Source organism: Carcharodon carcharias, chromosome 8, assembly GCF_017639515.1.
Source record: "Carcharodon carcharias isolate sCarCar2 chromosome 8, sCarCar2.pri, whole genome shotgun sequence".
NCBI lineage: Eukaryota > Metazoa > Chordata > Chondrichthyes > Lamniformes > Lamnidae > Carcharodon > Carcharodon carcharias.
Genome location: NC_054474.1, coordinates 129,067,464 through 129,355,821, shown reverse-complemented (window position 1 = coordinate 129,355,821; position 288,358 = coordinate 129,067,464).

Sequence of the window (288,358 nt, the reverse complement as noted above, 5' to 3'; positions counted from 1 at the left end):
TAAAATCCATGTACACAACATCCACTGCACTACCTTCATCAACCCTTCTTGTCAATTCCTCAAAGAATTCAATCAAATTTGTGAGGGAGACCTTCCTTTAACAAATCCATGCTGACCATCCTTGACTAGTCCATGCCTTTCCACATGACTGTTTATCCTATCTCTCAGGGCTGGTTCTACTAATTTGCTCACCATCGATTTAAGACTAACTGGCTTATAATTGTTTGGCATTTCCTTTGATCCCTTTTTAAACAATGGAACTTCGTTTGCATTTCTCCAGTCCTCTGGTACCTCCCCTGTATCTAGTAAAAATTGGAAAATCATCCTCAGAGCATCTGCTATCTTCTCCCTGACTTCCTTCAGCAGTCTTGGAAACAATCCATCTGGCCCTGGTGACTTATCAACTTTCAAGGATTTCAACTCTTTGAGTACTTTCTCTTTATGACTATCCCATCCAATATCTTGCTGTGTTCCTCCTGAACTACTATATCTACATCCTCCCTTTCCTTTGTAAACACAGAGATAAAATATTCATTCAAAACCCTTCCCACAGCCTCTGCATCTATGCACAAGTTTCCATCTTCATCTCTGATAGGTTCCACTTTTTCCTTGACTAACCTTTTAGCATTAATGTATTCACTGACATGATTCTCTGCATGGTCACACACCAAATGAACATCCAGGGAATGGTAGCCCTTACAGTCACAGTACATCTTCCCATGTATATGTGGGGCCTGCAGAGCCACATGAGTGCAATTGATCTGTACTATTGGGAATCCTGCTACCCTTGCAAAGTAATGTAATTACTCCTCCTCAACCTCTCTAGTCATAGAGAAGATTATCCCCTCCCAGATGCTGTAATTCACGGTGAGCTGTCAAATATTGGAAAGGTTGCCTGCTCTCTCCCAGAGATTCTGCTGGCATGAACTTTGAGGACTATAATGATCTTGACGGCCACGAGCCATTCTCACCTTGCTATGCAGCTGTACTCCTGGGTATGCTGTGGCTGACCAGGTGTGTATCTTGAATATCTGAAAATATAAAATCAGGTGATGAGGCTTGAAAGGGAAGCAAGAGGTCTATGTTCATATGCACAGCGTGTACATCATGCCAGGTAGCAGGATGAGGGCAAGGTGGGGGTTGAAAGTGGGTATAAGCAGTAAAATGGCAATGAATGGTCTTGTTGGTGCTATGGATTCTGTCATAGTCAGCTCCATGATGCTGAGAGGCATCTCCTTCGTTGGGCTCAATGGGTGAAGATGTTCCTGGCTTCTGCTGTTTCTCTGCTGCTCCTTTGTATTGTAGGCTACTTTGTCCTGGGAGAGTGAGGGAAGAAAGTCAGTGGGTGGAATCATCTCAAATTTGTGCAAAGCGCAGTAGCAAGTGGGAAAATTGTTGTTTTACTCATCGGCAGCAATGGCGGGTTTTCATGCCTCGTTAACTATGCAACCACAGGAAACATGCCGTCTGGCTGGTGTGCGACATCTGATTTGCCCGCCATACTGTTACCCTGCTGCTTCCTCACACAGGGTGCCATATTTAGGCTGCAGCTGCATGCACACTTCTCAATGCTTGTAACCCAGGACTGCGCTGGTGAAGACGTGGCCCCAAATGCCAAGAAGACTGCAGCCCCCTGATTCAGTGACACATCCCTGGGCCACCTTCTGGATGTCATGGAGGCCCGTTGTGATGTCCTCTACCCCGGGTCTGGCCACTGGAGACCCATCAGTCTCACCACTCTGGCCTGGGAGGCAGTGGCAGAGGTGATTAGTGTTAATGCCTCTATTTATGAAATCATTTGATTTTATTACATTTTATTTTTATACAGAAATAAATTAATATTGGAATACAGTAGAGCATATAAGACATTATTTAGTGTAAAATGGATTTCTTACTTTTAGCTCAATCCAAATCTCTGACTGCAACCTTATTGCTATCCCAGCTGGGACACATTAACTTAAAGCCAACCAGCCCTGGGCTCCATGGATCAACTCCAGAACTGATAGTGCATTTACCAACTGTTCTGTGGCAAAAGTCAGCTGATAACTTAGTCATAATTCTAAGAAGGAAACATGATGTCAGAAGCACATAACAAATTCTAATTTCAGTCATTTTGGAAATAATTGTAGTATAAAATGCACAACATATTAATTGAAACTGAGTCAGTAAATGGCAATTTTATTATCATTTTTGTATTAATGGTTAAATATCCCATTATTAATTTGAACAATCTTAACCACTGTGCACAGCTTTGCTCCTGAAATGCATAAAGATTTTCTGTACTTATTTTAATGAATGCAATTTCAGTCAGATTAAATACTTAATATAGACAAATTGATCTTCTTCACAGCCAGTTTTCTTCTGTTCCATTGCACAGTGCAAGACGATAAGGAGTTGGGTGATGCACTGAAATGCTAAGTAGCCATCCAAAGTTGGCTGGAGAGTTTACAGAACTGTAGAAGAGTGAAACCAGAGTCCTCTCCAGACATCAAGTGAGGAGATCCTTGATTCAATTGCCTGTTGGCTGGTGGCAATACTTAAGAACTGGAGGAAGAAAAGGAGGCAACAACTTTAAAGAGCTTTTATTTAACATTGCCAAAAGAAAAAAAAGTACTCAGCCAGTTTTCCTCATTGTAGTCTCTGGAGAATTCTTACTTCCCAGAGAAGGTGAAAAGGTAAAAGGAGAATGCTATTACTTCAGATCCTTGCCACACTAAATGTTGCATTCTTCCGTTTATTGCCGAAGTACCAATCATGTGCCAAGGATTGGTGAAACAATAATTTGGGTTCTTTATTTGAAGATAAGACTAGAAACAGATAATGATAACTGGAAGGTTATGTAGACATGTCTGACCTGTAGGACTGTTGCTGTGTTCTACAGAATCATGGGATTATACAGCAGTTTAAGATACAATACCCTTAAAGGTACATGCACATCATATCACAAGACTAGATGGCCTAGCATTTGCAGGGTTTGCCACAGTGGGATTAACTATGTTATAATTAGTTAACAAGTCAGTTTTTGTTGTATCATGCAACTGCCAGGATGGCAGATGGTGACTGGGGTGAAACTTGGTCTTGCTCCCTCTAGTAACTTCTATGTAACTGGGTTTGCACTTTCATTTGGGGCAGATATTGTATGAGTGTGAAATGTAGTGGAACAAGGGTAGAAGGGGATTCCTTGCCTTTCACCTTTCATTATGCTGCATGCATGAAAAGCGAGAGGAGAGGGGTCCTTAATAGCTGATGGTGGAGTTTGTACAAAAATGGGAACACTTAAATTTTTATTTGCGGGAGTGCTAATTTTATCAGTCTGCCCTCTATGTGGCACCTTATCAAACAGCTTTATAAAATTCATAAAAACAAAATTCACTGTATTTTCTTGATCGCTGATTTCCTCAATGAACCCTTCTAATTCTGTCAGACACAATCAGTCTTTTATAACACTCGGTTGACTGGCCTGCATTAAACCAATAAACAAACATGGAAATGGATCTCAATGTCAGCAAATGTAAGGTCAACTTGGGACCAAAGTACTTTCTAAATGACGAAAAGCAAGAAACAGTGGACGTGCAAAGAGACTTGGGGCTCCAGGTACATAGATCATTAAGATGCCATAAACAGCTACAGAAGATAATCAAAAATGCTAATGGAATGCTGACCATTATCTCTAGAGAACTAGATTACAAGGGGTAACAGTTACGTTTCAGCTCCACAAAGTCATGGTTAGAGCATAGCTGGAGTGTTTGAGCAGTTCTGGACACCTAACACTTTGGGAAGGATATATTGGCAGGGAGTGCAGCATAGATTTACCAGAATGATGCCTGAACTCCAAGTGTTAAATTGTGAGGAGAGATTAAATAAAGTAGGGATGTATTCCCTGGCATTTAAAAGGTTAAAGGGTGATTTGAGTGAAGTTTTCAAGATATTTAGGGAAGGGACAGGTTAGATAGAGAATAATTATTTCAGTTGAAGCCAAAGACATTGATCTGAAACATTAGCCTAGATCTTCCATAAGTGGCAATCATCATCAGATTGCTGCTCCGCTCAAACTTTTCCGCGTCTCGGTGCTGCCATACATTTCTTGCTGGGTCTTCTGAGCCTGGTTTCTATGCACAGCATAGCATCCCTCAGAGAACTCCACCTCAGAGCTGTAGCATCAGGGGGAAGATGGGACCCGCCCCCTTTTTACAGCATTAGCTGCCATAAGGTAGGTTTAAAGGTCCAATGTGCATGTCAATGAATGAGTGAATGGATGAGTGGATGAATGAGTGAATGGGTAGGTTGGTAGGGTAGGTAGGCGGATGAGGTAAGTGGGTATGGTGACAGGTGGATAGGGTTGTAGGTGTATGAAGTGGTAGGGTAGCAGGTGACTGAGGTGGTAGGTGGGTGAAGCGGTAAGTGGGTAGGTTAGCAGGTGGATGAGGTATTAGATAGAAGCGTGATAGGTGGGTAGGGTTCTAGGTAGATGCATGATAGGTGGGTAGGGCTGTAGGTGGGTGGGGTGGCTGGTGGGTGAGGTGGTAGTTGGGTTGGATGGCAGGCATGTGAAGTGGCAGGTTGGTGTGTGGGTGAGAGGGTAGGTGGGTTGGGGTGTTGTTGGATGGGTTGGGAGTAGTTGGTTGGTGGGGGATAGTTCTGCTCCTTGTTGTAGAGTTGGGTAAGGTCAGGTGTGTGGGTAGTGGGGGGAGGGTGGGGGGGAGGTTCAGTGTGAATGATTAGAGGGTCAGTTCTGTAGTTACCTTGGAGTTAGAATAGCTTTTAATTGATTTAACTTTTCTTGGGTAACACCCCCAGTAAGTTTGACAGAACTGTACGAAGTCTCTGACTCTGAGTTGCTGATTGGAAGTTCCAAATTCTGAGCCAATTCCCACGGAGGTCAACATGTTGGAACTTCCGTGGGGTCCTGACTGCCATCTTAGGTTGTATGCCCACTCTCCAACAATTCAGAGACTGGAAGATTTGGTCATTGTCTTTGTTTCTCTCTCCACATATTCTACCTGACCTGCTGAGTATTTCCAGAATTTCTGTTTTATTCATATTTCCATTAGTTGGGTTTAGAATTGCAGGGGGGGGGGGGGGGCGGTGCTGTAACAATTACAGCCAGACCTTTCAGGAGTGAAATTAAGAAACACTTCTTCATAAAAAGCATGATCAAAGTTTGGGACTTTCTTCCGCAAATGGCAATTACTGTTAGATAAATTGTTGTTTGGTAGTACAGAACCTGAGTATTGCTGAAAAGAGATATTTTGCCAAAGCTTTTCATCTTGTACCTGTTTCAGCTAAACAAACGAAATGATAGCCATTTGCTGGTTCATTTCTCAGGGCAAGGCCTTGACCAATCAGAGTCAAGCTCCCTGGTTTAAAGTTTCAAACAATGTTTGGCAGTTAACTGTCAGTCACTATTAAGTGATGCATTTTCCATGGCAATGCCTCTACCAATCAGAGTCCACATGCCAACCAATCAGCACTGTCTTCTCATATAGTATAAAGTAATTGCTTCCCTTGGCATTGGTATTCTCACAATTGTCCTGATGAGTGCAAGATAAAAAGCTTCAACAAAACACCTCTTTTCCGCAATACTCAAGTTAGATAAATTTTTAATTATCTCTGCCACTGAAGGTGGGCAGAGGTAATGTTTTCTCCCTTGTTTGTTAGTATATTTGCAAACAATATATCTTGAAGGACTAAAGTAAAAGTGAATTCTCGGGTGCTTGCTATCTCTTTTTTTGCAATCTTCTTTTCTTACATTTGTGTGTGTGTTGTGTGCATGAAGAGTGGGTGTTTGTTGCGATTACATTCCGTATGTTGTGCCAGTAAATGTTTGCCCTTTTCATTTAAATTTACACGAAAGACTGTTTTGTGCCTTTTCTTACAGCACTTACAGCACTCCAGGGACTAGAGCACCCTCCTTCTCAAAAATACGTCCTGATGTGGTCAGTCGAGAGGTGGGAAAAAGGGGAAATTATTCCACAACTCCCCTGTTCGTAACACTTTAAATAATGATGTGACATATTTAATTCCACTTTCAACAGCACTATAGCGAGCTAAAGTCTTAGTTTAACACCTTAGTTTTTTTTTTCAGAAATAAAACACGAAATATTTTGAAACAATTGTAAAACAGGACAAAGCACACTGAACGCGTGAAGGTTCCAGTTCAGTGACTCTTTAATCCACTGGTGCCAAATATTTAAAGTTAAAAGAATGTTATTTGGAAAATCGAATGCATTACCCAGACCTCCCTATCACTTGCCATTTCAACACACCACCCTGCTCTCATGCCCACATGTCTGTCCTTGGCCTGCTGCATTGCTCCAGTGAAGCTCAACACAAACAGGAGGAACAGCACCTCATCTTCCACTAGGCACTTTACAGCCTTCCGGACTGAATATTGAGTTCAACAATTTTAGATCATGAACTCTCTCCTCCATCCCCTCCCTCCCCCTTTCTGATACCCCCCTTTTTTGCCAATAATTTATACAGATTTTTCTTCTCCCACCTATTTCCATTATTTTTAAATATATTTCCATCCATTGTTTTATCTCTATCTTTTAGACTTTTTCGATTCCTTCACCCCACCCCACCCCCACTAGGGCTATTTGTACCTTGCTTGTCCTGCTTTCTACCTTTAATTAGCACATTCCTTAGATAATATCACCAGCTTCAACACCTCCTTGTTCTTTTCTCTGTGACTGCTTTTAGTTATCTCCACCTATCACTGGCCCTCTATCCAGCTCTAATTGTCCCACCCACCCTTAAACCAGCTTATATTTCACCTCTGTTCTATTTTTACTTAGTTCTGTTGAAGGGTCATTCGGACTCGAAATGTTAACTGTGTTCCTCTCGAACATGCTGCCAGACCTGCTGAGTTTTTCCAGGTATTTTTGTTTTTGTTTTGGATTTCCACCATCCACAGTTTTTTGCCTTTATGTTGAAAGTTCACCTCCACCCCATTCGCTTCACACCCATGGCACTGGCTCTGCCTCCTGTGAGCACTGTGAAATAGCTCTCCAATCCCTAGAGGACCCGGGGTGCAGGAAAGTCCACTCACCCCACGCCCCCCCCCACTGCTACAGCGAGGCTGCACCTGACCCGACCGATCACCACCATGGCAACAGCAACGTCCAGTGTTCAGGCCCACGCAGACAGCTCAACTCCCCCACTACAAAATCACAAAAACACAATTGCCACAGGGTTATCCCTCAGAGTCAGTTGTCCCTTACAGGCTGAGCTTCCCTCTTCAAGCTACATAAATACAACACTATCACTTTGATTTAAGGTTTTGAATCAGTAACTTATTTCAGCAAGAACAGAAATTTGATCATTACAATTGGCCTCACTGCTGACTGTTGACAAGCATTCCTGGAAGATGTGCAAGCATGATGACTTTGGATGGTTAACACTGAGCTTATCCGTGAGGCGCTTTTAGTCAAACTGCCCTCCGGTATTCACATATGAACATGGCACAGGAGAGGTGCTGGCATCCGTAGAACTAAGCCTCAGTGTGAGTTGCCACCCATAGCTGAAGAAGGCGGAAGTTAGCTGTGGGTGATGGGGGCGGGGGTGGGAGCTGGTGATGGGTGCAAGGTTAAAGGCCTTGGGCAATTTATTTGAACTGTTTACAAAGACAATTATTTAGCGTACACTGTGGGTGATTATTCATTCACATGATATTTTGGCTGCTTTATTTTAACAAAGGAGTCACCATTCATCATACACAAATGCATCACCTGATTTGATGCTAATACCACACAGGCCAAGTCCAACCCCATTGGCATTCTCTGGTGACATACACATTTAACCCCGTTCCTCTGAAGCTTGCTTTTCACCAGTCACTCACTTTGCTGTTCAGCAAATGCTTTAAGTAGAAGTTGCAAGCTTTGAAACATTACATTAGGCATCAAAGCACTAAATCAACTTTGGTTTCCTAAAACAAATGGCGTACACTTGTGCAAAACTGATGGCGCTTTCAGCAATTGTAATATCTAAGAAATAGTGCAGCCTCCCTAAGGAAACAATCTTGCAATTCCCAATTTATCTCCTTCAATGAACTATGCAGCCACGTTCCCAAGGCTCTGATCTACACTCTTTAATTTGTGTCTTCTAAAGCATAATTACTTATTCATTGACTGAAATTATTAAATAATATATCACCAAAAAATTATCGCAGTCAGCTCCACTTAATGAACTGCCTGATAAATATACACAAGCTCTTTCAATGCAGCATTTTTTTCTTCCAATCATCCGCATTTCTTACTTGCTTTCAGGAAAGTAGAGAGTTGCCTGTACCTGGTCTAAGTTTAAAGTTTTGGGCTGGTTTAAAGTCCCTCTGGTCACGATGGGCTAATAATTTGATGGCAAATGCCTTGTGTATTGTTAGGTATGGAGGCTTGAGGCCTTCAATGGAAGCCAAGGCGATTTGCTCACTTCAGTGCAGCAGGCCAGCACAAAGGATGCTGCGCACTGTTCAAATTGTGCATAATCTTCTCTAATTCCCTGAAAAAAATGCTAAGTAGGGGGCTCCCCTACAATGCAACTAGATTATCTGCCTAATCCTTACCACCTTGTGCCTCTCCCCACCACCACCCAACAAGCAGAGTGTAGCCATTCAACCCCCAGAATTGCAGGCCCCCTGTCTCAATCACTCTCACCATACCAGGGCTCAGAGACTGGGAGAACCAGCCAAACAGCCAGCACAGGCATTAGCCAAGGTTGGCTCATATGTTTGTGGGTGAAGGAGGACCTGAACAGGGCTCAGCTCAACTCATGGGGGTTGCATGAAAAAAAATGGACTTGGATTTATGTAGCTCTTATCATGACCTCAGGACACCCCAAATCGCTTTACAGTCAATGAAATACTTTTGAAGTTCAGTCGCCATTGTGATGTAGGAAACATGGCAGAAAATTTATGCACGACATGGTCCCACAAACAGCAACATATTAGTATACTTGAACATCCTTTTTTTCCCCTTCAGTGACACAGATAACATTGGAGGGAGAGGGATTTCAAGGCCAAAGATATTCATGTATGGATAGGTATATTTGGTTATTAAATAAATAAGGCAGCTAGCCCTAATTATGATATAGGGAGTTAAAAGGGTTATTATGTTGAAACACGCAAGCTTTTAAAAGACATGCCTTTATTTCAGCAGGGTAACAGATGGAAAGTACTGCAGGATAAATACAGAATCTGGTTCTTTCTACAATAGAGATTTCAAGAGATATGGCATCAAAGGATTGTGCAACAAAGGGGAATAACAAAGATAGAAAACATAGATCATCATCGGCTGTCCTCTAATTCAAGGATGACGTCTAGTCAGGGCTGCCCATTTATGCCGTGGGTCTTCATGTGATTGAATAGGCTGATACTCGACCCACAGTTCTTTGGTCATATGGGTCAGGGTGTTTCACGAGGTAGTGGGATCTGGAGCGCAGGGTTTGTTTCCATACGTTTCCTTTTCTCCTGCTGCTCTGCCTCTTCATTAAGACGTTGTTACTCAAAGTGTGCTGCAGCTTGATGGACAAGTTGTCTCCATTTTGAACAATTGATAGAACGCTCCTCATTAATTTCAATGTTGATGTGCTTCAAGGGGATCGTCAGAGAGTCTTTGAAGTATTTTCTTTGTCTTCCCCTGGCCATTCGAGAGTTGAGAAAGCAAGACCTGGTGGGACAGATGCTTCTTCGCTATCCGAACACAGTGTCCAGTCTTCTGAAGCTGATTTTATAGGACTTATGCCTGAATGCTTGTGGAGCTGGCTTCAAGAAGGACACTACATTTGTTTGATGGTACCCTTCCTTTGAATCTAGGTGATGTGGCAGAGGCATTGCTAATGGAATTTCTCCAGCATTCTTATGCAGGGCATTGGTGAGACCACCTCGAATAATGTGTGCAGTTTTGGCCTCTTTGTTTAAGGAAGGATGTAAATACATTGGAGGTGGTTCAAAGGAGGTTTATTAGATTGATACCTGGAATGAGTGAGTTGTCTTATGAGGAAAGGTTGTACAGACTAGGCTTGTATCCATTGGAGTTTAGGAGAGTGAGGGTTGATTTGATTGAAGTATACAAGATCCTGAATGGCTTTGACAAGGTGGATGTCGATAGGATGTTTCGTCTTGTGGGTGAGTCCAGAACGAGGGGGCACTGCTTTAAAATTAGGGCTCGCCCTTTTCGGATAGGGATGAGGGAATTTTTTTCTCTCAGAGGGTTGTGCGACCTTGGAACTCACTGCCTCAGAAGCTGGTGGAGGCGGGGTCATTGAATATTTTTAAGCCAGTGGTAGATAGATTCTTGTTAGGCAGGGCAATCAAAGGTTATCGGGCGTAGATGGGAATGTGGAAATTGAAACGTAAGAAGACCAGCCATGATCTTATTGAATGGCGGAGCAGGCTTGAGGGGTTGAATGGTCTACCCCTGTTCCTATTTTTTATGTGTCACTGATACACAGTCTAGGTCTCACTGCAGTTCAGGAGTGTGGTAACAGCAACTATTCTGTACTCTAGGACTTTTGTTGACTTGTGGAGGTCTTTGTCATCAAACACTCACTGCCATAGTTTGTAGAAGGCTATGCAGGCAGAGTTGATCCAGTGTTAAATCTCCTCGTCAATGGTGGCCTTTTGAGAGGGGTGGCTGCCATGGGAAGGCTCAACATATTCCAGAGGTACAGAGGTAGAAAACATCGGTATAATGTAACAGAACAAAAGGGCCCAGCAATCATTTCAATAATCTAGGGTTGATAAAACAACCAATATAGTTGTAATGAAAATGAATTATAAGATAGCTATGACAGTGTGTCACCTGTAGCTCATTTAATAGCATTTATACCTCCGACTCAGAGGTTATGGTTTCAAAGTCCCATTCCAGGACTTAAGCACAAAAGTCGAGGCTGACACTGCAGTGCAATACTGAGAGAGTGCTGCACTATTAGAGGTGCCGTCTTTCAGATGAGATGTTAAACCAAGCACCTGTCTTCCATCTCAGGAGGAGGTATAAGATCCCAGGAAACTATTTTGAAGAAGAGCGGGGGAGCTATCCCTAGTGGCCTTGCCTAATATTTATTCCTGAATCAGCACTTCAGAAACAATTATCTGGTCATTATCACATTTTTTTTACATGGGAGCTTGCTGCGTGCAAATTGGCTGTCACGTACATTACAACAACAACTACTTTAGAAATACCTTATTGGCTATAATGATTTGGAATGTTTTGTGATCTTGAAAGGCATTATAGAAATATGAGTTTTTCTTTCTCTGAAAACTCTTTGGAACTTCGACTATCTTCAAGGTGAATTAGCAGGAAGACACTTGGGCTAACAATGCTCATCATTTCTACAGTTCTTCATAAATAAGTATTAGATGTGAGGCTGCATGCAGGGCTGTATGAAGTATTTGAAACAATAATAGTTGAAGGTGATTGTAGCTTTTCAAATCTATTATTTAAATTTAACAAAAGAAAGGAATTATCCAACAATGAGTTAGAGCTGTGTCATCAGCATAAACTTAGAACCTGACATTACCTTTGGAAGATGTTACCAAGAGGCAGTATTTAGATAAGAGATAGAAGGAGGGGGTGAGGATGGATCCTTCGGGAATTCGGATAGTATCAGTGTGGGAGTGGAAAAACATGCCATTGCAAGAGATTTTCTGCCTACAAATAGACAAATGTGAAACTAGACAAGAGCAGTCCCACTCAGCTGAACAATAGAGGGAGGCTTTGGAGGAGGATGGTGCAGTCAGTTTTGACAAAGTCTGCAGAGAGGTTGAAACTAATGAGAGGGATAATGCAATACAGTCACAGAGAATATTATTTGTGATTTTCACAAGGGTCATTTTAGCACCGTAGCAGGGGCAGAAACTAATTGGGAAAGTGCAAAGATTGACTTGATGGAAGGATGGGCTCAGGCTGCAGAGGTGACAGCACATTCAAAGGCACTAGCGAGGAGGTGAAAGGTTGGAGAAAGAGCTTTAGTTTGTATTTATAGAGGGGTAAAGGGTATTCTTTTTGAGGAGAGGGTTGACAGTAGGGCAGGAAAATTCCCAGCATTTGGTATTTTTGGGAAATTGTAGAAAAACCCTCTCATTATGTTTGCAATGTTGTTAATATATAGCAACCAGAGGAACTAATGAGGTGTCAGTATCACCCAGTTACAGACTAGAGCTATCTCTACTCCAGGCAAAAAACAAAAAGTAGCCACTCTTGTACTAAAGCATGAACTTTTCCACTTCACAGCTCTCTCTGTCAGCTATCTTTGGAACCGCTCTGATTGAAAAGGACAAATTTGTGTCTTCTGTCCCTTCCTCCTAACAGTGGTTCTTGGACCCTGGAACTACGAGAACAAAATGCAAGCAAACAGGGTTCAGCTCAACCTTAGAGCTGTTCATTTACATGCTCCATAATCTCCCTGAGGCACAGAGCTGCCTCAGGGAGATGAAAAGTTGTAAAAACAAAGGAAATAAACATGTAATGAAACATGTCCCTATCATGTGACACTGTCACATGAGCAGGGACATGTTATTAATTAAGTTTTAAATTTTTTATTTTATTTTTATTTGCTTTAGGAAACCTCATTCCACTAGTGGATGAGGCTTCCTAAAACATGGAAAGGCCGCTTGGGCTTTTCGCCTGCCCGCCAATCGTGTGGTTGGACAGGCAGAAAAAAATTCAACTTAGTTGATAATTTAATGGCCTTAATAGGCCTTTTAGTTGTGGTTGAGCTCTCAGGGTTTCCATGCTCCAAGTTTAAAGAAGTCAGCCTTTAAGTTTACTTCCTGGAACAAAAAGATCAGGAATGTTTGACTGCCTCCATATAAACTTACCATGATCTCTACCAGGGAATTTGGCACACATCTTCTTGCTGCTGCATTGATGGATGAATATTGTTTGTGGTTGATGAAAACTTCTGGTTGCAACCATTGGCACTTTATGCCTGTGGGTACAGCCAACTTCAAGTGTCTGCTCATTCTGTCTATTGTCATCATCAAAGGGGAAGTTTGCATAAGCCCCAGTCCTGGCAAACAATTGATCCAATATCTGCCTAATGCACTTACGTCCATTGGGCTGTAAGACTATTGATTTGCCTCTGGTAGCATTGTGGAGGAAAGCAGAACCAAAGTAAACTTTGGGGCATCGGTGTGTTTCTCAGCTGCTGGCAATGTGTGTTAGCTGGGTCCAGCAGGTAGCAGAATTGCTCCTCAGAGGCTGCAGGTGTCTATTGCCGCCTGACATTGAAGACCTCAGCCTGTGAAGCAGCGCTTCTCTAAGAAGTCAAGGAAGCTGAGCTTCTCTCTGAATGTCCTGTTATGTGGATAGTGCATCCTGCAGCCTTGCCTCCTGCTGTTAGCCTCTTCCCTCCTGTGCACCTCTCTGTCTGCTGTGCACCGCTGTCTTGTGCACCTGCTTAACCACACCACAGCATGTCATTGCTGCCACAGTGATGGTGGGTTTCCTCATCTAATGTGCTATCAAACACAACCAAAGTGTCTCCTATCCTAATATTTTCAGTTCAGAGTCTCTAACATTTAGAAAAAGTTATGTGAACACCAAACATTTCTGCCAAACCTTTGCCAGAGGGAGCTGAGATACCAGCTGCAATATGTGAGCTTTAATTCAGATGGAGCAAATGCAACTTTAAATATCTACCTGAACTGTGAATCAATCTCACCTCCGTTTCACTGGTCAGTTTCCAAAGCTCTGGGAAACCCATGTTGGAGATGCTAAATTTAAAGTTTGTAGAATTCAATTTAAAATTATCTCGTTACCATCTCCTTAGAATGTAAAATGCTGCAGTAAGTACCGGCCCACCAGCACAAATAAAGATCTCAGTTTCTGTGTGTAGTTTACTTACAGCCATCCAAAATATGCTTCCATTAAAGCTGGAAGTGGGCACGTAGAAGCCAGGTTGTGGTCATGATCTAAAAATAATTTACTTTAACTGCCCACCTGTCTCCAACCCACCTGTTCTGGGGAGTTAAAAATCCCCTCTCTGTCTTGTTAATGATCTGGCTTTCTTCCTATTAATCTGCTTGCATTAAGAATCCTGCAATTGACTTCTAGTTTTGGGTCCCTTAGAGAATATTCCACAATACAACATCTGGACTGCTTTATTTGTTCTCTCCTTTGCTACTGGAAGTCCTGGGAAAGATCTGTATTTCTTCATTCACAGACGAGCGTGAGAGACCTAAACAACCAATTCAAGAACAGGCCTGTTTCTGCCAATTTATCCTCTACCATTTTCTGTTTAATTTTCATCTGTCTGTTGCTTTCTATTTGAAATGACTCTTCATTATGTGTTGCTGTGATTAGTGAAATGTGATTCATTGTTAATTGAACTGTAAGAGTAGAGGTGACATTTTCGACAGATATTTGTAATCCTGGTTTCAAATTTCTCTCGTATGGTATTTTTATGGAGGGTTTGATCCCTGGTCTAGGTTCCATTCAATATTTTCAACACTACATTCAACACAGTTTAGGTGTTTTTCAACTTTCTTTCATCATCTTGTGCAAGCCGGCATTCCTTGTTTTGGAGAGCAGGGCTGTGGTCTTGTGACGGGACACTGCTGATGCCTCTTTCTAAATTGCCACGATCATGGCTCAACTTGTCGTGTCCATCGATTATCACTGTTTCCTGCCAACAGGGATTATATGGGAATTCCGTTTTTTAGCATCTGGTCTAATGTTGAATCTTCATCAGCGAGGGCATAACAGCAGGACTATACAGGCATTAACCCATTTACTTCATTGTCATCAGAGCTAAGTGTCGTATAGGGCAACTGTAGCCTTAATTAAAAGCAAAAAACTGTGGATGTTGGAAGTCCAAAACAAAAGCAAAAATACCTGGAAAAACTCAGCAGGTCTGGCAGCATCTGTGGAGAGGAGCACAGTTAACGTTTCAAGTCCGAATGACCCTTCAACAGAACTAAGTAAAAATGTTCTCTTTTATTTTTACTTAGTTCTGTTGAAGGGTCATTCGGACTCGAAACTTTAACTGTGCTCCTCTCCACAGATGATGCCAGACCTGCTGAGTTTTTCCAGGTATTTTTGTTTTTGTTGTAGCCTTAATTAATTCCATTCCATTCAGAGAGACACATGTCTGGAATTCCCTAACTTGGGCACCATAACATCAATCAAGATTTCAGCAGCATGGGCAAGTAGGGCTTCTGATGAAGTTCCTTCAAAGTTATGTCAGGGGAGCAGGAGAAGCTTTGAGGAAATTCCTGGTGAGAGGGTTTAATTGTTCAACTTGTAACAAGCTGTCAGAAATCAAGAGAAAGGGAGCAGTAAACAATTTCCTGAGGTGCTGTGAGTTAGAGCTGTTACAGTGTGTCATAGACAGGGAAAATTGTGGCACAGCAACTTGGAACCCAAGGATGCCAAGAGCATTCCATATCCAGTCCTGATATTTCCACATTTTTAAGTCAGAATAATGTTGGAAAAGTTGGATTGTGCAACCTAGATAAACATTGTATGATTTTGAGTGGAGACTTTACAGAGGAAAATACTAAATTGAACAAAATAATCTGATTTTTCTGGACACAGTTATAAGTTAAACCATAACTGCAGGGCAAGATGAGAATATGATAAATGACAAATTCAAGATTATTTATGAAGTAGTACGTCTTTGCACAAAGAGTCAACATCTAGACTGCTCAGCCTAGTGGGAAAAATAAGCTAAATACTACAAATAACATTTCTTAATTGTGATTGTTTCTGGACAGAGATCAGGCAGCCCATTACACAGGAAGGGAGTAAAACTGAATGCGGTCGACTACATTTGCCTCTTCCAAAATCTTTTCTCCATTGTCAGCTAGATAGGGTTGCTCATTTGGTTTCACTGTTTCCTATATGATTGTTGTCAAAGCAAGTCCAGCAATGGCTTATTTTTCAACCCCAGCACTATTATCTCTGGAGTTGCATAAGAATCTATCCTTGGTCCTTCCCTTTGCTGCTGTTTGGCGCTATCGTCTGCAGACATGCGTCAATTTCCACACAAACGCTGGAACTCTCAGCTTTACCTTTCCAGCAGCTTTCTCCACAGTCTCTGCGTTGTCAGACGTGAGACAAAATTTCTTCCAGTTAAACATCGGAAATCTTGAAGCTGTTGACTTGCTGTTGATTCATCGCCCTCGCTCTGCTGTCGCCGGCTGAAGTAAACCACTTCCAATTTCAACATTCAGAGCTGAGCTTCTGAACCCATATCCTCTCCAGAACAAATACTGCTTACGTCCACCTCCATGACATCACCCATCTCTGCCCCTGTCACTTGTCACCTGCCACTGAAACCATTACTCATGCCTCAATCATCTCTAGTTTTGATTATTCCGATGTCCTCGCCAGCCTTCTATTCACCACCATTTATAAACGTCTGCTCATCCAAAACAGTGCTGCCAATACCCTGCCACACAGAAGGTTGACTCACTTCTGAGCCTCTCCTTATTGACCTACATTGGCACCTCTCCTTTAATGCCACCATTTTTAAATTCTTAACCTTCAATTAAAAATCTGTCCTGGTCACATCCTTCCTATCTTTGTAGTCTCAGCTAGCCCTACAATTGAGCTGCCTCTGTCTCCTTATTCCTCTGATACTTTTTGTCCTTTCTACTGTACCTAGCCCCACCAGTAGTGGCCAAACCTTCAACTGCTTGGCTCTTATGCCATGGAATTCCTAAGACCCTCCGCCTCTCCAATTCCCCGTCCATCAATAAGGCCATTCTTAAAACCTACCCCTATGACCAAACTTATTTTCACTTTTCCTACATCTTCTTCTTTGGCTCTTTGGTTTTCATTTTTGCCTGATTACGCCTCCTGAGAGGTGCCTTGGGGTGTTTCTTTACTTTAAAGATGCTTTATAATTGCAACTTCCTGTTCTTCACGAAGAAAAAATACCACACCTGTTGGAAGCCTGAAAACAATGCTGGTAACACCTAGCAGGTCAAGCAGGCGAGTTGACATAACAGATGTGCTGACCCTTTGTCAAGACTGGCAGAAATTAGCAATGAGCTGTGTTTAAACACAATCAGAAAGTGTCAAAGGAAGGGAGCAAGAAAAACACATACTCAGAGTTAAAGAAATAGACTGCTGTAAAGTGTTTGTGTGGAGCACTTAAATTACAAAACTCTTATTAATCTCAGGCAAGAGGAAGCATAAAGTATTAAAACAAAAGCATTTGTGTTTATAAAGAGTAATCAATTGATACAGGCCAGTTGTAGAAAGATGGATAAGACCAATCCTTATCGTTGAATCAAGTTGTGCATTTGACACAGAGGACAAACTGGATGTGACATTCCAAATCAAAATTAAAGTGCTTCAAACAACCACAAATTTGCCTCTATCAGAAATTTAGTCAAATTGAAATGAATATCCTCGTTGGACCATATCTTCCCAGGACTTGCCACCTGTTACTAAAGAAGCTGTGATTTCACATTGTGGGTTCCGTGTTGTGTAATAATTAGGAACTGGATGAAATGTGAGCCTAAGGCAGACAACAGGAGATCTTCAGTCTAGGCTGAATTCCAACCCAGAGGTTGGAAACAACAGAACAATCTCATAAAGCGTGTGACCCTTTGGCATCACACAAAATGCAACTTATCAAAGTATACTTCAAATAATTATGTCAGCTGTTTCCAAACATTTCTATTTAATTTGCAGATAACAAATTTATGCCAGAAAAACAGCTTCACAATCAAACCATATATATTTACAGCATAGAAGATGGCCCTACAGCCCACAATGTCTGTGCTGTCTCCAGACGAATTCAACTAATTGACTGTTTTGCTGTCCCTTACCTTTACGTTCTGTTGTTTCAAATATTTGGCTGCTCTTCGATCAAAGAATGCATTGGTGTTTCATCAAGCAACCCGTTAACCGTAAAGAAATTTAACTAATCCTCTTTCCCTTCTATGGTAATTTTAAACTGATGACTACCCCAACCAGAGGAAACAGTCTTTCCTGTTCACTCTATAAAAGTCCTTGACAATTTTTAAAAACCTCCATTTAATTTCCTCAAAACCTTCTCCACTTCAGTCCAGGCCTCTTGCATCCCCCTCACTATCATTTCTCACTTCCCTGGCATCAACCTTCTCAAACTTTTGGGTCTGATTTTTTTGCTCATTGGGCACGCCCGATTGGTGAGCCCAGGATCATACAGGAAACTGGCCCTTATCGCCATCGACTCCTGACCACAATTTCACACTGGCTGGCCCAGCAGGTGCTGGTGAGCGCTTCCAGTGAGCTCACTGGAGGCAGACAGCTGCCTCAGGGAGCTGCAGACCTCCACAGAATAAACAAAACAACAAAAATGCTGCAAAATCTGTCCATGCAGCACAATCAAGCACCTGAAAGCAAACCTCATAAAGAACCTAATCCCCAGATATCTCTTTTTATTTTATTTCCCATGGAGATTTCATCCTGGCCTGGATCGACATTTGAGCAAAAATTTAAAGGGTGCCTGGCCAATTGGCTTGTCCGCTAACCTAAAAACGGACGTGCCACAAAAAAATAGCTTTCAATTGCCCCCTTAATGGGTTTAATTTTCTGCTTAATTGTCGGCACTCACCCGATGTCATCTCATGCTATTCCGCGACTGAACAGGTTGGGCACGCGCCCGCCCGCAGGACATAGAATTCTGGCCTTGAGTATAATTCATTGGCATGACTTGTTATGAGGCTAGCTGGGCTTTGTGACACGATATGGCTGATGCCATAGCAACACACTTGCTTTGATTGTGAGAACCACCCTTCCCTCACTGAAACCAGCATCAGAGGATTTAAATAATATTAAAACATTGAAAGTGGGCATGCTATAAATAGAATACATTGTTGATTGTTTTCACCAGGAATCATTGTTGAATCCCTGGAGAGAGCAACATCTCAGGATCATCTCAAGGTTGGAAGAACAGCAGAAAATGATTGGTTTCTTTCTCTTTCTGGACATTTTTTTTTTAAAAAAAGAGACCTGTTTGTAATTTATATAAAGAACGATATTTGGAGTCTCATATCTGGACTATTTCAAAAGGAATAAGTTAAGCATTGTTAAGCATTGAATCTTGTTTTGCACTCCATTGTCATTGGATATATACGATGTACAATCTGTGTACATGTAGATGTACACATCTACACTTCCTGATGTTATAAACGTGACAGACATCTTTACTGCCCGAGGATGAGGATCCATTAACAAGTATAGACATTCACTAGCCATCTACTTGATGCAAGTTCTCAATTAGCATATCTGTATTCATGAAGTAAAATCTTGGCTTACAGTTGGTGATAGCAGCCTCTTTGCTTTCAATCACTGAAAACTCAGTTTTTCTAACTTTACTGAAAAAAATGAAAGCATGCTCATTAAAACAAAAGTAAATTTCATGGGCAAAATGTCAGGAAATAGGTCAGATTAGATGGCGAAAAAAATTAAATTCAAGATTTTAAAAAGAATATTTCTGTAAGTATCAATAATAAAGCACAAATCACAGAGAAACAAGGATAAATTAGCATAATCAAGAGTTCTCTTCAGCCAAAGTTTTAGCAAAAATGTAGACTGAGTAAGCAGGCTGATACAACCATTAGACAACGGTAACTAATGTTGTTTCGTTGTGGAAGTCAGAAAATTGTCTCCAGGCCAAAGTTTGTTTGCAAAAGTTAGCCTATTACAAAACTGCTTATTAGGCACTTGTTAAAATGCAATTACAGAGAACTCTAGCAGAATTGCTCCTGGATAGATACTAAAATTGAGTTAATCACTCAGTTCAGGCCTGCGTACCGCTTATGCACAGACAGGAGTAGATTTTCAAGTTGCAGCTAAATGGCTACTTATTATTTCAGAATGATGTGAACATGATACCTTCCAAAACGTACATAAATAAAGTGAAAGTATATCATTAAAGCAAGATGATTGGTGAGTGGATCAAAAATTTTGTGCATCTAATTGGTAAACAAATGCCAAATATGCAAAATCGTGAGCTATCCCATTGGATGTACACAAGGACTTTATTAGCTTACTGTTATACTGTGAATGGTAGACTTTTTGCAACTCACTCTCTGGATGCGGAACTTCAAAAGAAAACCCTATGGGTCCTACCAACCTCTCCACCCAAATTCCTAATCTGTGTTCCTAACATGTGAAGCTCGAGGCTGAGACCACAAATCTCTATGGTCCAACTTGGGAATAACAATGTCCCTCCTTATCTGCATAATAAAAAAAAGCTCACAAAGATGGAATTTATAGCATAGAAGCATGCTGTTTGACCCAGCTGGATCTTGTCAGCGTTTATGCTCCACAAGAGCTTCCTTCCACACTCTTCATCTCACCCATCAACATATCCTTCTACCCTCTCTTCCTCATATATTTATCTAACTTCCTATTAACCTCATCCTTGCTATTCACCTCAATTGCTCCTTGTGGTAGCAAGTTCCACATTCTAACCACCCTCTGGATAAATAGGTTTTCCTGAATTCTGGGTTTATTGGTGACTATCATGCGTGGATAGTCTCTACTTCTGCCCTCTCCTACAAATGAAAACATTTCCTTTATGTCTACCCTATAAATCCTTTTAATAATCTTAAAGACCTCTATCAAATCACCCCTCAGTCTTGCCTTTTCAGGAGAAAAAATATAAAAAGTATACTCAAAAAGATATATTCAAAATAAAACTACTTTGTGAATGGATGCATGGTGAAAATCTTCTTTTTATTTTCATGTACTTCTATATATATTTCTTGTATCTTGGCACTAAGTGCTCTGCTGGCTGAGGGATGGTATTAGTACTTAAGTTACTGACCAATTGCTGAGCTGCCTGTGACCGTGAAGGCCTGCTACCTACACCTAAAGTCCACGCTGCTTAATGTGCCGACTTTCCAAGGACTCCCTGTGCTGAGGGCACACTGTTTACCAATGCAAAAGTTGTCAGGTGTGACTCACTTGGTAACACTCTCAAATTCTGAGGGCAGAATCGTCCCAGATTTGCACCAATTACGGTCGCAGGTTGGAAACAGGATGTTTTACCCTTTGGCCGCAATGGCGGGTTTTCGCGCCTCATAGCCCCAACCCCACCTCATGGATTCCCAGGAAACACAAAGTTTAACTGGTGGGTAACCTCTGATTTGCCCACCATGCTGCTACTTCACCGCTTCCTCACGCCGGGCACCATATTTAAAGTGTAGCTGGTGCACACCTCTCAGTGCTTCCAGGCCAGGACTGTTGCATGGAAGACATGGCCTCAAAAGGCAAGAAGACTGCAGCCCCTTGATTCAGTGACTCATCCTTGGGACATCTTCTGGACACTGTTGAAGCCCACTGCAATGTCCTCTACCTACACTCTGGCCACAGGAGGCTCATCACCACTCTGGCTTGGGAGGCATTGCAGAGGTGGTCAGTGTCAGCTCAGCACAGAAAAGGCTTGCCATCCAGTGCAGAGGGAGCATGAATGATCTCATCCATGCCACCAGGGTAAGGCAACCATCTCATTACTCTAAACTCACATACTCAAGCCTATCACACATTCACTCTCATCTCACTCACTGCCAGCTCAAGGGACATCACCATTCACTCTCTCACACACACCCTCATCTCCTCTGGAGACTGCTTCCTTAGCCCTCAACACTTTGAGGCCATTTGCACAGATCAACATGTGTCCCCACACAAATCCTGGGATAGCCCCCTCCTTCAGTACATCCTTCGCCCTGCAGCCTCTTCCCTTGCCTGAGGCTATTTATCCCACTTCCCCAAGCAAGCCCTAGCCCAGCAGCTGTCTAAAAGCCACCCGGGCCTTACAGTTGACCTCATAAGTAGAGGCCTGACCATGTGCCCCCTAACCGTGATGTGGCGCTGCCTGTAAAGCCTGGCATTGATGACTATGAGTGCTGCCTCAAGCAAGGTAGGCAAACAAACCTCAAAGTCCTGAGTAAAGTACAGCCTGTCAGGTGCACATCACTTGTGTTCAGTTGTAAAACACAGCGGCGTGCAATCATGCTGACATGTTCAGACGATCCAGCATGGGGTGGGGGGAAGATTCCGGTGAGCTGGGCTTATAATGATATGCAGATGTATTACAATGAAGTTCCCCACATCCGACGGTGAGAAATGTGGCCCACCATTGGCGGGCAGAGCGGACGATTGCAAACTGGTCTCACAATGGCGTGAAACCGATTTTTGACCTTCTCGCCATATTGTCCACTCATGCCGCCAAAAACACCCGACACCAGCGGGCACGGAAAATTCCGCTTTGAATCAGAAGATTGTGAGTTCAAGTCCAACATCAGAGGCCTAGGCACATGATCCAGGCTGACATGCCAATGCTGCGCTGAGGGAGTGCTGCACTGTTGGACATAAGGTCTTTCAGCCGAGATGTTAACCTTGCTCTCTCGAGTCAGTGCAAAATATCTCAGTGCTTCTTGAAGACGAGAATTTTCCTGGTGTTTTTGTCCTGGCCAATATTTATTCCCCCATCTACATCGCTAAAAAGCAGATTATTTGGGCATTACCACAGCGTTGACTGTGGGGCATTGCAGTACGCAAATGGGCTAGCATATTTTCTAAATCGCATCCCAAGGTTATGGGATGTGCTTTAGAAATACAAGCTATTTCTTCCTCTTTTAATGCCTAAACTCATGAATTTGGACACATGCTGTGGATCAGAACTGTTGCTGACATCAGTGTCACTTGACAGCTCTCGGACACTCTGTGCAGGCCATGCTCATTAAGCTCAATCGCCTGTATTGATGTGTGAAAATGGGCCTCTCAGTACCTGTCTTTAAGCATTGCCCCAAGTGAGTCAAAGCTCAACTCTACTATTTCTTGGGTTTAAGGAAGTATCAGTCTTAGTATTCAGGGAGAAAACCCCGTTGCTCTACACTGCCATATATATGTTGTTCCGGGCTCAATGTCACACTGCAGTTCAGTTGCTCCTCCCTCATGCTACCATGGTTATGGAGCCAAGCACTTTCTAAATAAGCGTACCCATTAAAGTGTCTTAGGGTTATCTTAGGATAGGATTACTCACAAAAAAACATTCAACATCATTCCCCAACTTTCATCACCCACCAGTGATAGCCTTTACTCAATCACAAGGTCCAAATCCCACTCCAAGTCTCCAAAAATCAAAAAAATCTGGAAAAACTCAACAGGTCTAACAGCATTTGTGGAGAGAAAAACAGAGTTAATGTTTCGAGTCTGTATGACTGTTCTTAAGAGCTAAGGAGAAGTAAAAATGTGTTGAAATTTATACTGTTTAGGATTACAGTATAAATTTCATCACATTTTTACTTCTCTTTAGCTCTAAAGAAGTCATACGGACTCAAAACGTTAACTCTGCTTTTTCTCCGCAGATGCTGTTAGTCCTGCTGAGTTTTTACAGCAATTTCTGTTTTTGTTTCAGATTTTCAGCATCTGGAATATTTTGCTTTAATCCACAAAAATCAAAGCTGAGACTTTTGTGCAGTACTGAGAGAGCAATGCACTGTCAGAGGTACCACCTTTTTGGATGAGCAGGCGCTGTAGGAACAGGGCTAGTGGTACATGTAGAGAGCTGAATAGATGTGTTAAAAGCCAATACATACCGAGCTCCGAGGAATCACAACGAGTGACATACATACTGAGCCTAATGCTTGGACATAAAAACACATTTCACAGTGGTGGACTACCCTCCAGTAACTGGGGTTTATTCTGCCCCCAAATATTTGCATTAATTCTGAAGTACAAAATCTGCTTGGTGTTTTGGGATGTCATCTGCAACCAAGCCATTTCCCTACTTAGCAGGAATGCATGTGTTCATGGGAATCATACAGAAGGTCGATGGGATTCTTTCATCCCACACCTGGGTTACCTTCTGACAGGAATTTCTACAACTTTTTCAAAGGCTGGGGTAGCTGAAATACAATTACCATATTTCTCTGCTCCCAGATGCCATGCCAGTCTGTCAGTTCATCCCTAGGAGAGTACTGCACCCCCAATTACCAAAGGTTTAGGAGGAGCTTGATCGCATGTTTCACAGGGGAGCTATATCCCTGGTCACAAGGCCAACCTGTTGGTGTTCTGGTCTTGTCACCATTCCCAGGCCTAATGGCTGCCTCTGCCTTTGCGTGGAGCTTATGCAGCTTAATGAAGCCATGCAGTGGGAAGCCCCAGCCAAGGGTGTCAGTGGGCAACAGTTTGGCTAAGCTTGCCAATAGTGTCCTTTGGATGAAGCTTGATGTGACTAGTGGGTTTTGGCAGAGACCTCTCGACAAGAAATCTAGGCTCCTGCTGGCCTTTATCACATTCTTTATTTGATTTTGCTTTAACCGTCTCCGTTTTGGCGTATCGTCTGCCCCTGAGATATTTCAACGTATCATATCAACAATTCTCGAGGGCAAACAAGGGGTCATTTGCCATATGCATCACATCCTCATAAATGGTTCTACAAGAACTGAGCATGATTATCCGGCACAAGAGGCTCTCAAGGCGCTCCAGGAAGCAAGTCTCAGGCTCAGTGACAAGTGTGAGTCCACCAGAACCAACATAAAACTCCTAGGACACACCATCCAGTGGCATGGTATTACAGTTGATCCTCAGAAAACAATGGCCATTACTGAATTTCCCCAACCAATGTGCGTCACCGATATTCAACATTTCCTGGGGATGGTAAATCAGGTGGGACAGTTTATCCCTAACTTGGCCACACTCACGGAACCCTTGAGAGATCTCCTCCGGAAGGGCCAACAATGGTTCTATGGTACAGAACAAATCAAGGCCTTTCAATCCATCAAACTCGCCTAGTCTCCTCAGATGTCCTGGCACAATACGACCCCGAGTTGCCTACAGCCATTACTGCAGAGGCTTCCCCTGCAGGCCACAGCAGTATTCTCATACAGGTGCAAAAAAACGGTGACAGAAAGCCTGTCTATTTCACTTCAAAAGCACTCAAAGAAATTGAATGAAGGTATGCCACTATTGAGAAAGAGGCACTGGTGGTTATATGGACGGTTGAACGTTTTTCTGAGTAAATGGTGAGGCTACCCTTCCAGGTGGAAACAGATCACTAACCCCTCACAATGCTCCTCAATTCCATGGAAATTGTTAAGATGCCTATCCATACTCAACAATTTTGGTATCACAGGTTGATGTGGTACCAATATACAGCTGTCTATGTTGCAGGCAAGTCACAAACCATGGCTGATGCTCTTCCCAGAGCCCTGATCTACCACACCGTCGCCACCGATTCTACGTTGGTGTCAGAACTGGAGCACTTTTTTTGACCGTCATGAGCTTCCTGCCCATATCAGCCGTGAAGCTCCAGGATGTTCGATGTGCTCAACAAGAGGGTGCCAAATGCTTTAAATTGTGGGAGTTCTCTGTCCACTGAGGGTCCAAAAGCAACCCTACTGTTGTCTTGTCCTCAACTAATGAGCAATGAGCCCATTTGACTATTATGGATGACCTTCATGCAATGCGACAAGATATTCTTCATGCCCTCCGTGGGGGTCACCTCAGTGCCACTACATGCAGAGTGAGAACCCTACAATCTTTGTGGTGGCTTAGTATCATGCAAGCGGTCCAGGATTTTGCCCTATCCTGCCACACCTGCCTCATTCACACTCCAAAACCAACAGAACCCTTGGTGCCATCTGTCTTTCCTGCAAGACTCTTAAACTGGGGGTCTGATTACCCTCTAAGGTCTGGACCCCATACTATCAATGATACAAAACAACTTTGGATACAATTTCCACTTTATGTCGAGAACCTTTATTAACCCACTAAGCAAAAGCATTTACACACAACACCAGTTGCCTAGTAAGACCCACATGCAGGAGCTCCTTCCCGGGTGGTCAGTCCACTGAACAAATTCTTCCACACGACTACCCGTGACTGACCATGTCATGCTTCCTAGTTGCCACCCCAATGTCCTTGAGAGCTGTGGCTTTATATCCATTTCTGACCCTGGTCTCGGCATATAAAGTAATGTCTTAAATCCAGTCATCTGATTGGGTTATCAATCCTGCCCTGGGCCATGCAAAGACAACCTGCACGGGGCCATTTCCTGCTCTCAGCAGGGGGTATCTCCAGGTACCTGCCAACAATGGATGTGATTTCTGTATCTTGGTAAGGCAGGAGGAAAGCCAATCTCAACATACCCGAGAGAGACCATTGTCTAGGCTAGTTTCTGTAATCAGGGGGTCTGGTGGTTAGCCTCAGCCCCAGTGACATGTCCTGACACATCTGTGTCTGTGTGTGTGTGTGTGTGTGTGTGTGTGTGTATCCTTATACACTCTTTATTTTTTAGAAGGTTCCGAAAAGCTGCAGCGTAGATTTGAAAAAAATTCGGTCAGAATTCGTCCCGATGTCCTCTGCACTCCATGTTCCTACCACCCAGTTCTGAGCTCAGGACATTGGTTGGTCCACCTCACAACTGGTTACACCTTAACACAAGTATAAAGATAAGGCAACTTAAAAAGAAACAAAGAAAAGCATTACAGCATGACAGAAATACACAAAATATCAAAAAGCCTTACATTCCTCACTGCAAAAATTAGGCCTCAACATCTTTGACTTCCAAACCTCACGGTTATTGATTTTTTTTTTAATGCTCATTCATGGGAAGTGGGCGTCACTGGCTAGGCCAGCATTTATCATCCGTCTCTAATTGCCCTTGCTCAGAGGGCATTTCTAAGAGTCAACCATATTGCTGTGGATCTGGAGTCACATGTAGGCCAGACCAGATAAGAGTAATAGATTTCCTTCTCTTAACGGCATTAACAAACCACATGGGTTTTTGTGACAATGGTTTCATGGTCATCATTAGACTTTTAATTCCAGATATTTATTGAATTTAAATTCCATCATCTGCCATGATAGGATTTGAGCCCTGGTCCCTAGAGCATTACCCTGGGTCTCTGAATTACCAGTCCAGTGACAATACCACTCTGCCACCACCTCCTCATGGTTACAGACAATCAGACTTCAAACAACCACAGCAGAGGTCATCACCAAAGTGCTAAAGACCATTTCCTACACCCACGGGCTCCCGGATGAAATTATTTCACATAACAGGCCCCAATTCGCCAACAACCTTTTTCGGCAGTTCACTGTTGGTAATAGGATCTCCCGTGTCACGAGCTTCCCCCTTCACCCACCAACCAACAGGAGACTGAGTGAGCAGTCCGTACTAGTAAGGACCTGATGTCCAAGAATTTAGATTGACATGCAGCTCTCATGCAGTGTCGGGCTACTCCCCTGTCCAACAGTTTCTCTCTGGCCAAAGTCCTTGTCGGCCATCATTTACAAATGTAGGTTCCCCTGTTGCCCCCAAGCCTTCAGCCGCATAACACCATCGCTGACTGTAACGCAGTGAGGCTGAAGGAGTTGAATCTCCTAGAGGAACAATGCCAGACACAGAGCAAAAGCTGTGTCACTTTTGACATCTGACCAGCAAGTCTGGATCTGGGACCGAAACGCCGAAGGTCTCTTTCTCACTAGCACGGAGCACACAACACATAAACTGAATCACAACATCAATGGTAAATAAACAAAAACATTGAATTTTAATGCAACCACAAAATTGAGCTGTAGAATAAGCAATACAAAATGGCCAGGCCCACATGGGATCAGGCTCCCAGCCACCCAGAGGGTGATAACATGTAATGGCGCAGGGGAGTTATTCCTGGTGTCCAGGCCAATATTTATCCCTCAATCAACAATACAAAAAAAAACCTTGCCTGGTCATTATCACATTGCTTTTCATGGAAGTTTGCTGAGGACAAGTTGACTGCCACAATTTCAACCTTACAACAATGACTACACTTCAAAAAGTATTTCATTGGCTATAAAATGCTTTGAGATGTCCAGTAGTTGTAAAAATTGCTATATAAATGCAAGTCTTCACTTCATTCTTTATTCATTATCATCTTGTTGTTCATCTTGTTCTGCTTCATTCCTCATTGGAAAATATTGGACATAAAAGGTTGAATTTTACTGCAGAATCTCACCCCAAATCAGTGAGAGTTTAGTTTTCAATCATAAAGAATAATGTAAATTAACAATGAACAATTGAGGCAGGTGATGAGGCATCTGGCCAAACAGGGTAAATTCATTGATCCTGGACTCTGAATGTGGAGCTTTATCCACACAAATTATGATTCAAGAGAACCAGTGTAATTCACGTTAGATGACAGTTAAGCAATGATGTTGTGACACAAAAATTCTTAAGCTGTCTGTTGCCAGATTAATACTGAAAAATGCTTGGAAGAGCATATGAATATCTGCACATCTGCAGCGAGAGCTCAGGGAAAAATTGCAAATCTCCACTGCAGTAGTTTTGTTGCTAAGGTCTGGAGTTTTGTGAAGTCGAGTCAACTCTGGAGACTTACAAATATGATGGGGGGTCACTTGGATATGGAAATCCCACCCCATTTCCAGCCAATATTTCACAATGGGGAAAGGAGCGAGAGCATAAATCATAGAGGCATGAAACACAAATCTGTTGAGCCATTTGAAAATAGTGTTGAGTTTAAACAGACACCATTTTTTTCCGTCCCAAGGGTCTTAGTCATAGTTTTGGAGCCACAATTTTGTGGAGGAGACATAAATGCTCTTGAAGGGCAGATAAAGTCTGTTTAAGTGTCATGATCTCAAGTTGTTTAAATCCCCAGCCCTTTAAAATCAAAACAAAAAAGAAATAGGCTGCAGCTGTCAGAGCAAAAAAACACATGCTGCAGAATGCATTAATTGATAGGCCATCTGGTGCAGCTTAGGGAAAAAAAAACATCTGTTTCTGCAGTTTCAATAGACTTCAGTTTTGACATTTCCCAAGGGATGTTATTACAGCTGAACCCATTATGAATACATCATGGAGATTCAAAAGGTCAAAAACCACTTATCTCAGCATGTGGGCTGAGTTCACATTTTAATTAATAGTTTTAAATAGCTACCAAAGGATTAGTTGTCTTTGATGTGGTTACTTAATAGAAATATGTTTGTTTTATTACAAATTGATCATTTGAGGGATTTTAAATATTTGAATGGGTTTCATGAATGAGGTTTTTTTTCCCTGTATCATGTGTGTATGAGTAAAAGTTCCATTAGATTGTTGGAAGTTTAATTTTCTTTTCATCTCCATATAGCTCCTGAGGTGTTCCCATAATGGATGCTGGGCGAGTGGCTATGAAGATGACAATAGGGGTGGGGGAGAGTGTGTGAGGTAGCATGGAGGTTGCATGGGGTGTATGAGGTGGCATAGAGGGGGTATGGGGCATGGTAGGGGATGAGGGGTGAGGACAAGAGGCCTCTGTTGTCTTTTATAAAACTGGGTTGAGATCTCAGAGAACTGTGGCTAGCATTCTAGCCAGCCTACCTTGTCACTTGCCCGGCACCCTGGCCATCTCCAAACTGCCTCTGGAGGTGGCAGCCCGATTTACTCATGCCCCTGGCTCCACAGGGGGAAAGTTGAGTGTGAAAGGGCCCTGTATATCATGCAGGTTTGCTGAGTCAAACTACCCGCCTAGGTAACGAAAATCCAAAATGTATTTCACAGCAAGTTGCTGAAGAAGATTCCTTGCAGACAATTCTTTCAGTAGCTGATAAATGACACCAAGGCTGTGTCTACAAGCTGCATAGACCACAAAACTTTAACGCTGCCACTGAGTGGCAGGGCCTGTGGTTGTCTCATCACTAAGAAGTAAATGAAAGTGAGGAACATGAGCTCTCCTGCACGGATCTGAACAGGTGTTAGTTGTGCTAAAGCAATGATGATATGCTAAGCTTTTTTTGGCAATCTCTGTTAGGGTTACTTACGTTGGAATTACAACATTTTTGCTAACTTTAATTTGAAGTGATTTTCTGCTTCATAAGAAAATTACACAGCCATGCCGACAAGATTATATCCTCTTGCCTATGCTGCATTAATAATAATAGCTGCATGGTTAGGCCACTATGGTCACATTCTGCAAGCTCCTATGGTTCTTATAAAGTCATGACCGGCTCACTTGTGGCAATGTTCAAACCTTAACCAATTTTCTTCTCAGCTTGCAAACTGAAATGACTTTAAGAGGTTCAAATATTATCTCATGAAATTGCCTCCTTGCTCAATTTCAAAGATATCTGGGCGAGGAATGGCTAAAGGAAGGCGTTAGCACAATCTTTTCGCTCTGGGGTCTGGTCTAAATCCAACTGACTATTGTACTTGTGACCATATTATGTAATTGTACATGTATCCAGCAGGGGGAGGACTGTCAATAAATTGGTAAGATCCTGTGCATTTGACCAGTTTCAACATGGCTGCACTGATGCTGTTAGAGGTATGCGAACCTAGCTTTGCACTCACAACACTGACATTGATGGGATGTGATCCTCAGTTCTCTGCCAGCTTTCTAAGTGAAATCAATTTAGGCAGAATCAATGCAGTTCCTCATGGGGATGACTGCAAGCCACAGAATCGTTCATTGTTCAGCCCTAATTATCATTAAGCTGCAGACTCCGTCAGAGAGATTTATATAAAAGGTTTGGTATCGGAAAGGGACATGTCAGAACGCCACAGTGGGAACTGTTCCTGTGAGGTTGGGAATTTATGCAATGTGTTGGAGGGCAGGGGGGGATTGATCCTGCATGATATGCAAGCAGAATAGCCTCACTTCTGTTGTTGACCCTGATCTGGGAAAACCGCTTGTCGACATTATGGGTGGTACTTAATGGAGGTGCAGGGGGACTCACCTGCCAGCTGTAGACCCAGCAGGAGCCCTATGCCACCTCCTTTCAGGAAGTACCACCAAATTAAATGCCAATCAAGCACTTAACCAGGGAACAGCAGGCCTTCCCAGGATCGAGGACCGGGTGGGAGGGTGGTCGGGGGGCAAATCACGCCCCTCTGAGAGCGGCCAGACAATCAGAGCCTGGCAGCGGTGCATTTTTCAGCAGTGCCAGCAGGAGTGGTTGCTGCTGCCGGCAATGCTCCAACCTGAGGCCCAGGATCATAACTGAGCAATGGTGGGATGGGGGTCATGGGGTTGGGGTTAGATTTGCGCGGAATTGAGGGGCACAGGGATCAGAAGGAAGAGTGGCATTGGCCTCTCTTCCCAATGCCGGGTCCCTCAATCAGGTACTCAGTGCGTTTGGGGGAGCTACCCCCCTCCCCTGGGAGCCTGGAAACAACCCCAATAGGGTTTGATGTTTGGGCTTCCCGCATGGCGTGTCTCCCGCCTGCTATTGCATGAATACCAGTGGTGGCTGGATGAAGCCCTTAAGTGGACGTTAATTGCCGACTTAGGCTCTCAATTGGCATCAGGGCAGGAAAGCCATCCGTGGGTCTTCCTGCTCCAGATGTAATGGGGGCAGAGGGGAGAAGGAGGCGGGGTACCCACCTGCCCAATTAAATGCCCACCTGTCAGAAAGCCTGGCTTGGGGGGCGGGTTTGGAAAGATGGAAAGTTTGAAATTACTCAAATGTGGACATCCTTGGACTTGTATACAACAATGCCAACAATAAGGAGGGGAATAATAAATATAAAACTTCAAAGCAGCCATTCAAATGCAAGGTTCCTAACTTTCTATTATTTCACATTTTCAATGCAGTAATACAAGGATTTATAACAATACAGCGCAGCAGGGAACTTCTCCTTATCAACAGAACTAGAGCAAAATGCACCTCAGCTTGTTTAGCTTGATATCAGTTGGGGGGGTGTGGGGGGTAAACCTTCCCCTTCATCACTTGTATGGGACTAATGCAGCACATCACAAACCTGTTATAAGAAGCACCTGATTTTTATTTTCAATTGTTTCTTTCCAAATACCTATTATTGTCTTGATGTTGAAAGTCAAGGTCAAGAAGCTTCACCTGTGCTGCACTCCATAATGTAGTGCTGTCTGCATGATTAACAAGCTTATAATTAGCTCTGGCAGCCACTTAAATTACTCAGATGAGAGACAGGTATCCAGACACAGACCAATGTGGTATAGTTCTCAGTACCCTCACCCACACTATTTGTGTGGGCATCTTGGAGATTGCATCTTAGGCTTTCCTCTGTCTTGTGGTTCTTATGGGAAACATAGAAATCCCACTGGCCAACGTGTGTCCGTTCTGCTCCTGGTGAATGAAAATATTCATAGTGACTCCCAGTGCTGGTAGTGCTCTCTTTCAGGAGATCACTTTTAGACTCTGGCTTTTTTCTAATATTTTGGTGTACTTGAGTTTCCAAAAGAACATTCGATAAGGTGCAATGTCAAAAGTATCTACACAAAATGAGAGCTCCTGGTGTAGGGAGTAACATGTTAGCATGGATAGGGTTGGTTAGCTAACAGGAACCAGAAAATAGGGATAAGTGAGTCATTTTCAGCTTGGCAAGCTGTTACTATTGGAATGCCACAGGGATCAGTGCTGGGATCTTAACAATTTACAATCTATATCAATTACTTGGATGAAGGGAGGGTTGAGTAGGTTTAGCCAATACCCTTTGGAATTTAGAAGAATGAGAGGTTATCTCATTAAAACATATAAGATCTTGAGGGGATTTGGCAGGGCAGCTGCTGAGAGGATGCTTCCACTTGTGGGGGAGCCCAGAACTAGAGGACACATATTAAAAGTTTGGGGCCTTCTATTTAAGATTGAGATAAGGAGTTTTTTTTTATTCCAGAGTGTCATTAATCTGTGGAATTTTCTTTCCCAGAGAGCAGTAGATACTGGGTTATCAAATACATTCAAGGCTCAGTTAGATCGATTTTTGATTGACAAGGGAGTCAAGGGTTATGAGGGACAAACCGGAAAGTGGAGTTGAGGCTGCAATCAGATCAGACGTGATCTTATCAAATGGGGGAGCAGGCTGAAGGGGCTAAATGACCCACTCCTGATCCTAATTCTTGTGTTGTTGTGTTCTTCTTTGTGGTTAGACACCTATAGTGCTTTACGAATGAACATTTGTTGATCACAGTAAACTCCTTATTGGAGAATATTAAAAATGTTCTCATCATCTTTGAAGGCAGAAAACAATGAGTATACCTGACTAATGCATACAGGCTAAACCTATTTAGCCAGATTTACTTATAGAAGTAAACATACACAGAAGCAAAAAATCAGTTAGATATTTAATAGCAAAATACTTAAAAAAGAATTAATATTAAACTTCAATAGATTAATATATCATTTTCTGTGCTCCTGATCGATTCTGACAAGAAATAAATGTTTAGAAGGAATGATGAGGTCTTTCATTTTTGTAAACTTTCAAGACAAGATGCAGCCCTGGATGATGTTAGTCTCAGTTCCGCCATAGAGTGTGAATGTTTTCTCTGAAGATGATGCTATCAAATAATTTTTGATCAGAGACGCAGGCCTGGAGTTATCTTTTTATTTAGCAGAATTCATCAGAAATTAGCCAAGCCCATGCAAAAGGTCAGAGAATTTTAAACACAAAATACCCTCAGCACAATTCAAGTTGCTGAGATCTTTTGCTCTACTTTTTAAAAAAAAAACACACAAGAAGCTGGCCCCAATCCACAAAACTGGTTCCGTTTCCAGATAAAAATGAATTACTATGGTGAGGTTGTCTTAATTGAGCTCATTTGTAAGCCTTTCAAGAGGCTTTTAAAATTAGTTTTTTTATGTGCCAGGACTTTAATAGGGTTCCTTTTAAAAGCTTTTGAATATCATTATTTTAAGTTACTAAAAATCTGACTGGTGTAAACGTATATAACTAGTAAATGGTTCTATATGTTTTCCAGAATTATTTTCAGTTATAGAAAATTGAGTTACACACAGATAGTGGAGCAAAAATGCTGATCTTTTTGTGATAACTCATTTTACCTTTGCTTATTGAACTTACCAGCCTTAAGTATATCAATGATCATTTGATAAAGCAATTTTTTTAAGATTACATTTTAAATTCTCCAGGGCAACTAGTAACGAGCAACAAATGTTGGCCATGCCGGCAACTCTCACATCTTATGGAAGGATAATAAAAAAAAACACTGCTCGATAGTGCAGGTTCACGTCAGATTTGACATTTGGCAATAGCAAATGCATTTGAGTGCAAACGTGAGCCAAAAACACTTCTCAAAACTAGCACAATTTTGGGTGATTGTGTCCAAAGCAGAAACTCTAGCCCACACTGCATACGGCTTATTGCACAGAATACTGATGAAGAATTACTAAAAGGTTGTTTGAGTTCCAAGTGCTTGCTAACACCAGGGGCCTAATATTCTTCTGGGCTTGAGGAAAACGAATCTGCGCATTTTCACAACTCACAAATGGCACACCTGAACCATGTGACTTCATACAACATTTTTGTCTTTTTACACTGCGAAGGGGTTCACAGTGCAGTTTGCGAGCCATGCTAGAGTGTGTAAGGTGTGTGGGTGTGGAGGCAGGTGGGCTCTGCTTCAGTTCCCCAGCACAATATCCCAGTTCACAGCAGTGTTCAAAGCACCTCACCCAAACCTCACCCCTCACCTCCCTCACCACCCACCCAACTCCAAACCAGCCCATGCCCATTCAGGTCAACCACGCCACCTCATGCCATCTCTTTGTTCTCATGTATTCCCTATGCTCCTTCAGGTTACCCATGCCATCTCTATGCACACCCCCCAGTGTATTGTCCATAGTCACTCATGTGGTATGCACTAGATACAGTCCTTAGATTCCGTGCAATATCAACAAAAAATATTTGACATTCCTTGGGGAAAGAAAAAACTATCACCATCTAATAAAATCCTCCATATGATTTGTATTAAGAAAACAAATTAATTCTGCCTTGTGAAGAAAATACATTATAATACTTCTAACCCTATTAGCTTGTGTCAAACCAAGTCAAAGGAAAAATCTGTTATTACAACTTCTTAAAGCTGTCTTCTTTCTTAGATAAACGGAACATCTACTGTGCTGAAACCCACCAGCGCTTAAAGTTAGCCAGGCATTCAGAATGGTAACAGCTTTCCAAATGGTAGACTGCTCTCTGTGAAGGAAAGAATAGAAGATGCTCATTTCAATTTCAAAACAGAGTGCCTGTCAATCAATGTAAGGACAGTAGTTTTATATTTTTTTCATTGGCCAGAGCCATTTAACTCACAGTAGAAAATATGACAGCACCTACTGACAGAAAATGGAGGCCCAGTGGGACCTGAAACCAGAAGTCCTCCCCCCATTTCTGACAACTCCCATTTTCATCGGTAGTAGAAAGGGGGTTGGGCATAACTCACATACAAAGGAAACTCGAACTCAGCAGGGCCATGTGAACTCAACAGAGCCCATTTTAACTGTAGCAAGGGCCTTAAGCAACAAATGGTAGTTATAAATTTCTAGAGCAATCACAAATATTCTTGAAGGGTGAATAATGCCTATCAAACTGTCAGGCTGTGAAGTTATTTAAATCCCCAGCACTTTAAAAATTAAAGAAAAAGACTGCCTGTGTTCATGAGAGATAAAAAAAAATTGAAGCCTTAAAGTTATTTAAATCACCTGCCCTTTAAAATAAATAATAGGCTGCCTTTGACAGTGACGGTTGAAAACATCTGGTCTAGCAGTGACAATAATTGTTTGTTGGCATTACAGAAAGTGCTATAAATGTGCCATTATTAATGCCAGGCTGCTTACCACAACCTATCATGATTTCAACAGCAGATTCTAAGTTCACAGTTTGATTGATGGTTCAAACAGTTTATTAAAGGTTTAGTTGTCTTTGATGTGGGGTTATGAAGACAAATGTGTTTGTTTTTTAAGGGTTTAAGCACTTGAGGGTATTTAAATGTTTTGAATGGGCTTTAATGAACATGAGTTTTTTTCTAAAGTAAAGGCTGGAAGAATCTAAGAATAAATCTAAGAATGCATCTAAGAATGAATGACAGCTTTAAGAAGCTGTAATAACAAAAATCTCTCATGAACATAAGGCCTATACTCGTTAGAGCTTAGAAGGATGAGAGGAGATCTAATTGAGGTATGCTAAAGGGGATAGACAAAGTTGACATGGAGCAGATGTTTCCCCGTGTGGGGCATTCTAGAATGAGAGGCCATAGTTTTAGGCTAAGGGGTGGTAGATTTAAATCAGAGATGAGGAGGAATTACTTTTCTCAAAGGGTCGTGAATCTGTGGAATTCACTACCTCAGAGTGCAGTGGATGTTGAGATACTGAATAAATTTAAGGAGGAAATAGACAGATTTTTAATTAGTAATGGGTTGAAAGGTTATGGGAAGAGGGCGGGAAATTGGAGTTGAAGCCAAAATGAGATCAGCCATGATTGTATTGAATGGTGGGGCAGGCTCGAGGGGCTAAATTGCCTACTCCTGCTCCTAGTTCTTATGTTCTAATAGATATTTAGACCTTTATTTTATTCTACCTCAACAAGGCCCATGAGGTCTGCCACTGGTGGATACTGGGTGAGTTGACATGGAGGGTGGAAGGGCAAAGGGTGAGTTGGCATGAATTGGCATTAAGTTGGTGTGGAGACTGTAAGGGATTGTGGGGGTGGTGGAGGGCATGATTTGACTTGGAGGGTATAAAGGACCATTGAGGTCAGTAGGAGGCATTGGTTGGCATGAGTTGACAATGATGGGGCATGGGAAGTGGAGGGTGTGAGGTCTAAGAGGGTTGAAGGCTACAGGGCCTTATATTTAAAAAAAACAACTGTAACAAAGTTCCAGGCAAGTTTTTAAAACAGCCAATCTCAGCGGACGGCAGTCCCTGTGGGCTGGACTCCACGAGGCACCCACCCCCACCCACCACCCCCAGAAACAAGGATCACACCGTTTGGGTGAGTTTTTCCTGAGGCAAATGCAGCGAGCCAGAAGATTTCCCAACTTTCATTACCAATCTCGGGAGCAATAAATCCGGATCAGAATCGTAAAATTGTTACAGCACAGAAGGAGCCTATTCGGCCCATTATGTCTGTGCTGGCTGTCTGTAGGAGCAATTTACCTTATGCTACTCTCCTGGCTCCTACCCATAACCCTGCACATTCTTTCTTTTCAGATAATAATCCAATTCCCTCTGGAATACCTCAGTTGAACCAGCATCAACCACAGTCTCAGGCAGTGCATTCCAGGTGCTAACCACTAGTCCTTTTTTGACCAAAGAACATTTGCAATTCTCCAGACTCCTGAGCCTAAGGAAGACTGGAAAATTATGGCCAGCACATCCACAATTTCCAATCTCACTTCCCACAGTATCCTTGGATGCATCCCATTTGGTTCTAGTTTCTTATCAAAATCTAAGCACAGGCAGCCTATCCAATACCTCCTCCTTATCAACTTTAAACCCTTCACATGGCTGAATTCTCTCCATTTTATAACATTATTCACTGCATTGTGATGCTTTCTTCATTGAAAAAACACGGTAAAGCACATGTACAAATACACAAGGCTGGTCAATATAAGGGCTAACTTACCTTTAGTGAACAGATTCCTATGATGAATCGCTGTATTAAAAACATATCTCCATTACAATACAGCACCTAGTATTGGGATTGAAGGTGCAAAAACATATTACACTTACCTTTCAGAGTGTTCCAGATTCCTCAGCAGGCTTTTCATTTTCTTCACAACCTCTCAAATCTGTTGAGCTTTTAAAAGGCATCCAAAACACCACAGCATCAGATGAAAAAGGTGTGTGGGAGGAAATGCGATTTCCATTCCCCCATTTAAAATGGGGAACCCGACTTTAGCGGGGGCAGGTTTGCGTTTCACACACTAAAGGCATCCCCGACCCACAAAACCACCAGAGGAAAATGGTGCTTGGTCGGGAATGTGGAGCGAAATTGGATTTCCTCAAAAACAAAAACTATGTTTGATCTTTCACGCACCGAAATGCAACCTTGCACCCAGATGAGAATTCGGCCCCTAGACTACATACAATTTAAGTTACATGTAAACCTCTGCCTCTTGACCTTGACTAATTTCCAGATCAATCTGCAGGCAGCCGGAGTCCTATACTTTATTTTGAGCCTTACCAATACAGACCCAGCTTCTATTTTAATTCTACCTATTTTAAGAAATTTGCTTGAAATCAAGACAGAAAATGTCCCTTTTAGTCACAATATATTCTTTTTTCTAATGAGGAAGAAAAGAGTAACATGATCCAGAAGGTATTGATTCCAGGAGGAAATACTGACAGAGACAAAAGTATCAGTGTAATTGAAAATTGGCTTTTGTAGTGATGTTGAACTGACATTAACATTTCACTGCTCTCCTATTTCTTCTGTTAGTTTTCAAGTCAAAAGGAGGAAAAAAAACAATGGCCAATGAAATAGAATCAAAATCAGAGGCCCAAAATAGCACCGCTATTTAAAGGGGAAGCATTATCCACTAAATTTCTAAGCAATATTTAGGCTACAAAGGGATCTCTCATGCCTGCTTCACTTGAAGGTAATGCAGTAGTTTGGAGATCCACAGTATTCCTACAGTCAATGACCCTCTGTGATATATGTTATGGCAGAGCTGGTTGTAGATGCTGAGCTGCTCAAAGCCCAGAGGGAAACTTGAAACAACTGCCACAACTATTTTACAAGTTGTATTTATTTTGAGATGCGTGCCTTGAATTTTGGGGAATCCCCCCCCCCCACCCACACAGGGAGCATAAAGCGCTTCCTGGCGGATGTCACGCTGGGTGGGCCTTAATTGGCCCACCTAGGTAAATGGCTGCGGAGCCCACTTCTCCGGCAGGGATCGGCTCCCCGCCCGCCGGAGATTGGGTCAGGCCTGCCCGCCCGGTAGGGAGAAAATTCTGCCCTATATTTTGCATTACCAGAGTAGAGTACTATTTTTTCCCACTTCCCTTTAAGAAATATCTTTCAAATTTTCAATTATTTCTTGCGCTCTTTCATGCTGTATTACTCCTTTATTATTTAATGGTCCCTAGATTCTTTTGTTTCAGTTACAAAATTTGATCTTTACAAGCTATGTAACATTTGGCTTCACCATTCAATACAATATTGAATCTAACTTGGCAGGGATCACACAAGCCCAATTTACAAGCTGCTAAACCTAAATCTAAGGTAACACCTGCTCAGATTCCTTGCATCACATGTGTTAAAAAGTTAGACAGGAACAAAGGAGAAGAAATAGGCCAGTCACTCCCTCAAACCAGTTCTGCTATTCAATTAGATCAGCGTTTAACTGTGCCTTAGTTCCATCCACATGTCTTGACTCCATGTCCTTAATAACCTTGGTTAGCAAAAATCTATCAGTCTCAGATTTAAAATTATTCATTGAGCTAGAATCTATTATGGGAAAGAGTTCCACACTTCTATCATCCTGAAAGTGGAGGAGGCTAAGACTATCATTTTAAGGTTATGTCCCCTTATCCTACTCCATCAGTGGATAACGTCTCTATCTACCTCTTCAATTCCTTTAAAAAAAAATTCAAATCAATTCACCCTTTAACTTCTTATATTCTATGGAATCTTTTTAAGCATATCTTCACACATGAGCCTTTTGTCTCTTTGGGGAATCCTGGGGCGGTGGTAGAAGGATTCCCAGCCGAACCATCAGCTGAAACACCCTGGGATTTGCACTAAGTGTGGTAGCGGGCAGGTAAAATGGTGTTTTACTGGCCGGTCGTGATGGTGGGTTCTCATTGTCATCCCAAACCCGCCACATTATTATGGGAAACATGCCGCTTCCACGGCAAACAGGCTCTCATTAGACCACATGTCATCATCTCGCTGCTTCATCACGCCGGGTGCCATATTTGAAGTCAAGCTGCATGCACACATCTCAGTGCTTCCGGGCCACGAATGCTGTAAAGATGTCATGGCCCTGAAAGGCAAAAAGAGACTACAGCCCCCTGGCTCAGCGACGCGCGACTTGAATGCATTTTGGATGTCGTGGAGCCCCGCCAGGATGTCACCTACTCCCTCCCTGGCTGCAGAATGGGCAGTAACCTCATTAATCCAGCTTGGGAGGTGGTGGCAGCGGTGGTCAGAGCCAATGCCCTTCAAAAGAGGGCAACCACCTAGTGCCGCAAGAGGATGAATGATCTCCTCCGCTCCGTCAGGGTAAGTCACTCTCTTCATCAGTCTCAACTCACACTCACAAACCCATCACACATCCACAGGGATCTCACTCTGCCAGGTCATGGGACATCAACATTCACTCTCTCACATTCACTGTCATTGTCCTCATCCCATCCTTGGGACCACTCACCACCCAAGCATGCCAGGCATGATTATCATATGGCCTGGCAGGCATCCTGCTTACACTCTCTCCATCTCAATTCATGCGGGACAAGCTGGCACACAACAACAGAGAGAGGCCACAGACTGGTGGAGAAATGCCTGGAATCAAGGCCCTCACGGACTTTGAAAACAGGGCCATCCATCTGGCCTGTGGTGATCTGGAACATTCCTGTGCTGATGGTGAGGTCAGCACTGCTCTACCAAGTGAGAATCCAGCAATGCAACTTCCATCAGATAGCCATGCTGTAAGTGATGTCTCCTCTTTCACAGGCCACTGCCATGCACTAATTATCTCTCCTTCCTTCTGAAGGCACATCTGGCAAACAGCGGATGGAGTCCCCAACCCAGGGATTCCAATCAAGCCCCGAAGAAACCTCTGAAGAGGAATCTGGAGGTATCCTCCTTGAAGTCCTATCACAGCGCTCACCCGCACCCTCTGCTCTTGTGGACATCAGCGGGACCTAGCTCCAGAGTAGCCTCGGGACCACAATCTGGTGAGTATATCGGACTGTCTGACCCACAGCAGGCAGCAGCAGTGACCTTCCTGGCACCTGGCACTTGGAGGACTGCTGGGGGCCAGAAGTTTACTGAGTCTGAGTCAGATGACGAGCCTCTGGACTCGGTCACATTACAGTTGCTGGAGCTGCAAAAGCAAGCTCGGGAACAACGGGAAGGGATGTCCGCTGTGCTACTCAGATGGCAAGGTATGATGGAGGAGTCTGCCCGCCTTCAGGCTGAGGTGATAGCGCCAAAATTGCAACACACCAAGGTCAACACTGGTAGGATGACAGCCACAATGAAGACCTTGGTCCAGCATGTCGTTCCTGCGCTGCTGCATGGGCTCAAATCAATTGCCGACACCATAGCTGGCCTCCAACAGTGCGTAAATAAGAGGGGTGCCAGGCAGCTCAATCTCACTCCAGCTACCCCTTCTCCTCAAGGAGTCATCCTGAGGCCCTTGGGCACCCATAGGGAGGAGGACCAGTAGGTGCGCATTCCGGGGCCATCCATCCAGGTGACTCTGAGAGTGTCCGGCCCATCCGAATCGCCTCTTCCTGTGACCTCAGCAGTTCCAACTGCACAGGCCAAGGAGGATGCCACTGCCACACAGAAGGACCCTGAAAGCAGACCGGGGCTCTCCAAGTCTCAGCCCTCCAGAGGATGCCCACCAAGATCATCACAGACAGAGTGTCACAGTCAGCAGGCTGCCTCTACCTCTGCTGTGGATGTCCGGGGAGCACCAAAACATAACGGCAGGGTTAGGCAATGTAAGAAGAACTAGTTGCACAGCCTGGTCACGGGTTTAATCACTTGTACACACTGTTCACTATTGTCAATAATCTCCCAATAAAGTCTCTCTGCTTGTGGCTCCTTGTTCTGATGAGCAGTGTTCTTGTCACTCAGATGTGAAGCCTTTCTGCAGAAGATAAAGGCAGGTGTCTCAGTCCAGGGCCTCTTCCCTGTACTTTGTGCAGCCTTCAGACCACAGTGATGATCTGGCCTCACACTCCCTGGAAACATTACTGATGCCTGCACCTCGGCGGTGCTGGTCATTGCTGCCAGAATGTAGTGGGCAGGCGCCACAGAGTGCTCTCATTCTCTTTGTGTGCTCTCAGCAGCTTTAAGGTGCGGCTGGTCCCCATCTCTTCAGCACCTTTGACCACTGATGTTGTGCTCCTGAAGGGCTCAGGTGCTGAAGACGGACAAAGGCTCAGAGATGCTTCTGAAGTTTCATGGCTGGGATGGCCTTGATCATAGAGCGCAAGGGAGCTGCCCTCAGTCAGAGAGTAGTCAGACATTCTCAGAGGCTATGTGAAGATTTATGGAGTGTACTCCCTGCATATCATCATCATCATCCTGCAATCAAGCGACTATTAGGGTCTCCACTGCGCTTCCATGATAGGAGCAGAGGGTATGTGCACTGCCATAAGCCAGACTGAAGTCAAACATTCACCAGATGTAATGTGAGGAACTACAGGGACACATTACTGCATGTTGCCATCATCCTCCACGCTTATGAGAGCCTCCTGAGGGTGCCTGCCTCATGTAACCAGTGCAAGGGCCTCATCCCCATCATCATTGCCTTCGACAACCTCCTCACCCTCATCACTATCTTAAAATCAGAACTCCAACATGCTCTTTTATCCCATCAAGAAATAGCAGCATATGCCCACTGTTAGCTGTTTTTTGTGAACGATCGAGTTTGAAGGCTGTTAGAACCAGGAACCTTGCTTCTGAAAAGTATTATAGTAGCCCCTCAAGTTAAAAAGACAAGCCTCTACTAAGAATATTGAAAGCAAGTGCCTTGGATCCATTAGCAGTTGGATGCAGTTTAGGATGCAACATTGTCCTGGATGAAATGTGCTCAGATGGGCAAATACCATTCCTAATCTCAGGGCAGAATTTTCCGTGCCCATTGACATTGGGCATCATGGCTGGCATGAGCAGACAATATGGCGACAAGGCCAAAAATCGAATTCATGCCATCGTGAAAGTAGTTTGCGACTATCTGCTCTGCCCATCAATGGCAGGCCACCTTTCGCACTGCCACATGTCGGGAACATCATTTTAATACATGTGCATTCCATTATAGGCCCTGCTCACTGGAATCATACCCCCATGTCAAATCTACCACCCATGTCGCAGGAAAACATGCGGGTGCAGAACACGCCTTGACAATTGTGATGTACAGAAGTCAGGACTTATTCACATCGCGGACATCCGAGGAGCAGAAGATGCTGGAGCCCTGCAGTAATGGGACCCTAAAGGAAGACATGCATTGCTCACTGGGTGGATTCTGATGAACATGGCTCCATTGTGAAGCAGCTCATGGAAGGTGGAAGTTCACAGTTGAGGGTCTGCTTCGGGACATCAGTGCCTTGGCCATGGTCTGCTATGGATGATCGTCAAAGGGATGGAGAGGAAGGTATACATTTGACTGGGAGAGGAAGGTATAGTGAGGTGTGTGGTGTGAGATTGAGAGGGGGGAACGATGGTGTTGGGGGTGTGAGGCTGGGAGGGGGGGGAACTATGCTGTCAGGGAGGCGTGGGGTTGGGAAGGGGAGGGAATATGGGGAAGGACCGTGCAATGGGAGAGTATGTGGCAACTGAGGAGGAAGGTTTAAGGGGGATGAAGATGTAAGGGAAGGAGTTCACAGGGCAAAGGAGTTCAGAGTCAGGAAGGACTTAGGATGGAGGAAGTAGTTCGGGGGAGGGACTTTGGGTAGAGAAAGGAGATTGGAGGGGCCAGGACTTTGGTGAGGGGAAGGGGTTCTGAGGAGGAGGGATTGAAGGGAGAGGAAAGAGTTTGCAAGGGGGAAGGAGTTCAGGGGGAGGAAGGATTCCAGGAAGAGGAAGGAGTTCACGGGGGGAAAGAGTCCAAGTACAAGAAGGAGTAAAGGTGGAGATAAAAGGAAGTGGGGGGGGCAGTTGTGTGCAGGTGAATGTGCAAAGGCGGGGTCTGTGGAGTCAATGACTGTCTTCTGGGGAGGTTAATGAGGGTGGGCTTGGTAGAAGGGAATGGTGAAAATGAGAGAGGACAGAGTGGGGTGGGAGGGTGAGGGTGCGATGGTAGCGGTAGAAGGGATGATGAGGATTGTTGGTAGAGACTCGGAGGCAGAGACGGACCATGGGTGTGGGAAGGAGGAGGTCGGGAAGTCAATGTAGAGGGGGTGGGATCCTGTGGAAGATGGGGAATGTGCGTGTTCACTTGGGGATCCTGGAAAGAAAAGAGTTCTGGCAGATTGGTGACAGTGGGAAGGTGGAAGGTGATGCTGGTGGGTCAAGAGTGTTGCGGGAAAGGACAGGGGTGACTTGGGGAGGGAAAAGGATGGGAAAGTTGAAGACATGCTTTACTACCACTATCTTGGTAAAATCAAAAGTGAAAGGAGCCTCGCGTTGGGCTTGAACAGTGCTGCATGGGAATGTGATCGGTGGGTGAGTGGGAGGGAGGGGAGATCAGCTCAGATAGACAACTGAAAGAGAATCCCAACAGGTAGCACTGAAAATGCTTGGGACATTGAGATGAATGTGGTGGAAGAAGAATCCGCTTGTTTGGGAGAATGCTTGCACAAGGCTTCGAAATGTCCTGCCACACACACTTCTCCCTCCTTATGGGCTGGCTGTGTGCAGCTAAGCTGCTAGTTGGTGGGGGGTGGGGGGGGACACAATGGGAGGACTTGTGAAGCCTGTGAAGCTGAAAGATACTATTACACCTTAATCAGTGAAAGCAAACACATTTTCAAATTATAAAGTAACAAAATGTGTTCACCCATGCAATGACTTGTGAGCAAAAATTCTTAACTTTTCGAGGCCGACCACTTTTTCTAGGTGCTGCCCTGACATCCGCAGCAGGGGTGGAGACAGCCTGTGCAATGGTTGGCCCTGTTGCCTCTGATGACTTCGACGTAGGTCCTCTGAAGAGCTGAGGTCTTGGGGGCCGCGACTTGCTTTGGCTGTCTTCCTGTGAGCCAGATGCTCCCTGTGCAGTGACAGAGGGCGAGATTAAGGGGATCACAGGCAAAGGGGACTTGGAGGGAGAAGACAGCCGACAGCCTCTGAGATTCCTGAGTGGATGACCCAGGGGTATCCCAGCTCCTGCTCCCTTTGGATGACCGAGGGGAAGGAGCACCTGGAGAGATGGCGAGGTGCCTTATTTCCCTCTCGCCGGCCACTGCAGGAACTCACCCATGGCTACCAGGATGGAGTGCAGGTCTGTGAACATCTGCACATTCTGCTGGACCAGTGTCTCAGTGTTATCCTCCATCCTCCCCATGGAGATCTCCATATGGGCACATGTGGGCACCACTTCATTAGAGAGCAGGCGGACACACTCTTCTGACTCACATACCAATCTGTTGAGGGCTTCCAACAGCTCTGCCTGATGTTCGCCCGCCTTCTGCTGACTCTCCACAATGAGTTCGAAGGCCGAATCCAGAGGCTCATCATCTGACTCGGACCTCACAGATGCTCTTCCCCAGCAGTCCTCCGAGTGCCGGCGAGCTTGGCTGAACCTGCCTCCTCCTGCTGCGGACACCTGTCCGTGCAGTGACCACCAGACTGTGAACCCGAGCCTGCTCTAATCCCACCAAGGTATGTATCTCTGCGCTGGTGGAGGGTGTGGGTAAGCACTGTGACAGGTCTTCCAGGCTGCTTATTTCCAGCTCTTCAATGGAGAAGGTGTCCTCCTGGGTGAAGGTGAGGACCTAGATGGAGCTGAGGGACTGGCTGGCTAAGGGTTTTGGTTGCTTGGCAGAGCTCCCTGTGAACCAAAGTAGAGATAATTAGTGCATGGCAGCAGAGTCACAAACAGGAGAGAGAGCACTCAGTTGCATTGAGAGATGGATGATGTGGTGCAGGATCCTCACTTTGGTGTTCACTGCCTACCTCACTGTCGCCGCAGGCATGGTCTATATCCTCATCAGTCAGCGCGATGGCACACTCCTAAAAGTGAGTGATGGGCCTACTGTGGGCCATTCCACCCAGGTCTGGGACCTCTCCCTACTGTTGTGAGCCAGCTTCTCCTGCTTGAAAACAGATGGAGAGAGTGTGAGCAGGATATATGGCACTGTGTGCGATGTTTATGTGGTGAGTGGAACCATGGACAGGATGAGAACATGAGCTCCAGAGCATATGAGCCTGATGGAGATGTGAGGGTGTGTGTGTGAGAGTTAGTAGCATTTTCCCCATGGATGTGTGATGGGTTTGTGAGTGTGTGTGAGCTGTGAGTGATGAGAAGAGTGGCTTACCCTGAAAGAATGGATGAGACTGTTTATCGCCTTTTGGCACTAGGTGGCTGCCCTCTTTTGCAGGGCGTTTGCACTGACTACCACTGCCATGCTGGATTGCTAATCTTGCTTGCTGGCCTTCACCCAGAGCGGGGGTAGAGGACATCACGGCGGGCATCCACTGTGACCAGTAGGTGTTCGAGGGCAGCGTCGCTAAACCTGGGGCAGCATGTTTTCTCCCTTTGGCAGTCATTAGTTTGCAGCAACTTCCTATCCCTTGAAGAGTTCTATCTCTGTGCAGGGGTGGCCTTTAAATATGGCACCCGGTTTACTGAAGGCTGAGGTGACAGCAAGGCAGGTGAATAAGAAGACCCAGCGTTTTTCCCAGGAATGCATGATTAATGAGGCGGGATTGGGACAATATGGCATGAAAAGCTGCCAGTGTGGCCAAAGTACTATTGCACTTAGTGCAATACAAATCTGGGATTATTCTGTCCTCTGTTTCAGTTCCTTTAGTGAGACATTATTATAGGACTTAGATTTCCCTAGAATGACAAACCTCCTTCAGCTATCCCTTCCTCATGCAGTCAACTATCTACAGTCAGAAAACATCGAATGATCACTTAAGGTGCACAGTTTTCTCATTTATATAGCATTTTTCTAAAGTGCCAAGTGCAGCTGGAGGATTAAGTCTTTCCAGCTTTGAGAGTCTTTACACTTTAAAGAACTAAATTTCTCCAGAAAAGTCTTGCAATAGCTTACAAAGTCCAAACCTCTCCATTTTGCACATTTTAAAAGTTTAAAATTTTCAGAAAACCGACATTGATAGTTTTTAAAAAGGAAGCCACCTTTTCAAAATGTAAACAAACGGGAATGGGGGGAGAAACATTTGGATTCTCATGTTGGGGTGTATATTTAATGCATATGTATTTAATATTCTTGGTGCAATATTCCTTTCTCTTACAGTCTTTGTTGTGAAAACATCTAAAGCACAATCATTCGGAACATCAAACCTAGACTTTCAGGACCATAAATCCTTTGTAGTTCAAGTGCAGCCCTGCAGTTATTGAAAATTCTCAAAGATTGATTTATATGAATTCCTGGAGGATTCAACATGAGTTCCGAGCATTGTTATGTAGAATACCACAGTTTTGTTGGAGCCCCTTTGGAAATCTCATCAACTTCACAGAGTTCCCAAACACCTAATGAAGCCTATTCCCTATAGACTCTGATACAATTTGCTATTGTGCTGCCCTTACTCAGGAGTCAGTTTACAAAGGAGCCTGGCTCCTATGTCAAAAGAAAATTCATGAGCATCTTTATTCTAAGTAACAACCTGACTGAGAGGTGGTCTACTGCTGGGATATACTGGTGGGGGTGATAATGAAGACATCAAGAGGTATCCTCACTGTTAATGCTATCCTTTAATGCAAATGACCCATCCACCAGAGACCTGTTGACATTAGCCACATAAATGTGGATCTGCCAAAGTGCTGTTGGATCCTCATTTCAAACTGGAAGTAGAAAAGGAATAAAAAATCTTTCTGACTCAGGAGCAAGGGGCCTTCCAACCAAGCAAACTTCATGAGAGCCCATATCTTTCAATTACTGGTATGGCAGGGGAAAAGTGGATAGGGTACAGTGACCCGCAGGTTCTTCTCTGGGTGCTGCTTCCCTATATTGTTCTGTATAATATGATTTTCTGGAACAATAGAATTCAAAAGCAGATATAATGTTATGGTAAACACATGTAGGACCTAAGTTAGACTGCAGTTCCGGCCGCTGTATGAGCGAAAGGATATGGATTGACTGGGGAAGGTGCAAAAAAGCTTTGCAAGGCTATACCAGAACTGAAAGGTCATCACGGTGGACCTCCACGGTGTCCAGAAGGCATCCCAGGGTGGCATCACTGAATCGGTGGGGGAGGGGGGTGGGGGGGTGGGCTGCACGCTTCTTGGCTTTTGGGGCCATGTCTTCACCAGTATCCTCCTGGGCTGCAAGCATTGAGAAGTGTTCGCACAGCTGCCGTTTAAACATTGCACCCTGCGTGAGGAAGCGGCGAGATGACGGCATGGCAGGCAAATCGGAGCAAGACAGCATGTTTCCTCGGTTTGCATAATTAATGAGGCAGGGCTGGAATGATATGGTGCAAAATCTGCCATTACAGCCAATGGGTAAAATATACTTTTTCCTGCCCGCAGTTAATGTAAACCTGGGACTGATCCTGCCTTAAGAGGAGACCTGACAAAGGTCTTAAAAATGATGATGGAGTTTGACAGGGTAGTTGCAGAAGACACCACTTGTGTGGGGTTAAAAATTGGATGTTGTAAATATAAGATATTCACCAATAACCAGTAAGGTACTCAGGAGAAGATTTATCACCAGAGAGTTGTTAGAAAGTGGAACTTGATGCCAGAAGGAAGTAGTCAAAGGAAATGGCATGGATATCATTTAGGGAAAAAGAAATAAAAGAGCATGATTGATGGGATTAAGTGAAGTAACGTGCGAGGAGTATGATATTGGCAGGCCGAGCTGTTGTAAATTTATACCTATTAAAAATACCCTCTAATACACAATGGATGCAAGGTGCCTGACTTATTTCTGAAACTGGTGATTTATCTTTTTGATATTAACTTGGTTGAATGTTCTTAAGATTGCTAATGCTTAAAGGTCCACTTTAAAGATGATGATATCAAGCAACGTTCAAGTCAGTAAACTAAAAAAAACTTTACTAACATCAGCCGGTTTCTGTGTCATTGAACATGGGAGCCTGGATTTTCAATCAGGAATTGGGAATCAGACATGGAGTCTAGTCCTGGGTCCCAATCCTGCACAGGGTGCTTTAGACATGCCCAGTATGATTTTCAAAGCTGCAGCTAATTGAAGGCCAGTATGTGGACACGCCATTCGATCAGGGATGGCGCGTGGGCTCCTTATGTTTAGAGGACCAATTGGAGGCCTTCTAGCACTCGGTGATCGGCAGCTCCACTGGTCGAGGTGGAAGCTGCCTATCAGATGGAGAGAGAGAGGGCCGTGGATTGTTCAGTGTGGGATCGTGTCTTTAATAGGCTGTGTAATTATCAATAATTGAGCCTGAATCAGCTGCCAACCATGGAAGTGATCTGACCCTCAGCTGTCCTCATTTAAGATGGCTCCTGGTGGGAATCATGGTGGCAAACCAGCATGGAGGCCAACTGCGCCAAATTGCACAGATACCCACCTCCAATCCTGACTTGATCCATTTAAAAATCATTTCAAGAAGCTATAACTAGGTTTAGACTCTACGTGAGCATCAATTAGAGGGCAGGGTTGGGGGGGGAGGCAATTGAACCAGATATAGTTCAGCTTCTGTTTTAAAGTGATCTGCTCTGTCCTAAATTTCTACAGGGAAAAATCTTCCCCTTTTTGGGGGGCTAAGTGCAGGAGCGAGTGGGCAGGCCTCCATTCGGCACCCCCGATTGGGGTGGGGGGGGGAGCCATTTTACATGGGCGGGCCAATTAAGGCCTGCCCAGCGTGACATCCGCCAGGAAGCGGTACACTCTCTGTGGGGATGGGGGGGGATTCCCTCAGCCAAGAGTGCGCTCTTTCGCGCACACAGTGATCTCCAAGGCTCAGTGCTGCCTCAGGGAGATCGGCTCAAAATTAAAAATTGTTAAACAAATGGTACAAAGATTTCCCTGACATGTACCCTCATGTGACACTGTCACATGAGTTGGGTCATGTCCATAACTTGTATTGAAACCATAATTAAAAATTTAAAAACCCTCATGAAACCTCATCCCACCCGTGGATGAGGTTCCATGCTTTTTCTGAAGCCCGCCAGTGCTCCCAGCCTGCCCGCCAACCTTAAGGTTGGGCGGGCAGGTCCATTAACGATTTTAATTAGTTTTTCAATGGCCCCAATAGGCTACTGACAAGTTGGTGGGCGCATAGCTGACTCGGCTGCGCACCAGCCGAACTGAAAATGGAAAATGACGCGGGGTGACGTCAAGAGTTCCACCTGACAGCATCCCGTGTCATTTTACGTGTTGGCAAGCAGGGCCCGCCCCTCTCCCGCTGACCGGTAGATCCTGCTCATAATTTTTTAAATGTTATTTAAAAGTTATAAAACAAAATTGGCAAATTTGGAAGACAGGAAAGTAGAGTTGTTTGCAGCATTAGTGTTTCTCTGCTGTACAGTTAACAGCTGAGTGAGGCAAAACTAAGGTGTTACAGTACCACCTCTTGCAAGAGGCTGTAATTACAGTTTACATAGGCAACTTCCATAATAAATGTGAACACAGTGATTAATAATGGCAATAGATGATAACAACAAGTGAGGTTTTGGAGACTGGACATGCCTGCAGTTGAAACATTTTTAATATGTTATGGCAATACAAGTAGCATACACTGTATTAAACCTTTCACTGGTGTACAGATCATACACATTAATTCAGAAACCTATTGCAGAAATTGCACAGAATTCTCAAAGGAAGCTGCATCCATCAGTACCAACTGTCATCATCATTTTCTTACAAGTAAGATGTTAAAAAACGTGATAATTCCTCCCCAAAGGAAATAAAGAAAATGACCCAGTGGTGGTGAAATATGAGATTTGATTGGCATCCCAATTGAATTAGCTTCTGCAGATGGTTTGAAAAGAGAACTAATAGTTTTTGCTGTGACCTTTGGAAAAAAATGGACTGGAAAGTAAGGGAAAATAAACAGGAAAGGCAATTGCTCAATGAAAAGCAAGTCTCCTGCCGACTGAATGCAATGGCATTGCCTGTCATTGTAAACATCACTTTCCCCGGTAAAAGATGGAAATGCAAAGACTGGCAAGAAATGAAAGTCTATTAAGAGAAATAATTGTCAAAGCAGACATCAGTTAATAAAATAATCAAAACTGTGGCCCGTAACGTCTGAGCTCTGGAGCAGTGTATCTGGGGGGGTTACTCCAAAGATCCCACCCACCCCCAGCAGCCCCACCACCTGGGTAAGGATTGCAATTGCCCGGGAAGTTCCAACTTCCCCTGGGCATTTGTCCTGCCCTGAGAACCATCTGAAAGTACGATTTAAATCGCAAACTTTGGATGGTTTCGGCTGTCTTACATCAATAGTTACCCAGGAGAAGGGAGAAGAATTAAAACCGCTTCTAACTCCTGGATAACTCTAATGCTGATTACCCCCAACCTCCATGGGACTCCACGACCACCTGCTGGACCCCCTCCAAATACCCCATCACCTACCCCACCCAGAAACACCCCCATTTTCCCCCCGACTACTCCCCCATTCCCCCACAGGACTCGCTACGGGACCTCCCCCCGCTTCTCCGAACCCCCATTGGAACACTTGCACACACCCGACTCCCCACTCCGGACTGCCCTCCCCTCCCACCCACTGACCACACCCCTGATCACATGGCTACCTGACCCACCCCACTGACCACCCAACCCCCACCACTGATCACACAACTCCCCGCTGACTACCCCCCGCACACTCACCCACCACTCCCTCACTGACCACCTTCCCGAACACCTGAACTCCCTCATTGACCACCCAACCCCCCACCCCCTCACTAATCACTTGACCCCCCACACTGACCACCCCAGCTCCCCACCCCCAACTGACCACCCAACCCCCTACCAAACCCCAAACCCCACCTCCCTCCAACCACCCAAAGCTCCCCCTTGGACCAACCTACCCCCCTACCTACCTATCCTACCCACTTACCTTACACACTTACATTCTCCCTGGCTTCTCAAAGTGTCTGGGACCTTTGAACTTACCTGCTTTATGACAGATGGTGATGTAAAAAGGGGGAGTGGATTCTTTACCTCCAACTCTGCTGCCCTTGACACAAAGCCCCGGGAACCTGCTGCACCATGCAGTTCTCCCCCGGCCTGGGTCAGAAGGCTGGGCAAGAAAGTAATGGCTGGATTTCAAGGTAAAAAATGAGGAGCAAAGTGACAATCTAACTCTGATTGCCATTTCACTGAAGTTCAGGGCATGCAGATTATTCAGCATTAGACTCCAGGCCTAATTGAAATGAGTCCATATTATTAAACCTCCAATGGGTCATCGATCCGCATACCAACCATCTCTCCCCAACCCTCCTTTATTTATCCAATTCATTCTTCCAATAGCTGGGAAGATAACTGAGTTATTCAGTGGTCTATTCTCTCACACTGCTCGCATATACAATCACAGTGATGGATGGAGTGTCAGTCATCAACTGAGATACTAATGGTGTTATTGCAAATTGATGGAACTAATTTCAAACGAGGCTACAGGACCAAGAGGCAAAACTCAAAATGACTTTGATGTGTACCCGTAATTCAGATGATCTGGCTATGGTTAAAGCATATGCGCAAGATCACATCAAAATCAACGGAGACGGAGACAGCCGCAACACATCACAAGATAATCAAATTGAATCATGAAGAGGGTGAAAGAGACAAATGAAAAGCATAACACCAAGATGAACAGAATTTCTCCAAGGCTGGTGTTATTGAAAGAGAAGTGACAGTGAATCACATAGTACAAATAGGGAAAAGAAAACTGTTTCTTGGCTCCAGAATGTCTTCAATGCAATTTAGGGACTTTCTTGATATTCAATTTTGAGTTCTGATGAATTGTCTGTATCCAGAACATTAATCTGTCTTTTCTCATCACAAATGCTGAAGCAATTGCTATCCAACACTTTCATTTTTATTTTATTTTAAATAAATTGCAGTGTTTCTCTAAATATCTTGGATTTTCTTTTTTTAAGGTGTCATCTGTGCCTCAGTTGGTAGCACTCTCAGCCCTGGGTTCAGGCCTAGATAGGTGAGAAACTAAAAGGAGACGATAAGTATTACACTGAGTTTGGGGGAATGAGTAAAGTCCTGATATCCGTCAATCACACTGATGACATAAAGTGAAGTGGTACAACTGCGCAGGCACCACATTGGCAGCAACACAGCCTTTCCAATTTACAACAGTGACTACACTTCAAAAGTACTTCATTTGCTGTAAAGTGCTATGAGATGTCCAGTGCTCGTGGAAGGTGCTACATAAATGCAGGTCTTTCTATTTCTTTTTGTCTTCTGTGGACATGCTGGACATTATCCTCACCAATACCAAGAGGGTGAATTGCAAAAGGGACCTTAATTGTACACAGTAAATGGGTTACTTCAGTAGAAATTAAACAAGGATAACTGCAGGATCTACAGCCTTTGTAGAAACAAATATTTGGTCAAGATATGGAAATTAGTTAAATCACAAAATTAATGCCTCCAGGTGTTTTGCTCTTGGATGTATGCAGAGTTGTTAGAAGTCTGAAGGATGCTCAGAAAGAGAAAAGGACAAGTACAGGGTTAATTTGTGAGCTGGACTTGGTACAAGCTGCAGGAGTTTGAATCGGCTCAAGTTCACGGAGGGTGGGAGACGGAAAGCCAGTCAGGAGAGAATTTCAATAGTCAGGTTTGGAAGAAACACGAGTATGAATGAATATTTCAGCAGCAGATAAACTGAAGTAGGGACAGAGATGGGTGATGTCATAAAGGTGCAGGCAGATAGTCTTTGTGCTGGAGAGGATCAAGGTCATGAGCTCGGCTCAAAGTCAAACAGGACAGCAAGGACTGTGAACAGTCTGATCTTCCCAACTTTAACTTAAGGAAATTGTGGATCATCCAGGATTGGATTCCAGACAAGCAGTCTGGAGAAACAGAGACAGTGAAGAGGCTGAGAGATTTAGTGGTGAGTTAGAGCTGGGCATTGTCAGCACTTATGTGGAACCTGATGGTGTGTTTTCAGATGATATCACCAAGAAGTAGCATCTAGATGAGAAATAGAAAGGTGGCCAAGAATAGAGAAATTCCTCCTGTAAGCATCCAACAGGAAGAGAAGTCATTCCAACAGATTTTCTGGCTATAACTGGATAGGAACCAAAAGTGGAATAAGGCAAGAATAATCCAGCTAAGCTCAACAATGGAGGAATGGTGTTGGAACAGGATGGTGTGATGAACCATGCAGTCAAGTTGAGGATGAGTCATCATGATCACTATTACCGAGGAAGTCTTTTGTGACTTTGATTCGTGTTGTGGCAATGCTGCAGCATGGATCAAAATCTGGTAGGAGAGGTGTAAACATGGGGTTAAGGGAAAAGTAGCATGAACTTTGGAGGCAACAATACATTGAAGACTTTAGAAGGCATATTGGAGATGGAGCAATACTTTGCAAAGGCAGAAGGCCAAGGATGCATTTCCTGAAGGAAGGAGTTGATGAAAGGAGACTTGAAAGGCAACAGACAATATTCAAAAAGTGGCAACCAGATGGAATGGGGGCCAAGAAGGAAAGTTGAATGGTCATCAGTTTGTTGCAAATAGGGTCCAGGGAACAAAATGCACAATGCAATTTTCAAAACACTACTGAGATGGGCTTTATGGGCAATATCAACTCAAAGACGGCTTTGGTAGAGATGGGGAGAAACTAGAGGAAGGTATGTGTTTAGGGTTAGTGCACTAGTGTTGGAGGAACAGGGAAATCCTGGTGGATGACTCTGGAATTATAGCCCATGGACATTGAGGGGAATTGATAGGGTAGATAGAACAAAATTATTTCTGCTGCTTGTGAAGTCTAGAACTAGAGCCAGATATTTCAGAATCAAAATTAGGAAACACTTTTATACACAAAGCACGGTAGAAGCTTTGAATAAAAACAGAAAATGCTGGAAAAACTCAATAGGTCTGGCAGCAACTGTGGAGAGAGAAACAGAGTTAATGTTTCAATTCCATATGACTCTACACAAGACAAGGGGAGTGGTAATTATAGTATTAAAATCTAAAGCAGGTGCTAATAGTGGCATTGCCCTGTCTGAAAACAAGATAATAGAATGTGAATAGCAGAACAAAACTCAGTTCTTTCTACAGACTCAGTGGTGTGGAGGATTATCACGCCTTATCTTTGTACATAGAAGCTCACTAATTATGCATTGGTGTGCATCTCTCCCAATCATGTGGCATGGTAGGCACTGATTCATCCATCCTGCTGTCATCTTATGGGGACAAAGGTCCTGGTGCTGTTTTTAAATGCCACCTGAAGACACACATTCATTCTGCAGCCAATTTATGTTATTACTAGTTTCTAAGATGGCCGCCAAGAGGAAGAAGACAGTAGCCCTGGAGTTCAGCCATGATTCCTTTGAGGCTGTTATTAGAGGTGTCCGTCAATGCTGGAATGTCCTCTTCCCAAAGGATGGTGCCAGAAAGTCCACCAGTCTCAGCTTGCTGGCCTGGGAGGTGGTTGCAGAGGACATTTGTGCCGCAGGCAACCAGCAACCTTCGAATCACTCCAAACTCACACTCTCAAATTAGCATCTTGCACTCAAAAGGTTACACTGCCAGAAGGGGTAGTCATCAGCACTGATTGTCCCACAGACACTTTAACATCACCAGCATCTCATCCTGCACAAACAGCATCTTCAGCTCCGACTGAGGAGGGCTGAGCACACACAGCAGACATGCGTGTTCCCAACCTCCCCTCCATCTCTTCTCATCATATTCCATTCATTTGTCTTCATGCAGGCCAAGATCATCCAAAACCAGGGAGAGATAGCCCAGATGTTGGAAGGGATGACTGATATTCAGGAGCTCCGAGCTGGCAGGAGAGGACGAGACAGGGATCGATCCTGTGGCGATGGAGAGATTGGTCTCTCCCAGCAAGTCAGCACAGATGAGCCCTCCTTGAGTTGCTCACATCCTGACATTCACAGTGAGTGACATGCAATGTTGTATTCTGTCTGCTCATGAACTAAACCGTTCTTCCGTCTCTTACAGGGACCAGCAGGCCCAGACAGAGCTCGAGACAGACCAGAAGCCCCAGCCCCCAGATCACTTTAGAGGAAAATGCTGATGATGCTTCTGATGAAGACCCATCACTGCCTTCACCTGCACCCAGCACCAGCACAGAGGAACGCCCCCTCGTTGGTCATAGATCTAGATTAGGTTCGGGGTCACTTTCTGGAGAACACCTCACTGACACATCTCTGCAGCAGTCGTAGGCAGTGACAGCCCAGGTATCTGCCACTCAGAAGGCTTATGGAGAACAGGCACTCTGAGTCAGAATTGGATGATGAGCTTCTGGAAGCGGTCATCTCTAACTTGCTGGAAATGCGACAACAGGAGACAGAAAACCAGGTAGCGTTGCGAAAGGCAGTCAACAGACTAGAGTGATGGATGGAGGACTCCATCATGTTCTGTCTGATGTCGTGGCTCCGACATGTGAGCGCCTCATGGTTACAATGAGAATGGTGGCAGCTGCCTCGGGGACCTTGGTCAAGCAGGTTCTGCTGGATTTGCGCTTGGACCCGCCTATTGTTTTCAGCATTAGTGGGATCGATCAGTGGCGAGGCGAGAGGGTGACGGGGCACCTTGACTTCACTCTAGGTGCACCTTCACCTCAAGGGGTCAGGCAAGGGCCTTTGGATACCCAAAGGGAGGAGGACCTTCAGCTGGACACCCCAGGGCCATCCACCCAGATGACTGAGAGTGTCCAGCTGCTCCCAATCCCCTCTGTCTGTGACCCTATCACCCCAGCTCCATCGGCTGTGGAGATTGCACCTGCCCCATAGCAGGAGATCCAAAACAGGCTAGGGCCCTCCAGGTCTTTGGCCTCCAGAGGATGCCCGCCAAGGTCATCACAGACAGCAGGAAGTAGCAGTTAGCAGGCTGCCTCCACCTCTGCTGGAGCTGTTGGGGATGCACTAGGTATAGCAGTAGGGTAAGAAAAATTAAGAAATTGTGAGATCTCTATGGTCGCAAAGATGTTCACTCAGTGTAAATGTCATGCACCTTTATTAAAATACTTCCTGTTTATGGCAATGGTCTCATCATTTGAATGTGTTGTGCACATGCATCTGTGTCCTCTTATTGAGAGGGTGACCCAAGCTCCCACTCTATGATTGCCTCCCTTTGTGAGCCTGAGTTTCATGTGATGTTCAGCAGACTCATGTTAGTCACTCACCCCTTGTGTAATGTAAGGCAGATGTGGGAAACTCTTTCCTGAGAGTGACAGCACTTTGAATTTTGGATATTTAAGCCTTGCAACATACCATAGAATTATGCACTCATGTGCCTTGGAGGGTTGAGAGTTATGTTGTTTCATCGACACTGAGCAGTGTTCACTGTGTGTGTGAAAATACAGGACCTGCACCCATTATGGTCTCAACAACCGTGTGCTAATCTCTGTGGCCGCTCCAAGTGTCTCCTTCAGGTGTACAATGTGCAGTTGATGCAGGGTGTGCGCTGGTGTGCTACCTTTCACCTGGCACACCGGCTACATGCACCTTTGGGTGATCTTTGTAATGATTAGAGTCTTATCATCCTTAAGGGTTACAGGTCCAAGGCCAAATGCTGACCTTGCTTGTGATGCCACTGCTTGTAAAGACCTTTCCAATCACTGGTATGGTGCTAAGGGACAGGAGAAATGTGCTTGTCTGCCCCTTGCCTGGAGCTTACCCCTGCTGGAACCTTGTGGCTATCAGTGTGTCACGGCCACATCTTCCGCAATGTGCAGCTGTGAAAGCATCCTCACATGGAAGCTGATCATCATCGCCCTCCTCAGCTTCCTGCCTGCCCAGGTCTTCATCATTCGAGGAGTTCTCAGCCTCCTCCATGTCGCCCTCTGGCAAGTGGTCTCCCCTTTGAAAAGTCAGGTTGTGCAGGATGCAACAGACCACGCTGATCTGGGACACCCTCTCTGGAGAATACTGCAGAGCCCCACCTGACCAGTCCAAACATCGGAAGCGCATCTTCAGGATGTCAATGGCTTACTCAGTGAGGGACCTTGTCACAGAGTGCACCATGTTGTATCTCTCCTCTGAGGCATTTTGAGGGCGACACACTGGTGTCATGAGCCATCTCTTATCACCCAGCAGCCAATCCTGAAAGTGCTGCAGCCCTTTGAATGTCTGGGGCACCTTGGAGTGACTCAGGATGTAGTTGTGAGAAATCCCAGGGCACATGGCACAAATGTACACGATGTGCTGATGATCGCAGACCAACTGGATGTTTAGGGAGTGGAACCCTTTCCTGTTAATGAAGAACAGGGGCTGTTGCCAGGGAGATCTTAAAGTAACATGTCTGCAATTGATCGCACCCTGCACTGTAGGGAAGCCTGAGATTGCCACAAATCTCAGAAATCTACCAGCCTGGCTAACTTCATCCATTGTGAACTTTATATACTGAGCCTTACTGTAGAGGGCACCCATCACCAACTTTATACATTTATGTTTTGAGGCCTGAGAGATGCTGCTTAGGTCCACTGTAGATTCCTGGAAAGAGCTACTTGCAAAGATACTGAATACATCGGTGACCATCAGGGCTACTGTCAGGGGATGGGCTCCCAGTCCATGTGGTGTGAGATCCTCCCACAGAGTGTGGCAGATATGAGCCACCATATCTCTTGACAAACTAGACATGCACGGCACTGCTTCTCGCTCATCGCCAAATAGGATAGGCGTCTTTGGTATACCCTCGGTCATGCCAGTCGTCTCTGTGGATGCATCTGACCTCCTCAGCCTCTGGGCCTTCCTGGGGCTCCCCTGGACCATTCAGCTCAGGCCGGGCTCTTCTCTAAGCTGTGCTAGATGGCGCCGAGCCTTTCTGCTCCTCAATCTGAGCAGAAGGCAGCATTGAGTGCAGCGGCCATTCTGTAATCCTCCTAACTGTGGACAGATAGATCCAAGAGATGAATGTAGCTTGACCAACTGTTGTAGACCTCCTACGCCAAGCCCAAAAACCAGTGTCATGCTCTTGGGCTGTGTTTGTGCCTTCTCCTGTTCCACCCTTGTAGCTGAAGCACACCCTCACAGATCATAGGTGTCTAAGAAACCACCTCAACAACTTGACATCTCAATCCCATAGAGGATGGAAGAGCGTTGAGCCCTGCCATGCACAGTTGACTCTTAGTAATTCACTCATGCACTGCCTGATTAGGATTAGAGATTACCCCTGCCTTGCACTTTTGGAATAACTTGACAATGCAGTTTGCAGTGTTTGATAAAACTTCTTGCATATATCCAGCAGCTGTGCAGTGGTTCCAATTATAACTTCTCAATAAAGTGTTCATGTGTTGTCTCAGCTGAGCCTTCATCACCACGTTGAGAATTTAATGAATATGAGGATGTGCCTGAAAGGGCCCCGGAGTCCAGGTGTAGCACATGTCCCACACTGTCTCAGACTGCTCCTGTGACAAATTTTTCCTAGTTTCATTTTTAAACTGAGTCATTGATTCAGGGTCTTAACATGGTGGCGCTACACTTCTACTTCTAGGCTAGCTTCAACTTCCCTGGTACCATTCATGTCTCTCCCATCATCCTGGAGCCCTACGATATGCAGGTAGATTTCTCTCTGGTCACTTTCCAGCCTCCCCCCGTAACCCTGAAGCCCAGGGTAATTGTTATTGGCATTTCTGCCCTCTCCTTTGAACCTACCACTGTGGATGACCCCATGCCTCATGTGGACCTCACCCCTCCCCGTCTTGAGGCTGTGTGCACCTTTCACATATTGAGCCAACCCAACCACAGGGCACAGAGCCCCAGGACTGACTTTAATCTCTCAACCCGACCTTTTGGCCTCAATCCCAAGGCTATGACTGTCTGTCACTCAGCTCCATGTTTCCTTCAGGACTGAACACACCATCCATCCCCCCATCCTCCCCAATCCCCCACCGTCACACCACCTCACTGCCCCACCGTAATGATTCTTGGTGTTACCCTTTCCTCTGGTGCAAGCCTCACCTCAACCCCCATTATGAGTCTGCATGCAACCCTTCCCTCTTGTGCTAAACTAATCACCTCTGAGGCATTTTGAGAGCGACACACTGGTGTCCTCGTCTTGAGTCTTTGTGCAACCCTTCCATTTTGTGCCATAAAAAGCCTACCCACCTCCCTCCCAAGTCTGCACCCCTTCCATGTCCGGCTCCAGCTCCCCCTCTCACAGTCATCTCTCTTTCTGCCATCTGCCCCCGCATCCTCCAACCCTCAACAAGCTCACCCCTCCCCCTACCACATCCCCACCAACACCCACTCACCATGCTGGTCTCTGTAGGTAGAGTGCAGCCCTGACTATGAAGCACAGCTGCCACTGTGAAAGGGCCAGCCTGAGACCCACAGCACCCACTGTGAGCAGCCCTGTCTGAGACCCACAACACCCACTGTGAGCAGCTCTGTCTGAGACCCCACAGCACCCACTGTGAGCAGCCCTGTCTGAGACCCACAGCACCCACTGTGAGCAGCTCTGTCTGAGACCCCAGAGCACCCACTGTGAGCAGCCCTGTCTGAGACCCACAGCACCCACTGTGAGCAGCCCTGAATGAGACCCACAGCACCCACTGTGAGCAGCTCTGTCTGAGACCCCACAGCACCCACTGTGAGCAGCTCTGTCTGAGACCCCACAGCACCCACTGTGAGCAGCCCTGTCTGAGACCCCACAGCACACCCTGTGAGCAGCCCTGCCTGAGACCCACAACACCCACTGTGAGCAGCCCTGTCTGAGACCCACAGCACCCACTGTGAGCAACCCTGTCTGAGACCCCACAGCACCCACTGTGAGCAACCCTGTCTGAGACCCCACAGCACCCACTGTGAGCAGCTCTGTCTGAGACCCCACAGCACCCACTGTGAGCAGCCCTGTCTGAGACCCCACAACACCCACTGTGAGCAGCCCTGTCTGAGACCCACAGCACCCACTGTAAGCAACCCTGTCTGAGACCCACAGCACCCACTGTGAGCAGCCCTGTCTGAGACCCCACAGCACCCACTGTGAGCAGCCCTGTCTGAGACCCCACAGCACCCACTGTGAGCAGCCCTGTCTGAGACCCCACAGCACCCACTGTGAGCAGCCCTGTCTGAGACCCAAAGCACCCACTGTGAGCAGCCCTGTCTGAGACCCACAGCACCCACTGTGAGCAGCCCTGTCTGAGACCCACAGCACCCACTGTTAGCAACCCTGTCTGAGACACACAGCACCCACTGTGGGCAGCCCTGTCCATGACCCCCCAGCACCCACTGTTAGCAACCCTGTCTGAGACACACAGCACCCACTGTTAGCAGCCCTGTCTGAGACCAAATCCAACTTTTAGCCATATTTGAATTTTCCACAATCCCTGTCGCTGTCTGGACTGGAAAATTCCACCCGTTAATTCTATTTTTCTCTCCACAGATGCTGTCAGACCTGCTGATTATCTCCATTAATTTTGAGCCCCTTGTGACTCATTACAGGTATGCACAGCCCCCTGTGACATTGAGTTATGCAGATTAGGAAGCCCTGAGTTTTAATTTTTAATCAGTCCAGACATCATGTGCCTCTGTCACAATAACCACAAACTGTGAGGACATAAGGCAGCCAGGGTCCCGCTTCTGATTGTTAACCAGCAGGAAGAATGCAGATGTAAGTTGAGGATTGGATCACTGCCTAGTCTCATATATAAGGAACACATCAACGTGCCTGAGACTAGCAGTGCTCACCAGTGCATACCCAGCATGAGTCAGGTCTATCAGAAAAAAGGAAAGAGAACAGTGTAGATTGTCTGGAATTCATCACTTAGGTTGACCTCACGGTTAAGAATTTTAGGTTTCAACTCAGTATTGGAGTTCAGCACCAGTCACAGCTCCCACAAGCAGATCCCCATATCTCTTATAATCTGTAATGTTAACTTCACTTGTTAAATATATAGATACAATTATGCCCAGAGCTTGAAAAGCAAAACCTTGTCATTGTATGCCAGCATACTGGAATGTAACATGTGCCCATGTGCAAGATGCAGCCTTTAAACCATAAGATAATTGATTCAACAAAGAAAAGGTAAATGAACAGCACACAGTGCAACATACTGTGCTTTTACAGGAATTTACAAGCCTTTACAACACAACAAAACAACAAAGATCTTCTTCTGCACAGTTTTTCAAATCATTGGATCCCAGGAAAAATGGCTCAGTTATTACATGGTAAAAACTTACCATGGTAACAACTGGATCAAGCTTGCTGAGATCCTCCACTGACTGCAGAATTATTATAGAATGGTTACAGCTCAGGATGAGGCCATTTGGCTCTGCATGTTCATGATGGCTCTTTCCAAGAGCAACTGAATTACTCCCACTTCCCCTGTCCTTTTCCTGTAGCCTTGCATTTTTTTTTCTCCACAGATAATTATCCAATTCTTCTTTGAAAGTCACAGTTGACTCTTGGCCCACTGCACTCTCAGGAGGTGCATTCCAGACCCCAACCACAAACTGCGTGGAAAAAGTTTTCCCTCATGTTGCCTTTGGTGCTTTTCAGTCTCCTGGTTCTTGAAACTTCCACCAACAGGGGATCAGTTTCTCCCTACCTATTCTTTCCAAGACCCATGATGTTGACTTATATTAAATCACCCCTCAACTTCTCTTCTTTAAGGAGAACAACCCCATCTTCTCCAATCTCTCCATGTAACTGAAGTCACTCACCCCTGGAACCATTCTCGTAAATATTCTTCTAAATTACTTCCTCACTTTCTCTCAGGCCTTCACATTCTTCCTAAAGTGTCGTGCCTAGAATTGGATGCAATACTCCATTTGAGTTCGAAATGGTGTTTTATAAACATTCATTATAATATCCTTGCTTTTGTACTCTATGCCTCTCTTAATAAAGCCTAGGATCCCGTATGCCTTTTAAACTCTTTCTCAACCTGCCCTACCACTATCAATGAATTGTGCACACATACCTCCAGGTCCCTCTGTTCCTGCCCCCCTCAAAACCAATTTAGAATTGTACCCATTAGCTTATGTTGCTTCTCCTCATTCTTACTATCAAAATATATCACTGCACATTTCTCTGCGTTAAATCATATCTGACATCTTCCATCCATTCCACCAGTCTATCTTTGTCCTTTTGAAGTCTATTATTATCCTCCTCACTGTTTACAATACTTCCACAATTTGTGTCATCAGTAAATTGTGATATTGAACTCCATGCACCCAAGTTTAGGTCATTAGTGTAGACCATAAAAAGCAGTACTCCCAGCACCAGCCACAAGGGAACCCTGTTATATACCTTCCTGCAGTGTAAAAAATCAACTGTTCACCACTACTCTGTCATTTAGCCAACTTTGTATCTCTGTTGCTGCTGTCCCTTTAATTCCATGGGTTTTAACTTTGCTAACAAGCCTGTTATGTGGCACTTTACCTATGCATTTTAGAAGTCCATGTACACCACATCATAAGGTTAACGGATCCCTGACGGCGCCCCATCACTTTGGAAGAGGGGTACGTCAGGGCTGCCCCTTCTCTGGCCAATTGTATTCTATTTGCGTGGAGCCTTTCCTGTGCCTCTTGCAGAGGAGGTTGTCGGGATTGGTTCTGCGTGGGCCGGGCATTGGGATGGTCCTCTCGGCTTATGCTGATGACGTGCTCCTTATGTTTAGTGACCCGGCTGACCTGTGGAGGATGCGCGAGTGCCAGGAGGTCTACTCTGCCACTCCTTCTGCCAGGATCAACTGGGATAAATGTTCTGGACTCCTGGTTGGCCCGTGGCAGACAGATCCCCTACCTGAGGAGCTCAGGCCTTTCACCTGGAACAGGACCAGCCTCCTCTACCTGGGGGTCCATCTCTGTCCTGTTGAGGAATCCTGGCCGGTGAACTGACAGGAACTGGAGACGAAAGTCGCCGCTCGCCTGCGGCGCTGGACGGGACTGCTCCAAGTGCTGTCTTACCGAGGTCGAGTTCTGGTCATAAACCAGCTGATCGCCATGTTGTGGTATCGGCTGGACACTTTGACCCCTCTCCCGGACTTTGTTGCAAAAATCCAAAGAATGCTAGTCGACTTCTTCTGGGACAAAAGATTGCACTGGATTGCTGCCGAGGTTCTGAGTCTCCCGCTTAGGGAGGGGGTCAGACGCTAGTGTGCCTACGCACACAGGTGGTGACTTTCCACCTTCAGACCCTGCAGCGATACCTTTACGTTGAGCACCTTCCGAGATGGTGTGCCCTGGCAACGTATTTCTTCCGTCAGGTGCACGGCCTGAATTATGACGTGCAGCTCCTGTTTATAGAGCAGAGGGGCCTCGGTGGCTCCTTGCAGGCGTTGCCCGTCTTTTACCGGGACCTGATCAAAGTCTGCAACATGGTAGCCTCACGACACAGCTCTCCCCCATCAGGAGTAGCGGCCATCGTCAGAGAGCCGCTGCTCAGGAATCCGCCCCTCCGTCCTTTTCAGTGGTTGGCGGAGAGGAGGGCTGTGGCTGCCGGGGTGACCAGGATCGGGGACATGCTGGGTGGCGGAGGATTGGGCTGGATGCTCCCGCAGGAGTTGGCGCGTCGCGGGTCTGTAAGTGTCCAGCTCGCAGCCAATGCCATCCAAGACCTAAGGACGGTCGTGCTCGGACCCGACGTAATTTTAGGTCTCGAGGTGGCCCAGGTGCGCGGTGGTCTTCCGTCTGAACGTTCCCCTGTTTGGACGGAATTCCACATCGACCCCAAGCCCCGAACCCTCCCTCAGGTGCCGGTGCCCCACAATATGAGCCGCCTCGGGGACATGCCCTCCATGCCATTTGGCATGGCGCGGAGGAGCTTTCTGTACAGACTGCTACTGCACACTTTCCGTTTTCTCACCCTTGTCCGCCGCCCAGACACGCCCTGGCATGCCTTGTTGCTGCGAAGGTCCCCTATGTAGGTGTCCTCCACTTTCTATTGGGGACCTGGGTTGGAGGGTGTTGCACGCAGCAGTCCCCTACAATTGGAGGATGTGTAGGTTCACGGACTACCAGGACACCTGCTCTTTTTGTGGTCTTTTGGAGTCTGTGGACCATGATTATATAGGGTGTGATTGGCTGCACTCCATTTTCAGTTATTTAAAAAACCTGTTATTACTGTTTTGTTTGCACTTCAGCCCCACGCTCCTGATCTATGGACACCTGGTGCGGAGGTGGGGTCAGGAAGAAGGAGGACTTCCTCATGAACCTGCTCCTGGGCCTGGCCAATTTAGGCATTAACAGGTCCAGGCAACGGCGATCGAGGGAGTCGTCCTGCCGATGGTTTGTCCCTCTTCCGCGGCTATGTTCGCAGCCGGGTGTCCTTGGAGAGGCAGCACACGGTGTCTGCCGGCACTCTCGAGGCCTTCCGTGCTCGGTGGGCACCACGGGGACTGGGGTGTTTTATTGACCCCCTTAATCACATTTTGGTTTAAAGTTTGTAAGTTTCCTTTAAACTTTGTCCTTAGTTTTACAGCTGACCTGACTTAGAGGCTGTGCTTGTTTTATCCCTTATTTTGTTAATTTAGTTTAATTGTTTTAACTCCAAAAGAGTTACACCACATCAACCATTTTACCCTTATCAACCCTCTCTATTACCTCATCAAAAATACAATCAAGTTAGTTAAACATAATTTGCCATTAACACATCCACACTGGCTTTCCTTAATTCATTCACATTTTCTATGTGACTGTTAATTTTGTCCCATATTACCTTTTCTAAAGCTTTCCACCACTGAGGTTAAACTGACTTTTTGGAGTTGCTGGGCTTATCCTTACAGATTTTTATTAAACAAGGGTGTAACATTTGCAATTCTCCAGTCCTATGACACCACCCATTGCATATTGTTGTGACCAGGTGAGGAGGAGTGACTTGGCTCCCCTCTATCCAGCCTCCTTGGTTGGTCACAACAAAAATTGTTTAAATTTCTTTTCCAAATCCAAATGTATTTTTTTACTACCTATGCAGTGAATAATGAGCAGCCAATTAAACAAGGCTTTCTTGACTCAAATAAAGAGTAACTTCATCAGCCACTAAACCCAAGAACATACAATAAAGGACACAACCTCTCACACACACACACACTGGTATCAGAAGTAAGGAAAGCTATAATCCAAATAAATGTGAGCAGGACACGTGCCAAGACAGATGATAAGGATGCTTGGCATGTGTGGTTGGTGAGTGTAGCCATGGACGAGATGAGGATGCAAGCTCCAGAGGAGATGAGCTCAGCTTGAGATATGAAGGTGTGTGTGAGAGTGAGCGGTGATGTCCCATGAGCTGGCAGTGTGTGATATCCCCATGAATGTGTGATAGGCTTGTGAGTGTGTGAGTTGAGAGTGATCAGATTGTTGACTTAACTTGGTGGAACGGATGAGATCATTCATCCTCTTTCTGCACTGGATGGCTGACCTCCACTGTGCAGCCTTAACACTAATCACCTGCCACTGCCTCCCGAGGTTGGTAGACCCCCCTGGTCATGACTGTGGTAGATGGCATAGCAGCAAGTGCCTCCATGGCACCCAGTAGGTGTTCCAGTGAGGCATCACGAAACTTGGGGGATGCTGTATTTTTGAGTTTCTGGGCCATGTCATCAGTGGAGCAGTCCTGGGCTGCAGACATTGAGAATGCTGTGTGTGGCTACTGTTTGAATATGGCGCCTGGAGTGAGGAGGTAGTGAAATCACGGTGTTCCAGGCGAATCAGAGGTCACCCGCCAGTGATCTGGCGTGTTTTCCCTGCGTGCATAATTAATTTGGCAGGAACAATGAGGAATAAATGCTCTTCACTGGAACACCTGCTGGGTGCCATGGAGGAACACCCAGGTGTGCCCTATACCCCGGTGATGATATTGCGTGAAAACCTGCCATTGCGGCCGGCTGGTAAAATGCTGTTTTTCACGCCCGCAACTGCACTTAGCGCAATGAGCGGAAAGTCACCCCCAGAGTTTCAGTTGAAGGTCTTTTTAAAAAAACATTTTTCAAAAAATAGAGAGCTGTGACTTCCCGACACTTCTACCTCTCAAAGAATGAAATAAGATTCACTTTCATTTCATTACAAGGTGTCAAAAAGAGCATTATAAGACAACAAAAAACAGTCACTTTCATTCACTCTCAGCCTTGGTCTTGGTTATCCCCTTAGTTCTAACTGTGTATCTCTAAGTTCTGGACAAGGCGTCCACAATCATATTCAATTTCCCTGCAATGTTGGTGATTTTTAGGTGATATGGTTGGAGAAACCAATTCCAACAGAATAATCTTGCATTCTAGTTATCAATTTTTCCACAGAGTTTAAGGGTTTGTGGTTAGTAAAGACTGTAGTCTCTCTGTATCCATTTCAGACAGGTATCTCAAAGAGTTTAAGAGTCAGTTACAAGGGTTTCCTTTATGATTGTGGAATGCCGTTTCTGATGTCTGTTCTGTTTTTTGGGCAAGTACCCGATTGACCTCTCTATTCCTGATTCGTCCTCCTGGAGGAGGACAGCCCTGGCCCCGATGTCAATCACATCGATGGCTGCTTTAAAAGCTTTGTTTATGTCTGGATCTCCGAGCATGGTTCATTTATTAAAATGGCTTTCAGCTTTTCAAAAGCTCCCGAACATTTCTCTGTCCATGCTACCTTTGATTTTTACTGTAGTAGGCCTGTCAGCGGGGCAGCTACTGTGCTGAAGTTTGGGACAAGCTTGTGGTAGAACCCACACATCCCTAAAAATCTCGTGATTTTCCATTTTATTCTGGGAATGGGAAACTGTGCTATTGCTTGTGCCTTTGTGGCTCTGGGCAGTACTTGTCCTTGACCCACCATGTGTCCCAGGTAGGCCATCTGGGCCTTAGTGAACTCCTTCTTCATGAGATTGACCAGGTCAGCTGACTGTAAGTTCTGGAAGAGGACTTCTAGTTGCTTTAAGTGAGTTTCCCAGGTCTCGCTGTACGCTAGGAGATTATCTAGATATGCTACGCAATTGGATAAGCCTGCCTCTATCTGGTTCATCAGTCTTTGTATGGTAGTTGGAGAATTTCTGAGTATAAATGGCATGACATGGCAGAGTTACAAAGGTGGATTTCCTTCGCTTGGGTGGTCAAGGGAACCTAACAGTATCCCTTCAGTAAATCTAACTTTATAATGTAGGCTATGTTACCTACCCTATCTATGCAGTCTTCCAGGCAGGGAATCAGGTAGGAGCCAGCTCTGATCACATCATTAACTTTTCGGTAGTCAGTGCGGGGCCTTGTGGAGATGTCCAGCTTGGGCACGAGCATAATGAGGAGCTCCAGCTACTGCTGTTAGGCTCTATTAGTTGGTGTTCAAGCATATAGTTAATCTCCTCCCGAAACTGGGCCAGCTTTTCTGGGCCAAGGCGATGGGGATGTTGTCTTATGGGAGGGGCCTCTCCCACATCTACATCATGTGAGCTGAAGTGGTGCAGCCTGAGTTGTCTGTACTTGGCCTTTTAAATGCAGTGAGCAGCCTTGTCACTGTTCTGCATTTAGATGGGTAAATAAGGAGTTTGTTAGTATTTCTATGTTTGTTAGCTGGATAGTAGCCTCCTGGCTGAAAGGTTCAGGCTCTGGCATGTTTGGCTGCCTGTTTTTTCATAGCTGTTGGGGAGATTTTTAAATGTTCTCGAGCCACACCACAGGCTCTCGTGAGTCACTCACAGAACATGATTACATAGTCTAACATGGAGACTTCCTCCTTCTGTTCAATAAACCTCTCCTTGATTAGTTTCTGATGACCTGTCACTTGGTGCCTATAAGCCAGTCCAAACAGAGTAAAACCGGTAGACTCATTGGGTGAATCCCTGGGAGCGAACAGAAGAAAGAGGAGTACTTTATTCCAGTCATGGGGGTATTTGTGGCAGTATGCTCTGATCATTGTTTTTAGGGTCTGGCGGCCCCCTGCGACTGCGGGTGATACACTGAAAGTTTCAGCTGGGTCACACCTAGGTTACCCATGACCACCTTGAATATTTTGGACATGAAATTTGAATCCTGGTCCAACTGGATCTCGGTGGGCTGTCCATACCTGGTAAAGAATCAGGTTAAATCCCCACCACTATTTTGGCAGATATGATTGACAAGGGAACAGGCTCTATGAAGCAGGTAGCTAAATCCATGATAGTGAGGATATACTGGTTGCCCCCCTTTGTTTTGGGCAGGGACCCATACAGTCCACTAATACCCTCCTGACTGGTTCCCCAAAAGCTGGCATGGGAATCATAAGTGCAGATTTTATCACAGGCTGGGGTTTTCCCACAACCTGGCAGTTGTGGCAGGTTCCACAAAACCTTACTACGTCCCTGTGGGGGTGCGGCCTGGAAAAATGCTGGCTGATGCGGGCTGACATGCCCAGCCATTGGCATTTTGTGTGCTGGCAGTATTATTTCCCCACATTACTTTCACCAGCACCGCGAGCTGGTGGATCACTGTCCATTCTTCATTTGCAGGTCTGTGAGGGGGTCTCCACTTCTTCATTAGCACCTCATTTTTAATGCAGTAGCATTCAGGGATTGCCTGTGCCTCAGCTTCAGTTTGGGCAGCTTGAGCTAACTGTTTCAACAGTGGGTCAGCTTGCTGAGCCACAACCAAGAAAAGCCTACTTATTACCTCCTTAACCTCCTTTGGTCTTTCAAAAAAGGTCTCAGATAACCGGACAGGAGAGTCATTTGTCTGTAATTCCACTTCCCTCTCCTCTGATAGGGTTTGTCTGGCCATAGACCAGGTTATTATGCAGTCAAGGAAAATGCCAGGCACTTTTTCCTTTAGCTGTTCTATCTCTCTGACCTCGCTCGGCTTCTCTGAGACCACTGGGGTGCTATCACTTTTGATCCTGCCAAGTCATTGCCAAGGAGCAGATCATTCCCGTCCACAGGCAACCAGGGGACAACCCCCATGGTTGCTGCTCCTGACACAAGGTTGCACTCTAGGTGCACTAGACATAAAGGGAATGGGGATGTACCCTCCTTCAATACCCTTTCTCAACCCCTTGGCACCTACTGCAATCCCTGCTGTAAAGGTCATTCCTTTTCCCAGCAATAGTTTGGCTGGCCCCTGTATCACTCAGTATCCCTCTAAGCTTATTCGCCTCATCCTGGAGAAAGGTGGTCACTCTTCCTTTTGATACAAAATCCTTGTAATTCTCGGGGAGTTTTTTAACCTCACCCACACACACACTGTAGTGTATTTATGGGGATTTGCTGCTGCAGTCAGAGCCATAGCCTGGTCTGCTACCCTCTTTGTCTGACTCCCATTTTCTGTGTGGGGTTTATGTGAACCAATAAATCCCATAGGTTTTTCCCACAACCTCCACCAGTCAGCACAGAGGTGTCCTACCTTGTTGCAGTAAAAACACAGGCTCCTTGGCCTCACTTTTCTTCTCAGCACCTTCTTTTCTTGCCTGAGGATTTCCTTGCATTTCCCTTGCATTTCCAGCTGTCCCTTCTCTCCCATGGGTGCTCAGTTTCTTATCACTCTCCCACCTTCTATCGTTTTCAGTTGGTTTGGGGGTGACTAGGAAGGGATTTCCTCTGGGATGAGAGTTTGTGAATCAGTGCACATTCATCAGCCAGCGTTGCTGCCTACCCTACCCCTGTTACACTCCGTTCTTCAATGTGCCTTCCTACTGGGGAGTTTTTGAACTACTCCAAGGAGAAATATTTCACGAAAGTTTTTGTAGGTGGCCTCCATTTTAAGTGCCTATACCCACTGGCCTAAAGCGAGCTGCTTAAGATGTTCAAACTCCAGGCACATCTGGTCAGGCTGCTTCTTCAGGGTATGGAATTTCTGATGGTACACCTCTGGCACTAACTTGTACGCACTTAAAATAGCCCTTTTTTGCTACCACGTAGCTTGATGCACTTTCCTCAGGCAAGAGGACATAAACCTCATGAGCTTTTCCTGAAAGCTTACTTTGCAACAGTAGGGATCAGTGTTGGACTGGCCACTTTAACTGCTGCGCTTCCCATTCAAAAGAGATAAAGAATATAATAATAGCTCTGCCTCATCAAATTTAGGGATTAAATTAGAAAATTTGAATGTTTCATCTAGACTGAGGTCAGGATATTTTCAATGGACACAATGGGTTCCTCCTTTCTCAGCTCAAGCTGTTTTAATTTGAACTCCCTTTCCTTTGCTCTTTTCTGAAATTCTCTCTCCTCCCTCCATCCCTGCCTCTCTCTCTTTTTCCTCCCTCAAATTCCAGTTCCAATTTCCACTGCTCCAATCTTAATTTGTCTGCTGCTGTTCTATCTGTTTCAGCGTCCACAATTTCTGTCTCTAGATGTTTGGGCACTCCTTTTAACATTTCCAGTTTTCTGGCTTTCAGGTAGAGTTCTAATTTTAATTGCCTAACTAGCTCTTTTAAATCTTTGAGGCACAGAACTTTTAAATCCTCAAAAGTAACTGCCCTCAATTCCAGAAAGGCACTGATGTCAAAAGTCTCATTAGGTTGTGGTGTTCTAGTAAATGCGTCAACAATTGGGGTGGCACTTTGGACTTGTAGGCTTTGTCGACCTGCGAGGATTGCTTCGTACTTATATCCACCCAGGAGTAGCTCTTCAATACTATATGTTTTGGGCTTGTCTAGAAGATTTTTCTCGATTTCTTCCATGGGAGTGGATGCAATCACCAACTCAACAATTCCGTTAGCTCACTCTGTATTTGAAAAATCTCAGTACGTACCCTTTTCTCTGCATCTTCTGACAGTGATCTATGAATTCTGTAGGCTGTTATCGGAATTATATGAACTCTAGTTGCTGAATACGAAAGTTTAACCTGATACTGAACCAGTCTTCCAAGATAGTCCATATCTTTTGGGGATCATCTAGCTATTCTGCTGTTAATGCTGACTTGTTCAGCCTTTGTAGACCTTCATTCCTTATTGCTAGGTGAATTTTTATAACCTGCTTGCCTGGTTCGGACACACCTGAATCAAGAAACCATAGCTCTGTACGTTGTTTAAGCATTCTGAATTTGGAAAGTTGATCAGTTGCATCCCAATTCAAACTGGGGAACTTTGTGGACATTTTGACAATTTATTGGTACGCCAAGGTATGTGTGAGAAGTGGAATCTCAATCACACTACTTCTTCTCCTCATTACCAAAGATCTAATGGCCTAACTGACTGAATGATTCACATGATGAAATCCCTAATTCTCAAATGTAAACAGACCAAGCAAGACCTACACATTGCAATATAACATTTGAGAGCAATACCTTTAAGTGCAACCATTCCATCGCCGGCAAGGCTCACATTTGGCAGACCGATGCATACCAACTTAGCTACTCTTGCCCATTCTGATCTCATAAACTAGACAGCAAATTATAAAACTGCAAGAGAAGATGACTAACGTGCCAATAAAAATGCAGGTACAGAATTGCCAAATTTAAAGTTGGGACAACCAGGTCATATCCAGGATCCCATAGAAGGTACGTGGCAACTAGCTGAGTTGACAAGGGTTTAGTTCAGAACCCTGGTCCTATGAAGTCATTACACACAAAGGTGCAATGGTGAGGTGTAACCAAGGACAAATCTGATCGACTCCAGCTCCTCAAACTACTATGCAGTCTTAGTGCATCAAGGGCAAAGTCCAAAATGCAACCTGTAACAACACCCAAGAATGACAATTCCAAATCACTGTGAGCAATTGAAGAAACCCCCAGGAAAGGTTAGCATTACAAGATTTGAGCTTACCAGCGAATTACCGCTACACTTTAGAGACTCATGGATTCATCAGTTCTATAAGCTTATGTAATGGTAAGTAAACATGAGCATGTATTGTAAATACTTATACTTCATTGGAAGTGGGGGAAGCACCTTTAAAAAGAAAGGGGAATGTTGTAATATGTCTTTAAAGGATAGCAGCATGACATCACTAGAAGGGAAGTGTAGGGATGCAATCCAGTCTTAGTTTCACTTTTGCTTTTGAGCAGAGCACACACACACGCACATAGCTCTGCTGCTGATGCTTTCAAGCTTTCTACTTACGTATAAGTGTTCTCATGTGTCTTGCCTAAATAAATAAACCCACAACATGTTTACACAATCACTTATGAGCAATTGCTGCTTATATCATTATAACGACATGACAGTATGATGTAGGCGCTAGGAATGCCAGCTTTGGTGGGCATTTCAATGTCTCTTTGCCTTTGCACTACATTGATCGATGGCTTCTCTCTCTCTGGAAATGCAATCGATTGTCCAATTGAACCCATTTATATTCTGACAATACATTCTACAACTTTATCGCCAAATGGAAAATATAGTTCTACTTGACTTCCCTCCTTTTCCCTACAGCGCAATGTCAATATGTCTCTCCTGGTTTATGAACCCTCCTACCCTCTCAGATGAAAGGAAAAGACCGCACAATGCTATTCAAGGCACAGCAGCAGCAAAGTTCTCCTCAGTGCCCTGGTCAATAATTATCCCTCAACAACACCTTGTCATTATCACATTGAAGTGTGTGGGATCTTGCTGTGAGTAAATTGGTTCCTGTATTTCCCACAGGACTACATGTCAAAATCACTTAATTGGCTGTAAAATGCTTTGCGACATCCTTAACTGGCGAAATGTGTTCTATGAGTGCATGTCTTTATTTTTTCAAGGTTTCCTTATATTTCAAAAAGCTTTCCTTGGATGTTTGTAACCTGCATTTGCAATCAAAAATTCCTCATATATGGAATTAAGTTTACTGCCTGCCTTTACACCATCTGAAGGGTAATCATTTGTTCCATTGGTTCAGTGAGCAGACTGTGTTGCAGACAGACTGTTCATTGATGTCTAACTTTAGTTCGTAGTTTCTTCCTAATTGCATTTCAAAAATATTCTTCAATCTGTTCATCAGCTTGGGGAAAATAACTCGATGAAATAAAATCAGGATAATTTCCTTTGCACTTGAATGTATATTTGTTCTTTGCATTATAATATTCTTGGAATTCACTTCTACATCTGTAAATGTGACAGATTGCTTCAGGGCAGCACCAGACTTGTTCCCCAGCTTAATTATCTTGATTAACTGTTTTAATGTAGGTTTTCAGCATGAACTTTTCATTTAGCTAAGAGACATAAATATTCTTCTATCACTTTCACATCCTTAAAATGCTTCTGATTTTATCGGCTTGTCAGACTCATTAAGAGCATTTTTGCTTAATAACAGAAGCTAGGATGGCAAGCTTACCACCTCAAATGAAACAAGTGTTAAGATATTACAGAGTATAGACTGAGCATTGATAATTTGTATTAATAAACAACAGTACTTCTTTGGATCCAAAATATCCAGACAGAGAACAAGAGTCACTAATGTCTCATCATAAATGATGCCAGTGGCTCTCGAGGTCACCATGGTCCTGAATTTCTAGGTCTCAGGCTCATTGCTGGGACCCATTGGAGACATGCAGCATCAGCCGCACATCATTGCATCAAGTCTGTGACAGATGCTGTGTTCAGGAGGTCCAATCAGTGCCTCAAGTTCAGAACCAATGTGGAAAGCCAGGCTGAGAGACCTGGAGGCTTCGGTGACATGGCTGGACTTCCCCCAGGTGAAAGATTTCATAGGTATATGCATGTGACCATCAAGGCTCCCGCAGCCCATCCAGGGCCATTAATCAATCAGAAGAGATTTCGCTTCCTTAACATCCAAATGATCTGTGATCATGGCCAGCAGATCCTGCAGGTGTGTATAGGAGCGGCCATGACATTTGCATTGTCTGGCATTCCCAGGTGCAACAGCTTTTCATCTCCCCACCCTGCACACCTGCAAGTTTGTATAGTTGGTGGTAGGGGTTACCCACTGAGGTGGCTGCAGACACCAGTGTGGAACCCAAGGACTGAGGATGAGGAATACTATAATGTGAGCCACACTGCAACCAGAGTGATCACCGAGCAGACCCTCAGTCTCCTTGAAAGGAGATTCAGGCGTCTGGATCAATCGGGCGGGGCACTTCAAAATGCCCCGGAAAGGCTTTTCTGAATAGTGGTTGTCTGCTCTGCTGTACACAACCTGGTGCTGCAGAGGGACTGGTCGGGGGAGCCCCCAGCTGCTGAAGACGTAGCAGAGTACAAGGAGGCAGAGAAGGAAACCAATGAGAAGCCTCAGTATCCTGACAGACACAAGGGACCGCTTGGATGAAGCAAAGATCTAGAAAAAGGAAGGCTCGGGAGACATTTATGCTTGCACATTTCTCCTGACCCTAAACTTCAGCCATCCAGACAAATGAAGACCCACACTCCAAACACACAGAAGCTGCTCACCTCTGCTGTAAACCCATACTCACTTGGCCACTAGCACCTCTTGCTTCTGAAATATGCAACAGATGATCACGCACCATGGTAAGCCCCAGCCAACCCCCTGGGTTTACTCTTCCCACTCTTGCACTGTTAAATGGTCATCAACACTGCATTGAGACATTCAGAAACCAAATTTAACATTTATCACAATAATAGCTTTACACTGACAGATAATCTGTACTTTTGCAAGCACCTGTGAACACCAAGTACAGCTAGAGTGTTTTCTTAAGATTCTTCACTGCCAAATGTGAAGACAGGCTGCTCACCATGCTTCCCCACGACCTGGGATGTGTTACGTTCCTCTTCTCTTTGACATAAACATACCAATCAAAGACATGGATTGGTGAAACAGTAATGTGGACTCTTTAGTTGAAGAAAAGATGATATACAGATAGAGTTAACTTCGAGACGAAGTATGATACGTCTGATCTATACCCCTGTTGCTTGCAGACTGACTACAAGCCATGAGACTAATACATCACATCCTGTTGAGATGGGTAATGATTGACAGTGTGTCATCATAATACAACATTCCCTTTTTTCAAACTAAAGGTTTACATTTAAAGAATCAAACCATTTACATGAAAGCAAAACAAAATAACCTTGTGTCTGAATGCACTTTAACACAGAGCGATAAATTTACCAGTCTCTGAAATGTATCAGCGGTTTGCTTATCTATCCAGACTTGGCCATAGTGATCATTGCTGGAGGCTGCTGTACGTTTGCAGAATGCTAGTTACAGCTGCTTTGTTTGTGCTGCATCTTAGACTGTGTTCTGTTCGTAATAGGGTTACTCGGTGTTTCTGGTTGTGGTATTGCCCTGATTTAGCATCTGCTTCACCACACTGTCATGTCATTTGGTGCTCCCACTTGATGTAGTTCTGAGCTTATGCTGATGACTTCTGCTGGATTACAGGTGCCACCTGTTGGGTCTTGTGCTCGAACTTTCTGTCCGATGTTCAGTGTGGGGAATTCGTTACCCACATGTCGGTTGTGGCTGTCTTTCAACTTCGAGTAATGCATCACGTACTCCTGGGAGAATTGAGGAGTGATGGCTGGGGACGTTTGTCTGTACTTGTCTGCCGAATAGTAATTCCATATTGGTCCCACGGTACGAAGTTTACAAATTTGAAATAGGTATACACATTCAGCTCAGTGTCACGTAGCCTGTTGGCTGATGATCTGCATTGCAGAGATTGGGTGATCATCTCTCAGTGTAAGCACAGTGCTTCTGATGGTGCTCCTTGTGCTCCCATCACGGCCTTGACATTGCCATGGATGGTAACCAAGGATAGGTATTTGCACACTGGTAGTCTTGTGACCACTGCACTTGTGATGTCCACAAATATCTGGGGTGACCAGGGTGAGTTTTTGTATTGACACTTAAATGTAATGGATCCCAGAGATGGAATCTCTGAGTCATTGTACGCATTGAGTTTGGCAGTGGCTGGTTGAATTATTGCTTGCCATTTCTGTGGGTACATGCATTTCCATGTACAAGTGGAAGAATGTTAGCGCCTTCACCAGTGTCCAGTATTGCATCTAGTTAAGCTGATCCCTCATCTATGGGCATATAATCTGGATGGCAGCAAAAGGTTTTGCTGGGCACTTAGAAGAGCTCAAGGCAATTGAGAAGAGTCGGTATGGATTTGTGAAAGGAAAATCATGTTTAACCAATTTATTGGAGTTTTTTGAAGGAGTAACATGCACTGTGGATAAAGAGGAGCCTGTAGATACACTGTACTTGGATTCCCAGAAGGCATCTGGTAAGGTGCCTCATCAATGGTTATTTTGGAAAATAAAAACACATGGTGTAGTGGGTAACATATTAACATGGATAGATGATTGGCAGAAAGCAGAGGTATGCATAAATGGGTCTTTTTCGATTGGCAGGATGTGACAAGTGGAGTCCCACAGGGGTCTGTACTGGGGCCTCAGCGTTTTACAATTTACTTAATGACTTAGATGAGGGGATTGGATACATGGTAGCTAAATTTGCAGATGACACAAAGATAGGTAGGAAAGTATGTTGCGAAGAGGACATGAGGAGAGTGCAGACAATATAGATAGCTTGAGAGAGTGGGCAAAGATCTGGAAAATAGAGTTTAATGTGGGAAAATGTGAAATTGTTCACTTGGCAGAATATTATTTAAATCGAGAACAGCTGCATAATTCTGAAGTGCGGAAGGATCCAGGTGTTCTATTACATGAGTCACAAAAAGTTAGTATGCACGTGCAGCAAGTAATTAAGAAGGCTAATGGAATGTTACCTTTATTATGAGAGGAATTGAATATAAAAGTAAGGATGTTATGCTTCAGTTATACAGGGTATTGGTGAGATGCAACTCGAATACTGTAAGCAGTTTTGGTCTCCTTGTTTAAGGAAGGATGCAAACGCGTTGGAAGTGCTTCAGAGGAAGTTTACTAGATTGATACCCGGAATGAGTGGGTTGGCTTATGAGGAAACGTTGGACAGACTGAGCTTGTTTGCACTGGAGTTTAGAAGGGTGAGGTGTGACTTTATTGAAGTATGTAAGATCTTGAACGGCCTTGACAAGGAGGACACTGAAAGGATGTTTCTTCTTGTGGGTGAGTCCAGAACTAGGGGGCACAGTTTTAAAGTTAGGGTTTGCCTTTTTTGGACAGAGATGAGGGGAATTTTTCTCTCTCAGAGGGTTTTTCGACTTTGGAACTCTGTCTCAGAAGGAGGTGCAGGTAAGGTCATTGAATATTTTTAAGGCAGAGTTAGATAGATTCTTGTTAGACAAGGGAATCAAAGATTATTGGGGGTAGATGGGAATGTGGAATTTCAAACACAAGCAGATCAGCCATGATCTTATTAAGCAGGTTCGAGAGGCCGCATGGTCTACTCCTGTTTATATTTCTTATATCCTTATGGTACCACTGTGCCAATGCATTCTTTGATGTTCACTCTGCTGACTGTCTGAATTGATGTGAATTTGTGAATTGATGTCTTGGTCAGCTTCATCATTTGACCGTACAGCTTGGCTAGATATTTTGTGAATTTTGTCTTTATGTTATTTGGAATGTGCTCTTGGTTGTTTAGAATACAGTACCTGTCTGGCCTCTGGCTATGGCTTCTCATCTCGTTGAACCATTTGCTTTGGCCTTTGCTTTCTGCATTGGTGTTTCCAATGTCCTCTGGTGCCACATGCCTTGCATACAGCATTAAAAGCTGAGCAATGTTTGGGTGCATGCATGAGGCCACACTGCCTGCATTGCTTCCTAGGCTTGCCTGCATTAGCTGCCATGCCAATGGTGGATGAATTACACATAGCCTGAAGACCCTGTCTACCCATTAGTATGGCTTCGTACTTGCTTCTGCTTTCTTGCTGTGCTTCCGCAGTGTATCTTTGGATTGGTCCAAGAGGTCTTTTTGTAGCACCTCCGTTGGGGTAGATGCTATCACAAGTTCAACTATTCCATCAGCTAGCTCGGATGCCATGAAGTCGCAATCATACCCCTTAGCCTAAATTTTCAGCTCGGTGAGCGGGGGAGGGGCCCCGGCGGGCATCCTGACATCACTGCGCGTCATTTAGATTTTCAGTTCGGTGGCCACGCTGCCAAGTCAGCTGTGCACCCGCCGATCCGTCAAAGGCCTATTAAGGTCTGTTAAAAAATAATTAAACTAATAAACTGAGCTGCCTGTCCAACCTTAAGGTTGGCGGGCAGGCGAAGCGCCCAGGCGGCCTCCGCATTTTTCATGAAACCTCATCCACAGGCAGGTTAAGGTTTCATGAAGTGTTTTAAAATTGATTAATTTTTTTTGAAAAATTGATTGACATGTCCCAGCTCATGTGACACTGTCACATGAGGGGACATATATTAAATTATTTTATTTTCTTTATTTAGATATTTAAAACTTAAACTAATCTCCCTGAGGCATAGAGGTGCCTCAGGGAGATTTCTGCACTCTTTCGAGCGCACTTTTGCCCCGACTCAGGTACCCCCCCTGCCTGCACAGAGAGCGCTCAGCCCACATTAATTGGCCAGCCCACATAAAATGGCGGTGCAGACCCAATCGGGTTCCCACCCGCATCCGCACAGGCCCCCCTTGTCTCTGCATCTACTCATGAATTAGAAACTGCTCTCTGAAGGCTACTGCCTGAAAGACATGAATTCCAGACGGTGTAAGCTGAAGCTGAGTTTCAATCATAATTGATCTTTGATTGTTTACTATACTTTATCGTCATTTTTCAGATGGTCACCAGAAAGACCTGATGTGATTAGCCCATGGAGCCCTTCATTGCTGATTGCAATTTTAATTTTAATGCCTTGTTTACCTGGCTCGGAAATATTGAGGTCCAGAATACACAGCTTAAGGTGTTGTTGGAACATGGTAAATTCAGATAGAAGATCTGTTAGTTTCCAACAGAGTATTGGAAATTTTGAAGCCATATTTTAGCTTTATGCATGATTTTTAATGCTTTTTTACAGCTATTCGAGTTTCTTCAAGCTCTTTTGGAGTTAATTTAGCTCTGAGTTGCAGTACCTTGTGGCCACTGCCTTCCTTAGCTAGTCACAGATTACTTCTTGACCACATCATGGCATAGTTGAGCTCTTTCTGATTTTTCACAGGTTGACTCTAAACTCCGCCCACCAAGCAGTAATTTTAGTGTGAAATGGCTGCACGGCTTCAATTACGCTGATTGAGCCTAAAATAACGTGCAATATTTGCTCGGTGAGTGGACACAGGTGCCAGAGCTGCATCTGCCATTAATTAGCAGGCCACTTAATGCCATTAACAGTCCAATTGACTGCGATATTTGGTTGCCCATGCGATTTTGCACTTGTCACATAGGTAAAACGGGCAGGCGGCCAGCCAACATTTTCAAAAACCTCATCCAAGGGTGAGATAAAAAGGGTCAGCAGCATTGCCAGTGGGAGTAGTGAGAAGTTTTGGAGATAGTTTGCAGCTGGTTGCTTATTGGCACTTGGCAGCTTCAGCTCTGTCCGGGGCTTCATTCTTAGCATTTTCAGGCCCCATTTCAGGACCCATTGCTGTCTGCCAGGTCCCCGGCGGACTCGGACCGTATGGACCCTTCCAGGTATCAGACAGCCTTCCATTTCCCTGGTAATGGGGATTGTGGTCTCCTAGGTGACACCTCCTCTGAGGAGGAAGAGAGGAGATGAAGGGAGAGGAGGTCATATGTCCCACTGCAGCTTCCTGGGGAAGGACCTGTGGGAGGAGAGGTGCAGGCACAAGGGGCGCAGGGCCAACAGGAAGGCCAAGGCAGAAGGGGCCACTATCCTGCTGCCAGGGTTTACAGGCAGTGATGCAGCCACCTCAATATGTCTGAGGTGCAATGCCGAAGGAGGGTCCATCTCTCAAGGGAGTCCATGACCTCCATTTGTCAGATGATTGGGTCTGAGATCAGCTCTCACTGTATGGGTGGACACCCCATGCTAGTGGCTCTAAAGGTCACAGTGGCCCTCAACCTCTATGCCTCCAGCTCTTTCCAGGGATCAGTGGGGGATCTGTGTGAAGTGTCCCCATCAGTTGTCCACAGTTGCATCAAGCTGGTGACAGAGCCTCTGTTCGGGTTGGTACTGACTTTTATTCTTTACCATATGGATGAGGTCAGCCAGGCTGAGCGAGTGAGAGGCTTTGCAGCAATTGCTGGGTTCCCCCGCATCCAGGGTGCCATCGACTGCTCACATGTGGCCATCAAGGTGCCAGTGGGTCAGCCGGGTGCCTTCATCAACAGGAAGGGATTCCACTCCATGAATGTGCAGATAGTGTGTGACCACAGGATGCAGATTCTGCAAGTCTATGCAAGTTACCCAGGCAGCTTCCATGACGCGTACATCCTGAGACATTCCCAGGTGCCGAGGCTCTTCAGTGCTTCAGCCCGTCTGGATGGGTGGCTGCTGGGTGACAAGGGCTATCCGTTGAAGAGGTGGATCATGACGCCTCTCCATCACGCAAGAGGCAGAGAAGCGTTACAATTTGAGTCATGCCTCCACAAGGGCGGTGGTAGAGAGGACCATAGGTCTTCTCAAGATGCGCTTCCGATTACTGGACTGTTCAGGGAGTGCACTATTATACCACCCAGAGTGGGTGTCACTGATAGTGTTTGCATGCTGTGCTCTCCACAATCTGGCACTGGCAAGGAGGGACCCACTGGAGGTAGAGAATCTTGACACAACTGCACAGGCCACAGAGTCCAGTAGTGAGTCAGAAGGAAAGCACAGTGAGGAGAATGCTGAGGGCATGGAGGCAGACCTCAGTAACCTCCAGGGAGGCAGGGACACCAGAGACGCCTTGATCCAAGGCTCCTTCAGCTAGGCTACCAAAGATCAGCTTCAACCACATGCCAGGGCTGTGGCCCAATGAAGTCTATAGTGCAGAAGAGCCTGAAACAACAAATTCTGACATTTATTCATTGTTTAACATGAAAGTTGGAAAGACAGCCAATATTTGTTACAGTACAAGTGAATTGTAAACCAGTAAAAATGTAAGTAGACACGAGAGCTTTCACTACTGTAACTGGAGAACACACTCTCAGGTATTTAAATAATAGTGAACATCAGTTGAATTTGGAACTACTGTCTGACATATCCTTCTTATCAGTTAACACTTCTCTACTTCCCACTGTCAGTTCCTCCCCTCTCTACTCTGAATTTCCCCTCAGGTTCCCATCACCCTGCCAATCGATTTTAAATCCTCCCCAACAGCACCAGCAAACATTCCCGTGAGGACATTATTCCCAGTCCTGTTAAGTTGTAAACCATTCTTCTTGTACAGGCCCCTTCTGCCCCAGAACTGGTACCAATATCTCAGGAATTTAAAGCCCTGTCTCTTACTCCATTTCTCCAGCCACATGTTGAACTGCTCAATCTTCCTATTCTTTTGCTTACTAAGCATGTGGTACTGGGAGTAATCCTGAGATTACTGCTCTTGAGGTTCTGATTTTTGATTCACTTCCTAACTCTCTAAAACCTGCTTTCAGGACCTCATCCCTTTTCCTATCTATGTCATTGGTCCCAATGTGGTCCACAACCCTTGGCTATTCATCCTCCCCCAAAAGAATGTCCTGCAGTTGCTCTGTGACATCTTTGAACCTGGCACCAGGGAGGCAACATACCATCCTGTAGTCACGTCTACAGCCACATAAATGCCTGTCTGCTCCCCCAACTACGGAATCCCCTACCATTATAGCACTTCCACACTTCCTCCTTCCCCTTTGTGCAGCTGAGCCAGCCGTGGTGCCACAAACCTGGCTCTTGCTACAGTCCTCTGAGGGACCATCTTACTCACCAGTATCCAAAATGGAAAAATAGTTAGAGAGTGAGATAGCTTCAGGGGATTCCTGCACTACTTGGCTGTTTCCCTTAGACACTAAGGCAGTCACCCATTCCATCTCTGCCTGTGTATCTGCGGTGTAACCACCTCTCTAAATGTGATATCCACATTATCTTCAGCCTTGCAGTTGCATCACAGTGACTCCAGCCGTCTTTCTAGTTCCGCAACCAGGAGCTCAAGTTCCTGCAGCTGATGACACATCCTGCAGATGTCGTCACCAAGGGCACTTTGTGCCTACTTGACTTCCCACATCCTTCAGGATGCTCATTCCACATGACTGAGCTGCACTGATATCCCTTAAACTTGATATAAAGTGTTTACTACAGTATTGTATAATATAGTAACTCACCTATCACTCACCAAGTGTCTCCTCTGTGCCAAGTCAGGAAAGGCCTATACTTACCAACCAATCAACTTAAGGGACCCCTGTGACATCACTTTTAGATTTTATCTGTAAACTCCTGGCTCTCTCCGCTGCTTTGTGGGCTTTCTTATGTTATATAATTAGCTTAATTTAATTACTTTCTGAATTAACTTAGAATAATTCCTATGTATACCAGACCCCTTTCCCCTCATGCACCAAATTCCCATGTGAATCTAATTCACTACTCAATCGATCTTCATCTCACTCAAGAGTAGTCACTTGTCCCCTCACATGCCCCTTACTGATCAAAACCAAAAAATGCTGGAAAATCTCAGCAGGTCTGACAGCATCTGTGGAGAGAAAGACAGAGCCAATGTCTGTATGATTCTTCTTCCTCTGTGCGGTGACCACCAGATTGTGAACCTGAGCCTGCTCTAGATCTAGGCCCCACCAAGGTGATTGTCTCTGCGCTGGTGGAGGGTGTGGGTAAGCACTGTGACGGGTCTTCCAGGCTGCTTATTTCCAGCTCTTCAACAGAGGAGGTGTCCTCTTGGCTGGAGATGAGGACGTGGGTGAAGCTGAAGGACTGGCTGGCCGAGGGTGTCAGTCACTTGGCAGAGCTCCCTATGAACCCAAGTAGAGATAACTAGTGCATGTCAGCACAGTCAAAAGTAGGAGAGCGAGCACTCACAGCTGCATTGAGAGAGGGATGATGTGGTGCAGGATCCTCACTTGGGTGTTGGCTGCTGTTCTCATCAAAGTGAGTGAGGGGCCTAATATGGGCCACTCCAACCCTGGCCTGGGACGTCTCCCTGCTGATATGAGCAGGCATTCCCTGTGTAGAAACAGATGGAAAAATTGTGAACAGGATGCATGGCACTGCAAGGAATGTTTGTGTGTTGAGCGGAGCCATGGACAAGATGAGGACATGAGCTTGAGAGGATATGAGCCTAATGGAGATGTGAGGGTGTGTGTGAGAGTTAGTGGTGTTGTCCCTAGAGGTGTGTGAGTTGAGAGTGATGAGAAGAGTGACTTACCCTGGCGGTACAGATGAGACCATTCATCCTGTAATGGCACTGGATGGCTGTCCTCTTTTGCAGGGCATTTGCACTGACCACCACTGCAATTGCTTCCCATGCTTGATTGGCGATGCAGGTGCCCCTCCTGCAGCCAAAGCGTGGGTAGAGGACATTACGGCGAGCCTCCACAGCATTCAAAAGGCACTCAAGGGACATGTCACTAAACTGGGGCTGCAGCCTTTTTGTCTTTTGGGGCCATCCTGTCTTCCGTGCAACAGTTGTGGGCTGGAAGCAACAAAGTGTGCGTGTAGTTGCATTTTAAATATGAAGCAGTGAAGTGATGGTGTGGAGGGTGATTGACGGCCTGCCCATCATCAAAACAGTGTACTTCCTGGGAATGCATAATTAACGCAGCAGGTATGAGATGATAAGGTGTGAGAAGCTGCCATTGTGGCCGGCGGGTAAAATGTCATCTTTCTCGCCCGCTACTGCACTTAGTGCAAATCTGGGGTGACTCCACCCTGTATCGTCATAAGCCAATTTCTTCCTATCAAATAGGCTTCATTCCCTTCTGTGATGGCCAATGACAAGTAATATGACGTATTATCATATTCCACCTAACACTGGCTTGGCCTAACAATGGAATTCTGTTATTGGAATAATGAGTCTGTTTTACGTCAGTTCTGCATGAGGGAGTGTAATTTAGGGATTTCTTGTACTCTCCTTTCAAGATAAAAGACACTGCTGCAGCTGCATCAACGATGAAAGTAAGTTGTGAATCTGTCTTTAATTTCTACTGTGGACCCCTGGACACTGGAACTAATCCTTCGGCCCAATATCCTCATCTTCCACGTGCTGTTTTTCTTGCTCTCTGTCTAAGCACATCTTAATTTTCCTGTTTGATAACATTAACTTCTGTCTCCATATCTATCATATGTGCATTCAAGGATTTTTCTGGGCTCCTGAACTAATTTTAGATCTTCCACGGCCATGAGCTTGTGCTTCACTGCAACCTGGAGCTTTACCATGACGGCAGCAATAAAGGGTATTGGGAGTGACTAGAGGGCTCATATGGATAAAAACACTGGTACAGTACAGCCTTAATGGATCAAAAGACCTGGTTCTGTGCCTCAGCATTCCACAAATTACCATAACTGTAAACTAAAGCAAATATTTTAATACAAAGAGTCCTTATGTGCAGTAAATTGGGTAAAATATTAAAAGCCAAACCACTCGCAGGTCATTACTTTAGAATACGAGCTGTAATAACATATAAATATGAAACTAAAATATAAAAAAAAACTAGAAGCTGTTAAAGAACAACATAAATCCTTACCTTATCATTCTATTATGTCATTGCAAGCGATATTTATCACTGGATAAAGAGCTTTGGATGAAATCTGCATTGGAAATACCCTGCACACTGTCACATGCCCCTGCTATTTCCTCATTTCTCCTCCTCTCCCTTGATGTTACTAGCCATTAACACAGTGAATGAAACACTAATGCTTCTCCCAAGATGATCATCAAATGACTTCATAATGGTCTGAGAGCTGCAGGTTGAATAATAACATTAACGTTAACACAGAAATATAGCTTGTCAGCACTGTGCATATCACAGTGACAGCAGGATTCTGCTGTGCTCCCCCACCCCCACAGTGCTTCTTATGTTAGAAAACTTTTCTCAGTACCCACTTCCCTGTGGAGCGGGCTGAGGCTGCATTGCTCAAGCATATTTCACCCCTGAGATAGGAGACTAATGTCCTATACCCATGTGTTCTGTGAGGATTTGAAGGAATATCAGCCCTGGACTGCGGAGTGACTGCTTATCTGTGTAAGAAGCTGTAAATGTTCATGGGCAAATTAAAAAGAATAATTCAATGGGAAAAAAAAGCAATACACAAATAACATGTAAACGTTGCTTTAGGTCAGTCATAACAAAAGTGTAGGTTGGCTCTTTGGAGTTCATCTGTTGACCATTCATTTGTTGCTCCTGCTTACAGAACCCAACTGCAGAGAATGGTCATGATTTTTTTCTGAGGTTGACTAAAGTAACATCACCACCTCCCTGCTGACTGTTCATGTATTTGATTCCTTTGAAAGTTGCTGCATACCGTTCAGCTGCCAGAGAGGATGGACCCTTGTCATTCTGAGGTATAAGTAACAATGTTTCAGTGTAGCATCAAAATCTACTGATGCACTTTGAAGGGATTAACTCAAAACTCACAAGGACTAAGTTGGATTGAAGGGAACCTGCCCAGTGTGCAGTTGAGTCACATAAGTCCTAAAATTTGGTTATTGCTGGATGTTCCCAGTGAAGATTGCTTCTCCTACAGTTCTCAGCATTTGTAAACTAGGGAGGTGAATCAGCCAGAGTTCCACCTCCTGGTGGAAAATTGTGATTATTTGTTGGTGAGTCGAGTCTGATTAAGATGTTCCCTATATTTTAACAGCCTGTTAACACTCACTGGGCTCACATTTGGAACCATAGAATGATGTAGCTCAGAAGGAGGCCCTTCAACCCATCGTGCCTGTTCTGGCTCTTTGAAAAGGTATCCAATTCCACTCTCTGCTCTTTCTCCGTAGCCCTACATGTTCATTCTTTTCTCATTCAAAAATATATCCCATTCCCTTTTGAACATTAATGTTGAATCTGTTTTCACCACCCTTTCAGGCAGCGCATTCCACCAGTGATTAAATTATTATTGAATAATCTGTATCAGAATACTGTTGGTAAGCTCCTAAGAAGCAGGTTTTTCAATGAACTGGAATTGCCTGTAAACTCCCCAAAATAATGGGGTAAACTTTGACTTTGTGCACTATACAATAGTGTAAAATGGGTGTTAGCAACTTGGCAGCACCTGTTAAATCCCTTTGTTTCCACTGATTTCAATGAAACTTGTACTCCCACAGTGAGAGTCAGTGACCTGTACCCCACTGGGAAAGATAGGGGTGACGCTGACAGTAACTACTTGAGCTTTGCTGCTGCTGCGAGCTTTGTGTAACTAACACATTCTTTCAGAACAAACTGTGCCACAAGGCGTCCTGGAGAAACCCTAAATCAGGGCATTAGCGCCAGCTGGATCTGATCATCACCAGCTGTGACTTTCTGAACAGCATTCCAAACACGCACAGTTACCACAACGCGGTGTGCAGTAGGGTGAGGATGCAATCCTTGAAGCTCTTTCATTCAAAGCAGAATTTTTTAAAAATTCATTCATGGGGTGTGGGTGTCGCTGGCTGGGCCAACATTTATTGCCCATCCCTACTTGCCTTGAGAAGGTGGTGGTGAGCTGCTTTCTTGAAATGCTGTAGGTACACCCACAGTGCTGTTAGGGACCGAGTTCCGGGATTTTGACCCAGTGACAGTGAAGGAACAGCGATATATTTCCAAGTCAGAATGGTGAGTGGCTTGAAGGGGAACTTCCAGGTGGTGGTGTTCCCATGTGTCTGCTGCCCTTGTCCTTCTAGGTGGTAGCGGTCGTGGGTTTGGAAGGTGCTATCTAAGGAGTCTTGGTGAGTTGCTGCAGTGCACCTTGTAGATGGTGCCACACTGCTGCTACTGTGCGTCGGTGGTGGAGGGTGTGAATGTTTGTGGATATGGTGCCAATCAAGTGGGCTGCTTTGTCCTGGGTGGTGTCAAGCTTCTTGAGTGCTGTTGGAGCTGCACTCATCCAGGAAAGTGGGGATTATTCCATCACATTCCTGACCTGTGCCTTGTAGATGGTGGACAGGCTTTGGGGAGTCAGGAGGTGAGTTACTCACTGCAGTATTCCTAGCCTCTGACCTGTTCTTCGAGCCACAGTATGCCATCCTCATAGCAATGTCAGCCATACTGCCTACCCAGATAAAAGCCAACAGTTCAACAACTCAATTGAACAGGCACTCTCCACATCCTCACACAGTGCAGAAGCAAAATGGAACATACTTTGAGATGCAATACTGCACTCTCAACATATGGGGAGTAAGAGCAGAAAAATGCTGATTGGTTTGAGGCTAACATCACTATGATGGAATCTATTATTGAATTCAAACAGCCGAGCTCATTCATTACAAGGGTGATCTGAGTGAGAAGATTCTGAATGCGCAAAAAGCAGGTAAAAGTAAAGTCCAACAACTGCTTGGTGATATGCCAGTGTGCACTGGTTACAATTTTTCCAGAATATCCCAATGTCCTTAAGACACAGGGAATGCTAGGGGCATGAATGAAGGAATCAAAAAGGCAGGCCCATCAGCAATGAGAACAGCTCCATTGAAGACAAGGGCAGGGGAGGTCGTCACCGACTGCAATAAACAGTTGGAGAGATGGGTGGGGCACTACCTTGAGCTGTACTCCAGGGAGAACACTGTCACCAAGGAAGTTCTAGATATCATAGAAATCTAGTCTATCATGGCTGAGCTAGATATTGAAGCCATGATGGGGGAGTTTAGCAAAGCTGTTGACTCAGTTGCCACGGACAAAGCTCCACTTGCTGATGCTATACTGCCTGAAATCATCAAGCTCAGGAAACCAACACTCCTGCAACATCTGCACATAGCTCTCTGTCTCTGCTGGAGGGAGGGGGCCGTGCCCCAGGACATGCATGATGCAAAGATTGTGACCCTGTACAAGAACAATGGCAGCCTCAGTGATTGCAACAACTATTGAGGTATCACCCTGCTGAGCATCATGGGAAAAGTATTTGCCCATGTTGCCCTGGTCAGAATGCAGATCGTGGCTGATCGTGTCTTTCCCAAATCCCAGCGTGCTTTCAGAACTGAAAGATCTACAAATGACATGATCTTCTCATTCAGCTGCAAGAGAAATGTCATGAAAAACGAGGCCATTACAGATTGCTTTCATCGATCTCACCACGGCATTCAACCTTGTGAGCAGAGGCAGTTTATTTAAACTGCTGGAGGAAATTGGTTACCCACCGAAGCTGCTCAATGTGATCTCCTTTTTCCATGACAAGATGTTAGGTTAGGTCAGGTGTGGCAGGGCAACATCGGAACACTTTGAGATCCAGAGTGGGGTCAAACAGTGTTGTGTTCTGGCACCAACACTCCTTGGCATGTTCTTCTTTTTGCTGCACTGTCAAATGCCTTCAGATCATCCACAGCGGATGTCCCTTAAATACCAGAATGAATGGAAAGCTGTTCAATCTTGTTCATCTGAGATCCAAGACAAAGGTGCACCAAGTCCTCTTCAGAGAGTTGCTCCATGCTGATGATTTCATGCTAACAGCCTATACTGAGGAACACCTTCAGCGGCAAATGGTCAAACTCTGTGGTGCCTGTAAAAAGCTTGATGTGACCATCAGAATCAGGAAGACAAAAGTCCTGGCCCAGACTTCCATCTCTCAGCACTGACAATGAGACTGTAGAGGTTGTTGATAGCTTCACATATCTACTCCAAAATTACCAGTACTGTGTCACTTGATGCTGAAATCAACACACACATCATAGAAGCTGCAGCTGTTATGTCCAAGCTGGTTAAGAGAGTGTGATGCAGCAGCAACCTGATTGGGATCACTGAACTGTGAGTCTACCAAGCTGTGTCCTCAGCACACTCCTCTATAATGGTGAGACATGGACAACATAGGCCAGGCAAGAGAAAAGGCTGAACAGTTTCCACATTCACTGTCTCAGACTTTTTCCTCGGCATATCTTGGCAGGACAAGGTCATCAATTCAGAGGTTCTGGAGCGTGCTACCTCCATCAGCATACACTCATTGCTTACCCAGCAACATCTGTGCTGGCTCAAATGGATGAGAACCATATACCCAAAGATTTTCTGTTGAGTGAACAGGCCACTAGGACACTATCTCTTGGGAATCCATGCCTCCAAACAAAGACACCTGCAAGTGAGATACGAAGGTGGTGGACATTGACACTAACAACAGGGAGACAGTCACTGACAGCCGTGACCTCTGGAGGCCCACTGTTTGGGAGGGCATTGGGAGAAATTAAAAGCTCAGCTGGCCAAGAAGAGGGCCCAGAAAAAACAGAGTGCTGTGAATGGTGCACCTTCTCAGGACATTGTGCACCTTCTCAGCTCACTATTTTCCTTTACAGCAAATGCAGCAGTGACTGCCATGCCAGGGTGGGTCTCCTGGGTCACACCAGGTGATGCTTAACGCAGAGTTGACCGTCACAGTGCAAACCATCCTCTCATGAGATGGAAGGCTGCCACCCCCCATTGAGAGTCAATATTTGTGGGATTCATGTTCCCTGGCTGCCAATTTGCTAGCATCCATTTTATACTTTCACACAAAGTCAAAGTGATTTTAATCTCATGCATTATCCCTGTCAATTTGACAGATGAAGCAGACTGCTGTTAATGAATGCCCAAGATACCATTCTGAAATGCCCCGAAGCACTATTTTTAAACAAATATGTGGAAAATGAAGGGGATGAAATCACAATGTGGTACATTAGCTTATGCACACTCAATGGGGTTTTGTATGAGAGTCCTTTGTCCACTGCCAAATCGTCTCAAATAAACCATTCAACATTCCATTACAAAATGTGACAGGGAATTTTGTGTAATTGTTTTATGATTTAACATGTTAACCTTACACTGAGCGAGTGAAATCACGAATCTCCAAAGCAAAATCTGAAAAATAAGGATGAGGAGAATTTTTTCAGAGTAATGAAGTTAAGATGACCTGGAATGCACAGCCTGAAAGAGTGGTGGAAGGAGATTCAACGGTAATTTATGGAAGGAAATTTGGACAAAATCTTGAAAAAGAAAAAAATATTGCTGGCGGATGTTTAGAGAAGAGAACTGAATTGGATAGCTCTTAGACAGACCCAGCACAGGCACGATGGGCCAAATGGCCTCCTTCTGTGCTTTATGATTCTATGATAAACATTGTTCTAATGTCCATGATAATTCCAGGTGAGCAAAGCAGAGTTCACTCCATAAAGTTGAACTTTTAACTTAAAGTGACTAGGATAAATGGGATGGACATTACTCATATGCCTCAAGTGGAGTATGACATTTAACTTTCCACAAATGGATGGAGAAGGGTTTGTTTTAATGTAAAGGATATAGTGTCACAACTTGAATCCAAAAGAAATTAAACAGATTTATGAGGGAAGGTTAGACTGGGCAGGATTTTCCTCCTGTTGGGGGGAGAAGTTGAAGTGCAGGCGTGCGGAGGTGTGCCTCCGATCAGCGCCCCTGATTGGGGGCGGGCTGCCATTTTACATGTGCGGGCCAATTAAGGCCCACATAGCGTGACGTCCGCATGGAAGCACTTTGCGCTCCCTGTGCAGGCGGGGAGAAATCCCTAAACCCGAGAGTGCGCTCTTCCGCGCACGCGCACGAAAGAGCACACTCATCTCCCTAAGGCTAAGTGCTGCCTCAGGGAGATCAGATCTTCTTTAAAAAGTATTAAAAATAGAGAAAAAAAAAATCCCTGACATGTCCCCTCATGTGACACTGTCACATGAGTTACATGTCAGGGATTTTTTTAAAAACTTTAATTAAATTTTTTAAAAACCTACATGAAACCTCATCCCGCCGGTGGATGAGGTTTCATGCTTTTTCTAATTCTCGCCAGGGCTCCTGGCCTGCCCACCAACCTTAAGGTTGGACAGGCAGGTCCATTAATTAGTTTAATGAATCTATCAATGGCCTCAATTGGCCATTGAGAGGTCAGCGGGTGCACAGCTGATTTTGTTGTGCCCCCACCTACCTGAAAATTTAAATGGGGCGGGGTGGTGTCGGGAGTTCCGCCCAAAGTCATCGCTCGAGCGGGGTCAGGGCCCACTCGCCGACGGGAAATTTCTGCCCAATGGGTCAAATGTAACGCCAACTCCTTTTTCCAAAAAGATATCATGCTACATTTGACTAATGCCCTCCTGGCTTCTCATATTCTCATAATCTCAAACTGAACAGCATTTTAAAAGCGTGATGCTCCAATAGCAATGTGGGAGAGCATTCGACCCCCAGGAAACCAGAACTCAGAGCAGAAATCAACCTGTCCGGATGAGAAGAAAAATGAGTGGAGAAAGGGGAATGAGAAAAAAATACACTTAAATACTTGTTATGGTTCAGGATCTGAGAATCAGAAAAACAATGCTAAAGTATCACCAGATCAGGAGTGAACAATACAAAACTGATATATGAAGGAGGCCATTATATCTGGGGTGTGCTTTTAATTTAAAAAAGAAAATGAGGTTTAAACACTTGCTATGTTCTACTTATTGAAATCTGAGTGATGTAACTGTGCAGTGAATATGATACATGGATGACAATAATGAATTAAAACTATATCTTCAACTGAATGTAGTAAGTTTGATCTTGACGAAAGCAATGTTTTTGAAGAGTTTCAAAGGTTCAATTATCTTTGGTAACGTTAAAGCTTGTCAAATATGTGGCTGCTGCAAGTGTGATTTGAAACATTCATTTTTAGATCACAAGAAGTACAATTAGGGTCATAGGATTGATGGACGATAGGTCGCTAGAACAAAAATAGAGCACAAGAATTAGGAGCAGGGATAGGCCATTCGGTACCTCAAACCTGCTCCACTCTTTGATAAGATCTTGCTGATCTGATTGTGGCCTCAATTCCACTTTCCTGTCTGTTCCCCATAACCCTTGACTCCTTTGTCTATCAAAAATCTGTCTAACTCAGTCTGAATATATTCAATGACCCAGCCTCAATTGCTTGCTGGGCAAGAAAATTCCACAGACAAACGCCCCTTTGAGAGAAAAAAAAAATTTCCTTATCTCAGTCTTAAATGGGAGATTCCGAATTTTAAATTGTGTCCCCCTAGTTCTAGATTCCCCCACAAGGGGAAACATCCTCTCAGTAGCCACCCTGTCACGGCTTCTCAGGGTCTTACTTGTTTCAATAAGTTCACCACACATTCTTCTAAACTAATGGGTATAAGCCCAGCTTGGTCAAACTTTCCACATAAGATAGAACCTTCATTCCAGGAATCAATCAAGTGAACTTCTCTGAACTGCTTTTAATGCAATTACGCCATTTCTTAAGTAAGGAGACTAAAACTGTACACAGTACTCCAGGTGCAGTCTCACTGAGGCCCTGTACAGCTGCAGTAACATTTCCTTACCTTTATATTCACGTCCCCTTGCAATAAATGCCAACATTCCATTTGCCTTCCTATTCACTTGCTGAACCTGCATGCTAGCATTTTTGTGATTCATGCTACAGGACAGCCACATCCCTCTATACATTAAAGTTCTGCAGTCTCTCTCCATTTAAATAATAAACTGCTTTTTTTTAAATTTTCCCTGCCAATGTGGCAAGTTTACCCACATTATGCTCCATCTGCCAAATTTTGCCCACTCACTTAACCTATCTATACCCCTTTGGAGACTCTTTACGTCCTCTTGACAACTTACTTTCCGACCCATCTTTGGATCATCAGCAAATAAAAATTGTAAATAGTTGAGGCCTCAGTACAGATCCCTGCGCCACTCCATTATTACAGGTTGCCAACCTGAAAATGACCCATTTATCCCTACTCTCTGCTTCCTGTTAGTTAATCAATCCTCTCTCCATACTAATATCTTGCCCCCTACACCATGAGTTCTTATTTTATATAGTAACTTTCGATGTGGCACATTATCAAATGCCTTTTGGAAATTCAAGTACAGCTCATCTACAAATTCCCCTTTATTTACTGTGCTTGTTACTTAAACAACTGTAATAAATTAGTCAAACATGAATCCCATTCACAAAACCATGTTTTATAATTTTCTAAATGTCCTGCTGTTACCTCCTTAATAATGGATTCTAGTATTTTTTCGATGACAGATGTTAAGCTAACTGACCTATAGTTTCCTGCTTTTGGTCTCCCTCCTTTCTTGAATAGAGATGTTACATTTCTGATTTTCCAATTCACTGGGACCTTCCAGAGTCTAGGGAATTTTGGAAGATCACACCCAATGCATCTACTATACCTGCAGCGACTTCTTTTAAGACCCTAGGATGCAGGCCATTAGATCCAGGGAACTTGCCAGTTCTGTTAGTCTTCCAAGTACCTTTTGCTAAGTGATTGTGATTGTTTTAATTTTTTACCTCCCTTCTACCTTTTGATTTTCAAGTCTCTTCAGGATTTTTTTTATACCTTCTACAGCGAAGACAGACAAAATACCTATTCAATGCTTCAATAATTTATTTAAGCTTAAGACACTATTCTTCTACCATACTTCTTACCCTCAAACTGAATGTGAAATTCTTCCATGATATGATCACAGTTGCTTAGCAGCTCCTTTACTTTACTTTGAGGTTATTAATTAATCCATTGCACACTACTAGGTCTAAAATAACCTGCTTCCTGATTGACACTAGAACATAATGCTCTAATAAATTATTTTGAAAACACTCACTGAACTCGTCTTCCAAGCTACCTTTGCTAATCTGATTCATCCAATCTATATGAAGATTAAAAACACCCGTGATTATTGTAGTACCTTTCCTACAAGCACCTAGCATTTCATTCCATATACATTCTCCTACAATGTAGCTACAGTTAGGGGGCCTAAAATTTATTCCCACAAGTACCTTTTTATCTTTGCTATTTCTTATCTTAATCCAAAATGATTCTACATGTTGATCTTCTGAACTAAGGTCATCTCTTACGATTGTACTAATGGCATGCTTAATTAACAGAACCAGCCCATCACCTCTCCCTAGCTTCCTGTACTTTCTAAATATCAAATACACCTGAATATTTAGGTACCAGCATTGGTCACCTTGCAACCACTTTTCTGAAACAGCCATCAGGTCATACATATTTATTTCTATTTGTGCTATTAAAGCATCCATTTTGCTATGAATGTCGCACACATTCATATACAGAGACTTGAATTCTTGTCTTTTTACCATGCTTACAAACTCTGACCTTATCTGCTGGTGCACACTTAAGTTTGTATGATCTGACCCTTTCTGCCACACTCTATTTATTACCTAATCACTATCCTGCTCTATTGCCTTTTTTCTTTCTCTTTAAATTTAATGCATTTCCCCTCAGGTGATCCCTCCCCTACATAATTAAGTTTACACTTTTCTCTACTGCTCTGGTTATACAACTCACAGGAAAACTGGTCCCAGCATGTTTCAGGTGAAGACCTTCCCAACAATACAGCTCCCACTTTCCCCTGTACAGGTGCCAGCAACCCATGAATCAAATCCCATTTCTCCCACGCCAACCTTCGAGACCTACAATCAACTCTCTAGCTTTTTTTTTTACCTGTGCCAATTTGCTCCTGGCTCAGGTAGTAATCCAGAGATCATTACCTTTATGGTTCTGCTTTTTAATTTAGCCCCTAGCTGCTCATAATCCAAAATCAGAACAACTTTTCTAGTCCTATCTATCTCATTGGTACCCCCTTGGATCACGACAACTGGATTCTCCCCTTTCCACAGCAAATTCCTTTCCATTCCCAAGCAGACGTCCCAAACCCTAGCACTGAGCATGCAATACAGCCATCTTGACTCACACTCTTGGCTGCAGGCAGCTGTGCCTATCTCCCTGACTATATTGTCCCCTGCTACCACTACATTCCTATTTACCCACCCACCCCATCCCCCGCTTGAATTGCCCCCTGCACCACGGTGTCATGATTAGTTCGCTTATCCACCCTGCAACTCCTTTTCTTGCCAATGCAACCGGCAAGAACCTCAAACCTGTTGGACAATTGGAAAGGCTGGGGCTCCTCCAGTGCTACTTCAGTATCCCCATATCTGCCTCACTCGCAGTCACACCCTCCTGTCCCTGGACACAGACCAAATTCAAAACATCTAGCTTAATGGATGTGACTGCGTCCTGGAACAATGTGTCCAGGTAAATTTCCCTCTCCTCGATGCACTGCAGTATTAAAAGCTCTGAACTCCAGTTCATCAACTCTGAGCCAAAGATCATCTAGCCGCTGACACGTAGTGCAGATCTGGTTGCTGTGGGTCACACAGACGTCCACCAGCTCACACGTGCTGCAGTTAGAATACATTGCCTGCCCTTTCATATTTATTATGTTTTATTTAATTAATTAAATTTAGAAATATCACTCAACAATTATCCATAGTTATCTATAGTCATGTAATTAATGCTTCCGGGCTTCAGCTCCCATGTCCCACTGCTGGTCACCAGCTTTCTCTCTAGGCCCACTCCTTTTTAGGTAAAAGGCCAGAATGGCACCTCCTCCCTCAATGCACCAAATTCCCCCACCACTCACGAGATTGCTCACAACTAAAATTAATCAAATGTACAGAACAGTAATTCTAACATGAAACTCTCACGTTACACCATGACAAGAAAACAAAGGGCTCAGGCCACAAATGTCATGTTCAGGATAGGTCAAGAAATTCTCCTTCACAAAAAAAGTGAGCTATACATAGAATGAAGTTCCAGCTCAATTAATGGAGGCTGAAACAGTGGAACTAGATACCAATAGAGAAAAACAGTAGGGGCAGCGTTTTTCAGTCGGCATGTGGGGGTGGGCCTGACACGCCAACGCATAAAATGATGCGCGATGACATTGGGCGTGTGTCCTGACATCATCGTGCTGTCTTGCAATGTTTCGTTTGGCGATCGCATGCTGGTGTTGGCTGTGCGCCTGCCAATATGGCCTATTAAGGCCATTAAGGAAGTGATTAAGCCAATTGTTAACACTTAAGGTTGGCGTGCAGGCAAAAAGCGGCCTCGCGTTTTTTAGGAAACCTCATCCACGAGTGGGATGAAGTTTCCTAAAGCTTTTGTTAATTTAATTTTAAAAAAGTCCTACTTATAGAAACATGCCCCATCTCATGTGACACGTCACATGAGGGGACATGTTTTAATAAATTTTTACTCCATGAGTTTAATATTTTAAGTAGCGATTCAATCTCCCTGAGGCAGAGCCATGCCTCAGAGAGATTGAAGTGCTCTTTTGCGCACATGTGCGAAAGAGCGTTGGCCCCAATGCTTTCTCCTCCCCCCGCCTGCACCAGTAGTGCTGAGCACCACCGCTCACGTCTTAGGCTGAGCAGGCCTCAATTGGCCCACCCACGTAAAATGGCAGCGCGGAGCCGATCGTGGGCAGCAATCGGCACCATGCCCGCCCCAACCCACTGCCGCCAAGCCCACCTGCTGCCTGAAAACTTCAGGTCTAGGTTCTTTCTGGGTCGGCTAATGGTGTTGCACATCCAAATTGATCTAGTGATTAACGGAAGTGAGAGAGCTGCTGAATGGAAGCATATGTGGGAGATAAACTACAAACAGAACACTATTAGAATGGAAAACAAGATTAAGAAGTTTGGTGAGCCAATTGAGGTATAGGCATGGAAATTCCTCCCAGGTGTTGAGGTCTACACTTATCTCACTGCCCCTACTTACCTAATTTTCTGGTTCCTGAGGGAAAAAGAAATCTGTTTCCACCTGCCACATGTAAATGACAGTGGGGAGAGTTACTCCATTAATTGCCATCTGCTCATGTCACCACTGCTAAGAGGAAGGTAGAAGGAGTCACTGCAGCAACATCAGAAGATGTATTGCTGCCCTTGTTCGAGGGGGAGAGTCACAGTAGTTGGCTGTTATCTTGCCCAAGTGCCAAGGCATTGCCATGGCTCAGTGAAAGGCTTAATACTGAAGCTGCTCTCTGATTTTTTGGGCCCCATAGCCAATCTTGCAGGACTCCACCTCTATGGGTGGTTCATGGGCTGTGGCACCACCCAAAATTCTCTTAGTTCACACTGGAGGGCTCCGAACTCTTGGCATAACCCTTCCAAGATCTCACGCTGCATACATAAACACCCCCAAACAGGAAAATTGATTAAGGTCACGGCAAAGTTGGGGTGATGAGTGGTCATCCCACTCTGACAATCCTGGATCAGAATAAGAAACACCAGGTCTGAAGTGAGATACATGTGAGATTTATTAAACCATTAGCTTGGAACTTGTCCAACTACTTCCTGATTTATCTCAACTTTTTATCCTCACAGTTTTCAACCTTGGCAGTGTCATGCACAATGGGCCTCTGCCCATCCTTCAGCCAAATTTTTTTTAAAAAATCCTGTAGCACTCAAGAATTTTCTACCAGTTTGGATTCTGCCATCAGCAACACAGTTTTTACTTGAAGACAGTCTGAACTGTTCTTTGGTTTCTGACATGCATTCAAACATTGCTGTGTGCCAAAATTCAGAGACCACCTTTTGACTGATCTGCACTCTTCCTTTTTAGTTAAATAATAATGGCTCTTCTCTACTGGATGATGACAGATGGCCTTTGAGCATCTCATGAATACTAATATGCCTTTTTTTCTGGATGGCTGATTCAATATTTTAAAAAATATACACAGCAAACCCATTCATACCTTCATGTTAGATGTCAAACCTTACCCAGAGAACTATTTACACATGACAGCAGCCTCCCACACACATTCACCGATGCCTTTATCAATTCAATTGTAAGCTTTATGAAATTACTTACTGATGAAGGAGAGCTCTGGAGAGTACTTAATATTCAATTTATTTAAAAAATAGTTTGAAAGAGGTAGGAAATCTTTTTTTTCTGCCTCTACCTGAGGTACATCTGTAAACCTCAGCATTTAATGAGCTAGTCTGATTGCATCTTTGAAAATGCATCAGCCCTCAGCAATGTTTCTGCAAATTCTTTTAAAGGGAGTTCAAACACAAGTAAGTGAATTTGTGAGCACTGCAATGTCTCATCTCTGTCATCAAGAAGATTGTAAGAGCTCAGGGCCTGAAAAGAAACCAGGTAGAGATACAAAGGAGCTTTGAAAGCAAACAAGGCAAAAGGCAAACACTGATTCAGTATATCCTCTGTAATTAGGCTCCAATGAATTGCACTGCCCATCTTACAGAGATATATTCTGCATACTTTAGTATCAAAACTGTAAACACATTAAAAAGGTACTTGTTTGGCATTTTGGTACATATTAGCAGAGTAAACATTCTACCCTTTGTTTTTAATTTGTTTCAATGTTGCTATGATTGCATGGCAGACACTTTCAGCACTGCAGGCTTCAGCTTGGACCAGAGATCTGTCATACATAGTGAAGTCAGTCAACTGCGCAACAGGCCCACTTACAAAGTTTAAACAAATGGGTGCATTATCCTGGGTGTGAAAGGCTCTGCTGATGAACTGTGGAAGAGCACTGCTTTGTCAAATATAAAGCTGGACCCTGCATCATCATGGAGAGCAAAGATAACTTCCATCTCTTCACTACCCACTCCTTTCCTAAACCTTCTTCATTTCCCCCTACAACAACATGCAAAGGAGCTCATTGACCTCTTTGCCATTACATAACAAACATCTACTACCATTCAGTAACCAAGGAATTAAAGCACTCACTATGATTAAACAGCACTCACACTCTGCTTTTCACCTTACTACTGGACAGAAATGTTGAAGTACATCCGTGCAAATAAGAGCATAAAGGCCACACATCCAAGGTTGATTATTCACTTTTTATTTACTAATTACAAATGCAATTAGCCAGATCCTGATTCCCAATTAGCCACATGCAGCTTGTAGCTAAAGCATTGGATAACACTGCTGTAGCCTGTAATTTGCAGCCATGAGGTCAATAATGTAAATCAAAAGCCTTATGCTTCCTTATAATTGCTTGGGTCACAAATGAGGCATTAATAACTGGCAGTTTTAATTAAAAGCAGTAATTACTTTCTATCCCTTGAAAATTCTGTGTTCAAATGTAGGTGGACATTAGGTTTGCTGAAGAGGCTGAAGCCATGGCAACCATCAAATCCTTTCTATTTAGATCCCTGTTCTGTACATTGTATAGAAAGAGTCCAATGCAAAGGCTAAATACTCAATCCACCACATCTTAGTAATGGAGATAGGTTGGAAACAAAATGATCCTCCAATTTCAATCCTGTACTGTGCAGTATCACATTCATTTCTAGAATTTCTTCATATACTGACACCACTCTCCCACTTCTACCTGATGATTACAATTGTGAGGTTTATGTTTTAGGACTATATCATTTGGTTTATATGAGTGCTATAGTTTGGGACTGTATCGTTAAGTTTAGGGTAAATGAAAGGGGTCATGTGATATGTACTGGAGTCTAACTGACATTTAGTACCAATTGACATTATCTTTTCACCTGGTTTCTTCTTTTTTGGCATCAGATGCTTTGCCGACACAGATCTGCTGATCTGCAGTGGGATGTTAGACAGATTAGCCTGCCTGGGAGGTGTGCCGTGTCTTCCCAACTACACACCCACAGAGGGAGCAAACTTCAGCAGTAGGTGAGCCTATCAGCATCCTCTTTCCAAACGTGCCAGAAGCATCACTTCGAGATGTGAATCCCGACTAATCATGATGTTGGAACCTTCTTCAGATGCACCTCAAATTGCAGCAAGTCATGCATTACATATTACTACTTTGAAAAAAGGCATTCAAGGGTGATCAAGAGTTACCCATTGGTTCATACTTTATCTAAATGTCAACAACCATTTATACCATAGCAAGGATTGCCTATCTAGGGAATGATTGCAGGAAGCTGGTTGTCCAGGGTCTGGACAAATGCAGAACTGTGACTATGGCTATAAAGACACTTGTGGCTACCATGCAATACAGAGTATAGAGGGACTAAGAGAATCAAATAGCATTTAAAAGGCTCAGTTCCTTTCGTCTTGTTTTATGGCTTGTCACATCTTAATTCCCTGCCCTTTCAGTCTTGTCAAAGACTGCTGATGTGCTATTTAATATTCTCCAGAAGATTTCTGAATTTTTTCCCATCCTTGTGACACACATCTTTAATTGCCCCAGCCTTTAAATTGACCCACACACAGTTTTCTTCTTTTCCCAGTGGCACAAGCTAAAAAGTATAAGTGCTGCTCTCTTTCCCTCCTCACAGGCCAAGAAGTTCTGGAAAACTTACATTGAAACAGGTTAAACTCTGAAACTATGTACATTTTTTGGAAAAAAGCCACTCACCATCCTGACTTGGAAATATATTGCCGTTCCTTTATTGTTACTGGGTCAAAATCCTGGAATTCCCTTCCTAACAGCACTCTGGGTGTACCTACACCACATGGGCTGCAGCGGTTCAAGAAGGCAGTTCAACACCAACTTCTCAAGGGCAACTAGGGATTGGCAATAAATGCTGGCCCAGCCAGCGAAGCCCACATCCCATGAATGAATATTTTTTTTTAAAGCCCCAGGCCTGCAAGAATTGGTGTCTTGCTGATGTAGCTACAAATGCATTTAAATGCAAAAGTCAAAAATTGGATTTAGACTGGAAAGTACTATTCGCACTTGATGTTCCTGTGGCCCATTAAAGCAGAGCTGGCCAAAATTGAGCTGATTTACATTTGCAAATGGAACTGGGTTCCTTTCTTTCCAAAAAATTTGCATAGTTTCTGAGTTTGGCCTGTTTCAATGTAAGCTTTCCAAAACTTCTTGGCCTGTGAGGAGGGAAAGAGAGCAGCACTTACACTTTTCAGTTTATTGTGTTAAAATAAATATATTTTTTAAGATTTAAAAAGAACAGTTCTGGATCATATAAAGTCCTTGAGCTTGAAATAGTGAAAGTGAAAATTTGAATGCCATTGAAGATAATCTACAACAATAATTGATGTGGCAAATATAATTTTCTTTATTCTTTCATGGAATGTGGGTGTCGTTGGCAAAGCCAGCATTTGTTGCCCATCCCTAATTGCCCTTGGACTGAACATTTCAGAGGGCAGTTAAGATTCAGTCTAGACTGACACATAGGCCAGACCAGGTAAGGACGGTTGCTTTGCTTCACTAAAGGACATTAGTGAGCCAGATGGATTTTTAAGAACAATTGATAATAGTTTCATGGTCATCATTGCTGAGACTGGTTTTAAATTCCAGGTTTATTAATTGAATTTAAATTCCACCAGCTGCTGCGATGCGATTCAACCCCAAGTCCCTGGACCATTCTCCTGGGCCTCTGGACTTAACCATTATGCCACCAACTCCCCCGAATATAATGCTGCATGTACCCAAGCACTGAATTCAAAACAAATAGCAAAACTGTTCCCTATTTAAAATAATATTTTAAATCTATTTCTTTCAACATTTAATTTCAATTTGAAGAAACTGCCCAGATCAAACATTTAATAGAAGTCAATTACTAACCCTGCATTTTACATAATGAGGAAGAACATCCTCTGAGAAATTCTCATGCTTGGGCAATAATTGCGACGGAGCTAACTTGAGAGCAATTTTACCAGGAGCTTCACTCAATAGCTGTTTTTCGGTGGATTCTAAGAACTCTTTGGCAAGCAATGCTAACAGTGATAAATGGTCTCAGTGGCTTCAGTTACTGCCGCACACTTGATGCATTGCCTGGGCTGAAAAGATTAGGCAATGGAAGACGCCTTGGCACTTGATAGAGATTATTTCCAGTAATCCTCCTTATATTTAGCCCCAACACTCGGGCTAATGGATATAACCACTGACACTGTGATAAGGTGGGACTGTACATAATCCTGTGTTTGTGGTAGGAGAGAAGGAAGGTTAAATTGGAAACAGTTCAATTACACTGTGGAGATAGTTGCATTGATTGAAAATTGTAATTAAGTATGGTGAGAGCATGGTGATCAGGTGAATAAAAAGTAGGAAAATAAGGCAAGAAATATAAATGTTGTTAAAAAGAAAGCATCCTTTAAGGTGTTGTGCAGCATGAATATCAGAGAATTTAAAATATCAGCTTTAAAGTTCTGAAATTTACATTGTGTTTGTTATATTGCTATTAGCTTTTCTGCATTGTAGGAGACTAGGGACAAGGACATTTATGTGCCAACAGCCAGAGAGACACTTTTCAGATCTCTTAATTGGTAATCTCCATAGATTAACCCACTTTCCCTGCTAATTGTATTAATATATTATTGCCCTTGAGAGAGTCAGAGAAACATACAGATGGGAAGAAGGCAAGAGAGGACAACACTTGAAAGGGTCAGAGGGCCACAACACCTGATAAAGTCAGAGTGGGACAAGATGTGAGAGGGTTAGAGAGGGACAGCACTTAAGGTCAAAAAGGCACAGTACTTAGGAAGGTCAGAGAGGGACAACACCTGAGAAGATCAGAATCAGCCAATACCTGATAAGGTCAGAGTGAGACAATACTTGAGAGAGTTAAAGAAGCACAACACTTAAGGCAGTTAGAGGGATATTTTTATTATTCATCCAAGGCATCGCTGGCGAGGCCAGCATTTAATCCCATCCCTGATTGCTCTTGAACTGAAAGGCTTGCTCAGCTATTTCACAGGGCAGCCACACTGAATCGCAGAACCACAGAATTGTTACGGTGTAGAAAGAGGCCATTCGGCCAATCATGTCTGTACTGGCTCTCTGAGCATTTTAACTTAGTGCCAATCTCCTGTCTTTTCCCTGTAACCCTGCTCATTGTTTCTATTTAAATAATCATCCAATGCCGTCTTGAATGCCTCAATTGAACCTGCCTCCACCCCACTTACAGACGGTGCATTCTAAACCCTAACTACACGCTATGTGAAAAAGTTTTTCCTCACCTCACTTTTGCTTCTTTTGCAAAACACTTTAAAACTTTGCCCTCTGGTTCTCAATCTGTTTACTAGCAGGAACAGTTTCTCCCTATCTACACTGCCCAGGCCCCTCATGATTTTGAAAACTTCTATCAAATCTCCTCTTAGCTTTCTCCTCTACAAGGAAAAGAGTCCCAACTTCTCCAATCTTTCCTCAAACTGAAGTGTCTCATCCCTGGTTCATCAAAACCTCCCTGCTCTTGTACTGTATACACTATATTCTTATACCCTGTACTCTATGAGTCTGGAGTCACATGTAGACAAGGCCAAGTGAGGATGGCAAATTTCCTCCCCTAAAGGACATCACTTGAGTTGGTCAGAGGGTGACAACAGCTGATAAGGACAGAATGAAATAACCAGTGAGACAATCAGAGCAGGACAACATGGGAAGATCCAAGAGAGATAACACTTGGCAGGATCTGAAATGTGTAGCTATTTTAATTCCATTGATTACTATTATCCCCTTATTATCAGCTCTGTGTCAGTGGCGGTGCTGTCGCTTCTTGTGCGGATGGTTATGAATTCAAACTCTCACTTCAGAAATTTCAGCACATACTCCAGGTTGATACTTCAGTGGCGCTGCTGGAGATGTCATCTTTTTTTGTCATTCTTGGATGTGAGTATCACTGGCAAGGCCAGAATTTCTTGCCCATCCCTAGTTGCCCTTGAGAAGGTGGTCATGAGCCATCTTCTTGAACCACTGCAGTCCATGTGGTGTAAGTACACCCACAGTGCTGTTAGGAAGGGAATTCCAGGATTTTGATCCAGTGGCAGTGAAAGTGAAAGAACAGCGATATAGTTCCAAGTCAGGATTGTGTGTGACTCAGAGGGAAACATATAGGTGGTGGTGTTCCCATGTGTCTGCTGCCTTTGTCCTTCTAGGTAATCGAAGTTATGGCTGTGGAAGTGGTGCGCAAATGAGCGTTGGTGAGTTGCTGCAATGCAATTGTATATGGTGCACTCTGCTGCCAGTATGCACGGGTGGTGGAGGGTGTGAATGTTTAAGGTGGTAAATGGGGAGCAGATCAAGGCTGCTTTGTCTTGAATGGCATTGAGTGTTGTTGGAGCTGTATTCATCCAAGCAAGTGGCAAATATTTCATCACAATCCTGAATTATGCCTTGTAGATGGTGGACAGGCTTTGGGGAGTCAGGAGATTAATTACTCACTGTAGAATTCACAGCCTCTGACCTGCTCTTGTATTTCTATGGCTTGTCCGGTTAAGTTCCTGGTTAGTGATAGTAATTCCATTAAATGTCAAGGAAAGATGGTTAGATTTTCTAATGTTGGAGATGTTCATTGCCTGACACATGTACAGTGTGAATGTTACTTGTCACTTGACAGCCCAAGCCTGAATATCGTTCAGGTCTTGCTGCATGCAGGCAGGAACTATGTCAGTAATTGAGGAATTGCAAATGGTACTGAACACTGTGCAATCAGAATTATGACCCAATTATGACCTTATCTTGGAATGAAGGATGATTGGGCCTAGGACACTGCCCTGAGGAACTCTTGTCCTGGGGCTGGGATGATTGACCCCCAACAACCAAAACTATGGTTCCAACCAGTGGACAGTTTTCTGCCGATTCCTAATTACTTCAGTCTTGTTAGGGTTCCTTGATGCCAAATGCTGCCATGATGTCAAGGGCAGTTACTCTCAGCTCACCACTGAAATTCAGCTCTTTTGCCTTTGCTTGGACCAAGGCTTTCAGAAGATCATATGTTAAACCAAGGTTCCATCTGACACCCCAGTTGAATGTAAATGATCTCATTGAACTGTTCAAAGAAGAGCGGTAGATTCCTCTCAGTGTCCAGGCCAATATTTATTCATCCACCAACATGACTGTAAATGAATTATTTCGTCTTTTATCCTTCCTGTTTGTGGAATCTTGAAAAATGCAAATTGGCTCAGATGGTACCCTATGTCACAGCAGTGATCACACTTCATTGGCTGTTAACTTACTTGGGGTCGCTAAAGTGCTTTTAAATGGTGCTTCCTTCCATCTTTCATTAACTTGCTGGGATAGGCCATTCAAGTTTTGTTTTTTTCTTTCATGAGATGAAAGCATCACTGGTTGGGCCAGCATTTATTGCCAATCCCTATTTGCCCTTGAGAAGGTGGTGGTGAGCTGTCTTCTTGAACCGTTGCGGTCCATGTGGTGTAGGTACACAGTAGGAAGGGAGTTCCAGGATTTTTACCTGGTGACAGTGAAGGAACACCGATATATTTCCAAGTCAGGGTGTCGAGTGGCTTGGAGGGGAACTTCCAGGTGGTGGTGTTCCCATACTTCTGCTGCCATTGTCCTTCTAGATGGTAGTGGTTGTGGGTTTGGAAGGTGCTGTCTAAGGAGCCTTGGTAAATTCCTGCAGTGCAACTTGTATATGGTACACACTGCTACTGCTATGCGTCGGTGGTGGATGGAGCGAATGTTTGTGGATGGGGTGTCAATCAAGAAGGCTGCTTTGTCCCGGACAGTGTCAAGCTTCCTGAGTGTTGTTGGTGCTGCACTCATCCAGGCAAGTGGAGAGTATTCCATTGCACTCTTGACTTGTGCCTTGTAGATTGTGGGTAGACTTTGGGGAGCCAGGAGGTGAGTTACTTACTGCAGAATTCCTAGCCTCTGACCTGCTTTTTTAGCTATCGTCTTTATATGGCTAGTCCAGTTCAGTTTCTGGCCAATGGTAACCCCTAGGATGCTGATAGTGGGAGATTCGGTGATGGTAATGCCATTGAATGTCCAGAGGCGATGGCTACAATCTCTGTTTTTGGATATGGTCATATTTGTGTATCGTGAACGTTACTTGCTACTTGTTAATTCAAGGCTTGATATTGTCCATGTCTTGCCATATTTGGGCATGGACTGCTTCAGTTTCTGAGGAGTTGTGAGTGGTGCTGAACATTGTGTCATCATCAGCGAACATCCTTACTTCTGACCTTATGATGAAAGAAAGGTCATTGATGAAGCAGCTGAAGATGGTTGGGCCGAGGACACTACCCTGAGGAACTCTGGCAGTGATGTCCTGGACCTGAGATGACTGACCTCCAACAACCACAGTCATCTTCCTTTATGCTAGATATGACTCCAACCAGCAGAGAGCTTTCCCCCGCTGATTCCCATTGACTCCAGTTTTGCTCGGCCTCCTTGATGCCACACTCTGTCAAATGCGGCCTTGATGTCAACGGAAGTCACTCTCACTTCACCGCTGGAGTTCAGCTTTTTGACCCATGTTTATCCAAGGCTGTACTGTGGTCAGGAGCTGAGTGGTCCTGGCAGAACCCAAACTGAGCTTCAGTGAGCAGATTATTGCGAAGCAAGTGTCACTTGTTAGCACTGTCGATGACCTGTAGTAATTGTAAATTAAACATTTCATACTGATATGGGGATTATGTGACTGTACAGAAAAATCAGCCCTAAGCATAGGTGATCTTAGGGGCGGAGATTCCTAGCCTTGGTCTCGGTACAAGGATGTAGCTTCATCAGGAGCTCTGCAAATAAATTTTACTGTTCCTCACAAGAAACCTGCCCGGTACTCCAAGTTTATTACAACTGGCAATGAGGATAAATAGCCTCAATGCTGCACCTCCCCTCTTGAATGTGAGTATTTCAATTTTTAAGAGAAGAAATAAAAGTACACTCACCAGTCATCCCACTCTTCAGCAGGATCAACCCATATGACTCTTCTGTGGAAGGCTGGAGTCAGTACATAAAGCGTTTAGTTTTCTAATTTGTGGCAAATGAAATAACGGCGGTGGAGAAACAAAAGACAATTCTCCTAAGTGTCGCAAAACTTAATCTGTGGGTTGAAGGCTCCAAATGCACCAAATTCCAGATCCTTCAATGAGCTCATAGAACTCTTGAAGGGACATTTTCAGCCTAAACCCTCAATGATGATGTAAAGGTTCAAGTTCAACTCTAGAGCAAGGGCCCCCGGTGAGTCGATTGCATGATTGCAACATACATCATGAAATTAAAACAGTTAATGGAGCACTGTGACTTCGCTGATATTTTAAACATTGCGAGATGGTTTTGTTTGCGGTGTACACAACGATGCCATTCAGCGCTGTTTACTTGCAGAAGTTAATATTGATTTGAAGCGCACCATGGAGATAGTTTTAGCAATGGAGGGCGCTGAGAGGGACTCGCAGGTTTTGCAGCGTGTGCAACATGGCGCCGTTCTGCAGTTAGGGCAAGAAACTACCGCCATGAAAACCAGGGTGACAACTGCGAAGCGGAACACTAACCCTACAGTTCGAGAAACATAGAGAAATCCTGGAAGCAGCTCACCAGTAATCCAGAAATTAAAGTGTTACCGATATTGGGGTAATCATGTGCCTGAAACCTGTAGATTTGAAGAGTCAGAATGCCACTACCGTCACAAAAATGGACATGTTGTTAAACAATGCAGGGCTAGATCAAGACAGCCATTCAGATAGCAGGCCAGTTTGAATGAAGTGTACAATATAAATGAATCAGAAGCTGTTGATACTAATATCTATTTGCTACATAATCTTAGCGCCAGGAAAACTGAACCAATCACTGTTACTCTTCAAATAAATGGGAAGCCTCTAGTCATGGAGGTTAACACAGGGCATCGACCACAGTGGCGGGAGAACTCATCTTTAAATACCTAAGTGAAGGTACCCAGCCGCTGAATCTGGAGCAAACCACAGCTCAGCTGAAGATGTACACTGGAGAGGCAATACAGGTGAAAGGCATTGTCTCTGTACCTGTATCCTACAGGCAACAGACAACCCAAGTGCAAGTGATTGTTGAAACAGGTGAAGGTCCTAGCCCTCTGGACCGTGAGCTCAACTGGTCAGAAATGTTTCATGAAAAGGAGCAATTCCTGTGTTGTTAAAAAAGTATGTCAGGATATTCCAAGATGAGCTGGGAAAAATAAAAGGCCTAAAATCTAAAATATACGTGGATTCTGAAGCAACACCCTGTTTTTTTTAAGGCAAGACTTGTGCCTTACGACCGAAAGGAGAAGGTGGATGCAGAATGGTGGCGTTTGGAGAAGTTAAGAATAATCCAGCCAGTCCAATTTTCAGACTGGGCAGCATCTGTAGTCCCTGTGCTGAAACCAGATCAAACCATTCAAATCTGTGGAGATTACAAATTAACTGTGAACAAGGCTGCAAAATTAGCCAAATTCCCAATCCCAAGGATTGAAGATCTGTATGCTAAACTTGCAGGAGGAAGATCCTACACTAAACCAGACATGAGCCATGCATACCAACAGCTCGAGCTAGACAACATTTCTAGAGGGTAACAAAAACAAAAACAGAATTACCTGGAAAAACTCAGCAGGTCTGGCAGCATCGGCAGAGAAGAAAAGAGTTGACGTTTCGAGTCCTCATGACCCTTCGACAGAACTTGAGTTCGAGTCCAAGAAAGAGTTGAAATATAAGCTGGTTTAAGGTGTGTGTGTGGGGGGCAGAGAGAGCGAGGTGGAGCGGGGGTGTGGTTGTAGGGACAAACAAGCAGTGATAGAAGCAGATCATCAAAAGATGTCAACAACAATAATACAAAAGAACACATAGGTGTTAAAGTTAAAGTTGGTGATATTATCTAAATGAATGTGCTAATTAAGAATGGATGGTAGGGCACTCAAGGTATAGCTCTAGTGGGGGTGGGGAGAGCATAAAAGATGTAAAAAAAAATAAAAAATAAATAAATATTTTTTTTTTCTCTTTTTATAATGGAAATAGGTGGGAAAAGGAAAATCTATATAATTTATTGGGAAAAAAAGGAAAGGAAGGGGGAAACAGAAAGGGGGTGGGGATGGGGGAGGGAGCTCACGACCTAAAGTTGTTGAATTCAATATTCAGTCCGGATGGCTGTAAAGTGCCTAGTCGGAAGATGAGGTGTTGTTCCTCCAGTTTGCGTTGGGCTTCACTGGAACAATGCAGCAAGCCAAGGACAGACATTGCGTTGGGCTTCACTGGAACAATGCAGCAAGCCAAGGACAGACATGTGGGCAAGAGAGCAGGGTAGTGTGTTAAAATGGCAAGCGACAGGGAGGTTTGGGTCGTTCTTGCGGACAGACCGCAGGTGTTCTGCAAAGCAGTCGCCCAGTTTACGTTTGGTCTCTCCAATGTAGAGGAGACCACATTGAGAGCAACAAATGCAGTAGACTAAGTTGGGGGAAATGCAAGTTTCCCCCACTAGAGCTATACCTTGAGTGCCCTACCATCCATTCTTAATTAGCACATTCATTTAGATAATATCACCAACTTTAACTTTAACACCTATGTGTTCTTTTGTATTATTGTTGTTGACATCTTTTGATGATCTGCTTCTATCACTGCTTGTTTGTCCCTACAACCACACCCCCGCTCCACCTCGCTCTCTCTGCCCCCTACACACACACCTTAAACCAGCTTATATTTCAACTCTTTCTTGGATTCGAACTCAAGTTCTGTCGAAGGGTCATGAGGACTCGAAACGTCAACTCTTTTCTTCTCTGCCGATGCTGCCAGACCTGCTGAGTTTTTCCAGGTAATTCTGTTTTTGTTTTTGTTTTGGATTTCCAGCATCCGCAGTTTTTTTGTTTTTATTTCTAGAGGGTATGTCATCATAAACACCCACAAGGGTTTGTATCAATATACACACTTTCCCTTTGGTGTGTCATCTGCCTGTGCAATTTTCCAAAGAACCAATGGAAAGCCTATTACAAGGACTTCCCCAAGTTATAGTGTATCTGGATGACATCCTCATCACAGGATCAATGGAAGCAGAACATTTGGCCAACCTAGAAGAGGCTTTGAAGAGATTTTTGGAGGCTGGCATACATTTGAAAAAAAAAGTGCACTTTCGAAGTGACTGAAGCCACGTATTTAGGTCAACAAATGATGCTCAAGAGTTGCATCCATTGGAGGAGAAAGTCAGGGCAATCAAGGAAGCGTCCTCTCCTATGACTAATGTCACTGAGCTCCAGTCTTTGTTGGGCATTTTATTACGGTCCCGTCTTGCCTAAACTATCTATAGAGTTAGCCCCTTTACACATATTATTGAAGAAGAAAGATTCACTTGTGATGCATCTCCCTACGGAGTGGGAGCGGTATAGTCACACAAGTTGGAGAGTGGATTTGAAAGGTCAATAAAATATATAATCTTTTGTAATCTCCACAGATGTAAATGGTTTGATCTGGTTTCAGCACAGGGACTACAGATGCTGCCCAGTCTGAAAATTGGACTGGCTGGATTATTCTTAACTTCTCCAAATGCCACCATTCTGCATCCACCTTCTCCTTTAGGTCGTAAGACACAGGTCTTGCATTAAAAAACCAGGGTGTTGCTTCAGAATCCACGTATATTTTTCGCTTTTAGCTATATCCAGAACCCTCTCTGCAGCCAAGAAATGTTGCTCACAAATTGAAAAAGAAGGCTTAGCTGTAATTTTTGGAGTAAAGAAGCTCCATCAATATTTACATGGTCGATACCACCATAGTGACAGATCACAAACCACTGTTCGGTTTGTTTAGTGAAGATAAGGCAATCCCACCGACAGCCTCTACTAGAATTCAAAGATGGGCTTTAATTTTGTTGGCACATGAGTGCACTTTTATGCACTGCCTGGGAGTGCATATAGCAAATGCAGACGCCCTCATCTGTCTCCCTTTGCCAGATAGCATTACACATGCTGTAGTGTTGTACTTGTGTTAAATTTCCTGGACTCCTCACCGGTCTGTGCAAAGCAGATAAAGAATTGAATAAACCAGGATCCAAATTTATCAAGAGTCCGAGAACAGGTATTTCAAGGGTGGTCAAATGCAAAAGTCTCTGAAGAGTTAAAATTAATCTATACTCGTAAATCTGAACTAAGTTGTCAAGATGGTATCTTGTTATGGGGAGCAAGAGTCGTTTATCCCTGTGCAAGGAAGAGAACCATTATTGACAGAGTTTCATAGTTCAGACACAGGCATTTCAAAAATGAAGAAACTTGCACGAAGTTATATCTGGTGGCCAGATATATACAGTGATATAGAAAAAATGGTGAAGCACTCGCTCCAGTGTCAGCAACAGCAGAAGTTGCCCGTTTCAACTCCACTGCATCTGTGGGAGTGGCCTGGTCGATCCAGGGTTAGACTACATATAGACTATCCACGAACATTTTAAGGTACCATGTTTTTATTATCATCAACGCACATTCCAAGTGGATGGATGTGTATGAAGTGAGATCACCTGCATCATGTGCATCTGTTGAAAAGCTGCACCAATGTTTCAGTGCACATGGCCTATCAGAAGTCATTGTTTTGGATAATGGTACTTCTTTCACTAGTACGGAATACCAGAGATTCTTTAACCTAAATGGGATTAAACATGTCAGAACAGCCCCGCATCATCCCTCAGCCAATGGGTTAGCAGAAAGAACGGTACATATCTTTAAAACAGACCTGAAGAAACTATCTGGAGGAACATTACAAACACGAATTTTAGATTTCTTCTCAACTATCGCATGACTCCTCATGTAACTACAGGTTCAAAACCGTTTGAATTACTACTGAAATGCCGCCTTTGTACAAGATTGAGTCTAGTATTTCTTAACTTAGGGGAAGGTGAATTAAAACTAGAGTAGTCAGAAAGTGAATCATGATGTTCACAGTAAAGATTGAAAATTTACTGTGGGAAAGAGATTTTGTGTGAAATTTCGCAACTGGACTGAGGTGGGTTCCTGGTACAAACGTCTCTGAAAAAGGACCTTTATCATATCATGTGGAAGTGGAAAAAAGGATTGTTAGGAAACATGTGGATCATCTCAGAAGCCAAGAAATCCTCAAACAACCAGTTACTCCACCAGAAATTGAGGTCGAGCCTTTGATCTTTGAGGTACCAGATCAATATATAATAGACATACCTGATGCCTCTGTTGAAGTAAATAATTATGAACTGCAATTGTTGAAGGATGTCCTTGATGCTGCAGTTCCTAGTCAAGTCTATCCAATGCAAGAATCTTAAGTCATAGAGCTGCATCGCTCCACCTGAATCAAAAGACCACCTCAAAGACTAAATCTATAATTGCATGTATTGTATATATGTGTATATATTATGGATTAAGATATTCTTGTAAATAAGGGATGTAAAACAAAGTTAAATGGAGATGAATGTAGTAATTGTAAGTTAAACCTTTCATAATGTTATGGGGATCATGTGACTGTACAGATGAATCAGCCCTAAGCACGGGTAATCTTAGGGGTGGAGTTTCCTAGCCTTGGTCTCAGTACATGCATGTAGCTTCATCAGGAGCTCTGCAAATAATGTTTACTGGTTCTTACAAGAAATCTGCTCGGTACTCCAAGTTTATCACATGACCCCTTCCATCACTTTACTGATGATCGAGAGTAGACAGATGGGCCGGTAATTGGCTGCATTGAATTTGCCCTGCTTTTTGTGTACAGGACATACCTGGGCAATTTTCTACATTTTCAGGTAGATGACCAGTGATGTAGCTATAATGGAACAGCTTGGCTAGGGGCACGGCAAGTTCTGGAACATGTCTTCAGTACTATTGCCAGGATTCAGCCATTTCTTGTTGTCACATGGAATGAATCGAATTGGCTGAAGACTGGCATCTGTGATACTGGGGACCTCCGGAGGAGGTCGAGATAGATCATCCACTTGATAGTTCTGGCTGAAGATTGTTGTGGTTATCTTTTGGACTGATGTTCTGGGCTCCTCCATCTTTGAGGTTGGGGATATTTCCTTTCCCCTGTTGGCATGAGACTTCATGGGGTCAGGAGTCAATGTTGAGGGCTCCCAGGGCAACTCCTTCCCGCCTGTATACCACTGTATACTCCTCTGCTGTGTCTGTCCTGCCGGTGGGACAAGACATACCCAGGGCTGGTGATGGTGGTGTCTGGGACATGCTCTATAAGGTATGATTCCATGAGTATGACTACATCAGGCTGTTGCTTTACTATTCTGTGTGAAGCTCTCAGAAGCCTCCAGATATTAGTAAGGAGGACTTTGCAGGGTTGACAGGGCTGAGTTTGATGTTGTCATTGAATTTCTAGTGCCTAGATCAATGCCACTTGGTCCATCCAGTTTCATTTCTTTGAGGCTTTTCAGCAGTTTCAAACAACTGAGCAGCAGTTTGCTAGACCATTTCAGAGGGCATTTAACATTGAACCACATTACTGTGGGTCTGGGGTCACATGTAAGCCAGACTGGAAAGGATGGCAAATTTCCTTTACTCTATAGAGACATTAGCGAACTGGTTGGGTTTTTAATGACAACCTGCAAAGCTTTCACTTTTAAATCCAGATTTTTCTTGAATTCAAATTTCATCATCTGCCATGGTGGGGTTTGACCCCGGTTCCCAGAGAATTACCCTAGGTCTCTGGAATACTAATCTAGCGACAATACCACTACACCACCACTTCCCCATTAGTAGTGAACTACCTTCTGTAACCACTGCAGAACAAGTGGTGCAGGTAAACCTATAGTTGTCTTAGGATGGGAGTTCCAGGATTTTGACCCAGCAACATTGAAAGAATGACAATATGGTTCCAAGTCAGAATGGTGAGTGGTGTGGAGAGGAGTTGCAGTTGAAAGTTAAAAATAAGCTTTTGAGGCGATTGAAAGCATTCTGGTGAGAGTAAGTGGCGAAAGATATGGTGAGGAGGAAACTAACCATCTACAAAAAAATTGTTAACCTAAAATCCTCTTTCTACCCTTGAAAATACATAAACACCTTGGGAAAGAAGCCCATTTCACTCAGTTCATGAATACTTGTCACTTAAATGTCCAAGTAGCTCAAAATTATAGTTGCTTAAACATTTTAGGAGTAATTCCAAGGCATGCTGCCCCTGACAGAGAGCACCACCTTCAGGAACGCTCATTGAAATGGCCAAAAAAATCAAGCATGGTGAACATCTGCATGTCTCTATGTGGCCCTATTGGGTAATGCTAAATGTCAATGGGAGTACAAAGTTGGACAATTATTTGTTTAATATGTTATTGAAAATGTGTAGCACATGCACCTGTATGTTATGTGTCAAGCTCTTCACTGTATTTAACTGGATTCAGCAACATTAAAGGTTCAGGAAACTCTCAACACTCTCAATGAACGGTGTGAGGAAAGCAGCAAACAGCTAAATGCCACTAAACATAATGTCATGCGAGTAGACTTTGGCAACATGAGCACATGCCCTTTAGCACAAAGTTACGCAATTAGACCCTGGTGGATGTGAAAGCCTTGAAAATTTTGACGATATATGTTCAAGCCAACTTGGCCAAGTGGACTATATGCTTAAAAAATATAAATAAATGAACGTTCATCCTCAGATCGCTCATCCATTTCAGATTCTCTGTCCATGACCAGTTGTTGATCTACATTGGCTATATCCGTCCCTTGGTCAAATACGCTGAGGCTCTGTGACACCCTTTCCTCAGATATGTGCAAACCACCCAGATAAAAAAAAATACAGAAGTGACGTGCATTGAGATTGAGCTTAGGTCCTCAGTCCCAGTCAAATGGCAATGTCTTTCATGTCACAAAGCTTGAAGCTCTGAAAATAAGAAGAGTTAATATTTGTACTAAATTTGGAAAACCCTTATGCAATCTACCCAGCTTCAGAACTGGCCACCACCATCATGCCCAGAGCAATCAAGGCCACTCAATGGTTTGACCAAATTCAATCCTATAAAATGTAGGAAAAAAGATACTGATGTAGCACTATTTCTTACATGGTTTGGGTCTTCAATTAAGTGCTTATATGATGAAATCTATATGTTCTTCAGTGCCTGTAGTGGAATGGTGTATTGATTTGTAATTTTAATAGAATTGTAATTCACTGTGCCTTCTTTGAACCTACTATTCACGACTTCCCTCTCAGCTGCTGAATGTGTTTGTCTATTTTTGTTATTACACAATTGTCAAATATTCCCATGTTTTTAATTTGTTTAATTTGGTTTATATATGAATGTTTTTGATGAAAGTTACACTGCGAATCAACCTGTGGGCTGCAAATGTGTTTCTTGAAGAAATCACAATTGATATTATTAAAGCAAGCTCAAGCTCATCAGTTTATGAAAATTGCTTTGGTTTATTTTACCAGACACAGACATCAATGAAGGAATATTCAATATAAAAAAAATTCTAAGTTTCAGTGCACAATAAGCAAGACTAGAATCTAATGTTCCCATTTTAATCCTTTGCCTCCCTCAGCAAGTTGGTTATTGACATTGTGAACAAGTTGATGTCTTAATTAACTTCTGATGAAGAAAGCATGGGGGATGCAGTGCCATCTCCCAACAGCAATGCCTGTGCACCACCTGCCTCATAGCTTATGAAGTTAGTGCTCTGTTCCTGTTCAGGAGGCTCCTTGTCTGGCCCATAATCGAAGTGAGCTAGATTATCTGCACATGAGATATTGAACCACTCAGCCCCTCAATTCCTCCATTCAATTATATTATGCTGATCTGTTTCGTAACTCCCTCTATTGGCCAGTTCCTGTATCCCTTAATGCCTGTGCTTAAAAAAAAACTAGCAATCTCAGTTAAGAATTTTCAATTGACATAGTTTCAATAGCTTTTTGAGGGAAAGAGTTCCAAATTGCCATTACCCTTTGTGTCAAAAAGTGCTTCCTGTTCTCACTCCTGATGACCCTAGCTTTAACTTTAAGATAATTTCTATCTACCCTATGTCACGAAAGTATAATAATTCTCGTAATATTATTGTGATTTCTAGTAAAATTAAGTTAATAGTGGGGTTTGGATAGTTTCTGTGCCTGTGTGTGTGTGGGATTTAATTGAATTGGAGACAGCTGGTCTGGAGGGTTTGACTCATCAAAAGAAGCTAGGTTTCAAATGCTAAGTACATAAACATGGCTGAAGTCATAGAATATGAGGTGAGGAGAATTTGCATTTTAAGATAAATCAGGGTAGTTTGAATTTCAAAGAGATGGTAGGATGTTACACCTTGCCAGAGAAGCTAAGCCAAGCAGTATACTTATTTTTCCCAAAGGTTACTGATAATATTAGCACCATGAAATGATTTATATCATGAGAAAGATGAAGTACCAAAGACATATGGGAGCAATGGGATTTACATTAAAAGGGAGAAACATTTATAAAGTAGAATGAGGCAATGTTTCAGGAAAGGCATTATAAGATCTACCAGAAGTGTGAAAAGCCTCCAGTAGTTGTTCATTAAGCCTTCTGTCTTAACGGAAAGCCGGGAAAAGCCACTTTGAATTCTACTGTCCAGATTATTGTGTTAACTTGTTGGTATCTTTTTCTTTTTACTATTATCTTAATGGGGGTGTAACTGGAAGCCAGACTAATTAGGGGTTTTAGGAGTTATTATAGTCGTATTTGTAGACATATGCATGTGCTTGAAATCTTTTCTTTTGTTAATAATGGTTGAAATCGTTTCTTTTGTTAATAACAGTTTAATTTATTTTATAAAATCTTGGTGGACTTTTACTACTGAATTCAGGACATACATCTTGAAATAAAACACAAATTGCAAAACTATTGTGACTGCATGATCAGGTTTCCCTTGTGGATTTGATTTGCCTGGCACACATCAGCTGCCACATCATAACACCTATCAAATCTTTTAACGTGGTAGTCTTGTGGCTCAATAGGTAGCAATCCTGTCTTTGATCTTGATGCCCTAGGTTCAAAACCTGTTTGAAGACTTGGTGATGGAAGCTATGTTCTCGAAGTGCTTCAACAAGTTGATAAACAGCCTTCCAACTCTTTCCCCAAAGGGGTGGGGGGGGGGGGGTGGGGGAAGTGTGTGAATGGATGAAAGAAACAATTAAATCTTCTACATCTCAATTAGATCACCCCTTAATCTTCTATGCACAATGGAATGCAACCTGTCCTCATATTTTAACCCTTTTATTCCTGGTATAATTTCTATAAATCCATGCTGCAACTATATCCTTCCAGAGGTGCAGCACCCACAACTGAAAGCCGCACCCTAAATGGACTCCATCCAGAGCTTTAGATATTTGCAAGATTGCTTCTACCCCTTCACATTCCAGACCACTCGAGATAAAGTCCAACATTGCCTTAGCTTTTTAATTTTCTTTTGTACCTGCCCACTAGATTTTAATATTCTGTACGAGCCCCTAAATCCCTCCACTACTTCACAATTTTTAGCTTCTCACCATTAAAAAAATACTTTGATATTTTTTCTTAGATCCAAAATTAAACTCACACTTTCCCATATTGAACTCCCCATACTGAACTCCCCCATGTCGAACTTCACCACTCACTTATTCTAACAATGTTCCTTTGCAGCTTTTTGCTCTCAACTAATCATTTACAATGTCACCCAACTTGGTAATGTCAGGAAGTGAAATTGGACATACTTCTGTTGAAATGGTCCTCAGTACTGATCACTTTACTGACTGTGTCCACCACAAGACATGGCTATTGGCACCATGGGGTAGATTTATGTCTTTACCCTCTGAGCATGAAGCATTTCCTGAACAGAGTGTACAAGAGGAATTATGGCAGAAAGAGTAGCACATCCCTTCAAAATCCACTATGTCCTGTCCTTTATGTTCACAGAATCACAGAATTGTTATGGTGTAGAAAGAGGCCATTCAGCCCATTGTGTCTGCACCGGCTCTCTGAGCATTTTAACTTAGAGCCAATCTCCTGCCTTTTCCCTCTAACCTTGCAGATTGTTTCTATTTAAATAATCATCTAATGCCATCTTGAATGCTTCAATTGAACCTGCTTCAACCACACTTCCAGGCATCACATTCTAAACCCTAACTGACTGAAACAGCTTTTTCTCACCTCGCATTTGCTTCTTTTGCAAAACACTTTAAAATTGTGCCCTCTGGTTCTCGATCCGTTTTGCCCTTCCAACAGATTTCCTTTCCTGCCTTGGAGGCAAAGGCAAAAACCTAGTCCAGTATCTTGAATTTGCCTTAAATATTAACATTTTGCTTCAGCATGACTTAATTTTTATTTTGCTCCTTCCATGAAAATATTTTTAATGGTGCCTTTGCTGAACACTTATCATAATAATATCCTTTCAAATGAATAAAACCCTTCCACCCTGTTTTACTTCAATATATCAAAGTTCTGTAGAGTATCTGGAAACCTTGTAGTGAATTAGAATCTGCCTGCAGTGTAAAGGCAGCTCCTTTAGCTGCAGAAAGAACAAAGGGAACCTTTTTGAGATCTTTGTACATTTGATGATATGAGGCTGAGCTAAGCCCCCCCACTGAACAAAACCTGTTCTTAGCGAAAATATGGAGCACCTTATGCTAACATGAAGATATCAATACTCATATTTTATAAAGGAAGCATCAATGTAATTTGGTATAGTACTTTCAGTCAATGCTGCTTGGAATGGCACCTGACAATTCTGAGAGCTAAGCTCCCCAATGCTGCCTTTAACACACTGAAGCCGATGAAACTAAACATTGAGAACAAAGTTTATGAAAGGCAGATGATACAATATCACTTGTTCTATGCTCTCATCCAAGACAATTTCAACCCCCAAGAGTGTGTCATGCGCAATTTATAGTTGAAGAAGTACCCAACAGGGGTCTCTTTTCAAGAAGAAAAATGCAGAATACTGCAGATGCTGGAAACCTGAAATAAAAACAGAAAGTGCTGAAAATTCTCAGTGTCATGAAAATATAATAATTTTCACACTGTTGTTTAGATTTATTGTAAAGTAGGAATAGCAGGGTCTGGATAGTCTATGTATGTGAGTGTGTGCGTGTGCACATGCGTATGTGCTTGTGTGTGTGACTTAACTGAATTGAGACAGCTAGTCTGAAGGCTTTAATCCATCAGAAGAGAAGCTAGGTTTGAAATGCAAAATAAGTAAAAATGGCTGAAGTTTTAAAATGTGAGGGGTAAAGGAAAATTTGCATTTTTAGATAAACGAGAACAGTTTGAATTTCAAAAGAGAGGGTGAAATGTTACACTTAGCTAGAAGAAGCCAAACAGTGCAATTATTTTTCCTAAAGCTTTCTGGTAAAATTGGTACAATAAAGGATTTTATAAAGGCGTCACCACGTGCCATTGTGATATTTCTTTGGGCGTGCATGTGATGATATCCAATGTGGGCAAGCCATTAATTGACGGGCCACTTAAGGCCATTGAGGCGGCAATTGACAGTGATTTTTTTGGCACCCGTGCAATCTTTGGGTCGGCATATGGCGGAATGGGCAGGCAGGTAGGATACATTTGTATAAACCTCATTCACAGGAGGGATGAGAGGGCTCAGTGGGGTCGCGAGTGTGCTCTGTCAAATATTGATGTTTCAAAATTGCTGATACTTGCCTGTGTGAGATGCAATACTTCAAAAAGCATACCAGCTGCTTGGACTGGACTCACAACGTTCAGGACAGCACTCTGCAGTGAAGAATCGTTTTTGGGCCTGCAGGTTTCAGGAAGCTTTCCCTTAGCCTGGGAATGGGAGCTGAACTCTCCACTGGAGGCACCTCCTTCGAGGAGGAAGGGAGGTCTGGAAGGGGGAGGAGGCCAGGAGTGCACATTCAGCCTCCAGGGGAGCCACCTTTGGGAGGTGAGGCCCAGGCACAAGGGGTGCAGGACCAAGAGGAAGTCCAAGGTGGAAGGGGTTGAAGAAGATGCCACTATCCTGCTGCCAGGGTATATAGGCAGCAAAGAAGCTACCTCTATATGTCTGCAGTGCAATGCCGAAGGAAGGTCTGCCTCTCAAGGGAGACAGTCAGCTCTATCTGTCAGATGATTGGGCCTGAGATCTCCGCTAACTATTTGGGTGAACACCCCATGCCAGTGGCTCTAAAGGTCACAGTTGCCCTCCACTTCTATGCCTCTGGCTCCTTCCAGGGGCAGGTGGGTGATCTTCGCAGTGTCTCCCAATCAGCTGTCCACACTTGTGTCAAGCAGGTTACAGACATTCTGTTCGGATGTGCATTGACCTTCATCCACTTCCGTTGGGACCAGGCAAGTCAGATACAGTGATCCAGAGGCTTTGTGGCCATTGCTGGCTTCTTCCGCGTCCAAGGTACAATAGACTGTAGACATGTGGCCATCAAGGTGCCAGCAGGTGATCCCGGTGCCTTCGTCAACAGGAAGAGCTTCCACTCCATGAATGTGCAGATAGTGTGTGATCACAGGATGCAGATTCTGCAAGTCTGTGCAAGATACCCTGGCAGCTCCCATGACGCCTACATCCTCAGACACTCCCAGGTGCCGGGGCTCTTCAGTGCTTCAACCCGGCTGGATGGATGGCTGCTGGGTGACAAGGGCTATCCCCTCAGAAGGTGGATCATGACACCTCTCCGCTATCCAAGAGCAGCAGTATAATAGGAGCCACGCCTCCACAAGGGCAGTGGTGGAGGTAGCCATCAGTCTTCTCAAAATGCGCTTCCAATGGCTGGGCCGTTCAGGGGGTGCACTTCAGTACCCCCCAGACCATGTGTTGCTGATTATGGCTGAATGCTGTGATCTCCACAATCTTGCGCTGGAAAGGGGGAACGCAGTGGACGATGAAGATGGCGACACAGTGGATGCGGATGCACATGATGAGTCCAGCAGTGAGTCCGAGGATGAGCATGTACAGGGAAACGCTGAGGGGGTAGACACTGACCCGGGCATCCTCCAGGGAGGCAGGGACACCCAGGAGGCTTTACTTCAATGATCCATCAGCTAGCACACCACAGATGGTCCTCCAGGACAAGCCTGGTCTGCAGGCTGTATACTCGATACCTGAGTGCAAAATCTGCCTGGATAGGAACATTAACTAAGGGCCTTGTCAATAAACCTCAATGTCCCACAAATCACTCATAACATTATTGGTAACCATCCACCTGCAGTAGAAAAGAGACACCCTCAGCCATGGTGACATGTCTGAATTAAATGATATAACAAAAGGAACTTAAGAGAACAAAATGACAAAGGTGTTCAACATCACAGCAACTCATAAGACCTCATTGTGGGCCAACACAAAAGCACCAGCGATAAGCCCGTGGTGTGCCTAAGGTACCTTAAGCTTAGGTTTACAGGTGCTATGTCTTGGTGCTGCCCCCTTGCTAGGACTGTCATCTGAGACAGCCTGCTCACTCTGCTGTCCTGTTGGCCTCGATAACCTTGGTGGGCGTTCTCTGGCCCGTGGAGCTTGGGCTGGCCCCGCCTGGGAGGGAGCTGCCAGTTCCACAACTGGCATCTCCCCAGTCGTCGCAGCCTCATCGGATGCAACGATCACTGGCAGAAGGACGGAGGAGCTGCTGCCCTCATCCAGAGCACCCTGAGAGGAGCCCACAGACACAACAGGCAGCTGCTGTGCCAATGTGAGGTCACTTCAGACTTCCCTGTTCACCACGGATGAATGGACACTGAGCTGGGAAACTTGGCGCTCAGACCATCTCCCACACTGGCACTGACCATCTGAGGTCAATGTCGATGTGAGGGCTTGCTGGTCTGAGTGCATCCCCAGAAAGCCCTGATTGGTCCCCTGGAGAAGCGTCTCCACAAGAGATGCCACTTTCTCCATGGAGGATGCTTGGCCATGAGGCTCATTGCATCGGCAATGGTCCGCGTAGACTTGTGCACCATGGACACCAAGCCAAGCATACCCTCATGTATCTCCACCAGATGCTCCCGCACACCCGGCCGCATTTCCTGTGTTTGCTGCATTGTGGACGACTCCAGAGGTACATCATCAGCCATCGAGTGAGCATGTGCCTGTTCCCCTGCAGTCCTCCAACTGCTGGCGCCATGGGCATTCTCTGTCTCTGCCAGCTCCTCCAACAATTGTGAAGTGCTGTCACCGCTGTGCCCCAGGACACTAGCCAATGCTCTAATTCCCACCAAGGTGCTAATATCTGCACTGGTGCCTGCCTGGCAGAGATGGTGTGTTGCTGGTGAGTCCGAGACTTCAGGGCCCTCAGGTGTGAGAGGGGGCCTCTGCTGCTCCTCCTCCTGGCCCTGCTCCACTGATGCTGAAGGGAAGAACAAGGACATTGGATCAGTTAATGTGGAGACAATGTCAATGTGCAACCCTGTCCCCCGGATCATTATGTGCTCATCCTTCTGTAAGCAATGGTCAAGCCATGTTGCAAACTTCAAACAATGAACATTCAGCACTGCCATGTTGGGAGAACAATGGTGACCTCAGTGCTGGGCAAACATACCTGCCCATGGCACCCAGTCTCACCGACACTGGTGGACCTGGGTGCATGGCACCTCTCCAGATCCAGGGCCTCCTGCTCAGACCAGCTAAGCATCGCCACCTGGGTTGGCCCTCCACCAGTCCTTATCTGCTCAGCGGCATTATGTGCATTCTTCGCCTGAAAAGGAGAGAAGAGCATTGATTAATGCTAATTGTACCTGGATTCTCTTCGCAGCCGGCCTACCCCAACCAGAGTGGGACATTGCAGTGCCTCCTCACCCCATTGCTGCTGGACACTCACACATAGATGCTAGCCCTGTATTCCCACCCCTGTCCCCACTCCCCCCCCCAACCCCCCAACCCGGCCAAATGCTGCCTACATCACATTTGGCACCACACAGTCTAAACTTCCATAGCAAGGAGGCGCAAGCACGTGGAGCGCTGAGGGCAGCAGATGGTTCGTTGCCACGCCACCTTGAAGCTCCCCTCCCAGCATGTCACCCCCCTGACTTTGACATGTCCTGGAGTTCCAGCACTGCGCCTAGGTGCAGCTCCTCCAGATTGCCCCCAAAACAGTCATGTGGGCCTCAGTGTAGCACATGCTGCGGGGGCAGAACCCATTTCTTCACCACCCTCTCAGGGCCACCTTGGCATGGCCAATATCTGCTGGCCCACCCAGTGAAGGACACATGCAATCAATGATTCAATGGAATCACTACACTCAGATTTGTCAGGGGTGGGGGGGCGCCAGAGGGCAAAGCCTACCTACTGGGTTAAGTGACCAATGTCAACATGGTCCTCACCCTTCCCGATAGGCATTCTCCTAACCCGCACTGCAAGGCTGCACTGTTAGCTTGAACCCTGCAGGAGACTGTTCCAAACCAAGATGCTGACATTGCAAGGGGCTGTGAGCACCTCCACCAGTGACTGCTCCATGGCCAGCTTTAGCAAAGAGATTGTACAATGTGTACAGTCGTCCAACTGTTTTGCAGTCCATTGAAACGCTCATTAGTTTGCAGTCCGTGCTCGAGGGATGAAAAGTTCAGAGAGAACTTAGTGGCACTTTGATGCCTCTGCGTTGCTTGAGTGGGCAGATAAATTAGAAGCCCAACTCCAATCATATCAATGTGGCTGTGCCTGAACTGTCTCAGCTGCAGAGGAATTGTCACATTATACAAGGTTTCTCTAATGCGTGGCCACTCCATCACCCGCCCAAACCTCCCACCCCGCCCCGAATGCTTGTGCTCTACATTCAAGGGCAGGGCAGCATTTCCCCCCAGCCCCCGCCCAAAGTCAACTCAGCCGCAGGGCTGCCCCAGCACCCCCAACACGCCTCAAACCTGATATCCAACAGGCGACCCTGGTGAGCACTGCACAAAGTTATTGTGTGCTCACCTCCGAGTTCCCCTCAAAGTGCAGCCTGCCAAGTCTTTGCAAGGTTGCCTTTTATCTGCTGTTGTGAAACACGTTGACATGCTTTCCCTCTGATGTCGGCGGACGATCCATCGACGGGCTGAGTGGGCGATTGCAAACTAGTTTCATGCTGTTGTGAAACCGATCGTGCCATGTTGTCCGCTCAAGTCACTGAACTTACCGGTTGCCGGTGGGCATGGAAAATCCCGGCTGTTATGTTGTTTTTAATGCTGAGGCAACTGTGTGCTAATAAATAATTTCCTTTATTTTTAACCTCACCAAAAGCTTGCTGCCAGAAATTATTTCATTGGAATTCACACCCTGAGGGGAAGAAAACATACCCACTTATATACAAACATATCGATCATGGATAATAAAAACAATACACATTAACTCTGTCCGTGACACTACAGCCAAAATATTTACGGGCTGGCTGTGTATTTCCATCATTTTCGCCTTTTATTTCATCTCTCCTGCTTTTTTTCAACTCTAATTTAACATATAAATCCAATTCTCTGGGCCACAAAACTGATCCCTCAATATGAGTGACCAGAAGCTGAGGCTTCCCATCGATCATCCAGTTTTGGAAAGTTTACCCATCAGATTAAGGGCAGCTTCTGGAGGAGTGAGCCACACCATTGATCAGGGATGCTGCCCTGTTAAAAAGTGCTTTAGCCCAATGTTGAGCTTTATTAACAGCTCTTGTCTGTCTTTTAAAATCTGCCGACCGTTTCATATTCTGATGCTGCAGCAAGAAATACTGGACCCCACAGGATGACAGCTGGGCAGGTTAATGGAGCACCATCCTCCTTCAAGATTGTGGTGGCCAGTGAGGGGATTAATGCATGGATAAATTACCCAGCCAGCAATCGCTTTTACCATGGGGCTGAGTTTGTTGCTCATGATAGTAACCATCTCTCTCACAGTGCCATCCCACAACAAAACCTGCCTAGATTTCCAGGAAGCCTCGAGCTATTTTCCAGCACAAACCTACCTTGTTAGGCAGCAAAACATTTTAACCACAAACTCATCTCATTTAAGGCTTCAGTGATACTGGTGGGAGGATGCAGCGAGCAGAATAATTAGTGTGGAATGAAGCCATCACAACACCAGCCGAAGAGAAAAAGGCCGTGTTTGTACTCTGCAATGGTCCATCATTTTTCTAAGGGGCTCCCAACTGAGAATCTCATCCCAATGGCATATTTCCATTCAGATTCACATTTGTCAATTTGACGAGTGTTTTGCTGGCTGCTGACTTAAAGTGGGACATGGCTGAATAATGGTTGAACTGATTCTTTTGCACAATGATTAAAACTATATCCTTCCTTTTTTGCCTTATACCACTTGCCTGGCTCCTATTGTCAGATGTGAAAAGAGATTATTAGAGAGAGAACTTGATCAATTATTTGTCCTAAATTGCACCCACTGGAAATAGGTTCTATGAAAAGTTATTACTTTCCTTCTGGTACAATCTGCCATGTGTGTCAAATTAAATTTTATAAAGCTAGGAAATAACTACTGCGTCTTGCTGCATTCTTAGTCTTTTGTATTGGATGCTAGAGAGAAAAATAATCCTACAACATCTGTCAGCATCTGAAAGAGCGTAGCTTCGTCTTTGAGACTGAAACCCTTAATCAGGGTTAAGAGAAAGCCCTTGAAGTGACTGGGCAAAGCAAAGAGAGCAGGAGAGGGGAGATGAGAACAATAGGTTTAAAAAAAAGCAAAGAGTAATGTTATGGAGAGGTTTAAAGTGCTGGAAAAGCTGAAAATTACTGCACACTATACAATGGCCATCATTTTCAACTTGTGAAATGGCATTGGATGGACAAAAAGTAAGTAAATAAGTATATAACAAATATGAGCAGGAATAGGCCATGTGAGTCCACAAGCCTGCTCCGCCATTTAATAAAACCCTGTTGATCTCAGCCCTGAAAATTCTCAGCGCTTAAGCATCCACTGACCTCTGGGAAAATTCCAAAGACTCACAACACCCCGAGTAAAGAAATTCCTCCTTATTTCAGTCCAAAATGATCATCCCTTATCGTGAGACATGCTCCCTCTTTCTAGACTCTCCAAACAGGGGAACAGCCTCTCAGTATCTAATCTAGAATGTTACTCCAAAATGGAACAGAATTTGGTGCAATACGAATGGGAGACTACAACATAAAAATCAGGGAGCCCACTAAGGTCTGGGGATGTTGAGACTGCTTGAGGAGTGTCCAAGGAAGAAACATGATCTGGCACCGAAGTTAAAATGGTTGCCTTTGAATTTTCCAATGGGGCAGGATTTCCCCATCCCACCTCTCTCAAAAAAGTTGATGGCAACCACTGCCCCCCCCCACCCCACCTCCCCCCAACCAGCACCCTAGCATCCCACTCTGGTGAGCTACTCTGCAGCCATTTAATATTCGGAGGAGCTTTAAGCAGTTCACACTTCCACACCCATCCAGGAGGAGGTCCCACCTCTGAGAATCAACAGGGCAGCAGCTCTCTGGTTCCAGCATCACATGGCACTGCAGCAGGGCTCAATGGTGATTGCTGATTGAAGAGGTAAGATGGCCGAGGAGGGAGCGGGGCGGAGGTGGTTCTTGACAGGGCTGGGCTAAGAGGCCCCATCAAAGGGTGAGATGGGGGTTGGTGCTTGTGTGCACAGGACAGTTGGGTGGGGAAATGGGGCCAGGGAGGGGTGTAGAAACTGGGGGAGTGGGGGGAATGCAGACCCGTGGATGAGGAATATCCCCTTTCCCACCAGTAGCTAAGGATTAGGATACGGTGGGCTTCAAATTGGCTTCCCTCCTCTAACTGTTGTGGGCAAGATTGCGGCAAGGTGGGAAGAGGCCCTTAAGTGACCGTTAATTGGCCTCTTGAGGTCCTCAATTTGTCCAAGGGTAAGTGGGTCGCTCAACACCTCCTCCGCCGCTTGAAAAATTGCAATAGGGTCAGAGTTGGGCGGGTAGGTGCCAGGAAAGTTGCCCAAGGTATCATGCCAAAATTTATGCCTCCAACCTGCCTGCCAACCCATCCCTTTGGGGAGAGTAGAATTTTGACCTATATAAATCATCAGCATTAAAAAAGGATTTTGATTTATATGTCATGTTTCATGAGTTCAGGATGAGCCAAAGCAGTATACAGCCATTGACCTACTTTTCAAGCACAGTCACTGTTCTAATGAAGGAAATGTGGCAGCCAATTAGCACACAGTAAGCTCCCGCAAAAGCAATATAATAAATATTTTGGCTAGCTGAGGAATAAACATCAGTCAGGATAGAGGGAACAACTCCCCATGTTCTCTTTTGACATAATGCCAGGGGATAGTTTATGTCCAGCTGAGAGGGAAGACAGGGCTGAATCTTCCACTGGGCTCGGGAAAACCCTGCCAGCACACTCTTGTGGCCCACAAACTGCACAGCCAACCTATGTGCTAGTTCACATGCCATTTCTGTCTTTTTATACCAGGGTTGGGTTTGCAGTGTAGCGTGTGAGTTGCGACGGAGTCGTGAGGAGTGTGGGAGCAGAGGTGGGCTGTTGGGAAGCCTGCCTTAGTTCTCCAACATCCCGGCTTCCAACAATATTTAAACGGATCCTAAATCGATCCCTCATCTCCCTCAACCCCCCCATTGATCACCCATGCCACTGCATCCCCCATAGCCTCTATCCCCATGCATCCCCCATAGCCACTTACCCAGTATTCATTATGTACAGTTCTCAGATTCAATGCACTATCAATAGAAAATATATCAAATTCCTTGGGAAAAAATAAACCTCTCCTCATCTAACAAAAACCCCCAGATCATTGATTCTGAGAAAAGAATGCATTTTGTCATGTGGGAATCCTATTGCCTTCTATCAACAAGCCAGAAAACAAATCAAAGGGATACTCTGTTATTATAGCTCCTTGAAACTGCCATTCCTTCTCATTGAATGGAACACCTACTATGCTGAAACCCATTAGCACTTGAAATTCAGCCAAGCATTCAGAATGATCTCAACTGTCCAAACAATAGACTTCTCTCTGGAAAGGAAAGAACAGAAGTTGCTTATTTTAATTTCAAAGCAGAGTGCCTGTCAAGCAATGTAGGAGAGCAGGTGATTTGTTCCATTGTAAATGTTTTTAAATGTCAAAACCAGGTATCAGCCAAATCCATTTGAATCACAGTGGAAAAGATGACAGCACAGGTTGGCAGGACATTTTGTATTGTTCTTCACCACTTTATGGTGCTTCCGCCACTGGAAAAAATTGTAAGGCATGTGAACAAATACACAAGGCTGGTCAAAGTAAGGGCCAACTTACCTTTAAAGGACAGATCCCTATGATGAATCACTGCATTAAAACACATCTACATTGCAACATAACACCTAATAATGACATCTGAAGATGCAAAAATGCTTTACACTCACCTTTCAGAATGTTCCTGACACCTCAGCAGGCTTTCCATTTTCTTCACGAACTCTCAAACTTGGAGTACTTTTAGTGGGCTTCCAAAACCCAACACAACCAGACAAAAATGGCCTGTAAGAGGAAATCTGATTTTCAGTACCAGTTAAAAATGGGAACCCGACTTCTATGGTGGGAGGCAGTGGTTGTGGGGGGTGGGGGGGTGGTGGGGGGTCTGCTGTGCATTTAGCATTCTAGGCATTCCCAACTCTCAAAAAAAGCAGGAAAAAAATGGTGTGGGGCTGTGGGGGAAAATCAGGTTTCTTGTAAGCAAAAACACAGTGTGGCCACACATGCACTGACATGGCTAAAAATCAGGTGGGCCACCCCCTTCCCACCCTCCCGCACCACCACAGGCTCCCAGCGTGAGTTTAAAATAGGGAGTGATGACATCGGGTCAGCAATACAATGTCATCATGCCAATCTCCCAAATTACGGAAGGTGACTGGGCATGGAAATCAGGAGCCCGTCCGCCATTTTGAAATGGCTAAGTAACAAGCTATGCAGCTTGTTAATGCCCCAATCGTCTACAATTTTTCACTGCCCACTGCATTTTTCAGGCACCAGATGTTTGGGAGTGTTTTATGGCGGGTATGACAAGGTGGCACAAGGGCAGAAGAAAAGGCCTGCCACTGGGGCCATGGCTGAATGTAGCAGCAGATTCTGCTGGTGAATGTTGCAGTGTCTCTATGTTTTGTCTCGAGCTCATCTTTTTAGCATTTTGGAGGCAGCTATAAGAAATAAAGAAAAGTTGAGAGAGGAAGGGTCCTTTAAATTTATAGCCATGACCAACTTCCAATTAATGGCATAACCCCTCTCTCACATGACATCCCTGCCTACAGTCCGATTGGCCATGGAACCCTCCACCCTTGCACTGCTAATTGGCCATCATCCTGTCTGACAGCCACTAATTGGCCATTCAACACTTGATTGGATGAGCTACTGGACTCCTCATTTTCATTTCTGCCTCCTTTACCCTGCCAAGAAATGTAAAATCCAGCCAATGAACACAGTTCTAGAAGTTGAGATGATTAATTGTTAAAGGACCAGCAACCTTTCTGTTGCTGTGAGTGATATGATCCTCAGTCATATCCCAAGTTGTTGGTGAGACCCGGTTAGGGACCAATAATATTTTGTTTAAAATAGGCAAAGTTTGAGATTCAAGACACCTACTAAGGGAAGAAAGCCAGAAGATTCCATGGGTTTTGAACAAGCAAAAATAAACGTTACTATTCAAGGTCAAAAAGATAGAACCAATGACAAAATTTATCTTGTATTCTAACATTCAGGGTACGTGTGAATTAACAAGCCAACTGTGGTCAGCCACATCACACTACACCATAAATGACAGATGCAACCAAAATGAATTCCATGGATTTCTCAACAACCCACTCAGACATTAGTCACACTATGAGTCAACCAATCTCGCAGAAACTCCATTTTCTCATGAGGATTTCCAATATTCAGCTTCGAAGATCTTGCCATGGAATTCTCTCCAAAAGTCACTCCAATTCGGACAGTCTCAATGATGGCCAACCTTGTGGGGTTTCAATTTTGTCTTCCGAGATTCTGTTTCCCTGGATTCCTGAGTAAACTCAAACATCAACCTACAAACTCAATTTCAGGTCTTTGGCTCGCTAAGCTGTGCATCACTGCTCCTAAGTGGCACCTTTCTCCCATGGCCCTCTTTAATTAGTCTGCTCCTCGCTGCTCCTTCTCTAACTTGGAAGCTATTTCCCTGTTTATTTCTTTTTTCTTAACTTAACTAGGACCTGTTTATACCCCCTGTCTTTGCCCTTTACCTGGCACTTCCTCTTGTGACCTCTCCCTGTCCCCCTCCCTTGTCCCTCTCTCTCTGAGACACTTATCTTCAGATTAAAACTGGCTCAAACTGACTATTCGCTGACCCTTGAACTAATTTGGTGCCCTGTCAAAAATGCTCCTTTGTTACTAGGCAGGAACCAATGTAACAAGCATTTGAACATTGGGCAGAATTTTCTGCCTGTCAGGGGGGTGTTGTGCGGGCGAGTTTGTGGGTGGACTGGTTCCTGATCGGCGCCCTCAGTCGGGGGCGTGCTGCCATTTTATGTGGGCGGGCCAATTAAGGCCCACCCAGTGTGACGTCCACCTGAAATGCAGTGCAGGCGGGGGTGGGGCATTCCCTGAGCAGGCATGCGTGAAAGAGCCCACAGATCTCCCCAAGGCAAATTGCTGCTTCAAGGAGATCGCTCCAACTTTAAAAACTGTGCTGAACGGAGAAAAAAATATTATTGACAGGTCCCTTCATGTGACACTGTCAATTACTTGAATGTTAAAACTTAATAAACATTTTTTAAACCCTCATGAAATCTCATCCTGCTCGTGGATGAGGTTTCATTTTGTTCAGAAGCCCGCCTGGGCTCCCGGCCTGCCCTGCTCACCAACTGCAAGATTAGACGGGCAGCCCTGGCAACAGCCTCAATTAGGTCATTAACAGGCCTTAATAGGCCTTTGACAGTTCGGCAGGCGCGCAGCCGATTCAGATGCACGCCCACTGAACTGAAAATCTAAATGATGCATGCCTGACGTCACCCCACGTCAATTTACATGTTGGCTTGCAGGTCCCGCCCCAGCAAACCGACCGGGAAATTCTGCCCATCATGTACTTTAAATGTTCCAATCTTCACAGGCTGCTAGCTTACATAGCACACAGAGACGCAGAAAAAATGGATTTCATAAAGACTGGTCCTAATCAGCTTACCGAGACGTTTAGGTGTCTCATTCTCCCTTTTTGTCTCTCCTAACAACAACTTGCATTTATATAGCACCATTGTATACATCTGCTCTCAAAGGGTTGTGAATCTTTGGAATTTCCACCCTCCCCAGGGGGTTGTGGATACACCTTCATTGAATATATTTAAGGCTGAGATAGACGGATTATTAGTCTCTCAGGGAACCAAGGGTTATAAGGAGCAGGTGGGTAAGTGAGGCCAAAACCCAAGATCAGCCATGATCATTTTGAATGATGGAGAAGGCCTGAGGGCCATATGGTCTAATCCAGGTTCTATTGCTTTTGTTCTTGCATTCTTTGTAAAAATTCAAGAATCTTTGCAGGAGCGTTATCAGACAAACATTGACTGTAGAATATTATTGCATGTTTGTATGAAACAACAATTGAAACTGTTAACTGTAAAGAACTCCATAAAGGTGGGAGAAACTTTATTCCTACACACACAGCATGAGGCTATCTACGAGGGCAACAGCCTATTTAATTTTCAAATTTACCAGGCCCGGATGGAATCAAAAACAAAACCACCAAGCTCTTGTCCAGAATAGCTATAAAACAATAAAAACCTACAAGTCATACACAAGGCCCACAGGTTTGATCAACTGCGAGGCAGGCAAGGTCTAGATCGATAAATCACATAGGCCAGAATTTTTCAGTTAGCAGGTGCGCTCAGCGGGAGTGGGCAGGGAGGGTCGCGGAGCCAATCGCCACTTGTGATCGGCTCAGCGCCTTCATTTTACACGGGCGGGCCAGTTAAGGCCCACCCAGTGTAAGGCGCGAGCCATAGCGCTCAATGCTACCTGTGCAGGGACAGGGGGATGGAGGAAGGAGAGAAAGTCGGGGCCAGCGATCTTTCATGCATGTGCGCAAAAGTGGTCTTCAATTTCCCTGAGGCACGGAACTACCTCAGGGAGGTTGAATCGCTATTGTAATTAATGAATAAATGGATTAAAAATGTATTTAAGCATGTCCCCTCAGGTGACTGTCTCACATGAGATGGGACACGTTTTTATATTTAGGAAACTTTTTTTTAATTAATGAAAGCTTTAGGAAATCTGATCCCCCCACTCATGGATGAGGTTTCCTAAAAAACATGATGGTTGCTTGGCCTTTTCGCCTGCCTGCCAGGTTGGATGGGCAGAGTTTACATTTACATGAATTATTTCCTTAATGGCCTTACCATTTACATGTCGGCAGGTGCACACCTGACTCCGGCGCGCACGCACCAAACTAAATATTGCAAGACACACACCAGACACCATCACGCATCATTTTAAGCATCAGCGTGTTGCACCTGCCGCCTCACACCAAATGAAAAATCCTGCCCCTAGATTTCAAAGCACAGGAGCAGGCTATTCGGCCTAACTGGTTCATGCTAGTGCTTCACACAAGTCTCTTCCTATGGTGCTTCATCTCATCTGACCTGCATAAACCTCTATTCCTTTCTCCCACATGTGGTTTTCCAGCTTCCTTTAAATGCATCTATGTTAATCACCTCAACTATTCCATGTGGTTACAAGCTCCACATTCTAACCACACTCTGGGGAAAGATTTATTAGTGACTATCTTATGTATCTTAAAAGGGAGCTAACCAGACCCTGAGCTAGTCTTAACCTGACTCAGTGACACGATTAACCAAAAACAAACATTTCTAGCTCAGAAACAGTGTCAAGATGGCTTTGGTTATTTAAAAATATTTGGAAGGGAATGAGGTTAAGTTGAAGCAAGGTGAGATTTGTGACAACTGACATTTTGCAGGTGTACTTGCTGACTGCAAAATAACGCACCTAAAAGATTGTTAGTATCCTGCCTTGTCCCATGAAACTGTAAGTTAGTCAGTCCATTGGAAGATTGGAGAAGTACGCATGAAGATACATGTAGAGGATTATGATGTTCAATTCATACAGCAAAGGGAAAACTCCCTAAAGAATCAGTTGGCAAACGGATTTTCTGTGCATTGTAACGTGAAATACTGTCACACATGCCCAGCATGCACAGAGCATGCAGAAATCCCTTGGGCAAGTAACATTCAGTGGGCTATGACAATGTGGAAGGCATTATGGCCATGATTCTGTTATAGGTTGATATCTTTGATTTCCACTATGAATCGTGTCATGATAGTACAATAATTCTCATAATACTATTGTGATTTATTGTTAAAGTAGGTTAATAGTAAGGTTTGGATAATTTCTGTGCATCTGTGTTTGCGTGGGATTTAATTGAATTGGAGACAGCTGGTCTGGAGGCTTTGATTCATCAAAAGAAGCTAGGTTTGAAATGCTAAATACATAAACATGGTTGAAGTCATGGGGCAGAATTTTGCTGTCGGCGATCAGGGGGCGGGGCCCGCTCGCTTATGCGTAAAATGATGCAGGATGAAGTTGGGCGGAACCCCCAACGTCATCCCACCCATTTAAATTTTCAGGAAGGGGGGGGCGCAGCAAAATCAGCTGCAGGCCCGCTGACCTGTCAATGGCCAATTGAGGCCATTGATTGGATCATTGAAACAATTAAAGGACCTGCCTGTCCAACCTTAAGGTTGGTGGGCAGGCCAGGAGCCCCGGTGGGCTTCTGAAAAAACATGAAACCTCATCCACAGGCGGGATGAAGTTTCATGCAGGGATTTAAAAAGTTTAATAAAGTTTTAGTGTAATTGATGAACATGTTCCATCTCATGTGACATTGTCACTTGAGGGGGGCATGTTAAGGATTTTTCTTTCTATTTTCAATGTTTTTAAAACTGTCAGCGATCTTTCTGAGGCAGCACTTAGCCTCAGGGAGATGTACGCTCTTTCATACGCACTGTCACTTTTGGGGAATTCCCTCCCCACCCCCTACCTGCACAGGGGGTGCATAATGCTTCCCGGCGGAAGTCACGCCTTAATTTGGCCCTCCCACATAAAATGGTGGCAGGGCACATTTCTCTGGTGGGGATTGGCTCCCCTCTCGCCAGAGATTGGGTCAGGCCTACCCGCCCGGTAGGCAAAAAATTCTGCCCTTGGAATGTAAGGTGAGGAGAATTTGCATTTTTAGATAAATCAGAGCAGTTTGAATTTCAAAGAGATGGTAGGATGTTTACATCTAGCCAGAGAAGCTAGACCAAAGAGTTTGTTTATTTTTTATAAAGGCTACTGCACCATGAAAATATTAGCACCATGAAAAGATTTATATTATGTGAAAGATAAAGTTCCAAAGACATATGGGAACAAAGGAATTGCCATTAAAGGGGAGAAACATGTATAACGGAGAATAAGACTATGCGTTAGGGAAGGCATTGTAAGACCTAACCAAAGTGTGAGAAGCCTTCAGTATTTGTGCATTAAGCATGCTTTCTACTGAAACTGAAGCTTAGAAAAGTCACTTTAAATTCTTTTGTTGCCGGGAGTAATCGGTAACAGTTATTGGCTTAGTACAAAGAGTCAATTTAGAAGAGTCAATTCTCTCTTAACTCTAAATTCACTTTATTCACGTCATTAGATCATCTACATATAGCTTATACGTCTGGTTCAATATAGACATGCAGTTTACAGCAGGTTATATAGTTTTACACCCAAAATTAGGATCTAAATGTACACCCTCTAGGTTTCTCTGACACTCCCTGAGTGGTCACAGAATATAAAAGCTAATAGCCGAAAAGGAGAGCTGACGCTAGCCAAGTGTTCCGTTCTCTCTCTCTTGTGTCTCTATGTTGCTGACGTAGGTTCTTCTGCTTCTGCGATGGTTGGTCTCCAGAGACTTGATGCTCCAGGCCTGAAATCCTTCCAGTATTATACTGAATCTTATCTCTTCAAGCTGTGCTATCTCTCTCCCATTGGTTTAGGCCTGCTTGCCTGATCTGTGGCATATTCTCATTTGCTCTGTTCCAAGACTTGCAGTATCACCTCGTTCCTCCTTTTCTAAATAAGGACTCATCACATTTCCTTTGTCTTCAAGACACTCAGCTATTTCAAAACCGGTTCTAGCCAGTTCAGCCCAGTGACTGGCCTCAGGCTTCAGAAGTTGCTCAGGCCAGTGACAGAGCTCAGGTTACTTCAGGTCAAAAGTTGCTTTTGCCTGTGTCAGCAGTTCAGCTGCAGCCCCTGGCCAACACTTTATATTGTGTTGACTTGCCTGGACCTGTTTAAAATCTTTTTTTACTGATGCCTTAACAGGGGTGTAACTGGAAGCCAGATCAATTCGGGGTTTTAGGAGTTATTATAGTAAAAATTTTTATGTGCTTGAAATCTTTTATTTTGCTAACAAATGTTTAATTTAGTTTTTCAAAAGATCTCTGAAGCCTTGTGGACTTATTTTGAATTCAGGGCATGCATCTCAAAATAAATACAAATTGCAAAACTGTTGTGATAGCATGATCAAGTTTCCCTCGTGCATTTGGTCTGCCTGACACACATCGTCTGCCACATCATAACAAATTGGGGACTCTTTGCAAGATTATTGACATTCCTTGATTGGTTTGAAGTTGGTGAATCTTAAGGTTACGAGTAGGAGAAGCACTTTGAATTCAGAAGGTGGTGTGAGGGATTTTTAAAGTGGTGAGACTGCAAAAATGGCTGTACCCATGGCTAAAACTTTTTGGAAGTAGATGTAACCCTGATTACATTACAAAAACTATCTAAGGATAAGTTAAATGAGTTGGCAGATAAGTTGCCGCTGAGGTTGCTTGTAGGGGCAAAGAAAGCAGACGTAGTTGAAGTGATAGCACAGCATGTGAAGTTGGAAGTGATACCTGATACTAGTGAGTCACAGCTGGAGGTAGTGAGACTTTAGTTACAAATGAGGAAGCTTGAATTTGAATAAGCAAAGGAACTGAAAAAATGTGAATTGGAGGCAAAAGAAAAATAATTGGAATTCAAAAGACTAGCGGCAGCAGAAAAAGAAATGGAAAAAGCAAGATTATTTCAAAATGAAATGGAAATGCAAAAACTTGATCTCCAGAGGAAAATGTTAGCAATAGAGGAGAGCGAGAAGGAACGAGACAGAGAACACCAACTTTAAAAGCTGGACTTTAAAAAAGAGATCTCAGGCACTGAAAGAATTTCTGATGGTGAAAAAACTATTAACTAAAACCCAGTGGGCAGATGTTTAAGTTTGTGCACTCTCTTCCAAAGTTTGAAGGAAGAGATGTGGAGGCATTCCTATTTCATTTGAGAAGATAATTAAACAGATGAAATGGCCACAAGAAAACTGGATATATCTGTTACAATCTAGGTTAGTGGGTCGATCCCATGAGGTTTATGCTTCACTGTCAGAAGAAATGTCAATGGATTATGATGTTGGAAAAAAGCTATTTTGAGTGCATATGAGTTGGTTCCTGAGACATGCTAGCAGAAATTTAGGAATATGAGAAAACAGCCTGGGCAAACTTATATAGAATTTGAGAGAGTAAAACAAATTTTGACTGGTCAAGCCTTAAAGATAGAGACAATATATGCAGCTCTTAGAGAAGTAATTCTTTTGGAAGAATTTAAAGATTCAATTCCTTCAGTAGTGAGAATGGAGGGTTAAAATGGTAAGACAAGTAGCAGAGATAGCTGATGATTATAAGATGGTTCATGGATCTAAACCTTTTTTGTCACCCTTTTAAATCAGAGGAGGATACAAAGTGGGAAGGTCAAAGGAAGGTGGGTAGTCAGGGAAGAGAAAGAGTCGATGGAAATTTCCAACAAGTTTTTTCTCAGACTAAAAAGGAAGATGCTGAGGGTAGAAGTGACACTTGGAAATTGCAGTGTTTTCATTGTGATAAGGGTGGGCACATGATGTCAATATGCTGGAAATTACAGGGAAAATCTGTTGGAATTATTGGGATGCAGAAAAGTTCTGGAAGTAAAAGCACCATGGGTTCTGAGGTTCAGGCACAGGAAAAACCAATGGCTTGTGTACAGATAGAACAGGAAGTGATTGTTGGAGTAGTGGAAAAATTGCCCACTGCAAGAGTTCAATTTAATTTAGGTAATGATATAGCTGGGTCCTAGATGTAGGTGATGCCTATGGTAGTTGTGCAGCCTATAGAGGTATTTTCAACAGAAGTGTTACATAAGGAGCATACTGGATTGTTTCCAAATTTCATTGTTACAAGGTCATAATCTCACAGGTTGAAACAGGAAGAAGAGGAAGTTAAAAGGCAGGGAAAATGAGTCCAAGTTCAACTAGTTGACACTGTCTTTGATAAGATTGTTCAGGAAGAAAGAATAGAAGAGAATGCAGCTGAAATATTTAGCTCAAGGTAGTTGGTAGGGTTACAGAAAAAGGATCCACAAATAAAATAGTCATACCAGAAAACTTACTCAGAAAGAGAGACAGAATGTATTTCAGAATCCTATTACCTTAAGGGTAATGTGTCGATGAGAAAGTCGCAGCCATATCAGGTTTCAGCAGATGAGAACTAGATGGAAGTACATCAGATTGATATACCATTTGGATATAGAAATGAGATACCAAGAATGGCTCATTAAATTCCAATGGGGGTACATTTAGGAATTAGAAAGGCATAGGCAAAAATACAAAAACATTTTTTTGGCCTAGATTGCATAGAGATGTAGTTAGATTCTGTAGAACATGTCACACAAGTCAGGTGATAAGGAAACCACAAGCAGTGATTAAGCCAGCACCTTTAATTCTAATTCAAGCATTTGAAAAGCCTTTCACTAGGGTCATGATTGATTGTGTAGGACGTCTCCCTAAGACTAAAAGTAAAAATCAGTACTTACTGATAATAAGTATCAGTACTTATTACAGATACAAGGGATTATTTGATAAATATTACAACAAAGAGAATTGTGGAAGAGTTGACTAAATTATTTACAGGATATGGGGCAGAATTTTCCCATTGGCATGTGGAGGCGGGCCCCTCACCTCCGCATGTAAAATGACGTGCAGTGACATCAGGCGAGCGTCCCAACATCAAAGTGCACCATCATGATAATTCTTTGGACGTGCATGCAATGATATCTGCTGTGTATCCGCCTTTACTTAATGGGCCACTTAAGGCCCATGACTCAGCAATTTATGCTGATTTTGTGGCGCCCGTGCAATCTTCGGGTCAGCGCACGGGTGCAATGGGCAGGCGGGTAGGACACATTTGTATAAATCTCATCCACGGGTGAAATAAGAGGGCTCACTGGGGTCCCCAGTGTGCTCTCTCAAGTATTGATTTTTCAAAGTTTTTGAAACTTTGTCAGATGCAATACTTCAAAATGCATTGCAGCTGCTTTGTCTGGACTCATAACCTTCAGGTCAACATTCTACAGTGAGGAAGCTTTTTTGGGCCTGCAGGTTTCAGGAAGCCTTCACTTAGCCTGGGAATGGGAATTGAACTGTCCACTAGAGGCAGCTTCTCCTCCGAGGAAGGGAGGACTCGAAGGGGGAGGAGGCCAGGAGTGCACATTCGCCTTTGGGAGGACAGGTGCAGGTAGAAGGGGCGCAGGGCCAAGAGGTAGACCAAGCTGGAAGGGGTTGCAGAAGATGCCACTATCCTGCTGCCAGGGTATACAGGCGGCGAAGCAGCTACTTCAATATGTCTGAGGTGCAGTGCCGAAGGAAGCTCCGTCTCTCAAGGGAGACAGTCAACTATATCTGTCAGATAATGGGCCTGAGATCTCCCCTAAATGTGCGGGTGGACACCCCATGCCAGTGGGTCTGAAGGTCACAGCTGCCCTCAACTTCTATGCCTCTGGCTCCTTCCAGGGGTTGGTGGGTGATCTTTGTGGTGTCTCCCAATCGGCTTTCCACACCTGTTTCAAGCAGGTTACAGACGCTCTGTTCAGACATGCATTGCCCTGCGTCCACTTCTGCTGTAACCAGGCAGGCCAGACACAGTGAACCAGAGGCTTCGCGGCCATTGCTGGTTTCCCCCGTGTCCAGGGTGCAATAGACTGCACACGTGTGGCTATCAAGGCACCAATAGATGAGCCCGGTGCCTTTGTCAACAGGAAGGGTTTCCACTCCATGAACGTGCAGATAGTGTGTGACCACAGGACGCTGATTCTACAAGTCTGCGCAAGGTACCCAGGCAGCTCCCACGCTGCCTATATCCTCAGACACTCCCAGGTGTCGGGGCTCTTCAGTGCTCCAGCCCGACTGGATGGATGGCTGCTGGGTGACAAGGGCTATCCCCACAGAAGGTGGCTCATGATGCCTCTCCGCTATCCAAGAACAGAAGCTGAGCAGTGCTGAAATAGGAGACACGGCTTCACAAGGGCTGTGCTGGAGAGAACCATCAGTCTTCTCAAGATGCACTTCCAGTGCCTGGACTGCTCAAGGGGGAGGGGGGGCACTCCAATACCCCCCAGATTGTGTGTTGGTGATAACGGTTGCGTGCTGCGTTCCCCACAATCTTGCGCTGGAAAGGGGGGGAACACAGTGCACAAAGAAGATGTAGACGCAGTGGATGCGGCTGCACACAATGAGTCCAGCAGTGAGTCCGAGGATGAGCATGCACAGGGAAATGCTGAGGGGGTAAACCTGACCCAGGAATAGTGCAAGGAGGCGGCAGGGACACCTGGGAGGCTTTAATCCAACAAACCTTCAGCTAGCACACCACAGATGGATCACAAGGACAAGCCTGGGCCGTAGGCTCCATACTTAATACCTAAGTGCCAAATCTTCCAGGTTAGGAACAGTAACTAAGGGCTTTGTTGATAAAGCTGAATGTCCCATAAAGCACTCCTAATATTTTTGGAAACCATTCACATGCTGAAGAAAAGAGGTGCCCTCAGCCATGGTGACATGTCTGAGTTTAATATCACAGGCAAAGAAACTTAAGCCAAAAAAATGACAATGGTGTTCCAATTCAAAATAAATCATAAAGACCTCATCTCGGGCCAACACAAAATCACTAGTGAAAAACCCAGGTGTGCTGAAGGTGCCTTATGCTTTCATTTATGGGTGCTACGTCTTGATGTGCCCCCTCACTGGGAATGGCATCTGAGGCAGCCTGCTGCCTCTGCTGTCCTGTTGGCCTCAATGACGTTGGCGGTCGTCCTCTGGCCTGTGGAGCCAGTGCTGGCCCTGCCTGGGAGGGAGCTGCCAGTTCCACAGCTGGCATCTCCCCAGTCATCGCAGCCTCACCGGATGCTACAGTCACTGGGATAGGGGCGGAGGAGCTGCTGCCCTCATCCAGAGCGCCGCAGAGATGACAGGCAGCTGCTTCATTGACGTGAGGTCACTTTGGACCTCCAGGCTCACCGTGGGTGGATGGGCACCGAGCTGGAAACTTGATGCCCACACCACCTCCCATGCTGGCACTGACCAGCTGAAGTTAATGCCAATGTGAGGACTTGCTGGGCCAAGCACATCCTCAGGAAGCCCTTTGTGTCTGCTGGAGGAGCCTCTCCATGAGAATCATCACTCTTTCGGCGATCGTCCGTGTAGACACCTCCACCATGGACACCAAGCCAGTCATAGCCTCATGTATCTCCCCCAGGTTCTCCCGCACACCCGGCCACATTTCCTCTCCCTGCTGCGACGCGGACATCAGGCACCGACTGAGCATGTGCCTGGTCCCCTGCAGTCCTCGGACTGCTGGCGCCATGGGAACTCTCTGTCTTTGCCAGCTCCTCCAGCGACTGTGAAGTGCCCCAACTGCTGTGGCCCCGGGAAACTTAGCTGATGTTCTAACTCCCACCAAGGTGCTAATATCTGTGTTGGTGCCTTCCTGACAGAGTTGGTATGATGCTGGTCACATTTCAGGGTCCTCAGGTGTAAGAGGGGGCCTCTGCTGCTCCTCCTCCTGGCCCTGGTCCACTGATGCTGAAAGGAAGAACAAGGACATTGGATCAGCTAACGTGGAGACGATGTCAATGTGCACCTCTGTCCCCCGGATCATTATGGACTCATCCTTCCATAAGCAATGGTCAAACCATGTTGCAAAATTCAATCACTTGACATTCTGCACTGCTATGGCTGTTGGTAGAACAATGTTGACCTCACTGCTGGGCATAAATACCTGGCCGTGGCACCCCAGCCTCACCGGCACCAGTGGGCCTGGGTTCATGGCGCCTCTCCAAATCCATGGCCACCTGCTCAAACCGGCTGATAATGGCTAACTGCACCTGGCTGTCGCCAGTCCTCACGCTCTGCAGCATCATGAGCGTTCTTCTCCTGAAAATGGGAGAAGAGCATTGATTTGTGCAAATTGCACATGGATTCTCTTCGTGCACGGCCCACCCTAACCAGAGTGGGGCATAACAGGGCTCCAGTGCCTCCTCACCCTGCTGCCACCAAACACTCATGCAAAGATGCTAGGCCTGTTCCCTAACAACCTCCACCCCCCCCCCGCCCCTTGGACATGTGCTGCCTACATCACATTTGGCACCACAGGGTATATCATTCCACAGCAAGGAGGTGCAAGCACGTGGAGCGCAAAGGGCAACAGATGGTTCGTTGCCACGCCCACCTTGAAGCTCCCCTTCCAGTATAACATCATCCTGACTTAGACATGTCCTGGAATTCCAGCACAGCGCCTAGGTGCATCTCCTCCAGGTTGCCCCCAAAACAGTAATGTGGGTGTCACTGTACCACATGCTGCAGGTGCAGAACCCATCTCTTCATCACCCTCTCAGCCTGACCTCGATATGGGCAATATCTGCTGGCACACCCAGCGAAGGACACGTGTCTTCAATGATTCGATGCAATTACTGCACTCAGACTTGTCGGGGGGTGGCAGTAGGGGGGAAAGCCGATCTGCTGGGTTAAGTGACCAATGCCAACATTGTCCTCACCCTTCCAGAGCGCAACAAATCGTTGAAGCGCTTGCAACACTGGATCCAGGTGCACCATTCCATGTCGTGGTAGCTTACTATCTCTGCCACCTCCTGCTCCCAAGCAGGGAAACCAGCACCTCCTGCCATGCTGCCACCGCCTCAAGGAGGGCAGCAAGGCTGTCATCAGAAAAACGAGGGACGCACAGGCCCCCCCACCCTACCCTCCGGCCTGCCCTGCCCCAGTAGCCTACCCTCCGGACTTGCGTCAGCTCCATTGCCCCTCTGCAGAGCCCTTCACCCAGCCATTAAGAGCAGCCCTTCCAAAGTTGCCAGGTCTTCCTTCATACAGGCCGCTGGGTCACCATTGGACCCGGCGGACTGAGCGCGCCCACTGACGCCCGCCCACTCCCACTATGCACGGGAGTCATGAAGTACAATGGCTGGGCCTTAATTGGTCCACCCGCTTGAAATTGTGGTGCGGACCTGATCACGAGCGACGATCAAATCCGAATCCGTCCACGCCTGCACCCACTCCTCCTCTGCCTGCCCCCTCCCCCCACCCACCCACCGCACCACCCCCCCCCCCCCAACCCCCCACCCCCAACCACCAGCCAGAAAATTCTGCCCATGGTTTACCAAAAGAAATACAATCAGATCAGGTTTCAAATTTCATGTGACAGCTGTTTAAGGAAGTAATGAACAGTTTGGAGATAAAACAGTTTAAGTCAACATCTTATCAACTGGTGCCACAAGGGGCTTCAGATAGATGGGATCAAACTTTAAAAACTATGATGAGGGTGTATAGTCAGAACTATTCACAGGATTGAGATAGGGAAATTCCATTCTTATTATTTGCAATCAGGGGTGTTCCCCATGTATCATCTGGGTTTAGTCCTTTTTGAATTAGTCTATGGTCTTGTGGTAAGGGGACCACTGAAATTGATTCATGAGAAATTGGTCAAAATTCAACTCTCTTGGGTTATGTATCAAACTTCAAAGTAAGATTGGCAGAGCATGTGAGTTAGCTAGGGAACATTTAAGGATATCACAGCAAGTAATGAAAGTGAAGGCAAAGAGGACAGCCACAGCTCATAGTTTTGTTGTTGGAGAAAAAGTGTTAGTTGTATTTTACTAGTGTTGAGTGACTCATTAAAGGTAAGCTTTAGTGGGCCTTACAGGATTGGAAAGAAACTGAGTGAAGTAAATTATTTAATAATTTATATAATCCAGATAGAAGAAAGAAGCAGTGGGAGTGTCACGTAAATATACTTAAAAAGTACTTTGACAGGGAAGAGGACCCAAAGGAAGTATTAGTGGTGGGAAGTAAAGAGAAAGAGGTGGAAATGAAGGATTCTGAAATTGATCTTCCTCCAATCAAATTGGATAATGAGGGAGGGGGTAATTAAAAATTCAAATATAATATTGAGTTACCTTCCAGACAAGTGTCAAAGTGATTTGGAGAAGCTATTGCAGTCACACAAAGCTACGTGTGGGAATAAGCTGGGGAGGGCAAATCTAGCTACACATGATATGCGTGTAGAAGTTTCATCTTCAATAAGTCAACATTCTTATAGATTTAATCCAGCAAAGTTATCACAAGTACAGAAAGAAATTGAATTCATGCTTAAAAATTACATAATTAAATCTAGTTGCAGTAATTGGAGTTCACATGTTGCACTGGCACCAAACCGAATGGAACCCAAAGATTGTGTGTGGACTATCAAAAGTGAAGTGAAAAAAAATGTATTCATATCCTATATCATGTTTGGAATATTGCATTGAGAAAGTGGGACAATCAAAGTTTATCACAAAGATTGACTTGCTGAGAGGATATTGGCAAGTACCATTATCAGAGAGAGCAATGGAGATAATGGCTTTTATGATGGCAGATGGACTATATCAGTTTAAAGTCATGCCATTTTGTATGAAAAATGCACCTGCAACATTTCAAAAACTGGCAAATAAAGCAATTGCAGGGCTGAGCAATTGTGCTGTTTAAATTGATGATTTGATAGTTTTCGGTCAAATGTGGGAGCAGCATTTACAACATCTAGAAGAATTATTTAGTCGACTACAAGGAGCTAATTTGGTGATGAACTTGGCTAAAAGTGAATTTGCAAAAGTGCAAGTTACGTATCTAGGCCACACCATTGCACATGGTAAGATGGCTCCGATAAATATGAATGTCAAGGCTATCGTGGATTTCCCGGTGCCTACAAAATGAGAAGCTTTGAGATTTCTGGGCATGAGTGGGTTTTACTGGAAATTTGTACCAGATTTTTGCTGCATGGTTGCTCCATTGACTGAACTATTAAAAAAGAACAAGAATTTTTAATGGACATAGAAGTGTCAGAACGCATTTGACAGTTTGCAAACACTATTGACTACAAAGCCTGTTTTGTGCCAAGCAATTTAAAATGGCCATTGATGCAAGCGATGTAGGCATTGGGGACATACTGTTGCAAGAAGATGAAACTGGAATTGAGAAACCAATAAGGTATTTTTCACTTAAGTTGAATGTATAGCAGAAAATATATTCAGCGATCTGGGTCTGGTGTTAGCATTGCAGCATTTTGAGATTCACATTGCAAACAATTAGTCAGAAACAATGTCTATACAGACCACGATCCTTTGAAGTTTCTGGACAAATTTTGAGACAGAAGTGCAGGGCTGTTCAGATGGAGCTTATTACCGCAACCATTTAATCTATAGGTTATACATGTGGCTGGACAAGAAAATCTAATTGCAGATGCGTTGTCAAGAGTTTAAAGCTCAAAGGAAAATTGGACATTTAAAACCTGGACTGAAATGATTTCTGTTGATACTAAGGATTTGTATAGGGCAGAATTTTCTGGCTGATGTGTGGGTAGCAAGCCCCGCACATCAGCGCTTAATGTGGCGCACGCTGACGATGGGCGGGCGTCCTGACGAGACCGTGTGCCATTGTGATATTTAACTGGGCGGGCACGAGATGAAGTGCGACACATGCCCGCCATTAATTAAAGGGCTTGTTAAGGCCCTTAACTCGGCAATTGATGCCAATTTTGAGGCGCCCGTGCGATCTTCAGCTCGGCGCACGGGCACAATGAGCAGGTGGGTAAGTAACTTTTCAACAAAACTCATCCAAGGGCGGGATATGTGGGCTCAGTGGGGTTGTCAATGTCTTATGTGAAGTATTTATTACAGCAAGTATTTTAAACTTGCCTGTGTGATCTGTAGCAGTTCGGAACAAATTCTAGCAGCTTTCTCTGTACTTTGAAGCTTCAGATCAGCACTTTGCAGTCAGGAATCTTTATCGGGCCTGCAGCTTTCCAGAGGCCTCCATTTAGCCTGGGGTATGGGTCCTGACATCTCCACTGGAGGCAGCTCCTCCAAGGAGGAAGGGGAGGCTAGAATAAGGAGGAGGCCAGGAGTTGTCAATCAGCCTCCAGGGGGGCCACCTTTGGAAGGCCAGGCACAGGCACAAGGGGCACTGGGCCAAGAGGTAGTGCAAGGTGGAAGGGGCCACAGAAGACACCACTATCCTGCTGCCAGGGTATACAGGCAATGAAACAGCTACCTCAATATGACTGAGCTGCAGTGCCAAAGGAGGCTCCGACTGTCACGGGAAATAGTCAACTACATCTGTCAGATGATTGGCCCTGAGATCTCTCCTGACTGTGTGGGTGGACACCCCATGCCAGCAGCTCTGAAGGTCACAGTTGCCCTCCACTTCTATGTCTCTGGCTCTTTCCAGGGCTTGGTGGGTGATCTTTGCAGGATCTCCCAATCAGCTGTCCACACTAGTGTCAAGCAGGTTACAGACACTCTTTTCAGATGTGCACTGACCTTCATCCACTTCCGCTGTGACCAGGCAAGTCAGGCACAGCGAGCCAGAGGCTTCGCGGCCATTGCTGACTTCCCCCGCGTCCAGGGTGCAATAGACTGCACACATGTGGCCTTCAAGGCACCAGCAGGTGAGCTGGTGCCTTCGTCAACAGGAAGGGCTTCCACTCCATGAACCTGCAGATAGTGTGAGATCACAGGATGCAGATTCTGCAAGGTTGTGCAAGGTACCCAGGCAGCTCCCACGACATCTACATCCTCAGACACTCTCAGGTGTTGGGGCTCTTCAGTGCTCCGACTCAGCTGGATGGATGGCTGTTGGGTGACAAGGGCTATTCCCTCAGAAGTTGGCTAATGACGCCTCTCCGCCATCCAAGAACAGAAGCTGAGCAGCGCTATAATAGGAGTCAAGGCACCACAAGGGCTGTGGTGGAGAGAACTATCAGTCTTCTCAAGATGCACATCCATGGCCTGGACTGCTCAGGGGCTGCATTCCAGTACCCCCCAGATCGCGTCTCTATGATAGTGGTTGCATGCTGCGCTCTGCACAATCTTGCGCTGGAAAGGTGGGATGCAGTTGATGATGAAGATCTTGACGCCCTGAATGAGGCTGCACATGATGAATCCAGCAGTGCCTCAGAGGATGAGGAAGCACAAGGCAATGATGAGGGGCAGCATGCCAACCCGCAACTACACCAAGGAGGCAGGAACATCCAGGAGACTTTAATCCAATGAACCTTCAGCTAGCTCCACACAAATGGATCAGTAGGATCAGCATTGCCTGGCACTTCCACACATGGCACATAGGTGCTACATCTTCCACTTCATCAGCTGCAACTAAGGGCTTAGTACAGAAACATCAATGTCCACTCAAACACTCATGATATGTCTGTGAAACATACAAATGCAGCACAAAGGAGACACCCTCAGCTATGGTAACAAGTATGGATTTTATTCCCATCCATCAGATGGTGCCACAAAAAACAAAACAAAACGTAGTTCCGACATTGACAAATGTAAATTCCCTAATCCAGGGGCAACAGGAAATCACCAGTGACAAACCCATGGAGTGCCTAACATGCCTTATGTTTACGGTTGTGGGTGGTGCTACGTCTTGGTGTCACCCCATTGCTCAGAGTGGCTTGTGAGATAACCTGCTGAATCTGCTGCCCTCTTGGCTTCGATGGCCTTGGGCGGAAATCCTCTGGCCCGTGGAGCCTGTGCTGGCCCCACCTGAGAGGGAGTGGCCATTTCCACAACTGGCACCTCCCCAGTTGTCGCATCCTCAATGGATGCAACAGTCACTGGCAGAGGGGTGGAGGAGCTGCTGCCCTCATCTGGAGTGCCCTGAGAGGATCCCGCAGAGACAATAGGCAGCTGCTGTGCCGACATGAGGTCACATTGGACCTCCCTGCTCACCACAGATGGATGGGCACCGAGCTATGACACTTGGTGCCCAGAACCTCTCCCACATTGCCAATGACCACCTGTGGCCATTAGCGCTGTGAGGGCTTGCAGGTCAGAGTGTAATCCAATCAGATGCTGATCAATCCATTGGAAACTCCTCTCCATGAGAGTCACCAATCTCTCCATGGAGGAAGCCTGATGCTCTGACATGAGGTTTACGCCATCACTGACACTCTGCCTGAATTCCTGCACCACAGAGACCAAGTGAAGCACACTTTCATGCAACACTGCCAGATGCTCCTGCACACCTGGCCACTTTACCTGCAGCTGCTGCGTGGCGGACATGCCAGGGGGACATCATCAGTGCCCGACTCAGCATATGCCTGGTCCCCTGCAGTCCTCCGGCTGCTGGTGCCATCGGCACTCTCTGTCCATGCCATCTCCTCCAGCGATTGTGAAGTGCCTTCTCCACTGTGCCCCGGGACACTAGCCAACATTATATTCCCCACCGATATGGCAGTTGCTGCGCTGGTGCCTGGCTCGCTGAAATGATGTGACGCTCGTCCAAATTGACACCCCTCAGATATGGAAGGGGAACACTGGATGTCCTCCTGGCAACCATGCAGTGATGATGCTGAAATTCACAACAAGGACAGTGCATCAGTTAGCGTTCAGTCAGTAACACCTTTCATCCCTTTCCCCCCCCAGGCTCATTATGCGCTCAACATTCAAGAGCCTAAGGAGACCAACATTGGTGGGGTGGTAAATAGTCAAGAGGAGGCCCAAGCATTACATGTGCATACAAACAGCTGGTTAGATGGCCTAAGGAATGCCACGTGGAATGTTATGTGGATAAATGTGAGGTTATGCACTTGGGCAAAACAAACAAGGTACGGGAATACAGGAGAAATGGTCAGAACGTGGAAAGTTAGGACGATTACAGGGACCTTGTTGGGCAGACCCGTTAAGGTAGCAGAACAGAAAAATAAGGCGTTTAACAAGGTAAAAGCCAGACTTGCCTTTATTAGGTGAGGAATAGAATGTAGGAAAAGAGAGGTGATGTTGCAAGTGCAGAAAACGCTGTCGAGGCCACAGGTACACTTCTGCATTCAGTTGTGATCAGCGCTTCATGGGAGGGATGGGATTGGAGTAGAGAGAGTGCAGAGGTTCCTGACCTGGATGCATGCTGGCCTGGAGAGTTGGAGTGATGAGGAAACATTGCAAACACTTGTGACATTTGCTGGAGCACAGGAGATTGACAGGTCACATTATTGACCTTCATACCATTATGAGGGGCATAGACCGGGTGGTCAGAAGGCAATATTTCCTCTTGGCACAGGGATTAGTAACATGGTGGCATTTATTTAAGTTGAGTGCCATGAGGTTGACAGGTGAGGTGCTGAGGACCTTTTGGACAGAGTAATGTGGGACACACTGGCTGAAAGGGTGATGGAGGTAAAAACCCTCCTAAGATGCAATAAGTATTTGGATGTGCAGCAGCGATGCCATGGCATGTTAGGCCATGGGGATAGTGGTCACAAATGGGATAAGGCAATTTTGGAAGGTGCTAGAGACACGTATCCCCAAGCGGCCAAGGGACCTTTGTGTATGACCCACACGTCTGTCTGTATCAGTCTGTGAATGAGCAGTGTTGCTGCATTAATGATTGCAGCAACCATCAGTGCTTTGGATGGTGGGCAGACAGAGTGGATGGGACTGTGGGCCGCAAATACCTGGCCGCTGCACCCCAGCCTCATCGACATGCTGACCTGGCCGCTTGGCTCCTTTCCAGCTCCATGGCCTGTTCTTTGAAATGGATCAGTATGTGCAGCACGGCCTGGCCACCACCAATGTGCAAATGCTCCTGGCTGTTGCAGTTTTTGCCTGCAGAACAGAGAACACCATTTATTGGGGCTGATCACTCATGTACTCTGCACCGCATGCTGCACCCCAACCACAGTGGGCCATCTGAGGCCTCCAGCGGCTCCTGTCCACACTACTGGTGATCAGTCACCAAAAGATAATACGGCTGCTTCCAGCCTCCTCCCGCAACAGCCACCTTGGACACATTCAGTGTCCATCACTTTGAATAACACAAGGGTCTTAGCACCCATGGCAAGGAGGAGTAACTTGGCGCGACGCCGAGGCCAGCAGATGGCTCTTGGCCACGACACCTTGAGGCTCCCCTTCCACCATCTCATCACCATCAATAAGACATGTGTTGGAGTTCTGAGTATGTGTCTAGCTGCCTCCCCTGCAGGTTGCCCCAGACTATCAAATGCGACAAACACTGACATATGCTGCAGGGAAAACCCATCTTCTCCTCAACCACTAAGGCTGATATAAGCATGGTTACTATCTGTTTGCCCACCCAGCGTGCACCAAATGCCCAATGCAGTAACGACACTAAGACGTAGGGGTGGGGGGCTAAGGCTCCTGTTGGGTTAAATAGCCAAGGCTGACATGGTACTCACCCTTCCAGAGTGCAACAAATCATTGAAGCGCTTGTGGCACTGGGTCTCTGTGCACCGCACAGCATCTTGGGAGCTGACCACATCCTGCCAGGCCTGCTTGGTAACGTGGGGGGGCTCTCTTCCTCCCATCCTGGGGAAACAGGACCTCTTGCCGTGCTGCCACCTCCTCAACAATGGCAGCAAGGCAGGCATCAGAGAAGCGAATAGCACACTGGCCTATCCTGCAGCCTGACCTCCTCCTCTGGCCTGCCCTCCTCCTCTGGCCTTCCCTCCACCGGAGCTTGCTGTGCTGACCCCCTGCACCTGGAGTTGGCCATAGTGATCAGCCTAAAGAAGGCCGCATGGCCTTTCTTTATACAGACTGCTGGTCCCCCATTGGTACTGGTAGTCTGTACACGCCCGCCGCAATTTTTAAAATCCGTCTCTCCACGGTAATGTCAAATGCGCTGGGCAGGCCTTAATTGGCCTGATCACGCAAAATGGCAGCGCGGCCTGCGATTGAATCAGCTCCGCCCGCCTGACAAATGGAAAATTCAGCCCATAAGATGGGATAAGAAAATTAAGCCGTCTTTTTAAATTATGACGGTTAATTTTCTTGTAAGGAGGGGAGTGTCATGAAAGTATAATAATTGTCAAGTTATCATCATTATTTATTGTAAAAGTAAGTTACTAGTGGGGTTTGGATCGTTTCTGTGTGTATGCGCAGTATTTGACTGAATTGGAGACACCTGGCCTGGAGGCTTTGTTTCATTAAAGAAACTAGGGTTAAAATGCTAAATACATAAACATGGCTGAAGTTTTAGAATATAAGGAGAGGAGAATTTGCATTTTTAGATAAATCAGGGCGGTTGAATTTCAAGGAGATGGTAGGATGTTTACACCTAGCCAGAGAAGCTAGGCCAAGCAATATGCTTATTTTTCCCAAAGGTCACTGACAATATTAGCACCATGAAAAGATTTATATTATGAGAAAGGTAAAGTTCCAAAGACATATGGGAACAATGGAATGTATATTAAAAGGGAAAAACATGTATAAAGGAGAATGAGGCTATGTGTCGGCGAAGGCATTGTAAGATCTAACAGAAGTGTGAGCAGCCTCCAGTAGTTGTGTATTAAGCCTGCTGTCTACAGAAACCGAAGCTGGGAAAAGCCACTTCAAATTCCACTGTCTAGTATATTATGTTGATTTGCCTGGATCGGTTTAAAATCCTTTTATTTTATCATTGCCTTAATGGGGGTATAACTGGAAGCCAGGTTATTTAGGGGTTTTAGGAGTTATTATAGTAGTTATTTGTAGACCTATGTAGGTACTTGAGATCTTCTCTTTTGTTAATAACTGTTTAATTTAGCTTTCTTAAAAATTTCTGAAGTCTTGGTGGACTTATTACTTCTGATTTCAGGGCATGTACCTCGAAATAAATCCAAACTGCAAAACAGTTGTAATAGTTGATCAAGTATTCCTCGTGGATTTGATCCGCCCAGCACACATCATATACTGCATCATAGCAGTCACCGGGTAACTATCAAAAATTGGAAGCCAGGCTGAGTTTTTCCCTCCTTCTTTCTGAAGAGGGACCATCATCATCACTCATCATCATTAATAGCTGATCATCAAACTGCAATATAATTTAATTCAAATCTGGGGCCACCTGTTCTGCACTGTGCTACAGTGGGTCTGTTTGTTTTAGATATATCAGGTTAGCATGGAGCTGCAGAACCCATTCCTGAATATTTTGGGCAATATCAAGCAGAAAATAGAGACTTCCTGGGAATAAATAAACTACATAGGTCAACACCTAATTCCAAGGTCACAGGAGCTTCAATCATTGCCATCTACAAGATAACTTATAACATTCACTGTCTACATTTAGCCAACAATTAGTCTGCATGCAGAGAACCCCTATTTTTCCCCCATAATTAATTTGTTATTGATCAATGCCTGGCTTAGCACAGGATATATGCTTCAATACAGCAACAAAAAATATGCTTATAAGAGTACAGCAGACTGGGTTCTCAACACTTCCTATAGAAATAGATTTGAGACAGTCAGCACTTTTGCTCAAACTGTTCAAATGTTGGGAACAGAGGAAGCTAAAAATAAACAGACATTTAATTAAGATCATTATAATTTTAAACTTAAATATGACATTATAATGAGAGAGCCGGAATGACTCAGAAGCTCTTTAAAACTAGTCATTGGGTAGTACAGAACTTGAATATTGCTGAAAAAATGCCTCTGCCAACCAGAGTCCACTTGGCAACCAATCAGCACTCTCTTCACATACAGTATAAATTGCTGTTATCGCCTTATATTGGCAGTTTTGCGAAGCGTCCCGATGAGTGCAAGATAAAAAGCTGTGGCTTTTCTCCTTTCCCAACAATACTCTTTAAAAATGGTGGGTGGGTCCCGATTCCTGGATTTCCGACCCAATCCCCATGGTTTCTGATTTTCAGGAGTGCCTTTCAAGGGTGCAGGCTGGTTCAGGTCATATTTTGAAAGTTAAGTTCACAAGTCCTCCCCTTGCCCCCCACCCCATGCCTAGGTAAGCCCCCATTCACCCCTGTGACCACTTATGAGGAGAGGTGGAGTAAACTGGGCCTGTATTCTCTAGACTTTCAAAGAGATGATCTCATTGACACTTACAGGATTGTTACAGAGCATGAGAGGGTAGATGTAGATCAGATATTCCTCCTGCCTGGTGAGTCTAGAACCAAAGCATGCAGTCTCAGAATAAGGGGCAGACATTTTAAAACTGAGAAGAGGAGGAATTTCTTCACCACTCAGAGGGTGGTGAATCTTTGGAATTCTCTACCCCAGGGGGCTGTGGAAGCTCAATGATTGAGAAAGTTCAAGACAGAAATCAATAGATCTCTGGATACTAATGACATCAAGGGATTTGGGAATAGTGCAAAAAAGTGGTGTTGAACTGAATGGCAGAGCAGGCTCAATGGACCAAATGGCCTCCTCCTGCTCCTATGTTCCTATGTTACTTATGCCTCACATGCCAAGGTTTTCCCCCCGCTCACTCCCTATTACACCTCATTCACCCCATACCAAAGTATTCCCCCACTCTCCCAATGGCCTCTCATTCCCCTTATGCCAAGATATGCCCCCACTCAACCCCAGTTCCCCTCATGGTCCCCATGCCAAGATATTCCCCCCATTCAGCCTCTATAGGCCCTCATGCTCCCCCATACCAAGCAGCCTCTATGGCCTCTCACACAGTCCGTGTCAAGGCATGGCACTTTCATTCCATTCAACTACGTTACAATGCATAGAACCAATTACCTGACATTGACAGTAGGTTGTGCAAAAAAACCTTAAAAACACAATGATTCATTGATAACCTGCTACTTTCTTAAAAAGCACTCCTCTTTACGACAGCCCAATAAAAGTGTCAATCAACCAAACCCTTTAAAGTATCAATGACAGAAAATGCAAACATTTGAAACATCTTTCTCTTGGTGTAAATGAACATTTTGAAATTGACAGCACAGATCTGGAGCAATGTTTCCCATGGGTTGGGATGTTTCAACAGGCTAATGGCTTTCTGGGCTCTCAGCCAAGCCTCACTATCTATTCTTGGTTCTCTCCAGGCAGTCTTCTCAAGGGTGGAACCAAACCATGACGTATAAACGCAAACGTGCTGAGTGATTTATTTAGTCATGTTTCCAATTCATTGAATTTAATGGAGAGTTATTTAAAACAGCGAAACCCTGGTAACCATTGGGGGATACTTAATACCCTGGGTATTACAGATCCTTTGAATTTGACGCATCTAGGCTTTTATTTTATTAAATCAGGTAACTCCCAAAGTGTAAGGAAATCTACCGGCTTTTAAGAAAATTGATTATAATAGCTTAGTACCAAATTGAGAACTGCTTGGGCTGAATTTTAATGGCCTTCCATAGTGTGTTTTCGGCAGGGTACATGTAAAATTTTTTGAGTGCCCAGCCCCCCTCCTTCCCACAAACCCACCCCCAACCTGTTCCCCATCGTATAGCATCTGGATAAGTCACTCACTCGGCTGCCCACCCCTGGATCTAGTAAGGCCCTTAACAGCCCAGTTAATTGGCGATGAAGAGCCTCAATTCGCCTCCAATGCCTTAAAATACTGGGCAGTGGCAGATGGGCCAGAGCTTGATGGCAATTTTTGAAAAGGCAGGAAGGTAGGGGGGCGTATCAATTGGGAGGTGGGGGTGCCCAGTGCACATTGGGGGCACCCACCCCCACCCTACCCTGCCCCCCCCCCACCAAGATGTCACAGCCTCTTACATTCCTCGTCACCTTCCCTCCAAAGCCTGCCTCCCCCCGACCCACCTCTCCCCCCAGGACCGAAACTCTCTGATCCCTCCCCTCCCTAAAAGCCCAGGAATCAATTGTCTCTGGTTGATATTGCTCTTCTTCCTCCTGTGCCTCTTTGCAACCCCAACAGTGCCCACTATTGAGCCCCGGTGCTGAGGGACCACTAGAGCTGCCAGTCAGTCAGATTGCTGGCAGTTCTCACAGGCATGGCTTCCTCCCACTGAGGGGCAGAAGTCTGACCCTGAGTATGTTTAGCCTGCCCCAGAGTGTTATCACTGCAGGGCAGACTTTTTAAAAGTCCGGCCATTTGGGACCGACTTTCCTTCCCGGGGAGGTGGGGAGGGGTGCACCTCCAGGAGTGGAAAATCCAGCCCCTTTATTCTACAAAGATTTAGCAAAGTCTAAAAAGTACCAAGGAAATTAATGCAATAATTATCTGTATTTCCTCCTTATCTTACCGTCCAATAGAGTTGGCCACTAAAGCCAAAAAGAAGATCTCGTGCAGTGTCATTCTACTGTTTCGCAAAGGCAAGGAGTCCTCTGTGGATACGATGGGTTGGGAGTATTAGTTGAAACTAGTTAAAGAAGGGATTTTCTGTTTGTTATCCTGATCATGTTATTAACTGGAGCTAGATTTTAGGTCAATGTAAACATTTCGAATGATGTAGGGGGTGAGAGCTCACAACAGTAGTCTGAAACATGGATGGCAAAATTAATACAGCAAAGACAATGGAAAAAATATTGATTAAATATTGACCAGTCCACTTGTGATGGAAGGAGGAATTCCTGTGCTCAAAACAACATGCAGTAAAATGAACAATTTCAGCAACAGGGCTTAGACTTGATTTGCAATCACTCTCTCCTGGCATGGTACATCATCTCAGAGCCTAATCATCTGCGACACTGTGCTGGCTTCTCCAACCCCACCACAAGATTCTGTACATATTTTTTGGCTTTGCATTGAATTACAAGAAACAATTTTTGGCTTTCTTCCTTCCAAGCTGATTGATATTTTGAAGATTCCCCCAAGGAATGACAACTTTAGAGTAGAAAGTGACCTACAAGTGAGGTTTCATAGGAACGGAGCATTATTGGGAATTTGTGATCAACCTGTCCACAAGCTCAAACGGTTGATTACATAATGGTGTTTCCACTTATACACGTATGCCGGTCATCTGCATTTTAAGCAAACATTCAATATTTTCGATTCAGTATCCACTTATCCACATTTGCAGAGAAAAATCAGCAATTGCCCCTGATTCACCCTGCAGCTATAGTTGAGCATTCTGCTGTGAGGATTGAAATAGTGCTGTGGCTCAGAACTCCTGATCTCGTGAAACTCCCAATGAGGAAAGGTGTCAGCGTGAACTTGGGGATGGGAAATGGAGGAGGAACATTGAATGTTTCTTTGGTCTGGGGGAAAAATCAGAGAAGAGCACCCTTGTGAACTGAGAGGGCGAGGATGTATGGATTTACTTAATTGTAAAGTTGTGGTGGAAAAAAAGTGGATGATTCTCAGAACATGTTACAATTCTCAGAAAATGTTGAGGCTTTTATTTAAAGGGTTACTGCAGTTGTTTTCTCAAGTGACCTTTGATATAGGCAGATAGCTTGTGATTCCTGGGTGGTTCCATCACCACCTGCAAGTTGGTGGGACTGTGAGGGAGACGAAAATTAAGTGCAACAGTTTCCTGTAGTTAAATGGCTACGTCGAGGACAGAGATGTGGGAAAATCTGCCCACGCAAGATATTTTGGACTAAGTTCAGTTCAAGGTGGACCAATTAGAGACTGATCACGTACCCCAGAAACCAATCAATGGGCACAGAATGACCAGACACGAAGACAGTTGCTGTGCATCCAAAGAAGCAAGACCATTAAGGAGGTCTTGCTGGATGTGGATTGATCCTAGTTAGATCAGATCCAACTGACCTGCAGTCAACCTAGACTGACTATCTAAGGGGTAACTTATGTTTTCTAAAATTGATTGTAAAACTTCGAGTTTTAAATTTTTTTGTTAATAAAAGTTGCTGGATTTGCAGTAAAATTCAATCAGTTACAATGCAGTCAGTTGCAAAACATCACAAATGCTAACATAATACTGCGAGGGGGAGGGGAGTGCCTCTGTGAATGAGCAGAGAGGGGAATTAGAGAAGAGTGCCTCCGCAAGCAGGGGAGAGAGTCAAAGGTGGGTGGGTTGGAATGATGGGACCACAGAAGAATGCAAGCTGAACTGCAGAGGCACTGGAGAGCCAAAGAATACCAGCATGGAATGTAGGACAAAGGAGAAAGTCAATGTGAACTGGTTGGGGACAGGAGGAAAAGACTGCCAGCATGATTGAAGAGAAAGGGAATTGTGTGTTTCTATAACACTGCGGTAACCAGATAAATACTTTGAAAACAAAGTGATAGCCAGATTTAGTGACAGGCTGTGACAATAACTTTCAACCTCTCCACAGAAAATAAGGAACAAAATGCCCCAATTCTTCACTGCAATTTTATGCTAAAGGAATATTGAGAATACCTACAGCTTAAATTATGACAAGACTTTTCCCCAGTAAAGCCCCAGTGCGCCATAGGTCTACAAGGTCAGTATGTGTGACTGTTACTGCTGGAGAAAGGCAGGACACCTTTCATGTCAACATATGATAAAGTTTCTATAATCCTTCGCTTGGAAAATAAAACAGAGTGAGAAATCATCCAAGAAAGAAAGAATTTGCATTTCTGTTGCATTTTCTGTGATTACAAAATGGTTTATAGTCAGAATGTTTTACAGTCGATTATGTACTTTTGAAATGTATTCACTGTTGTAATTTGGGACAGCTTTATGCACAGCAAGATCCCACAAGGAGCAATGCTTTAACTGATCTGATAACCTGTTTCTGATGCTGTTTTGAGGAACAAATATTGGTGCAGACACCGAAAGAACACCCCTGCTCCTCCTCAAAGTGTCTTGGGATCCTTTCTGACTTGAATGGGCAGGTGTTGCCACAGTTTAATATTTCATCTGAAAGACAGCAGCTCTGACATGTCAGCCTAGGTTACATGCTCAAATCTCTGGATTAGGGCTTGAACCCATCATCTTCTGATTGAAAGGCAAGTGTTATCGCTGAACTGAGTTTGGCATTTAACCATTTTTGGAAGCCCCTACTTTGCAGAACTAATGATGGCTCTTGAACCTGGGGGACCTGGGTCAGCTTCTGCCCTCTCTGTTGCTAACACATGGGCTTCGTTAGATCAGGACTGGAAAACCAAATGAAGTGTCTCAAAGTGGTATAGATTCTGGTAAAAGGACAGTAGCAGGAGAAACTTGCCTCTTACATAAAAAAATCTTCCCGATGATGGTTTTTAGCTTCCTTTTATCCTTTGGCTGCACAGCAACTGTCCTCGTGTCTGGTCATTCTGTGCCCATTGATTGGTTTCTGGGGTACGTGATCAGTCTCTGATTGGTCCACCTTGAAATGAACTTAGTCCAAAATGTCATGTGTAGGCGGATTTCTCCACATATTCATCCTGGACGTAGCCATTTAACTACAGGAAACTGGTGCACTTAATTTTCGTCCCCCTCACAGTCCCACCATCTCGCAGGTGATGATGGAATTACCCAGGAATCACAAGCTATCTGCCTATATCAAAGGTCACTTGAGAAAACAACTGCAGCAACCCTTTAAAAAAATGACATTCTGCAACATTTTGATCATGCATATGAATTAGGAACAGGAGTAGGCCATTTGGCCCCTTGAACCTGTTCCACCATTCAATAAGATACTGATGAGGCCACAACTGGAGTATTGTGTGCAGATCTGCTCACCACGTTACAGGAAGGATGTAATAGCTCTGGAGCGAGTGCAGAGGAGGTTTACAAGAATGTTGTCAGGTTTAGAAAAATGTAGCTACGAGGAGAGATTGGATAGGTTGGGGTTATTTTCCTTAGAACAAAGAAGGCTGAGAGGTGACTTGATTGAGGTATACAAAATTATGAGGGGAATAGATAGAGTGGACAGGATAAAATTGTTTCCCTTGGTGGAGAATTCTAGAACCAGGGTACATAGATTCAAGATAAGTAGCAGAAGGTGTAGGGGGAACGTGAGGAAGAACTTTTTTTACGCAGAGGGTAGTGGGTGTCTGGAATTTGCTGCCCAAGTTGGTGGTAGAGGCAAAAACTCTAAACTCTTTTAAAAAGTACCTGGATCAGAACCTTAAGTGCTGTAAGCTGCAAGGCTATGGGCCGGGTGCAGGAAAGTGGGATTAGAAAGAGCACCTGGGTGTCCTCAGGTTGGCATGGACAAGATGGGCCGAATGGCATCCTTCTGTGCTGTATCTTTTCTATGGTTCTATGGCTTGTCTATCCGTGGTCCATACTCTCCTGTTGCCCCTTGTTATAAAAGGAGAAGTGATTAGTGAGTCACAGCTCCATAAGGAGCTCCTAATTATAAAGCAGGCCAATCATTTTGCTTTAACAGTCACCTTCAATGGTCACTGAACCAAATGTGACTGTTGAATCTTCAAACAGGTGATAAAAGCAAAGTATCAGGCACAAAACTCATCCATAACAGCAGCTTCAAACAATGTCCATGACAGTGATTAAACGAACCTGCCAATTCCAAGTGTAGGCTCCATTTACTTAGTCTGGTAATCTGTCATTATAACTGGTGCCCAAAACTTCCTGAGCAGCCAGCTGCTTAAAGAGCCATTAAAAAAAACAGGCAAGTTCAGGGATCCATTATGTTTTCTGGAGCGATATTTCTCATAAGTTTCAAAAAAACAATCCTCAGACAAGCCTTTGAAACCGATCAAAGGCAGCTTTGTTTGAAATATTAGCAGTACTTGCTGTTGTCTTTGATGCACCTTTTTCGGTTCCAGTGCTGATGAATTTCAAATGACAGGGGGACACAAAATGACCTGGTGAAGGTGACCTGAGTGGGAAACTATAATAGCAACTCAACAGATCTGAATTCAGCATTTTGGATATTGCTGTGAGGTTTCAGCTCTGGCGTATTTCCAGATACTTGCGGTTAGGGTCTCACTATCCCTATTCTACTCATGAAGACACTGCCTGTGCATTACTAAAACAAATGAATGTTAAGTGGTTTCATTTTTTCTGATGTGAGAACACACTTGGGGCTGGGGAGGGGATTTGATGCTTGATAGGGGAAATAAAATAATGAAAGCAACAGATCAATGCTCATCCGATCTGTGGGAACAAAGGGAGTGCAGAAGTCTTCTATAAGCATATAAATAGTGGAAAGGGTAGTATACGCAAGGGTGAGCCAATTAGGGGTCAAAAATGGATCTTTGCATGGAGGTAGAGGGCATGGCTGAAGGTGTAAATGAATACTTTACCTCTACCAAGGAAGGAGATGCTGCCAGTCTTAGTAAAAGAGGAGGCAATTGAAATACTGGATGGGCTAAAAAACTTTTAAAGGGGAGCCAATAGAAAGGCAGGCTGCACTTAATGTTGGAAAGTCACCAGGACTGGAAAGGATGCATCCAATGATACTGAGGGAAGTGAGGGTGGAAATTGCAGAGGTGCTGATGACACATTCCCAATCCTCCTTAGGTACAGGGGCAGAGATGGGGATTTGGAGAATTACAAATTTTAAACTTTACACTAAAAAAAGTTACAAGGAGCAACCCAGAAACTACAGGTCAGTCAGTTTAATGTTGTTGGTGGGAAAACTGTTTAGAAATGAGAATGCTGGGCAAAATTAACAGACACTTGAACAAGTGTGGATTAATTAAGGGATTCCTGAACGGATTTGTTAAAGGCAAATCGTATTCAACTAACATGCCGGAGTTTTTTGATGATGTAACAGAGAGGGTTAATGAAGATAATATGGCTGGTGTGGTGGACATGGACTTACAAAAGGCATTTGATAAAGCTCCATACAAGAGACTAGTGAGTAAAGTTGAAGCCATTGCAATAAAAGAGATAGTGGCAGCATGGGTAAAAAGTCGGCTGAGCCACTATAAACAAAGAGTAATAGTGAATGGTTGTTTCACTTCAATTTTCAGTTTTGGGTTTGTACTTATTTCTACATACCGCCCAGAGATGGGCCTGCACTTATGCTTGTTAGGTGCATTTATTACTTGGGGAATGCAATCTCAGCCTTGCACACCATTATGGCTACTTGTCCAGTCATGATCAAATTAGGACACTTATCCTGAGAGCTCCAAAACATAGGCCCAGACTTTGTGATCAATGATGAAGTGATGGTGCTCCCTAAAGAAATTTACCCACAGAGATCCCGTGATCTCTGTGGTGTTGAATTCACCTTTTCTGATATTAATTTCATTTTGGCACCAGCTAAATGTGACCTCTGATGCCCAGCAACAATGATGCTATTGCTCAGACAATTACATTGAAGAGTCCTCACAGACAGCAAACCAAAAAGGAAGAAGCAGTTATTATTGTTCCCTTTTAATAATCTTACAGAAAGTGAAATAAAGATTAGGACATAAGGGATTAAGCTAGCAGCTGAAATATCATAAAGTGAAGTAAAAAGAAATATTTTTCATTATTTTAAAAATCTGTGAGTTTTTTTATAACAGAGAAATTTGACATTTGACAAATATAAAATCAATTGTTTAGGGCAAGAGAATGTTTTGGCAGTAATTATCAATTAATGCAGTTAAAAACCCAGTAACTTTTTCAAGGATTTTTATGGTAAAACTAATAATGTTAAAAGTGGACATTGTCACCAAATCAGTGATTTCTAATTGATTTTCATCTGCAAGGACTTTAACAGCACACCCAGTGTATGAGCGGAGAATCACTGACAGAATCTTCTGAATTTTCATGTTTTGTTGTGCATGTGTGAGTACCAAAAGATGCTGTCAGTTTCACAGGGCAATGATGATGGAGTTGACAGTTTCACTTTCATTACAGCCATAGAATTCGGTCTATAATATTTCACTGAATCACAGAGCTAAAGCACAGGATAATGAGCTACAAACTATCAAGTGGAGAAGGATTGCATGGAACTTAAAGAACAAAACAAAATTCATTTTTGACTTGTGCAGTATAATGAATGTTATGGAAAGAATTTTAATTCAATTGAGGGGGCCTGGTGAACATCAGCTTCTCACAAATCACCTGTTCTTTTGTGAAACCGGCATTGAATTTTGTTGCAAACACAAATCCAAAAAATTGCTGGATGCTGCCAGAATCAAGTGCAGTGTGGGGGCTGTTTTACAGTGAAGAGTTTTGACAGCCTTTGCATTTTATGAGCTGTTCAATTTTAATTCCGTTCATGATGCTTCCACTGAGTGCTGCATTAACATCATTAAACATGGCAATCTAACATTGTAATATTATTAGAAAATAGCAGCAGGTAGTTGATAAAAGGTACAACATGGTTGTTTTCCTCATCAGGTTGTTAAAGAGGTTGATACTCCTTTCCTTACACAGGAAAGTAACAGGTTTGAGGACTGAGCAAGTTAATACAGTCTCTTTCTGCTTTCTGTTGCAAGTTTTGATTTTTCTTCCACTCTGGGGTATTGGTATCCTTTGAAGACTTCATCCACTTGCCTATGCATGAAGCAATTGGAACAACGTTCATTTGTATAACACCTTTGACATAATAAAGCCTCCTGAAGCTTTTCGTAGGAGTGTTATCCGACTTAATATACCAAATCATAAAGAGAGAGATTTCAGCAAGTTACCAAAGGTTTGGTCAAAGGGATAACCTTCAAGAAACATCCTAAAGCAGGAAAGAGCACTAGAGAGGCAGAGAGGTTCAGGCAGAGAATTCCTGAGCTGAGGGCCAAGGCTAATTGGGAATGCGTAAGAGGCTAGAATTGAAGGAGTAAAGGGATCTTGGGGTTTGTAGCTCTGGTGAAGATTACATACAGGGGAGAAGCCATGGAGGGATTTGAACACAAACATGAAAATTTTAAAATCAAGGCTTTGCCAGGCTGGGAGCTAATGTTGCTCTGCATGCACAGACATGATGGGTGAAAGGGACTTGTTGAAAGTTAGGATATGAGCAGCAGAGTTTTGGATGAGCTCAAGTTTATGGAGGAATGGAAGTGGAAGGCCAGCCAGGAAGGCATTGGAATAGTCAAGATGAGTGGAACTAAGTATGGTTGAGCATTTCAATAGCAGGTGGGCAGAGGCAGAGACAGTTTGTGTTACAGACATGGAAGTAGTGATGGAGAGAATAAGGACCTGAGAGTGAGGACAACATTTCAGTACTCTGAAGGCCTTCATGATATGCTTTGAAGTTGAGGTAACAATATATAATGTCTCCAAGCTGTGTAGGTAAGGCTGACCAAATCCCGCTTTGCCTGTAACTCTTCTGAACTCCTACAGATTTCCTCTTGCCACAAACTCTCCCTTGAACTTTATTCAGTGGCAACAAATCATAAAATAGGAATAAACTGTGCTTTTGGTGCAGCTAATAAGCTAGTCAAATGAAGAGCAAGAGGCTGAGTGAGAATTAGACACAACAAAGAATAATAATGAAATTTGAATCATGATTGATTGCACAGGAACAGAAATATATTGATGTCTTTTTCCAAACAAGCAATTTTTTTTTCCAGCTTCACAAATAACTAACTACTGATGGGAATTTTCTGGTCATGTTGCCGATGAAACTCAATTCTCAAAGATGGATGTTAAGTAAGTGAGAAAAGGTAAGATCAATTCTTGAACAGCTGGGCTGATATTTCTCACCTATCCACAGTGCTAGGCTCATTGTTGTATTGTACTAATAGAGTGGCACATTGCATAGAAATGAAGGGTAGGATGCAAGGCTGAGATATTTCTCTACAAAGTAAACTGTTGACCTTAGCTCTACAACTCTTTTATAAGGCAGGCACTTCTCTAAGGGAAGAGAAGTCAGGAAGACAGTCAATCACCACACACATTGGGAATTTGACATTGTGAGATCATGTGAAATGTATAAAAGTGCATCAGCAGCCTCCTTTACATCTCCTGATGTTGAGTTTCCATTGTCTGGCTAATACTTGTTTTAAACTATCGCACAAAGTCAAGTTCTACCCACTTGCTTTGAGACACTTTATAGTAACATTTTTGAGAGTACCATTGACAAAGGCTGAAGGGCAAGTCTTACAACTTTATAGAATAGAAGGAGACCATTTGGTCTATTGTGTCTGCTAATTCTTTGGAAGAGCAAGCCAAACTTAACCCCACTGCCCTGCTCTCCACACAGCCCTGCCCTTTCCTTTCCCTCAAGTGTTATCCTACCCTTCCCTCGAGCAGATGCAATGGTCGCTGCCTGAAACATTTACTGTGGTAAAACATTTACCACCTTAACAATTTCCTGCATAAACAAAAAAAAATCCCCTAACTTGCGTCTTTATTTTTTTATTGACAATATCAAATTGATAACTTTTCATCACTGACTGTCAAACTAAAGGAAGTAGTCTTGCCCCATTTATCCTATCAAAATCCTTAATAATTTAAAAAATTCTCCAGTATCTCTCCTATAAGGAAAAGTATCTCAGCTGGCTACAGTTTTCCATCCATGGTGTCACTGATAATTGTATATTCTACACTCTATAGTTTTAATGTTTTTTCTGGAATGAGGCACACACATCTGTACACAGTACACATCCTTTGTCTAACCATCACCTTACATCAATATATGTAACTCATGTACTCTATGCTTTTTTTCTGAAACACAAATGCCACTGGATTTGTTTGTGGAAAAACAATACTAAGTTTAAGTTGGATATTGTAGTAACATATTAAGTTATGTATTGCAATCATTTTAGAAATAACAGATAGGGGCTGTGTTACTGAACTAAGGCACACTTGTTAAATTTAAACTAACACCAATACAATGTGACCCAACAATATCAGTACTCGCAGGCATTTTCCAAATAGGTCACATTATTTGTGCAAAACACATTTTTCACAGAATTATTTTGTCCCTATAGCCATTTATCAAGTTTGGAAGATTAAAGATTTAATGTTCCAAATTATTGCCATGATAACTGATGCTTTGCGAAAAGCCAAAGTTGTTTACATTCAAGAAGATCTCATATCTTGTATCCCATTAGTTTAATCAAGAGCTCAAACAAATTTTGACAGGACTTGCTAAAAAAAACCCTCATAACAGAATGTACAGAATACAGCAAAGTACTAAACATCAAAGAGTGATTATATTTAGTTCATAGAATCATAGAATGCTTACAACACAGATGGAGGTTATTTGGCCCATCGTGCATGATGACCCGCTAAAAAAGCAATTAATTTGAGTTCACCACCCACCCCCCCCCCGCCTTTTCCCTGTACCCCAGCAGTTTTTTTTTTCCTTTTTAGGTAATGATCCAAATTCCTTTTGAAAGCCTCAATTGAAACTGCCTTCACCGTACCCTCAAGCAGTGCATTTCAGACCTTAATGACTCACTATGTGAAAAAGCTTTTCCTCATGTCACCATTGCTTCTTTTGCCAATTACCTTAAAGTCATGCCTTCTGGTTCTCAATTCTTCCACAATGAGAACAGTTTCTACCTATCAACTCTGTCCAGACCCCTCATGACTTTTAATAACTCTATCAAATCTCCTGTCAATCTTCTCTTCTTCAAGGAGAACAGTCCCAACATCTCCAAATTTTCTGTGTAACTGAAGAGCCCTGGAACCATTCTCATGAATGCACCCTCTCTAATGCTTTCACGTCCTTCCTAAAGTGTGGTGTCCAGAACTGGACACAATACACCAATTGAGGCTGGATGAGTATTTTGTACAAGTTTAGCACTGCTTTCTTGCTTTTGTACTTTATGCCCCTATTGATAAAGTAAGCTGGTGGGATTGGCTTCACCAGTACAGGTTGGACCTGTACAAGATGGACAGGTCACACCTTAACAGGACTGGGACTAATTTCCTCACAGGGAGATTTGCCAGTGTTGTTGCGGAGGGCTTAAGCTAGCTTGTCAGTGGGATGGGAACTTGAGGAGTTGCTCAAAATTGGAAGAAAGTAAAGCTGGTAACAGGAAGTAGAAAAGTAGTAAGCAAAATTAGAAGGCAGGTAAAACAAAGGTGGTGTTGCACTGATAACAAGGGATGGGATCAGTAAGGGAGGATCTGTGGTGAACTGCACTGTAAAAGCTTCTATAGGTATATGAAAAGGAAAGTTTTGGCTCAGACAAATGTGGATCCATTGCAGAAAGAGTCAGGAGAATTTATAATGGGGAATAGAGAAATGGCAGAGAAGCTAAATAATTACTTTGACTTCACTGAGGAAGATATATGAAATCTCTCAGAATTAGAAATCCAAGGGATTAGGGAGAATGAGGAATTTAAGGAAATTAGTATTAGTATTAGAAATAAGGTTGTTTCGAGAAATTAATGGGACTGATGTTTCTGGGACCTGATCTTCTACATCCCAGAGTGTTGAAAGAGGTAGCTATGGAGATAGTGCATGCATTGGTGATTATCTTCCAAATTTCTGTAGATTCTGTAATGTTTTTTCAGATTGGAAGGTAGCAACTGTCACCCCTCTACTTAAGAAGTGAGGGAGGGGGAAAACAGGGATTACATACCTGTTTGCCTTATATCAGTAGTAGGGAAAATGCTGAATCTATTCTAAAGGATGTGATAAAAGGACACTTGGATAATAATGAGCTGATTGAACATAGTCAGCATGGATTTATGAATGGGAAATCATGTTTGACAAATCTGTTGTGGGGGGGGAGCTGTTTGAGGATGTTACTAACAGAATTGATAAACGAGGAGTTGGTGGAAGTAGTGTACTTGGATTTTCAGAAGGCTTATGATAAAGTCCCCCTCAAAAGGTTGGTTAGCAAAATTAAAGCACATAGGATAGGAGGTAGTATACTGGCATGGATTAAGGATTAATTAATAGGCAGAAAACAGAGAGTAGGAATAAACAGGTCCTTCTTTTGTTGGCAGGCTGTGACTAGTGAGTACTGCAAGGATCGGTACTTGGGCCCCAGCTGTTCACAATATATATCAATGATTTGGATGTGGAGACCAAATGTAACATTTCCAAGTTAGCGTATGACACAAAGCTAAGTGGGAATATGTGTCCTGAAGAAGGTGCAAAGCGGCTTCAAGGGGATTTGGACAGACTCAGTTAGTGGGCAAAAACATGGCAGATGGAATATCATGTGGAAAAATGTGAGCTTACCACTTTGGTAGAAGGAATAGATGTGCAGAGCATTTCTTAAATAGCAAGAGATTAGAAAGTATAGATATACAAAGGGACCTGGATGTCCTCATCAATAAGTCACTGAAAGCTAACATACAGGTACAGCAAGCAATTAGGAAGACTAATGGTATGTTGGCCTTTATTGCAAGATGGTTTGAGTATAGGAGTAGTGAAGCCTTGCTTCAATTGTATAGAACCTTGGTTAGACTGCATTTGGAACACTGTGTAGTTTTGGCCCCCTTACTTTAGGAAGGATATTATTGCCATAGAGGGAATACAACGAAGGCCCACCAGACTTGTTCCCATGATGGCGGGACTTTCTAATGAAGAGAGATTGGGTAAGCTGGGCCTCTGTTCTCTCGAGTTTCGAAGAATGAGAGGTGATCTCATTGAAACCTGCAAAATTCTTAAAGGGGTAGCCACGGTAGATGCAGGTAAGATATTTTCCCTGGCTGGGGAGTCTAGAACCAGGGGACACAATTTCAAAATAAAGGGGAAGCTACTTAGAACCAGGATGACGAGATTTTTTTTTTTACTCAGAGGGTTGTGAACCTTTGGAATTCTCCACCTCAGAGGGCCATGGAAGCTTAGTCATTGAATATGATTAAAGCAGAGATTGAAAGATTTCCAAATAACAATAACATAAAGGGATATGAGGATAGTATTGGAAAAAAAGCAATGATTGTATGGAATGGCAGAGCAGGCTCGATGGGCTGAATGTTCCAATGCATGCTTTATTAACCACACTTTCAACCTGTCCTGCCACCTTCAATCATTAATGCATGTATACACCCAGGTCCCTAGGCCTTTTAAAATCATACCCTTTATTTTATATTGTCTCTCCACGTTCTTCTCACCAAAATTAATCATTTCACACTTCTCTGCATTAAGTTTCATCTGCCACTTGGCTGCCCATTTCACCATTCCACTAACCTGTCGACATCCTTTTGAGGTTCTACACTGTCCTCCTCATGGTTCACAATACTTACAAGTTTTGTACCTTCTACAAATTTTGAAATTGTGCCCTGTACACCAAGGTCTCGGTCATTAAAATAAATCAACAAGAGCAGGGGTCCTAACACCAACTCCTGGGAACTCCACTATAAACCTTCTTCAAATCCAAAAATAAACAACCGTTCACTGCTACTTTGTTTCCTGTCACTCATCTTATTTTGTATATATGTTGTTTCTGTCTGTTTCATTCCATCAGCTCTAACTTTACTCAAAAGCTGTGCAGCAGTTTATCAAATGTCTTTTAGAAGTCCAATTTCACCACCTCAACATTATTCATGTCATCAACCCTCTCTTTTCCCTCATCCCAAACCTCAAGCAAATAGGTTAAACATGATTTTCCCTTAACAAATCTGCATTGGCTTTTCACAATTAACCCACATTTGCCCAAGTGACTATAAATTTTGTCCTGCAACCTTTCTAGAAGCTTCCTCATCACCAAGGTTAAATTGACTGGCGTATAGTTGCTGAGCATATCTTTACACCCTTTTTTGAACAAGGATGTAACGTTTGCAGTTCTCCTGTTTTCTGATGCCAACCTTGAGTCTAAGGAAGACTGGAAAATTACAGCCAGTGCCTCTGCAATTTCCAATCTCACTTGGTCAGTATCCTTGGATGCATCTCATCAGGTCCTGGTACCTTACCAACCAAAAATTACAGACAGTCTATCTAATACCTTCTCCTTCTCAACCTTAAACCCTTCAAGTGTCTGAAATACCTTCTCTTTCATCATGGCCTGCACAGCATCTTCTGCCTTGATAAAGACAGATGCAAAGAATTAATTTAATACCTCAGCCATGCTCCCTGCCTCTGTGTAAATGTGCTGTATGTGTTTATGGGGAGGTGATGGCATAGTGGTATTGTCATTGGAATAATATTCTAGATACCCAGAGTAATAGTCCAGGGACCCAGGTTCAAATCCCACCATGGCAGATGGTGAAATTTGAATTCAGTAAAAATCAGGAATTAAAAGTCTGATGATAACCATGAAACCATTTCCGATTGTTGTAAAAACCCATCTGGTTCACTAATGCTCTTTAGGGAAAGATATCTGCTGTCCTTAACTGGTCTGGCCTATATGTGACTCCAAACCCACAGGAATGTGGTTGCCTCTTAAATGCTCTCTGAACAAGGGTAATTAGGGATATGCAATAAATGCTGGCCTAGCCAGTGACATCCCATGAACAAACATCTTTTAAAATCCCATTATAGGCCCTAGTCCTCCTTTTACCACCATTTTACTATTGATATGTCTATAGAAGACTTTTGGATTCCCTTTTATATTAGCTGCCTGCCTCTTCTCACACGCTCCTTTTGCTTCTATGATTTGCTTTTTAAATTCACCTCAGAACCTTCTATATTCATCCTGGATCTCTGTTGTATTCATTACCTGGCATCTGTCATAAGCACACTTTTTCTTCTTCTTCCGCATTTGTGTATCCTACCTTTCCCCTCCATGGGAATATACCCTGACTGTGCCCAAGTTATCTCTGCTTTAAAGGTAGCCCATTGCTCAGTTACAATCTTGTCTGCCAACCTTGGGTTCCAATTTACCTGGGTCAGCATTGTTGTTACCCTATTGAAGTTAGTTTTCCCGTAGTTAATTATTCTTACGCTGTATTGGCCCTTATCTTTTTCCATAGCCAACCTAAACATTATGACACAAAGATCACTGCCCCATAAATGTTCCCCCACTGACTCTTGTGGTGGATCCTCCCGTTCTCGGCGGGTGTCTTGCTCGCTGCCTTAACGGTTAGGGAGACATGCGCACTGAATTTGTGGAGGAAGGCCTGCCATATCTTCTGCCCATCAGGCAGTTAAGGAGGCAGCAGTGGGCCTTCTTCCAGACTGAGTACCCTGGAAGACATCCTCCCGCCTGCCAAAAGCTGCTGGCCGATGGGAAGCACCTTGGAGGAGGCTGTGGCTGCTCCTGTAACAACACCTGCTGGAATCCCAGAATTGTGGAATGACCCAGGAAAAAGGTAAATGCTGTGGGTAGGGGTGGGGGGTGTCTTGTAGGATGGGGGTCATGAGGAGTGGGGGTCCATAGGGGTCAGAAGCAAGAGAGGTGGCTGTCAGTGGCCATGCACTGCCCCATGTCCATGCCCTTGATCGTGCATAGATTAGTGCAGATTAAGGAACCACCCCTCCCCCTCCCCTCCAGCTGACTAGCAGCCCACACAGATTTACCGGTCATGCAGGCTGCAGTTGGCAGGCCCACCTGGAGCTGGGAAGATTGCAGCGGAGGCAGGACAAGGTCCTTAAGCGGTCATTAATTGGACACTTCAGGGACTCAGGTGGAGGCAGGGCAGGAAGGTGGACATTGGGCCTCCCTGCCCAGAGCTTATTTCCAATGGAGGCAGGAAGAGTATTGGTCCCAACACGCACCCACCAAATTCTCAGGCCTGCCTGCCTCCTTCCTTGCCTCCTGTGGGGATAGAAAATCCCGGCCTTGATCCACTTGAACTATTTCATTCCCAAGAACCCGGTTCAGCAATGCCACATTTCTTGTTGGACTGGAAATAAGCTGCTGTAGAAAATTCTCCTGAATACACTCTAGCAACTCTTACCCCACTTTGGCCCTCTTGTCGGTCTTAATTGTAAGGATCCTATTTTTTTTAAACGGCATTAAAACTTGTGCTGCCAACTTCAAGGATTTGCATCTATACACCACCAGGTCTCTCTGTTCCTGAACGCCTTCCTGTATTGCACCCATTTGATTTAAATTGCCTCCCCTCATTCTTCCAAATTAAATGTATCACTTCACACTTCTCTGCATTAAATTGGATCCGCCATGTGTCTGCCTATTTCACTAGTCTGCTGTTATCCTGCTGAAGTCTGTCCCTATCCTCCTCACTGTTCATTATATTTCTAAGGTAATCTGCAAATTTTAAAATTATGCTCTGTATATCCAAATCCAGTCCCTTAATATATTTCAAAGAGCAGTTGTCCTATTATTAACCCCTGGGGAGCACCACTGTATACTGCCCTGCAGTCTGAAAAACATCTGTCCACCACTTCTGTCCGCTTTCTGTCACTTTATCTATTTTGTATCTATATAGTCATTGTCCCTTTATTCCCATGGTTTTTAGTTTTATGAATAAGTCTATTATGTGGTGCTTTATCAAACCTGTTTTGAATGTGCATATGCAGAACTTCAGATGCACCATGCTCACTGTTGTTATTTATTGAAGAACTCAATTGACTTAGTCAAACACAATTCCCCTTTAACAAATCAGTCCTGGTTTTCATTCATTAGCTCATACACCTTCAAGTGACAATTAATTCTCTCTCAAATTATTGTCCCTAAAGTTCCCCATCACAGACTTTAGGTTGACTGGCCGGTGCTGCCAGGTTTATCATTCTCCACTTTTTAAACATAGACATAGAAACATAGAATCTAGGAGTAGGAGTAGGCCATTCGACCCTTCGAGCCTGCTCCGCCATTCATTATGATCATGGCCGATCATCCAGCTCAATAGCCTGCTCCTGCTTTCTCCCCATATCTTTTGATCCCTTTGGCCCCAAGAGCTATATCTAACTCCTTCTTGAAAACATCCAGGCCAGGATTTCCCGGTCGGCGAGCAGGGGGCAGGGCCCACTCGCCGATGCATAAAATGACAGGGGATGACATTGGGTGGAACCCCCAACATCATCACCACCCCCGTCCCCCCACCACCCCTCTCATTTCAATTTTCAGGTCGGTGGGGGTTCAGCCGAATCAGCTGTGCGCCCGCCAACCTGTCAATGGCCAATTGAGGCCATTGACAAAGTAATTAAAGTAATTAGTGGACCTGCCTGTCCAACCTTAAGGTTGGCAGGCAGGCTTGGAGCCCTGGCAGGAATTAGAAAAAGCATGAAACCTCATTCACGGACAGGATGAGGTTTCATGTAGGTTTTTAAAAATTTAATAAAAACGTCATTAAAAATGATGGACATGTCCCAACTCATGTGACAGTGTCACATGAAGGGACATGCCAGGGAAATAAATATTTTTTTTCTGTTTTTAACATTTTTTAACATGGAGCCGATCTCCCTGAGGCTGAACTTAGCCACAGGGAGATGAGTGCGCTCTTCTGCATGCAGGCGCGTAAAACGGCGGTGCACCCCCAATCGGGGTGATTATCGGAGGCGCGCCCATTCCTGAACTCCCCCTTGACGTCCCATGTCTCTTCCTTACAGTGTGTGATACTTCATAAGCCTTTATTGAAACTCAAGGTGAATAGTTCAGTCAAATCACATGAAAAATGCAGGTTACATGGGCCTCACAGTCATTAGAGCTGGTACAGGACAAGGATAAAATGATTGGTTCCACATTTTTAGCTGATAGTCTGTCAAGGTATTGAAATCTTGTTGCCTCTTTGGGTAAACATTTAGACGAGGAAGATTACAGCATTTTTGCTTCTCAATCATACATGTGAGAATCTAGTGTCAAAATATTTACTAATACTTGTCAAAAATTGCTCAAAATTAATGCTGTTCATAAAGGCAAGTTTAACCTCAGGAAATGGGAAAGCATTAGGGAAGAGTTTAAGCCTCATCACTTTTTATTGACAATAAGTTAGGACAATTGTTTCTACAGATGCATTTTTCTATTAAGGATTAGAAGACAAGTCACCAACCTCTTTAGCATTGCACATGTGGAGTGAAGACCACACATTACTTTCAGGGCGTCAAAGGTCAGTGGATAATTGGGGAATGGTGTGCAGACATAATTCAGTCTCCAATTGAAAGTCAGGTATTCTGTCCTTACTTATTGACATGGATCTCACCATGCCCCTTTGGTGTGACACAGAGAGAGTCAGACTAGAGAATAATGTGCAGCTGAAGCAGAGTTAAAGGGCCAGGGTGTCCAGATATGTATTATTGAACAGGGTGTACAGAAGCAATTTGGGCCTCATTTTAAATTCCTGCCCTTATTAATTTTATATAAGTATCAATCTCCAATTGCTTTCAACATGTCGGGAGTGTTTCTCAATTATGCCACTTAGGCAGGAATTTGGCAAACTGCCTGCCTATTATGGAACCCAGTCAATTTAATTTCCTTTGGGACATAATGTGGGCATCTGTAGTAAGAACAAGGATGTCTAGTCATCCGTTGGTAATTAGTGTTAGTTTTATGACTCTTTGAGGGATACCGGCAAGGAAGGTCCTGGATTCAAAGCACAACCTGTGTTGAGTTTGCTAACCTCAGCTAGGCTAGAGGCACGGGTCCTATAGCTGTTCACAAGCCTTGAAGTTAGAAAGAGGAGAATAAGCTATGGTAGCCACTTCTTATACCTAATGGGAGTTTGCATGTGTGGCATTGGCTCAGAGCAGGATCAGCATTGGCTATGCTGTCTTCCACAATTCAATAAACCTCTAGCACCTATTATGAAAGTTCATATATATATAATGATTGTTTGGGCAAGGTACATGACTGCCTTGGAAGACGCCTGGAGCTATACCCCAGTATGGGAGCTGATACTGTCAGGAGAAAGGAGAAGACAGGAGGAGGAAATAAATGGTGGCCTGTTAGATAAATGTCCTTTAACAGGATGGTTCTACAACGCTTAATTTTAAAGTAGCAAATCTTTGCAATTTAAGTCTTTGCATGATGCTTCAAGTTACTGGAGGTCATCTCACAGGATGGTGTACAGCTTATGCAAATTGGAAGTAAATCAGAATTTAAGCAATAAACAAAATAACTTGGGGGTCCTGGGAACAGCTGGATTAATTCAAACTTGAACCTTGTATTCTATCACAAGATGACACAGTATTAAATAGCCATGGGCTTAAACCTATCAACACAGATGGAGCGATTAGTCCATGCACATACACAATCGCCTCATCCAGCATCACCCAGGGAACGTTAACTTCATTATTGTATGCGGCCCATTTACTAGCACAAAACCACAATGCAAGATGAACACTTGGGAGTGCCAGATTCCAGGATCTTTGCCAACCAATTATAACCAAACTAATTGACTAACAGCAGAGAAATAAGATGATAAAATTCTTGGGGGAAGCATGCATTGGATGTGGCAGCAAGCCAACCAGATGGTTTAACAAAGTAGTCCATAATTGCTGCAATAGGATGTAGATCAGAAGTGAACTGGAGTATTGAACTAACATTTTCTCCCTTTTTAAGTATTATGATATTCATGTGGAAATGAGGGGTTTAAAATTTTGTTAGCTTATTGCACTTGAATGCCTCCATTCCTTTTATTTTTTCTTATAATTCCCATAATATTTTGATTAAAAAATTCACCTGCTTTCTGGGTGACTAGCTTATGAGTGGCTATGATTTGACGGTGAAACAATAACATTTTTTCCATCTCATTGACTATAAAAAGACATTGGGCAAATTTTTTGCTCGGTGGGTGGGCGCACACCTGACCTGCTTGAGTGTGAAATGACGCATGTTGATGCCGGGTGAGCGTTCTGATGTCAACGCGCAGTTGTGCGATATTTCATTCGGCGGGCACACAGCAGAGTTGGCAGCGTGCCTGCTGACACTTAAAAGGCCTGTTAAGGCCAATCAATTATCAATTAAGTTAAATTTTTCGCTGCCCATCCAACGTTATGGTTGGTGGGCAGGCGAAAAGGCCAAGCAGCCTTTGCACTTTTTAGGAAACCTCATCCACAGGCGGGTTGAGGTTTCTGAAAGCAAATAAAAATAAAATATCTATTTTCAAATTGAATTAGTAACATGTCCCTGCTCACGCGACAGTTACGTTAAGGCACATGTTTCATTACATTATTTATTTCTTTTCTTTTCTTTGAAAATGCTTCATCTCCCTGAGGCAGCTCTGTGCCTCAGGGAGGTTATGAAGTGCACACTCGCGCGCATGCGTGTAGGTCGTGCTCACCCTGCTCGCACTGACCCCCTCCCCCTGTTCACACTGACCCTCTCCCCCAACACCGCCGCCCGCACAGAGAGTGATGAGTGTTGCCGCTTGCACTTCATGCTGGGTGAACCTTAATTGGCCCACCACATGAAATCGCCTTCCGGCCTCAATTACGGACGGTGGTCAGCTTCCTGAACACCCCCGCCCCTGCCAAGCCCACCATCAAGGGTGAAATCCTGCCCGTTAGTTCCATGTGTTGTACATAACTAATTACTCCGTCTCAGAATTGAATCATGCTATTGGAGTGTCAGCAGCCACCATTTTGCGAGATGATTGGGTAATCTTGAAACAGAGCAAGTTGGTATAGCACTGCTGTTGCCTGACTTCTTTTGCCAATTAACCATGATTATTCAATCATTTCCTGCCAAAGTCCAAGGAAGTGGAAATTGTGTTCAAAATCTGAGTACCCGACCCTGAGCCTGGGTTGAGTCTTCTTTTCTGTTAACTCTGATTCCAGGGAGCAGGGAGGGAGTGGTATGTCAGCAACTTTTATGGGCAGGGATACAACAGCAAGTCTGTCAGCAGGAACAACTTACCTCCTCTCCCAGGACTATACCAACCATAGTCCCCAAACAAGTCAGATCACCTGAACACAATGGGGGTAGGGAAAATATTTGCTGACCACTTGACACAAAAATCCAGGAAGAAGAATTGCCAATCCGGCATTTTCTATAGTGACCGACCTATCTATTATGCCAGTTTTTTGCCTCGCTGGCAGCAAGTTGAAAATCTGCCCCAATAGATTTTCTATTTTATTCTCATCCTTTTTGTTTGCATTACATCATAAGTGTGACCTCACACAATATGCTTCAATTAACATTAATGATTCTTCAGCGTGTCCAGCTTTGTTGCCAAACATATGTGAATTTACTTTAACAAAGACAATTCTTAAATATAATTCAATCACAAAATCCTTCCCAGGGAAAAAAATGGCCAAAATGCCTAATATGGAAAAGTTTTTTTTTCAAATTCGGTACTGGCCAACAGATCTCAATTTTCCCTTCATCAACATTCCTGCTACCATTTGGAAAGTCTCTCATCTCCCTCCCTGACACTCCAATCAAACAGGCTTAAACTCGATTCATTTTCTGTAGAATTCAAATGAAGATCATAATAAATATACAGCTTATAATTATTAGGAGTGTTACGACAGGGGGAGGTTTAATTTCGAACAGCCCTGGTTTCTCCACTCACTACCCATCCACAAACAGAAAGGTGTTTTTGATTTTTGGTTTCCCTCTTTGGAAAGAGGTGGTGTATGTTCCCCGGCCCTTCGGTTTGGAGTGATCCAATCCTTTAATTAATCACCTCACAGCAAACTCGAGATAAGGGCCAAGATTTTACGGCCCTGCTGCGGTGTGTCACCCTGTGGCAAATGTGGCGAGCCATTTAAATCTCCATTTAGTTCTGCGGGACTTTAATATCCGCTGGGCGAGGGGGACCATAAAATCCTGGCCAAGATAAAATAAGAGGGTTGGTTTAACTTTACGCACACACACAGCGCAAGAGGCGGTTTCACAATGTCTGCCCCTTTTGCATTCATACAATTAAAGAGGGACAAGTGGAAAACAGGGGCTCAGGACAGACACCATGATTAAAAATAAGAATTATGACTTCAGCTGAGTCCAGAGTCCAGAATCAAAGTCTAATGAGGAATTAGTTCACAGAGTTCGGCTGGCTGAAGACTGGTGGTGTCAAGTTTGCTTTTCCAGTGGTGTCGATGTCCCAAGATGATTTAGGCACGAAAGCTGTATAATCAAAGAAAGTCAGATTGTTCAAGTCTCGGTCATTTGATAGGGCGATTTCTGATCAAGCTATTCAGCTAACAAGGCCCCTTGTTAAAACCCAGTTTTTTGAGTAGGCAACTGTCGAATCATTGGCACAACTTGGAGATGAGGAGTCACAAATATCTCTGCCTTTGCCCATGGTTGTCTGGTGCAGACATCTCAAATTTAATAATTTTATAAAGTATCCAGGGTGATGTAGATATATATATATTCCCTTCATGTCTTCTGATCCTGACACAGCTCCCTGTTGGAGAAAGAAATGTATTCTATTTCATTTTTTAATATATGTGGTCTTAAGGTGGAAGCATAGGAAATGAAGAAGTATACATTTAATCTCTCATTCATAGGGGTACATCAGACACACCACTAGCAGGGGAAATGGCAGTTCCCTACTGCAGTTTCTTTTTGTGATTTAAACCTCAGACAGGGTGTCCGTAAGGACCTTGTCCAGCCCTGGGATTTGGGAAGATTTAGGTGAGTTGGGAGGATTTGAAATTCCTCTGCCTGGGGAAGTTTGCCCAGTGTTAGACTTCTGACTTCCTTCTGTTGGGGGTTAGTTGTGATCACCTCCTGATTAAACATCTCCAAAAGTGTCTGGAGGTTTTACAGCGTGCTCAGCACTCAGAGAATGAGTAATGGTCAAGCTGGTCTGAGCGATCTGCAGGGGAATGCTGGACATCATACCCTGTGGGTGCCGGGCCCTGGGATCATAGGGCCAAGCTGTTCTTGTCCAGCTTAGCTGCTGCCTGCTCACTTTGGTAAACTGGGGGTTCAGCTGTTCAGACACAGGGTCTGTGTATAGGCTGAGGGTCAGTAGAGTGGGGTGTTTTAATGGGCCTTGGGCCTCTGTAGGGGATTCCGGTACATAGCCCGGTTCAGGCAGTTCCATGTTTCTGTTGCGAGGTGCTTTGAGTTAGCACAGCAACAGGTGGGCAGGTGGCTCCAGGACTTGGGCCAGCCTTCCTAAATCGGGATGATAGACAGATGGCCTTCCAGCAGAGGCCTCTCCCACATCCATACCAGAGAGGGCTACAGTGCTGTAGCCTGGTGGGAGGTTATGGACCATTTTTAATAGGGTGATTAACTCTGTCCAGTCACCTTGTGATTCTGTATTATGGTGGGTGAGCACGGAGTCCAATCTGATTGCAGTCCTTTTGCTGGACATTTAGCGAGTAGGCGTTGTGCCTTTTGGGACATTATTGCCCTCTGATGGGTGGTCAGCTATTGCTGTACCTCCCTGTGGCATTTCAACTAAGTGAGACATCACCCTTGCTCTTTCCAGGCCAATCTGGGAACTTTTCTGGTCCACATTTAACTCTCCATAAAACTACTAGCCAAACCAATCAACGACTTCCTAGCTGGGGCCTTTGGCTTGGTAGGGGGTGCTCTCCTAACTTGTCCATGTCCCTTGGAATCCTTTACCCTCAGGTGGAAGTGCAGTTCCAGCTACACTTCCTTGTGGCTTTTCTACTGGGGGAGGCATCACATTCTTCATCTGCTCATTGGTTTGGGAACTCCATTTTGTCCCTATTTAATGTCAAAAAGAAGGTTTCCATGAGCCATACTTCAGGCAAGTCCTTACCTTTTTCCTTTCCAGGCTTAATAACCTGTCTTCCTTCAGGTTCTTTGGCTATATGAGGCATCTCCCTCACTATTTCTCTCCATGTTCTGGGACTTCTAAAGTCTTAATTCTAGGATACTTGGGGAATCTATTTCAGATTCTAGGGGCCTTCTCTGGACCTCTTTTACCTTTACTTGGCCTTGCTATCTTCCAGCAACTCTTGCTTGAGGCCTGTGGATGCTATCTCTCTCATTTGGGCCTTGGGACCCTCAACAGCTTTCTGCCTTTCTTCAGTTTTCTGCTGCTTGGTCCTGGCCTCTTTTATTTAACTGGCTAGCACTTGGTTTCCAGCCAAATCATTCCCAAGGAGGAAATCAATTACTGCTACTGATATCTTATGGGCAATTCCTACTGTAACAGGGCCTGAAACAAGGTCACAATCTAGATAGACCTTATGGAGGGGCACAAACACAGGTACTCCTCCCACCACACTGATCAGGTCTTTTGACTTCAGGGAGGACTCGGGGGCTAGGTTTAAGTTTCCCTCCAACACTGAGGACTGAATGGCCCCCATGTCCTGGAGCAGTATCATGGGCTTGCTCACATTTGGGGCTTGTAGGGGGACACTGTTCCTGAATGGACAAAACTCCAGAAACTCTCTCGGAATTTGTCCGGCTCAGACAGAGTGCCATGCCCTCGGGAGGGAAAGTTTCTGGAACGAGTGGCTCTGCCTGCTCTGCTGTACTACCCATTGGGGCATTCTTCAGGGGACTACTCATGTGAAGCGCTGCTAGGCCAACTGGCTTGTCTCGCACTTCTCAATGTTCAGGTCTGGAATGGCCTATTTTGTTGCAATGAGAACACATCAGCCTCCAGGAATCCTCCATTGGATCTACATGGGGGTTTCTCACACCCTCTTTTGTGCTTTCCTTTCTGGGTGGGGCCCTTTCCTATCTAGCTTGCCCTGCAGATCTGTCCAATGCTCAGGGGTATGGTTTAGACGGGGTCTGCCTGAGTTTCCAGGCCTATGAGTGAGATCATAGCTGTCTGCTGTGACTGCTCCACCCCTGGCTGTGAGGATTCTCTGCTCCTTTCAGCGCACCCAAAGGTTGGAGGGCAATTTTTGAATTCCTCACACAATGCCTCGTAGCTGAGTGGGATTTTTAGGGATCTTATCCATTGGTCAAACGCAATTGTTTCAGCCGTTCAAACACGATGTAGCTTCGGGTTGGCTTCTTATGAGTGTTCCGGAATTGTTGGAGGTATGCCTCTGGGACCAGTTCGCAGGCATTTGGGGTGGCAACCTCAGTCTGGTCATAATTTAGAGACACAGCAGAAGGCAGCATAGACTAGACCTCATGGTCGCTCCCTGACAGCTGCCCTTGAATTAAAAATATCCAGGTCTTCGAGGGCCATTTTAATTGCCCTGCTAGTTTCGCAAAGGTGGTAAATGATGACACATCACATCACTCTCTTCAAATTTGGGAAGGACTCTCGCATACTTGAGGGCCTCGGAGAGTGGTTCCAGGTTAGGGGGATGTGGGGGGGTGCTACCGGGCAGAGAGTTGTCGCTGGCCTTTCTCTCCCTTTGAGCTGTTAGTTCCATTTCCAATTTTTGGAGCTGAAATTCTCTTTCCCCTTCCTGTTCCTTTGCGCTCTCTCTCTCTCTCTCTCTCTCTCTCCCTCTCTCCCTCTTACTCTCTCTCCTTCTTGAGCTTCCCTCTCTCCCTCTCTTTCCATCTCCTGAAATTCTAGCTGCAATTTTAGCTTTTCCAGCTTAAAATTGGCTAGGGGAGGGGATTAAAAGTCACGATTGTTCTCTTAATTTAACTGCTGTACTGGTAATGTGAGATCCAAATGTTCTACCAACGCTGGGATTAATTCACTTCGTTTGATTTTGCTGGGCAATTTGAACAGTTTCTCCCTAGCTGCAACTTTCAACTGATCTGTGCTAAGGGTTTCCAAACTTTTCCTGTTTAAATTCTCTTGCTGAACAAACATCTGGGCCTAAAATGTTGCCATTTTCCTAGTGTTAGGACAGGGAATATGCTATGGTCAGTTACTTGTCTTAAAAGTAGTCCCACCCACCGAATTTTCCTCTTTTGGCTCCCAATTGACCCTTTTATCTCTAATTTGGCTCATCTTTTAACTTGGGTTCTAGTCAAATTCAAATTGGATCATCCTGAATGTGAGCTCTTAACTTCTATTATGGACAGGAGGGGATTTAATTTATAACAACCTTGATTTCTCCACTCACTGTCTGTCTGTAGACAGAAAGGTGTTTTTCATTTCTGATTTCCCTCTTTTGCAGGCGGTGGTGTATGTTCCCCAACCCTGTCAGTAACCCCACAGCACACTTGAGATAAGGTAAAACAAGAGGGGTAGTTTATTTTACACACACACAAAACGCAGGAAAAGATTTTGCAATGTCCACCTCTTTTACATTCATACAATAAAAGGGGGACAGGGGAAAAAAGGGGTTCAGAGCAAAGGCCACAACGAAAATAAGAATTATGTTTTCATGTGAGTCCAGACTCCAAGATCAAAGTCTAATGAGGAATTCGTTCACAGGGTTCAGCTGGCTGAAGACCGGTGGTGTCAAATTCACTTTTCCAGTTGTGTTGATGTCACAAGATGAAGTGGGCATGCAGAGATTGAATCTGTTCTGTCAGCGATAGTATAAAATCTTCCTAGCCGAGTCAGCTTAGATGGCGGCCAATTGTCCAGCCTGGCCGGAGCTTGCTTCTGTGTGGCCTGCTGGTCAGATGTTAAACAGCAGACTGAGGATGGAGTCTAAGAGCTGCACAATTAAATCAATTCAAACAGCTCAAGTCTCAGCCATGTGGTGGGATGTTTTCAGGTTGAGTTTTCAGCTAACGAGACCTCTTGTTAAAACACATTGTGTTTTGGACAGGTGATTCTCGAACCATTAGCGCAACGTTGGAAATGAGGAGTCACAAATAGCTCTGCCTTTGTCCATAGTTGTCTGGTGCTGGCGTCTTTTCTACTATCCTTTTTGTTGGCTTGGCTGGAATGTTTATTTAATGCAAGGCGTGTTAAATTCCAGGGATTTGACATGCTAGCCTTTGTTCACTTTTAGACTGCTCAGGAACTTCCAGAGCTACCATCATGTGGTTAGCAATGGCCATTTTATCAGCCCAACCAATTGTCCATTTCAAAAGAAAATTAATAATTTTATAAAGGAGCCAGGGTGATGCAGGTATATATATATATATATATATATATAAATATAATATATATATATATATACATATATATATATACATTTTTGTTGATGTCTTCTGATGCCAGCAGTAAAGAGCAAAGTAAAGGATATAGCAAGTGCTTCAGAGTAGAGCTGAAATTTTTATCTCCTGCTCAGCAACAGGTTCGCAGGTCATAATCCTAAAACTGGAAGCCATGACAGCAGCACCATGTCATACTGCCAACTCCTGTTTGGCTGCATGGGTATTTTACCCACAGCAGGGAGGTGCCGGGCAGCCTGGACACCAGTGGGCCAATTGAGGCCCTTATGTGGTCAATTAATGGCCATTCAAGGATCTCCTCCAGCCACTGTTGGGATGTTATTCCTGCTGGGGGGCAGGTCAGCACCAAGTGTCTAGGCCACTAGCTTCATGGCCGGGCTGGGGTGGGTGTCTCCTGGTCAGGTCGGCTGTACCCATTGGACCCCCCCCACGATACCCCCCCACCCAAACAAAGTATTCCCTAACCCGGCATTATCCATTTAATCCAACTTTATCATTATGATATTTTTGATGCATTATAAATGAAGTTATCAGTTTGTGTAAATCAGCTGATATAACAAGTTGCATTTATATATCTCTTTTACCATATAGTAAAACATCAATTTAACAAACACTTCATAAAATATGTCACCGAGCCACGTAAGGAGATATTCAGGCAGGTGACCGAAAGCTTGGTGAAATGGTTAGGTTTTAAGGAGTGCCTTAAAGGGGAAATGCAATGCTGGGAGGTTGAAGTATCAGTTATTCATTGAAAATTGGAATACTTTCATGATGTGACAAATTAGGCCTTTGAAATAAATCTTCATATCTACTTAATTATCTACTATCTCTACTTTATTAAAACGATTTAAGTGCGGCACTTTAATAATTTATTAACTATCTTCTGTGCAACTGCAGCTTAACCTGCTGCAGGCAAATCTGACAGACAGCCTTTCACTCTCAGTCACATATCTCATTTATACCTTTCTATCAGCTGGAGAGCAAGGAAATGATCTGGGATCTACCACATTCACTCTGCTGCAAATCATAAAGCATCTGACAACCACTGAGCTGTAGACGAATGGCAGTGGAACAGTGACATTCGGTTTTTAACACTAGCACCTCTTACTGTCTGAAGGTCAATTAGATTAATTACTGCTTGTCACCCTCACCTCATCAGATGCAGAATTCACTCCAGCTGCAGGTGCGAAATGGGATTGAAGCAGTGTTGGATATCTTGGCTGTTTATCTTGACCATTGGCTTGAGTCTGTGGAGGACCCAAATACACTCATACACATCCTGCAGCAGCCAAGAGTTTACTTTGTTATTCATCATCCAGAAACAATGCTGGCAAATTCCTGGTCTCTAAGGTTCAGTTAGCAGAAGGTTAAATTATGAGGAGCATTGCAAAACTTGATTTGTATTCGCTGGAGCTTAGAAGATTGAGCGGTGATCTAATCAAGGTGTTTAAAGGGCTTCAGTAAGGTCAATGCAGTAAGATCAATCCCTGTATTGTCTCGTTTCAAGAAGGCCCATCATATCCTTTGCACTTAACAGGCCAGCGGTGGGCCTTCCCCTGGGATCAAGGACACTGGGGTGGAAGTCCCACCTGTCAAGAGCCACCGGCCAATCAGATACTTCAGGTCAAGTGGAACCAGCGGGCACAGGTGAGTGATGACGGGGGGTGGGGGGGGGGTCTCTCACGGGAGAGAAGGGTGAGGGGTGCCAGCAGCGAGGGCAGAGGTTAGCTCTCAGCAACTCTCCCTGGGCTTGCTGGTGGTGGGTCCCTCAATCACGCACTAAGTTGCTTTGAATAGAGGAACACCCAGGAACTTTTAAGCCAACACGTCAGGGTTTGGTTCTTGTGCTCACAATATAGCAAGGTCCTCCGCCCAGCACTAGGTTAACACCAGCAGCGATGGTACGTGGCCTTTAAGTGGGCATTAAAGGGGGCCCCACCAACCACTCTCCTGCCCACTTAAATACACTCCCAACAGCAGACTTGCCACAAGGGAAGGCACAATATTCCACCCATAGAGTAGAAACCTGGAACTCTCCCCGAAAATGCTGTGGATACAAGGTCAATGGAAACTTTGAAGACTGAGATTGATATATCTTTGTTAGGTAAGGGTGTTAGAGTTTATGGAGAGAGGCAGGTTGAAGAAGTTGAGATACTTGACCTAACAGAATGTTGGAACATGCATAAAGGGCTGAATGGTCAATTCCTTTTCCTAGATGAATTTGAATGCCAAGGATCAGGGAAGACCTAGCACTGATTCCATGTAGTAATTTAGCTGATTTTTAAAAAATTCATTCATAGGATGTGGGTGTCGTTGGCAAGGCCAGCATTTATTGCCCATCACTAGTTGCCCTTGAGAAGGTGGTGGTGAGCTGCCTTCTTGTACCGCTGCAGTCCACATGGTGCTGGTACACCCACAGTGCTGTTAGGGAGGGAGTTCCAGGATTTTGACCCAGCGACAGTGAAGGAATGGCAATATATTTCCAAGTCAGGATGATGAGTGATTTGGAGGGGAACTTGCAGGTGGTGGTGTTCCCATCTATCTGCTGCCCTTGTCCTTCTAGGTGATAGTGATCATGAATTTGGAAGGTACTGTCTATGGATGCTTGGTGAGTTCCTGCAGTGTATCTTGTAAATGGTACACACTGTTGAAAGTGGGGGATGGGGTGCCAATCAAGTCGACTGTTCTGTCCTGGATGGCGTCAAGCTTCTTAAGTGTTGTGGGAGCTGCATCCATGCAAGTGCAGAGTATTCCATCATGCTCCTGACTTGTGCCTTATAGATGGTGGACAGGCTCTGGGGAGTCAGGAGGTGAGTTCATTTTGATGTTAAAACTGGCTTCAGCGCTAAAGAAGGGAACAATAAATTAACCATTTAATCTCTGTCCATTGTGCAGGGGGTGCCGAGCGAGGTGAGGTTTTACTGATGCTTATCAGGCTTGAATATTGTCCCAGTTCACACGTGGATAGCCAAAAGGCAAGGAAACCCGGGTCCATGGAACTTTATCCTAACGTGATACAGCATTAGCAGGAGAGGGTGAAGGAACTAGAAGGAGGTTGGAATTTATAGTGCAAATAACTAAATATCAATAACTGGTAATCTAACTTAGAGACCACAAGGGGAAAATGCAAATCTCATACTGGAACAATTGGGAATGCCCTTCTGCAACTGGACCATGTTGTTGGGCAAATTAAAGGGAGTTCACATCAGTGAATTGGAGAGGAGCCAAGAATTTACTTTGTTGGTTACCATGTGGAAATATTGGCAAATTCCTGATCTCTTAGGTTCGCTTAAGCAGAAGGTTAAATTATAAGGTTGTAAAACTTGAATTGTAATCCCTTGAGCTAGAAGGGAAGGTGTGATCCATTCAAGGTGTTTAAAATGATAAAGGGCTGCAGTAGGGTAGATATAGAGAAACTATTTTCTCCCATTTATTTTGCAATAATTTTGGAGTATGCACCATTAAGTGTTTTCTTCCTCCTGTTCAAAAAAAATTTAAAACTGGGGGAAAAAAATTAAAAGTTTACAGGTTTGAAGCACATTAACACAGTATTCAAATGGTGTTTTCCCTTAAGCAGGTCATGAAATAACAACTTGCTCTGCGTTGCGTGCTGTTTTTAATGAGGTGAATTCTGAAAGTAATAGTCATTTCCTTGGTAGAATTACTGTGAATTTCAATTAAATTAATTCCATATGAACGCTGCTGTCGTGTGTACAATGCCATTATCAGCTACCCTACCAGTTTCCAAATTTAAATTACATTTTAATCAGAGTAAAGATTCAAATGAAGCTACATGACTGGAAGATAAGCTGACTCTGCTCTACAGCAAGTTGAATTTTCCAGAATGGAGACAATTCTTTCCTCGAATGATTCATTACAGAACTTTACCTTCCTTTCGCCTGTTACTGTCTGATCCTACAGTGATGAGGTGCTGGAATACACTTTCAGTGAGAAAATTATGCTCTCTCCTCTGCAGTTGAATGCATTGCTGGTGAGTGGGATTGAGACTCTGGTTGATTGCTGTGCGTGCTTGGTGATAACAGTTTGCACACTCTAACTTTAATAGGTGCTCTTCTTCATTATTGAAGTGCACTATATCAAAGGGAGTTATCCCCAGTGTCATGGTTGTTATTTATCTTTCAACCAACACAAACAGATGATCTGGGCATGCTGTTTCTTGGAAGCTTGCTGTGCACAAGTTTTGCCACATTTCCTACATTAAAACAGTGACTACACTGCAATAAGTGTTTCATTAGCTGTAAAGTGCTTTGGGACACCCTGAGAGTGTGAAAGATGCTATAAAAATGGAAAATGTTCTTCTCTTATTGGTAGACCCAACTCAGGCAGCGGTGGGACTACAATGAGAAAAGTTACCCTGGTGTATCCAGGCCCACTCTTCTGAGATTAGCATTGAGATAGCTTTTCTGGAGATAGCAAAGAGGGTTTTGTTTGACGCCTAGCCTGAGCTCTACACAACTTGGGCGTGCTTTGTTTGAATAACCAGTGCGAAACTCATTTCATTTCCCTGCACTAGTTATCCCTAGTAAAATCACTATAAAACTCACCCCTAAATACTACTAAAACTAGTTTATGATAATAAATCAATACTTCAAGAAATGGAGATGTTTCCTTTGGAACAGGAGGGATTATGATAATGAGAGATCATTAAAAAAATTAAGAGAAAAGCATAAGTTGTAGATAAGAGTAGACTCTTTCCATTGAAAGGACTAGAACAAGGGAACTTAGATACAAGATTCAATGGGAAAGACTAAGAATAACTTTCATAGAGGGTAGAATGATTGTGGAATGCATTACTAGAGTTTGTGATTGGAGCAGACACCATGATAACATTTAGGAGTAGGTCAGATACCTGGTTGAAGGAAAAAAGACTAAATCGATATGGGAATAGAATAGGTACATGGGATTAGGATGACTGCTCGTGTGAAGGATAAACACCTACAAGAACTGGTTGGGTCAAACACCATGTGTGGAATTTAGTGCTCGTGTGGTGGGCCCATCCACTGGCTGGAGAGCTGGTGACAACCCTGTCACAGCCATTTCCGGGAATATTGTTGGGATTAAGTTCCAATTAGGCAACCCGCTGGCCACCATCACGGATCCCAGCTCCATAAGAGGCATTTCCCATTGCACTTTCTGGTATGGATTGGATGTCCCGCTCTGAGAGCTGCCATACAATGTGAAGTCAGCAGCTGCCCAATACTGAACTGGAAGCAGAGGCCAATGCAGGAAGCCTAAGGCTGAAGACTGTCGCTGGAGTCCTTGGACAAACATGAGTGGGGGCAGGATCACTGAGACCAGTCATGGAAACCCTAGCAAGGGATTGGGAGGGTGGGATCATTGTAAAGTGCAGGGGTGTCTTCCCCTGGGCTTCTCAGATGCCACTGGCAGGTCCCTCCATTGGGCACAGGATGTATGACCCCCACATCCCCCACCAGGCTGCAGACATACCCGCCAGGATTAACCTGACAGTTTGCTCACATCGTGTGATAGTCCACGTCAACCACTGGCAGGTTACCAGCAGAAGTGGGATGAGGCCCCCAACTTATTTCAGGTGAATTGGGAATGGGTCTCCATCCTGTACCTTCACAGCCCATTATAAGGACACTCCCACCTCCCAGCCTGTCTCCGGGTGGGTGAGGATTAAATTTCTGTTTTGCAATTTCAATGTATTTGTACGTAAGGACACTGTTCACTGTAAGACCAGCCAGACTGCTCTGTAGAGTACACATCATTTAAACAAATACAGGAAGCCTTCAAAAACATACTGATGGATGTTAGCCAACATGTGAAAACCCTGCTTTACCAAGATGGTGCCATGCGCACTTACTGTCAGAAATATATGTGCATCTTGAATCTCATTTTCAAGCCTTGTATGGTGCAAGGGATCATAGCCATAGAGTGATAGAGGTCTACAGCACAGAAAAAGGCCCTTCAGCCCATCAAGTTTGCGCTGGTCAAATAAGCACCTAACTATTCTAATCCTATTTCCCAGCACCAGGACATGGCATTGCAAATGCACACCCAAATACTTCTTAAATGTTATGAGTGTTTCTGCCTCTACCACCCTTTCAGTAGTGAGTTCCAGATTCCCACCACCCTCTGGATGAAAAAATTCTTTCTCACATCCCCTCTAAACCTCCTGCCCCTTACCTTAAATCTATGCCCCTTGGTTATTGATCCTTCCACCAAGGGGAAAAGTTCCTTCCTGCCTACCCTATCTATGCCTCTCATAACTTTATACACCTCAATCATGTCCCCCATCAATCTCCTCTACTCCAGGGAAAATAACCCCAGTCTATCCAATCTCTCCTCATAACTAAAACTCTCCAGCCCAGGCAACATCCTGGTAAATCTCATCTTCACACTCTCCAGCGCAATCACATCCTTCCTATAAAGTGAATTCCAGAACTGCACACAATACTCTAGCTGTGGCCTAGGACATAAAAACCAACTGTTCCAAGGCCTGACTTATCCAAACAATAGTTGCAAGTATGTTTCTTTAAGGCTAGCAGGATATTTTTTACAAATCCACTTTGCGAAATTAAGGCCATTTCTGCTTCTTTGTCAAGCCTAATTTATAAACGTGTCCTTTCCAGCAGAGAAACTTGGATAGTGATGGGAAGTGGCTGATTGTTCCCTCTCCCGGATGTTGGCTTTATGGTAAGGGGAGACCCAGGCTGGCCTCCGCCAAGTCAATACAATGCTGTAAATTCCATTATGCAGGGATTGACATCCTACCATCTTCATGCTTCTCCTGACACCATGAACACAAAATACAGCAGTTCCATGCACAGCCTTGGTTTGTGGCACCAGCTCCTTTCCTCCTTTCAACTCCTGCTAGTAGCTGCTTTCGAGGAGTTACTGGGAAGTATGGGAGCTGATACAAAAAAGAATCACCATTCAATGCTCCAGGCTCTTCAGTGGAGCTATCTATGCTAATCCCACTTTCTTGCCTTTACTGTTTTATAACTTATGTTTCCAAATACTCTTTCAATTCCTTTTAAACTATGTTATTGTGCTCTCTGCCTCACTAACAACTTTAAGGTACATTATTTTATGTTCTGGAGTACTGCATACAGTGTTTGGTCTCCTTCCCCAAGGAAGGATATACTTGCCATAGAGGGAATTCAACAAAGGCTCACCTGACAGACCCCTGGGATGGCGGGATTGTCCTATGAGGAGAGATTGAGAAAACTGAGCCTATATCCTCTGCAGTTTAGAAGAATGAGAGGTGATCTAATTGAAATATATAACATTCTTACAGGGCTCAACTGGGTAAGTACAGAAAAGATGTTTCCTCCGGCTGGCAGGCCTAGAAGCAGAAGACACAGACTCAGAATTAGATTAAGGCCATTTATGACTGAAATGCGAAGGAAATTCTTCACTTTGAAGTTGGTGAACCTTTGGAATTTTCTACCCAGAGGGCTATGGAGGCTCAGTCATTGAGTATGTCAAGGTAGACTGATGGATTTCTAAATAGTAAAAACATCAAGAGATATGGAGATAGTGCGGGAAAATGGTGCTGAGATAGAAGATCAGCATTGATCTAATTGAATGGCAGAGCAAGGCTGGAGGTGCCAAATGGCCCACCCCTGCTCCTATTTTCTCTGCTCCTATGCTCTGGTAGCCTTATAGAAAATGTTCTCTTAACTTTCTCCTTATCATTTACTTCAATTTCATTGCGCTGTTGTGCACGCAGAAGGCTGAGGATTGTCAGAGCAGATACAGTGATCACTTGGTAAGGGCCCTTTCTAGCTTGTAGCTTTCTGCTCAGAAAGATGATAGACCAAGTGAGCTCTGTGGAGTTGTCTCGAGTACCAGCACTCAACCACTGGGCAACTCCCAACATTTGACAGTGCAGATATTTGCTTGAGCAGTACACCAGATGGTGCTCTCCTCAGAAGCTAAACTGATAATTTACCACTTTATGCAGCGCTCTATCTTGCTGTGTTTGGCTCAATTTAAAGGGTCACTGTCTATGTTGCAAACTCGTTCCTATACTTTTTAAGGCAGAAGAGATGTCTTGGTCATAACTGTGCTGGGCCTAGGCATCACAATGACATAGAACTTGAAAACAATGGAGAAAGACAATTCCTGAGATATTCATGGAAGGCACGCCTTTTAACTTCTACACTGCTGATTAAGGCTTTAGGCCGGGATTTTCTGGCCTCAACGTGAACGGGACACGCTGCGGGCGACGCGGTGCCCCAGTTAGAAATCCATTGACTTGCGGTGGGATCGGACGATCCTGGCGGCAGGCAGGTGTGGAAAATCCCGCCCTTTATCCAGCATTCCTTAAAGGAATCTGCAGTCAGTGGCCGCCACTGCCCCCCAAACCCCAACCCCCTTCTGATGTCACCATCTACAATCAATCCAGATACAGAGTCAAATTTGGGCCTGTCTTCGGAGCCTTCATGTCTATAAACACCAGTTTTAGGCAGTCCCAAAAGAGGCTATTATATCCTTAGGATGCCTATTTCCTGTGTAGAACCAACCCCTTTGAGATTATGTTCTCTGTGCATTTGCTGTACTGATGGAATTTCTCCTATAAAATAATTGAAAATATCTTTTGTATTATTTCCAACAATGTGTAAACAGTAAAGGTAAAAGGCTGATAATGAAATGTTATCCATTGCCGTACATGTAGTCTAATAGCTTATAAAATAATAATTACATTTGTCACATGCTGATGAAAAATGAATTCAGTTTGAAACATTTCAGATGGCACAAATCAATAATTTAATTCACAAAAGCACCATCAGAAGAAGTTACAGGATTGATGGAGTTCAGATAGCCAGAAAGAAGCAAGGCCATGGATGAATATGTCCATAAGATAAGGTTCGACATTAGATTAGGAAGGCAGCAGGATTTGGGATGCGAGATAGCAGAGCTGGATTTGGTTCGTATTGGAAAGACTACAGTGAGATTTTGAACAAGTTGCAGCTATTTTGAAAAAAAGACCCTGAGACATGGATGATGTGAACAAGTGGCAGAATTTTACGGCCCCTCCTTCCGGCGGGATTTTCCGATCCCACCAAAATCAATGGACATTTGAATGGCTTGCTGCACTTTATGGCCCTGCCCCGACCACAAAGGGGCCGTCTAATTCCACCAAAGGTGTTATTTATCATTCATCTTTAGTTACCCTGAACTGCTGCAGTCCTGGCTGTGATGGAGCTCCCATGATGGTGTTAAGTGGAAAAATCCAAGATTTTGCCCCAGCCATAGTGAAGAAATGGATGTCCAATTCAGTTCATGGAGGATAGAACTAGGAGTTTAGTGGGATGATCCTTGGAAGTGACAAAGGCATAGAGTCATCTATAGCACAGAAGGAGGCCATTCAGCCCTTTGAGTCAAAGCCTGCTCCCCGCAGAGAAATCCAATCAGTCCCACTCACTCACACGATCTCCCTAGGCCTGTAAGTTTATTTTCTTCAAGAGCCCATCCAATTTCCTTTATAAAATCATTGATTGTTCCTATTTCTAACATCCTCATGGGCAGTGAGTTCCAGAAGTGCAAAACAAGCACTAAAGGAATGCACAAGCCTGGTTCATTGATGTTTGTATGCAGTATAACTTTGTTTGATTTATAAATTTAGTTTGGAATGTTTATTTTGTGTTGAGATTTATTCTTGCATTGTGGCCAAGCAGATGTTGTTATTGTTCAGTGACAGAGGAAGGTGCGGTGTAGATTTATTGGTAAGTGAGGAATTGGGTTTGCATTTATTGGTACTGCAGTCAGATGAGTTAATCACAGACAGCACGGCCAGAAAAGAGACATGTATCTTGCCTCCACTTCCTGTTCTTTGGGTGCCTACCTTTCAAGAGGTGCCAAGGGCCTTCCCTCCTATATATTATGAGGTTATACATCATGCAGCAGATCACCATGAATCTTGACCCGTGATGTGTCAAATACTATAGGACTCCTCCTGAGTGGCCCAGGCAGCTAGTAGAAGTGTTTTAAGCACCCCAGAGGTCTGCTCCATTATATTTTATGTGGTAGCTTAACTTTCATTCGATGGATGCTGCCCATATGTGCAAGGGTTGCACACCTGAGTCAAAAGCCAGATCAACAAGTGATAGCCCTTGTCACCTGGTAGATGCTTCCTAGGCTCTCGTGTTTTCTCAAATGCAGTTGTTATGATCTCCAGCTGAGGTTACCCTGGACAAACCTGATCCCAGCGTGGAATCCAGCTTGATAGATCCTAGCTTTTATTTTGTTTGTTTAGATACATGGAGAGGGGCTACTGAACAGAGTCACCAGAGTCAGCTAATGAGCTTTTAACAAAAGCATAAAACATTTATTAAACAAAAAAAGATGGATTATATTACAATGCTCCTTCACCCACAACTATACAGATATATACAGATTTGTAAGGACAACACAAGTTGCAAAAGCTATCTTATATATAGTCTAATGTTCACAGTAAGTACACAGTCCATGTAAACCATTTGGTGATCTGTGGTCAGGCACACCACACTCTGAAATGCCACCTCAACCAAATGCTGTGGATCTCTCCTCAACTTCCCCCAATTGCTTGTCACACCATGAGCCAATCAGTCTCATTTAACTCCGTCTTTCCCATGAGAGTTTCCAATCTCCATTCTCAAAGGACTCTCTTTGAAATATTCTCCCAAGTCGACGCTTTCACTCAGATGCCTTCCACAAGGGTTCAACACCAGGGTTTCAAACTCTCCTTCCAATGTTCCCCACCCTGGGTCATCACATGCATTCAAGCTTTCTTCCATGCACTATCTCTCTTGACTCAGCTGTTGACTATACATCACTGCTTCACTGGCCATAGCATAGACTTACAGAATTTCAGTTGTCTCTAAGGACCTTCTGGCCTCTTACTTTAAATCTGCTTCCATTAAACTTGAAGCTTAGAGCCTTCCTTTCTGCTCTACCTTTCACTTCCACAGAACAGAACCATTTCCTGGTTCTTGTCCTTCCTTTAATGAAAAGGTCTGCTTGGGACTTTCTCCTGTTCCGCTCCCCTGGATTTTGGGGTATTTTCTTTAGCTTAGGACTGGCTATCTGTCCCCTTTGCTCCAGTCTATCCTGGCAGCTATTTTCAAAACCAACTGAACTCAAACAGCTTCTAAAACAAAACTACTGTTTCTAGTTTCTTCTGTGTGTGTCGGTGGGAGGTAACTGCCTCTTTGGACCCCTGTTGCCAGGCAACAGCCCAGGGTTTCATTTTTTACTCTTGTTTGCTTCACTTAGCTAAGCATTGTAAACTCACATTAGAAATGCAGGCACCTTTTAAAATGAATCTAAAACTCAACTTGACCTTTCCTTAATACACAGATACAGAAATACAAATCAAACTTAAACATTAAAGCTAAAATTCATCCCTAACACCCACAAATACCAATATAACTTACTTAATCTATCTCTATTTCCTAACATAGTGGACTGCCACAGAATGAGGGCATCATCACTGCTGCCCGGATATAAGGCATTGCTTGCATGACACTCTGCATATGGTTGCACGTTGGCTGCATATTGAGGGAATTAATTCCCTTTCAGTTACAGTTGACATGTGGCATCCAGAAAGTGACGTACATGAAATCTATGGCACCTTGCACCATGGGGCACCTGCAATCCTCACAAAGCCAAATGTTTGCACCATCTGTTTCTCTATGGCAAGAGAGAATGAAATGTAATCAGTTTTATAGAGTCACAGAGTCATAGAGTCATGGAGGTCTACAGCACAGAAAAAGGCTCCTTGGCCCATGGAGTCTCTGCCAGTCAAACAAGTACCTAATTATTCTAATCCCATTTTCCAGCACTAGGCCCATAGCCTTGTTTGCCATGACATCGCAAGCACACGTCCAAATACTGCTCAAATGGTATGAGAGTTTCTGCCTCTACCACCCTTTCAGGCAGTGAGTTCCAGATTCCCACCACCCTTTTCCTCACATCCCCTCTTAACCTCCTGCCCCTTACCTTAAATCTATGCCCCCTGGTTATTGATCCCTCCACCAAGGGGAAAAGTTCCTTCCTATCTACCCTATCTATGACCCTCATAATTTTATACACCTCAATCATGTCCCTCCTCAATCTTCTCTGCTCCAGGGAAAATAACCCCAGTCTATTCAATCTCTCCTCATAACTAAAACTCTCCAGCCTAGGCAACATCCTGGTAAATCTCCTCTGCACACTCTCTAGTGCAATCACATCCTTCCTATAATGAGGATTCCAGAACTGCATGCAATACTCTAGCTGTGGCCTAACCAGCATTTTATACAGTTCCAGCATAACCTCCCTGCTCTTATATTCTATGCCTAAGCTAATAAAGGCAAGTATCCCATATGCCTTCTTAACCATCATGTCTACCTTTCCTGCTTACCTTAAGGGACCAGCAGACATGCACACCAATGTCCCTCTGATCCTGGGTACTTCTCAGAGTCCTACCATTCATCATGTATTCTCGTGCCTTGATTGTCCTGCCCAAGTGCATCACCTCACACTTATCCAGATTAAATTCCATTTGCCACTAATCAGCCCATCTGACCGGCCTGCCTATATCTTCCCGTAATCTAAGGCTATCCTCCTCACTATTTACCACCCCACCAATTTTTGTGTCATCCGCGAACTTACTGATTAACCCTCCTACATTCAAGTCTAAATCGTTTATGTATACCACAAACAGCAAAGGACCCAACACTGATCCCTATGGAGCCCCAGTGGTCACAGGCATCCAGTCACAAAAACACCCCTCAACCATCACCCTCTACTTCCTGCCACTCAGCCAATTCTGGATCCAATTTGCCAAATTGCCTTGGATCCCATGGGCTCTTATCTTCATTAGCAATCTCTGATGTGGGGCCTTATCAAAAGCCTTGCTGAAGTCCAGTAGAAAATGTCAAATGCATTGCCATCATCTACACACTTAGTCACCTCTTCGAAAAATTCAATCAAACTGGTCAGACAAGACCTCCCCTTAACAAAACCATGCTCATTGTCCTAGATTAATCCCTGCCTCTCCAAGTGTAGATCAATTCTGTCCCTCAGAATTGCTTCCAATAGTTTCCCCACCACTGAGGTTAGACTGACTGGCCTGTAGTTCCCTGGGTTATCCCATCCTCCCTCCTTGAATAACGGTACCACATTGGCTGTCCTGCAGTCCACTGGCACCTCTCCTGTGGCCAGAGAGGTATTGAAAATTATTGCCAGCGCCCCTGCTATCCCCTCCCTTGCCTCACTCAACAGCCTAGGATACATTTCATCCGGGCCTGGAGATTTATCTACTTTTAAGCCTGCCAGACCACTTAGAACCTCTTCCCTTTCTATGCTAATTTCTTTAATTATATCACATTCCTTCTGCCTGACATCCATACGTACATTATTCCTCTCACTTGTGAACACCGACACAAAATATTCATTTAGAACCCTACCTACGTCTTCTGGCTCCACACATGAATTACCACTATGGCCCTTAATGGGCCCTGCTCTTTCCCCAGTTCTCTTACTCTTAATGTACTTGTAAAATAACTTTAGATTTTCCTTTATTTTACCTGCCAATGTTTTTCATTCCCCCTTTTTGCTCTCCTAATTTCTTTTTTAAGTTCTCCCCTACACATCCTATACTCCTCTAGGGCTTCCGCTGTTTTGAGCCCTCAGTCTCTGCCATAAACCTTCCTTTTTCTCATTATCCAATCCTGTATATCCCTCAATATCCAGGGTTCCCTGGATTTGTTTGCCCCACCTTCTATCTTTGCTGGAATATGTTGGCCCTGTACTCTCCCTATTTCCTTCTTGAATGAGTCCCACTGCGCTGATGCAGATTTACCTACAAGTAACTGTCCCCAGTCCACTCTGGCCAAATTATATCTGATCTTATTAAAATCGCCCTTCCTCCAATTTAGAACTCTAATTTCTGGCACATCCTTTTCCTTTCCAATAACAACCTTGAATCTAACTGAGTTATGACCACTATCTACAAAATGCTCCCCCGCTGATACCTCTACCACTTGCCCAGCTTCATTCCCTCAAATTAAGTCCAGGTCTGTCCCCTCTCTTGTAGGAACTTCTACGCACTGGCTTAAAAAGCTCTCCTGGATGCATTTTAAGAATTCCACTCCCTCTAAACCTATCACACTTTGACTAACCCAGTTAATGTTGGGGAAGTTGAAATCCCCCACTATTACTACCCTATTATTTTTACACTTCTCTGAAATTTGCCTACATATCTGCTCTTCTATTTCTCTCTGACTGTTAGGCAGCCTATAGCACACTCCCACCAATGTGATTGTTCCTTTTCTGTTTTTAAGTTCTTCCCAGATGGCTTTATTTGAGGAGTCTTCTAAGATGTTGTTCCTCCTAATTGCTGTATTTGATTCCTTGATCAATTTTGCGATACTCCCTGCTCTTTTACCTACTCCACTGTCTCGCCTGAAAACCGTATATCCTGGAATAATGAGCTGCCAATCCTGCACCTCTCCCAACCATATCTCTGTGAATGCAATGACATCATACTTCCATGCGTTAATTTGTGCCTTCAACTCATGTGCCATTTTTGTCAGACTCCTTGCATTAAAATAAAGACCATCCAACCTGCCAAACTCCCTTGTGCCCTAACTGGTCTATAATTTCTATGCCTTCCAGACTCACTGGCCCTCTCTTCTAATTTTGGCAGTGCATCTCCCCCTGCTGAACCTCCTTTCAGGATCCCATCCCTGTGCCAAGTTAATTTAAATCCTCCCCAACAGCACTAGCAAACCTCCCCGCAAGGAGCCATTCCGGTTCAGGTGCAACCCGTCCGCCTTGTACAGGTCCCACTGCCCCCAGAAACAGTCCCAATGTCCCAGAAATCTAAAGCCCTCCCTCCTGCACCATCTCTCCAGCCATGCATTCATCTGGACTAACCTCCTGGTCCTATGCTTACTAGCACGTGGCACTGGAAGTAATCCAGAGATTTCTACCTTTGAGGTCCTGTTTTTTAATCTGTTTCCTAAGTCCCTAAATTCTGCTTGCAGGACCTCATTCCTCTTTCTACCTATGTTGTTTGTACCAATATTTACTATGATCTCTGTCTCTTTGCCCTCCCCCTTCAGGATGCCCTGCAGCCGTTCAGTGACATCCTTGACCCTGGCACTAGGGAGGCAACATACCATCCTGGAGTCTTGTCTACGGCCGCAGAAACACCTGTCTGTTCCCCTTACTATCGAATCTCCTGCCACTATTGCTCTTCCCCTCTTTTTCCTCCACCCCACCCCCCCACCACTGTGCAGCTGAACCACTCACAGTGCCATGAGCGTGGCTGCACTACCCAGAGGAACCGTCACTGTCATCATTTTCCAACACAGAAAAACGGTTCTTGAGAGAGATGCATCCTGGAGATTTCCTGACTACCTGCCTGACACCTTTCTTCTGAATGATGGTCACCCATTCCCTCTCTGTCTGCACTTCTTTAAGCTGTGGGGTGACCATGTCTAAAAACGTGCTATCCACAAAACACTCAGCCTCGTGGATACACCTCAGTGCCTCCAGTTGCCGCTCAAACTTTGAAACGCGGAGCACAAGTAGCGGATGCTGGTAGCATTTCCTGTACCTGTGGTTGGTCAGAGCGCAAGGAGTGTTTAGGAATTCCCACATGTTGCAGGTGGTATACAACATGGGACTGAGCTGCCCTGCCATGCCTCTAGTTGAAAAAACCCTTACTTTAAGTTAAATAGAATAAAAAAAGGTTAAATTATTTATGTACTTTAAATAAAAACTAGAACACTTACCTTTCCTTAATTTAATTGGAGAAAAACATTTACCCCCTACTCACCAATCAGCTCTCACCTTTGAACTGACATCGCTTTTTGAAGCTTCCCCACACTCCAGCTGGTTCTGATCTCTCCGCTGCTCTCTCACGCTGTCTTGTGATGTCACTCTTGTTATTTTCAACCAAGAACTGACTGTAGGACACTCTTCCCAGACTGCTTCACCATGATGCTGACTTCAGGACACTCTTCCCAGACTGCTTCACCATGATGCTGACTGCAGGACACTCTTCCCAGACTGCTTCACTGTGATTCTGACTGCAGGGCACTCTTCTCAGACTTCTTCACCGCGATGCTGACTGCAGGACACTCTTCCCAGCAATATAGAGTCTCAGTGCTCTTTCCTATGCAACAGTAGATGACAAACTGGGAGATGTTGTAAATATCACCTTCTCCAATCTGGAAAGAACCTCATGGATGAAAGGTCATGGCCACTGTTACCTTCACAGCCACTGGCAATGCCACTCTCACCCTGCTCAAAGGTTGAAGTTGTGGGCACAACAGATAGATTTCAATGAGTACATCCTTACTGAAGTGCAGACATCTCACATTTGGTTCCTTGCTGAGTTTAAGGTAAGAGGATTGCTCCCTGAACACTTTGGACAAATGTAGCTACCTGCTTAGAAGCCTTCTCCTGCTCCTCCTCCTCCCTCTTCCAGAAACTTGCCCTCCTCTATGTTACCTCTGTTCATTCTTCCTCTTATGCTGTATTCCAAGGGGAATGCAAATTATTACACTGTTGCTGGGAGCAAGTGGTTTGTGTAGATTTCTTTAATTTAGAACCAAGTCCTTCAGCATGTACCACACCATTTCCTGTAGATTTTAGCAACTTTATACATATCTAGAAACTATCAAATGCTTTTTCAATCACACAAAAGCCAGCAAAAATCCATCAGCAATTAAGCTGTAAGTAGTTAATGATCCCTCTAAATAGTACTGGCAGGGCACTCTTTCCTGCTGCTGAATGTGTATTCAGCTATCTGAGGTTAAGAGATGGTGTTAGGTGGAGCACTGTGCCATAAATGGCATCAAATCAATATTACACTTGGATTGATGTTATGATCTGCCAACTCTGCTCACTTCCAACAAATGCTGGCATCCTCACCAAGGGGCTCCCACTAGAAGTGGACCTGTGTACCACAGATGCTAATCTTGAAGCCAAAGTGGCATTCATTACATAGGAAAACAGGGTACTAAAGAATCAAATTTTGTGGCAAATATTTTATCGTCCAGAATGAGACCATTCGGTCCACTGCATCAGCACCAGTTCTCATTTTTAATTTGGAGCGAATGACTATAATCCCATTTCCTTGCTCTTTCCTGTGCCTTGTTGTGCCTTTTCTTTTCAATTACTTATCCAATTCCCTTTTAAATGATGTAATTATAGTAACAACATTAGGTACATTAGTTGATGTTCTGTTAGTTGTATGGGAAAAAAACCTGACTTCCCCCTCTTGTCTTCACTCCCACTTTTTCCTCATTGTACTGTTCTGCACTCTGACATCCAAATCTTTTCATCAGATAGGACTGCAATCCAGGTGTTGTGATGGGGGAAGGCCTTGACCGGCAGGCTTAAATCCTGACAACACTTAGAACAAGAAGAGGTGAGTTGTGAAGTTTTGAATTGAGGTTGCTGCTATGACAAGCCAAAAAGCCACTGTCACCTCCCTCTTTATTTGGCTGGTAGGATTAGATAGAATTTTCAGTGCTTTCCAAGTAGAAACATTCCAAGTATAGCTGAAGATACGAACTGAGGAGAATCAAAAGCATAGAGTGGAATTTTACCCTTGGCATGTGGGACTGGCGGGGGTGGGTGAGGGTGGCTGGGAATCCAACCGCCGCCCGCGATCGGCAGCGCTCCGTGATTTTATCAGCCAGGCCAATTAAGGCCTGGAGTTAAGGCGAAGGGATGGGCGGGGGCAGGTGTATGATATCCACCGGGTCCAATGATGACCCAGTGGTCGATTCAAGTGCGTCCTTGGCGGCCCTGGAAGGCTGCCACCTAAGGATGCGGAAGGGTTGCCAATGGAGAGCGTAGCGGATGGACACGGCAGGTGGCAGGGTGGGCTGGCAGGGCAGTCGACCCTGCGTTTTTCAGACGAGTGCCTTGCAGTCCTCCTGGAGGACGTGGCAGCGAGGAGCAAGACCCTTATCCTCAGCGACGGGAGGAGGAGGCCCCCCCACCACCTCACCAGAAAGGCCTGGAAGGAGGTGGCATCCAGGGTCAGCAGCCACGACATGGTGAGGTGCACATGGGTCCAGTGCCAGAAGTGCTTCAATGGTCTGCTGCAATCGGGAAGGGTGAGTGCCATGTTGGCATGGGTCACTTTGCAGAACAGGTAAGAGCTTCCCATCCTCCCGTGGACCTCAGAGGTGTTAGAGTGTGAGAGGCAAATGTCAATGAGGCAGGATCTGGCCAAGGGTGTGAGCCATGGCTGCTTGGACTGAATGCCTTGGGGCTCCAGGGTCACGAATCGGCTGAGCCCTGTGAGGTGTTCCTCTAGTGGGGTTGGCCAGGCTGCAATGGCGCTGCAGATAGTGACTGGACTAATCAATAAGATGGAGCTGGAGAGGCGCCATGCACCTCAGTCAAGCGGCCGTGGTGAGGTTGGGATGCCAGAGGAAGGTAAGAGTGCAGTGCACTGAGGTGAGAATGTCAGTTATTGCTACCAGTCCAGTGTAGTCTCTATATTGGTGGGAGCCTCGAATCTGGACTCCCCATTGATAATTGAAAGACGAGGGCACCATGATGCAAATCTCTGTCTCATCAGGATGCCAGGCACGCACACTGACAGTTTCATGACTTAAACTAATGACTTGTCCTTATTTTCCCTCTTAGGCTCACTAGCAATTCAGTATGAGGAGCCTGCAGGCCCACCCCTCACCCCTGAGGACCACCAGGCTCATCATGCACCTGCATCACACCCTCTCTGTCAGGCAAGCACCAGTGCAGATACCAGCGCTTCGGTGGGCATAACATCACTGTGCAGTCCATCAGTGCACATCGGTGAGGGCACTTCACACTCGCTTGAGGTGCAGGTGGAAGCAGAGAGTGCCCAGGACATCGGCAGTCAGAGGGCTGCTGGGGACCAGGTCAATGCTCAGTCAATGGCAGATGATGAGCCTCTGAAGTCATCCCTGAGGCAACAGATGCTGGATGTCCAGCAGGGTGTGTGGGAGGATCTGGCGGAGATACATGAGGGAATACGTGCCATGTTCTCCGTTATGGAGGAGTCCATGCTTAGCATAAGCACTGCATTGACCCTCATGGGCAAGCGCACTGCCTCCTTTATGGAGAGAGTGGCGACTCTCATGGAGAGGCTCCTCCAGGGATCTAATCAGGGGTTCCTGGGGATGCGATCAGACCTAAAAGCCCTCACACCAGCAATGGCCTCAGGTGGTCACTGTCAGTGTGGGAGACGAATTGGACACCCAGTATCCCAGCTCGGTGCCCTTCCATCAGTGGTGAGCAGGGAGGTCCAAAGTGACCTGATGCTGGCGCACAAGCTGTCGGCTCTGTGGGCTCCGGGTGATGGCAGCAGCGTCTCTGCCAGTGAACTAGACATAGCACCCACAAGCGAAAACTTAAAGCACCTTAAGCATACTATGGGCTTATCACAGGTGATATCTGGTTCCCCCATTTTTCTTCATTTTTTATTGGTGTGATGGAAAACATTGGTTCATATTAATTCCTGCAACTTTTAACATTCACATGTAAATGATGTTATTTTGTGAAACTGGCCTCTGGATGCTTCATTTGTTCTGCAGGTGCAGGGTAGGCCATGATGTTATGATAGATGTGTGCCTCTTGAAACTTTATTGCAAAGGCACATAATTTATGTTGCTGACCAAGGACCTGGTACTGTGTGGAAACGAGTATGGAGCCTGCAGCCCTGGCATGTGGTGGTGGTTCTTGTTTGGTCAGCTAGCTGAAGGAGCATTGGATCAAAGCATCCCGCGTGTCTCTGCCTCCCTGGAGGTTATCCAGGTCTGCGTCTTATGCCCTCAGTGTTCTCCTCACAGTGCTCGTCCTCGGACTCACTACTGGATTCATCATCAGTTGCCTCTGCAGCTGTGTCAAGATTTTCTTCCTCCACTGCGTCCCCCTTTTCCAGTGCCAGGTTGTGGCGAGTGCAGCATGCAGCCACTATCAGGGGCACCCGCCCTGATGGATATTGCAGTGCACCTCCTGAGTGGTCCAGGCATTGGAAGCGCATCTTGAGAAGACCGATGGTTCTCTCTACCATGGCCCTTGTGGAAGTGTGCTTAGCCTCTGTTCTTGGGCGGTGGAGAAGCGTCATGAGCCAACTTTTGAGGGGATAGACCTTGTCACCCAGCAGCCATCCATCAAGCCGGGCTGGAGCACTGAAGAGCCTCGGCACCTGGGAGTGTCCGAGGATATAAGCGTCAAGGGAGCTGCCTGGGTACCTTGCACAGACTTGTAGAATCAGCATCCTGTGGTCTCACACTATCTGCACGTTCATGGGGTGGAAGCCCTTCCTGTTGACGAAGGCACCCGGCTGACCCACTGGTGCCTTGATGGCCACATGTGTGCAGTCTATAGCACCCTGGACACGGGGGAAGCCAGCAATGGCTGCAAAGCCTCTGGCTCGCTCAGCCAGGCTGGCCTCCTCTGTACGGTAATGAATGAAAGTCAATGCCCGCCTAAACAGTGTTTCTGTTACCAGTTTGACGCATCTATGGACATGTGATTGGGACACTCCACAAAGATCACCCACCAAACCCTGGAAAGAGCTGGAGGCATAGAGGTTAAGGGCCACTGTGACCTTCAGAGACAATGGCATGGAGTGTCCACCCACACAGTTGGAGCTGATCACAGGCCGATCAACTGAGAAGCAGAGGACACTGTCTCCCGTGAGAGACGAAGCCTCCATCGGCATTGCACCTTAGACATTTTGAGGTAGTTGAATTGCCACACGTGAACTCTGGGAACAGGATATTGGTATCTTCTGCAGCCCCTTCCTCCTTGGACTTCATGTTGGCCCTGTGCCCCTTGTGCCTGTGCCTCTCCTCCCACAGGTCGCTCTGCTGGAAGCTGAATAGGGACGCCTGGCCTCCTCTCCCTTCTGCCTCTCTCTTCCTCCTCAGAGGAGGTGCCTCCGGCGGAGACCACAATCCCCATTACCAGGGTAAGGGAAGGCTGTCTGATACCTGGAAGGCCCCACGTGGTGTGAATCCTCTGGGTGCCTGGAAAACAACACTGAGTCCTGAACCGAAGCCTCTAAAATATCTGAATGCAGCAATGATGCAAGATGAAGCTGTCCTGTTCACAGAAGCAACCAGCAGCAAGTGTTATCCTGCATTCCTCATTAATCGCTTTGACAAGGCCACTGACTCCTCTTATCCTGCCCATGGGTGAGGTTTTGCTAATTGTGGCCTGCCCGCCTGCCCATTTTACCCATGTGACAACCTAAAAATCGCACAGGCTACTTAAAGTCAGAGGCAATTGATATCTCAACGGCCTCAACTGGCCACTTAATTAATGAAGGACACGCCTGTTTCCATTGCACGTCCGCTTAGCGAAATATCGCGAGGGTGCGCATTGACGTCAGCACGCTTGGCCGACATCAACGCACTTTATTTAACGCCTGAACAGGTCGGGTGCGCAGCAACCCACCAAGCTAAAATTTCTGCCCATAAAGCCCAAAGAACAACAAGAACTTGCATTTATATCTCTTTGTTCCTCCAATTTTGACATTTTGAATATTCTCAGTTTTCATTCGCCCACCACTGGTGGCTGTGCCTTGAGCTGCCAAGGCTGTAAGTTCTGGAATTCCCTCCCTGAACCTCTCCATCTCTCTACCACTCTCTCCCCCTTTAAGATATTCCTTAGAATCTACCCCTTTGACCAAGCTTGCTGTCACCTGATTTATCATCTCTTTATGTGGCTTGGTGTCAAATTTTGTTTGATAACATTCATGTGAAGTGCCTGCCAGGCTTTACTACATTAAAGGTGCTACATATTTACAAGTTGTTGCTAAAAGTTCGAATTTTGCCATGAAATGTTGTGAAATACAATTTAACAATATCTGATAATTCAAAGGATTGTACCAGGATAACATAAACATGAAAGCTGTCAGATTGTCATTAAAAGCCAGCTATAGTCTTCGATGAACTGAACCTACCATGTCTGACTGTAGGTTGCTCTCTGATGTGGCCGATGATCTGTTCTATTGTCGCTACCTGTGATGTGTACTGTTTGTATACCATAAAGCAGTTTTGTTGAAGTTACAAAGAAGTCTTTGTTAACAATACTGAACTATGTTCATATTTACAGTAGAGGGTAAAGGTATGGAGAGGACCCCATACTAGGTCCTTGCGTGTTGCTACCTCTCTCTAGACAGCCCTAGCTCTAGATCTTCTTACAAAGCCATGTGGATGGTACTGTATGTACTCAGCCCCTTGTTAATTCTTTAGGTACCAGATCCTTCTACTCTGGCCAAGGCCACTTAAGTTGCAGAAAACAATACTGTCCACATTCCAAAAATTAATAAATAAAATGATTGTCACCATGACATGATCAATCAGACATTGAAACTGCCTATGAATCTCCCAGTTTGACAATAGCGGTCCTTTAAGAACACAGCACAATTAAATAAATTTGCTTTTATTGTAAAAGCAATGGTTTTTATTGTAGTTTCAAAAGCAGCTTGAATAATTTGGACTGTTTAGTGAGGAAGATGACTATTCTCCCTTTGAGAGCTACAAAAGCACACATTACCTCATATCACCGCAACACTCAAGTGACGTACATAGAACTGGATACTGTGCACATGAATTCAGTATTGGCTGTGAACTAATCAAAAAAGCATTAAAGAAATCCTCATTTCAGCTTTAGTCTCTTGACATAATTTGATTTGTACTCATTATTAAAATTCTTATAGGTCTCAAATCCATATATAATGACAAAAATGAAAGGTGTTAAAAACCTCCTCATTAAATATCCCAGACTAGGTAATTACAGCATCAGATAATGAATGTTTCACAGTGTATGCTGTAGCATTTTCCTGTTGTAAATTATTCACCATTAATCTTGAGGTAAGAAATTACAAAGCATATTACTAGGGCATAATTTCGCCTGCAAGTCCCTGATTGAGCCTCCAAATGTTGAGAGAGAATTCCATATGTGCTCTTACAGTAAAGAATTGCATTAGGTGGAAGCCAGACCCAGTGTCTCCATTGACTGCACCGTTCATTGTAAACAACATGGCCTGCAGAGAACAGATTGTAAAACATGTCAACATGGGTCCATATGATCCAGCAGATCATGGCCATCTCTACAGGTGAGCTAAATAAAAGGAGGCAGTTCCATGTATCAATTAAAGAACTCTCTGAATTACACCGCATATGCCAAGTGTAGTCTCAGTGTTGTGGGCAAAAAAGAAATCAATCTAACTGAAGACATGTGCTTGGTTATTTTGCATAGTCTGGGAGCCTTTGAGTTTGTTCAATTCTATGATTTTCCTGTTAAAAATAATAATGACAAGGACTTACTCGCACAATAGGTTGGAATCTTTATCTCTGTGACCTCAGCTGTAATCCAGTTTAGGGAGTGCTCATGCTCTCCATGTTTATCTGCTGGCTGTATAGGCAAACTCAATCTATTTCACAGTGGATATGGCAGCACAGCACACAACTGCCCACAGTGCACCGGTGACTCAACAGCCAGCATGAGTTTGCACATACTGGCACACTCACAGCAAGGAGTCACATTAATAGCTGATATGGAAAAGGGAGGGGAGGAGGAGGATGAAAGTAGCATAAGAAGAGAGGAGAGAAGGTGAGGAAAGGGACAGCATTACATGAGTGGAGGGAGAGAGAAGAGGAGAGAGAAAAGGAGGGGGAAGGAAGAGAAGAAGAAATGGGAAGAAGCGCAGAGAGAAGGTGAAGGGAGGACAGAAAAGAAAACTGAGAAACAAATATCACAGACTTTCAAAGACTGGCACAGAGGGTAGAATTTTATGGATGACGAGGGGGGCGGAGCAGGCGCAGGCGGGCCTGGAGCTTATGCAAGTCCGGAGGGTAGGCCATCGGGTCAGGCCAGGCTGGAGGGTAAGCCATCAGGGCAGGCCAGAGGCAGAGGGTTGGCCATTGGGGCAGGCCAGGCCGGAGGGTAAGGCAGGGGGGCTAATGTGCCCCTCGTTTTTCCAATGACTGCCTTGCTGCCCTCCTCAAGGAGGCGGCAGCATGGTGGGAGGCGCTGGTTCCTCAGGATGGGAGGAGAAGCCCCCCCCCACCCTCACCCCACCACACATGACCAAACATGCTTGGGAGGAGGTGGCAGGGATGGTGAGCTCCCGCGATGTGGTGCAGTGCACCTGGATCCAGTGTCGCAAGCGCTTCAATGACTTGTTGCGCTCTGGCAGGTGAGCACAACACTGGTATTGGTCACTTAACCCAGCAGGTTGGCTTTCCCCACTGCTGCACCACCGCACCCCCCCCCCCCCCCCCCCCCCCCCCCAACAAGTCTGAATGTAGTGTAGTGACTGCATTAAATCATTGATGACATGTGTCCTTCGCTGGATGGGCCAGCAGATATTGCCCATGCTGAGGTCACCCTGAGAGGGGGGTAATGAGATGGGTTCTGCCCCCGCAGCATGTGGTACATTGAGATCCACATTACTGTTTTGGGGGCAGCCTGGAGGATCTGCACCTAGGCGCAGTGCTGGAACTGTGGGACATGTCAAAGTCAGGCTAATGACCTGCTGGGAGGGGAGTTTCATGGTAGCAAGGCACCGATCAATCTGCTGTCCCCTGCGCTCCACGTGCTTGTGCCTCCTTTCTATGGAAGGATATACCGTGTGGTGCCTAATGTGATGTAGTCCAAGTGGGGGGTGGGGGGTTGGGAAACAAGTCTAGCACCTTTGTGTGAGCGTCTGGCAGCAGCAGGGTGAGGAAGCACTGGAGGCCTAAAATTTCCCACTCAGGTTGGGGCGGGCCGTCCACGAAGAGAGTCCAGGTACAAGTAGCACTAATCAATGCTCTTCTCTCCTTTTCAAAAGAAAAATGCTCATAATGCTGCAGAGCGGATGAGGACTGGTGGCGGCCAGGTGCAGTTAGCCATTCTCAGCCGATTTGAGCAGGAGGCCCTGGATTTGGAGAGGCGCCACATCCACTGGTGTCGGTGAGGCTGTGGTGCCACAGGCAGGTATGTTTGCCCAACAGTGAGGTCAGCATTGTTCTCCCAACAGCCATAGCAGTGCAGAATGTTAAGTGATTTAGTTTTGCCACATGGCTTGACCATTGCTTATGGAAAGATGAGCGCATAATGGTTTGGGGGACAGGGATGCACTTTATCATTGTCTCCATGTTAACTGATCCAATGTCCTTGTTCTTTCTTTCAGCATCAACAGAGCAGGGCTGGGAGGAGGAGCAGCAGAAGTCCCCTCTCACACCTAAGGGCCCTGAAGTCTCACCAGTGTCACACCATCTCTGCCAGGCAGGCACCAGCGCAGATACTAGCACCTCGATTAGAGCATCGGCTAGTGTCCCGGGGCACAGTGGTGAGGGCACTTCACAGTCGCTGGAGGAGCTGGCAGAGGCAGAGAGTGTCCATGGCGCCAGCAATCGGAGGACTGCAGGGGACCAGGCACATGCTTAATCAGTGCCCGATGATGTGCCCCTGGAGTTGTCCGCTATGCAGCAAACACAGGAAATTTGGCCGGGTGTGCGGGAATATCTGGTGGAGATACATGGGACTATGCTTGGCTTTGTCTCCATGGTGGAGGAGTCTATGCAGATGATCACCGAAGCAATGAGCCACATGTCCAAGTGCTATGCATCCCCCATGGAGATTGGCGACTCTCGTGGAGAGGCTCCTCTAGGAGACCCATCAGGGCTTCCTGGAGATGCGCTTGGACCAGCAAACCCTCACATCGGCATTAATCTCAGCTGGTCAGTGACAGTGGAAATGGTGTGGGCACCAAGTTTCCCAGCTCAGTGCCCATCCATCCACGGTGAGCAGGGAGGTGCAAAGTGACCTCATGTTGGTGCAGCAGCTGCCTGATATCTCTGAGGACTCCTCTCATGACGCTCCAGATGAGGGCGGCAGCTCCTCCGTCCCTCTCCCAGTGACCATAGCATCCGGTGAGGCTGCGACGACTGGGGAGATGCCAGCTTTGGAACTGGCAGCTCCCTCCCAGGCAGGGCCAGCACGGGCTCCACGGGCCAGAGGACGCCCACCAATGTCATCGAGGCCAACAAGACAAGGAGCAGGCTGTCTCAGATGCCACTCCCAGCACCAAGACATAGCATCCAGAAAGTTAAACATAAGGCACCTTAGGCGCACCACACATTAACCATTGGTGCTTTTGTGTTGGCCCTGGTTGAGGTCTTTATGATTTGCTTTGAACTGGAACACCATTGTCATTTTTTGGCTTAAGTTTCTTTGCCTGTGATATTAAACTCAGATATGTCACCATGGCTGAGGGCACTTCTTTTCTTCTGCATGTGTATGGTTTCCAAAAATGTTAGGAGTGCTTTGTGGGACATTCAGCTTTATTAACAAGGCCCTTAGTTACTGTTCCTAACCTGGAAGATTTGGCATTTAGGTATCAAGTATGGAGCCGACAGCCCAGGCTTGTCCTGGTGATCCATCTGTGCTTTGCTAGCTGAAGTTTCTTTGGATTAAAGCCTCCTGGGTGTCCATGCCTCCCTGGAGGATGCCGGGTCAACATCTACCCACTCAGCATTTCCCTGTGTGTGCTCATCCTTGGACTCGCTACTGGACTCATCATGTGCAGCCACAGCCACTGCATCGATGTCTTCATCGTCCACAGCGTCCCCACTTTCCAGCGCAAGATTGTGGAGAGCGCAGCACGCAACCACTATCACTGACACACAATCTGGGGGGTATTGGAGTGCCCCCCCCACCCCGAGCAGTCCAGGCACCAGAAGCGTATCTTGAGAAGACCGATGGTTCTCTCCACCACAGCCCTTGTGGAGGCATGGCTCCTATTGTACCGCTGCTCAGCCAGCCTCTGTTCTTGGATGGCGGAGAGGCATCATGAGCCACCTTCTGAGGGGATAGCTTTTATCACCTAGCAGCCATCCATCAAGTCGGGCCGGAGCACTGAAGAGCCCCAACACCTGGGAGTGTCTGAGAATGTAGGCATCGTGGGAGCTGCCAAGTACCTTGCACAGACTTGTAAAATCAGCATCCTGTGGTCACACTATATCTGCAAGTTCATGGAGTGGAAGCCCTTCCTGTTGACGAAGGCACCAGGTTCACCTGCTGGTGCCTTGATAGCTACATGTGTGCAGTCTATAGCACCCTGGACATGGGGGAATCCAGCAATGGCCGCGAAGCCTCTGGCTTGCTGTGTCTGGCTGGCCTGGTTACAGCAGAAGTGGATGAATGTCAATACCTGTCTGAACAGAGCGTCTGTAACCTGCTTGACACAAGTGTGGACAGCTGATTGGGAGACATCGCAAAGATCACCCACCAAGCCCTGGCAGGAGCCAGATGCATAGGAGTTGAGGGCAGCTGTGACCTTTAGAGCCACTGGCATGGGGTGTCCACCCACACAGTTAAGTGAGGTCTCAGGCCCAATCATCTGACAGATATAGTTAACTCTCTCCCTTGAGAGATGGAGCCTCCTTCAGCACTGCACCTCAGTCATATTGAGGTAACTGCTTTGCCACCTGTATACTCTGGCAGCAGGATAGTGGAGTCTTCTGCAACCCCTTTCGACTTGGTCCACCTCTTGGCTCTGCACCCCTTGTGCCTGTGCCTGTCCTCCCAAAGGTGGCTCCCCTGGAGGCAGAATGTGCACTCCTGGCCTCGTCCCCCTTCTAGACCTCCCTTCCTCCTCAGGGGAGGTGTCTCTAGTGGAGAGTTCAACTCCCATTCCCAGGCTATAGGAAGGATTCCTGAAAACTGCCGGCCCAAAAAAGACTCCTCACTGCAGAGTGCTGACCTGGGGGCTAAGATTCCAGGAAAAGCACCTGGGATGTGTTTTGAAGTATTGCATTATCACACGGCAGGTTTCAAAAACTTTGAAAAATCAGTAGTTGAGAGAGCGCACTTGCGACCCCACTGAGCCCTCTTATCCTGCCAGTTGATGAGGTTTATACAAATGTGTCCTACCCGCCTGCCCATTGTACTTGTGCACCAACCCGAAAGTTGCACAGGTGCCAAAAAATCAGCATCGATTGGTGAGTCAAGGGCCTTAAGTGGCCTGTTAAATAATGGCCGGCGGGCATCAGATATCATCGCGCGCCCGCCCAACAAAATATTGCTATGGCGCGCGGTGACGTCGGGATGCTCACCCAATGTCACTGCGCGTCATTTTACCTGTGGGCGTGCAGGACCTGCCCCCGCATGCCAACCGGAAAATTCTGCCCAGACAGCTTGATCCATAGAAAGATGTGTTGGAGCAGGCGTAGGCGGGCGAGTTCCTAATCGGTGCCCCCAATTGGGGGCGCAGCCCCATTTTACGTGGGCGAGCCAATTAAGGCCTGCCCAGCTTGACGTCCGATCGGAAGTGCTGAGCACTCCCTATGCGGGCTGTGGGTGGGATTCCCTGAGCTGGGAGTGCAAAGTGCTGCCTCATGGAGCCCGGTTGAAGTTATAAAATTTTTTTAAAGGCGGAAAAAAATTTTCCTGACATGAGCTGGGACACGTCCAATACTTTCATTTAAAGATATTCTGTAAATTTTAAATCGCTCATGAAACCTCATCCCACTTGTACATGAGGTTTCATGTTTTTTCAGAAGGCCACCTGGGGTCTTCACCTGCCCTCCAACCTTAAGGTTGGACGGGCAGATCCATTAATCATTCAATTACTTTTTTAATGGCCTTAATAGGCCATTGATGGGTCAGCGGACGTGCAGCCCAGTTGGCTGTGCTCCCACCAACCTGAAAATCTAAATGACGCGGTGAGGCATCAGAACGCATGCCCGACATCACCCCGCATCACTTTACGTGTCAGCGAATGGGCCCTGCCCCCCAGTCACCGACTGGAAAAAGCTGCCCATGGGGGTTGGCTTGACATTAAGACTGGATACAAAATCATTGAATAGGGAGACAGTGGCATAGTGGTGATACCACTGAACTAGAAATCCAGAGGCCCAGGCTAATGCTCTGGGGACACATCCCACCAGGGCAGCTGGCAGAACTTAAATGCAATTAATAAATCTGGAATTGAATGCTAGTCTCAGTAATGGCACCACAAAGTTTTCATTGATTGCCATAAAAACCACCTGGATCATTAATGTCCTTTAGCGAAGAAAGTCTGTCACTCTTACCTGGTCTGGCCCACATGAGACTCCAGAACCACAGCAATGTGGTTGACTCTTAAGTGCCTTCTGAAATGGCCTAGCAAGTCACTCAGTTGCACTGAACTACTGCAGACACCACGTGGACCGCAATGTTTCAAGAAGGCGGCTCACCACCACCTTCTCAAGGGAAACTAGGAATTGGCAACAAATGCTGGCCTTGCCAATGGCACCCACATCGCATGCAAGAACTTTTTAAAAAATTCCCTTGTCACAAACACCCCTCATCCTCAGGATCACATGTCATCATTGCAGTTTAAGATCTTAGTGTCTTAGGTCTGGATCTGAATTTTATATACAGCATTCGCCTCCAGATTACCTCCATCAATACAGCCAATGAATAAGAGGCCAATCCATATGGTTTACTTATTTCCACACAAAGAGAGAAAGTGATTCGATTATCACAAAGAAACCTGATCTTGACTGTGCCCTGGACTTTTTATGCAAAGCTGAATTTGTTTGGATAGCAGATCACCTGCAATAGCAAGCAGAGTATTCCAGATCTGCATTGAGTTGTGTGATTTACTGAATCAGATCCACCCCTATCCACCTTGCTGCATAATTTGGCAGCTATTTCAAGGGCATTCATAGTTTATAGATAGTGGAAATTCTCAGCTCCCTGGAGGATACATTTTCAAATTTGGGAAAAAGATTTATCTTTACAGACATATGTTAACCACACTGAACTTCAGTGCTATTAACAAGTAATCACCACAATCTAAGTCTGTAGGACAATAAAGATGCATTGATTGGATAAATACATGAAAATTATTACTGTAAGTATTATTTCCTTTCAGAAGTAATGGTTGTCAATTTATGTCATATTTTATCCTTTTAATTGCAGGTCAAAATTGAAGAGGCTCCTTCAAATCCTCATTTATTTTCATAATAAACAATCTAGATGAGAAAGCAAGCTTGTTTTTATATTAAAATTCATTTTAAGCAAGCTGTTGAGTAGAAAATAGCATAGAGAAAAAAGACTTAATAAGTAAATGTATTTGTTATGAAAACTGATAGGCTAACAGTGAAAATAGAAAATGGCAAACAAATAGATTTGTGTGTGTTTTATGTATTTTGGAGTTATTCCTAAAATCACTTACACCAATTCCAGTTAAACCACATATTGTCTGTGGTTCCCATTTTAGTAGTGAAAACATATATAGATGCCATCTTAAATACATTGCTTTAATGGCTCTATAGGCAGCTTTTTGTGTGTGTCTGGTATTTAAATGAGATGTTGGAATTTCTTGTCTGCAAGTATTCTTGGGAATTAACATCAATGATTGCCCTATAGAATGTTGCAGAGCCTTCAATTTTAGCTCTGCTGCTGTTTGTGGCAGTTTCATGGCCCCATTAGATGATTTCTTCCCCTGGAGTAGGACATGACTAAGCTAGTACCAGATCTATTAAAAACTAGTCAACAGACTATTAGTTCCATTCAGGAATAGTAATCTACAGCACATATACCTAAGGGAAGGTGTAAGTAGGGTAGACGGGGTTGCTTGTTGGTATTAGAGATGTGTTTGGATAGGATAAACACAGCCCCAGGATCTTCTGTTGCACCATAAAAAGGGATTGGTTTAGAAACTCCTGAAAGGTTTGGGACTCGGGGTTCGTTCAAAAGTCGTAGACTTTACTGGTGGAAAATGGACAGCAATGATATTCATTAAGAGAGAACTGAGTTTATTTACCACAGCACAGTTAAAAAGAAGACTTACATTTCTATAGTGTCTTTCAGAATTTCAGGACTTCTTTACAGTCAATGAAGTATTTTTTGAAGTGTAGCCATGATTATAATCAAGGAAACCCTGCAGTCAAGTTGCACAAAACAAGGCAAGATCATACAAACTGCACTGAGATAATGACCAGACAGTGATGTTAGAACATGCAACATTACTTAACCTTTGCCAGACCCAGCTTGCTTTTGGGTCAGTAGCATCCTTTTTATTCTGGTCTAATGGGCATTTTTGAAGAATTTACACCCGCATAGCACCCCACATCAACCTCAGGGCATTGCAAAATGATCTATAAACAATGAATTACTTTAAAAATGCAGTCACCATTGTTGGATTCACAAGTTTTTAAATGCCAGTAGGAAATATGATGAGGCTGTCAATAAGGCACAAAGGGTTAAAAATTGGTTTGCCCCAGTTTCGGTGGAGGTGAAGCTTGCAAATTTTGTGCTGCCACTTTGTTTACAGGACAGTAGCATCAGGCAAAGTGTCTTTTGCCATACTGGCTACACACAGCAAGGGCTAAACAGTGTTGTGCTGATAGGATGTGATGCAACCAGCTTTCTGTTCTTAAAGGCAGTCTGTTCCTCTTAAAGAGACGCTGCACTGGAGTTACTGGAGGCCGCTACTGAATACAATTGCTGCAATTATAAACAAGAAAAATGTAACACCAGGACATAGTGAGGGCCCCAGGGTCACAGATACAGCATTGGAGACCTTAGTGGCGGAGATGGACAGAGGAGGGCTACCATGATTCTGCAGGAGGCAAAGAGGCCTTCAGGAAGCACCCACAGAAAGGAATGTAGACAGGTGGCCAGGGAAGGAAATGCCCAGTATTTGATCCCAAGAATCTAGCAACAGAGCCACCCGGGTGGCCTAGGTTACTGAATGTATCTTCACATGGCATTGCGTATCCATCACACAACCAGCCTCTCACACTGCTCAATGTACTACATCCCCATCATTCACTCCTCAGCAGTGTCTGGCACTCAGGACTCACACAAATGTCCAGATGCTCCACCTCACCCTCACACACCCACTACCAAAGCTCCAGTTTCACAACAGTCTCTCATTGCCTCCACAAACATTCAGCTACTTGGCTATGGCAGGCGCATCACCCAAACACCTGCGCAATCAGTGACACCCTTCCCTCTCTCTTGCAGAGCAAGGTGACACACAATAGAAGGACTGGCAGGGGACAAAAGATGCCTGTATATCCTGAGCCCCCTGGAGGAGATAGTTCTCTGTATCATATGGCCAGCTGTGAAAGAGCACATGTCATACAACTTCACTGAGAATAATATGTTCCTATCTTATCCCCTTCTCAACTCCCAGATCACCCTCATCCTGCTACCTGGCATGATGAACAAGCTACAGATGGTGCGACCATGGACCTCTTGTTTCCCACCCCAAAATCCCAAGTCCCTCATCGCATCCCCCCCGCCCCCCAACCCTCCCCTTCTGGTCCTTCTGGTTTTCTGCTTTCAGATTCCCAAGAACTGCCACCTGCCCAGCCAAGCAACTCCAGGGGAAGGAAGGAGAGGAACACCACCCCACTGATGAAGAAGCCCTCTCACTTGGTCTGACACTCACAGCCACCAACTCAAATATTGGCACTGTACATGTCTCGGAGGCGAATATAGAGTTGGGAATGACACATGGTGAGTCACTGAGCACCAGCAGGCTACAGCCAGATTACAGGTAATAGATGGATCAATTGGCAGCTCACTGAAGCTGTCCTGTCAGACATGTCCTGCTACATGGAGCTCAGATGGGCACCTCATTCAGGTGGCATGCAGGAGCATGCTAATTGGCATGCACATGGAAATGTTAGGTGCATTGTTTGGCCTGCTGGACAGGCTCCTGTCACTGTCAAGGAGCATGGAGTTGGCTGCAACTTGGCAAAGAGCATCTTGCAGACCTTTCCCTCTCTGCAGACTCTGCTCCAACTCCCCGTAATGCTCCAGACTCAACTGTGCTTCCATACTTATTATAGACTTTATGTGGACAGGTCACCTACTTTTTGGTTCTCCCTGTGAGAATGCAGCAACACTCCCCACCAAATCCAGAAATTCACCATAACACCTCCAGAAACACTCTGGAGCATTTTCAGACAATTTTTCTGTAGCAGAAATCCTAAAAAACAATTACCTTACCTACATGTTGGGTGCCTTGACTTTTATATAACGCTGGTGCTGAGCCCCTCTGGCAGCTGAATGCCTTATCCTGACTGATGTCTTAACTTATATAATGGACCTGCATGATCTAACTTTGAGCAATGGGGTTTCATATCAGCTGGTAGGACAGTGGCTTGAGGATAACACTGGTTCAGCTGCTTCCAGAACTTGCAGAGGATGCCAGGGCAGAAGCACTTCCTAAGATAGTGTGCCGCATGGGCCATGCTGGAGATGCCACCTTGGAGCTGAAATCCATGCCCATAGTTTGGAGTAAGAGTGAAAACAAGTTGTAAATGGGTGCTGTCTTTTAAACACATCTCTTTGAAAGTTTAGTTTTAGCATCCTGTTTTGGTCCCAATTGCTGGTTATCATGATTTGAATTTGCCTGAAGGAGCTGAAACAGAGTCAACTGCAGGTTTAGCACTCAAGCACTGATTGGATGCAGCTTTTGTGTAGCAGTATGTGTGAGCTCCATGCAATCACTTCCATTGAGGATGTGGAATATGCTGGCTGACAGAGATTGCTCCTTTCAGGAAGACTCAAGGTCTGAGGGAAAGGGCATACAGCACTGGAGGTCCTAGTAGAAGAGGTCCAGAGGAGGTGGGGTGTCCTGTACCTGCAGTGGGGAGGCGGGGGGAATGGAATCCACCTCATCCTCCTGTCTATCTCTCCTGCAGCAGCTGGTGCTGCTCTGCCTGGTTCCCATGTCCCCCTCCCACTCCTCCTTAGGAGGCGGAGCCTGGGCAAAATGCCAATGACCAAGCACTCCCTTTCTCCTGGTGACTCCTGTAAGTTGTCCAATAAGGTAGAGCAGCACAGCACTCACTCTTGTAAGTGAAGTCTTCGGAGAATTCCTGGAATAAATTATGATAGACAAAATATCCCAAAAAGTCTCCTGATGTGTTTCAAAATTCTCCTTCAGACTTCTAACAGCAAGTGAACAGTAAGAGGTGACATAACTTTTAAGTAACACTTGGCATAATCAATAATGACTTGTTACTCCCATTCAGCTTGTTGGTGTTATGAGGTAACGTTAGGTCAAACACTAGCCTCCAAAATTCCATGCAGCCTCCTTAATGAGTGCCAGCAAGAATTTTAATTGGCAAGCAGCTGCTTGTCAATCCTCCAGGTAGTCATTTCCAGCTTCAGCTCCTTTACCAAGATGGCATCTTACACGAAATACAGGCTTAACTGCATTTCAGCTCATGAGCCCATCTTGGCCACCCGCAGCCATTGAAAATCACCTCAGTCTGGTGTTGTGGTAATACAAATTTCATGCTTGCCTTAACTATCCTCTTGGGTTAGTGTTGATTTCCCCAGTAAGCAGACCCATGTTGCTCATGATTAGGAATTCACTCATTGCCCTGGCTGACTATCATAATAAAATCATAAGTAATAGGATCAGGAGTAGGTAATTTGGCTCCTCGAGCATGTTCCACCATTCAATAGGATCATGGCTGATCTAATTGTGGCCTTAACTTCACTTTCCTGCCTGCCCCCCTTAACCTTTGACTCCTTGGTCTTTATATTATTTCTTTGATGGGTTATGGTGGAAGAACAGGGGCAATGGAGATAATTGGGTAGCTCTGGCATGAAGGGCTGCATGGTAATTTTCTGTGCTGACACTGAGAAGCCCTCCTTGATATATGAACCAGATATTCTGATTCTCAAATACACTTTTCCCAATCTTCCAGTAAATTATAATTGAAGAAAGGTAAATTGTTCTGGTCTTAAATGTTTTCAAAGTCAGAAGTCAAAGCTATTACAATTCACACTACAGAAGGATTTCTCCCCATTTCAATTACCCAAATGGTAAGTGTTCGTACCTTAGTTTCAAGGAAGTTGAGGAAGAGACTTAGAAAGGGAAAGAGTCAAAACATATAAAAGTAGTTGGGCATTAAAAATTGACAATAGGCTGTAAGTTACAGTAGAAGTGATAATTATCAGGTTCTGAACTGTCACATTATAAAAAAAATCATGTCACTCAACTTCCCAGTTCTGCAATTCTTAATTTCCCTATGGCATCCCATGAAAATTATACAACCTTGTTTGCTTAGTGCTGACTTTTCTGCAGCTTTCTCTTGTGTGTAGAAGATTTTGCAGTGCTATTCTGAGGAGACATGCACTGCCAGTTCAATTTAGAGGTCATCTTTGAAGAGGAAGATCACAGCATACCTGTTTCCCACGTGGATTCCCATCGTTACATAAAGACATTTGACATCACAGCAGCCAGGCTTTTCATTTTCAATATTTGCATTCTTTCTTTTACAGCAGCCAGTTTATGAAAATCTGCAGCAACACTCAAGCAAACCCACGTTGCTTGGTTCAGCTGTTAGCATTTCTGGTTTGGAGCCAAGAAGTTGTGAGTTTGAGCATCACTCCAGCCTTGAGAGCATATACTGTCAGCTGAGCCTTCAGGTGCAGGACTGAGGGAGTGTTGCCCAGTGTATGAAATTCAAAATCTTTATTCCTGTTGGCTGACATCACCAATCCTCTGCAGGCCTATAACAGCTCCAAAATGTACCGGGTACTTTTCTGATTCCAGCTTTCTCTACACCCCTCTTTACCTCACAACTGGTGGCAGGGCCTTCAAACACTTCATCTTACTTTTTGGAGTGTATGCACTAAACCCTTTCACCACTTTAAAAATCTCCATATCCATGTCTGTTGGCCTAGCTTTCAGTCATCTCTCCTAGCTTCTCCCTTCCTGGCCTAGGGTCCATTTTTTGATGCCTATTTATGAAACATTTTATAATGTTGTCTCACATGCACTAGACACAGGTAGCATTACAAACTGTCTGATAATAAGTCAATAATAAACGCAAGTCATTTTGGATGTCCTAACGTCGTGACAAGTGCTGAAGTGCTTCATTACATACTGGTCCATCAAATGCGGAGGTGCCACACTGTAAATAATGTGTCTGTTAGAAATGTTTAACCAAAGTCTTGTTTTAGCACAAACTTTAAAGGCCTTCACATTTTTCAGGTGAAAAATTGCAAAAGAAACAGTCTAGGGACTAACCTCTTTGTCTATGTGTGTCATACTATGGGTTTCTTTCTTTCTGTCTTGACACAGAAGGGGATTAAAAACCAAATTTGCTATCAGAAAGTGATCCAGCTAAACTAGCCCGGCCTGGTGAAACAGCCAAATGCAGTGCTAAGGCACTCAATTCAAATGCAAATCTCTTCACGCACCTAATACAATGCATATTTAAATCTCCCCCATCTGTTAAAATTTTGAGAAGTATTTCTCAGGCTGCCTTGTTCAATCCATTAAATAGTTTATCTGAAGTCACCGGAAAGGGCAGCGCAGGGAGTCTCCATGGTTGAGCAGCCATGTAAAAAGGGATAATAGATACGTAATTTACAGTGTATTTTCACTCATCAGAGATAGATATTGGTTAGTTTTCTGTCTTACAAGGATAGATAAGCATGCAACTATTATTCGCTTCTGTTTACTCGTCCATTTATTACTTGGTAAATCTGTGTTCGCCTGTTTATAGCCTTACCTGTGGTCTAGGGAAGTGTTTATTCCAAGTCTATATGAGGGCACATGATCTATCTGATAAGTTAAAGTACAGTGATGGGAGTTCTCGGTTTGATCCCTGGGGTCATTACTAATTAACCTGGATACATTAAAGCACAACGCAAGTTATTGGTAAAGGCCTTTCCTAAGGGAAAGTCTGAAGAAGATTCAAACCAACGCGAAATGTTAACTCTTTTTTTCTCACAGATGCTCCCAGACTTGCTGCGTTTTTGCAGCATTTTCAGTTTTTATTTCAGATTTCCAACAACTGCAGGATATTGCTTTTATGCTTTTAACTTTCCTAAAGGATTGGTCTGAGATGTCGACGCCAAAAACAAATCTTACAAACAGCAACATGTAGCTGCAAGGCTGCCTTCATTTAATAGGGCTACTTGTACATTCATTATCAATTCATAATGAGGCTAAAGGTGATCACTGTTACTTAAATACAAATGCTACAGCAAGTTCCTGCAGGGAGAGCTGCACAATTATGCAGATTTAGCATTGTAGAAATGGCATTTCACTGTCTCCCTAGTCACTGAAAGGAACTGACCATGTAAAGTTGCTAGATTTGCACAATAGATGCAAACTAAACTCATTCCAGAAGCTAAATCTTTTAATTCCAAGTTGAAGCGTTTTAATAATACTGCTACAAATGGCATTTGACCACTCTGACAGTGAGAGTTAACTGTTGCCACTGTGGAGTCTCACTCTTTCAGGTTTTAGTTGTTGGTGAAGATCTTAAACATTTTGGACAATAACTTCCAATGAGCGTTGGAAAGAGCTGGCCCACAGAAACTAGAAGAAGTAAATGCACGCTTACCTGGTCTTGAAAATTGCGTTGCCACTTGTGTTCGCAAAAGCTGCTTGGGGCCCGCATGGAAAGAATCCTCACACGCCCCAGGAAAGTCTAGATCCAACGGGTTCAAGGAGGCCATGCCCCCTTTTTTACCGCACGGGTCTGGGAGGGGGGGTTCCGGGGGTTGGGAGGGCGGGGGGAGGTGGGGGGTGTTGAGTGGGGGGGGGGGGGTTGTCTGGAGTTCAGGGGTTGGGTAGGGGTTCCAGAGAGTGGGAATGGGGGGGTGGGGGTCCGGAGGTTGGGGGTGGGGGCTATCTGAGGTCATGGTCGGGGGGGGAGTTCAAGGTCAGGGGGGCAGGGGTGAGGTTGGTGCACGGGTGAGGTGGGGTTGTCGGGGGTTGTGGGGGGGGATGGGGGGAGTCCCATGGGGTCAGTCTGGGTCTTTACAATAGTTACCCAGAAGAAAGAAGAGGTTTTAATTCTTCTAACTCTTTCTGGGTAACTATTGGTATAACTCCAACGGAACCATCTGACGATTTGATTTAATCCGCTTCTTCCGATGGTTCCCAGTGCAGTGTAACTGTCCAGAGAAAGTTAGCACTTCTGGGCAATTGCCATGCAAACCTTTACTTGGGAACTTGCCAGAGGGATTCCCCAATGCATCCTTGGGGTACCCCCCCCAAATCCGACACTGGGGGGTGCAGAAGTTACAGGCCGTTAAGTTGAAATCCCTCACTCCAACTTATACTTTCATCTTAGTCTTTGGGGCATTTAGTTCTCAATTTGATTGGTTAAGGAGATACAAAGTTAATTGTCCTATTCACTCAGGTCTCAGGCGTTTGGATCCCTCGCTGTGGCATTATCAGCTCATCTATTGAGCAACTTGCCAAGCAGAAATATAAAAACCTAATAGCGCTTGGGTAAATCTGACTGATGACGGGTGCCAGTAGATGCCCTGCAAAAGCAAATTATGGCCCACTCATTGTAAGGAGTTTAGAATGTGGCTGACTCTCTCTGTTAGTTACTGGGTGAATCTGACTTGTTTGCATTACACAATGATCACTGTGGCTCTAAGGTTTCATCCTATACACTGGATTCAATTGACTATTATTTGCTTTGGAAGCAATAGAATTGCTACTAGTAGCAAGTGCCTTTTATACATGTGCTGGATGAAAAAAACTTACAGCATCTCAAAGAAATAACTTGTGCATTGAGCCATGAGAGGAGCAGAACAAGGATCTCCCAACTGGTTCGGAGGAATGTTGTGGGGTGGAGAGTTGAGGAGATTGGGAGGAGAACCAGTGATACTCCTTATTCTCAAGCTAACTCCTTTATTCCAGCAGTTTGTAATGCTATGTGTATCTAGTGCTCAAATCTGATGGAGCAAATAACTGGTGTCAGTTTGCTGCTGTCTGTGTGTTGAAGTGACTACACTATCACCAGGATGTGACAGTGATGTGAGCTCTCATCTAACAAGCTCCACCTTGCACTGTTTACAGTCCAATTACCTTGAAGCAAGCTTTATAATCTTAAACTTTTAGTTTGAATCTGGCTGGTGTCAGCTAAGAGCTGTCTGTTGCATCACCGGTTTATTTACACTCAAGATTTTGCGCCTGTCTTCACTGTGGAGGACTTAGAAAACTTCCCAATGTTGCTTGGATATCAAAAGGTGAATGGGAGAGAGGAAGATAAAACATCACCATCACGAGGGAAAAGATGCAGGGAAAACTACTAGACCTAAAGGCTGACCAGTCCCCAGGACCAGATAGCCTGTGTGCTGGAGTCTTAAGGAAGTGGCTGCAGAGACAGTAGGTGCATTGTTTATAATTTGCCACAATTCCTTAGATTCTGGAAGAGTCCCAGTGGATTGGAAGACAATTAACCGAGCACCTTTATTTTTGAAAGGAGAGAGACAGAAAGCAGGAAACTACAGTGAGCTTAACACCTGTTCCCTAAATATTCCTATACTAACACTTTACCCTTCCTGATCCTCAGAACCAAATCCAGCAGTGCCTCATTCCTCATTGGGCCAAAAACATATTGATCAAGAAACTTCTCCTGTACTCACTTCAGAAACTGTCCCATTCTCAACCCTTTACATTATTACTATCCTAGTCTTTATTAGGATAATTAAAGACCTCCATTATCAACACTCTATAGTTTTTGCATCTGTCTCTAACTTCCCTAAAAATTTCTTCTTCTATACCTTTTCCGCTAGTTGGCGATCTAATGTAGTATAATGGTGCTTCTATTGTTTCTCATCTCTGACCAAATAGATTCTCTCTTTAACCCCTCTAGGATACCATCTTTCTGCAACACTGTAATATTCTCTTTAATCACGAAGATTGTCACTCCTCCTCCTTTGTTCCCATTCCTATCTTTCCTGAACATTTTGTATCCAGGAATATATACTGCTCAGGCCCAGCCTTTTTGAATCAGATCTCAATTATCACCACAACATCATATTTCTATGTGGCTATCTGTGCCTGTGTTTCACCAACATAATTTATCATGTTTCATGCTCTGTTGAGGTGCATCTAGTCTGGCCTGTATTAGTCTTATCTCCCCCAGAACCAGGCCCAGTGTCATAGGAATCTACATTCCTCCCTCCTGCATCATCTCCTTTGCTATACATTTATTACTCTATCTTCCTGTTTCTATGTCACTTGTGCATGGCACTGGGCCTAATCCAGAGATTACTACCTTTGAGGTCCTGCTTGCTAGTCTCCTTCGAAGCTCCTTAGCATCTGCTTGAAGGACCTCATCTTTTTTTCTACTTATGTCGTTGGTACCAATAGGCACCATGTCCTCTGCCAGTTCCCCCATCCCACCCCCCCCACCTCCCCACTCCCCACCCCCCAACTCAGAGTGCTCTACATCCACTCAGTGACATCCTTGACCTTGGACCCAGGGAAGCAACATGCCATCCTGGAATCACATTTGTAGCCAGAGAAATACTGAGCTTCCCCCAATTATAGAATCCCTATAACTACTGTTTCTTCAATTTTCCTCCCAATTTCCTGTACAGTTGAGCCACCTGCTGTGCTGTGGGTTTGGCTCTGGCTGCATTCCCCAGATGGACCATCACTCTTGTCAATATTCAGATCTGAATACTGGTTAGAAAGCGAGATGCATTCAGAGGATTTCTACACTACTTGTCTGGACTTCCTTGGTGATCTTTGCCTGCACATCCTTAGGCTGGTGGGTGACCACCTCTAGAAACATGTTATTTACATACCTCTCAGCTTGCAAATGCACCACAATGGTGACAGCTACTGCTCAGGCTCCAAATCCCAGAGCCTGAGCTCCTCCAGCTGATGACACTTGAACAGGCTCAAGAGCTTGATCCTGTTCCTATATTTCCTTGGAAAGTTAGGTGTTGGACTCAGTCAGGGGCTGATCACTCTTGTTAGTTTTGATTCGATAGTTACATACACTTACTGCTAGCAATAAAAGATCTATATTTTTTTAAAGTTTTAAATTGACAACTAAGTCTACAGTCATCATTGACCCCTTTCCTCTTGCCACTTCACATTTGGAAAGTGCAAAACAGCCTGCTTGATTTTCACCCCAGCCACCAGCTTAAACATTCACTCCCTTTACCCACCCACACTCAGTAACAGCAGTGTGTGCCATCTACAAGATGCACTGCAGTAACTCACCAAGGCTCCTTCAACACGGGAGAACCCGCAACATCTACCACTTAGGACAAGACCAGCAGATGCAAGGGGATGACACCACTTGCAATAAAAACAGAAAATGCTGGAAAAACTCAGCAGGCCTGACAGCATCTGTGGAGTTAAAACAGCTCTGCAGAAGGGTCATACAGACTCGAAACGTTATTTTTCTTTCTACAGATGCTGTCAGACCTGCTGAGTTTTTCCAGCATTTTCTGTTTTTAATTCAGATTTCTAGCATCCACAGTATTTTGCTTTTACCACCACTTGCAAGTTGCCCTCCTGCTCACATACCATCCTGACTTGGAAATATATCACCGTTCCTTCACTGTCGCTAGGTCAAAATCCTGGAACTCCCTCCCTAACAGCACTGTGGGTGTACCTATGCCACATAGACATCAGCTATCCAAGAAGGCAGCTCACCACCACCTTCTCAAGGGCAATTAGGGATGGACAATAAATGCTGGCCTAGCACATCCCATGAATGAATTTTTAAAAATTGTATGTTACTTACTAGAAAGAAAGCTCATCTCAACATTACACATATCCATTGCAATTTGACTTTAAAAATCTTAAAGGAAGGAAAAGATTACTATAAAACTGTTTATTTAATCTTGCTGAACAATAGCTACCCACACCATTAATCACAAACGTTCATTTATTGCATTTCCCCAGCAGATGAATGTTCATCATTCTGTAAATGCCAAACTCCAAATGGATTAAGTGTCTCCAGCAAATGAAAATCTACAGATTGGTAATGTAGCTTTGACAGATAATAAGCAGATGACACTAATGACAACTTGTCACGTTTTCATAAGGGTTTCATGTTCCAGTTGAGTAACGTATGTGATTCATCTGACAAGGATTCTTTCAAACCTTACAGCTTTTTATAGAACATCAGCATATTTAATTACTTAATGCCTCCATTGTCCCTTAATTAAATTTTATCATTGCAAATGTAATAAGTGGAGATAAATGTATGAAATGCAAAATTGAAGAGAATTTTAGGGCTGTGTTTAATTCTTGTGCATGTGAGAATGTGATGAGCTGGAGAGAGTGACTTGCTTAATCATTGCATGCTTGAAATGTGCAATGAAAGGTCTGTTACAATGTAATTATTTTATATTGAGTGAGGCTGGTGTTGGTAATGAGTGTGCTTTACACTTCAGGCTAAGGTTTCTTATAATACTTCAGTGCCTTCTCTTCCGAAGTTGCTACCATGCTGGGTTCAGTCCTGTAGGTGTTGACTGTCCACCCACATCTCCTTGTATGGCTATTTCTTCTTGTGAGCTTCAAATGGTGAGCATCAATCAGTCATTCAACATCCACATGTATCTGTACTTTCCAGCAGAGGGTCATTAAATAAGTGAAAAGCCTATCTGATTATCTTCTCACGTAACTGAGGGTCTCCAAGGACAGTTGTTACTTCTTTACTGTCAACTCAGCTGAGGTTGAGCAGCTCAGCACATTCCTGGAGATTGAACCGAGATTTTTCGAATCTGTATGGCTCAGCTACAAAATAGCAGCGGAATTTGGATTGCCTGCAGGCCTTAAAAAGAGGACAAGATCCTTTGAGGACAACGTATCAGGTTAGAAAGGGTAAGCTCTATGGTAGCTCATGGTGCAGGGGGTAACATATTAGCCTAGATCAAGGATTGGCTGGCTGACAGAAAACAGAGAGTATGCATAAATGAGTCTTTGTCCAATTGGCAGGATGTGACACGTGGAGTCCCGCAGGCGTCTGCACTGGGGCCTCAACTTCTTACAATTTACATCAATGACCTAGATGAGGGGAGCTAAAACATGCTAACTAAATTTGCAGATGACACAAAGAAAGGTAGGAAAGTACGCTGTGAAGAAGACAAAAGGAGTTTGCAGGCAGATATAGATAAGTTGAGTGAGTGGGCAAAAATCCAGCAGATGGAGTATAATGTGGGAAAATGTGAAGTTGTTCAATTTGGCAGGAAGAATGGAAAAGCAGAGTATTACTTAAATATAGAATGACTGCAGAATTCAGAGGTGCAGAAGGATCTAGGTGTTCTCGTGCATGAGTCACAAAAAGTTAGTATGCAGATACAGAATGTAATCCAGAAGGCTCTTGGAATGTTATCCTTTATTACAAGAGGAATTGAACATAAAAATAAGGATGTTATTCTTCAATTTAACAGGGCATTGGTGAGACTGCATCTTGAATACTGTGTACAGTTTTGGTCTCCTGATTTAAGGAAGGATGTAAATGTGTTGGAGGTGGTTTAGAGGAGGTTTACTAGATCAATACCTGGAATGAGTGGGTTGTCTTATGAGGAAAGGTTGGACAGGCTGGGTTTGTTTCCACTAGAGTTTAAAAGACTGAGGAGTGACTTGATTGAAGTATACAAGATCCTGAATGGTCTTGATAAGGCGGATGTGGAAAGGATGTTTCCTCTTGTGGGTGAGTCCATGACTAGGGGGCACTTTTTTAAAATTAGGTGTCGCCCATATAGGACAGAGATGAGGAGAATTTTTTTCTCTCAGTGTTGTGCAACTTTGGAACTCTGCCTGAGAAGGCAGGGGAAGCAAGATCACTGAATATTTTTAAGTTAGAGGTAGATAGATTCTTATTAGGCAAGGGAATCAAAGGTTATCGGGGTAGATGGGACTGTAGTACTCGAAATACAAACAGATCAGCTATGATCTTATTGAATGGTGGAGCAGGCTTGAGGGGCCGAATGACCTACTTCTGCTCTTATATCGTACGTTTGTATGTTCGTATGTTCATATGGAATTGGGCAACTCTTGAGTACCAAAGGCTCCTAAGTTTTGCTTGAAAACCTACCTCTTTGGCCAAGCTTTAGGTCCCCTGTCTGAATATCTCCTGTGTGTTTTTTGATTCATTCATGGGGTGTGGACATCACTGGCAAAGCAGCATTTATTGCCCATTCCTAATTGCCCCGAGAAGTTGGTGTTGAGCCACCTTCTTGAATACAACTGAATGGCTTGCTCAGTCATTTCAGAGTCAGCCGCATTACTTTGGGTCCGGTATCAGTCAGACCAGGTAAGGATGGCAGATTTTCTTCCCCGGAGGATTTTAAGTGAAGCAGTTGGACGTTTACAACGATCCAGTAGTTTCATGGAAATCATTATTTTTACTTCTAGACTTTATTTAATCATTTCCCCAGCTACTGTGGGTAGAACTCATGGGTAGATTTTTACAGCCCCTCCCACCAGCAGGATCTTCCATTCCTGCCCCGCCCCCGGTGTGATGTGGACTTAATATTCCACGCCATTCTTGTGGATCATTAGTCCAGGCTTCTTGAACACTCATCCGCTAAGACAACACAATACCACCGTACACTGCAGTGGGTGAGTATATGTGCCAGTGTGTTTGTGAAAAAGAGTGAGAGAGTGACAGGGAAATAATGAAGGTTAGGAGAACAGGAGGGGAGGGTCTTCTCACTCTATTCCTATCCTCTCTTGCTATCCAGCAGGAATCATTAAATAGCAAAGATCAAAAAGGACCGCTGACTGGATATTTCCCCCCTCCTTGCTAGAATTCTGTTGCACTTTCAAGCAGTTAATTGAACATTGCACCAAAAAATTCTTAACTACAAAGGCACAAGGATGAAATATTAAGCTGTACTTTGTATCCAATGAAAAATTACAAGCTGCAGATTTCATTACAACAACATTTATTTCATAATAAAAATGGGACATAATATCTTCCAATCTCTTACATTTTTTGGTCCCTTTCTATTTCGTTCCCCTGTTTCGCTCAGTCCCAGTCTTCATTTGTTACTTTTTCCTCCAAATGACTTTCATGAACTATGAAGCTTCCTCAAATTAGGGCACACTTCCAATTTTTCAGATTGGATAATTATTCTTCGCAGGTTATCAGAAACTGTGAATGCCCTTTCATGCTGTTCTCCTCTCCTCAGATGCAAAACAATTCAGAACTACAGAATAGAACAGCTATACTGTGCTTGTTTAATAACAACATGGCCTGTAAATTCCAGGCTCCGGGGCAGTGTATCTGGGGTTACCCCAAAGATGCACTGGTGAGCTATACCCCTATTCCCCACCCCCACCACCACGACCACACTGGAATTTTCCAGGTAAGGGTTGCACAACAATTGCCTGGGAAGTTCAAACTTCCTTTGGGCAATTGCCCTCCACTAGGAACCATCTGAAAATGTGAATTAAATTGCAAACTTTGGATGGTTCTGACTGTCTTACAGCAATAGTTAGCCAGAAAAGGTTAGAAGAATTAAAACCACTTCCAGCTTCTGCATAACTATACCACTGACCTACCCCAAACACCACAGGACTTACCCCAGCCCCCAATCACCCCACAGGGCTCCACCTACCCCTCCACTACCACAACCCAATTACTCCAATGGGATTCCACCCACCCCCATTACTACCTGATTATCCTGCAACTGCCCCCAACACCCCCCCACTGCCAGACAGGACTCCCCCACCCCCACCCCCACTACCACACCCTGACTAACCCCCAAAACACGGGGCTCCCACTACCCCATGAACTACCACCCCCCCCCCGCCAAACCCTGAAATCAACCTGACCCAAACCCGGCCCCCACCAGCCTGACACGACCTCACACCCCACCACAGCTCGACCTAACCAGACCCAATCCAATCCTACCACCCCCAGACCCAACTCACCCCAACTCATACCCACCAGGCCTGACCCACTAGTTGTTGACCAATCAAAATTAGGCATGAGTTTGTGTTTTCACTGAGTTGGGTTGACTCTGGAACACTTCAAAATAAAGGGCGGTTCCCAATTCTGGGAATTCTGGCCCCATCCCTGAGCTGTGCAATTTTTGGGAGTGCTTCTAAAGGGTGCGGGCATTGACCTGTCAGAAGCCCTCATCCGGCACTGCCAGCTGGCTCCATTGTGGAGATAGGTATCTCCTGCTCCTCTGCAATTTTCATGGAGTTGGGCCGGGTTTTTAAAAAGTCATGCTTCACAACCCATTAGAGGAGCCATGAACCTTAGTGTGCATGAGGGGACCTTTTATAATGTAAGTTCAAAAGGTTCCCCTCATGCTCCCTGTGCCAAGTTCTGGCACTTCCATGCCCATTGACCCACTCTACCCTTGTGGAACCAATGAACACCATGGTGTAAAGTGGAATGGGTAAAAACCATTGATCACTTTCTGCTAAGAAAAGAAAAATCTTGATGGCGAAGTGTCAATCATCCAGACCCTTTGAAAATTCAAAAACCACAAACACTTGAAACTATTTGATTTATGTCAACAAACACTGTGACATTAACCACAGAGATCAGAGAGATCAGAGGGCCTGAGCTGTCAATTAAACAATGTTTCCTCTGGGGAGAAAGTTGTTCTGATATTCTAATAGATGCCTGGGTTCTCAGCTAAGCCTCATTATGTACACTTGGCTGAGAGCCCATATATCTATTAGAATAACAAAATACCTGCCCCCCAGAGGAAACATTGTTTGATTGACAGCTCAAGCACTCTGATCTGTGTGGTCAATTTCACAATGCTTGGTGACATAAGTCAAATGGTTTCAAGTGCTTGTGATTTATGGTTTTTGAAACTTCAAATGGTCTGGATGATTGACACATTTTTTAATTTGCCATCCAGACTTTTTTCCCACTGGAGAAAGTGATCAATGGATTACATTTTTCAAACTTTGTTTTTGCACATACCACTTTACACTGTGGTGTTCATTGGTTTTAGGAAGGTTGAGTGGGGATGAGTGGAAGGGCAGAGCCCGGCACAGGGCCTATGAGCAGCCATGGGTGGGGTTGGTGGAGGGCATGATGTGGCACGGATGAGGTATGGGGAGTATTTGGAGGGTGATGGGGCTGTGAGGGCTAAGGGCTGGAGGGCTTTTGTGTTTTTTAATGGGACAAGAACCCATGGCACTGAGGCTTGCCTTGGAAACAGCCCATCTCCGCGCCTGGGACTTTCCTCGGTCAGCTGTCCTGACTCCAGCTTTTTTTTTTTTATTCATTCATGGGGTATGACCATCGCTGGCTAGGGCAGAATTTATTGCCCATCCCTAATTTTCCTTGAGAAGATGATGGTGAGCTGCATCCTTGAACCACTGCAGTCCCTGTGGTGTAGGTACACTCTCAGCGCTGTTAGGGAGGGAGTTCCAGGATTTCGACCCATCCCCCAGCAATGAAGATCTTGCTTTGCTGGGAATTTTCTTCTGAGGTGGGTGGGCAGAGCTGGCAATTTTTCCAATTCCTCCAACCTGCCTTAAGGATGAAAATCCAGGCCATGGTGTTTAAAATGCGATGTAACTACACCTTAAAAGTTATAAGCAATCTTGAGCAACATCGTTTTGCTAAATTAATCTTTAAAATGGGAAGGTTTATAATACGGCAACATTTCTTTTTGGTTATTAATTATTCAGAAACCAATATTCATTGTACTGTATACATGTGAAGACCTTTGCTTTCACAAGCTGCACAGCCAGCATGGTAAATGAACTCCCCCCATTGCTGTATGAGGTTATCCTGTGAGTAGCTGGGCCATACAAATCAGAAGGGGCACTGGTTTGATCCCTGACTCATGCTAAATTAGTTCAGACAGACTGGTCACAGAGACATTATATCTTACAATAGTGTCTCTTGGTCAGTGCAGCAGAAGAGTTGGCTAGGGTCACCTCTCCTGATCGCTATCCAGTGACTGCTACTAGTCATTTGCACATATGGGAACATCAGGTGAGAACAAATTTGTGCATGATTGGAATGACAATGTGATTGAACATTGCTTGTCAAGGCTTACATGTGATGAATAGCTACTTGGGCGAGATAACAAAGAGTGACAATAAACAACTACTGTCAACAGGAGGGGAAACTAGTCTAAGAAAATGACAAAGAAATAAGAATTGGAAAGAAAAAAGTGCAGCTCCCTACTTGCATCATTGAGCTGATACTGTGCCTTTAGCTGCGGTCCAGAGTGACCCATAATCATTGTGATTTTCAATGCCCTTTAATCATTGGTTACATCTTACCTGACAATCCAAACTGGCAGCAAGAATTTGATGTATGTGTTTGTCCATTTTCACAGCAAGGTCAGGATGATAACATTGGAAAATAGGTTCCTCTTCCCCAGTGTTTATCACTCATTGGCTGCATCATTCTCCTGTAGCCCTGCCACAAGAAAAATGCTCTGCAAAGCCTCCCATGAATTTACTAAAAATTAAACACAGTGACAATCTCAGAAATTGGCTCCTTCCTTGCTACAACACAGGAGTAATTCCATGCCCAAATTTTCCAACAGTGAGACTGATAGAATTAAGGTCAGCAGGGTCAGAATTAATGTCAGGTTTGTGTGTTGAGTTGGCCCCACCAGGCATAGCAATTGAGATTAGCTGAGCTGTCAAGACAAGAATCATCGCCTTTCAGCCTGAATTTCAACATTATACCTTTGGTCAGACTGATCAGCTGTAATCAGCTCCCTGAAGTTGAAAACACCTTTTTTTAAAAAAAATGAATGCAATTTTTATAATGCCTTATCACATGCCCTACAAATGCCCCAAAGTCCTTCATGTACAAATTGCAGTCACTCTTTTACGTCGGCACGAGGAAAGGGAAATCAGGAAGAGGTTGTGTATCCTGAAATCTCTGTGCACTAGCCATTAATGAACTCAATTTGTATCAAGCATTCACTTGATAGTACAGAACTTGAGTACTGCTGAAAAAAGAGACATGCTGTCGAAGCTTTTCATTTTGCACTCATCAGGACAATTTTCAAGAATACCAATTGTAAATTGAACAACAATTTATAATGCAAGAGAAGAGAGTACTGATTAGTTGGCAAGTGGACTCTGATTTGTAGAGATAAAAACAAAAAACCGCGGATGCTGGAAATCCAAAACAAAAACAGAATTACCTGGAAAAACTCAGCAGGTCTGGCAGCATCGGCGGAGAAGAATAAAGTTGACATTTCGAGTCCTCATGACCCTTCAACAGAACAGTAGAGGTATTTGTAGAAGCATTGTCATAGAGAAAGCACCAGGGAACAGCTAACTGCCAAGCCTTTGTTTAAACTCAAACCAGGCAAGTCAACTCTCATTGGTCAAGGCATTGCCCTGAAGAATGAACCAGGCAATGGCTGTCCCCCAAGCTTTTGCTTAGTTGAAACAAGTGCAATGCATGGACATGCTCCTTCTGTCTGAAAAGTACAAGACCCTGAGTGCGAATGTATGTAGCTTCTGGTACACATGAGTGAGCCGCTCCGTTAGCCTGACTGATAATCTTAATTCTGGTGTCAGTGTAGTTCTTAGCACAATCAGGATTGTTTAGCAATTACTGAAAATTGCGGAATCAAATTTAATATTGGACACTATGTTTTGAGTGTTGCAAGCACGAGCTGATTGGGTATGGTCAGTATCTCGCCTGTTGCATGTCGAGGAAAGGGAGATCATTTGATTGTTCCATTTTAAAGGTGAATGTGAGCCAAGGATAGAAGCATAGAAAATAGGAGCAGGAGTAGGCCATTCGGCCCTTCGAGCCTGCTCCACCTTTCATTATGATCATGGCTGATCATCCAACTCAATAGCCAGCTCCCGCTTTCTCCCCATATCCTTTGACCCCTTTCACCCCAAGAGCTATATTTAACTCCTTCCTGAAAACATACAATGTTTTGGCCTCCACTACTTTCTTTGGTAGCAAACTCCACAGGCTCACCACTCTCTGGGTGAAGAAATTTCTCCTCATCTCAGTAACAGATCCCATAGGTAGATAGATCACATTAGGCGTGTAAGGAAATTCTTCCATGCATCTGCGATTCAATTGTAGCAAATGTATCATCTATGTATTGGAAATATGCAAGGGGTAGGAGGTTAGGTGTCATTCCATCAAAGGTGGGTTTCTCATGAGAACCGGCAAAAATATTTGTGAGAGCTGGGCCTAATGGGGAGCCCATGGCAACACCATCTAATTGGACATAAATTATGGCATTAAAACTGAACTCAACTGCATGAGTTCCTGAGTTCATAATTGCAATGAATACAGATTAAAGAAATGGTGGCAAGTCGAGATTGTGATGATATAATGACAGTGCAAACGTCAATGGCTTCCTTGAGTGGTATATTGGTAATAGGATAGCAATGTCGAATGATCACAGGAACACAGCATTGCTATCAATATGCAAGTTCTCTATTGTCTTAATCCTTAGAATCTTCTTTAAATTAAAAGTAAAATTGAAGAATCTATACTTAGTGCTGCAGTTGCATCCTTGAACTTGCCACTGCGCTGCTGGGATAAAAGACATAGCTGGGAGATTATTTCCAGAGCAACATATAGCATTGTGACAAAAATAAAAATACCTGGAAAAACTCAGCAGATCTGGCAGCATCTGCAGAGTGGAACACAGTTAACATTTCGACTCCGTATGACTCTTCAATAGAACTAAGTAAAAATAGAAAAGAGGTGAAACAAACGCTGGTTTAAGTGGTGGGGGGGAGGCTGCGGTAGAGCTGGATAGAGGGCCAGTGATAGGTGGAGAGAGCCAAAAGATGTCATAGACAAAAGGACAAAGAGGTGTTGAAGGTGGTGATATTATCTAAGGAATGTGCCAATAGGTGAAATTAAGGGTAGAAAGCAGGACGAGCAAGGTACAGATAGCCCTAGTGGGGGTGGGGTGAATGGAAGGGATCGAAATAGGCTAAAAGGTAGAGATAAAACAATGGATGGAAATACATTTAAAAATAATGGAAATAGGTGGGAAAAGAAAAATCTGTATAAATTATTGGAAAAAAGTTCGGGGGGGGGGGATTCGAAAGGGGGTGGGAATGGAGGAGAGAGTTCATGATTTAAAATTGTTGAGCTCAATATTCAGTCCAGAAGGCTGTAAAGTGCCTAGTTGGAAGATGAGGTGCTGTTCCTCCAGTTTGCGTGGAGCTTCACTGGAACAATGCAGCAGGCCAAGGACGGACATGTGGGCATGAGAGCAGGATGGAGTGTTGAAATGGCAAGTGACAGGGAAGTCTGGGTCATGCTTGTGGACAGACTGAAGGTGTTCTGCAAAGCGGTCACCCAGTCTGAGTTTGGTCTCTCCAATGTAGAGGAGACCGCATTGGGAGCAGTGAATGCAGTAGACTAAATTGAGGGAAGTGCAAGTGAAATGCTGCTTCACTTGAAAGAAGTGTTTGGGCCCTTGGACGGTGAGGAGAGGGGAAGTAAAGTGGCAGGTGTTGCATCTTCTGTGGTTGCATGGGAAGGTGCTGTGGGAGGGGGTTGAGGAGTAGCGGGTGATGAAAGAGTGGACCAGGGTGTCCCGGAGGGAACGATCCCTATGGAATGCCACCGGGGGGGGGGGGGGGTGAAGGGAAGATGTGTTTGGTGGTGGCATCATGCTAGAGTTGGCGGAAATGGCGGAGGATGATCCCTTGAATGCAGAGGCTGGTGGGGTGATAAGTGAGGACAAGGGGGACCCTGCAGTAACTGTGTGAATGCACTGCTGAGCATTCCACATTGTGCCTTATCATGTGCCTCAGAAATGTCACAAAACCAATTGTCTCTGCTCATCATTCTGACCTAGATCAATGAACTCAAAACAGATCTAGGTTTGAAACTCTGATTTCTAGATGTGCTTGTTTCAAGTTCACAATGGGCTGTGCAGCTGCCGATTCAGCCTTAAGAGCAAGCAGAAATATTTAAGCTGGCTAGTTCAACCTTATATAGTCTACGGGATAAGCAAAAATGATTAAAAAATACTGTTCATAATGTTAGGTCTGAATGACAATTGCATCTACTGCTCTTTTAATTCTTTGTTTTTCACTTGCCATGTACTGAGTTTGTAAAAATTTTACTTGAGGTAATTTGATAAAAGGGAAGCGAAACGTAATCAGAGTTACAGTTTTCAATTCATTAAGACTTATCAGTGCACTGATTAATGACGACAATCCACTTCCTGAACTGTTCTTAACAAACCCTTCAATCCTTCACAAAGTACCAGAGGCAGTTTTGCCCATAAGACAATGTGCATTTATGCAGCACATGCAGGATGTCCCAAAGTGCTTTATAGCCAATTAAGTACTTTCTGAAGTGTAGGCACTGTTGTAATGTCAGAAATATAGCAGCTAATTTGTTCACAGCAATGTCCCACAAAGAGCAATGAGATAAATGACTAGATAATCAATTTTAGTAAAGCTGGTTGAGGGATAAATTGGAAAAACTATGGTTGTTCTATTTAGAGAAGAGAAGATTAAGAGGAGATTTGTTCGAGTTCAAAATCAGGATGGGCTTGGACAGAATAGATAGGGAGAAACTGTTCCCATCAGTGGAATGATCGAGATCCAGAGGACACCGATTTAAGGTGATTGGCAAAAGAAGCCAAAATTTTACGATGGGAGTAGTTAGGATCTGGAATGCACTACCTGAGACTGTGGTGGAGGCCAATTTAATCATGGCTTTCAAAGGAGGTTTGAATAATTATCAGAAGAGAAAAAAAATTGCACAGCTATGGAAGCAGAGACTAAGCGGGTAGCTCTTGCAGAGCGCTGGCATGGATATGACAAGCCAAATTGTGTGGTAACTATTCTATGACTCTACATGATTCTATGATAAATATTGGGCAGTCCACAGGGGAACAGCCATGCTCTTCTTTGAATAGCGCCATGGGATCTTCTACACTCACCTAAAAGGGTAGACTGTGTTTTAACCGTTCACTCAAATGACTGCACCTCTGAGAGTGCAGTGCTCCCTGAATAGCTGAACTGCTTATGCAAGCCAGATTATAGGGTTGCCAACTGTGACTAAATGTATTCCTGAAAGTTTCATCACATGAATTGCCACCACCCTCCAGCTATTAGTCTGCCATTACATCCAATCTTCTGATGGATAGCCTTCCTACACGCATTGGATAGCAATAAGACTCATTAGTCAATTGGATGATGCTTGACTGTCAGCCAAACAGCCTTTCTTTCCCATTTTCATTTTATTTATTTCTGTAAAGAGAGATATTCAAAGAAAATGTTAAAAAATAACAATCTTTTTTAATGCCCCAATGATTTTTCTCTAGGGTTGCACACATCAGTGTCCTGGAAATTGATCTTTAATTCCTGGATACTCCAGGCCAATTCTGGAGGGTTGGCAACCCTACTAAATCCATTAAGTCACTGTGCTGGCACTTGGACCTATGGCATTCTGAGGCATGACTGCCAACAAATGAGCTGCAGCTGACATCAGGATAAGTTGAGTAATTCAGAATGCTGAGGTCAGTTTGCTGTTCTCACACATTACTTGATTCCATACAGAAAATTAGAGGCACAAATCCAATTCTGCTGACATTAACAAAACTCCTATCAACATGATCATTCACAATCCTGTCACGAAGTTTGCCAGATTCTCAGCCCTCTACTGCCAAATGAAGGAGCTCCAGGCCTCCACAGTGATGGATAACGGGACAGTTGACATTGTATTTAGGGATAAGTAAAATAAATGGATTCAATACTATTTTCTTTCAGTTAATTTACCAATTTGAACAATGATAGCTGAGTTGCTAGCCACCTTTTGCTACCTTGTCCCGTACATTTGTCAACATGCATTAGAGTGAATAAAATTTATGATTTATTTTAGCTGTTTCTGCTATTGTGAAGTATTAGCCATGTAACGCGTACTGACATATAATTGGTATGTGCCATTGAACGTTAAGTTCCATCTATCAAATGAACCAAAAAAATTAAATGTTATTAAATGAGTTATGTATCTGTGCATTTACTAATTTGATCCACTCTTCTCTTACTAGATTGTTTTATGTTGGTTAAAGACAGTTCAAATTGAGACATTTAAAGCAATGCATATGAACTTCTAATCTACTGATACTGCAGACAGGGAAGTCCCTACAGCCTTTTTAGCAGTAGAGCTTCTTTATCCAGCATGTAACAAGCCCAATGAGAGGGGGCGCAATTCTAGATTTAGTCTTGAGAATTGAAGCTGGGTAAGTGGATGAAGTAGCAGTGGGGAACAATTTTGGAGATAGTGACCATAATACGGTTAGATTTATCATCATTATGGAAAAAGGACAAAGATAGAACAGGAGTAAAAGTTCTAAATTGGGGGAAGACAAATCTTACAAAGCTGAGAGGTGAACTGGTGAAAGTTGGCTGGATACAACTATTAGGAGGGAAAATGGTGTCAAATCAGTGGGAGGCATTCAAAATCGAGGTTCTACTGGCACAATGTAGACATGTCCCAACAAGGAAAAAGGGTGGTGCTACCAAATCTAAAGCCTCCAGAAGCATACTGGGTAAGACAAAGCAGAAAAGAAAGCTTATAATAGTCACAAAAAGCTTAATGCAGTAGGAAATCTAGAGGACTATAGAAAGTTAAGGGGTGAAATAAAAAAGGAAATTAGGATAGCAAAGAGAGGATATGAAAAAATATTGGCAGGTAAAATCAAAGAAAATCCTAAGATGTTTTACCAGTACATTAAGAGCAAGAGAATAACAAAGGAAAGGGTAGGGCCCATCAGGGATGTGCATGGTAACTTATGCATTGATGCTGAAGATATGGACAGAGTTCTCAATGAGTACTTTGTCTTTGTCTTCACTAAGGAGAGGGATGATGCAGACATTCTAGTTAAAGAGGAAGAGTGCAAAATATTAGCTACAATAAGCATGGTGAGAGAGGATGTACTGGAGGGGCTGACACCCTTGAAGGTGGATAAATAACCAAGGCCGGATGGATTGTATCCCAGGCTGGTAAAGGAAGCCAGGGCAGAAATAGTGGATCCTCTGAGGATCATTTACCAATCCTCACTAGATACAGGCGAGTTACCAGGATTGGAGGTCTGCGAGTGTTGTACCATTATTTAAAAAGGGTGTGAGGTATAGGTCAAAAAATTATAGGCTGGTCAGTCTGACTTCGGTGGGTTGATCAGGGATAGTCAACATGGTTTTGTTAGGGGTAGATCTTATCTTACTAACTTAATCAAATTTCTTGAGAGAGTAACAAGGAGGATTGATGGGTGTGGAGCAGTGGATGTTGTCCAACTGGATTTTACTAAGACATTTGACAAGATCCCACTTGACAGAATGGTCAGAAAAGTGAGATCCAATGGGATACAGGGGAAGGTGGTGAGTTGGATCCAAAATTGGCTCAGCAACAGGAAGCAAAGGGTCAATGAATGTTTTTGCAAATGGAAAGCGGTTTCCAGTGGCATTTCATGGGGCTCAGTGCTGGGGCCCTTGCTGTTTGTTATATATATTAAGGATATAAGCAAAAATGTGGAAGGCATGATTGGGGAGTTTGCAGATGACTCAAAAATTGACTGTGTAGCTGATAGTGAAGAGGGGAGCTGTTGCCTCCAGACATATATCAATGGTTTGGTTGAGGGGGCGGAAAAGTGGCAAATGGAATTCAATCTGGAAAAGCGTGAGGCAATGCATTTGGGGAGGGCAAACAAAACAAGAGAACATGCAATAAACAATATGATATTGAGAGGGGTTGAGGAAGTGAGAGGCTTTGGAGTGCATGCCCACAGATCTCTGAAGGTTGCAGGACAGGCGGTAAAGAAAGGTGGTAAAGAAAGCATATTTAACACTTTCCTTTACTGGATGAGGTATTGAATATAAAAGCAGGAATGTAATGATGGAACTGTATAAAATGCTGGTTAGGCCACAGCTGGAATTTTGGGTGCAGTTCTGGTCACCACATTGCAGGAAGGACATAATTGCTCTGGAGAGAGTACAGAGGAGATTTACAAGAATATTACCAGGGCTTGAAAATTGCACCTATGAGGAAAGATTGGACAGTTTAGGATTGTTTTCCTTAGAACAGAGGTGGCTGAGGCGTGACCTAATTGAGGTGAACAAAATTATCAGGGGCCTAGATAGGGTAGACAGGAAGGGTCAGTTTCCCCGAGCTGAGAGGTCAATTACCAATGGCTATAGATTTAAGGTGATTGGTAGAAGGATTAAAGACGACATGAGGGAAAGGTTTTTCACCCAATGGATGATGGGCATCTGAAATTCACCGTCTGAATTGATGGTTGAGGTTGAATCACTCAACTCATTTAAAAGGTACTTGGATCTGCACATGAAGCACTGTAACCTACAAGGCTACGGACCAGGTGCTGGAAAGTGGGATTAAAATGAGTGGCTAGTTTCTATTTTTTCTCTTTTTTTGTTAGTGCAGACACAGTGGGCTAAATGGCCTCTTTCTGCACCATAACTTTTCTATGGTTCTATGCATACAAGAATGCAGAATAGGCACAGTTCCTAATGACAGCTTCAAATAACATCAAAGGCCGACAAAACAAATAGGGCAGAATCGCCCCAGATTTGTATTAAGTGAGGTAATGGGCAGGCAAAACGACGTTTTATCCATCAGCCGCGATGGCAGGTTTTCATGCCATATCATTTCAAACCCATCGCATTACTTATACATTTCTGGGAAACATGCCATTTCCATGGTGGGTGGGCTCTCATTCACCCACCATGCCATCATCTCGCTGCTTCATCATGCCGGGCACCATATTTAAAATCTCAGTGCTTCCAGCCCACAATTGCTGCAGGGAAGATGTCCACGGAAGGCAAAAAGACTGCAGCCCTCAGGTTTAATGACGCCTCACTGAAATGCCATTTGGACATGGTGGCGGCTCGCCGTGATGTCCAGTACATCTTCCTCAACAATTCCTCCAGGTCCCACCTTGAAGTCCACCCTCCACAGGACCAGTAAGTTTCTGCCCAGAGTGTCCCTCAAGGATCTGCATTGGGACCTCAACTATTCGGCACATTGATTAATGACTTAGATGATGAAATAAAAAGCCACTATCCACATTTGCTGTTGACACACAGATAGTCGGCATTGCAAGCAGTGTGTATGGAAGCATTGAATTACAATGAGTTATTGATGGATTAAGTGAATAGACAAAACTGTGGCAAATGAACTCCAATATCAGCAAATGGGAGGCCATCCACTTTGGATCTAAAAAGGATAGAATAGTGTACTTTCTGAATGGGAAAACATTAGAAACAGTGGAGGTCCAAAGAAAGTTGGGGGGTCAGGTATGTAGATCATTAAAATGTCTTGGACAGATACATCAAATAATCAGAAAAGCCCAATGGAATGTTGACCTTTATATCTAGAGGAGCAGAATACAAGGGGGTGGAAGTCATACTTCAGCTGTACAAAGCTCTGGTTAAACCACACCTGGAGGACTCCGAGCAAGCTTTGGGCACATTAGGAAGGATATATTAGTCTTGGAGCGAGTGCAGCATCAGGGTATCAGAATGATACATCAACTCCAAGTGTTAAATTACAAGCTAGGATTGTACTCCCTGAAATTTATAAGGTTAAGGGGTGTTGAACTCAAACTTTTCAAGCTGTTAAGGGGAACCGATAGGGCAGATTGGGAGAAATTATTTCCATTAGTTCAGGAGCCTAGGGCTAAGGGAAATGATGTGAACAATTAGAGCCAGACCTGCTTCATATGAAGAACAGGCGAAGATTGGAATTCTCCTCCACAAACAGCAATTGATGCTAATTTTAAATCTGAGATTGATAGATTTTTGTTATCCAGATTTATTAAGGGAAATGGGCAAAAGCGGATAAATAGAGTTAGGTCACAGAGCAGTCATGATCTCATTGAATGGCGGAAGAGGTTCTAGGGGATAAATGGCCTCCTCCTGCTCCTATGTTCCAGGACTCCCACCCTCAGATGATTGCAACCGTGATCCTGATCACAATTTGTTGGGTATAGTTGTGGCCTGATTTATAATGTTTAATCTGATGTATTGCATTGGGATCGCTTGTTTTACACCTTGGAACTTACCTGTCATATATAAATGAGACAAAGAACCTCAAAATGACTGTAGTAATTATGGTTTTATTTAGTTTGTAATGTACCTTTAAGAATAATGCTTTGTAGGGAAGATCACATGATCTGCAGCAGCCAATAAGAGAGGAGTGTGAACTACCTGCAGTCAGTGTAGAGTTGGAATTGGAAGCACATGTGTAGTTGTTGCTGAGTATGTTGTAGATAAACTTAATGTTTCAACTTAAGAAGTGTGTACAGGTCAACTGTATTACAAATAGGCAACTTGGCCACCCTACAACAGACTGGCAATGAGGATAAAACAGGACTGAACAGAAGAAATCAAGTTAAAAAGAAATTGGCACTGTACCTCGTCCAGTGATTTTAAGTAGCAAGCTCCATTAGAATTGAAGAAGTTATCCCCTCTCAAGATGCCACAATTTGGGAGAATTGACCCTTTTGAACCAGCCACAGACGATTGGTCTCAATACATAGAAAGCCTCATGTTATTTTTTCATGTTATTATAGGACAAGAGAAGAGGCAAGAGATCCTCTTGAATACTTGTGGGAGCAAAACCTACAGTTTGTTTTGAAGTTTGATGGCACCTAATGCCCCAGATTCGAAGAATTTCAATGAATTGGTGGACCTCATGAAGGGACACTTTCAAAGCAAGCCCTCAGTCACGATGCAGAAGTCTAGGTTTGATTCATGAAATAGAGTTCTGGGTGAGACAATTGCATGCCATGTGGCAAATTTGAAGCAGCTAACAGAACATGATGAGATTGGTACAACTCTGAACAACATGTTCAGAGATTGTTTAGTGTGTGATGTGAAAGAGGACATTATTTAGAAAAGATTATTGTCCGAAGTACTTCAGGATTTCAAGTACTACAAGCCTCCCAGAAGACCATTTCAGTGTTATGTTCACAAACCCAGTTTGGAAACAATCTCCTAAAGAATTTTTATTTTATTTGAGCCATTTTCACCAGCCTACCTAAAGAAAATCACAGCAATAATTCTGGGTAAGACCATAACCATTCATTTTTCCTATCTGTCTCCAGTTTGTTCTAGCTGCCTTCCTTCTTAAAGTCAAGTCTTTTCACTCACAGAATCACAGAGGGCAGAATTTTTCGCTTGGCATACAGGCATGCACCCGACATGCTCGAGCATGAAATAGCGTGATGACATCAGGCAAGCGTTCCAACGTCATTGCGCACTCGCGTGATATTTTGGTCTGCGGACGTGCGTGAAAGTGGGCAGCGCATCTGCCAACAATTAAGGGGCCTAGTTAATTAAAGTAATAACTAACTGAGATTTTTTGTCGCACGTCAAACTTTATGGTTGGTGGGCCGGCGAATTTTGCATTTTTCAGGAAACCTCATCCACGGGCGGGATGAGGTTTCCGATTCTAATTTAAAGAAAAATGTTTGCACAGAATTTTCATCATCCATATGCTCCGATGATTGATTCTGATGCGTGGGCATTTTGTCCCGATTTTTAAAATCTTTATTTTTTGCAATTAAACTCTTCAGCTCCCTGTGGCAGCTCTCTGTCTTCAGGAAGCTTTTATTCCATACTCCCCTGCACACATGCTGACTTCAGCACTCACCCTCCCCCCACCCCCACCCTGGCAGCACTGAACCTTTCAGCGTGCCTTTCACACTGGCTGGCCGTTAATTGTGAAATCGCGGTTGGGGGCCAATTGAAGTTGAGGGACCATTCCCCAGCCAGTCCAGGGCCCACCAATCGCAGGCCCCCACTGAACTAAACATCCTGCCCAGAATCTCAGGATCGTAGAATTTTAACGGCACAGGAGGCTATTCGGCCCTTCTTGTCAGCACCAGCTGTCCAAATGAGCATTATGGCCATTGCCCTGCCTTTTCCCTGTAGAAGCCCATTGCTTCTATTCAAATAATTATCTAATGCCCTCTTGAATGCCTTGATTGAACCTGCCTCCACCATACTTCCAGGCAGTGCATTCCAGACCCGAAACACTCGTTGTGTGAAAAAGATTTTTCTCACTTTCATTCACTTCCACAGTCCTCTCTATGCTCTCATTTATCTTATTCATTCTTTGTGCAGCATAAGACATGGCTTGAAATGTTATCAAACTAGATGTTCATTATTCAATTCATTCTCAACCTTCTGTTCTCCAAGGAGAACACTCTCACCTTCTCCAATCTATCAACGTAACTGAAGTTCTTCACCACTGGAGCCATTCTGATGAATCTTTTTTGCACCCCCTCTAATGCCTCCACACCCTTTCTGAAGTGTGGTTCCCAGAACTGAATACTACAATACTCTAGTTGGGTCTGAACCAGTGTTTTTTATACAATTGTACTTCCTTGTTTATGTTCTATGCCCCCCCTATTTATAAAGGCCAGGATACCATATGCTTTATTAACCAAGCTCTCAATCTGTCCTGCCACCTTCAATAATTTTTGCACATATACAACCAGGTCCCTCTGCTTCTGCACCCCATTTAGAATGCTCTCAGAGTTTTGCATCCAGAGATGGGAGCTGTACCATGGAAAGATGGGGACAAGGGCATGAAAGATGGTGTTTCACATATTTTGCTGAAAATGTTGCTTTTATTGACTGAGGTCATTCTACAGAATCATATGTGTTGCCTTTGCCTTCAACCTATGAGTTTGTCATTTGCACACAAATTATTTGAATTTTTAAACAAGTGTACAGTCTATACAGTGACTGGGGCTGATCAAACACATTTGTATATTAATGATATGCTTCAGAATAAGCTCAATAACGTCAGCTTGTAGTCACTGGAAACTGGACTAAGACAATTCAACTGATTTCTCTGTGAATGCTTAACAACTGGACTATGGGTTGAAATTCTGCCTATACTTTTAGAAACATATACATTGACAGAATGATTCTCATTTTGCCTCTGAGCGATATTCATTAGTGTGTTCAAATTGCATTTGTTTCTAACCTGCTCATTTACGTGAGCTAATGAAAGGATGGTGTTTACCTATACTGCTCATGTGTGACCATCTAATTTAACTAAGACATTCTCTGTGCTCCCATTATCCTTCAGAACCATTAACAATTTGGGCAATGTTTTCATCCGCCCTGTGGGTTATGTCTTGATAACACATACATTCTTCTGTTTCTTTACACTTCTTTCTAACATCGCAAGTTTATTTATGCAGCCCAGAGTTTCAGTTTTCTTGTGCTAGTTGTTTCACACACATTTGACCAGAAATCGGCCAAAACTGCTCAAAGGTCGAGGAATTTTGAGTGCAGATTACGTTCAGAGCAAGTCAAGTTTCTGCAATCTTCTGTGTTCATTTATCAAGCATCATACTGGAAGCTGGGTCCACCCACAAAACTGGCTATGCCCCCAGAATGAATTCATCACTATTGCAAGTTTACATTAATTGAACCTGTTTGAGGTCCTTTAAGGAGCCCTTAAAATTAAGCTTATTTTTAGGGGAAAGGATGCTAATAGGCAGCTTCTTATAGAATTATTCAGAAATGAGCTTCTGTACATCAATGAAGCAAGTAAATGATTCTGTATAACTTCAAAGTTATTTTCAATTATTTCAAATCAGGTGGATATAACATTCCAACTAAAATATATTTTTTTGTGATAAACCCATTTCAAGCTACTTTAATAAAACTGGGCCAGGTTACCATTTTTAAATATTACAAGAAATATCTTTTTATGCAAAATAATTACATTTGTAAATGCGCCCGGCAGCGTTGGTTCATGAAAGATTTTACGTTTGCCAACCTACAGATGAATTTGAGTGGAAACCTGAGCAAAACATTCACTAGCACAAATTTGAATGCTGTTTGCACCTGGATTACTGATTGTGCCCAAACCAGAAACCCTTGGCTCGTCTATTTAAAACTATTTGTTGCTGCTTTGTAAAAGTATTTGGCATATTAGAGCTCTCAACCCCCTCACCCCCTTTGGATCTGCCTCATCATCAGCCCTTTCCTTACCTTCTGGGTTTCTTCATTCCTATAAAGGGCTTTCTGAAGTCTCCCTATGCAACTCAACCTCCCATGAATGCTATTTTTTCTCCTAAATTTCTCTTTCAGATAATAAGCTGCTGTGTGTTTCATGTATTTTTCTGGTCTTCTGTTTCACTGAGAGGAACTGCTGGGATCTTGAGAAAGACAAATACTATACAGCTGTATTTATGCTTTTATGTGATCAATGCTCTTGTTTAATATGCTCCTCTACAGGCTTACAGAGGCATCAATACCCATTTATAAGCACACTGCAATCTAGAGAAGCATTTATAATGCCTGTTAAACTGTTGTTACAGTACTTACTCTTCAAGTCCATTAAAATAAAACAGTTTTGTGTCCTTTTTGTGGCTTGTGTAAAATGGATTGGCCTACCTTTTTAATATACATATTCTGTATTTACATTTAAACAAGAGAGCGCATTGAGTGCGGGAAAACACTAAAGCTGAGTTACATTGAAAGCAACCTGATTTATGTTAACATTGCCAGTGTAGTTTAGGGCAGCTTCAAGTCATTTATAATAGCTGACTCACATAATTATTAAATAAGGAGATGTTAAACTGACTCATTAAGGTGAGTATGTACACACATTAGTGAGAGTTGGAGCTATTAATCTGTGTTTTAAATTCACTGTATATGAATTGCAGAACTATCTGTATATTCAACTACATACTGGCACAGAGATTGAATGGCTTTGTAAAGCGGAATGAAGATAGAATGAAGTGGAAGCATTTCCAAATGTCCTTTTAGGTACATTGCCATGCCTGTATTTCTCTCCCATGAGTACAAGTACAATGATATCTGCCAAGCTTCATTTTTCATTCCAAAAGCAAAATGCTGCGAATGCTGGAAATTAAAGATGAAAATAGAAAATGTTGGAAATACTCTGCAGGTCTAGCAGTGCTGTGCAGAGAGAACAGAGGCGGGGTTTTCCCAGCCCTGCCAGTGGTGGGTATCATTGCCAGGCGGGACAGGAAAATTTGGAGAGTGGCCAAAAGTCAATTGACTTTTTCCAAATTTTCCCGTCCCACCCACGATAGTGCCTGCCACTGGCAGGGCCAGAAAACCTCGCCCAGAGTTTCAGGCCAATGACCCTTCATCATAATTTCAAGGCTTAGAGTCTCGAAACATTGTCATTTTTTTTTTATCTGAAACGTCTCCAGCTAGCGCCACTCCTTGAAGGCAATATTTTCTTCGAATGGGATATGTTAATGTATGAAATAGATGGTGCCACTGACATCAGTCAGTCATGCATTACACTCGAGAGAGAGAGAGAGGTTGGAATACCATGCCCAGGAGCACCATGCCTACACTGTAACCTGTTTAGAGGTAGTACTAATGAACAAGAGTTAAGCAGATACCAGAATATGAACACTGTCTGTCTACAAAACAATACCATGTCTGGAGTCCACAGACAGAGGGACCATCTCAGAACATGGTGGCAGCAGTGGAGGCATCGATGTAAAAAAAACACAAGTGTTATCAGAGGAACCACTGCCCTGAAAGAAAATTTGATAGCGCATACTTCTGACTCGACAGCAGAAGGAGTCAGGCTGGAGTGTGGTGATGTCAGCACCACTCAAGCAGTGTCTGCCCTTCCTGCAGCCGTTCAAAGATTTTAAGGGTCTGCAGAGAGACAAGTGTAAAGCAGGTATCAGAGTATGACTACAGTCTATCTGCTAACCAAGTACCACGCCTAGAATCCATAGGCCAGAAGGGCCATCTCCCAATGTGGTGGCAGCAGGAGAGACAGGTTTGGATCTGTTGAAAGGTCATGAGGACTCGAAACGTCAACTCATTTCTTCTCCGCCAATGCTGCCAGACCTGCTGAGCTTTTCCAGGTAATTCTGTTTTTGTACAGGTTTGGAAGGTTTGGTTCCTCAGGTGTCAGGCAGCATCGGGATTGCAAGATAGAGAGCAGCAGCTCCAGGCCAGTTTATTTCTTTATGCTGTGGGTCTAGTAGCAGATGATGCTCTCCTGATACATGGGGTGGAGGCGTCCACTGCAGACTTTGACTCAAGGCCTTTGAAACATATTTTAGCCCACCATGGAAACCAATCAGCGAGCAATCAGTTCAACACGTGACACAGGCCAAATTCCAAGTGCTGAATCAGCCGATAATCCGGCTCGACTCTGAGGCTTCACGGGTCTCCCTTGGCTGGGTAGGCCCACAGGCAGCAGCCCCACCCACACAAATGCCCGGCAAATGGGTAACAACCCCACCCACTTGATAGCCCGCTAAACCGGGAAAAAGGGCGGGAAATTCCACACAGGCAGCCATTTTGAGATGCTTGCGTTGTGGTACAAAGAACAAACATAGGCGCCAGGACTGCCCAGCAGGGGTGAGGAATGTTTCCAGTGCGGCATAACTGAACTTTCAAGCATTTTTGCAAATTCAACAACTTTAATCGAGATAGAAGACAAGAAAATATTTATGAAACAAACTCCATCCATGAAATTGGAAATCAAGATAAAGATTAAATTCTAGAGTTCCTAAGGGAAGGTGATAGCCTTAGTCTGACTATTGGTCAGTTAAAATGCAAGTTAGAGGCTTTGATACCACCATTAAAATTCATACTGGATCTACTGTTAACACACTAGTAGATGATCTTGACTGGCTTCAGCCAATGACTCTTCATCCTTCAGATATCAAATTAAAAAGGTCCAGGTGGCCCAAACCTTTGAGTTAAAGGCAGAATTGTTGCTTCTCTTCACTACAGTTGATGACAGATTGTTGATTCTACACAATCAATGTACATCCTTATTGAGTTGCGATGCCAGCATGCTTCTAGGAATGCTAGAAAAACCTGATGATGCCCAGCATTTGAATGACTCACTGTCTTTTACACAACAATCTTCAACCTTTTATTGAGAACCAGTGGAACTTCAGCCTTCAGAAGTTGAGGAATTTTGTACATCAGCAGCAAGTTCCTTTCTTTCACAGAGACACCATCCACTAAACCCCGGGTGGAGATTGAAGTTATGAATCTCTCAGTTCTTTATGAAGTTAAGCCAAAGGTGACAGATACAGAAGGCACTGCGGCAGATGGTGACCATCCCCATGAAGAACAGCTGGCCCAAATTGGCTCTTTCCATCAGAAAGTGATGAGGAAGAAGACTTGCAGCACTGAAGGATCTGCTGGAGGATGAGTGCCTAGAGGGTGATTCATCTTTCTAGTTGATAAACGTACCATATGAAGACTCTGTTGTCTTCTTAGAGGAGTTAGCTGTGTTTTTATTGGCTGAGCAGCATTCAGACCTTTGTTCCACTGAACCTACCAATGTATTACCTAGTCTATCTCTGGTTGTCCATGACACAACTTCCAGAGAGGATGTCTTGCCTGAGTCCATGTTAGAGTCCGCAGAGGGTTAGCTGACAAAAAGCTGGTACCTTCCGGGGTGAAAGTCAACTGAAACCCATTCTTCAGTCCCAGCTGAAATTCTCCTTCCCTCCAGAGTTTGAGGTCAGCACAGAAGCTGTGATAGAATCTTCAGCATTTCTGAAGCTGCAGAATCCTGTACTGCAATCTTGTCCCAGAGTTACTCGTCAACAGGAAATTCATCTCATTACAGAAAATGGTACAATTTTGTCTCCATATCCTCTGCAATTGTTCCCATTGCCCAGAGTGGAGCAGCTTCACACAGGGAGAAGGGTAGCTCCCTTACCACTGTTCACAGAAAATAGGCAATCCTCCCAAAATATCATCGGAAAAGCATCTCTTCTTCTTTTCCTGAAAGGCTTACAGGAATTTTGTCATGTTTTCCTTTGTCACCTAACTTCATTGAAAACTCAGATCTTCAATGCCTTTTCAGTCTTTGATACAGCAGTGAATGATATGGCTGTGACAGTCTTCACAGGAGTTGAAGATCATTCCCCTCCTGACAGTCTTTCCCTGGGAGCAACAAATTCTTCACAGAGTTCTAAGTTCCTCTTTTCTAGGCGCAGAGAGTCCAAAGTCAATGCTCTTCAATCTTCTCTCTCAGATCAATCTTTCATTGTCCTTTCAGTTCAGTCATCCTGAAACCAACACTCTGCTTACCAGTAATGCTGCTGCTAAATTGCTGTCCCATTCTGATGATGATGATGATGATGATGATTATGATGTCCTCCAAGATAAAGAAATAAACTCTGCATATTTCCAAGATGTCTTCTCTAAGGGCCAAAAACACTGTGGGAGTTTCAATCCTTCAGGGCTGTGACTTGGGGATGAGGAAGAGTAGGAGTAGCAGCTGGGTAGAATCTGTAGATATGAAAATGGAGTTACAGAAATTCAATATAAATACTTAAAGATATTGTTTCATATTGTTGTTGAAAATGGGATAGTATACTTGGGGGAAGGTGTAGCATGAAAGGTTAACAGATGAGATATGCCAATGTATGACATAGATGATGGCATCCAACTGACATTAGTCAGTCATGTGTTAGACTTGAGAGAGGGAGAGAAGTTGAAACACCATGCCAAGAGCAACATGACCACTGTTATGACCAATGCAGTTGGTAAAGTGGAGTTATTTAAAAATCCCTGATGAAATCTTAAGCACTGTCATAACCTATAATTTTAAGTGTTATGTTTGAGATGCGACTCTAAATTCAGGAATCAGACCACCAGCTCTCAAGGCTTTACATTAAACTAAATGAAATATTTTACTAATTTATACTTGTTAAAACATATATATATATATATATATGCATATATATGGCGTCAAATTACTACTGTCATAACTTTTAACAAATTCCCAGACTAATCTCCATTAAGGCAACAGCAACCCATAGACTTAACCAAACACCAGACAAAGCATTTTCACCTTACAAATTCAAAATGAGGTTCTTTTCACTTTGGTTCCTGTGGAGCCAGTGGCGGCTTGCAGCTGCCTTTCAATCTGACTTTGCCTCTGCCCTGTATACTTGAAAACTGCTGAAGTTATACCTACCACCACTGATTGAATGTTAATTCTCATTGTCTCACCACCCTCTTTTAACTCCACCTTTTAACAATGAAACCTCTTTCATAGTACCATTTTTATTAGTAATATAAACATATTGCTTGGTAGCTGCTAGATAAGTGTCAGTTTTCACCCCACTCCTTGAAAGTCCTATTCAAAAAATGCAAATGCATGCTATTTCTCTTACATATCAAAACTAGTAAACATCAAAGCACCTAGACTAGCTGGCTTTAATCCAATTAAGACACACCCACTGACTAAACTTCTATTTTAAAAGAAAAATATTTTCCAATAATATTATATACATTAGTAGCTTCATGGCATGCCCCTCTTTATCAGAAAATGAACCATCATAATTCTAAAAGACGGCTTCATTTTAATAACCCATCTCACATTATCTCCTATACTTATCACACTACTACATTACCAGATGCAGGCACTAACATAACAATATATAAATATATATACATACAAGTCCTTGGTATCAACAGAAATCACTTCAGTTCAGTGTCCAGGTCATTTTTTAAATGTCCCATTTTCCTTTAAGCTTCAAACTCTTGATAATGCATCTGCAAAAGATTATCTCTCCAGCAATATGTATAATGCGTAGGTTAAATGGTTACAATAATAGACTCCATTTAAAAAGTCTTTCACTTTTGTCACAAAATTTGTCTAAAAACTTCGAAGGATAATGGCCTGTATAAACGATTGTTTCTGATTAATTGTTTGCAACATAAATTTCAAAATGCTACAATGCTAACACCAAACTCAGTCTCTTTTTCGATCATTGAATATCTTCTCTGTTGTACTGTGAAAAATACCTAACCAATTTTTCAATTCCAGTGTCATCTTTTTGTAACAGTACAGCCCCAATGCCTATATCGCTTGCATCAATGGCCAACTTGAATTGCTTGGCATAATTGGGTTTGCCAACATTGGTGTTGTAATTAATACAGTTTTCAAACTATTGAATGACTTCTGACACTCCAGTGTCCATTGAAACTTGTTTTTTTTTAAATAGCTCAGTCAGTGGAGTAATCTCTGGGCTAAAATTTGGTACAAATTTCCGGTAAAACCCATGCATGCCCAGAAATCTGAAATCTTCTCTTTTTGTTTGAGGCACTGGGAAATCCATGAAAGCCTTGACTTTCGCATCTCTCAGGGCCATCTTACCTTGTCCAATGGTATGGCCTAGATACGTAACTTGCGCTTTTGCAAATTCACTTTTAGTCAAGTTCATCACCAAATTAGCTTCCTGTAGTTGAGTAAATAATTTTTCCAGATGCTGTGAATGCTCCTCTCACATCTTACTAAAAACTATTAGATCATCAATATAAACCTCACAATTGCTTAAACCTGCAATTACTTTGTCAGTCTTTGAAATGTCACAGGCATATTCGTCATGTGAAATGGCATGACTTTAAACTTATATAGCCCACTTTGCGTTACAAAGGCTGATATCTCCTTTGCTCTCACCGACAACGGTACCTGCTAATTTCCTTTTAGCAAGTCAATCTTTGTGATGAATTTCAATTGTCCCACTTTCGCAATGCAATCTTCCAACCGTGGTATGGGATATGAATCCGCTTTTGTCCCCGCATTCACCTTTCGGTAGCCCACACACAACCTTTGTGTTCCATCCGGTTTCTGTACCAGTACAACAGGCAAACTCCAGTTACTGCAACTGGACTCAATGATATCATTTTGAAGCATGAAATCAATTTATTTTTGTACTTGTTATAACTTTGCCCGATTTAATCTTCTTAGTTGTAATATTTCTTGAAGATATCACTTCAGGAAACCTGGTAGATACTTCCATTATTGTCAATAAACACTGATTTCCACTTTTAGCCTTAGAAAGGGGCCCTACACAATCAAGCATTACCCCGGTAAGAGATTCTTCAAATGCTGGTACTGGGATTAAAGGATCCAGCTTAATCACCGCTTGTGGTTTTCCTGTTGTTTGACATATATAACAGGCTCTGCAGAATTTGACTACATCCCTATGCAATTCTGGCCCAAAAAAAACTCTGTATCTTGTCCTGTGTTTCCCTAATTCTTAAATGTCCCCCCAGTGGAATTTCATGAGCAATCCTTAGAATCTCACTTCTGTAACCTAATGGGATAACAATCTGATGCACCTCCCTCCAGCTTTCATTTGCTGAGACGTGATCCAACCGTCACTTTCTCATCTGAATATCACCTCAAAGATAATAACATGCTGGTATACATTTTGCTTCAGTTTCTGAATAAGTTTTCTGATATAACTGTTTTAATTGCAAATCATTTTTCTGTAACTCCACTAACCTCTTTGAGTTAAACACTTCAACTGAACTGTGCTGCATTTCTTCCTCCTGAACAATGCTATCAAATACAGTGCTAGCTAATTGGATTTCGACACTTTCTCTTTTCCATTGAACTGCCTGCTCACCTTGTTTATTTTGTTCATCCCTATGGGCCTTTGATCTCATTATAATGCAATCAGGAAACAATACAGGATGTCTCTTTTGTAGCTCTTCTGTTGAAAACACTCTACAAGCTGTTCAACTACCATAGGCATCACCCACATTTGGGATCCAGCTATATTATTACCAGAATAAATTGAACCCCTGCATTGGGCAATTTTTCCACCACTCCAACTATAACTTCACCTGCCTTCCATTTGCTCTATAGGTTTACCAGCCACAATGGAATAGATTTAGCATTGCCATGAACCCCACTTATTATCACCTTCTCCCGCAATACACCCTTTGAACAACAAATATCACTATCCTACAAAATTAAGAATTGACTAGCCCCTGTGTTTCTTAGTACTTTAATATCATTACCTACTCCACCCTGCACACATGGAAAGACTTTCCCTTCACATAAAAAGTCTTTAAACATTTCTGCAACCTGCTCCCCAGAATTCTCTTGAATAAACTGTGAACACAATCCCACTTCTTTACCTTTCACTGATTCTCCGTTTCACCTCTACACAAACCACTGGTTTCTCCTGTGCCTGAACCTCAGAACCCACAGTACTTTTACTTCCAGAGCTTGTCACTACCCCTACAACTCCTACAGATTTTTCCTGCAATCTCCAGCACACTGGGCAGAATTTTCTGACTGACATGCAGGTGGCAGAGCCTACACGTCATTGATTAAAATGTCGCGCGCTGACGTTGCACGAGCATCCCGATGTCAGCGTGCGGCATTGCGATATTTTGGTCAGCGGGCGCACACAGCAGCGGGACACTCGCCCACCATTAATTAAAGGCCTCGTTAAGGCCCTTAACTTGCCAATTGCCCAGGATTTTGAGGGGCCCGTGTGAACTTCAGGTCGGCGCATGGGCCCAATGGGTAGGCGGGTAGGAGATTTTTTTAATAAAAGTCATGCACTCACGGGATATGTGGACTCAGAGGGGTTGTGCATGATTTCCACAAAGTTTTAATTGGAAAAAGGGTTTTAAAATTGCCTGTTTGATTGTTAGCAGTTCACATTGATTTCCAAGAGCTTTTTGTGTACTTTGAAACCAGTCTGCACACAGTTATCTTTCTCGGGCCTCCAGCTTTCCAAAGGCCTTCATTTAGCCTGCGGATATGGGTTCTGACATCTCCACTGGAGGCAGCTCCCCTGAGGAGGAAGGGAGAGATAAAATAAGGAGGAGACCATGACAGGACAATCAGCCTCCAGGGGAGCCACCTTTGGGAGGCCAGGCGCAGGCACAGGGGGCGCAGGGCCAAGAGGTTGTCCAAGGTGCAAGGGGCTGCAGAAGACGCCACTATCCTGCTGCCAGGGTATACAGGCAGCAAAGCAGCTACTTCAATATGACTGAGGTGCAGTGCCGAAGGAGGCTCCAACTCTCAAGGGAGACAGTCACCTATATCTGTCAGATGATTGGCCCTGAGATCTCCCCTAACTGTGTAGGTGGACACCCCATGCCAGCGGTTCTGAAGGCCACAGTGGCCCTCAACTTCTATGCTTCTGGCTCCTTCCAGGGCTCGGTGGGTGATCTTCGCGGTGTCTCCCAATCAGCTGTCCACACTTGTGTCAAGCAGGTTACAGACGCTCTGTTCAGACGGGTATTGACCTTCATCCACTTCTGCTTCAACCAGGCAAGTCAGGCACAGTGAGCCAGAGGCTTTGTGGCCATTGCTGGCTTCCCCCGCATCCAGGGTGCAATAGACTGTGCACATGCGGCCATCAAGGCACCAGCAGGTGAGCCCGGTGCCTACATCAACAGGAAAGGCTTCCACTCCATGAACGTGCAGATAGTGTGTGACCACAGGATGCAGATTCTGAAAGTTTGTGCAAGGTATCCAGGCAGCTCCCACATTGCCTACATCCTCAGACACTCCCAGGTGCCTGGTCTCTTCAGTTCTCCGGCTCGGCTGGATGGTTGGCTACTGGGTGACAAGGGCTATCCCCTCAGAAGGTGGCTCATGATGCCACTACGCTGTCCAAGAATAGAAGCTGAGCAGCTGTATGATAGGAGCCATGGCACCACAAGGGCTGTGGTGGAGAGAGCCATTGGTCTTCTCAAGATGCGCTTCCGTTGCCTGGACCGCTCAGGGGGCGCACTCCAGTACCCCCCAGATTGCGTCTCTCTGATAGTGGTAGTCTGTTGCGCTCTCCACAATCTTGTGCTGGAAAGGGGGGATGCATTTGATGATGAAGACCTTGACACCCTGGATGAGGCTGCACTTGATGAATCCCAGCAGTGGCTTAGAGGATGAGGAAACACAGGGCAATGGTGATGGGCAGCACGCCAACCCGCTATTACACCAAGGAGGCAGGGACACCTTGGACAATTTAATCCAAAGAACCTTCAGCTAGCTCCACACACATGGATCAGCAGGAACAGCTTGGCCTGGTGCTTCCACACATTACATTTAGGTGCCACATCTTCCACCTTATCAGCTGCAACTAAGGGTTTAGTACAGAAACATCAATGTCCACTCAAACACTCATGATAATTATGTGAAAAAGAAAAATGCAGCACAAAGGAAACACCCTCAGCCATGGTAAGAAAAGTGGACTTTATTATGTCCAAAATATAACAGGGACTTCTCCATTGCAAAAATAAGTATTTAGTTCCCTATTTTCAGGCCAACACAAAATCACCAGTGACATACCTGTTGAGTGCCTAATGTGCCTTATGCTTATGTTTGCAGGTGCTATGTCTAGGTGCCGCCCCATCACTTGGAGTAGTTTGTGAGACAGCCTGCTGACCCTGCTGTCCTATTGGTGTTGATGACCTTGGCGGGCATCCTTTGGCCTGTGGAGCCTGTGATGGCCCTGCCTGGGAGGGAGTGGCCAGTTCCAGATCTGGCAGCGGGGCGGAGGAGCTGCTGCCTTCATCCGGAGCGCCCTGAGAGGAGCTCGCAGAGACGACAGGCAGCTGCTGCGCCGACATGAGGTCCCATTGGACCTCCCTACTTACCGCAGATGCATGGGCACTGAGCACCGACACTTGGTGCCCACAACATCTCCCACATTGTGAATGACCACCCGTGGCCAGTACCGCCATGAGGGCTTGCAGGTCAGAGCATAACCCAATCAGAAGATTCTCCTTCCGATCGAACCCCCTTTCCATGAGAGTCGCCAATTTCTCAGTGAAGGAAGCTTCAAGCTCTGCCCTTAGGTTCATACCTTCACACTGCCTGGACTCCTCCATCACAGACACTAACTGAAGCAACCCTGCCAGATGCAAACGCCATTCCTGCCGCTTGTCCTGCCGCTGCTGCATTGGTGACAACCCCAAGAGGCACATCATCAGTGCTGGACTCAGCATGTGCCTCATCCCCTGCAGCCCTCCGGCTGCTGGCACCATCGGCACTCTCTGTCCCTACCATGTCCTCCAGCGATTGTGAAGTGCCCTCTCCACTGTGACCCGGGACATTAGCCAACTGTAAAGTCCCCACCGAGGTGTTTGTGTCTGCGCTGGTGCCTGGCTGGCTGAAATGATGTGCTGCAAGTTGCACGTCTTGGGCCTCAGGTGTGGAGGGGGGCGCTGCGGCGTCTATGGGCGTGGCCATGTAGTGGTGATGCTGAAATTAACAACAAGGACAGTGCTTCAGTTAGCGTTCAGTCAGTTAAACCTTTCATCCCTTTCTCCCCACAGCCTCATAAGTCGCTCACCCTTCAAGACCCTAAGGAGACGAGCATTGGTGGGATGGAAAAGAGTCAAGAGGAGACCCAAACATTAGACGCGCATACAGACAGGCTGGTCAGATGGTCTCAGGAATGCCACAGGGCATGTTATGTACCATTGGAGTGGGGAGAGTGCAGAGGTTCCTGACCTGGATGCATTGTGGCCTGGAGAGTTGCGGGGCTAAGGAAACATCACAAACACTTGAGACATTTGCCATGGATCACAGGAGATTGACAGGTCACATTTTTAACATTCACACATTAGGAGGGACATAGACCGGGTGGGCAGAAGGCAACATTTCCCCTTGGCGCAGGGATGAGTAACATGATGGCATTTATTTAAGTTGAGTGCAATGAGGTTGACAGGTGAGGTGCTGAGGACCTTTTGGACAGAGTAATGTGGGACGCAGTGGCTGAAAGGGTGGTGGAGGTACAAACCCCCCTAAGGTGCAATAAGTATTTGGCTATGCAGCAGCGACGCCATGGCATGTTAGACCATGGGGATAGTGGTCACAAACAGGATAAGGTGACTTTGGAAGGTGATGGAGACGTGAATCCTCAAGGGGACGAGGGATCTTTATGTATGACCCACACATCAGAATGTCTCAGTGTGAATGAGCAGTGTTTCAGCATTAACGATTGCAGCAGCCATCAGTGCTTTGGATGTTGGGCAGACAGAGTAAATGGGACTGTGGACCCTTAATACCTGGCCGCTGGACCCCAGCCTCACCAACACCTGCCACCTTGGCTACCTGCCTCCTCCACAGCTCCATGGCCTGCTCCTCAAAGCAGGGCATGCCCACCTCCAGTCTTCTGGTGCTCATGCTGATTGTGTTCAGTTTTTGTCTGCAGAACAGATAAGAGGATTTATTGGAGCTGATCACTCATGTACTCTGCACGCGCATGCTGCACCCCAACCACAATGGCCCCTCTGAGGCCTCCAGTGGCTCCTGTACACATTACTGGTGATCAGTGCCCAGAAGATAGCACGGCTGGTCCCAACCCTCTCCCCCAACGGCCACCTTGGACACATTCGGCGTCCATCACTTTGAATAACACATGGCTCTTAGCGCCCATGGCAAGGAGGCGCAACTAGGTGCGGCGCCGAGGCCAGCAGATGGCACTTGGCCACCAAACCTTGAGGCTCCCCTTCCACCATCTCATTACCATCAATATGACATGTGATGGAGTTCTGAGTATGTGTCTAGCTGACTCCCCTGCAGTTTGTCCCCAGACTACTCAAATGTGACAAACACCTACATGTGCTGCGGGGAGAACCCATCTTCTCCTCAACCACTAAGGCTGATGTAAGCATGGTCTGTACCTGTTTGCCTAGCCAGTGAGCACCAAATGCTCAATGCAGGATGTGGGGGCAGGAGGGGGCTCAAAGGCTAAGGCTACCTGCTGGGTCAAATGGCCAAGACCAACATGGTACTCACCCTTCCAGAGCGCAGCAAATCATTGAAAATTTTTCAGCACTGGGTGCCAGTGTGCCGCACATCATCATGGGCACTGTCAGCATCAACAACCTCCTCCCACACCTGGCTGGTGACATGAGGGGCCCTCCTCCTCTCATCATCCGGATACAATGCATCCCGATGGCTGGAAACCTCTTCAATGAGGACAGCAAGGCATGATTCAGAGAATCGAGGGACACAGTGCCCTCTCCTGCAGCCTGCCCCCATCATCCTGCTCATGCTGCTGTCCAATCGGTCCTCCCTCTCTCCCTGAGTGGCCATGATGCACTGCTTCAAGCAGGCAGCCTGGCCACTCTTTAAACAGGCTGCCAGCTCCCCATTGGAGCCTGAGGCCGCCCGCCCCCGCGACTATTTTCCCATTCCCCACGGGAGTCGCTAACCCACTGGGTGGGCCTTAATTGACCCACCCGCAGAAAATGGCGGTGCGGCCCATTTCAGCAGCGGCACTCGGCTGCCTGCCCGCCCAACCGGCAAAAGCAAAATTCTGGCCACTGACTTTTTGTGCCCCATTTTATTACAATGAAAACATCTCAATTTTCAAAATGTCACTTCCACCTTCAGCATCTTCCTTTTTATTTGGAGAAAAAAACTTATTGGGAACTTCCAGCCACTGCTTCTCTTCCCTGACTACCTGCCTTCCTTTCACCTTTCCACTTTTTATCCTTTTCCAATGTGAGAGGGTGACAGAAAAAAGGTTTAGCTCTATGAACGGACTCATAATCATCAGCTATCTCTGCTGCTTATCTTACAGAATCAACCCTCTGGTCCACCACATGAGTTCTCAATGGTGGAGGGATTGAATCTTTAAATTCTTCTAAAAGAATGACTTCCCTAAGAGCAGCATTGGTTGTCTTGGTTTTTAATGCCCATAGCCACCAGTCAAAATTACTCAGTTTTACTCTCTCAAACTCAATGGGCAGAATCTTACGAGTCGGCAGACTGTGCCCCCGCCTTCCTGAAAATTTAAATGGGGCGGGATGATGTCGGGGGTTTCCCTCGACATCATCCCGTGTCATTTTGCACATCGGCAAGCAGGCCCCAACCCTTGCTCGCCAACGGCAAAATTCAGCCCCTTGTCTTTCAGATGTGATATTAAATTGAGCCCCCATCTGCCCTTTCAGGTGGACGTAAAATATTCCATGGCACTGTTTTGAGGAAGAACAGTGGAAGCAGGGGAGTTTTTCCTGGTGTCCAGTCCAATATTTGCCCCTTGAGCAACATCACAAAAATCGATTATCCAGTCATTATCTCATTGTTGTCTTTGGGGTGTCGGTATCTGAAAATTGTCTGCCATATTCGCTACATACCAACAGCGACTACATTACTAAATAACTCATTGGCTGTCCTGAGTTTGTGAAATGCACTATGTAAATGTATGTTTTCCTTTTCTCCTCCACAGAGGTCCCATTAAAATGTATTGTAGTGCTATATAAGTTAAAGTACCGTTGCTGATAAAAGATATTTTGTCAAATCTTTTCATCTGGCACTTATCAGGACAATCGCAAGAATAGCAAGATTGTTTTTCAAGATTGCTTGCAACAGGCAAGGTACAGACCATACTCAACCAGCCCGTGCTTGCAAATCTCAGTGTCCAGCTTTAGATGTGGTCCCACGATTGGACATTTGCTAAATAATCCTCAATGTAGTAAAAATTATGCAGACAACCAATTTAAGATTGTCAATCAGGCTCGTGGCATGGCGCATTTGCGTGTACTAGAAGCGGGTTGGCTGCAGAAGGATTTGGACCGGTTAGGAGAATGGGCAAAGAAGTGGCAGATGGAATACAACGTGAGGAAGTGTGAGGTCATGCACTTTGATAGGAAGAATAGAGGCATAGACTATTTTCTAAATGGGGAGAGAATTCAGAAATCTGGAGTGCAAAGGTACTTGGGAGTCCTGGTCCAGGATTCTCTTAAGGTTAACTTGCAGGTTGAGTGGTAGTTAGGAGGGCAAATGCAATGTTGGCATTTATTTCAAGAGGACTAGAACATAAAAGCAGGGATGTGCTGTTGAGGTTTTATAAGGCTCTGGTCAGACCACATTTAGAATATTGTGAGCAATTTTGGGCCCCGTATCTCAGGAAGGGTGTTCTGGCCCTGGAGAGGGTCCAGAGGAGGTTCACAAGAACGATCCCAGGAATGAAAGGCTTAACATATGAGGTACGTTTGAGGACTCTGGGTCTATACTTGATGGAGTTTAGAACGATGAGGCGGGATCTGATTGAAACTTACAGAATACTGAAAGGCCTGGATAGAGTGGACATGGGGAAGATGTTTCCATTAGTAGGAGAGACTAGGACCTGAGGGCACAGCCTCAGAGTAAAGGGAAGACCTTTTAGAACAGAGATGAGGAGAAACTTCTTTAGCCAGAGAGTGGTGAATCTATGGAATTCATTACCACAGAAGACTGTGGAGGCCAGGTCATTGAGTGTATTTAAGACCGAGATAGACAGGTTCTTGATTGGTAAGGCGATTAAAAGTTACGGGGAGAAGGCAGGAGAATGGGGTTGAGAAACTTATCAGCCATGATTGAAAAGCGGAGCAGACTTGATGGGCCAAATGGCCTAATTTCTGCTCCTATGTTTTATGGCCTTATGGTCTTATATATTTTAATACACAGGGCCCTGTTCTGTGCAGAAAGAAAGAACATTGTGGCTGTTTCAGCTAAACAAAATAAATGATAGCCATTCACTGGTTCGTTCCTCAGGGCAAGAGTCAAGCTGCCTGGTTTAAATTTCAAACAATACTTGGCGGTTAACTGTCAGTCACCACTAACTGGTGCATTTTCCATGGCAATGCCTCTACAAATCAGGGTCCGCTTGCCAATGAATCAGCACTCTTCTCATACAGTATAAAGTTGTTGCTTCCCCTGACACTGGTATTCTTGTGATTGTTCTGGTGAGTGAAAGATGAAAAGCGTTGACAACATGGGAAGAATTTTCCCGTCGGTGAGTGGGGGCGGGGCCCGTTTGCTGATGTGTGAAATGATGCGGGGTGACGTCGGGCGGGTGTCCTGACAACACCGCGCGTCGTTTAGATTGTCAGTTTGGTGGGCATCCAGCCGCGTCAGCTGTGCACCCGCTGAACTGTCAAAGGCCTATTAAAGACATTAACAAAGTAATTAAAGTTGTTAAGAATTCTGCCTGTCCAACCTTAAGGTTGAGCCCAGGCGGCCTTCACATTTTTCATGAAACCTCATCCACAGTTGAGATGACGATTCATGGAGGCTTTATTATTTAAATAAAAATTTTTGGAAAAGTTAGTGGACATGTCCCAGCTCTTGTGACAGTTTCACATGAGGGAACATGTCCCTAAATTTTTTTTTCACCTTTATTAAATATCCTAGAACTTAAAATAATCTCCTTGAGGCAACTCTGTGCCTCAGCGAGGTTTCTGTGTTATTTTGCACGCATGTGCGAAAGAGCACAGGCCCCGACTCAGGGAGACCCCTAGCCCGCACTGGGAGTGCACAGCGCTTCTGGGTGTGCATCACGCTGGGCGGGCCTTAATTGGCCCACCCACGTAAAATGGCGGCGCGCACCTGATCAGGGGAGCCGATTGGGTTTGCGCCCACCCCCGCCCGACCCCACACAACCCCCCCCCCAACGGGAGGGAAAATTTTTCCCTTTGTCTTTTTTCAGCAATGCTCAACTTTGATTTTGTTGTAACTGCATGAGTAGTTTTGTTCCAAAGGTTTTTCCTCATGCAAAGTCTTCTGAGAGCCTTATAACAAAGTTTTGTCTGGACAGTTTCTAACTTTGCTTGTATTGGATCAATTCGGATGCGGCTGGTTTGGCAACTGGAACCGTGACGATGTGTGTACAGAGAATTCTGAATATTTGAAGTTTTGGATAAGCTGATCTATTGCTAACTTACATTCCTGCCATAAATGGAGCAAGGTAGGTGATCAAGAGAAAAATAATGTTTGAAACCCCAGTAGTACCAGGAGTGAGGGACATCATCAAAGTGATGAAACAGAAGAAGTTGGGGCTGTTTCCATAGAGCAGAGATAAAGGATTGGGAATGAACAGAACAAATTTAAGGTGACAGCAAAAGAAACAAAGGTAACATGAGGATTTTTTTTAAACAGCGAGTTGTTGTGATCTAGATTGCATTGTCTGAAAGGGTGATGAAAACAGATTCAATAGAAGCTTTTGAATGGTAATTGGACAAGTACTTGAAGAGAAACCGTTTGCATGGTTCTGAAGAAATGGTAGGGCAGTGGGATTAGTCGGATAGTTAAAAATGCTCATGAATAGTGAAGAACTTGAAATACAAGTGCAGATAATTGAGGCTCCACTGTATCTCCAGAAGTATGAATACTCTAAGAAAATGTCCCAGGTAAAATTATTAGAACATCTGGGTCATAATTTTCAGAGTTCTCTCAATCTCCTGCTGACATTTTAGTGGAGGAAATGCTGGAGAGAAAGTGTAAACAGGATTCTCACGTGAGAATGGGGGAACTTCCATGGGAATTCAATCCCATTGAGTTTAATGGCCATTGCTTTCTTCTTTTTAGCCAGTCCCTCGGGGTCAAGGCTGACTTGCTTCCACATTAAAAATCAGTTCTCAGATGACTGAAGAGTCCAATGCGTGACCTACAGTCTCTGTCACAGGTGGGGTAGATGGTGGTTTTGGGAACGGGTGGGTGGGGTGCCCGGGTTTCCATGAGCTCTTTTTGCTGTCAATGCTTGGCTTCAGCTGACCCTTGGCAATGAGGCTCGAGGCATTCAGCTCCTTCCTGAATGCTTTACCTCCACTTCAGACGGTCTTGGACCAGAGGTTCCTAGATGTTGGTGGGGATGTCACACTTTTTCAAGGAGGCTTTGAGGGTGTCCTCTACCCTCCTGGGGCTCGCTTGCCGTGTCAAAGCTCTAAGCAGAGTGCTTGTTTCGGCAGTCTAGTCTCAGGCATGCGGAAGATGTGGCCCGCCCATCAGAGCTGATCGAGCCTTGTTAATGCTTCGATGTTGGAGATGTTGGCCTGGAAGAGAACACTGACGTTGGCGCCTATCCTGCCAATGGATTTGCAGGATCTTGTGAAGGCAGCACTGGTGGTAATTCTCCAGAGTTTTGAGGTGCCTGCTGTACATAGTCCATGTCTCTGAGCCATATAGGAGGGTGGGTATCACTACTGCTCTGTAGGCTGTGAGCTTCAATGGCCATTGTTGTGAACAGTCAGCCACCTTTGAGTTACAGATAATGCCATTTCCCCAATGACTACCATGCAGATTAGAGAGTTCTGTGTTCAATTCCCAGACTGCCCTCAGGTAACTAATATAAGGGAAATTCTAAGGTTTTTGAGAGGTTGGCTGCAAGATCACATATCATGCTAAAGTACTTTTCTTTTTAGACAATAGCACAAACATTTTTTATCATCTATGCTGATCCTTTTGATGGACTAACAAATACTATATTTACTGTAACTTGTCTCTATGTCCTTGGAGTTTCAAATCTTCCAAGTTTCCATTTCATGAAGGTGACCCTTATTTTGAAACCCCTTCTCTAGCCTGTCCCAACCAGTGTCTGAGTGAACAGGGTGCACTCTACACTCATACAACCAGCAATATCTCCTTTGCACATATCTGGTTAGAAAATGGCATCACAGCATATTGACCCCTCTACGGTGCTCTTCATTGTGCACAACAATAGAGTGTGTTGTCCTTTTAATAATTTGAGAATTAAAATTGATTTATATATAAACAAAAGGCTAATTCTCTCATGAATTGTGTTGTTAGGCCTGCATGTCATTTCCACCTGTTAAGCAATGATAGGAATCTTTAACTCATGCAGTTACGTGCAGAGCATAGCATCATCAAAGGGTCTTATCGGACAGTTGTGTTATATTCTTATGGCCACAAAGTAACCACTTCCACCACTGGTATCAAATTAAAGAATTCTGTTCCATAAATTATTTTTCCAGGGCGAGACTAACCCCCTTCAGAAAAGTTGGTTTGCTTACTCCCTTCCTTCAATGTACTGTGCACAATGGAGTTGGCGTGCTTTACCCAGAATGTACCAATGGTGCTTTCAAATGAACAGCAAGAAGTAGCAAATGGCCACCAGGGGTAGTGATAATCCCTCTGATTGGCCCTGTTCCACCACTGTAGAAGTTCCTGGCCTCTTCTCAACATCAATTTGGATTTATATAATACCTCTAAGGCAGTAGGAATTCCCAAGCTGCTTCACAGGAGTGTCATCAAATAAAATTTAACACCAAGCCATAAAAGGAGATATTAAGGAGGGTGGCTTAAAACTTGATCAACGAGTAAGGTTTTAAAGAGTATCCTAAAGAAGGAAATAGAGAGATAGGGAGGCTGAGAAGTTGAGGGAGGAAATTCCAGGCCTCTTACAGTTTATAAGAAAACTCATTCTTGAATGATAAGAGCTGTTGGGTGTCAAGGTAAGATCATTCATGTGAGCAACAGACAATGTCAGATTACCGGAAGATTTTGTTGCTAAAAAGAGGAAAAAAAATCAAGAGTTTGTGTAGCCAAAACACAATAATGTATTCCCAATACATTTTCAAAACGTTTTCATTCCTAGAAGTTGCTCGAGGCACATGCCTAGTGCCTGCCTACAATGCTGTGGCTGAGGCTGAAAGCTTCAGTTAGAAGGCATTACAGATATGACCCATGTTTTAGCACTTATTGACATGGTAGGTTGGTACAGTATGCACCAATAAATCTTCAAAATGAACACCAATTTTTTTGGGAGGGGGGTAAATAGTTTGGGGTAACTATTTTAAAAAAATGCAAATTGTGAGGCACCAAACTTTTACAAATATAGGAATAATTTACAACTTTACCTCAATTACACTTAAACAAAGTTATGTCAAAATAATTGAATTATATATTAAATTAGGCTTCATGTTGTAGTTCAAATTAGAGAAACCAATTGTTTCCTCCTAAGGCAAAAAACAGGTTTCATTCTTTCCCTAGTGTCAATTATTTTGTTGCTGTCATTTCCTACACCAACAGTGTGCAACAATTATATGGTGACATAGAGGAATCATGGTTGCCTAGATACAGCCCCGAAAAATCCAATTTAAAGTTAAGTTGTAAATACTTTCTTGAATCGGGGGAAAAAAAGTATATTTTGATTATAGTTCCCTCAAATTTTTGTGCAATGCATACCCACCTCTCAGCCTGGATTTTGCACTCTCATCAACGGCCAAATTGTCAGAGTTCACCATCACCACAACTTCTGGGGCAGGATTTTTACCTCGTTGGGTGGGTGTGGTGGGATGGCCTGAAAGCGGCCACAAAGTCGACCAGCCAGCGTAAACGACGCACTGCAATGCTGAGCACTGCCAGGGTGGGTGGGAGGAGGGTGAGTTCAGGTGTTTGCTCATGCGTGTCCGGTGGGCACACTGAAAGATCCCTAAGGCACAGAGCTGCCCCAGGGAGCTGAAGATTTATAAAAACACAAATAAAGATTTTACAAAAGCTAAAAACATGTCCTCTCTTGTGACTCTGTAACATGAGCAGGGACATGTTATAAATGATATTTCAACATTTTTATTTTATTGTTAATTCCCGTCCGTGGATGAGATTTCATAAAAAAATCCAAAGGCCGCCTGGCTGATTTGCCTGCCTGCCAACCGTAAGGTTGGACAGGCAGTAGGAAATTGTATTCGACTGTGACTTTAATGGCCTTAATAGGCCTGTTAATTGTCGGCAGGCGTGCTGCCAACTCCCATGCACGCCCGCCAACCGAAATATTGTGGGACGCTCACCCAAAGTCATTGCACATCATTTTATACTTGAATGGATCGGGCGCATGCCCACCCGCTCAGTGGAAAATCTTGCCCCAGTCTGCACATACACAGAATAACACAGAAATCCAGAAGCTGCTGTTGATGCTTCCTTGTTCCTCTTCAGGATGCACTATTGAAGTTCCTGCAGGTGGAAATCTCTAGTAATCACTTGAATTGATGCGAACCTCCACCTTTTACTCCCTAACCTCACTGCAAGACGTCTCAAAAAAGTTAGGCCTTGTTGAGACGTAACAGGGTTTCTAATGGTCTACTAAGTCATAACTAATGCTGAACAATCTCTCCAGCTCTTTAAAACTACTTTTATATTTGTGGAATGCGAATTGTCACCATTATAATTCCTAGGTTTTTGATGATAAAGATAAATTTTGTTTTTAAAGTTTATAATTCACTTACACATAATATCATGTGCATGTTCTAATCTTTATTGTGCTCCTTGTGCATTGATTAAAAATGAAGGATAGTTAGTGCAGTTTACTTCCTACTTTTCTGTCTGTGAGAATTCTTCAATGTGATTGGCTGCTTAGCCTGTATGACATTTTGGAGGTACCCTATACTTGGTTCTGGAATTACATTAATACTGGGAAAGCTGAAACCTATGAGATCACTAAGCTTTGAGGGCAGCTTTCTTCAATATCAACAGCAAGTGCCACTACTTCACCACTGACTACAAAATCTGGGATCTCACATGTCCTATACTTCTCAACCTCATTGGTGTTCTGTACCATGATCCATACTCCTTCAGCTTCTCAAGCTAGAACATAGGCTATGTATTATGTGTTGGCAACAGATAGACTCATCAACTATGCTATACTGATTAGCTGAAAACACTCACAGTCTGTCTCTGGGCACAACTATGACAAAGATCCAGGCCTACTCACCACCATTGATCTCAATTTCTGCACATGAGATATGCTGAATTTTACACAGAATCCTGTAACTCACCATGAAGAACAGGTCCAGCACTTAAAAACAAAATGAAATCAGAGTCAACCTGCCTGGTTTTGAATTTAAGCAAAACTTGGCAGTTCACTGTCAGTCATTAGTTAACTGGTGCATTCTCCATGGCAACATCTCTAACAATCAGAGTCCATTGGCAACCAATCAGCACTCTCTTCTCATAAAGTATAAATTATTGTTCCCTTTATATTTAGTATTCTTGGGAATTGCCCTGATGTGTGCAAGATAAAAAAGCTTCAATAACATGTCTCTTTTTTCAGCAATATTCAAAATAAAGTCACCAATTAAGAGAAGGAAAGAGTGAAGCAATCATGCAAACTGTTGGGACCAAATTGTAGAGAAAGCCAGATACTGTGAGGAAAACATCAGCATAATTGTTTAACTTGGTAAGTGATGACAATTTCCAAAGAAGCTGACAAACAATAGTAGAATGATAGCCATTTAATTCAGAACTGAATAAAACAATGGCTTATTCTTGTTTTTATTTAAACCACTGTTTTATTAGGTAACTGAGCCATTAATATGAATCAACCAGACAACTTGTCTTCCATTCAATCATTCCCAATTTATTAAAAGCAAACTTTAAAGCTCTCTGTAAAACATAGTATAAACAGCAGGTAACCTGGTGGCTCTGGGGCAATGACCACAAACTGATTTCCTGAAGTTAAATCTTTGGTCCATGATTTGGTCAAATGTTTAAACACACAAGGGAACTCAAAGTGCACTCATGCTGATCAATCATTCAGAAATCGATGAAGTGCTGCTGCTTGAACTGAGACATTTAGCAGGGTTATCACGTCAAAGGGAACAAGAGCCTGCTGCACATTGTGCTAGAAGTACTAAGCTGCACTTAATTGTAGTCACAGCTTCGGGAAGGGTCAATTACAGTTTCTGTCAAAGTTTCTCTCACTGAGATGAGGTAATTGTCTTGATTATTAGAATCTGGTAAAGAAAATGATTAAACATGTAGTGAACCTTGGTTGGACCACATTTGACAAACTGTGTACAGTCCTGGTCTCCATAGTCTTCTTAAAACTGCTCGAGAAAGCACAATAAAGATTTACAAGGGTGATATGGGAACTGAGAGGTTATAACTATCAGGGCAGGCTAAACAGCCTGGGAAAGAGAAGGCTGAGGGGTGGTCCAACATAGTCTTGAAAATTATGGGAGGGCTTGCTAGAACAGACGCAGAGAAGATGTTTCCAAATAGGGGGAAGAGAATAACTAAAGGGCATAAATACACAATTGTCACCAATAAGTACAAGAGGGATCAGGAAAAAACCTCTTTACCCAGAGAGTGGTTGGCATGTAGAACTTGCTACCACAGGGAGTAGTTGAGGCAAATCACACAGATGCAATTAAGGAAGACCTAGATGCACATGAGGGAGGAAGGAAGAGAAGGATATGCTGGTAGGGATAGATGAAGAGGAGTGGAAGGATGCTGGTGTATAGCAGAAATGTCAACACTGACCAGTTGGGCCAAAAGGTCTGTTTCACCTCCTGAAAGAGTTTACCTCTTGTAGCAGGGCATCTACCAGCAGATGGCCATGGCTGGGGAGAGCACCAAGCAGGGGAACTGATCACCATGCAGGGAGCAGTGACTTCAGCAGGCTGCAGGGTGGGGCCATAGGCCAAGAGGAGAGGGTGAGGACAGCAGCAAGGAGCAGGAACAGATTCCTGGGATTGGTGAGTTGCAGCAAAGAGGAGACAAAGGCCTGAATAGGGCAGCCCGAAGCCTCTGATGGTGACTAGAGAAGTGGGAAGGGGAGCACGCCTGCAACTGCTGGAGACCTAATAAGACCAACTAGAAATCACCCCTTAGCCTATGTGATTTGGCTCATGCAGACATGGGAAGTGAGCAATAGGAACTCTGCTATCTGCTGATTAGAGACCGTATAAAGCTCTTGGCGGTACCCAGGAGGGATCTGGAGATTCAGCTGTCAATGTCCACTGTAAATAGTTGGTTTCTCTGAGCTAAGCATTTTCATTAATGTTTCTAAAGATATGATGCCAGTGGAATAGAGGATCCCTGTTTTATAACCTTTGTGCAGTCTGCCTGTTTGAATCTCATATAACACTCTACCTTGCTTTAACTATCAACCCACCCCCTTCAACCTGCTCCTCTTTCAAGACTCTCTAACATATCACCACGACCGAATGCTGAATTCAATAAAGATAAAAACCAGGAGATATGTAAAGCAGACTGTTGATTTGCTGTCACCCGTTTTACACTATTACACAAAGTCTTTTTTTTCCAGGCATTAAAAGGTTAATTCATTTGCTCAGCCACAATTGCATATCCTATTGGGAGGTCGATAATGTCAGTGCTAATATAATTTGATCTGCTTGATGCAAGACAGTTCAATGAGCTCAATTTAAGTATCATCTCTGCTCAGCATAGACTGAATGATGAACCCCAGATGGTTTATTTACAAGTGGTTAGGGATTCATCTGGTGTTCTTGATTAAATGTGCCCATCAGGGTACCAATCCCAGCGTTCTTCCAAAGCAAAGAATGTTCAGCTCCTATTTTGCCTTTCCCCCTGCAGTTTGCGCCCAGCTAGTTTTATTCTCCCATTTCTAATATAGCCCCCCACTCTTGTAACAGTTTGCAACAATGTAATTAAAATTTACAGAAATGCATTGACAAGACAGCGCATGAGTTGAAAACCAAATAACAGTTCATAAAGTGTCTTCAGCAGTGACAGTCTTCTTCAAGTTGTTTATTTACCTTCAATGAGACACAAGTTTGCTCTTCTATGATTAAGCAGTTATTAAATATGCTTTTAATCATTTTCCTGTGGGAGTGCTGTGTACCCTCCTTTGGGACCTGTGTAACATTACAACTTCTGTCAATGGTTATTTAGTATGCAAACCTGAGCTGATATTAGATTTTTTTATTGGGAATTTTACAAGGCAGGCAGTTTAAATGCTAATTTTTGGATGCTTCTCACACAATGATTGCTTAGGCACCTCTTCACACTGCCAGCTAGGTTTTAATGAAACATTCTGATCTTTCCAAAAAGGGAAACATGCAAAGTGCCCACCGGCACTGACAGTCATGTCAAAACTCTGAAAGAAACACATTTTTGTTGACAGAAAGGACCAGTCAGTTCCAGTCATGCAGTAGTCTCTCAACAATTGCTAAATGGTTCCCACAACATGTGTCCGGCTGCACTCAAACAGATCATGTTCTTGAAACTGTTGGCAGTGGGGAGCTTATTCTTCTGCCACCAAGCGAAAAAAATAAAAGAAGAAAACATTTTTAACAATCAATAATTCATCACCTTTTCTGATTTTGACAAGGTTTTTCACACAGGAAGGGTACTGTCAGTTTAACAGTCCCCTTAAATTTTTAATGCAGTCTCCAGGAGATTGCAGTGTTTTTACTGTTGGCTGCTACGTAGCAATTTTATCTTTACCCTCTCTTCTGAAGTCACTGACTGATCCTGCGACAGTGCCCTGAATGCCAGCTGTAACTAAGTCTTCTCACAAAGGAGTTCAGCAAGCAGTTCAACTGGCGGATTTAAATAAATAGACCTGTGCTAATTCACTCGAATGTCACTAAATAGATAGAAAAGGCAAACTGCTGAACAATTGCCTGAAAATTGCTGCAGAATGTCATAGAAAGGCATGGATCATTTGTACCTTGATAATGTAACTTGCATTTTCTAAGCGAGTATCTATGAGCTCCTTAACCTTTTGAGGATCAGTAAAATGTCCAACCTGTCTGGGTTACGTGATCGATTACTTGAGTAAACTTGCTGCATTGGAGTTATGGTACCCCTGAAGATTTATTTCCAGTCCCAGACTACCTCTGAGCAATGCCACAATGGATCTATTTGAATTTTAAGATGAGGCGATGGCTTGCTGCTAGTTGAAAGGAGGGCTGTCTATAGAATCTATGAGTAGGAGGCTTGTCTGAGAGTCTTTCAACATTTGTGCACAGCTCTTCCATGCAAATCATTGGATACCCCGCCTCCAACTTAAAAGAAAGCAAAAAAAAAAATGACCTCTGCTTACCTAGCGCCTTTCCACAAGCTCAGGATGCCCCAGCAGTTAATTTGTGCAAAGCAAGTTTCCCACAAACAGGTATGTGAGAATGACGATGTAATCTTGTTTAGCTTTGTGGGAATCAGGGACCGAATTTTCAAATGCCCTCAAGGTTAGGACACGATTTGGAAATCACGGTCTTGCAGGTCATCTCAGGATCCTGATGCCTCCGGGATAGTTTGAAGTTTAAAAAGGGCTGCCAATGGGGAGTGAATGAGAAACCTGCTTGCTCCCAAATAACGATACATTAAGCTCCTACCTTTGCCATTGCTCCCGCCGCCTGGAGATTCCTGGCACCATTAATTGGCCATCAAACTCACCTCTTGACAAATAAGGGCAATTGATTTTTTTTAAAAAGTTGTGTGAGAGAAGCAGTCAAGGTACAGCGTCAAGACACGGAATTCATTCAGATGTCAGGTAGCCAGCTCTCCGCTTTGAAAACCCAGCCCCATGAATAGTTGTACTCTGATACAAATAAATAACTTTAATTCAAAATATCAGAAAGAAAACAGTGTGGTGTGGTGCCAGTTGGGCTGATAGTCCAACATGAAGCACAAAGTGCAAATCCATTTCCATTTTATTGGTACCTCCCTGGTGTTCAATAACTCCCTCAGATTCACTGTCAATTCTTCACACATCTCAGCTTTTGTCTTTTTTAGTAGTTTAGGACAAATATCACCCATGCCTGGGATTTTGTTTTCACTAAGCCTCTCTGAGGCTTCACATTTAATTTATATTGTCAGTCCTCACCCTTAGGAAGACTCCATGTCCACAGCATTGTGATTTTTCTTGCCAAAGGTAGTGGCCTGCTTTAAATTCTGGGACTGGTAAGATGGGCGTCTGTGAGCTGTTCCAGTACTACACAATCTTATGTAGAAGATTAAAAATAATACACCTCAGCTCATCCTGTTCATAAGTGAGAATGTTTTCCCTGCCAGTAAAAATCTGTAAGTTGTCATTGCTGCAGTAACACATCAAGTTCCATACCTCATTACACATTCTGCCAGTAATAATCTCCTTGGTGAGCTGGCTGAAGGTTAATAATGCAATGAGTTCTGACTGAACTGATTTCTCTTTATCTTTGTGTTTGCCTTCATCACTGTTCTTCAATATCAAACATCAATCAAGTTGAATGTTTTGTTCCGTAACATTATGTCTACCTCTGCTGGTCAAAAAATCTGGATCCTAAAGGCAAAACATTTGCTTGAAGCTAAAACAAAGTAACCATCACAAGTTGAGCCTCCACTTCCCCAACATCCATGATTCTATTACATTCTTCAAACAATGTTCAAAGAAAATGCATGTTGCAGATCACAAATATGTCTTAAGAAATAAAGAAAAGCTTTCCTGGTGCTCAAAAATGGAAAACACCATGGAAAAGTTGAAGTTTTCACCCAGGCTGAGGAATAGGTATTATTTTGCGTTAGAGCAGATTGCTCAACACATTGACTGACATGGCACTGAGGCAAACTGTTCTGGAAGGCTTCAGCTTCAAGTCATTGCCTGACTAATCAGTTGAGGCAGGAATCAGCCAGGGTCCATCCTGCTGTTTATTATTTTGACTAAGCTGATGACCCTTTCATCATTGGCACCGCAACCACAGAAGAGACTATTCCTCTATCAGAACCAGTCATAATTACATTAAAACTCTACTAAGATTTTAAATTCGACTAAGCTTCAGCTGATAAGTGACAAGTGACATTCATGTCACACAAGTGTTAGGCAATGACCATCTCCAACAAGAGAGAATCTAACCATCTCCCCTTGACATTCAATGACATTACTATTGTCAAATCACCATCCATCAACACATTGTGTTGCGATTGACAAGAAACTTAACTGGGCGAAACATATAAATACCGTGGCTACAAGAGCAGGTCAGTGACTTGGAGATCTATCGGGAATAACTCACCTCCTGGCTCCCCAAAGCCTGTCCACCATCTACAAGGCAGAAGCCAGGAATGTTATGTAATACTCTCCACTTACCTGGATGAATGGGGTGACAGTAACACTTGAGAATTTCAACATCATCCAGGAAGAAAACAGTCTGCTTTAACAGCAGCCCATCCATCATCTTAAATGTTCTCTCCCACCATTACCACTACACAGTGGCAGCAGCATGTACCATCTCCAAGATGCACTGCAGCAACTCACCAAGGCTCCTTCAACAGCATCTGCCAATTCCGTGACCTCTACCACCTACAAGGAAAAGGGCAGCAGGAGCATGGGAACACCACCAACTGCAAGTCCCTCTCCAAGATACAGACAATACCGATTTGGAACTATATCTGTTACTTCGGTGTCGCTGGTTCAAAATCTTGGAATTCCCTGCTGAACAGCACTGTGGGTGTACCTACACCACATAAACTGCAGCAATTCAAGAAGGTGGCTCACCACCACCTTCTCAAGGGCAATTAGGGATGGGCAATAAATCCTGCCCTTGCTGGTGACACTCATATCCCATGAACAATATAAAAAATCCTCTTAGCCTTCTCTGCTCCAACTGAAATAGTTTCAAATTTACAAGTGTCTCTTAGTATCCCTAAAATCATTATGCTGTATGCTTTCTATGATTTAATCTAACTTCTACAATGAGCAACCTAAAACTGCATAGAATACTACATGGCCAAAACAATGTTTTGCAAAAATTTATCTTTGCACTTTTACACTTGTATGCTTTGCCATTATTTTACATATTATGAAATGATATTAATAACTTTATGACTTTTTTATTGGCTCTCATTCTACATTCACTTGAATAATAGGGCTTGGATTTTCGCTATGACAGAGAGGTTCTCCATCATGGCAAAAATCCCAAAATGACAGGAAATTCAAAGTCTCAGACACAGCATTTTCTGTTTTCACGGTGCAAGACTGGAGTCAGGTCGGGATTTGTGCATGCGAGGTTTATGGAGGCAGCTGGCCATTTAAATCACCAGCTCCCTCTGATGTAGTGGGATTTTGGTAGGCCAGAAGTGTGAAACCCGGAGTACGAAGATTATACCAGGTCAGAGGTGATCTGAAATTGGTGGATTTGTTTGGATACCTATTTGAAGTGGTAAAGTACCCCTTTGGATATGGGTCTAGGACACCTTTGAAAGAAGTAAGGCATTCTTTTGGATTGTTAAAAGTAAGCATTATTGTGTGTAAAAGGTGCATAAACTTATTGGAACTGTCAAAGCTGTCAATGAACTGTCAAGCTGCCAAATAACTGTTGCAGAACTGTCAAGCTGTCGCAGAACTGTCAAGCTGTCAAAAAACTGTAACGCTGACAAAGAACTGTCAAGGAACTGTCATTACGCATTCTGCCAGTAGTAGTCTTCTTGGTGAGCTGGCTGAAGGTTAATAATGCAATGAGTTCTGACTGAACTGATTTCTCTTTATCTCTGTGTTTGCCTTCATCATTGTTCTTCAATATCAAACATCAATCGAGTTGAATGTTTTGTAGATAGATTGCCTTCCCTTGAATAGACATTCACAATTTGAAACCACTGAACACCATGACCTATGCCCCCACATCCCCATGGCCCTTTATAGCTCCCTTGCCAACTTGGTGCCAACTCTCTTAGTATTCTTTGACAGTTCTTTGACAGCTTTGATTTCATTGAATATATACTCCCAATCTTTGAATTACTTCTTTGAGTTCGTTAACCTCCCACATATCCATGCTAAATTGCATTAGCCAACCTGACTGCTCATCCAGCTAACCTGTCCTAAATGAAATCTTTTACAAACCTATGATGTTTCTGTCATCAGCAAATTCTGATATGCTTTGTTGCCCAAATCTAAAACATTTATATGTACCAAAAAATGACTCTTGGCATACACCAATTTTAACTCTTCTATAATTCTCCAAGGGGCCTACCTATTCCTTTTCCCCTTATACCAGCAACTACCCTTTCCTGGTTCTTTTTTGCCCTTCTAACCTCCCTAAAATCCTCACAGCCCTTTTATACGTTGCTCCTAATTTTCTTAAGTACTGTCAGCCTGAACTTCATCCCATGTTTCATTTTAATCTCACGATTTATTCACAAGGCTATATATCTTGACAAATCCCCTTTCTTTGCTGTGTACACATTTATTTATTTTCTACTCTATTCATCTCATATTTGGAGATCGCTCTCTGCTGATCCGTTGATCTGTTTGCTACCTGTCCTGCCTAGTTAATTTGGGACAGATCTATTCTTATCTCACTGAGCTTTGCCTTTATCCAGTCCAAAACCCTTACCCTTGGCATTTCATTATCCTCTTCTATCCCTACACTTAACCTATCTATGTTGTAGCTGATATTTCCCAGTTGGTCTGCTCTCACACAGTTATTTGCCTCAGTTCTTTTCTGACAGCTAAACCAAGCAACACACCTCTCTTTGTTGGACTAGAAATACAGTAATCCAGGAAACATTTTAAAACCAACCTCTACTTTGACCACAGGCATGACATTTATTCTAATCCATTTTGGGATGGTTAAAATTGCCGAACATTATTGTCCTGTTGTTGTTGCAGATTTCTCTGCAACATCGGCAGATCTGCCCTCAATTGACCTAATCATCCATTGGTAGCCAGCAGTCCTCACTAAGAATTTTAATATTTTATTTCCTATTTCTTAACCCTATACATGCAGAGTCTATCTCAGGGTAACAGCCCAGGTTAGTCATATGTTATCGTATGGTGCTAGAACCCATTCCTAAAACTGCCACCTCCCTTTTTATCCATCCTTTTTCTCCTGTTAAAACCACCCTATCCAAACCTAAGTTACAAGTTTGTTACAGCTACTGTGTCATATCCCTCAGCAGCTGTTCATAAGAGAGAAGATTGATATAGCACTTTTCACGACCTCAGGGCATCAAAAGTGTTTAACAGTCAATGAAGTACTTCTGAAGTGTAGTCACTGTTGTAACATAGGGCACTTTTCATTCACAGATGTTTAGATTTATAATAGATGGCTAAACAGATGATAGTGAATCAGCAGTTCACTTTAGTGCCTGAAATGGGGTGGGCTGTGAAATGGGGGCTGATGCATTATCACTGTTGTATATTATATATCTCGGGGCTATGGAGAGATGACACTAGTTTTTACGTGTGCAAGACAACAGGTTTTATTTACAGTGTTTTAAAATGTCCACTCCATACTTCAGCTCAGGCTTCCAGCTCTTTCGACAGCTTTGTTTATTTTTCTCTGAGTCCACACCCAGGCTTAACCAATTAAGCACAGTGAGTATCAATATCGTACAAACTCACATAATCAAATACAGAAAAACTGAACATCACTTGTTTTGCACTTCCACCAAATTCAAATTCCACCCCATTGGCTCTTACTGTTTTACATTTCTAGATGCACAGCCCTGCAGCCACATTCAGATATTTTTAATTGTCCTCTCCTTATCCTGCTCAGCATGTGACACAGGAATCCATATGGAGATTACAACACTCAATGTCTCATTTTTCGGTCTCGTGCCCAACTGTTTCATTTCCCTCCTCAACGCACTTCCAATTTATGTCATTGGATCCAATGCAGACTATGATTTTTGGCTGTTCTCAGTCTTTTTGCAAAGGTTTTGCCACCCAATCTGTGATGTCAAATTGGCACCAGGGAGACAACATATCATTTAGAGATGCCTGTCACAAATGTAAAAATACTGGTCAATGTCTACCACTGTGTGACTCAGGGGTTTGGTAATATGAAGCCAAGGTAGCCATGACAAGCATACACACCAACAATTTAATTGCAGGCCAACAAACTAATGCTAATTACTTAAACTGGACGTTGGTTTTGCGCAACCTGGATTTTTTTTTACTATTTAGCTCCATAGAATATGTAAGTTTCTTTGCTTTATCTTATTTGATATTACTGCTTGATGCTTCTGATATATGTGCAATGCACACATGGGAAGGCCACCAACTGCAGAGTCCCCCCAAGCCTCACATCATCCTGACTTGGAAATATATTGCCATTCCTTCACTGTCGCTGGATCAAAACCCTTCCTAACAGCATTGCAGATGTACCTGCACCAAATGCACTGGAAAGGTTCAAGAAGGCAGCTCAGCACCACCTTCTCAAGGGCAATTAAAGATAGGCAACAAATGCTGGCCCAGCCAGCAACATTCAGAAATGAATAATTTTTTAAGAATTAAAAATCTGTTAAAAGCTTCATTCATCCAATTATTGTTCATCACAAGATGTCCTCTATCTCCATTATCATTTTTCCAAATCCCTAGATCTTGTGGTTTAATTCACAAGTAGAAATAAGAAGACATGACCCCATTGAAAACAAGTACAGGGTTAAATATTGTTTGTCACAAAATGTCATTTAATTGTCAGGCAGTATTGGAATTGATATACCATGGTAACAACCTCTTGACTTCTCCAAAATAAAATTGCCTACTTCGGGTGCCCAGAGTGTAATAATACTTCAATTGTCAGTAGCGACAAGTAACTTATGTCTGACCTTGGCACTAAATAGACAAATAGCTACAGGGAAATGACTTCTTACAAAGGCGTGTGCCAGGACTGTTGCCATAGCAACGAAATCTATGCAACACTTTCTAGCTGACACTTAAAACAAACTATATGCCTTTGATATGATTGTATCACTTGGTACTGGCAAGTGTGCAAACAGCATGCTTCAGAACACAGAGAATTCTTCACAGCTTGAATAAGAGTCAGATGAATGGTCGTCTCAAACTGCCCAGTGCTATTTTTTATAACGGTTCATTAGAGGGTTCTTACTGCTGAGCTGTAATCAAAGAACTAGTACTTTTGGAGTATTAAATGGGTAGTGGTGTTTTCAATTTAAGTGAAGAGCTTTGCGACATATGGGCTAAATTTTTTGTCACTGAGGAGGGAAACAGGAGCCAAGTTTTCTTTTGGGTCAGGAACCTGTCTCCTTGCGTAACTATTAAAGTCACGATTTTCACGGGGCGAGCCTGTAGTAAGAGGATGTGGCACATACAGGGTTAATGTGGGACTGAGTACAGTACTGCCCACACAGTGATATAAGAAGGCACATGATCTAGACCTAGGGTCAGTGTAGTGTTGGCCAGAGACATGTTAAGATCTAAGAGGGAGGCAGCACCAGGCCTGTACCCTTTACTGTATATTTGTATATAGTTACAAGTCGTTAATCTGTTAACACACAGAAAACTATGAAGGCTTCTCTAACAGACACGTTCTGCAGCCAACACTATCCCAACAGTGCCCTTAATTGATATGGAGACAGATTTCATGTTCAATTAGAGCCAGTGGAGGTGAGAACAGAGATGGGTCAGATGAAGCGTGGGATAGATTTAGACTCCCCGTGGCAGCCAACTCTGAGGCTGCTGGTTGTCACAAAGAGGAAAACTGCCAAAGTCTTTCACATCAAGTAAGATGTCACATCACACACTCTCTGTTAAAGGTCGGGTACCCAGGGCTGGGGCAGATTCTTTCTTCATCAATGCTGACCTGGATCTAATGCTGGAGGCCATGAGGGAAAGGAGGCAGGTGCTCTCCCCAGATGGAGTGACCATGTCACACAGAGTACTAAGTGTTTTCTTACTGTATCTGTTTACTGTTTTCCACTATTTGCACTGTATAAATGATGACACATCAAACCAGGCCTCCAGGACTCCATTTATTGCTGCTGTGACAGGAAAAATGATATAAGATGGCGAAATTGATAGCAGGATCGGAAAATTCCTTGGGCAGATGTACTTCCTTCATTGGCAACAAGCGACTAGATGTTCCAGGCTATGTTTTCCATGTATGTGTTAGCATAAGTAATTCAGATTCCCTTCTATGCCATGTTCCTCAATCTGAAGGGCTCTGTTGAAATGCTCCTGAATCAGGAGAAGGCAGGTCTCAATTTAGCATCTAATCCAAAAAACAGCAGCTTAGACAGTGTAGTGCTCCCTCGGTATTGCACTGAAGTATTGGCCAAGACATGGTGTTCAAATCTTTGGAGTGAGCCTTCAGCCCACAACCTCTGGACTAAAAGGAAATACAGTGACATTTGAACAGTACAAAGGTTTTTGAGGAATGTTTTGCCTTTTGTGTTGAAGTTACCATGGGAGATAGGGGAGGACACGATGTGTGTGTGGCAGCAGAAGCTGTGGCAGATATTAAACTGTTAATGAGTGATATTGAAGCTACCACACTGTGACATAAATGAAAATCATCTGCCACAAAATCTACTTCACAACGACAATCCTAATCATTTCTATTAAGTTTCATTTTGTTTCTCATGTGAAAAAATTATTAGTTTGCTCTGAACAGGTTGCGACTCCTTTGAAGGATTTTGCTTGGGCCATATTGCCTTAACTAACATTGCAGTAAAAAGTACACAGAAAGATACATCGTCAATGCTCAGTTTTGGTAAGTGAAAAGGAAGACCAGGGGAAATGAGGGGGGACATCTTAGCAGTGTGTTTTTCAATCATTCCCATGCTATCCAGGTAATGACACATTTGCCATTGAAGTCACATGTGCATAACAGCTCTTGATTACATTGGGTGTGGACCACAGTGTATGGGCTGCTGACATCCATCACATCAACTGACCAAAACAACCATTACAGAGCCTCAAACAAGTGCCATATTTTCAGCTGTCATGAAGAGAAACGACATATCATCTCACCCACATCGGACTGACTTCCAATTAGCACGTGAAAACAAAGCAGATAATGGAGGAGTTGCAGATACCACATCACAGCTTCAGCATAGCTCAATATAACACCTATCCATCCAGGCTTTATGCTTCATTCTTATAAAATGAGACATCCTCCCCACTTAATTTGCAAGAAAAGCATTTTAAGCTCCAACGAGGGAAACACAGCACTTTGTGTATTGTTCTCATTTATGACATTCTTCATTCTCTCGCTTACTCGACCACAGTGACACAACATTTATTGCTGAGTATAACGCAATAAAACAAAGCCATTTCCATGCAGTCTTGTAACCTGGACCATAAAGCTCATATAATAGTCACCCGTAGAAAACTTACATATGTTTCAATTACAATGAGGTTTCTACTTTTACACATCTTGGCTCTGAGGCACAGCTCTGAGCAAAATTATTAAGTTCGTGCCTACAGGATTTTGGGAGAGACTGTAACATTCAATTAAAAGATCTAAAAGACAATTGTAATCTTGTTATAGTGATTTTATTTATTTTCAAATTTGAAGAAATTTTTTTTTAGACCTTAGAAACTTCAGTTACAAAATGTTTAGGGCCATTCATGTGAAACCGATTGCGAGGTGTACAATTTCAGAATAATGCGCTCAAGCAAAAAAATAGCTATTGTATGATGCGTAGTGAGACACTTTTAACACTGGAAATATTTATTATTGTATTGTCCTAGAGTTACCATTGGCATTTAGTTAGTTCCCAATGAAACCACAGCCCATGTAGTGAAATTAATGCACAATAAATCTTGCATTTGCTGTTGTGGTAATGACATTTTACAGGAGAATTAAACATAATTACACTAAGTAGGTGTTTGAAAGATGATATTGCAACTGAGGGAATAAAATTAAGATTATAAAAGTGCATCAAAAATGCCCAATGCCCAACTATTGTTTGGCAGAATCCTTTTTGATTACAAAGCTTCATCGATGGGATAATCTCTAATTCTGTACTCTTTGTCATATGTGGCCTTAGCTTGAAGATTATGAGATCAAATAATTTGTGAAAATGGCAACTGAGTTCCAAGAATGAAATGAATTAGTTCTCCTTTCCCTATGTTTGACTGGGTCAATCACCATGATAATTGCAATACATACCAGAAGGTGCCAGTTTTTGATCCCTGGTCTCTATTAACAAAGCTCAGTCTCTTGTTGGGAAGTCATAGGTTCAAGGATTGGCTTGGTTCAGGAGTGATGGTCTCAAGTTTGCTGACACTCACTGTCTACAAGTTGACACATGGTGAAATTGCATTTTGCTGCAGTGCCACAGAATTATTGATACGATAATATCTGGTTCCACGTGAAACTGTATCATTAGGGGAAGCAAGGGAAGGAGAACTTGGAAAGAAAATACTCGAGGTGAATGTGTGCTAAATTTATTTTAATGCTCAGGGGCAATTGTTTCTTCCCTTCATGCGCTGCAAGAAATATCAGATCCTATAATGACATCTGCATTGAAGTCAGTGAAGATGTGCAATGGTCTAGTACTTGATGTAACTTAATCATGATAATTTATGGAATGGGAAAACAGAAAAATACAGACATCTGTTACACCACATCTGGTATGGATAAAGAAATCAGTGAGATGGCTGAATGTTAACTTCTGCAGTCTAAAATATTGAGGCAGATAATACACATTACTCAAATCTGTCATGTAGACCTGTGGAGATGCATCTTATAGGAAAATACTAAAATTCTCATCATCTTTCACACATTTCTTGAATGTCTACACTACCCTACTATGGTTATTTGTCCTTTGAATTCCATTATCTTGTTGCAGCCAATTTCCAAATACTTTACCTCTATATGCCCTTCCTCTTCAAGTCCTCATCATATTGAAAGCAGACTTGTCTCACCAATTAATCTAACTTACTTTCTCTTAGGTCTCATGTGGAGCTCCTGATGTCCTTCAATTTTCCTTGCTTCAATAAAGTGCAACGTCGTAACACAAACTTGATTTACATAATCTCTTCTTTTTGTGCTCTAATCTCATTCTTTTAGAGAGGTTTCAAAATTTGTTTTCAGATGTGCAAGGTTTGTGTCAGGTACTAGTAAATATGGTATAATGCCCATGACTTAAAACACTAGCTAACTAGGTGAAACATTAATGTTACAAAGCCTAATGCTGATGAATATTTTCACTGCGAAAACAGGTGGTGACTGTACATTCCATGCCAATCTTGCTGACAGTGAAAATGGGCAAAGATTATAAACATGCTAATCATACATGCCAACCATCAGCAAAAACTCAGTGTGGATTGACTCCCTCTTCCCTCACAGCTACTTTTACAAAAGTCCTACTGCTAATGGAAGGGATCCCATCTGCTGCATGCTGGAGGTCACGAGAACAGGAGGCCCTATGGCGTACAGTGGCTGGCACCTCTTTCATTAGCAGCGGCATTCAAGTGGCATCAGTGCTGAGCTGGACGGGATGTGAGAAAGTGAAAAAGGAGAAATGAATGGCGTATAAGAGAAAGGGAAGAGGGGCAGAATCTGTCGGTGGTGTTTTGTGGTGGAAAAGGAAGGAATGTGTCAGTATTGAGTCAGAGGGAGTGAAGAAGAAGTAGACTCTCACACCTGTAAAGAGTTTGTTTTGACTACTAGCATCAGGAAGACAAATGTTATGGTCCATACTGCCATCTACCAGCATTGACAATGTGATGTTGTAGGTTGTTGATAGCTTCACATATCTAGGCTCCACCATCACCAGTAATCTGTCACTTGATGCTGAAATGAATACACACATTGCAAAATCTGCAGAGAGTGTAGAATAACAGCAACCTGACTGAGAACACCAAACTCCAAGCCTGTGTTCTCAGTGCACTCCTCTACAGTGGTGAGATCCAGACAGTTGCTTGGCAGGTGAAAAGGCTGAGCAGTTTCCCTACTGTTGTCTCAGACCTATCTTCATTGTTATGCCAATAAGGTCCGCACTGGCTCAGCCATGCTCAGCAGATGGATGACAGCTGCACATCCAAAAACCTTCTGTATGAGAACTGGCCATTGGTCTTGACCTGCTGGGTGTCCATACGTCCTCTGCAAGGACATTTGCAAGCAAGATATGAAGATGGCAGATGGCGACACTGACAACCACGAGTCAGTCGCCAATAGCCATAGTCTCTGGAGGCTGACTGTTAAGAGGAGCATTGGAAGAGGCAAGCAGAAATGAAAACCTCAGCTGGCCAAGAAGAAGGCCCAGAGAAAACAGAGGCCAGAGAATTGTGCACCTTCTCAGCTCTCAGTCTTCCTCTGCTATGCCAGAGTGGGTCTCCCAGGTCACACTAGGCAATGCTTAACACAGTGTTTGATGGTGGCAGGGGAGGGGGGCTACTAGATTTTTTTTTCCAGATTTATTTAGTTCAATAATTTAAATTCCCCAACATGTTGAGGTTTGAATTCAAGACCAGGTTTCTGGATTACTGGTCCAGTAACAAAACTATTATTCTGCCACTTTATCTGTTCAGATGATCTCGTCTTGCTGTGGGAATTTTGTTGAGCCTGTTTTCAATGTCTTAAGTGACAGGTAACATCATGCAAGAAAAATGCACAGAGTACCTTGATCTCAACATTCCAGACAGTGTTGCGTAGAGTGACTGCATAATACATGATGGTCTCTTAGATTTCATTGGATTGCAGTCAGTAAAAGAAAGGCACTTAATGTGCACTTGAAAAGAAAATAACCAAAGGCACCAATCAATGAGGAGTTAATCTTTCACTAGTGTCAAGCACAACTGATGCATTCTATTTTACCCCAGGGAAAATTAAGAGCTTTAAGTCTCTTCAATCAGCGTTCAATGGATATTTATGGGACATGGTGAAGAGATGTGAAACAGAAGGGCTTGATTATGCAGGCAACCAAGGCAGACCCCTGAAAGTGACCTGACAAGAGTGTTTAAAGCCAATACTATGACTATTTCATTTTTGGAATAAAAAGCTGTAATTGTACTGGCATATTACTAATGAGTACAAACAGTGGAGGAATTTATAAAATGTCTGAATTGAATTTTCTGCTCTCTAGATTGGGAAGATGTGGAAATTGGCACGTTGATCAATTTATCAGACAGCAGGGAAAGAATCTATTAATAATCCTGATCACTTTCTGGCTATCTTTAAGAACTAGTTGCTTTAATCAAATCCTACTAATTGGTCGCACAAGATGGACATGGACCAAGCCGACTTGGTGAGATTATCTCAACAAAGACCTCATTGACACCGTTATCAATCAGGCAAACCAATAGGCATTAAATCAAACAGAGATGCAGATGTTTGCTGTGTTATGTCAGGCCAAGAGTCAATAAGAAGACTTAAGCAAAAGTAAGGCAAGATTCACAGTCTATGATCCTTCACAACAGAAGTTTCTATGCAACAAGGTGTCCTAATATTCAAACAAACCATGTGCTTGCTGTGAGTTTTAACATTACTGTCATCATGTTTTGCCTGTAATCCAATCTATAGCTACAATATCAATTGTCACGGACAGAATTTATGTATTTTTTAACTGCCCATGATCAGGATGCTTTGTGTGAAGGAGGTTTCTGTTTTCTTACCCCTTGGAGTAAGTATTTCAATTAAATAATTTCAGCAGCAAGCTTTTATGCATTTGAAAATAAAGGTTATTTATTCTCATACACTTATGCGACATCTCACTCACTCTTTCTTACACACACTCGCACACACACAAAGATGAGATTCAAGTTAAGGTAATGTACTTTTATACAATTTATAATTACCTCACTTTCTGACTTGCAGTCTCTAGTCAACATTGGCAGGATGGCGGCCGCCATGGAGACCTTGGGTCCAGGATGTCACTCCTGTGCTGCCGCGCAGGCTTAACTCCATTGTTGATGCTCCAGTTGGCCTCCAACAGTGTGTACATGAGAGGGGTGTTGGGCAGCTCAATCTCACTCCAGCTACCCCTTCTGCTCATGGAGTCAGCCAGGGGCCCTTGGGCACCAATAGGGAAGAGGATCAGCAGGTGCACACACCGGGGCCATCCACCCAGGTGAGCCTGGGAGTGACCGGTTCATCCGAATCCCATCTTCCTGCAACCTCCGCAGCTCCAGCTTCACGGGCGAGGAGGGTGCCACTGCCACACAGCAGGACCCTGAAAGCAGGCCAGGGCCCTCCAAGTCTCAGCCTTCCAGAGGACCCCACCAAAGTAATCACAGACAGGGTCTTACAGTATGCAGGCTGCCTCCACCTCTGCTGTGCATGTCTGGGGAGCACTAAGATGTAGCGGCAGGGTTAGGAATGTTAGGTAAAAGTAGATGCACAGCCTGGCCATGGATGTTGATCACTTGTAGATACTGTTCACTATTGTCAGTAAACTCCTAAGAATGTCTCCCTGCCTATGACTCCTTGTTCTGATGGGCAGTGTTCTTGTCACTCAGATGTGAAACCTTTCTGCACAAGATAAAGGCAGGTGTCTCAGTCCAGGGCCTCTTCCCTGTGCTCTGTGCAGCCTTCAGACCACAGTGATGGTCCAGCCTCACACTCCCTGGAAACATTACTGATGCCTGCACCTCGGCGGTGCTTGTCATTGCTGCCAGAATGTAGTGGGCAGGTGCCACAGAGTTATCTCATTCTCTCTGTGGGCTTTCAGCACCTTTAAGGTGGGGCTGGTCCCCATCACACCAGCATCTGCGACCAGTGATGCTGTGCACCAGCTCCTGAAGGGCTAAGGGGCTGAAGGCGGACACAGCATCAGATGCGTTCAAACTTTCAAGGCTGCGTCTCTGAGATGGCCCTGATCATGGAGCACAAGTGAGCTGCTCTCAGCCAGACAGGAGTCAGACGTTCTCAGAGGCTATGTGAAGATCTATGGAGTGTCCTTACTGTATGTCGTTATCATCCTCCTGTGATCGAGCAACTATTAGGGCCTCCACTGCATCTCCATGACAGGAGCATTCTCAAAGAGGGTATTGGTGCTGCGATAAGCCAGACTGGAGTCAAACATTCACAACTGCAATGTGAGGATTTATGGGGACACCTCACAGCATGTTGTCATCATCCTCCACAAATCTGGCAGCTATGAGTGCTTCCCGAGTGCGCCTGCCTCATCTGGTCAGTGCAAGAGACTCATCCCCGTCATTGTCACCACCGAGGACCTCCTCACCCTCATCCCTTTGAGCGTCCTCTGCATCAGGGGAGACATGTAGCTCCTCCATCTCCTCCTCAGCCAGCTCGTCCCCCTGTTGCAGCATTAGGTTGTAAACGGCGCAGCAGACGACAATGATGCATGACACCCTCTGCAGACTGTATTGCAGGGTTCCACTAGACCAGTCCAGACACTGGAACCACATCGTCTGTATCCCGATGGTCTGCTCCACCAAGTTGCGAGCTGCTGCATGAGCCTCATTATAGCGTCGCTCTGCTACAGTCTGAGGCCACCGCATGGGTGTCATCAGCCATGGCCTCTGCTGGTAGCCCTTGTCCCCAAGGAGCCAACCCTGCTGCCTCCGTGGACCCTGGAAGACTGCAGGGGTCTGCGAACGATTCAGGATGTAGGCATCGTGCACACTCCCTGGAAATCGTGTGCACACCTGCAGGATGTGTTTCTGGTGGTTGCATACCAGTTGTATGTTCAGTGAATGGAAGCCCTTGTGGTTGATAAAGTCTATCAAATGTAGCAATGGAGACCTGAGCACCACATGAGTGCAGTCAATCGCACCCTGCACCTGTGGGAATCCCGAGGACCGGTCGCAGCCAATGGCCGTTGCATCCTGGCTGTCCCGGTCCCAGGCAAAATGCACAAAGCTGTGTGCCATGGAGAAGATGGCATCTGTGACCTCACGGATGCATTTGTGGGTGGCAGATGGTTAAATCCCACAGAGGTTACCTGTGGAGCCCTGAAAGGAGCCACTGGCATAGAAATTGAGCACCGTGGTCACTTTCACAGCCACTGGCAATGAATGCCCTCCATGTCCCTTGGTACCACGGTCTGCAGTAAATAGCAGATGTGAGCCATTAGGTCCCTAGACATGCGCAGTCATCAGCAACACTGGCTCTCAGTCATCTGCAGGAATGGCAGGCGGCATCTATAGACCCTGGGTGTCGCTGGGTGCCGACCAGCCACAGCTCGCTCTCACTCCTGGGTAGCGTGTGCGGGAGCCTCTGCTGCCCCTTCTTCATGAGGTTGTTGCTTTTGCCTTTGTACGGCCAGGAGCCTCAGTCGCCTTTTCCTTTGTCTCCTACGATCTCTGTAGGCCACCAGGCATACAGCTAGATCACCAGGGTCCATGATCCTGTGGTTCTCATGCAGCATGAAAGAGAGAGAGAGACATGGTTATCATGACTGTACTCAGCAGCTCTCCTAGCCCTGTGTGACCACCACTTAATGCTTCCTGGAGAGTGCTGGTCACCCCTTGGATGGCCAGAGATGAGTGCGCTGCATGGCTGCCCTGTCAACCTGCGACATGGGGGACACTGGTACAAACCAGGATGCTAAGATTGCAAGGGGCTGTGAGTGCCTCCAGCTGTGACTGTTACATGGCCAGCGTTGGTGAGGAGATTGTACAAGGTTTGCAGCCTAACTGTTCTGCAGCCCAATAAAGTGGTGGCCGAGTCAAAGTCTGTGCCGGCTGGTGGGGAGGTGTGGGAAGGGGGATTAAGGTATGGAATGCTGGGTGGTCCTTTGGTGCCTCCACGTTGCTTGCATGGGCGGGCAGGGTAGGAGTCCGACCCCAATCATGTCACTGTGTATGCACCTGATCTGTCTCAGTTGCAGAGGGATGGTCAGTTTATACAGGTGTCCCTAATGCTTCCGTCACTTACCCTGCCCTCCACCTCGACTGTCTATGTGCGGGATGCAGCGCCAGACCAGCACTTGACCACCCCCCCCCCCACATTAGCTGTCACCTATGGGGCCAGACATCAGTTTCCCCCACACCCCGCTCCCTACCCCGGCAACCCTGGTGCCTGTAAACAACAGGCGAGCTGATGGAGAATGCTGCTGCTCACTCACCTCAGTTCCCCAGTAGTGAAGACCGCCAACCGCACATCGCCTCCGTGCTGTTGTGAAACACAACGGTGTGCTTTCCCGCTGCTGTGGCCAGACGATACAGTGGGGTTCCAAGAGCCTGGCAGGATGGCCTTTTAATTATGTGCTGATGCATTACAATTAGCTCCCCACTGACTGATGGTGGGAAACGCGGCCCACCTTCAGCGGGCTGAGCGGACGATCACGACCTGCCGTTGTGAAGTAGGTCGCCGCATATTTTCCGCGCGTGCCGGCCATCACACCCACCCCCAGCAGGCTCGGAAAATTCCGCCCTTTGTTTTTGAATGTCGCATTCAATCAATAATATCCTTTTGATTGGTTTCAGGAGTAGCATTGATTTACATCGGTCTGGAATGTTCCTTTTTTCCCTCCTGAGACAGGGGAGTGATTCTAATCCACAAGAGAAGTCAGGTTACCTTGGGCGGCCATATCTTCCAGCCTTTTGTGTCCACTTTTAAAACATAAAATGGGTTTGAAGTTTAGAATAGGACATGTCAGCACTGTGCATGACACAACATAGTTCTTAACCTTCTCCCCTCAAATTATAGATGATGCAAGGTACTCGACTAAATTTACATAGGCTGAGATTCAATATGAAATGTGATAACATAAATACAGAATAATAGATTTACAGAAATAATTACATAACAGTAATCTAATTATTTGGTCACCTGGTAGAATATTAATACTAAACTGCCCATTTAAATAGAAACAAAAATACAACTGACTTGTTTATTGGAAGTGCGATCATTTTAAAATGTTTATAAATCTGGATCCTCTAGAGACTTCGGTGTAACAGACTAATCTGTCTGATGAAGCTGGGTTCAATATTCCTGGAAGAATGGTGGAAAATACATGAAACAACTCAGTTTCTTCATGTGACACCCTGGCAGACCTATTTCTATGTAGTTAATAGCCTGTAACCTCCGAGATCCCCAGCATCACATTTGGGGGGTACCCCAAAGTTGCGCTGGGGAATCCCTCTGGGGAATTCCCAGGTAAGGGTTTGCATGGCAATAGCTCAGAAGTGCACACTTCCACTGGACAATTGCGCTGCGCTGAGAACCATCTGAAAATGTGGTTTAAATCGCAAACTTTGGATGGTTCCAACAGGGTTATAACAATCATTACCCAGAAAAAGTTATAAGAATTAAATCTTCTAACTTCTGGGCAATTATTGTAAAGACCCAGGCTGATCCCCCCACAGGACTCCTCCCAACAGCCCTGACACCCCAGGGGGCTCCCACACCTCTGACCAACCACCTACCCCACAGTATCCCACAGTATTCCCACCCGCTGACCCCCCCATGGGATTCCTCACACCCACACAGGACTCCTCACCTGACACCATTCCCCACCCCACCCCCCTGCCGGCCTGACTCTTATTCACCAACCCATCCGGACTCCCCATCTCCCCCATGTTCAACCCACACACCCAAAATTCCAAAGCCCCAGCCCCCTTGCCAATATTCGACCTCCCACTTCCCCAGCTTCCCTGAATGTCTGACACCCGGGCCCTCCTGATGTCTGACTCCCGACCCCTGACACCCACCGCACCCGACCTCTGAACACCCCACCCCTCAGAATCCTTTTCCCTTACCTCAGACAATTACCTTCTCCCTGGTCTGTCAATTTCAATGGGACCTTTAAACTTACCTGCTTTACGGCAGCTAGTGCATTAAAAGGGTGGACGTGTTCTCCTTCAATTTGATGGTGCTGGACTTCGGCGCTGGACTTCGGAGACAGCTGCGCTGCCTGGGTCTCGCCTGGCCTGAGTTGGAAGGTCGAGTGAGACAGGCAAGGAAGAAATTTGGCATAGGTAAGTGGGCACGGAGTGGCAAACCGACGCTGATTGGCATTCTGAGGAAGTTACGGCCCAGTATTGCCAGAATTGGTTTTGGTGACCAAAGGTCAGTATGATTGGCAGAAATATTATTTTGTCCAAGCGTATTTACGATTAGAGAAGTTAGCTGGATGGCATTGGTACACATTTGAGACAGTGATGTGGCCTTCACTTGAGGATGTTGTATGAGTGAAAATCTATGAAGGCAGTGAATTGAAATGCCATGAAGAAAGTCACCCTTGGGAGCAAAAAGACTCATTTTGGATGTTGCAATAATTGCCATCATTTTGTTTTGCAAAATGAAAAGCAGGTGAAGCCAGGCAATGCAAGAGGGAAAAAAGATTCATCAAGCTAGCCTTTAAACTCTTCCCTTCATTAAACTCAGGACTAAATGTAACATATTCTACTGTGCACTCCATCTGCAACCCAACTGTCTGGTAAAGTACATTAGTGACATTATGGAGCACTTGAGAATAATTGACAGATGCCCAACACATTAGTGTAGTGGAGGGAAAAATACTTACAGCAAAAAGCTTTCTTGCTGCAAAGTCTATCACTGAGGAAGGTCACAAGCAAATAGCTTATTTTGTTTATAACAAACCCACAAAAACCGTAAAACATGCATTACTTGAAGAAACCTGCACATTTATCAACCAAAATCCAATTTCTGGTCACTTTCATTCAATTGAATGGAGACTTTAGAACAAGCAGGCTTTATTATCATTTCCATAATAAAATGTTTGCCTGGAGATGTGCTTGGCTGGGAATAGAGCATAAATACAATAAGTACTAATCACTCTCACCAGCAGCTCAGCAATCATTTCAAGGAAGCTGCTGAAGAATGCAATCTAATTGCTTTCAGTTTCTGAGGATAATGTCAGTGCTGGTGTTATAGTGCTTATAAAAAGAGAAATTGTATCTCAAAGTTCAACACAGATCTTGCAAAGCAGATTTTCTTTGTAATTATAAAGAATACATTTGAAATATAAATGCGATTTTCGGCATAGGATGCTCTCGTGAAATGTAGTTTATTTCTTCCAGCTGCTTTTACTGTAGTTTTTGTTCATTTTGGCCTGATCACTTTAATGACAATTACAATTCTGCTTCAGAGATACAATCGACTTAAGCCTTGCACTGGAAGTAACTAGTTTGTTGAGCTAGCTTACATTTTCAGTCACGATGTAATTGAATGATGGAACAGGCTCGATGTGCCTATGTTGCATTTTACTATGGTTGCATATCTGGAAACATTAATGAGAGATTTAAAAGGCTTCATCAGGGTGGACCCACCAACCCCAAGACTTGAATCTTCTGGTTGGCGTGCGGGGGCCGGCCCCACTTGCCGACATGTAAAATGACGCGCGGTGATATCAGGCAAGCGTCCCAACGTTACTGTGCGTCATTCCGATCTTCAGTTCGGCGGGCGCACACCGGAGTCGGCTGCACACCCGCCGACCTGTCAAAAGTCTATTAAGGCCAGTTAACAACTAATTCAACTAATTGTCTGGGCCCATTCAACCTTAAGGTTGGCAGGCAGGCAAAGAACCTAGGCGGCCTTTGCATTTATCATGAAACTTCATCCATGGGCGGGATAAGCTTTCATGAAGGCTTTATAAATCAAATAAAATTTTTTATTAAAATTCATTGACAAGTCCCAGCTCACGTGACACTGTCACATGAGAGACATGTCTGAATAATTTTTTCTAATTTTTTTTATCACTTTTTGATAATGAAAATAATCCCCATGAGGCAGCTCTGTGCCTCAGGGAGATTTCTACGCTCTTTCGCGCACAGGCCCTGACTCTCCCTCCTCCCCCTGCCCATACAGGCAGCGCTGAGCGCTTCCGGGTACGCGTCACGCTAGGCGGGCCTTAATTGGTCCGCCCACATAAAATGGCGGTGCCACAGCGAGTGCGCCCGCCCACGCCCGTTCCCGCCCAGCCCGCACGACGGGGAGAAAATTCTCCCCAAGTAATATATAATTGCCTTTGCAGAAAACATGCATCGTATATCTGTAGCTAGGCAATGTCGAGGCCAAACACCTGGACCTATATTAGGACATAGGTAGCAGATGCATGGGAAAATCACAGCCTTCAAGTTCCCCCCCAAATTTTGCACTATCCTGACTTGGGCATATATCAGCATTCCTTGACCATGACTGAATCAAGATCAAAGATCCCTAGCTGACCAACATTGTGAGAGAACCTTCACCAAATGGGCTGCAGTTGTTCACGAAGGTGGCTCACCAAAACTTTCTAAAAGGCAACTAAGCATGGACAATAAGTCAGAATACAATCATTGAATGGTTGCAAGGCAGGAGATGGCCATTCAGCCTGTCAAGTGTCTGCCAGCTCCCTGTAAGAGCAACTCAGCTATTCCCATTCTCCTTCCTTTCCCCATGGCCTTGTAATTATTTTCTCTTCAGGCCTTGACTGAATCTGTCTCCACCACGCTCTCATTTTTAAACTTCTAAATTTTGAATAAAAGTTTGAACTTTTAAAGACAACTTGGATTTCAGAAATCTTTTTATAACAAACATTCTTCACGCTGAATACTTCAAACTCTCCAGTAATCCAGCACAAGTCATTAAACAGTGCAGTT